The 288,358-nt window shown below is 40.0% G+C and overlaps 11 protein-coding genes across 19 annotated transcripts in view; 6 read left to right on the top strand and 5 right to left on the bottom strand.

Moving 5' to 3' along the window:
* LOC131951747 (cadherin-87A-like) overlaps positions 1-58,502 on the bottom strand; it is a 64,115-nt gene extending 5,613 nt beyond the window's left edge. Inside the window, 35 exon segments of the mRNA XM_059314130.1 lie at positions 11,160-11,392; positions 11,806-12,054; positions 12,639-12,783; positions 13,138-13,245; positions 13,576-13,773; positions 14,159-14,382; positions 17,255-17,441; positions 17,663-17,785; positions 22,300-22,459; positions 24,635-24,752; positions 25,146-25,358; positions 25,785-25,917; positions 31,978-32,118; positions 34,003-34,083; positions 34,085-34,147; positions 38,159-38,370; positions 39,760-39,832; positions 40,397-40,466; positions 42,780-42,940; positions 43,033-43,297; positions 45,859-45,932; positions 46,580-46,747; positions 48,195-48,350; positions 52,066-52,272; positions 53,040-53,149; positions 53,728-53,806; positions 53,926-54,039; positions 55,355-55,489; positions 56,059-56,157; positions 56,261-56,347; positions 56,463-56,510; positions 56,669-56,823; positions 57,619-57,708; positions 57,856-57,906; positions 58,354-58,502. Coding sequence (XP_059170113.1) covers positions 11,160-11,392; positions 11,806-12,054; positions 12,639-12,783; positions 13,138-13,245; positions 13,576-13,773; positions 14,159-14,382; positions 17,255-17,441; positions 17,663-17,785; positions 22,300-22,459; positions 24,635-24,752; positions 25,146-25,358; positions 25,785-25,917; positions 31,978-32,118; positions 34,003-34,083; positions 34,085-34,147; positions 38,159-38,370; positions 39,760-39,832; positions 40,397-40,466; positions 42,780-42,940; positions 43,033-43,297; positions 45,859-45,932; positions 46,580-46,747; positions 48,195-48,350; positions 52,066-52,272; positions 53,040-53,149; positions 53,728-53,806; positions 53,926-54,039; positions 55,355-55,489; positions 56,059-56,157; positions 56,261-56,347; positions 56,463-56,510; positions 56,669-56,823; positions 57,619-57,708; positions 57,856-57,898 — 4,722 coding nt within the window. The 5' untranslated portion in view covers positions 57,899-57,906; positions 58,354-58,502.
* A 9,358-nt stretch (positions 58,503-67,860) lies between these two features.
* On the top strand, positions 67,861-141,827 carry LOC131951746 (cadherin-23). The gene is made up of 45 exons (XM_059314129.1): positions 67,861-67,969; positions 71,062-71,123; positions 71,248-71,268; positions 71,386-71,463; positions 72,193-72,323; positions 75,246-75,323; positions 75,676-75,774; positions 78,191-78,328; positions 86,439-86,573; positions 86,869-87,000; positions 87,104-87,188; positions 89,378-89,505; positions 90,673-90,873; positions 91,298-91,387; positions 91,502-91,561; positions 91,604-91,771; positions 97,132-97,293; positions 97,932-97,999; positions 100,222-100,345; positions 100,898-101,017; positions 102,356-102,516; positions 103,824-103,902; positions 105,471-105,543; positions 105,773-105,951; positions 107,149-107,275; positions 111,776-111,795; positions 114,461-114,607; positions 115,729-115,861; positions 120,417-120,614; positions 121,654-121,820; positions 123,771-123,923; positions 126,757-126,918; positions 127,983-128,175; positions 128,441-128,670; positions 129,894-130,085; positions 132,299-132,433; positions 133,099-133,234; positions 133,827-134,096; positions 134,562-134,842; positions 135,003-135,091; positions 135,517-135,603; positions 138,895-139,030; positions 140,226-140,359; positions 141,168-141,199; positions 141,359-141,827. The coding sequence occupies exons 2-45, from the start codon at positions 71,084-71,086 to the stop codon at positions 141,373-141,375; spliced, it is 5,589 nt and encodes a 1,862-aa protein (XP_059170112.1). The 5' UTR covers positions 67,861-67,969; positions 71,062-71,083; the 3' UTR covers positions 141,376-141,827.
* Positions 141,828-142,360: 533 nt separating this feature from the next.
* LOC131951745 (uncharacterized) lies at positions 142,361-157,996 on the bottom strand. The gene is made up of 2 exons (XM_059314128.1): positions 157,628-157,996; positions 142,361-142,858 (listed from the first exon to the last, which is right to left on the bottom strand). Exons 1-2 carry the CDS (start codon positions 157,994-157,996, stop codon positions 142,361-142,363), a joined length of 867 nt encoding a protein of 288 aa, XP_059170111.1.
* LOC131951738 (zinc finger CCHC domain-containing protein 7) lies at positions 146,586-170,029 on the top strand. The gene is made up of 8 exons (XM_059314118.1): positions 146,586-146,598; positions 158,609-159,079; positions 162,340-162,465; positions 164,004-164,146; positions 166,302-166,472; positions 166,844-166,879; positions 168,890-168,976; positions 169,895-170,029. Exons 2-8 carry the CDS (start codon positions 158,617-158,619, stop codon positions 170,012-170,014), a joined length of 1,146 nt encoding a protein of 381 aa, XP_059170101.1. The 5' UTR covers positions 146,586-146,598; positions 158,609-158,616; the 3' UTR covers positions 170,015-170,029.
* A 4-nt stretch (positions 170,030-170,033) lies between these two features.
* LOC131951741 (uncharacterized) lies at positions 170,034-171,269 on the top strand. Its single transcript, XM_059314124.1, has 2 exons — positions 170,034-170,448; positions 170,851-171,269. The coding sequence occupies exons 1-2, from the start codon at positions 170,061-170,063 to the stop codon at positions 171,120-171,122; spliced, it is 660 nt and encodes a 219-aa protein (XP_059170107.1). The 5' UTR covers positions 170,034-170,060; the 3' UTR covers positions 171,123-171,269.
* A 151-nt stretch (positions 171,270-171,420) lies between these two features.
* LOC131951744 (tectonin beta-propeller repeat-containing protein 1) lies at positions 171,421-211,273 on the bottom strand. The gene is made up of 24 exons (XM_059314126.1): positions 210,951-211,273; positions 210,541-210,729; positions 209,528-209,650; positions 208,457-208,579; positions 207,763-207,943; positions 207,494-207,594; positions 206,267-206,389; positions 196,935-198,721; positions 196,009-196,736; positions 194,942-195,057; positions 194,317-194,466; positions 193,716-193,868; positions 191,460-191,599; positions 190,720-190,847; positions 189,147-189,249; positions 188,374-188,470; positions 187,735-187,814; positions 186,088-186,144; positions 185,267-185,441; positions 183,395-183,536; positions 180,284-180,382; positions 177,568-177,674; positions 172,989-173,108; positions 171,421-172,104 (listed from the first exon to the last, which is right to left on the bottom strand). Exons 1-24 carry the CDS (start codon positions 211,182-211,184, stop codon positions 172,021-172,023), a joined length of 5,340 nt encoding a protein of 1,779 aa, XP_059170109.1. The 5' UTR covers positions 211,185-211,273; the 3' UTR covers positions 171,421-172,020.
* An 8,032-nt stretch (positions 211,274-219,305) lies between these two features.
* Positions 219,306-231,605, top strand: LOC131951737 (fascin). Its single transcript, XM_059314116.1, has 4 exons — positions 219,306-220,324; positions 227,281-227,461; positions 227,976-228,274; positions 228,627-231,605. The coding sequence occupies exons 1-4, from the start codon at positions 219,478-219,480 to the stop codon at positions 228,830-228,832; spliced, it is 1,533 nt and encodes a 510-aa protein (XP_059170099.1). The 5' UTR covers positions 219,306-219,477; the 3' UTR covers positions 228,833-231,605.
* Positions 231,606-234,047: 2,442 nt separating this feature from the next.
* LOC131951740 (cytochrome c oxidase assembly protein COX11, mitochondrial-like) lies at positions 234,048-246,535 on the bottom strand. Of its 3 annotated transcripts, none has more exons than XM_059314123.1 (6): positions 246,520-246,535; positions 243,493-243,954; positions 243,188-243,340; positions 242,187-242,312; positions 241,176-241,217; positions 234,048-234,270 (listed from the first exon to the last, which is right to left on the bottom strand). In XM_059314123.1, exons 2-6 carry the CDS (start codon positions 243,880-243,882, stop codon positions 234,109-234,111), a joined length of 873 nt encoding a protein of 290 aa, XP_059170106.1. In that variant the 5' UTR covers positions 243,883-243,954; positions 246,520-246,535; the 3' UTR covers positions 234,048-234,108. The 3 variants fall into 3 exon arrangements, with proteins under 3 accessions (XP_059170106.1, XP_059170105.1, XP_059170104.1); XM_059314122.1 differs by lacking the exon at positions 246,520-246,535 and adding an exon at positions 245,285-245,358; XM_059314121.1 differs by lacking the exon at positions 246,520-246,535 and having other exon boundaries at positions 243,493-244,024.
* LOC131951742 (uncharacterized) lies at positions 244,168-254,020 on the bottom strand. 6 transcript variants are annotated; one of them, XM_059314125.1, is made up of 3 exons: positions 253,873-254,020; positions 246,925-246,960; positions 244,168-245,290 (listed from the first exon to the last, which is right to left on the bottom strand). In XM_059314125.1, the coding sequence occupies exons 1-3, from the start codon at positions 253,882-253,884 to the stop codon at positions 244,964-244,966; spliced, it is 375 nt and encodes a 124-aa protein (XP_059170108.1). In that variant the 5' UTR covers positions 253,885-254,020; the 3' UTR covers positions 244,168-244,963. The 6 variants fall into 6 exon arrangements, 1 of the variants encoding a protein (XP_059170108.1); XR_009388443.1 differs by lacking the exons at positions 244,168-245,290; positions 253,873-254,020 and adding exons at positions 246,751-246,817; positions 252,951-253,064 and having other exon boundaries at positions 246,869-246,960; XR_009388439.1 differs by lacking the exons at positions 244,168-245,290; positions 253,873-254,020 and adding an exon at positions 252,951-253,074 and having other exon boundaries at positions 246,757-246,960.
* A 2,240-nt stretch (positions 254,021-256,260) lies between these two features.
* On the top strand, positions 256,261-266,741 carry LOC131951739 (developmentally-regulated GTP-binding protein 2). 2 transcript variants are annotated; one of them, XM_059314119.1, is made up of 14 exons: positions 256,261-256,349; positions 256,499-256,587; positions 256,912-256,983; positions 257,336-257,425; positions 258,492-258,552; positions 259,688-259,778; positions 260,141-260,213; positions 260,291-260,381; positions 261,126-261,223; positions 261,362-261,438; positions 261,917-262,005; positions 263,559-263,617; positions 264,844-264,897; positions 266,523-266,741. In XM_059314119.1, the coding sequence occupies exons 1-14, from the start codon at positions 256,286-256,288 to the stop codon at positions 266,607-266,609; spliced, it is 1,095 nt and encodes a 364-aa protein (XP_059170102.1). In that variant the 5' UTR covers positions 256,261-256,285; the 3' UTR covers positions 266,610-266,741. The 2 variants fall into 2 exon arrangements, with proteins under 2 accessions (XP_059170102.1, XP_059170103.1); XM_059314120.1 differs by lacking the exon at positions 256,912-256,983.
* A 7,981-nt stretch (positions 266,742-274,722) lies between these two features.
* LOC131951720 (uncharacterized) lies at positions 274,723-284,198 on the top strand. Its single transcript, XM_059314079.1, has 7 exons — positions 274,723-274,913; positions 278,060-278,162; positions 278,274-278,945; positions 279,217-282,429; positions 282,678-282,771; positions 282,903-282,952; positions 283,294-284,198. The coding sequence occupies exons 2-7, from the start codon at positions 278,061-278,063 to the stop codon at positions 283,330-283,332; spliced, it is 4,170 nt and encodes a 1,389-aa protein (XP_059170062.1). The 5' UTR covers positions 274,723-274,913; position 278,060; the 3' UTR covers positions 283,333-284,198.
* The last annotated feature ends 4,160 nt before the right edge of the window (positions 284,199-288,358 follow it).

The following is a 288,358-nucleotide window of genomic DNA, read 5'->3' as shown; positions in this document are numbered from 1 at the left end:
TGTGGTGATGTAGGTGTGGTGATGTAGGTGTGGTGATGTAGATGTGGTGATGTAGATGTGGTGATGTAGGTGTGGTGATGTAGGTGTGGTGATGTAGATGTGGTGATGTAGATGTGGTGATGTAGATGTGGTGATGTAGATGTGGTGATGTAGATGTGGTGATGTAGGTGTGGTGATGTAGGTGTGGTGATGTAGGTGTGGTGATGTAGATGTGGTGATGTAGATGTGGTGATGTAGGTGTGGTGATGTAGATGTGGTGATGTAGATGTGGTGATGTAGGTGTGGTGATGTAGATGTGATGATGTAGATGTGGTGATGTAGATGTGGTGATGTAGATGTGGTGATGTAGATGTGATGTAGGTGTGGTGATGTAGATGTGGTGATGTAGGTGTGGTGATGTAGGTGTGGTGATGTAGATGTGATGTAGATGTGGTGATGTAGATGTGGTGATGTAGATGTGGTGATGTAGGTGTGGTGATGTAGATGTGATGATGTAGATGTGGTGATGTAGATGTGATGTAGGTGTGGTGATGTAGATGTGGTGATGTAGGTGTGGTGATGTAGATGTGGTGATGTAGATGTGGTGATGTAGATGTGGTGATGTAGATGTGGTGATGTAGATGTGGTGATGTAGATGTGATGTAGGTGTGGTGATGTAGGTGTCGTGATGTAGGTGTGGTGATGTAGGTGTGGTGATGTAGGTGTGGTGATGTAGATGTGGTGATGTAGGTGTCGTGATGTAGGTGTGGTGATGTAGATATGGTGATGTAGGTGTGGTGATGTAGATGTGGTGATGTAGATATGGTGATGTAGGTGTGGTGATGTAGATAAGGTGATGTAGATGTGGTGATGTAAATGTGGTGATGTAGGTGTGGTGATGTAGATGTGGTGATGTAGATGTGGTGATGTAGGTGTGGTGATGTAGATGTGGTGATGTAGGTGTGGTGATGTAGATGTGGTGATGTAGATGTGGTGATGTAGATGTGATGTAGGTGTGGTGATGTAGATGTGGTGATGTAGGTGTGGTGATGTAGGTGTGGTGATGTAGATGTGGTGATGTAGGTGTGGTGATGTAGGTGTGGTGATGTAGATGTGGTGATGTAGATGTGGTGATGTAGATGTGGTGATGTAGATGTGGTGATGTAGATGTGGTGATGTAGGTGTGGTGATGTAGGTGTGGTGATGTAGGTGTGGTGATGTAGATGTGGTGATGTAGATGTGGTGATGTAGGTGTGGTGATGTAGATGTGGTGATGTAGATGTGGTGATGTAGGTGTGGTGATGTAGATGTGATGATGTAGATGTGGTGATGTAGATGTGGTGATGTAGATGTGATGTAGGTGTGGTGATGTAGATGTGGTGATGTAGGTGTGGTGATGTAGGTGTGGTGATGTAGATGTGGTGATGTAGATGTGGTGATGTAGATGTGGTGATGTAGGTGTGGTGATGTAGATGTGATGATGTAGATGTGGTGATGTGGATGTGGTGATGTAGATGTGATGTAGGTGTGGTGATGTAGATGTGGTGATGTAGGTGTGGTGATGTAGATGTGGTGATGTAGATATGGTGATGTAGGTGTGGTGATGTAGATAAGGTGATGTAGATGTGGTGATGTAAATGTGGTGATGTAGGTGTGGTGATGTAGATGTGGTGATGTAGATGTGGTGATGTAGGTGTGGTGATGTAGATGTGGTGATGTAGGTGTGGTGATGTAGATGTGGTGATGTAGATGTGGTGATGTAGATGTGGTGATGTAGGTGTGGTGATGTAGATGTGGTGATGTAGATGTGGTGATGTAGATGTGATGTAGGTGTGGTGATGTAGATGTGGTGATGTAGGTGTGGTGATGTAGGTGTGGTGATGTAGATGTGGTGATGTAGGTGTGGTGATGTAGGTGTGGTGATGTAGATGTGGTGATGTAGATGTGGTGATGTAGATGTGGTGATGTAGATGTGGTGATGTAGATGTGGTGATGTAGGTGTGGTGATGTAGGTGTGGTGATGTAGGTGTGGTGATGTAGATGTGGTGATGTAGATGTGGTGATGTAGGTGTGGTGATGTAGATGTGGTGATGTAGATGTGGTGATGTAGGTGTGGTGATGTAGATGTGATGATGTAGATGTGGTGATGTAGATGTGGTGATGTAGATGTGATGTAGGTGTGGTGATGTAGATGTGGTGATGTAGGTGTGGTGATGTAGGTGTGGTGATGTAGATGTGGTGATGTAGATGTGGTGATGTAGATGTGGTGATGTAGGTGTGGTGATGTAGATGTGATGATGTAGATGTGGTGATGTGGATGTGGTGATGTAGATGTGATGTAGGTGTGGTGATGTAGATGTGGTGATGTAGGTGTGGTGATGTAGATGTGGTGATGTAGATGTGGTGATGTAGATGTGGTGATGTAGATGTGGTGATGTAGATGTGGTGATGTAGATGTGATGTAGGTGTGGTGATGTAGGTGTCGTGATGTAGGTGTGGTGATGTAGGTGTGGTGATGTAGGTGTGGTGATGTAGATGTGGTGATGTAGGTGTCGTGATGTAGGTGTGGTGATGTAGATATGGTGATGTAGGTGTGGTGATGTAGATGTGGTGATGTAGATATGGTGATGTAGGTGTGGTGATGTAGATAAGGTGATGTAGATGTGGTGATGTAAATGTGGTGATGTAGGTGTGGTGATGTAGATGTGGTGATGTAGGTGTGGTGATGTAGATGTGGTGATGTAGATGTGGTGACGTAGGTGTGGTGATGTAGATGTGGTGATGTAGGTGTGGAGATGTAGGTGTGGTGATGTAGGTGTGGTGATGTAGATGTGGTGATGTAGATGTGGTGATGTAGGTGTGGTGATGTAGATGTGGTGATGTAGATGTGGTGATGTAGGTGTGATGTAGATGTGGTGATGTAGATATGATGTAGATGTGGTGATGTAGGTGTGGTGATGTAGATAAGGTGATGTAGATGTGGTGATGTAGGTGTGATGTAGATGTGGTGATGTAGGTGTGGTGATGTAGATGTGGTGATGTAGATGTGGTGATGTAGATGTGGTGATGTAGATGTGGTGATTTAGGTGTGGTGATGTAGGTGTGGAGATGTAGGTGTGATGTAGATGTGGTGATGTAGATATGGTGATGTAGATGTGATGTAGATGTGGTGATGTAGGTGTGGTGATGTAGATGTGATGTAGGTGTGGTGATGTAGATGTGGTGATGTAGGTGTGGTGATGTAGGTGTGGTGATGTAGGTGTGGTGATGTAGGTGTGGTGATGTAGATGTGGTGATGTAGATGTGGTGATGTAGGTGTGATGTAGATGTGGTGATGTAGGTGTGGTGATGTAGATGTGGTGATGTAGATGTGGTGATGTAGATGTGGTGATGTAGATGTGGTGATTTAGGTGTGGTGATGTAGGTGTGGTGATGTAGATGTGATGATGTAGATGTGGTGATGTAGATGTGGTGATGTAGATGTGATGTAGGTGTGGTGATGTAGATGTGGTGATGTAGGTGTGGTGATGTAGGTGTGGTGATGTAGATGTGATGTAGATGTGGTGATGTAGATGTGGTGATGTAGATGTGGTGATGTAGGTGTGGTGATGTAGATGTGATGATGTAGATGTGGTGATGTAGATGTGGTGATGTAGATGTGATGTAGGTGTGGTGATGTAGATGTGGTGATGTAGGTGTGGTGATGTAGATGTGGTGATGTAGATGTGGTGATGTAGATGTGGTGATGTAGATGTGGTGATGTAGATGTGGTGATGTAGATGTGATGTAGGTGTGGTGATGTAGGTGTCGTGATGTAGGTGTGGTGATGTAGGTGTGGTGATGTAGGTGTGGTGATGTAGATGTGGTGATGTAGGTGTCGTGATGTAGGTGTGGTGATGTAGATATGGTGATGTAGGTGTGGTGATGTAGATGTGGTGATGTAGATATGGTGATGTAGGTGTGGTGATGTAGATAAGGTGATGTAGATGTGGTGATGTAAATGTGGTGATGTAGGTGTGGTGATGTAGATGTGGTGATGTAGGTGTGGTGATGTAGATGTGGTGATGTAGATGTGGTGACGTAGGTGTGGTGATGTAGATGTGGTGATGTAGGTGTGGAGATGTAGGTGTGGTGATGTAGGTGTGGTGATGTAGATGTGGTGATGTAGATGTGGTGATGTAGGTGTGGTGATGTAGATGTGGTGATGTAGATGTGGTGATGTAGGTGTGATGTAGATGTGGTGATGTAGATATGATGTAGATGTGGTGATGTAGGTGTGGTGATGTAGATAAGGTGATGTAGATGTGGTGATGTAGGTGTGATGTAGATGTGGTGATGTAGGTGTGGTGATGTAGATGTGGTGATGTAGATGTGGTGATGTAGATGTGGTGATGTAGATGTGGTGATTTAGGTGTGGTGATGTAGGTGTGGAGATGTAGGTGTGATGTAGATGTGGTGATGTAGATATGGTGATGTAGATGTGATGTAGATGTGGTGATGTAGGTGTGGTGATGTAGATGTGATGTAGGTGTGGTGATGTAGATGTGGTGATGTAGGTGTGGTGATGTAGGTGTGGTGATGTAGGTGTGGTGATGTAGGTGTGGTGATGTAGATGTGGTGATGTAGATGTGGTGATGTAGGTGTGGTGATGTAGATGTGGTGATGTAGGTGTGATGTAGATGTGGTGATGTAGGTGTGGTGATGTAGATGTGGTGATGTAGATGTGGTGATGTAGATGTGGTGATGTAGATATGGTGATGTAGGTGTGGTGATGTAGATGTGGTGATGTAGATGTGGTGATGTAGATGTGGTGATGTAGGTGTGGTGATGTAGATGTGGTGATGTAGGTGTGGTGATGTAGATGTGGTGATGTAGGTGTGATGTAGATGTGGTGATGTAGGTGTGGTGATGTAGATGTGGTGATGTAGATGTGGTGATGTAGATGTGGTGATGTAGATGTGGTGATGTAGATGTGATGTAGGTGTGGTGATGTAGATGTGGTGATGTAGGTGTGGTGATGTAGATGTGGTGATGTAGGTGTGGTTATGTAGATGTGGTGATGTAGATATGGTGATGTAGATGTGGTGATGTAGGTGTGGTGATGTAGATGTGGTGATGTAGATGTGGTGATGTAGGTGTGGTGATGTAGATGTGGTGATGTAGGTGTGATATAGATGTGGTGATGTAGGTGTGATATAGATGTGGTGATGTAGATGTGATGATGTAGATGTGGTGATGTAGGTGTGGTGATGTAGATGTGGTGATGTAGGTGTGGTGATGTAGATGTGATGATGTAGATGTGGTGATGTAGATGTGGTGATGTAGATGTGATGTAGGTGTGGTGATGTAGATGTGGTGATGTAGGTGTGGATGTAGGTGTGGTGATGTAGATGTGATGTAGATGTGGTGATGTAGATGTGGTGATGTAGATGTGGTGATGTAGATGTGGTGATGTAGGTGTGGTGATGTAGATGTGATGATGTAGATGTGGTGATGTAGATGTGGTGATGTAGATGTGATGTAGGTGTGGTGATGTAGATGTGGTGATGTAGGTGTGGTGATGTAGATGTGGTGATGTAGATGTGGTGATGTAGATGTGGTGATGTAGATGTGGTGATGTAGATGTGGTGATGTAGATGTGATGTAGGTGTGGTGATGTAGGTGTGGTGATGTAGGTGTCATGATGTAGGTGTGGTGATGTAGGTGTGGTGATGTAGGTGTGGTGATGTAGATGTGGTGATGTAGGTGTCGTGATGTAGGTGTGGTGATGTAGATATGGTGATGTAGGTGTGGTGATGTAGATGTGGTGATGTAGATATGGTGATGTAGGTGTGGTGATGTAGATGTGGTGATGTAGATGTGGTGATGTAGATGTGGTGATGTAGGTGTGGTGATGTAGATGTGGTGATGTAGGTGTGGTGATGTAGATGTGGTGATGTAGATGTGGTGATGTAGGTGTGGTGATGTAGATGTGGTGATGTAGGTGTGGAGATGTAGGTGTGGTGATGTAGGTGTGGTGATGTAGATGTGGTGATGTAGATGTGGTGATGTAGGTGTGGTGATGTAGATGTGATGTAGATGTGGTGATGTAGATGTGGTGATGTAGGTGTGATGTAGATGTGGTGATGTAGGTGTGGAGATGTAGGTGTGATGTAGATGTGGTGATGTAGATGTGATGTAGATGTGGTGATGTAGGTGTGGTGATGTAGATAAGGTGATGTAGGTGTGATGTAGATGTGGTGATGTAGGTGTGGTGATGTAGATGTGGTGATGTAGATGTGGTGATGTAGATGTGGTGATGTAGATGTGGTGATGTAGGTGTGGTGATGTAGATGTGGTGATGTAGGTGTGGAGATGTAGGTGTGATGTAGATGTGGTGATGTAGATGTGGTGATGTAGATGTGATGTAGATGTGGTGATGTAGGTGTGGTGATGTAGATGTGATGTAGGTGTGGTGATGTAGATGTGGTGATGTAGGTGTGGTGATGTAGGTGTGGTGATGTAGGTGTGGTGATGTAGGTGTGGTGATGTAGATGTGGTGATGTAGGTGTGGTGATGTAGATGTGGTGATGTAGGTGTGATGTAGATGTGGTGATGTAGGTGTGGTGATGTAGATGTGGTGATGTAGATGTGGTGATGTAGATGTGGTGATGTAGATATGGTGATGTAGGTGTGGTGATGTAGATGTGGTGATGTAGATGTGGTGATGTAGATGTGGTGATGTAGGTGTGGTGATGTAGATGTGGTGATGTAGGTGTGGTGATGTAGATGTGGTGATGTAGGTGTGATGTAGATGTGGTGATGTAGGTGTGGTGATGTAGATGTGGTGATGTAGATGTGGTGATGTAGATGTGGTGATGTAGATGTGATGTAAGTGTGGTGATGTAGATGTGGTGATGTAGGTGTGGTGATGTAGATGTGGTGATGTAGGTGTGGTTATGTAGATGTGGTGATGTAGATGTGGTGATGTAGATGTGGTGATGTAGGTGTGGTGATGTAGATGTGGTGATGTAGATGTGGTGATGTAGATGTGGTGATGTAGGTGTGGTGATGTAGATGTGGTGATGTAGGTGTGATATAGATGTGGTGATGTAGGTGTGATATAGATGTGGTGATGTAGATGTGATGATGTAGATGTGGTGATGTAGGTGTGGTGATGTAGATGTGATGATGTAGATGTGGTGATGTAGATGTGGTGATGTAGATGTGATGTAGGTGTGGTGATGTAGGTGTGGTGATGTAGATGTGGTGATGTAGATGTGGTGATGTAGATGTGGTGATGTAGGTGTGGTGATGTAGGTGTGGTGATGTAGATGTGATGTAGATGTGGTGATGTAGGTGTGGTGATGTAGGTGTGGTGATGTAGGTGTGGTGATGTAGGTGTGGTGATGTAGATGTGGTGATGTAGGTGTGATGTAGATGTGGTGATGTAGATGTGGTGATGTAGATGTGGTGATGTAGATATGGTGATGTAGGTGTGGTGATGTAGGTGTGGTGATGTAGATGTGATGTAGATGTGGTGATGTAGATGTGGTGATGTAGATATGGTGATGTAGGTGTCGTGATGTAGGTGTGGTGATGTAGGTGTGGTGATGTAGATGTGGTGATGTAGATGTGGTGATGTAGATGTGGTGATGTAGATATGGTGATGTAGATGTGGTGATGTAGATGTGGTGATGTAGGTGTGGTGATGTAGATGTGGTGATGTAGGTGTCGTGATGTAGGTGTGGTGATGTAGATGTGGTGATGTAGATGTGGTGATGTAGGTGTGGTGATGTAGGTGTGGTGATGTAGATGTGGTGATGTAGGTGTCGTGATGTAGGTGTGGTGATGTAGATGTGGTGATAAAGATGTGGTGATGTAGGTGTGGTGATGTAGATGTGGTGATGTAGGTGTGGTGATGTAGATGTGGTGATGTAGATGTGGTGATGTAGGTGTGGTGATGTAGATAAGGTGATGTAGATGTGGTGATGTAGATGTGGTGATGTAGATGTGGTGATGTAGATGTGGTGATGTAGATGTGGTGATGTAGGTGTGGTGATGTAGATAAGGTGATGTAGATGTGGTGATGTAGGTGTGGTGATGTAGGTGTGGTGATGTAGATGTGGTGATGTAGATATGGTGATGTAGATGTGGTGATGTAGATGTGGTGATGTAGGTGTGGTGATGTAGATGTGGTGATGTAGGTGTCGTGATGTAGGTGTGGTGATGTAGATGTGGTGATGTAGATGTGGTGATGTAGGTGTGGTGATGTAGGTGTGGTGATGTAGATGTGTGATGTAGGTGTCGTGATGTAGGTGTGGTGATGTAGATGTGGTGATAAAGATGTGGTGATGTAGGTGTGGTGATGTAGATGTGGTGATGTAGGTGTGGTGATGTAGATGTGGTGATGTAGATGTGGTGATGTAGGTGTGGTGATGTAGATAAGGTGATGTAGATGTGGTGATGTAGATGTGGTGATGTAGATGTGGTGATGTAGATGTGGTGATGTAGATGTGGTGATGTAGGTGTGGTGATGTAGATAAGGTGATGTAGATGTGGTGATGTAGATAAGGTGATGTAGATGTGGTGATGTAGGTGTGGTGATGTAGGTGTGGTGATGTAGATGTGGTGATGTAGGTGTGGTGATGTAGATAAGGTGATGTAGATGTGGTGATGTAGATAAGGTGATGTAGATGTGGTGATGTAGGTGTGGTGATGTAGATGTGGTGATGTAGGTGTGGTGATGTAGATGTGGTGATGTAGATGTGGTGATGTAGATGTGGTGATGTAGATGTGGTGATGTAGGTGTGGTGATGTAGATGTGGTGATGTAGGTGTGGTGATGTAGGTGTCGTGATGTAGGTGTGGTGATGTAGATGTGGTGATGTAGGTGTGGTGATATAGATGTGGTGATGTAGGTGTCGTGATGTAGGTGTGGTGATGTAGGTGTGGTGATGTAGATGTGGTGATGTAGGTGTGGTGATGTAGGTGTGGTGATGTAGATGTGGTGATGTAGGTGTCGTGATGTAGATGTGGTGATGTAGGTGTCGTGATGTAGGTGTGGTGATGTAGGTGTGGTGATGTAGATGTGGTGATGTAGGTGTGGTGATGTAGGTGTGGTGATGTAGATGTGGTGATGTAGATGTGGTGATGTAGATGTAGATGTGGTGATGTAGATGTGGTGATGTAGATGTAGATGTGGTGATGTAGATGTGGTGATGTAGGTGTGGTGATGTAGGTGTGGTGATGTAGGTGTGGTGATGTAGGTGTGGTGATGTAGATGTGGTGATGTAGATGTGGTGATGTAGATGTGGTGATGTAGATGTGGTGATGTAGGTGTCGTGATGTAGGTGTGGTGATGTAGGTGTGGTGATGTAGGTGTGGTGATGTAGATGTGGTGATGTAGATGTGGTGATGTAGATGTAGATGTGATGTAGATGTGGTGATGTAGATGTGGTGATGTAGGTGTGGTGGTGTAGGTGTGGTGATGTAGGTGTGGTGATGTAGGTGTGGTGATGTAGATGTGGTGATGTAGATGTGGTGATGTAGGTGTGGTGATGTAGATGTGGTGATGTAGATGTGGTGATGTAGATGTGGTGATGTAGATGTGGTGATGTAGGTGTGGTGATGTAGATGTGGTGATGTAGATGTAGATGTGGTGATGTAGATGTGGTGATGTAGATGTAGATGTGGTGATGTAGATGTGGTGATGTAGGTGTGGTGATGTAGGTGTGGTGATGTAGGTGTGGTGATGTAGGTGTGGTGATGTAGATGTGGTGATGTAGATGTGGTGATGTAGATGTGGTGATGTATGTGTCGTGATGTAGGTGTGGTGATGTAGGTGTGGTGATGTAGGTGTGGTGATGTAGATGTGGTGATGTAGATGTGGTGATGTAGATGTAGATGTGGTGATGTAGATGTGGTGATGTAGATGTAGATGTGGTGATGTAGATGTGGTGATGTAGGTGTGGTGATGTAGGTGTGATGTAGGTGTGGTGATGTAGGTGTGGTGATGTAGATGTGGTGATGTAGATGTGGTGATGTAGGTGTCGTGATGTAGATGTGGTGATGTAGATGTGGTGATGTAGATGTGGTGATGTAGGTGTGGTGATGTAGGTGTGGTGATGTAGATGTGGTGATGTAGATGTGGTGATGTAGATGTGATGATGTAGATGCAGATGTGGTGATGTAGGTGTGGTGATGTAGGTGTGGTGATGTAGGTGTGGTGATGTAGATGTGGTGATGTAGATGTGGTGATGTAGATGTAGATGTGGTGATGTAGATGTGGTGATGTAGATGTGATGATGTAGATGTAGATGTGGTGATGTAGGTGTAGATGTGATGATGTAGATGTAGATGTGGTGATGTAGATGTGGTGATGTAGATGTGATGATGTAGATGTAGATGTGATGATGTAGATGTAGATGTGGTGATGTAGGTGTGGTGATGTAGATGTAGATGTGGTGATGTAGATGTTATGTAGATGTGGTGATGTAGATGTGATGATGTAGATGTAGATGTGGTGATGTAGATGTGGTGATGTAGATGTAGATGTGGTGATGTAGATGTGGTGATGTAGGTGTGGTGATGTAGATGTGATGATGTAGATGTGGTGATGTAGATGTGGTGATGTAGATGTGATGATGTAGATGTAGATGTGGTGATGTAGGAGTGGTGATGTAGGTGTGGTGATGTAGATGTGGTGATGTAGATGTGGTGATGTAGATGTGGTGATGTAGAAGTGGTGATGTAGATGTGGTGATGTAGATGTAGATGTGGTGATGTAGATGTGGTGATGTAGATGTGATGATGTAGAATGTGGTGATGTAGATGTGGTGATGTAGAAGTGGTGATGTAGATGTGGTGATGTAGATGTAGATGTGGTGATGTAGATGTGGTGATGTAGATGTGGTGATGTAGATGTAGATGTGGTGATGTAGATGTGTTGATGTAGATGTGATGATGTAGATGTGGTGATGTAGATGTGGTGATGTAGGTGTGGTAATGTAGATGTAATGATGTAGATGTGGTGATGTAGATGTGGTGATGTAGATGTGGTGATGTAGATGTAGATGTGGTGATGTAGATGTGTTGATGTAGATGTGATGATGTAGATGTGGTGATGTAGATGTGGTGATGTAGGTGTGGTAATGTAGATGTAATGATGTAGATGTGGTGATGTAGATGTGGTGGACTCACAAAGATATTGGCTTGATTTTTGTATTTTCCATCTGAAGCAGAGACAGTGAAGTTGAATTGGCTGCGGCTGTCATCATTGAATGAGATGATGTTAGAGACAGCACCAAAGTCGTCAACCACAAACGCATCAGTTCCTGACAGTGAGTACTTGATCGTTGCACTGTCTCCCTTGTCTTGGTCCGTGGCTGACACAACTAGGATGTCTTGACGGAATGGGGTGTCCTTTGATACACCTACAATGTGACATATGACATTTCAATGACATGCACAAGGGGTCACTTACACTGATAGTACTGGGTCTGTGTGAAGACTGGGGGGGTCACTTACACTGATAGTACTGGGTCTGTGTGAAGACTGGGGGGGGGGGGGTCACTTACACTGATAGTACTGGGGTCTGTGTGAATACAGGGGGGGGGTCACTTACACTGATAGTACTGGGTCTGTGTGAAGACTGGGGGGGTCACTTACACTGATAGTACTGGGTCTGTGTGAAGACAGGGGGGTCACTTACACTGATAGTACTGGGTCTGTGTGAAGACAGGGGGGTCACTTACACTGATAGTACTGGGTCTGTGTGAAGACTGGGGGGGGGTCACTTACACTGATAGTACTGGGTCTGTGTGAAGACTGGGGGGGGGTCACTTACACTGATAGTACTGGGTCTGTGTGAAGACAGGGGGGTTGTCATTGACGTCAGTGACTTGAACAACCACTGGCAGAATGCTTGGGTTCACCTCACGTCTGTAGCGCTGGACCCTGTCGTCATTGTTTGCATTGTAAGCATAGATGTCAAAGTTGAGCTGGGGGTTACTCTCAAAGTCAAGTGACTTGACCAGGTAGATCTGACACGTCAGGTTGTCCACTCGGATGTAGTTGGCAGCGTCATTCAGGCTGGCTGCCAACAGGAACATATTGACATACAAACTACAGTTGCCAACAGGAACATATTGACATACAAACTACAACTGAGAACAGGAACATATTGACATACAAACTACAGCTGAGAACAGGAACATATTGACATACAAACTACAGCTGCGAGCAGGAACAAATTGACATACAAACTACAGCTGCGAGCAGGAACATATTGACATACAAACTACAGGTGAGAATAGGAACATATTGACATACAAACTACAGCTGAGAACAGGAACATATAGACATACAAACTACAGTTGAGAACAGGAACATATTGACATACAAACTACAGCTGCGAGCAGGAACATATTGACATACAAACTACAGTTGAGAACAGGAACATATTGACATACAAACTACAGGTGAGAATAGGAACATATTGACATACAAACTACAGCTGAGAACAGGAACATATAGACATACAAACTACAGGTGAGAACAGGAACATATTGACATACAAACTACATTGAAGAAGTTGAAGCATGACATTGAAGAAGTTAAAGCATGACATTGAAGAAGTTAAAGCATGACATTGAAGAAGTTGAAGCATGACATTGTTACCTAAAAGTCTGTAGTAGATTTTGTTGTTGGCTGTGTCTGAATCAGCATCAGTGGCGTTACATTGGCCGAGTAGAAGGCCTTGTCCGAGGACAGCGGAACCATCGCTGACACTTGTTCCTAGCACCAGAGGGGTCACCACACCATCCTGACAATATAGCAAGATATCACTACACCATCCTGACAATATAGCTAGATATCACTACACCATCCTGACAATATAGCTAGATATCACTACACCATCCTGACAATATAGCAAGACATCACTACACCATCCTGACAATATAGCAAGATATCACTACACCATCCTGACAATATAGCAAGACATCACTACACCATCCTGACAATATAGCAAGAATATAAATAGATTTGAAAATAAAATGTGAATTTCAATTATGGCTGGTTCACATGATGGGTGGCTACAACTGTAGCTGGTTCACATGAGTGGCTACAACTGTAGCCACCCATGATGAGAACCAATGCTAACAGACTGTACAAGGACCTTCATGGGAAAGGCTGGCTTGTTGTCGTTGACATCCAGGATGATGATGGTGATGGTGGTCTCTGATGATGCTGCTGGTACACCTTGGTCCACAGCTACCAGAGTCAGCTGAAATCAGAGAGTTCCAGAGTCAGACAGTTCTAGAGTCAGACAGTTCTAGAGTCAGGCAGTTCTAGAGTCAGTCAGTTCTAGAGTCAGGCAGTTCTAGAGTCAGGCAGTTCTAGAGTCAGTCAGTTCTAGAGTCAGACAGTTCTAGAGTCAGACAGTTCTTGAGTCAGGCAGTTCTAGAGTCAGACAGTTCTAGAGTCAGGCAGTTCTAGACATGAAGAAGTCACAAAGTAGGTGTCTCTCTGTTCTAGAGTCAGGCAGTTCTAGAGTCAGACAGTTCTAGAGTCAGACAGTTCCAGAGTCAGGCAGTTCTAGACATGAAGAACTCACAAAGTAGGTGTCTCTCTGTTCCCTGTCGTAGACAATCTCAGCACGGATGACCCCACTCACGCGGTTGATGCGGAACTCGGACGTGTTGGATACACGGTTGTTGCCATTGACAGAGAAGAAATAATCCACAATTCCATTGGGGCCTGTGTTGTTATCCACAGCCTTGGCTCCGTAAACCAGCATACCATCATACTGGCTCTAAACATAACAAATATACCATCAACCTAGACCAGCATACCATCATACTGGCTCTAAACATAACAAATATACCATCATACCTAGACCAGCATACCATCATACTGGCTCTAAACATAACAAATATACCATCATACCTAGACCAGCATACCATCATACTGGCTCTAAACATAACAAATATACCATCAACCTAGACCAGCATACCATCATACTGGCTCTAAACATAACAAATATACCATCATACCTAGACCAGCATACCATCATACTGGCTCTAAACATAACAAATATACCATCATACCTAGACCAGCATACCATCTTACTGGCTCTAAACATAACATACCATCATACCATCACACTTAGACCATCATACCAGCATACCATAACTTACTTCAAGAACATAAATGACAAAATTCCTCTGTGGGGGTCGGACCCACTGCGGCGCATCATTCTGTGATTCCTGCACCAGGACAGTCACTGGGACCTGCACAGTGCAAGGGTTCAAACCTCTGTCAGTGGCGGTTGCATTGAATTGGTAGATACCAGCTTTCTTCCTTAAAGGGTTGTTCACCATCAGACGGCCATTGGGACCAAATTGAAAGAGTGAAGTTGTTTCTAGAAATAAAACCAAAAGCTATTGAGACCAAATTGAAAGAGTGAAGTTGTTTCTAGAACTAAAACCAAAAGCTATTGGGACCAAATTGAAAGAGTGAAGTTGTTTCTAGAAATAAAACCAAAAGCTATTGGGACCAAATTGAAAGAGTGAAGTTGTTTCTAGAAATAAAACCAAAAGCTATTGAGACCAAATTGAAAGAGTGAAGTTGTTTCTAGAAATAAAACCAAAAGCTATTGGGACCAAATTGAAAGAGTGAAGTTGTTTCTAGAAATAAAACCAAAAGCTATTGAGACCAAATTGAAAGAGTGAAGTTGTGTCTAGAAATAAAACCAAAAGCTATTGGGACCAAATTGAAAGAGTGAAGTTGTTTCTAGAAATAAAACCAAAAGCTATTGAGACCAAATTGAAAGAGTGAAGTTGTTTCTAGAAATAAAACCAAAAGCTATTGAGACCAAATTGAAAGAGTGAAGTTGTTTCTAGAAATAAAACCAAAAGCTATTGAGACCAAATTGAAAGAGTGAAGTTGTTTCTAGAAATAAAACCAAAAGCTATTGGGACCAAATTGAAAGAGTGAAGTTGTTTCTAGAAATAAAACCAAAAGCTATTGAGTGCACACAAACAGAAATCTGGCCAGGACAAACAACTAGTTAATCAATAGCATTTCCATACAGATAACCTCAAATCTATCATATTGCCTCGGCCTACTAGCCACATCAAGCCTACACAACTCATCCCCACAACACTACACCAAACCCCCACAACACTACACCACACCCCCACAACACTACACCACACCCCCACAACACTACACCACACCCTCCACAAAATGATGACCCCTCCAACACATACCTACCTGCTACCCCTGCCCACCTATACCTGCTGGCTACCCCAGCCCACCTACCTGCTGGCTACCCCAGCCCACCTACCTGCTGGCTACCCCAGCCCACCTATATCTGCTGGCTACCCCAGCCCACCTACCTGCTACCCCAGCCCACCTATACCTGCTGGCTACCCCAGCCCACCTATATCTGCTGGCTACCCCAGCCCACCTACCTGCTACCCCAGCCCACCTACCTGCTACCCCAGCCCACCTACCTACTGGCTACCCCAGCCCACCTACCTACTGGCTACCCCAGCCCACCTATATCTGCTGGCTACCCCAGCCCACCTACCTGCTACCCCAGCCCACCAACCTGCTACCCCAGCCCACCTATATCTGCTGGCTACCCCAGCCCACCTACCTACTGGCTACCCCAGCCCACCTACCTGCTACCCCAGCCCACCTATATCTGCTGGCTACCCCAGCCCACCTACCTGCTGGCTACCCCAGCCCACCTACCTGCTGGCTACCCCAGCCCACCTACCTACTGGCTACCCCAGCCCACCTACCTGCTGGCTACCCCAGCCCACCTACCTGCTGACTACCCCAGCCCACCTACCTGCTGGCTACCCCAGCCCACCTACCTACTGGCTACCCCAGCCTACCTACCTGCTGGCTACCCCAGCCCACCTACCTGCTGACTACCCCAGCCCACCTACCTGCTGGCTACCCCAGCCCACCTACCTGCTGGCTACCCCAGCCCACCTACCTACTGGCTACCCCAGCCCACCTACCTGCTGGCTACCCCAGCCCACCTACCTGCTGACTACCCCAGCCCACCTACCTGCTGGCTACCCCAGCCCACCTACCTACTGGCTACCCCAGCCTACCTACCTGCTGGCTACCCCAGCCCACCTACCTGCTGACTACCCCAGCCCACCTACCTGCTGGCTACCCCAGCCCACCTACCTGCTGGCTACCCCAGCCCACCTACCTACTGGCTACCCCAGCCCACCTACCTGCTACCCCAGCCCACTTACCTGCTGGCTACCCCAGCCCATCTACCTGCTGGCTACCCCAGCCCACCTACCTGCTACCCCAGCCCACCTATATCTGCTGGCTACCCCAGCCCACCTATATCTGCTGGCTACCCCAGCCCACCTACCTGCTGGCTACCCCAGCCCACCTATATCTGCTGGCTACCCCAGCCCACCTACCTGCTACCCCCAGCCCACCTACCTGGTGGCTGACCCAGCCCACCTACCTGGTGGCTGACCCAGCCCACCTACCTGCTGGCTACCCCAGCCCACCTATATCTGCTGGCTACCTCAGCCCACCTACCTACTGGCTACCCCAGCCCACCTACCTGCTGGCTACCCCAGCCTACCTACCTGCTGGTACAGCACTGCCTGCCTGGATGCCAAAGACCACCTACCTGCTGGTACAGCACTGCCTGCCTGGATGCCAAAGACTACCTACCTGCTGGTACAGCACTGCCAGCCTGGATGCCAAAGACTACCTACCTGCTGGTACAGCACTGCCTGCCTGGATGCCAAAGACTACCTACCTGCTGGTACAGCACTGCCTGCCTGGATGCCAAAGACCACCTACCTGCTGGTACAGCACTGCCAGCCTGGATGCCAAAGACTACCTACCTGCTGGTACAGCACTGCCTGCCTGGATGCCAAAGACTACCTACCTGCTGGTACAGCACTGCCTGCCTGGATGCCAAAGACTACCTACCTGCTGGTACAGCACTGCCTGCCTGGATGCCAAAGACCACCTACCTGCTGGTACAGCACTGCCAGCCTGGATGCCAAAGACCACCTACCTGCTGGTACAGCACTGCCTGCCTGGATGCCAAAGACTACCTACCTGCTGGTACAGCACTGCCTGCCTGGATGCCAAAGACCACCTACCTGCTGGTACAGCACTGCCTGCCTGGATGCCAAAGACGACCTACCTGCTGGTACAGCACTGCCTGCCTGGATGCCAAAGACTACCTACCTGCTGGTACAGCACTGCCTGCCTGGATGCCAAAGACTACCTACCTGCTGGTACAGCACTGCCTGCCTGGATGCCAAAGACCACCTCAGCATTGATCCCTTCATCTCTGTCAGTCACAATGAGATCAAAGATGTTTGTCCCCACCCCTGCGCTTTCTGGCACCCTGCCCTGGTAGGCGGAGCTTGAGAATACTGGGCAGTTGTCATTGACATCTGTGATAGTCACATAGACCTGCAGAGTTGGACCAATCAGAACTCACTTCAATCAAATGGTGGACCAATCAGAACTCACTTCAATCAAATGGTGGACCAATCAGAACTCATTTCAATCAAATTGTGGACCAATCAGAACTCAAGTTACATTGCAAAAAAACACAGCAAAGTGAAAGAAAACCTACTATGCTAAAAAAATAGAAGATTCTATCTTAACTATCTACAAGAAACAGAGCCTACTGAAACACTGCTTTGCTTGCGCACGCTGGCGTTGAGAGGGCTGTCATATGCAAACACTTCAAAGCTGTAAAATGGGGTGGTCTCACGGTCAAACGTTGCTCCTGGGCTGATGAACAACTCACCCTGTGGACATGTTTAAAGCAGTTCATTACATTCATGCTCAACTCTACTACATCTATGGTCAACTCTATGACATTGAGGTCAGCTACTACATTCAACTCTAGAAAATAGTGAACAAGAAAGTAAATGTAAAAAAAAAAAACAGGGTAGGTACACTATTATGAAAATGAAATTCCAGACCTTTTCCAGACTTTATAAAAGAAATTCCAGACTTTATACAAATAATGTGTTAGCGACTAACTTATAAAATGATGCAATATGTGTACCCTCATTATAAGTACAGTATAATGACAATTATTTTAGGCAATTGAGCTAATGTTTATATTGAACTTTCTCTAGCCAAATTGACAGAAAATAACTTTTCTAAGATTGCCTTCCCCTATCCCCACCCCCAAATTTTAAATTATTGAAATAATCGATTAATATGATGAAATTCCAACATTAAACTTATGTTATTTGTTCATGATCTAAGTGTAGTGTTTTCAATTAAATTATTACTAAAATAGCAGTCTTATCAATTTGGCATAATAGTGATAGTTAATTACTTTAAAGAATAATAAAAAAGTAATTTACTAAGGTCTACTGTTGTTGAGAAGCCTAGACGTTTTTACCCTAGGGCCTAGGTCTTAGATCTAGTAAATAGTGTTTGTGAAATAATAGGCTACTTGTAAAGAAATTTGGAGCAAAGAAACACTTTGCATATTGTAAACACACCATTATTTGTGCTCATAGCAGAGAACATTTTGTCTGCTATTAAACTTTACGGTTTCCCCCCCTCCACAAGACATGGTGGGGGGGGGGGGGGGGGTCACAGAAGTCCAGACACGGTGGGGGGGGGGGTCACAGAAGTCCAGACACGGTGGGGGGGTCACAGAAGTCCAGACACAGTGGGGGGGGGGGTCACAGAAGTCCAGACACGGTGGGGGGGGGGGGGTCACAGAAGTCCAGACACGGTGGGGAGGGGGGGGGGGTCACAGAAGTCCAGACACGGTGGGGGTCACAGAAGTCCAGACACGGTGGGGGGGGTCACAGAAGTCCAGACACAGTGGGGGGGGGGGGTCACAGAAGTCCAGACACGGTGGGGGGGGGGGGGTCACAGAAGTCCAGACACAGTGGGGGTCACAGAAGTCCAGACACGGTGGGGGTCACAGAAGTCCAGACACGGTGGTAAGGGGGGGGGGGGGGTCACAGAAGTCCAGACACGGTGGGGGGGGGGGGGGGGTCACAGAAGTCCAGACACGGTGGGGGGGGGGGGGGGTCACAGAAGTCCAGACACGGTGGGGAGGGGGGGGGGTCACAGAAGTCCAGACACGGTGGGGGGGGGGGGTCACAGAAGTCCAGACACGGTGGGGGGGGGGGGGGTCACAGAAGTCCAGACACGGTGGGGGGGGGGGGGGTCACAGAAGTCCAGACACGGTGGGGGGGGGGGTCACAGAAGTCCAGACACGGTGGGGGGGGGGGGGTCACAGAAGTCCAGACACAGTGGGGGTCACAGAAGTCCAGACACGTGGGGGGGGGGGGGGTCACAGAAGTCCAGACATGGTGGGGGTCACAGAAGTCCAGACACAGTGGGGGGGGGGGGGGTCACAGAAGTCCAGACACGGTGGGGGGGGGGGGGGGTCACACAGGTCCAGACACAGTGGGGGTCACAGAAGTCCAGACACGGTGGGGGGGGGGGGGGTCACAGAAGTCCAGACACGGTGGGGGGGGGGGGTCACAGAAGTCCAGACACGGTGGGGGGGGGGGGTCACAGAAGTCCAGACACGGTGGGGGGGGGGGGGGGGTCACAGAAGTCCAGACACGGTGGGGGGGGGGGGTCACAGAAGTCCAGACACAGTGGGGGTCACAGAAGTCCAGACACGTGGGGGGGGGGGGTCACAGAAGTCCAGACATGGTGGGGGGTCACAGAAGTCCAGACACAGTGGGGGGGGGGGGGGGTCACAGAAGTCCAGACACGGTGGGGGGGGGGGGGTTCACACAGGTCCAGACACAGTGGGGGTCACAGAAGTCCAGACACGGTGGGAGGGGGGGGGGTCACAGAAGGTCCAGACACGGTGGGGGGGGGGGGGGGTCACAGAAGTCCAGACACGGTGGGGGGGGGGGGGGGGGGGGTCACAGAAGTCCAGACACGGTGGGGGGTGGGGGTCACAGAAGTCCAGACATGGTGGGGGGGGGGGGGGTCACAGAAGTCCAGACACGGTGGGGGGGGGGTCACAGAAGTCCAGACACGGTGGGGGGGGGGTCACAGAAGTCCAGACACGGTGGGGGGGGGGGTCATAGAAGTCCAGACACGGTGGAGGGGGGGGGGGTCACAGAAGTCCAGACACGGTGGGGGGGGGGGGGCGGTCACAGAAGTCCAGATACAGTGGGGGGGGAGTCACAGAAGTCCAGACACGGTGGGGGGGGGGGGGGGGTCACAGAAGTCCAGACACGGTGGGGGGGGGGGGTCATAGAAGTCCAGACACGGTGGGGGGGGGTCACAGAAGTCCAGACACGTGGGGGGGGTCACAGAAGTCCAGACACGGTGGGGAGGGGGGGTCACAGAAGTCCAGACATGGTGGTGGGGGGGGGGGGTCACAGAAGTCCAGACACGGTGGGGAGGTGGGGGGGGGTCACAGAAGTCCAGACACGGTGGGGGGGGTCATAGAAGTCCAGACACGGTGGGGGGGGGGGGGGGGGGGGGGTCACAGAAGTCCAGACACGGTGGGGGGGGGGGGTCATAGAAGTCCAGACACGGTGGGGGGGGGGGGGGTCACAGAAGTCCAGACATGGTGGGGAGGGGGGGGTCATAGAAGTCCAGACACGGTGGGGGGGGGGGGGGGTCACAGAAGTCCAGACACAGTGGGGGGGGGGGTCACAGAAGTCCAGACACGGTGGGGGGGGGGGGGGGTCATAGAAGTCCAGACACGGTGGGGGGGGGGGTCACAGAAGTCCAGACACGTGGAGGCGGGGGGGTCACAGAAGTCCAGACACGGTGGGGGAGGGGGGGGTCACAGAAGTCCAGACACGGTGGGGGGGGGGGGGGTCATAGAAGTCCAGACACGGTGGGGGGGGGGGGGGGGTCACAGAAGTCCAGACATGGTGGGGAGGGGGGGGTCATAGAAGTCCAGACACGGTGGGGGGGGGGGTCATAGAAGTCCAGACACGGTGGGGGGGGGGGGGGTCACAGAAGTCCAGACACGTGGAGGGGGGGGGGTCACAGAAGTCCAGACACGGTGGGGAGGGGGGGTCACAGAAGTCCAGACACGGTGGGGAGGGGGGGTCACAGAAGTCCAGATACGGTGGGGAGGGGGGGGGTCACAGAAGTCCAGACACGGTGGGGGGGGGGGGTCATAGAAGTCCAGACACGGTGGGGGGGGGGGGGGGTCACAGAAGTCCAGACATGGTGGGGAGGGGGGGTCATAGAAGTCCAGACACGGTGGGGGGGGGGGGGGGGTCACAGAAGTCCAGACACAGTGGGGGGGGGGGTCACAGAAGTCCAGACACGGTGGGGGGGGGGGGGTCATAGAAGTCCAGACACGGTGGGGGGGGGGGGGGGTCACAGAAGTCCAGACACGTGGAGGCGGGGGGGGTCACAGAAGTCCAGACACGGTGGGGGGGGGGGGGGTCACAGAAGTCCAGACATGGTGGGGAGGGGGGGGTCATAGAAGTCCAGACACGGTGGGGGGGGGGGGGGGTCACAGAAGTCCAGACACGGTGGGGGGGGGGGTCACAGAAGTCCAGACACGGTGGGGGGGGGGTCATAGAAGTCCAGACACGGTGGGGGGGGGGGGGGGGGTCACAGAAGTCCAGACACGTGGAGGGGGGGGGGGTCACAGAAGTCCAGACACGGTGGGGAGGGGGGGGTCACAGAAGTCCAGACACGGTGGGGAGGGGGGATCACAGAAGTCCAGATACGGTGGGGAGGGGGGGTCACAGAAGTCCAGATACGGTGGGGAGGGGGGGGGTCACAGAAGTCCAGACACGGTGGGGGGGGGGGGGGTCACAGAAGTCCAGACACGGTGGGGGGGGGGGTCATAGAAGTCCAGACACGGTGGGGGGGGGGGGGTCACAGAAGTCCAGACACGTGGAGGGGGGGGGGGGGTCACAGAAGTCCAGACACGGTGGGGAGGGGGGGTCACAGAAGTCCAGACACGGTGGGGAGGGGGGGATCACAGAAGTCCAGATACGGTGGGGAGGGGGGGGGTCACAGAAGTCCAGACACGGTGGGGGGGGGGTCATAGAAGTCCAGACACGGTGGGGGGGGGGGGTCACAGAAGTCCAGACACGTGGAGGGGGGGGGGGGTCACAGAAGTCCAGACAACGGTGGGGAGGGGGGGGTCACAGAAGTCCAGATACGGTGGGGAGGGGGGGGTCACAGAAGTCCAGACACGGTGGTGGAGGGGGGGTCACAGAAGTCCAGATACGGTGGGGAGGGGGGGGGTCACAGAAGTCCAGACACGGTGGGGGGGGGGGGGGGTCACAGAAGTCCAGACATGTGGAGGGTATGAATGAAGTTGGTGTGAAGAGAAGCTTACAGTGATGTTGGTGATGGTAAAGTACTGTAGAAGCGTGGGATCCTTGATGTAGTACCGGACCACGCCGTAGTCTCCCTTGTCAGCGTCAGTGGCCACCACAGTCACATTCAGGGGGGCCACCAGTGTACGTGCCCTCAGGGATGCTGGTTCTGTAGATCGGCTGAAAAGTGGATTTTTTTTTTCATTCACATGGACAGAAAAGTAGATTTTTTTTTCATTCAGATGGACAGAAAAGTGGATTTTGTTTTCATTCAGATGGACAGAAAAGTAGATTTTTTTTTCATTCAGATGGTCAGAAAAGTGGATTTTTTTTTTTCATTCAGATGGACAGTAAAATGGATTTTTTTTTTTCATTCAGATGGACAGAAAAGTGATTTTTTTTTTCATTCAGATGGACAGAAAAGTAGATTTTTTTTTTCATTCAGATGGTCAGAAAAGTGGATTTTTGTTTTCATTCAGATGGACAGAAAAGTAGATTTTTTTTTCATTCAGATGGTCAGAAAAGTGGATTTTTTTTTCATTCAGATGGACAGTAAAATGGATTTTTTTTTTTTCATTCAGATGGACAGAAAAGTGGATTTTTTTTTTCATTCAGATGGACAGAAAAGTAGATTTTTTTTTTCATTCAGATGGACAGAAAAGTAGATTTTTTTTTTTCATTCAGATGGACAGAAAAGTGGATTTTTTTTTTCATTCAGATGGACAGAAAAGTGGATTTTTTTTTCATTCAGATGGTCAGAAAAGTGGATTTTTTTTTTCATTCAGATGGACAGAAAAGTAGATTTTTTTTTCATCCAGATGGTCAGAAAAGTGGATTTTTTTTTTCATTCAGATGGACAGAAAAGTGGATTTTTTTTTTCATTCAGATGGACAGAAAAGTAGATTTTTTTTTATTCAGATGGACAGAAAAGTAGATTTTTTTTTCATTCAGATGGACAGAAAAGTGGATTTTTTTTTCATTCAGATGGACAGAAAAGTGGATTTTTGTTTTCATTCAGATAGACAGAAAAGTATATTTTTTTTTTCATTCAGATGGACAGAAAAGTGATTTTTTTTTCATTCAGATGGTCAGAAAAGTGGATTTTTTTTTCATTCAGATGGACAGAAAAGTGGATTTTTTTTTTCATTCAGATGGACAGAAAAGTGGATTTTTGTTTTCATTCAGATGGACAGAAAAGTAGATTTTTTTTTCATTCAGATGGACAGAAAAGTAGATTTTTTTTTTTCATTCAGATGGACAGAAAAGTGGACTTTGGTTTGATTCAGATGGTCAGAAAAGTGGATTTTTTTTTTTCATTCAGATGGACAGAAAAGTGGATTTTTTTTTTTCATTCAGATGGACAGAAAAGTAGATTTTTTTTTATTCAGATGGACAGAAAAGTAGATTTTTTTTTCATTCAGATGGACAGAAAAGTGGATTTTTTTTTCATTCAGATGGACAGAAAAGTGGATTTTTGTTTTCATTCAGATAGACAGAAAAGTATATTTTTTTTTTCATTCAGATGGACAGAAAAGTGGATTTTTTTTTCATTCAGATGGTCAGAAAAGTGGATTTTTTTTTCATTCAGATGGACAGAAAAGTGGATTTTTTTTTTCATTCAGATGGACAGAAAAGTGGATTTTTGTTTTCATTCAGATGGACAGAAAAGTAGATTTTTTTTTCATTCAGATGGACAGAAAAGTAGATTTTTTTTTTCATTCAGATGGACAGAAAAGTGGACTTTGGTTTGATTCAGATGGACAGAAAAGTGGATTTTTTTTTCATTCAGATGGACAGAAAAGTGGATTTTTTTTTCATTCAGATGGACATAAAAGTAGATTTTTTTTTTATTCAGATGGACAGAAAAGTGGATTTTTTTTTCATTCAGATGGACAGAAAAGTGGTTTTTTTTTTTCATTCAGATGGACAGAAAAGTGGATTTTTGTTTTCATTCAGATGGACAGAAAAGTGGATTTTTTTTTTCCATTCAGATGGACAGAAAAGTAGATTTTTTTTTTCATTCAGATGGTCAGAAAAGTAGATTTTTTTTTTATTCAGATGGTCAGAAAAGTGGATTTTTGTTTTCATTCAGATGGACAGAAAAGTGGATTTTTTTTTTCATTCAGATGGACAGAAAAGTGGATTTTTTTTTTTCATTCAGATGGACAGAAAAGTGGATTTTTGTTTTCATTCAGATGGACAGAAAAGTAGATTTTTTTTTTCATTCAGATGGACAGAAAAGTGGATTTTTTTTTCATTCAGATGCACTAAAAAGTGGATTTTTTGTTAGTTGAATTACTTTTGAAAGAGCGCTAAAAGGTTTCCTGGCCACCAAATGTACAAAGATTGAGTTACCTGCTGGAAGACTGGAGGATTGTCGTTGATGTTGCGGATGTTGATGATGATCTTAGTGTAGTTGGACAACGGTGGCTGGCCAGAGTCTGTACACATACCAGTCTTACAATCAAAGCACCTGAAAATATTCAGGTTCCCAATTAAAGCTATGCCTTGTGAAAAAGTAATGAATAAAATACTTGAGACAAGTAGCTGATTGTGTAATGAGGTAGCTGAATGTGTACTGAGGTAGATGATTGTGTACTGAGGTAGCTGATCGTGTACTGAGGTAGCTGATTGTGTACTGAGATAGATGATTGTGTACTGAGGTAGCTGATTGTGTACTGAGATAGATGATTGTGTACTGAGGTAGCTGATTGTGTACTGAGGTAGCTGATTGTGTACTGAGGTAGATGATTGTGTACTGAGCTAGCAGCTGATTGTGTACTGAGCTAGATGATTGTGTAATGAGGTAGATGATTGTGTACTGAGGTAGATGATTGTGTACTGAGGTAGAAGATTGTGTACTGACCTGAGCCAGGCAGAAGAGTGAGGTAATTAATTCGGTCTCGAGGCAGGGTCTGGGTGATCTGGTAGCTGGCAATTTTGTCCCGCGGGTCGCGACAGTTTAGGCTCAGCACAAAGGAGTTGATGTTCACTTCCTCGTCTATGGTCACGTTGTACACGTCCTCATCAAACTGGGGGGCGCGGTCATTCACCTCCATTATGTAGATGATGAAGGAGCCTACAGCATAGAGAGCGTTAAGTGCCTAGCACCAGACATCACTGACAGCTAGAACCAGACATCACTGACAGCTAGAACCAGACATCACTGACAGCTATAACCAGACATCACTGACAGCTAGAACCAGACATCACTGACAGCTAAAACCAAACATCACTGACAGCTAGAACCAGACATCACCGACAGCTAGAACCAGACATCACTGACAGCTAGAACCAGACATCACTGACAGCTAGAACCAGACATCACTGACAGCTAGATTATTAGAGTACAACATGACAGTGGCAGTATGACAATGATGACATAACAGTTGAAAGTGACAATAACAGTTGAAAGTGACAGTTGAAAGTGACAATAACAGTTGAAAGTGACAATAACAGTTGAAAGTGACAGTTGAAAGTGACAGTTGAAAGTGACAATGCTCACCATTTCCTTTTTGTATGGGTGTGGCAGCAATGTCTTCCACCACGACAGTGTACGTGATGCGGGCCACACTGTCACGGTCCAAAGATGCGTTGACAAAAATATTTCCAGTTGGACTGTCGATCCTGAACATATGCTGGGGGTCACAGATACAAAACATGGATTGGATATGCTGGGGGTCACAGATACAAAACATGGATTGGATATGCTGGGGGTTACAGAACATGGATTGGATATGCTGGGGGTCACAGATCATGGATTGGATATGCTGGGGGTTACGGATACTAAACATGGATTGGATATGCTGGGGGTCACAGATACAAAACATGGATTGGATATGCTGGGGGTTACAGATACTAAACATGGATTGGATATGCTGGGGGTTACAGATACTAAACATGGATTGGATATGCTGGGGGTTACAGATACAAAACATGGATTGGATATGCTGGGGGTTACAGATACTAAACATGGATTGGATATGCTGGGGGCTACAGATATAAAACATGGATTGAATATGCTGCTCACAGAAAGCAAATATGGATTGGATATGTTGCTCACATACAAAACATGGATTGGATATTATGCTCACAGATATAAAACAGGGATTGTAAATGGTTTTTCTATCTTGATATCAGGACATACATGATATGGGACAGGTTGTTTTTGAGTGATATCAAAAAACACAGACGTGAGAGAAAGATGTGAGAGAAAGATGTGAGAGAAAGATGTGAGAGAAAGATGTGAGAGAAAGATGTGAGAGAAAGATGTGAGAGAAAGATGTGAGAGAAAGATGTGAGATTAAGACGTGAGAGAAAGACGTGAGAGAAAGATGCGAGAGAAAGATGTGAGAGAAAGATGTGAGAGAGAGAAAGATGTGAGAGAAAGATGTGAGAGAAAGATGTGAGAGAAAGATGTGAGAGAAAGATGTGAGAGAAAGACGTGAGAGAAAGACGTGAGAGAGAGAAAGATGTGAGAGAGAGAAAGATGTGAGAGAAAGATGTGAGAGAGAGAAAGATGTGAGAGAAAGATGTGAGAGAGAGAAAGATGTGAGAGAAAGATGTGAGAGAGAGAAAGATGTGAGAGAGAGAAAGATGTGAGAGAGAGAAAGATGTGAGAGAGAGAAAGATGTGAGAGAGAGAAAGATGTGAGAGAAAGATGTGAGAGAGAGAAAGATGTGAGAGAAAGATGTGAGAGAAAGATGTGAGAGAAAGATGTGAGAGAAAGATGTGAGAGAAAGATGTGAGAGAAAGATGTGAGAGAAAGATGTGAGAGAAAGATGTGAGAGAAAGATGTGAGAGAAAGATGTGAGAGAGAGAAAGATGTGAGAGAGAGAAAGATGTGAGAGAAAGACGTGAGAGAAAGATGTGAGAGAGAGAAAGATGTGAGAGAAAGATGTGAGAGAAAGACGTGAGAGAAAGATGTGAGAGAAAGATGTGAGAGAAAGACGTGAGAGAAAGACGTGAGAGAAAGATGTGAGAGAGAGAAAGATGTGAGAGAGAGAAAGATGTGAGAGAGAGAAAGATGTGAGAGAAAGACGTGAGAGAAAGATGTGAGAGAGAGAAAGATGTGAGAGAGAGAAAGATGTTAGAGAAAGATGTGAGAGAAAGACGTGAGAGAAAGATGTGAGAGAAAGATGTGAGAGAAAGACGTGAGAGAAAGACGTGAGAGAAAGATGTGAGAGAAAGATGTGAGAGAAAGATGTGAGAGAAAGACGTGAGAGAAAGATGTGAGAGAGAGAAAGATGTGAGAGAGAGAAAGATGTGAGAGAAAGATGTGAGAGAAAGATGTGAGAGAAAGATGTGAGAGAAAGATGTGAGAGAAAGATGTGAGAGAAAGATGTGAGAGAGAGAAAGATGTGAGAGAAAGACGTGAGAGAAAGATGTGAGAGAGAGAAAGATGTGAGAGAAAGACGTGAGAGAAAGATGTGAGAGAAAGATGTGAGAGAGAGAAAGATGTGAGAGAGAGAAAGATGTGAGAGAGAGAAAGATGTGAGAGAGAGAAAGATGTGAGAGAAAGATGTGAGAGAGAGAAAGATGTGAGAGAAAGACGTGAGAGAAAGATGTGAGAGAGAGAAAGATGTGAGAGAGAGAAAGATGTGAGAGAGAGAAAGATGTGAGAGAGAGAAAGATGTGAGAGAGAGAAAGATGTGAGAGAGAGAAAGATGTGAGAGAGAGAAAGATGTGAGAGAGAGAAAGATGTGAGAGAGAGAAAGATGTGAGAGAGAGAAAGATGTGAGAGAGAGAAAGATGTGAGAGAGAGAAAGATGTGAGAGAGAGAAAGATGTGAGAGAAAGATGTGAGAGAGAGAAAGATGTGAGAGAAAGATGTGAGAGAAAGATGTGAGAGAAAGATGTGAGAGAAAGATGTGAGAGAAAGATGTGAGAGAGAGAAAGATGTGAGAGAGAGAAAGATGTGAGAGAGAGAAAGATGTGAGAGAAAGATGTGAGAGAGAGAAAGATGTGAGAGAAAGACGTGAGAGAGAGATGTGAGAGAGAGAAAGATGTGAGAGAGAGAAAGATGTGAGAGAGAGAAAGATGTGAGAGAGAGAAAGATGTGAGAGAGAGAAAGATGTGAGAGAGAGAAAGATGTGAGAGAGATAAAGATGTGAGAGAGAGAAAGATGTGAGAGAGAGAAAGATGTGAGAGAGAGAAAGATGTGAGAGAGAGAAAGATGTGAGAGAGAGAAAGATGTGGGAGAAAGATGTGAGAGAAAGATGTGAGAGAAAGATGTGAGAGAAAGATGTGAGAGAAAGATGTGAGAGAGAGAAAGATGTGAGAGAGAGAAAGATGTGAGAGAGAGAAAGATGTGAGAGAGAGAAAGATGTGAGAGAGAAAAAGATGTGAGAGAGAGAAAGATGTGAGAGAGAGAAAGATGTGAGAGAGAGAAAGATGTGAGAGAGAGAAAGATGTGAGAGAAAGATGTGAGAGAAAGATGCGAGAGAAAGATGTGGGAGAAAGATGTGGGAGAAAGATGTGAGAGAAAGACGTGAGATTAAGACGTGAGAGAAAGATGTGAGAGAAAGATGTGAGAGAGAGAAAGATGTGAGAGAGAGAAAGATGTGAGAGAAAGATGTGAGAGAAAGATGTGAGAGAAAGATGTGAGAGAAAGATGTGAGAGAAAGACGTGAGAGAAAGACGTGAGAGAAAGACGTGAGAGAAAGATGTGAGAGAAAGATGTGAGAGAGAGATGTGAGAGAGAGAAAGATGTGAGAGAAAGATGTGAGAGAGAGAAAGATGTGAGAGAAAGATGTGAGAGAAAGACGTGAGAAATGTGAGAGAAAGATGTGAGAGAGAGAAAGATGTGAGAGAAAGATGTGAGAGAAAGACGTGAGAGAAAGATGTGAGAGAGAGAAAGATGTGAGAGAGAGAAAGATGAGAGAGAAAGATGTGAGAGAAAGATGTGAGAGAAAGATGTGAGAGAGAGAAAGATGTGAGAGAGAGAAAGATGTGAGAGAAAGATGTGAGAGAGAGAAAGATGTGAGAGAAAGATGTGAGAGAAAGATGTGAGAGAAAGATGTGAGAGAAAGATGTGAGAGAAAGATGTGAGAGAAAGATGTGAGAGAAAGATGTGAGAGAAAGATGTGAGAGAAAGATGTGAGAGAAAGATGTGAGAGAGAGAAAGATGTGAGAGAGAGAAAGATGTGAGAGAAAGACGTGAGAGAAAGATGTGAGAGAGAGAAAGATGTGAGAGAGAGAAAGATGTGAGAGAAAGATGTGAGAGAAAGACGTGAGAGAAAGATGTGAGAGAAAGATGTGAGAGAAAGACGTGAGAGAAAGACGTGAGAGAAAGATGTGAGAGAGAGAAAGATGTGAGAGAGAGAAAGATGTGAGAGAGAGAAAGATGTGAGAGAAAGACGTGAGAGAAAGATGTGAGAGAGAGAAAGATGTGAGAGAGAGAAAGATGTTAGAGAAAGATGTGAGAGAAAGACGTGAGAGAAAGATGTGAGAGAAAGATGTGAGAGAAAGACGTGAGAGAAAGACGTGAGAGAAAGATGTGAGAGAAAGATGTGAGAGAAAGATGTGAGAGAAAGACGTGAGAGAAAGATGTGAGAGAGAGAAAGATGTGGGAGAAAGATGTGAGAGAAAGATGTGAGAGAAAGATGTGAGAGAAAGATGTGAGAGAGAGAAAGATGTGAGAGAGAGAAAGATGTGAGAGAGAGAAAGATGTGAGAGAGAAAAAGATGTGAGAGAGAGAAAGATGTGAGAGAGAGAAAGATGTGAGAGAGAGAAAGATGTGAGAGAGAGAAAGATGTGAGAGAGAGAAAGATGTGAGAGAAAGATGCGAGAGAAAGATGTGAGAGAAAGATGTGAGAGAAAGACGTGAGATTAAGACGTGAGAGAAAGATGTGAGAGAAAGATGTGAGAGAGAGAAAGATGTGAGAGAGAGAAAGATGTGAGAGAAAGATGTGAGAGAAAGATGTGAGAGAAAGATGTGAGAGAAAGATGTGAGAGAAAGATGTGAGAGAAAGACGTGAGAGAAAGACGTGAGAGAAAGATGTGAGAGAAAGATGTGAGAGAGAGATGTGAGAGAGAGAAAGATGTGAGAGAAAGATGTGAGAGAGAGAAAGATGTGAGAGAAAGATGTGAGAGAAAGACGTGAGAAATGTGAGAGAAAGATGTGAGAGAGAGAAAGATGTGAGAGAAAGATGTGAGAGAAAGACGTGAGAGAAAGATGTGAGAGAGAGAAAGATGTGAGAGAGAGAAAGATGAGAGAGAAAGATGTGAGAGAAAGATGTGAGAGAAAGATGTGAGAGAAAGATGTGAGAGAGAGAAAGATGTGAGAGGAAAGATGTGAGAGAAAGATGTGAGAGAGAGAAAGATGTGAGAGAAAGATGTGAGAGAAAGACGTGAGAGAAAGATGTGAGAGAAGATGGTGAGAGAAAGATGTGAGGAGAAAGATGTGAGAGAAAGATGTGAGAGAAAGATGTGAGAGAAAGATGTGAGAGAAAGACGTGAGAGAGAGAAAGATGTGAGAGAGAGAAAGATGTGAGAGAAAGATGTGAGAGAGAGAAAGATGTGAGAGAGAGAAAGATGTGAGAGAGAGAAAGATGTGAGAGAGAGAAAGATGTGAGAGAAAGATGTGAGAGAGAGAAAGATGTGAGAGAGAGAAAGATGTGAGAGAGAGAAAGATGTGAGAGAAAGAGCTGAGAGAGAGAAAGATGTGAGAGAAAGACGTGAGAGAGAGATGTGAGAGAGAGAAAGATGTGAGAGAGAGAAAGATGTGAGAGAGAGAAAGATGTGAGAGAGAGAAAGATGTGAGAGAGAGAAAGATGTGAGAGAGAGAAAGATGTGAGAGAGAGAAAGAAGTGAGAGAGAGAAAGATGTGAGAGAGAGAAAGATGTGGGAGAAAGATGTGAGAGAAAGATGTGAGAGAAGATGTGAGAGAAAGAGTGTGAGAGAAAGATGTGAGAGAGAGAAGATGTGAGAGAGAGAAAGATGTGAGAGAGAGAAAGATGTGAGACGAGAGAAAGATGTGAGAGAGAGAAAGATGTGAGAGAGAGAAAGATGTGAGAGAGAGAAAGATGTGAGAGAGAGAAAGATGTGAGAGAGAGAAAGATGTGAGAGAGAAAGATGTGAGAGAAGATGTGAGAGAAAGATGAGAGAGAAAGATGTGAGAGAGAGAGATGTGAGAGAGAGAGAGAGATGAGAGAGAGAGAAAGATGTGAGAGAAAGATGAGAGAGAAAGATGTGAGAGAGAGAAAGATGTGAGAGAGAGAAAGATGTGAGAGAGAAAGATGTGAGAGAGAGAAGATGTGAGAGAAAGATGTGAGAGAGAGAAAGATGTGAGAGAGAGAAAGATGTGAGAGAAAGATGTGCAGAGAGAGAAAGATGTGAGGAGAGAGAAAGATGTGAGAGAGAGAAAGATGTGAGAGAAAGATGTGAGAGAAAGATGTGAGAGAGAGAAAGATGTGAGAGAAAGATGTGAGATGAGAAAGATAGTGAGAGATGTGAGAGAAAGATGTGAGAGATGAGAAAGATGTGAGAGAAAGATGTGAGAGAAAGATGTGAGAGAAAGATGTGAGAGAAAGATGTGAGAGAAAGATGTGAGAGAAAGATGTGAGAGAAAGATGTGAGAGAAAGATGTGAGAGAAAGATGTGAGAGAAAGATGTGAGAGAAAGATGTGAGAGAAAGATGTGAGAGAAAGATGTGAGAGAGAAAGATGTGTGAGAAAGAAGTGAGAGAAAAAGACTGACTCTGTAGTCAAACACTGTGGATGATGCTTCATTGCCCACTCCATCAAAAGCTTTGTCTGGGGTGAAAGAAAACCTCAAGATGCTGTTGGCGTCGGGGTCTTCTGCCAGGATTCTGTAGACACTCACACCCAGAAACTTCATCTGGAAAAAATGTGTTGACAGCTGGTGTGAGGGGTTGACAGTTTGTGTGAGGGGTTGACAGCTGGTGTGAGGGGTTGGGTATGTTGACAGTTTGTGTGAGGGGAGGGGTATGTTGACAGCTGAGTGTGAGGGGTGGGGTATGTTGACAGTTTGTGTGAGGGGTTGGGTATGTTGACAGTTTGTGTGAGAGCGAGGGGTATGTTGACAGTTTGTGTGAGGGGAGGGGTATGTTGACAGTTTGTGTGAGGGGAGGGGTATGTTGACAGTTTGTGTGAGGGGAGGGGTATGTTGACAGTTTGTGTGAGGGGTGGGGTATGTTGACAGTTTGTGTGAGGGGGAGGGGTATGTTGACAGTTTGTGTGAGGGGAGGGGTATGTTGACAGTTTGTGTGAGGGGAGGGGTATGTTGACAGTTTGTGTGAGGGAGGGGTATGTTGACAGTTTGTGTGAGGGAGGGGTTATGTTGACAGTTTGTGTGAGGGGTGGGGTATGTTGACAGTTTTGTGTGAGGGGAGGGGTATGTTGACAGTTTGTGTGAGGGGAGGGGTATGTTGACAGTTTATGTGAGGGGGTGGGTATGTTGACAGCTGGTATGTGTGAGGGGGAGAGTTATGTTGACAGTTTTTATAGAGGGTGGGTAAGAGAGCTTGGGGGGTGGGGGCAAGTGAACAAACAAATAAATGTGGACCAACAAAGTGAATGTGGACCAACAAATGAATGTGGACCAACAAACAAAGCAACAAATAAATGTGGACCAACAAACAAAGCAACAAATGAATGTGGACCAACAAATGAATAAAGACCAACAAACAAAGCAACAAATGAATGTGGACCAACAAATGAATGTGGACCAACAAATGTGGACCAACAAATGAATGTGGACTAATAAACAAAGCAACAAATGAATGTGGACCAACAAACAAAGCAACAAATGAATGTGGACCAACAAACAAAGCAACAAATGAATGTGGACCAACAAATGAATGTGGACCAACAAACAAAGCAACAAATGAATGTGGACCAACAAATGAATGTGGACAAACAAATAAATGTGGACCAACAAACAAAGCAACAAATGAATGTGGACCAACAAATGAATGTGGACCAACAAACAAAGCAACAAATGAATGTGGACCAACAAATGAATGTGGACAAACAAACAAACCAACAAATGAATGTGGACCAACAAATAAATGTGGACCAACAAACAAACCAACAAATGAATGTGGACCAACAAATAAATGTGGACCAACAAATGAATGTGGACCAACAAACAAAGCAACAAATGAATGTGGACCAACAAATGAATGTGGACCAACAAACAAAGCAACAAATGAATGTGGACCAACAAATAAATGTGGACCAACAAACAAAGCAACAAATGAATGTGGACCAACAAACAAGCAACAAATGAATGTGGACCAACAAACAAAGCAACAAATAAATGTGGACCAACAAACAAAGCAACAAATGAATGTGGACCAACAAATGTGGACCAACAAATGTGGACCAACAAATGAATGTGGACAACAAATGAATGTGGACCAACAAACAAAGCAACAAATGAATGTGGACCAACAAATGAATGTGGACCAACAAACAAAACAACAAATGAATGTGGACCAACAAACAAAGCAACAAATGAATGTGGACCAACAAATGAATGTAGACCAACAAACAAAGCAACAAATGAATGTGGACCAACAAATGAATGTGGACCAACAAATGAATGTGGACCAACAAATGAATGTGGACCAACAAAATGAATGTGGACCAATAAACAAAGCAACAAATGAATGTGGACCAACAAATGTGGACCAACAAATGAATGTGGACCAATAAACAAAGCAACAAATGAATGTGGACCAACAACAAAGCAACAAACGGTGTTGAACCTACTCTCTGGTACACTGACTGACTGTGACAGGGGGTTGATGCGGGGGTCTCTGTTGTTGATGTCTAGGAGTCTCCACCGTCAGCTTGGTGGTGCCCATCTTTGAGGTTGGGGTGCCTGCATCTCGTGCTAGTAGCTGTAGATAGAGCAAGACATTGACACTACTGATACATCTCATGCTAGTAGCTGTAGATAGAGCAAGACATTGACACTACTGATACATCTCATGCTAGTAGCTGTAGATAGGTGCAAGACATTGACACTACTGATACATCTCATGCTAGTAGCTGCAGATAGGGCAAGACATTGACACTACTGATACATCTCATGCTAGTAGCTGCAGATAGGGCAAGACATTGACACTACTGATACATCTCATGCTAGTAGCTGCAGATAGGGCAAGACATTGACACTACTGATACATCTCATGCTAGTAGCTGTAGATAGGGCAAGACATTGACACTACTGATACATCTCATGCTAGTAGCTGCAGATAGGGCAAGACATTGACACTACTGATACATCTCATGCTAGTAGCTGCAGATAGGGCAAGACATTGACACTACTGATACATCTCATGCTAGTAGCTGTAGATAGGGCAAGACATTGACACTACTGATACATCTCATGCTAGTAGCTGCAGATAGGGCAAGACATTGACACTGACTGATACATCTCATGCTAGTAGCTGTAGATAGGGCAAGACATTGACACTACTGATACATCTCATGCTAGTAGCTGCAGATAGGGCAAGACATTGACACTACTGATACATCTCATGCTAGTAGCTGTAGATAGGGCAAGACATTGACACTACTGATACATCTCATGCTAGTAGCTGCAGATAGGGCAAGACATTGACACTACTGATACATCTCATGCTAGTAGCTGTAGATAGGGCAAGACATTGACACTACTGATCTACTGACTGAATACTGATACATCTCATGCTAGTAGCTGCAGATAGGGCAAGACATTGACACTACTGATACATCTCATGCTAGTAGCTGTAGATAGGGCAAGACATTGACACTACTGATACATCTTGTGCTAGTAGCTGTAGATAGGGCAAAGACATTGACACTACTGATACATCTTGTGCTAGTAGCTGTAGATAGGGCAAGACATTGACACTACTGATACATCTCATGCTAGTAGCTGTAGATAGGGCAAGACATTGACACCTACTGATACATCTCATGCTAGTAGCTGTAGATAGGGCAAGACATGACTACTACTGATACACTCTCATGCTAGTAGCTGTAGATAGGGCAAGACATGACAACTGATACATCTCATGCTAGTAGCTGTAGATAGGGCAAGACATTGACACTACTGATACATCTCATGCTAGTAGCTGTAGATAGGGCAAGACATTGACACTACTGATACATCTCATGCTAGTAGCTGTAGATAGGGGCAAGACATCTGAGACATCCATACTGATACATCTCATGCTAGTAGCTGCAGATAGGGCAAGACATTGACACTACTGATACATCTCATGCTAGTAGCTGTAGATCGAGGCAAGACATTGACACTACTGATACATCTCATGCTAGTAGCTGTAGATAGAGCAAGACATTGACACTACTGATACATCAGTCATGCTAGTAGCTGTAGATAGGGCAAGACACTTGACACTACTGATACATCTCATGCTAGTAGCTGTAGATAGGGCAAGGACATTGACACTACTGATACATCTCATGCTAGTAGCTGTAGATAGGGCAAGACATTGACACTACTGATACATCTCATGCTAGTAGCTGTAGATAGGGCAAGACATTGACACTACTGATACATCTCATGCTAGTAGCTGTAGATAAGGGCAAGACATTGACACTACTGATACATCTCATGCTAGTAGCTGTAGATAGGGCAAGACATTGACACTACTGATACATCTCATGCTAGTAGCTGTAGATAGGGCAAGACATTGACACTACTGATACATCTCATGCTAGTAGCTGTAGATAGGGCAAGACATTGACACTACTGATACATCTCATGCTAGTAGCCTGTAGATAGGGCAAGACATTGACACTACTGATACATCTCATGCTAGTAGCTGTAGATAGGGCAAGACATTGACACTACTGATACATCTCATGCTAGTAGCTGAGTAGATAGGCATAGACATTGACACTACTGATACATCTCATGCTAGTAGCTGTAGATAGGGCAAGACATTGACACTACTGATACATCTCATGCTAGTAGCCTGTAGATAGGGCTAAGACATTGACACTACTGATACATCTCATGCTAGTAGCTGTAGATAGGGCAAGACATTGACACTACTGATACATCTCATGCTAGTAGCTGTAGATAGGGCAAGACATTGACACTACTGATACATCTCTGAGTAGCTGCAGATAGAGACATTGACCATACTGCTCATCTCATGCAGTAGCTGTAGATAGGGCAAGACATTGACACTACTGATACATCTCATGCTAGTAGCTGTAGATAGAGCAAGACATTGACACTACTGATAATAGGGCAAGACATTGACACTACTGATACATCTCATGCTAGTAGCTGTAGATAGGGCAAGACATTGACACTACTGATACATCTCATGCTAGTAGCTGTAGATAGGGCAAGACATTGACACTACTGATACATCTCATGCTAGTAGCTGTAGATAGAGCAAGACATTGACACTACTGATACATCTCATGCTAGTAGCTGTAGATAGGGCAAGACATTGACACTACTGATACATCTCATGCTAGTAGCTGTAGATAGGGCAAGACATTGACACTACTGATACATCTCATGCTAGTAGCTGTAGATAGGGCAAGACATTGACACTACTGATACATCTCATGCTAGTAGCTGCAGATAGGGCAAGACATTGACACTACTGATACATCTCATGCTAGTAGCTGTAGATAGGGCAAGACATTGACACTACTGATACATCTCATGCTAGTAGCTGCAGATAGGGCAAGACATTGACACTACTGATACATCTCATGCTAGTAGCTGTAGATAGGGCAAGACATTGACACTACTGATACATCTCATGCTAGTAGCTGTAGATAGGGCAAGATATTGACACTACTGATACATCTCATGCTAGTAGCTGTAGATAGGGCAAGACATTGACACTACTGATACATCTCATGCTAGTAGCTGCAGATAGGGCAAGACATTGACACTACTGATACATCTCATGCTAGTAGCTGTAGATAGGGCAAGACATTGACACTACTGATACATCTCATGCTAGTAGCTGTAGATAGAGCAAGACATTGACACTACTGATACATCTCATGCTAGTAGCTGTAGATAGGGCAAGACATTGACACTACTGATACATCTCATGCTAGTAGCTGTAGATAGGGCAAGACATTGACACTACTGATACATCTCATGCTAGTAGCTGTAGATAGAGCAAGACATTGACACTACTGATACATCTCATGCTAGTAGCTGTAGATAGAGCAAGACATTGACACTACTGATACATCTCATGCTAGTAGCTGTAGATAGGGCAAGACATTGACACTACTGATACATCTCATGCTAGTAGCTGTAGATAGGGCAAGACATTGACACTACTGATACATCTCATGCTAGTAGCTGTAGATAGGGCAAGACATTGACACTACTGATACATCTCATGCTAGTAGCTGCAGATAGAGCAAGACATTGACACTACTGATACATCTCATGCTAGTAGCTGTAGATAGGGCAAGACATTGACACTACTGATACATCTCATGCTAGTAGCTGTAGATAGGGCAAGACATTGACACTACTGATTTTTTTATCTCAACTAATGGGGCAGTAGTGTATTTGGGGGTCATGGTGAGGTCTAGTTTTCATAGTCACCTTTTGCAAGGATTTCAATGTTAATTTGAGGTTGCGAAATACAATAGAAGCAGAAAGAAAGTGTAGATTTGGGTAGCTTTAAAAACAGAGGGCGAGTGAAAATACTGGTAGATAAATTAGGCTACAGCTAGCCATGTAAGACATATGAATGTGTATAAGACGTGTAAGATGTATGAATGTGTACACATCAGATGTATACATGTGTACATGTAAGACATATGAATGTGTACACATCAGACATATAAATGTGTACGTGTAAGACATATGAATGTGTACACAAGTAGACTGCCCATGAACCCACCTGCATCTCAAACAACTTTTGTGTATCATAATCAAAAGTGGCATCAGGCGTAGTGTAGATGTCAGCAGTAAAAAACTTGCCACTCTCTACATAGGTGGCGTTGTAAACTGTGAACTTGCCCAGGGCACCATTCTGGATGGAAAAATCTATTCGCCCATTGCCAGTGGTAGGGGAATCCCCATCAGAAGCTGTCACTTTTATGACAAAAACATCTGGAAATGAAGTGGATATGGCATGAGGCAGTGCAATGGGCAGGGCAGTGGGCATGAGACCAGCATATTAAAGCATGATAATGTAATGAGAAAGAAAATGTGTACGAACTAACGTCCTCTATGTAATAAGAAAGAAAATGTGTACAAACTAACATCCTCTATGTAATAAGAAAGAAATGTGTAGGAACTAACTTCTATGTAATAAGAAAGAAATGTGTAAGAACTAACGTCTTCTATGTAATAAGAAAGAAATGTGTAAGAACTGATGTCCTCTATGTAATTAGAAAGAAATGTGTAGGAACTAACTTCTATGAAATAAGAAAGAAAATGTGTAGGAACTAACTTCTATGAAATAAGAAAGAAAATGTGTAGGAACTAACTTCTATGTAATAAGAAAGAAATGTGTAAGAACTGACGTCCTCTATGTAATAAGAAAAAAATGTGTAAGAACTAACTTCCTCTATGTAATTAGAAAGAAATGTGTAAGAACTGACGTCCTCTATGTAATGAGAAAGAAAATGTGTAGGAACTAACTTCTATGAAATAAGAAAGAAAATGTGTAGGAACTAACTTCTATGTAATTAGAAAGAAATGTGTAAGAACTAACTTCCTCTATGTAATAAGAAAGAAATGTGTAAGAACTGACGTCCTCTATGTAATAAGAAAGAAATGTGTAAGAACTAATGGCATCTATGTAATAGAAAGAAATGTGTAAGAACTAACGTCCTCTATGTAATTAGAAAGAAATGTGTAAGAACTGACATCCTCTATGTAATTAGAAAGAAATGTGTAAGAACTGACGTCCTCTATGTAATAAGAAAGAAATGTGTAAGAACTGACGTCCTCTATGTAATAAGAAAAAAATTTGTAAGAACTAACGTCCTCTATGTAATTAGAAAGAAATGTGTAAGAACTAACGTCCTCTATGTAATAAGAAAGAAATGTGTAAGAACTGACGTCCTCTATGTAATAAGAAAGAAATGTGTAAGAACTAACGTCCTCTATGTAATTAGAAAGAAATGTGTAAGAACTAACGTCCTCTATGTAATTAGAAAGAAATGTGTAAGAACTAACGTCCTCTATGTAATAAGAAAGAAATGTGTAAGAACTGACGTCCTCTATGTAATAAGAAAGAAATGTGTAAGAACTAACGTCCTCTATGTAATAAGAAAGAAATGTGTAAGAACTGACGTCCTCTAACTAATAAGAAAGAAATGTGTAAGAACTGACGTCCTCTATGTAATTAGAAAGAAATGTGTAAGAACTAATGTCCTCTATGTAAGAACTAACGTCCTCTATGTAATTAGAAAGAAATGTGTAAGAACTAATGTCCTCTATGTAAGAACTAACGTCCTCTATGTAATTAGAAAGAAATGTGTAAAATCTAACTTCCTCTGGTGTCCTCTCGAATCTGTGCTCTGTAAGCCGTTGAAGAAAAAACTGGGGCGTTGTTGTTTATGTCCTACATCAGAAATACAAGATAACCATCATCACCGTACAGTAGGCTAAATTGATGGAGTACTTAAAATGACAATAACTGTGACAGTACAGTAGGCTAAATTGATGTAGTACTTAAAATGACAATAACTGTGACAGTACAGTAGGCTAAATTGATGTAGTACTTAAAATGACAATAACTGTGACAGTACAGTAGGCTAAATTGATGTAGTACTTAAAATGACAATAACTGTGACAGTACAGTAGGCTAAATTGATGTAGTACTTAAAATGACAATAACTGTGACAGTACAGTAGGCTAAATTGATGTAGTACTTAAAATGACAATAACTGTGACAGTACAGTAGGCTAAATTGATGTAGTACTTAAAATGACAATAACTGTGACAGTACAGTAGGCTAAATTGATGAAGTACTTAAAATGACAATAATTGTCACAGTACAGTAGGCTAAATTGATGAAGTACTTAAAATGACAATAACTGTGACAGTACAGTAGGCTAAATTGATGAAGTACTTAAAATGACAATAATTGTCACAGTACAGTAGGCTAAATTGATGAAGTACTTACAATGACAATAATTGTCACAGTACAGTAAGAAATTTGACTCCCATCTGTGACTGTAACTGTGAACTGAAATCTGTAAACAAAATTGAGAATCCCCATCAAAGCAGAAATACAATGGTTTGTGTCATGTTGGTATTGTGTTGGGATGAGGTTTGTATGGTTTGTGTCATGTTGGTATTGTGTTGGGATGAGGTTTGTGTCATGTTGGTATTGTGTTGGGATGAGGTTTGTATGGTTTGTGTCATGTTGGTATTGTGTTGGGATGAGGTTTGTATGGTTTGTGTCATGTTGGTATTGTGTTGGGATGAGGTTTGTATGGTTTGTGTCTAGTTGGTATTGTGTTGGGATGAGGTTTGTGTTATGTTGGTATTGTATTGGGATGAGGTTTGTGTCATGTTGGTATTGTGTTGGGATGAGGTTTGTGTTATGTTGGTATTGGGTTGTGTTATGTTGGTATTGTATTGGGATGAGGTTTGTGTCATGTTGGTATTGTGTTGGGATGAGGTTGTGTGTCTATGTTGGTATTGTGTTGGGGATGAGGTTTGTGTTATGTTGGTATTGTGTTGGGATGAGGTTTGTGGTCATGTTGGTATTGTGTTGGGATGAGGTTTGTGTCAGGTTGGTATTGTGGGTTGAGGTTGTGTCATGTGGTATTGTGTGGGATGAGGTTTGTGTAATTGGTATGTGTTGGATGTGTTGTGTCTGTTGGTTTGTGCTGGTTGGGAATTGGGGTTGTGTGGTTGTGTCATGTTGGTATTGTGTTGGGATGAGGTTTGTATTGTTTGTGTCTATGTTGGTGTTGTGTTGGGATGAGGTTTGTATTGTTTGTGTCATGTTGGTGTGGGGGTTGAGGTTATATTTATGTAATTAACAATTATTACTTGTAAATAAACTATAGTCTAAATACCATAATACATGTTGGTGTTGTGTTGGGATGAGGTTTGTATTGTTTGTGTTATGTTGGTGTTGTGTTGGGATGAGGTTTGTATTGTTTGTGTCATGTTGGTGTGGGGGTTGAGGTTTATATTGTTTGTTTTTTTTCTCAGCCTTTTGTATCAGTGTGAGATGGAGTGGTTCACTGAGCCACGTTGTAGCCATCTTTTCAAGTTTGTAAATGATATTGTTGGTCAATATTTTTTTTTTGAAAATAAAATTCGATCAACGTTGACCAAGCTCAATAAATATTAAGTGCAAGTTTGGGAGGGATGGTAGAGTGAGGTCTGACGTCATTTTGTCAGTTAACTTCTGGAACAATCTGGGGAGGCTGGGAGGTCAATGGCCATTTATGGTATGGATGAGCCCGCTATACATACCATAAATGGCCACTTATGGTATGGATGAGCCCGCTATACATACCATAAATGGCCACTTATGGTATGGATGAGCCCGCTATACATACCATAAATGGCCACTTATGGTATGGATGAGCCCGCTATACATACCATAAATGGCCACTTATGGTATGGATGAGCCCGCTATACATACCATAAATGGCCACTTATGGTATGGATGAGCCCGCTATACATACCATAAATGGCCACTTATGGTATGGATGAGCCCGCTATACATACCATAAATGGCCATTTATGGTATGGATGAGCCCGCTATACATACCATAAATGGCCACTTATGGTATGGATGAGCCCGCTATACATACCATAAATGGCCACTTATGGTATGGATGAGCCCGCTATACATACCATAAATGGCCACTTATGGTATGGATGAGCCCGCTATTCATATGAATACCATGATTTATTTAAAGTTTGTGGTGGTTTTAAAAAGCATGACCACTGCTGTCTTAAGTTTTACATTTTATGTACAAGATATGATCTTTCTGTTTGTTTTTAAAATAAGTACGCATTGCTAAATTCCACATATGGATGTACACTCCCCCCCTCTCCTCCCCCCCCCCCCCCCCCACACAGAAGTCTACTGGGACACCCTGGTCCCTCCTTAAGAAGGGACATAAATGGCTGGCTTACTTAACTTTATCCCTGTTGATTAAGATGAAATTCCAATACTGTTGAATGACATACATTGTATTTTTTATATTAAGTTTGATTATTTCACTGGTGTTTTTTAAGCTTACTTTCTTCATTTGAATAGGTCTCGAGTTTATAATCTATTAAATAAGAAAGTGAAAACCAGCAAGATGAAACAAACTCATTTCTTCCTAAATATTTCAAGTATTTTGCCCGGAGATATTTTTTCTCTGGGATGATTTGTCTGAGATGTACAAACATACGTCATAGACTCAAGCAAATGTATGTCACAGAAACATACTAACTTATATCAGACATAACCAAACAAACATCACAGACTCAAGCAAACGTATGTCACAGACAAAAGCAAGAGTATGTTCACTAAAACATTTAAAACGTACGTTCCGTTGCTGGGAGCGTCCCCATACATAACTGGTTGTACGGCTGTGATGTTGGCGTAGTTCTGGTTGTTGGTGTTCAGCCCTTGAGTTGTTTTCCAGATGCCAGTTTGGTCGTTGCTGGTAAACTGGAGTGGTCCTCCAACTGTGTCTGGGTCAATGGCCTGGTCAAGGAGAGTTTCAAATCTGTAGTTTCAGGAACTTCTCTAATGGGATCTTATTAGACAGACAAAACAAGTCCACATTAAATACTGACTGTTATAGTGAGTCCATTGATAGGGACTGTGTCGCCCTCGTTGATGTATCTCAGGTAAGTTCTGTCTATTTGTGGCGCGTTGTCGTTGACATCTTTGATCCTGATGGTGAGTGGCACCGAGCTGGCCCTGCCATTGCCGTTGTCGTCTGTGGCTGACACCGTCAGACTGTACTCTTTCTTCCTCTCATAGTCAATGCAGGGGAAGGTACCCGGTGTGTTACACGCTGCCACTGTTACCCTGCCAGTCTTCTCGTCTATTGAAAAACTGGGCAAAAACAATTTGACTCAAGTAAAAAACACAGGTGGGATATTGCCATAAACACACAGGTGGGATATTGCCATAAACACACAGGTGGGATATTGCCATAAACACTTACACAGGTGGGATATTGCAATAAACACTTACACAGGTGGGATATTGCCATAAACACTTACACAGGTGGGATATTGCCATAAACACTTACACAGGTGGGATATTGCCATAAACACACAGGTGGGATATTGCCATAAACACTTACACAGGTGGGATATTGCCATAAACACTTACACAGGTGGGATATTGCAATAAACACTTACACAGGTGGGATATTGCCATAAACACTTACACAGGTGGGATATTGCCATAAACACTTACACAGGTGGGATATTGCCATAAACACTTACACAGGTGGGATATTGCCATAAACACACAGCTGGGATATTGCCATAAACACTTACACAGGTGGGATATTGCCATAAACACTTACACAGGTGGGATATTGCCATAAACACTTACACAGGTGGGATATTGCCATAAACACACAGGTGGGATATTGCCATAAACACACAGGTGGGATATTGCCATAAACACTTACACAGGTGGGATATTGCCATAAACACACAGGTGGGATATTGCCATAAACACACAGGTGGGATATTGCCATAAACACACAGGTGGGATATTGCCATAAACACTTACACAGGTGGGATATTGCCATAAACACACAGGTGGGATATTGCCATAAACACTTACACAGGTGGGATATTGCAATAAACACTTACACAGGTGGGATATTGCCATAAATACTTACACAGGTGGGATATTGCCATAAACACTTACACAGGTGGGATATTGCCATAAACACTTACACAGGTGGGATATTGCCATAAACACTTACACAGGTGGGATATAGACATAAACACTTACACAGGTGGGATATTGCCATAAACACACAGGTGGTATATTGCCATAAACACTTACACAGGTGGGATATTGCCATAAACACTTACACAGGTGGGATATTGCCATAAACACACAGGTGGGATATTGCCATAAACACACAGGTGGGATATTGCCATAAACACACAGGTGGGATATTGCCATAAACACTTACACAGGTGGGATATTGCCATAAACACTTACACAGGTGGGATATTGCCATAAACACTTACACAGGTGGGATATAGCCATAAACACTTACACAGGTGGGATATTGCCATAAACACTTACACAGGTGGGATATTGCCATAAACACTTACACAGGTGGGATATTGCCATAAAAACTTACACAGGTGGGATATTGCCATAAACACTTACACAGGTGGGATATAGCCATAAACACTTACACAGGTGGGATATTGCCATTGTAACGTTAACCTATCTATCAGCCAAATAGAAGGAGAACGTCCCCGGATTCTTTTTTCGGGGTCATATGCAAATGCCTATCGGCCTAAGTGGATGAACACTTAACACAACGACCACTAGGGCTCGAATTTAATGTCTAGGGAAGCTAGTGATACTATTGTAATTAACACTCATCCAATCTACATACGACCTTTTAATCAGCGAACACAGTTGTGGCAGAACACAAAGATGAACTAGATAAAATATTTAATGTATAAAATATCAAAAACCCAACTTACACAATGTAGGAAAAAACACTATCACAGATTTCTACACTGTCTAAAAAACAGCCACAGGCCACACAACACTGCTGTAGCTTCAGGAATTACTTAGCGACAAGTAATATTAAACTAGAAGACTAAATCACTTAAGAAAGCAAGGCACACACAGGTCTTAAGTACTCTCACGTTCAAATGGTCAGAGTCTATAGCCGGACAATATGGACGGCTGCCTGAATAAGGTAAAACGGCCTGTAGACTGCCTGGTCAAGAAAAACTGCCTCGTGTTGCGAGTGTGCAGTGCAATTAAAGACTTCTGTGACAGGGGAGGTTATCCTCAACTCATGTCGCCATTGGTTGGGATAATCATCTGATCAGAATCATTCAATCAGATTTTAATGGAAAATTTCTATGTCTCAAACACCTTAATAAGTCAGTGGAAAAACCCCAGGTGTTACACCATCATTCCATATAAGGAATTATACAATGTCAAAATAAAAATGACTCGACCTAAGTAGGTCACACCATAAACACACAGGTGGGATATTGCCATAAACACACAGGTGGGATATTGCCATAAACACACAGGTGGGATATTGCCATAAACACTTACACAGGTGGGATATTGCCATAAACACACAGGTGGGATATTGCCATAAACACTTACACAGGTGGGATATTGCCATAAACACTTACACAGGTGGGATATTGCCATAAACACTTACACAGGTGGGATATTGCCATAAACACTTACACAGGTGGGATATAGCCATAAACACTTACACAGGTGGGATATTGCCATAAACACTTACACAGGTGGGATATTGCCATAAACACACAGGTGGGATATTGCCATAAACACACAGGTGGGATATTGCCATAAACACACAGGTGGGATATTGCTATAAACACTTACACAGGTGGGATATTGCCATAAACACTTACACAGGTGGGATATTGCCATACAGTTTGTAAACAATACCAGATGTGCCAAAATTCCCCTCTTCAGAATCTGTGGCCTAAAAGGATTTGAACAAGTTATGCTCAAGTTATTTGGTCAAATTCAATCTATTTTCAAATTTTTTGTAATGCTTTTTTGTATCAGTTATTAGGCTGCCACCCCCATCCCCACAATGAGATATTTACTGATCTTAGCATTAGAACTTAATGCCCACTGACCCCTATCATGTACCTAATGACCCCTATCAGATAACCACTGACCCAATCTATCAGATACCCACTGACCCCCTCTATCAGATACCCACTGACCCCCTCTATCAGATAACCACTGACCCAATCTATCAGATACCCACTGACCCCCTCTATCAGATACCCACTGACCCCTCTATCAGGTACCAACTGACCCACTCTATCAGATACCCACTGACCCCTAACAGGTACCTACTGACCCCTATCAGATACCCACTGACCCAATCTATCAGATACCAACTGACCCCCTCTATCAGATACCCACTGACCCCATCTATCAGATACCAACTGACCCCCTCTATCAGATACCCACTGACCCCATCTATTAGATACCAACTGACCCCCTCTATCAGATACCCACTGACCCCTATCAGATACCTACTGACCCCCTCTATCAGGTATCCACTGACCCCCTATATCAGCCCCCCCTCCCCCCGAGTCTGTCTGCTGCCCTTACATCCATATCTATGACATCAAAATTGGCTGGAGCTGTTTCCAGAATCTCTACGACGTACGAGGCTTGGCTGAAGGCAGGGGTCTGGTCATTGACGTCTCTCACGTAGATGCTCACAGTGCACGTACCCGTCAGGAAATTAGAAGTAGCTTTATATTCTCTGGCCTCCACCTGGGGTAAACAAACATTTTCAGGAAATTAGAGGTAGCTTTATATTCTCTGGCCTCCACCTGGGGTAAACAAACATTTTCAGGAAATTAGAGGTAGCTTTATATTCTCTGGCCTCCACCTGGGGTAAACAAACATTTTCAGGAAATTAGAGGTAGCTTTATATTCTCTGGCCTCCACCTGGGGTAAACAAACATTTTCAGGAAATTAGAGGTAGCTTTATATTCTCTGGCCTCCACCTGGGGTAAACAAACATTTTCAGGAAATTAGAGGTAGCTTTATATTCTCTGGCCTCCACCTGGGGTAAACAAACATTTTCAGGAAATTAGAGGTAGCTTTATATTCTCTGGCCTCCACCTGGGGTAAACAAACATTTTCAGGAAATTAGAGGTAGCTTTATATTCTCTGGCCTCCACCTGGGGTAAACAAACATTTTCAGGAAATTAGAGGTAGCTTTATATTCTCTGGCCTCCACCTGGGGTAAACAAACATTTTCAGGAAATTAGAGGTAGCTTTATATTCTCTGGCCTCCACCTGGGGTAAACAAACATTTTCAGGAAATTAGAGGTAGCTTTATATTCTCTGGCCTCCACCTGGGGTAAACAAACATTTTCAGGAAATTAGAGGTAGCTTTATATTCTCTGGCCTCCACCTGGGGTAAACAAACATTTTCAGGAAATTAGAGGTAGCTTTATATTCTCTGGCCTCCACCTGGGGTAAACAAACATTTTCAGGAAATTAGAGGTAGCTTTATATTCTCTGGCCTCCACCTGGGGTAAACAAACATTTTCAGGAAATTAGAGGTAGCTTTATATTCTCTGGCCTATTAATCAGGCAAAATCCAGATTTATCAAAATCTAGGCATTTTACACTCAATGAGTCGGAAAAACTGGACTTGGCAATTCTGTCAGTGTGGCTGTCTGTCTGTAAACATGATAACTATAGTACCATTACAGCTAGGTCGACGAAATTTCATATACAAGTAATTAGTAATATATCAAATTTATAGTTCTGTATCAACTTTTCAGTGACTTTTGGAAACAGGAAGTGCAACTTGTTCTACTTTTGGTTTCTCAAATTTTAAACAATTTTTTAGCAATTTCCGGTGACCAGATGAAGTACTTTACCTTATTTCCGACTCCTCAAAAAATGCATACGAATTTATTTTTACCTTGATTCCTCTGTCTTTTTTTTACAAAGTACTAATGTTCCACACTATTATACACAGATTATGTGCAGTTCATTTGGTGAGCAATTCTTTTTTCTACGAGATTCTATTCTATTTAAAAAAAATTTAAGTATTTGAAAATTGATTTTTTTTATTTACCCACAATTCAGCGTCTAGCCATATGACAAGAGAAAATCAGCACACATAAAAAATGTTACAACTTGAAGAATAAATCAGGCATTAAGGGGTTAATAAAAAGTAGCTAGATAGGGAGTGACTTACTTGTATTATGTATATTCTAGGTCCTCTTTCATAGTCAATGAGACCATTAGCTTTGACAAACAGAGTGGCACTGGACGAGGCTTCATCTTGATTTGGAATGATCCCAAACTCAGTGGTTGAGTTCAAGGTCACCAAGTTGAATGCATTAAAGCTGCCCTACAACAAAATGTTTTCATGTCAGTCAAACAAACCAAATCAAAATCAGTTTAATGGTCTCATTTTGACAAACCAAATCAGTATCAGTTATATGGTGTCATAATTTGAACAAACCGAGTCAATGTCAGTTAAATGGTGTCATAATTTGAACAAACCGAGTCAATGTCAGTTATATGGTGTCATAATTTGAACAAACCGAGTCAATGTCAGTTAAATGGTGTCATAATTTGAACAAACCGAGTCAATGTCAGTTATATGGTGTCATAATTTGAACAAACCGAGTCAATGTCAGTTAAATGGTGTCATAATTTGAACAAACAGAGTCAATGTCAGTTAAATGGTGTCATAATTTTAAGAAACCAAATTTATGTCAGTTAAAATAAATGGTGTCATAATTTTAAGAAACCAAATCAATGTCAGTTAAATGGTGTCATAATTTTAACAAACCAAATCTATGTCAGTTAAAATAAATGGTGTCATAATTTTAACAAACCGAGTCAATGTCAGTTAAATGGTGTCATAATTTGAACAAACCGCGTCAATGTCAGTTAAATGGTGTCATAATTTGAACAAACTGAGTCAATGTCAGTTATATGGTGTCATAATTTGAACAAACCGAGTCAATGTCAGTTAAATGGTGTCATAATTTGAACAAAACGAGTCAATGTCAGTTATATGGTGTCATAATTTGAACAAACCGAGTCAATGTCAGTTAAATGGTGTCATAATTTGAACAAACAGAGTCAATGTCAGTTAAATGGTGTCATAATTTTAAGAAACCAAATTTATGTCAGTTAAAATAAATGATGTCATAATTTTAAGAAACCAAATCAATGTCAGTTAAATGGTGTCATAATTTTAACAAACCAAATCTATGTCAGTTAAAATAAATGGTGTCATAATTTTAACAAACCGAGTCAATGTCAGTTAAATGGTGTCATAATTTGAACAAACCGAGTCAATGTCAGTTAAATGGTGTCATAATTTGAACAAACTGAGTCAATGTCAGTTAAATGGTGTCATAATTTGAACAAACCGAGTCAATGTCAGTTAAATGGTGTCATAATTTTAACAAACCGAGTCAATGTCAGTTAAATGGTGTCATAATTTTAACAAACCAATTCTATGTCAGTTAAAATAAATGGTGTCATAATTTTAAGAAACCAAATCAATGTCAGTTAAATGGTGTCATAATTTGAACAAACCGAGTCAATGTCAGTTAAATGGTGTCATAATTTGAACAAACAGAGTCAATGTCAGTTAAATGGTGTCATAATTTTAAGAAACCAAATTTATGTCAGTTAAAATAAATGGTGTCATAATTTTAAGAAACCAAATCAATGTCAGTTAAATGGTGTCATAATTTTAACAAACCAAATCTATGTCAGTTAAAATAAATGGTGTCATAATTTTAACAAACCGAGTCAATGTCAGTTAAATGGTGTCATAATTTGAACAAACTGAGTCAATGTCTGTTAAATGGTGTCATAATTTGAACAAACTGAGCCAATGTCAGTTATATGGTGTCATAATTTGAACAAACCGAGTCAATGTCAGTTAAATGGTGTCATAATTTGAACAAACCGAGTCAATGTCAGTTATATGGTGTCATAATTTGAACAAACCGAGTCAATGTCAGTTAAATGGTGTCATAATTTGAACAAACCGAGTCAATGTCAGTTATATGGTGTCATAATTTGAACAAACCGAGTCAATGTCAGTTAAATGGTGTCATAATTTGAACAAACCGAGTCAATGTCAGTTATATGGTGTCATAATTTGAACAAACCGAGTCAATGTCAGTTAAATGGTGTCATAATTTGAACAAACAGAGTCAATGTCAGTTAAATGGTGTCATAATTTTAAGAAACCAAATTTATGTCAGTTAAAATAAATGGTGTCATAATTTTAAGAAACCAAATCAATGTCAGTTAAAATAAATGGTGTCATAATTTTAACAAACCGAGTCAATGTCAGTTAAATGGTGTCATAATTTGAACAAACCGCGTCAATGTCAGTTAAATGGTGTCATAATTTGAACAAACTGAGTCAATGTCAGTTATATGGTGTCATAATTTGAACAAACCGAGTCAATGTCAGTTAAATGGTGTCATAATTTGAACAAACCGAGTCAATGTCAGTTATATGGTGTCATAATTTGAACAAACCGAGTCAATGTCAGTTAAATGGTGTCATAATTTGAACAAACAGAGTCAATGTCAGTTAAATGGTGTCATAATTTGAACAAACCGAGTCAATGTCAGTTAAATGGTGTCATAATTTTAACAAACCGAGTCAATGTCAGTTAAATGGTGTCATAATTTTAACAAACCAATTCTATGTCAGTTAAAATAAATGGTGTCATAATTTTAAGAAACCAAATCAATGTCAGTTAAATGGTGTCATAATTTGAACAAACCGAGTCAATGTCAGTTAAATGGTGTCATAATTTGAACAAACAGAGTCAATGTCAGTTAAATGGTGTCATAATTTGAACAAACCGAGTCAATGTCAGTTAAATGGTGTCATAATTTGAACAAACTGAGTCAATGTCAGTTAAATGGTGTCATAATTTGAACAAACCGAGTCAATGTCAGTTAAATGGTGTCATAATTTTAACAAACCAAATCTATGTCAGTTAAAATAAATGGTGTCATAATTTTAACAAACCGAGTCAATGTCAGTTAAATGGTGTCATAATTTGAACAAACCGAGTCAATGTCAGTTAAATGGTGTCATAATTTGAACAAACTGAGTCAATGTCAGTTAAATGGTGTCATAATTTGAACAAACCGAGTCAATGTCAGTTAAATGGTGTCATAATTTTAACAAACCGAGTCAATGTCAGTTAAATGGTGTCATAATTTTAACAAACCAATTCTATGTCAGTTAAAATAAATGGTGTCATAATTTTAAGAAACCAAATCAATGTCAGTTAAATGGTGTCATAATTTGAACAAACCGAGTCAATGTCAGTTAAATGGTGTCATAATTTGAACAAACAGAGTCAATGTCAGTTAAATGGTGTCATAATTTTAAGAAACCAAATTTATGTCAGTTAAAATAAATGGTGTCATAATTTTAAGAAACCAAATCAATGTCAGTTAAATGGTGTCATAATTTTAACAAACCAAATCTATGTCAGTTAAAATAAATGGTGTCATAATTTTAACAAACCGAGTCAATGTCAGTTAAATGGTGTCATAATTTGAACAAACCGAGTCAATGTCTGTTAAATGGTGTCATAATTTGAACAAACTGAGTCAATGTCAGTTATATGGTGTCATAATTTGAACAAACCGAGTCAATGTCAGTTAAATGGTGTCATAATTTGAACAAACCGAGTCAATGTCAGTTATATGGTGTCATAATTTGAACAAACCGAGTCAATGTCAGTTAAATGGTGTCATAATTTGAACAAACAGAGTCAATGTCAGTTAAATGGTGTCATAATTTTAAGAAACCAAATTTATGTCAGTTAAAATAAATGATGTCATAATTTTAAGAAACCAAATCAATGTCAGTTAAATGGTTTCATAATTTTAACAAACCAAATCTATGTCAGTTAAATGGTGTCATAATTTGAACAAACCGAGTCAATGTCAGTTAAATGGTGTCATAATTTGAACAAACCGAGTCAATGTCAGTTAAATGGTGTCATAATTTGAACAAACCGAGTCAATGTCAGTTAAATGGTGTCATAATTTGAACAAACCGAGTCAATGTCAGTTATTGTCATCTGCAGCCCAGGAACGTTGGCACCAGCCACAATGTTTTCATCCACGTAGGCCACGTAGTTGCTCTTGTCAAAGGTTGGTGTGTTGTCATCAATGTCATTCACTGTTATCTTAATGTGAACAACCGAGGTTGTAACTGGGTCGCCTCCCAGCTGAAGTGGATTGTTTGACAACACTTCCCTAGCCTAGAGGACCAGACAGAAATATGCACATTAGTTCATGCGTTAATGAGTTGTTTTTTTAAAGCTTTCAAATCTGTTTGTGTATTTGTGGCAAATCTTGTCACTGAATTTCAACCCATTCCTAATGCAACGATTTCATTCAAACATTTCAAACACATTCCTCTTTGATGACAAGAAAATCTACTGTTTAATTGACTTAGATACTACTACAATCATCAATAATAAAAGAAGATATAATCTCCAGCAATGACTTGATCAGTCTGTGTCAAACCATCAACTGTTTGTCATGGTTTCCACAGCATTAAGAACGGCAAACCATCAACTGTTTGTCATGGTTTCCACAGCATTAAGAAAGGCAAACCATCAACTGTTTCTCATGGTTTCCACAGCATTAAGAAAGGCAAACCATCAACTGTTTGTCATGGTTTCCACAGCATTAACAAGGGGTAAATTAACTGCCCTTATAAACTACTGATGGGGTTTTGAAACAAATACTTTTGGTAGTATGTGGTGTGCATTTCATTAATTACAAATTACTAAAGAGGTGAAATGAAAACAATATTAAAATATTAGTAATAAGCTTTTAAATTCACTGAAAATGAAAAAAATGAAAATATGCTAGCACTGGTTGCACGAAAATTCTCTACTCATTACTCTTTATTTTAAAATTAAAAGCATAGAGTTATTTTAGTTTTCAGTGCCGTATTGAAAAACTGATTCTTTTAGTTTTTATATTTGTTTTTTTATAAAGTTGATACAAGCACACTTACCACAATTGTTAAATCTAAAGGCTCAGTTTTTTTAAAGTTGATATTATCAAAATCAATTCTTGACTTGATGGTAATTTCACCAGTACCGGAGTTAATGGCAAATTCATCAGCTGTGTAGAAAAAAATGTTGTAAAAATTTAACTTCAGTTAAATCATGTTTGACATTTACAACTTCTGCTTAAGTTTTATATGTGGTCAACACTTCTTTCTAGGTTATAGCTAGGTTGTCATATTGGCAAGGTTAGGTGTAGTCCATCTGGACTTGTCACATTGGCAAGGTTAGGTGTAGTCCATCTAGACTTGTCATATTGGCAAGGTTAGGTGTAGTCCATCTAGACTTGTCATATTGGCAAGGTTAGGTGTAGTCCATCTAGACTTGTCATATTGGCAAGGTTAGGTGTAGTCCATCTAGACTTGTCATATTGGCAAGGTTAGGTGTAGTCCATCTAGACTTGTCATATTGGCAAGGTTAGGTGTAGTCCATCTAGACTTGTCATATTGGCAAAGTTAGGTGTAGTCCATCTAGACTTGTCATATTGGCAAGGTTAGGTGTAGTCCATCTAGACTTGTCATATTGGCAAAGTTAGGTGTAGTCCATCTAGACTTGTCATATTGTATTCAATCTAAGCATGTGAACAAAGAAAAGATGTGGCCTGACACAAATGGGAGTGGCCAGAGGTGAACTTACAACCAATCAGCTCATAGTAAATGCTCCTAGGGTTGGTCACATCTCCATCTACAGCTGACACTCTGTTCACTGATGTCCCCTGGAATTAAAAACAATACATGTGTTAATAGAAAACTTGGCCACTTTCATACCTTCTTTTCTAGAATTTTATGTGAATAGAAAACATGTTTTAAAAAAAGGAAAAAATGAGCAACTTACTATGGGCAATTCTTCATTAATTGTTTTTGGGTCTTTAGTAATCCAACGAGGGGGTGTGTCATTGATATCTGTCAGCTCAACGTGAACCTCAGTTGTTACGTTGTGAAGACCATCCTACACAATCATTTGGTGGTAAAGAAACAAAGCACTCAACATCTACAGAACCCAGGCAATGTTTAACATATCAAAAAGATTTACTTTCCTGTTTAACATATCAAATAGGTTTACTTTCCTGTTTAACATATCAAAGGTTTACTTTCCTGTTTAACATATCAAATAGGTTTACTTTCCTGTTTAACATATCAAATAGGTTTACTTTCCTGTTTAACATGCCAAATAGGTTTACTTTCCTGTTTAACATGCCAAATAGGTTTACTTTCCTGTTTAACATATCAAATAGGTTTACTTTCCTGTTTAACATATCAAATAGGTTTACTTTCCTGTTTAACATATCAAAAAGATTTACTTTAATTAGACTATGATAATCCCCTAGCTGCAGTATTTCAATTACAAACTCAATAACCAGAAGGTTTTTGCTACCTACGACTTGATGTAGGCACCCATCAGAGCTCAGGGGCTTTGTACAAATCTCTGTACAAATCTCAAGATTTTAATTGATTCTCTGTACAAATCTCAAGATTTTAATTGATTCTCTGTACAAATCTCAAGATTTTAATTGATTCTCTGCACAAATCTCAAGATTTTAATTGATTCTCTGTACAAATCTCAAGATTTTAATTGATTCTCTACACAAATCTCAAGATTTTAATTGATTCTCTGTACAAATCTCAAGATTTTATTGATTCTCTGCACAAATCTCAAGATTTTATTGATTCTCTGTACAAATCTCAAGATTTTAATTGATTCTCTACACAAATCTCAAGATTTTAATTGATTCTCTGTACAAATCTCAAGATTTTATTGATTCTCTGTACAAATCTCAAGATTTTATTGATTCTCTGTACAAATCTCAAGATTTTAATTGATTCTCTGTACAAATCTCAAGATTTTAATTGATTCTCTGTACAAATCTCAAGATTTTAATTGATTCTCTGTACAAATCTCAAGATTTTAATTGATTCTCTGTACAAATCTCAAGATTTTAATTGATTCTCTTTACAAATCTCAAGATTTTAATTGATTCTCTGTACAAATCTCAAGATTTTAATTGATTCTCTGTACAAATCTCAAGATTTTAATTGATTCTCTGTACAAATCTCAAGATTTTAATTGATTCTCTGTACAAATCTCAAGATTTTAATTGATTCTCTGTACAAATCTCAAGATTTTAATCAATTCTCTGTACAAATCTCAAAATTTTAATTGATTCTCTGTACAAATCTCAAGATTTTAATTGATTCTCTGTACAAATCTCAAGATTTTAGTTAAGCAAACTTAAGATCTGGCACTCAACAAGAAAATGACTTACAAAGGCCAAGAGTTGAATGGCATAGGATATTCTTGTTTCATAATCCAGCGGATTCTTGACCAGCAGGTTACCTTTCCAATACTTGTTGCTGTTTTCTGTCCTTCTAAGTTCAAATTTGTCACAGGCATCTCTAAACTGTTGGATGAAATCATCAGGTACATCAGAGCAAGTGATGTGTGACATAAGTGTGTGATGTGTGATGTAAGCTACCTATGTGTGATGTGTGATGTAAGCTACCAGTGTGTGATGGATGATGTGTGATGTAAGCTACCTGTGTGTGATGTGTGATGTAAGCTACCAGTGTGTGATGTGGGATGTAAGCTACCTATGTGTGATGTAAGCTACCTGTGTGTGATGTGTGATGTAAGCTACCTGTGTGTGATGTGTGATGTAACCTACCAGTGTGTGATGTGTGATGTAAGCTACCTATGTGTGATGTATGATGTAAGCTACCTATGTGTGATGTGTGATGTAAGCTACCAGTCTGTGATGTGTGATGTAAGCTACCAGTCTGTGATGTGTGATGTAAGCTACCAGTCTGTGATGTGTGATGTAAGCTACCAGTGTGTGATGTGTGATGTAAGCTACCAGTGTGTGATGTGTGATGTAAGCTACCAGTGTGTGATGTAAGCTACCAGTGTGTGATGTGTGATGTAAGCTACCAGTCTGTGATGTGTGACATCAGTGTGTGGTGAGTGACTTACCAGAAGTGTGTTACCCAGACAAGTTACAGTGATGATACTGTTTGCTACATCCAGGTCAGTGACCTCAATGTACGCCACAGAAGTTCCTACAGTAGCATTCTGCAAGGGAAAAGATTTACAATTGGCTTCATGGCACACAGTCTCAGGTGTGCTACATACTAGCTTTTAAAAGGTCCCACACTCAACACAAGAAAGTAGTTACCTCACTCAGACTCTTGAAGATTGCATTGTCAGCAAACACTGGCAAGTTGTCATTCTCGTCATTGATAAACACCTTCGTGTCCACCGTCTGGTAAGCGACAAATAAAATAGTTTTTAAGACTCCGGGGTTCCTGGCATAATGTTGTGGTAGGGGAAGATGTACATTAGAAGAGAAACTATGGATTAAAACCTGGAAGACTTACATTTGTCTGGCCATCTGTATCAACAACTCTTATAGTCATCTTGATTTCCTACAATAAATACAAGGCCAATTATAATCATTTCCTACAGACAAGGCCGATTAGTTGCTTAAAATTATTAGAGTTAGTCAAGTCCTTTAGTGACATGAAAATGTACTTCATATTTATGCCTTAATACATTAGGGAACAAAGATATTTAAACAACTAACATATGCAAATTCAAAATCCAAGAGTTTCTTGAGGGTGACAATCCCAGTGGTCTCACCACAAGCGAAGTAGCTGCCTCCATTGCCATCAATATAGTACTTGAGGGTGGAGCCGGGGTGGTCGGGGTCATTGGCTTGTATGGTGCCAATGGTTGTACCTACAGGACATTTATAGATGTCAGGGTTAGCGTGGTCTAATGTGTCATATGTCAGGGTTAGCATGGTCTAATGTGTCATATGTCAGGGTTAGCGTGGTCTTGATGTGTCATATGTCATAGCTTTATGTGGTCTAGATGTGTCATATGTCAGGGTTAGCGTGGTCTTGATGTGTCATATGTCAGGGTTAGCTTTATGTGGTCTAGATGTGTCATGTCAGGGTTAGCATGGTCTAGATGTGTCATATGTCAGGGTTAGCGTGGTCTAGATGTGTCATATGTCAGGTTAGCTTTATGTGGTCTTGATGTGTCATATGTCAGGGTTAGCTTTATGTGGTCTAGATGTGTCATATGTCAGGGTTAGCTTTATGTGGTCTAGATGTGTCATATGTCAGGGTCAGCTTTATGTGGTCTAGATGTGTCATATGTCAGGGTTAGCTTTATGTGGTCTAGATGTATCATATGTCAGGGTTAGCTTTATGTGGTCTAAATGTGTCATATGTCAGGGTTAGCTTTATGTGGTCTAGATGTGTCATGTCAGGGTTTGCTTTATGTGGTCTAGATGTGTCATATGTCAGCTTTATGTGGTCTAGATGTGTCATATGTCAGGGTTAGCTTTATGTAGTCTAGATGTGACATGTCAGCATGGTCTAGATGTGTCATATGTCAGCGTGGTCTAGATGTGTCATATGTCAGGGTTAGCGTGGTCTCTAGATGTGTCATATGTTGGGTAGTGAATTATGTATTCTAGAGGCGTCACAATGTCATGTAAAGCTCAAATAAAGATTATGAGGTTACCTATTGGCAGAGATTCACTCAAGTATTTGTTGTTTAGGGCTGAGTAATCTATGAACCTCGGAACAGAGTTTTGTGCAGACGTTTGCGCCACTGAAAATGTGAACAAAGATGTTGGCCACATTGAAAATGTGAATAACATTCTAACAAAGCATTTAACTGTTTTGTAAAATTTAATTTACCCTAATATTTATTTAGAAATAATCATGTCAAAAATGAAAGCAAAAGTTTTGAACTTACCTAACAATGTTAAACCCAAAATCCACATAATTAAGGGTACCATTATGAAACCTGAGAACAGAACCAAAAATATAAACTAGGAACTTTGACAATAAAATATAAACAGTGATTCAGTGAGTAGACCAAATGAAAAGAAAAAATGGACAGAAAGTTTCCCAAATCATTTAAAATATGCAGATAGGCCTTACAATTACAGTCTAACAATTGTTTATTAATCAAAAAGAATGGGCTGAATGGGAATTTATAAAAGTTTGCAGATCAAAAAATTACTTCATTCCTGCCTTAGTAATTAATAGTAATTAGGCCTATAAAAATAAAACTAATTACTAGATTATATCTAGATTATATTATTCTTAATATTCTCCTACTTATATATAATATATACTATATATATACTAGTATATACTATAGTATACTATACTATATACTATTATATATAGGCCTACTAAGTTACTAACTATTTTATAGTCTAGTTTTACTGTAGAAAATAAAACTTACTGTATTACACAGTAGGCCCAACAAGTTACACACCCTAAAAATGAAATTCTTACTAAAGCAAGGCCAATACAATACACGATTGCCATACATTCATTTCTATTTTTTGACACAGAAAATAATGCATTTAGAAACCGGTTTGACAACATTGTTATTGTGATGGGAGGTACCATTGCTAAAATCAAAATTAAAACAGGCAACATATAAAAAATTAATTCAATGTTGTTTTTTATAATTTTTTAAAATTAAATAAATGCGACTATTTGAAAATTTTAAAATCTTTTTTTTTAAATATTGTTAATTTTTGCATATCTACTTAAGTTTAATATAAAGAGTAAGAATCTAATATCTAGCCAATTTGTTTCCCTCATATTTTTATCCTAGTTCTATAATTTAAATGGCAGCCTCCTTAACAGGGTTATTTTTGGACTGGATAAACCGGTGTAGACAGTAAATAGCTACTAAATAAATAGCTGAAACAAATGAAAGTTTTAATCAGTCAGCTGCAGTAAAAAAAAATTGAAAATGTAATATTATAATAATTATATCATCCGAATATCAATATTTTGTGAGGAAATAATTTCTAGATCTTGACCGTATTCCGTTCTAATAACAAACTGCTATTAATATATATTCCTAGATCTATAACAAAACTAAAATTAAACCCTGTCTTAATCGTGCATTGATCGTGCAATTTTTAGTTTAAAAAAATAAAGCTACTAAATATTTCACATAGGTTGTGATACTGTTAACAAAATGTATACTTTCGTTTAAATTGTAAAATTATTTTAAAATATATCGTTGTTCTAATTGATGAATGTTGAGTAGACTGCCGTAATAGCGACATTGTCAGTAATGCAGACAGAGCCGGCGTTAGGGGTACGCGGGGCCTAGGGCCAACCATCCGCGCGGGGCCGTATATTTTTCCACTGGCATTGGTGTCTAAAACATGTACAATTAGGCGTTTTTTTTTTTCTCAACGCGAATTAATATTTATAACGATATATTTGGTATTTTTCAGCTGCTTATCAATGTCGTATATTAGTTTTAACATAAAGACACTGATTAAAAAATAATTTGGTTTACTTAGAAGTGCTTTTGAAATGTTGCTCGTTTCTGTTTAAGCTTTTTGTTTGAAAAATACAAAAAATAAAACATATATAAGTTCGAGACACGCTTTAAAGAAACGATGAACGTCAGCTTCATACTTGATTTTTTACATTAATGTTTATTTATGAAAATCTTACAAGTACGTTCACAAACGAAGATCTACTTTTCTTGCCTTTCGTGAAAAAAATTCTTTGATTATATCATCATAGTCCTAATTGGAGACAATGTCTTTTTCTATTGACAGAATCGACAAGCCGCAGAGCCTGTCTTGGGACATCGTTGATACATGTTCCCTTCTTCTTCTTCGTTCTTAATTATTAGTGTTGAAGGGGATCGAGATTTATCTGCCGTGGGTTTGTTCGAATTTATCAACCATGAGCTTATTGCCGACTCGACCACGCCTCCAACACAATTAAGCGTTACGTGTCAACTGGTTATGCGCCATTGAGGCCATTGACTCCGATTTCAGCCTGCTTTTCTTTTTGGATTTGCTTCCATAGCCTTTGTCCAACCAAGAACAAACTACAAGGCAGCAGTTGTTTAATTTTGGAGTTGTCTCTCCTAGAAGAGTGGCTGTCCCCAGCTAACGAGCCTCATCTGCCAGAGGGTTCGAACTCGAGACTTTTCGGTTTAGCAACCATGAGCTTTACCGTTCTAAAATATAAAAATAAATACAAGTATAATGTATTTAAAGATGACCTGACAATATATAAAATGAATATGAACATAATTACTGTATGGATGCCTATCAAACGTATCGTGGTGAATATGCATAATTACACAAAAGATGCCCATACAGTGTATAAATTATGATTTTAGAGATAAATACTCTGGATGTCCGGGACATGTCCCCATCCGCTCTCCCCCCCCCCCTCCTCCTCTGCAAGCCATCATCAGGTCACTGACTGTTTACTACAGGCACCCCCGCCTGCTCACTAAAAAAAACATTTTCAACCGTCCGCATACAATAGGGTATCTCTTTACGTGTGATCCCGATTTTTACCTCCCATATCAGGTCGGGGGCTAATTCGCGACCGCCATCTCCAGTCACCTCAGGACAATTGCGAGTCGACTGTGCCAGCGATGTGTGACACTAATATCTTTCTTTAGAATAACGGTCTGTACCAGTCCATGTAGAGGATAACTCACTAACATCAGCCGTGGCCTCAGTTTTAAGGGGGAAGGCTCTGGTAAAAAAAAACGTTTTTAATACTTGTTAGAAAACAGTTATTTCTTTACAGCTTTATTAAGATACATCCGCATATGCATTTCCACAAAAAAAAAATTGGTGGAAAAATCTTGGTAACTATGACAACGGCGGCCATCTTGAAAAATTAACCCCTTCGTAGGTTTTTCACCATTCATAACATATTACATTTTAAGCCAAATAAACCAGGGGTCTCCAAACAGCGGCCCGCGAGGTCCTCTCATCCGGCCCGCGGAGATCATTTTGTCCACGGAAAAAAACGTTTGTTGTTGATGGCTAAGGGACTTTGCCCAGAAAAGTCAAAGACATGCCTGGAAGAAACTGGCCCCCGAACTGAAATTTTATAGTTAATGCGGCCCTCAGACTGAAAAGTTTGGAGACCCCTGATAATCTTCTTCCATATTTTGGGGCACTCAGCTAAAAAATTTAAGTGCATATCTTCAAACTAATTTTTTATGAATTTTCAAAATTTGTGTCCGTTTAAAACACTAATTTTAATGCCCCATTTAGAGGGTGACACCAAACCATAAAATTGCAAAATGTACAGAAGAAAAATGCCTTTTTTTTTGCCAGATCCATTAGTGATCAATTAAAGTTGAATAGTTTTTTAAGTACAAAGACTGTATTATTAACAGACTATAGATAAACAAACTATGTTTCTTGGGGCAGGGGGTGACACTGCAGTAGTGTTATATGACTAAAGGCCGGAAGCATGCCAATTTGAAGGTAAAGCAGGGTATTAGTGTAGTGCTTACAATCTTATGAAGTTTCCAAAGTATTGCATTCAAAATAAAACTTTAAACTTGGTTCTCAGAATATTTATTCAAAATAATGTATAGAACTTCTGTCCACACATATGGCTGCGACTCTTGCCCTTGATGACACGCGTTGTCTCCCTTACATCATTGTTTCCATCCCCGTGGCTCATGTTAGTCCAACGACCTAGATCTAGATACAAATCATATATCGGTCGGTCATACAATCAGTTCCAATCGTGCGGCAAAACAAAAAAAAAAAAAGCTGATGTAGGTAGGGTCAGCTTGTGATGCGTGCAGTGTTTCTTCCAGACTTTTTTCTCCGGCGGGGGGGGGGGGGGGGGAAGGGGGGGGGCACTTATAAAAGTATATATTTTCTATATTACGTTGGGGGGGGGGGGTAGTGGTAGACTTCCTTCTGGGTGGGGAATGCCTTGAAGAAACTCTAGAAGCGTGTTTATGCGATCAACCTAAATAAACCTTCAAGAGAGTCTTGCTGTATCAACTTTTTCTGTGTGAGGTTTTTCAATTAACAGGTCTAGATCTAATAATTAAATTTTGCTTGAAAAATCGACTGTTCTAGTGTATTTTTTATGGGTACTTCCTGGCGAATCCTGAAAAGATTTGTCTGGAAGATGTTGAAAATTGGAGTAAAATAAAAATAAAAAGTGCAGATCTGCAGCTTAAAGCAATTGCTGCCATTAAAAAAGGCTCACTTTTGACGTTTTGGGCTAAACATACAACATCTGTTTCTACAGCTACGAATAAGGAAACAGCCTACGATGTGACTAAAGAAATACCCAATAGGTCATTGAAGTCAGATGAAAAGGTGCTCGATGCTCGTCAGTGTTTCTTTTAGACTTTTTCTCCAGGGGTGGTAGACGTGCTCGGGATGGGGGGGGGGGGGCGATGAGGCAGTGTCGCCAAGAGATACCTGAAAGAAACACTGATGCTCATGACGTCAGTGGTTTCAAACCCTCTACCAGCAAACTATCAACAGCTAAGCACGCTACTGTCCAGATAAATTCACAGATTGAGATTCTGAATTCTGATCTAGTCGGCTTGTATGAGCGACAAACTCGCGGAATGTTAACGCATGAACAGATCATGGAGCTTACAGAAAAAAAGCAGTGAAAGAGTGATTTGGAAATAAGCTAAAGAGAAAGATATCTTATCAAATAAAATGTCTGAAAACTCTTGAAAAGAAAATAAAGAGTTGTCCATATATATATATATATATATATATATATATATATATATATATATATATATATATATATATATATATAATTCTGGAAAAAAATTGACCCCCCCCCCAATGAGTCAGTCTTGACTGATTTTTTTTTCTTATAGGTAGTAAAGCACATTGCGTTTGAACCAATAGCTGTTTTATAAAATACGAGCCGATCCCCGGCGTATCATACGCTGCTATTTAGTTGTTTTATTTTCTACCTTTCAGTAATTCATAATTTGTGAATTCGACAGTACCAATGCTGCCACTGAAAATATGTTCTTTAAGGACGATAACCCCCCTCCTTTCCCCCAACACCTACCCCCCCTCTTAGTTACCTCCCCTAAGCTTAAAATCGTTTCAAACTAAATTATCTGCCCCTAATAGCCGTCACTAAACCCGGTTCTACGATTGTAAACATTTAGCGTGAACCATAGCTCACCAGACCATGTGGGGGTGGGGGTGGTAGGGATATGCCTAGAGAGGAAGAGAGGGGGCTGCTAGGCGCGCTTACAGCTTGGTGTTTTCTATGGTATCCATAAAGAGAATTATATATATCGATTTTTCTCAAACAAGTTTAATAACATTAAAATATATAGGCATATAATTCACGTGTAACGGGTACCGACGGCTAGTGCATCACCTAGAAGAGTTAGTGTCCATGCTTGGAACGAATGAAGTAGGCTTTATAAGTTAAGATGACAAGGCCAGTGTTCCTCTTGGGTTAACTAAAAAACGGAGTCCGTGAGCTTGCCTGACCATGACTGGGTTGTGGCTGCTGGACATAAGCCGATCCCTTCAGTTTATGCCGGGATAAAAATTCAGCCCAACGCCTTGAGAAATCGAGAAGCTGTTGGAAACTCCGGCCCAACATACATATCAATCAGATCTGGTAAACATTCCTCATCCACAGCACTTAGTCATGGACTTGATTTTGAGAAATAACGTATTTCTACTATTTACAGTTTACATGAATATGGTGAAATCACAAGCATGTTTCCCAGAAACATGCGTAATCGCAAAACTTCGCAACGGAAAACAGAGCAAACAGAAAAATGCGCAAATACAAAACTGATTATACTTATACAATTTAATTTTGACTTATTTCGCAGAAATATGATGTAGGCCTACTTATTTTTGAGATGCAAAAAAAAAAAAAAATTGACTCTGTTTTTCCCACGTTTTCTTTAACTTGCTTTCGCCTCTGTTTGTTTGTTTTTCCAATCAAATCTTGCGATCGAAATTTCGGGCACTTCCCAGTTAGCTAGCGCGCTGAAATTTTCAGGGAAGCTTTGTTTCGGATGACAATAAAATATTCAACTGTTATTATTACTAAATTGATCCATGGAAACATTTTATTGATCATTTTATACCCCTATATAATTGTACAAAAAACGTGGGGAAAAAGGGACATAACCCAGTAACTGTAATATGATGAAAACAAGGTTCGGTACTCTCCCTCTTTTTGCTTACTGAGTAGTTATCACGCGGTGTTTGTCTACAAACAACCAGACCGTAACAACTGGTGGCCAGTATGGGGGAGACGATATGGTCGAGTGGTTGGGCACACGATTGCTAACCCACTCGACACGGGTTCAAATCAATGTGTTCTAGTCAGTAACGTATTCACACAACGTGTTTTTTACGAGTTGTCTTTTTACGAGTTGTCTTCGTTTACCCAAAAAAAAAAGTGAAAAGATAAAATCGATAGCAAACAAACAGACAAAGACTAAAAAAAGTAGAAAATAATAATCATTAAAAAAGTTTTAAAAAACCCACGTTTTCTGATTGAACTAAAAAGTAGAAAATAAATGCTATACATCACAATAATGCAAGCGATCACTCTACTATAAGCGATGAAAAACGTGGGGCGCCGTGATTTTCTTACAGTTTCTAATACTGTTGACTCTCTACAAGCTCCCTAATAAAAGTCAATAGTATTATCTAATCAGTGTTTCTTCCAGACTTTTTTCTCCGGGGGGGCACTTGAAATCTTCGGGGGGGGGGGGGGCGGTAAATTTTCTTCGGGGGGGCGGACACTGCTAAAAGTATATATTTTCTATATAAATTATATAAATTTCATTTCGTTCGGGGGGGGCGGTAAAAAATTTTCGGGGGGGGGGCTTCGCCCCCCCCCCCCCCGAAGAGATGCCTGGAAGAAACTCTGTATCTAATCAATGGTAATATAACTTTTACTTCGGCGCCCCACGTTTTTCATCGCTTATAGTAGAGTGATCGCTTGCATTATTGTGATGTATAGCATTTATTTTCTACTTTTTAGTTCAATCAGAAAACGTGGGTTTTTTAAAACTTTTTTTAATGATTATTATCTATGTATATGTGTTTGTGTTGAATTCAAAACATTGTGTTTGTGACAATACTTTTACAGATATAACCTCTCAAACATGGCAACTTTTACGGTTTTTGAAAAAAAAGAGTTAAAATCCAACTTTTTAAAACGTTTGACACCCCTGGACGTTTAATTCACCATCTATATCACTCATTAGGGATTTGTGTGTGTGTGTGTGTGTGTGGTGGGGGAAGGGAAGGTCGTTGGGGCACCACAGTTTACTTCATAATTATTCACCATCCATCTCTGACCTCTGATACTTTGATTATTCAATAATTAATGTCATCCACCCTGTGTCGCCTTTTGCCTTCCCCATTATTCAATAATTAATGTCATCCACCCTGTGTCGCCTTTTGCCTTCCCCATTATTCAATAATTGATGTCATCCACCCTGTGTCGCCTTTTGCCTTCCCCATTATTCAATAATTAATGTCATCCACCCTGTGTCGCCTTTTGCCTTCCCCATTATTCAATAATTGATGTCATCCACCCTGTGTCGCCTTTTGCCTTCCCCATTATTCAATAATTGATGTCATCCACCCTGTGTCGCCTTTTGCCTTCCCCATTATTCAATAATTGATGTCATCCACCCTGTGTCGCCTTTTGCCTTCCTCATTATTCAATAATTAATGCCATCCACCCTGTGTCGCCTTTTGCCTTCCCCATTATTCAATAATTGATGTCATCCACCCTGTGTCGCCTTTTGCCTTCCCCATTATTCAATAATTGATGTCATCCACCCTGTGTCGCCTTTTGCCTTCCCCATTATTCAATAATTGATGTCATCCACCCTGTGTCGCCTTTTGCCTTCCCCATTATTCAATAATTGATGTCATCCACCCTGTGTCGCCTTTTGCCTTCCCCATTATTCAATAATTGATGTCATCCACCCTGTGTCGCCTTTTGCCTTCCCCATTATTCAATAATTAATGTCATCAACCCTGTGTCGCTTTTTGCCTTCCTCATTATTCAATAATTGATGTCATCCACCCTGTGTCGCCTTTTGCCTTCCTCATTATTCAATAATTAATGCCATCCACCCTGTGTCGCCTTTTGCCTTCCCCATTATTCAATAATTGATGTCATCCACCCTGTGTCGCCTTTTGCCTTCCCCATTATTCAATAATTGATGTCATCCACCCTGTGTCGCCTTTTGCCTTCCCCATTATTCAATAATTGATGTCATCCACCCTGTGTCGCCTTTTGCCTTCCCCATTATTCAATAATTAATGTCATCCACCCTGTGTCGCCTTTTGCCTTCCTCATCTTCTCCCTCCTGGAACAATTTATTGCAATATTTTTTGGATAGTGATCAGGCTGTTTGATGCTGTTTGATGCTGTTTGATGCTGTTTGATGCTGTCTGATGCTGTTTGATGCTGTTTGATGCTGTTTGATGCCCATATCAACTCGACTTTCTTATGTTAACTATGCTCAGTAGACTCTCACAAGAGACTAATCTGCGTAGACGACTCATCTCCAGGGCCTGGATTCTTCTCTGGAGGTCTGCGTTGATGGTCCATGCCTTGCATCCACACAGGGTACGTTGATGGTCCATGCCTTGCATCCACACAGGGTACGTTGATGGTCCATGCCTTGCATCCACACAGGGTACGTTGATGGTCCATGCCTTGCATCCACACAGGGTACGTTGATGGTCCATGCCTTGCATCCACACAGGGTACGTTGATGGTCCATGCCTTGCATCCACACAGGGTACGTTGATGGTCCATGCCTTGCATCCACACAGGGTACGTTGATGGTCCATGCCTTGCATCCACGCAGGGTACATTGATGGTCTATGTCTTGCATCCATACAGGAGAACAGACACCACCAGAGACCAATAGAAGTGTTGTTGTCATGCCAAATATTTCTTAGTTTACTGAGTGCTGTTGTTGTTTGCTTCATTCCTTCATCGGACTAGTATGGCGCCAAGATACATGAATGAAAGAAATACCTCCAATCTTTGTCCATTTCCATGTAGTATAAGTTTGCTCTGGATTTGTTGTTGACTTTGTGCAACAAGTCAGAGCACATCTGCGAAATCCAAAATTTTCATGTGTCCGCCAGATTCCGTTTGTTTCTTGTAGTGTGGTTCATTATTCAATCAATCAGTCAACCAAATACCCTTGTCTCACTCCTATGTGTACTTTAAATCTGAAATTTCGCTATTGTGCATCACATCGAAATTATGGTACAATATTATTTTTTATTTTTTTAAAAGAATAAATGGTAGTAGCTATATCAGAACAACACGCCAATTTTGTTTTGCATTGGAAAATTTAAAATAAACATTTTTACAATTAATTGCGGGCCCTTAATTGACGCTTAAAGTATTTAAAAAAAAACAACAACCGAACACCGTATATTTATTATCATGAGGGCTAAACACTAAACAGGGCTAAACTAAATGTCGGACAGCCTCTTGAGCTTTTGTTATTAATTTTCAATTTCCCTATAATCTGATCGGTCTGCCCCTTCCCCATTGCGGGGGTTTCACCCCTGTTGTCTAGTCTAGCTCTATATAATTTTGTGGAAACCGGTTTGTTCACTTTGACAAACTGGTTTTTAAAAAAGTTAGTTTAAAATATTGCCGAAAAGCAATTTAAAACGAGCATTATTTTAAAAAGTATTTTTTACAAACAGAAAAAATCTTTAAAACTTAATGCCATTTTCACTATAGAGATCAATTTTAAAATATCCCCGAAAATTACACTAACATTCAAAATAATTAATTTGTAAGAATATTTATTTTCAGATGTATAGTTTCATTCGTTTTTTTAAACCACTGTAGATCTAGTTAAAATGGCGGCCTCCCATGAATACGATTTGTTTATGTTTATTTTTGGACTTGCCAAACCGGTATTCCAGTACTGTCAATGTGTAGAGCTGAAGGGTGTGCTGGGTGTGCTTTACACTTGTTTTGTTTTCTCTAGTATATGGCTCGTCTCTATCATTTCAACCAAGGTATGCTTTATTTATTTAATAAAAATATAGATCTAGGCGAGTTAACTGCGAAGTTTATTATTTTTTAATAATTTTTATTAGGCTAGGCCCTAGGCCTATAAAAAAACGGCCCGTAACGTAACGACCGTATTGTCATCAATAGGTCAATAGTCAATAGTAGTTAATTAATAGGCCTTGGTTAATTATTGATAGTTATTAATTAGGTCGGTCATCTATCATTTTAGGTACTTAAAATCGACCAATGTGAAAAAAGGTGACTCATTAGTTAGGCCAAAATTTTAGTAGCCGTTTTTTCACATTTTTAGGAATATTTTATCTTTTGAAAGTACAAAAATGTTTCAAAGTTTCATTCATGTAAGTAGAGTTTAGTAGAGTAACATTACCATTCCCTAACACCCTTAGCCCGAAACGGAGACTCCTTTCCGGTTCGAGACAACTAATTCCGTTACTATTTGACATAGAATGAAAACCAAAGCATAGAAATACTCTCCATCCAAAGAAGAATAAAAATATGTATTCCCTTTTTTTCATTCGCAATATAACTTTTAAATATATGCCCCCGAAACCGACGACTCAAGTCGTCCTGGACCCGAACACAATTTTCCTGGTTTTGCCTCCACCAGATTGGTCTTTCCTCCATCTGACTAAGTCATATTTTGCTGTTTTTTTCAGCTCAGTTGAATAAATAATCTTGTACTATCAATATTTTATGTGTTTAGTTTTGTGTTTCAGTGTGTATTTGTTTTTAAATGCCAAAAATAATATAATTTATAACAATGGAAAAAAAAAATAATAGAGGAGATAACTCTTCCCAATAGAATGCTAGAATAATTACTGTGTTATGGTTTACTATAGGTCATCGGGTCCAGGCAAAGCACGAAAATTTTCAGCCTCCTTACGACTACCCCCCAAAAAAATGTATTTAGTAAAGAAAATAGGATTTTTATAAACATATGTTCTGTAGCCTATCCCATTCAATTTCAGTTCATTTTTTCGGAAAAAAAACTAAACATTGTTTTTAAAAGACGCTAAGTTGGGAAGAGGCTTTGCTTGTCCCAGCAACATAAAAATTGCCGCCTACATGACTGTTGCTTTTAATTGCCCATATCCCACTGTGGGTAATTCAATGGATCAAAATTTGATATGAATGGACTTATAAATGAACATATGTGCTACCAATTCTAATGTTTTTGTATAAAACATTCAAATAACAGTTCAATTACTACAATTACTATTCAAAGTGAGAGTTTGGGAGGTGTTCAGGTCGAGGCGCACAGTCGGGCAGGGCAGAGTTACTCTTGATCTAGATCTCTCTATCTGTTTTTAAACATTTGTATTAAAACTTTTCAGTAATAAATAAAGGGTAAAACCTTAGTTTAGCATGGTAAATTGAGCCAAAACTAGTTATGTGGGGGAGAGGGAATTAATGAATATGACTCTGTTTTATGACTTTAACCCTTTATTTACGGAATTAGGTTCTGAATGAAATTTTTTCTTAAACAATGTGTTATCTATTGCTTTTGGCACACTAAAAGCACATGTCGAAGGAAATTTTGTTTCATACATTTTTAATGGCCCAAACAGATATTGGTACTTATAAGTACCGTCAGGAATCTAGGACATTTTTTCCAAAAAATAAAAAATGTACAAAACAGGAACAAAAGATACAATTTATTAACTGATAACATTGAAATCATTACAACAATAATTTTTTTTTTAATTTTCACACATAAACACAGCACAAAAGTATATTTTGAGTAAGATTTTTACTGGATTTTCTATCGGAACACATCTTAGACCTCAAACACAGCATTAGGTGTCGACATATCATGCTCCTCCCTCATTCAGCATTGACATATTCTTGTCTGTGGTCTTTCTGGTGTGGTAAAAGTTGCTGGACTGAACCTACTTTTGAAGGAAGCTTCCAATAGCTATTACAATGAGCCGTATAAACAAATATTTTTAAAATGAAAGCCTAGTCATTCAGTACGCTACTATTAGCAATATTAGTATAATTGTAGCCTACTAGAATGTTATGACAAGTCTAAACTACAGGATGAAGTTCATCAATCAAAGTGAGCTCAATGTGTTTAGGATAGCCATAGTGGCTTACTGTTTTATGTTTACTGATTAAAATTTACAAAACGATCTATATTATATGCAGATGTATGGACTATTACTAGTCTTCAGGTATACATTACGTGCATGCAAGTTCTTGTAGGCAAAACAGTTTTTTGCAATAAATATAACTAACAAATCTTACTACTAGAACTAGACTTTGGCATACAAATAAAGTGTACTAAACCTAGTAAACTAGCCTGCAACTGCTACATTTATTCTTGTTATTCTTTTACTACTTGAAATATGCATTTAATTACAATATTTCATAAGCAAACCTTCTTATGAATGTATAAATATCACTTTTTGAAAACATTTCGATAATAAATTATCAAAATAATATTTATGTCACTACACATAAAAAATCTGCCATTTCCAAGTAATGGGGGGGGGGGGGGGGATCTACCACAGAGATATAAAAAAAATGAATGAAAGCTGGAAGCAAACAAAGCGGTTACAGAAAATTGTGTAGTATTTAAATAATTAAGTATCATACTTACAAAATTCATAGCTTATAAAAAGTGTAGGCTTAATAGTGAAAGTCTACTGTTAGATAAAATAAACAGGCCTAAATGTATCACCAATAAATGATGTCATTCTTTTTAAAAATAAAGCCTTGTTGTAGGTTGTATGTGGTCATAATTTTGAGAGTTGCAATTCCTAGGAGTTTTTCTCATGTATTCGAATAAATGTGAAAGGTATTATTCCTACAAAGTTCAGACAAGTCATTATTTTATAAAGTCAATTCTTATGTTTATAAAAAAATGATTTTTGCCTTGCAGCTATTTTCTTTTACTTTGATAAATAACAATTTACCCTTTTAGTATTGTGATATACAATACATTATCTTATGTCAGTTTGATAGCTATGCTTTTTTATGATTTTAAAATTTTCAAGCCTATTCAAGAATGTTATTAAAAGTTGTTTCACTGCACACTTTTGAATAGAATGTTTCTTTATATTAACAATTTTAGATAAGGACCTATAGACCTACAAATGGGACCTGGCTGTCTATGTTTGATTGCTCTCTATGCAGGTGAAGTTGTCTTAGCAAACATTTGTTACAAATTTATTCAAATAAATGCTTTTTTTAATTCATCTCATTTGTCTGGAGATGCATCTCTTACTGTAAACATTCTTTTTTTTTTATCCACACTTAGGTTTGAGTCATATAGTACAAGGTAAGTTTTAAAAATTTCAGTTACATTTTTCTTTGTCTGTGTTTGGTCATTGCTCCCTTTTATTTGAAGCTATTTGAAGCAGCCACTTGATGATTGAAATATTTGCCAATTCTCTAGGTCAAAACCAACCACCTACATGGGATGTATCATCTATAAGTGTCTTCCCACAAGGCTTCAGTGAAGCCACTCCATTAGGTAAGCTCTAGATATTGTCTCGCTCACATTGTTAACCACTGTTGAGTTTTCATTGAAAAGTGCCCATATAAAAGCTTGTTATTAAAATTTTAAATTACTAGCACAGTATATCTTCTTTCTTCTTCTTCGATCTTAATTTTTAGTGTTGGAAGGGGATCGAGCCTTATCTGCCAGAGGGTTAACTCGAGACTTTTTCGAATTTATCAACCATGAGCTTTTGCCGACTCGACCACGCCTCCTTCACAATTAAGGATACGTGTCAACTGGTTATGCGCCATTGAGGCCATTGACTCAGATTTCAGCATGCTTTTCTTTTTGGATTTGCTTCCATAGCCTTTGTTAAACCAAGAACAAACTACAAGGCAGCAGTTGTTTTGATTTTGGAGTTGTCTCTCCTAGAAGAGTTGCTGTCCCCAGCTAAGAAGCCTCATCTGCCAGAGGGTTCGAACTCTAGACTTTTCGGTTTAGCAACCATGAGCTTTACCGACTCGACCACGCCGACCCCTATAGTATATCTAATTATCTATATTTACATTTCAATTCTGCTCAGTGTCCACAAACGATAGAAGGGCAGACATTGGAAGTAGTGAATCTGTTTACCATGTGTTTTCTCTTACAGGAACTCCATTGGCTAACTTAAAATGTGTTTGTTTACCATGTGTTTTCTCTTACAAGAACTCCATTGGCTAACTTAAAATATGTTTGTTTACCATGTGTTTTCTCTTACAGGAACTCCATTGGCTAACTTAAAATGTAATGACCCAGAAGGTGACCCCATTACTTACATCCTGAGGCTGGGCAACAATGTCAGGGTGTTTGCTAATGGAACTTGTGTGCTCTCAGGAAAACTAGACTTTGAGGTCAGCATTTTTTCTATTGTTTGCCACGTTTGAACAGTGTACATTGATAAGCCTTCACATCCTTGGGTTTGTTGTATGAAAACCTTGAGTGTACATTGATAAGCCTTCACATCCTTGGGTTTGTTGTATGAAAACCTTGAGTGTACATTGATAAGCCTTCACATCCTTGGGTTTGTTGTATGAAAACCTTGAGTGTTCATTGATAAGCCTTCACATCCTAGGCTTTGTTGTATGAAAACCTTGAGTGTACATTGATAAGTCTTCACATCCTAGGGTTTGTTGTATGAAAACCTTGAGTGTACATTGATAAGCCTTCACATCCTAGGCTTTGTTGTATGAAAACCTTGAGTGTACATTGATAAGCCTTCACACCCTAGGGTTTGTTGTATGAAAACCTTGAGTGTACATTGATAAGCCTTCACACCCTAGGGTTTGTTGTATGAAAACCTTGAGTGTACATTGATAAGCCTTCACACCCTTGGGTTTGTTGTATGAAAACCTTGAGTGTACATTGATAAGTCTTCACATCCTAGGGTTTGTTGTATGAAAACCTTGAGTGTACATTGATAAGCCTTCACATCCTAGGCTTTGTTGTATGAAAACCTTGAGTGTACATTGATAAGCCTTCACACCCTAGGGTTTGTTGTATGAAAACCTTGAGTGTACATTGATAAGCCTTCACACCCTTGGGTTTGTTGTATGAAAACCTTGAGTGTACATTGATAAGTCTTCACATCCTAGGGTTTGTTGTATGAAAACCTTGAGTGTACATTGATAAGCCTTCACATCCTAGGCTTTGTTGTATGAAAACCTTGAGTGTACATTGATAAGCCTTCACACCCTAGGGTTTGTTGTATGAAAACCTTGAGTGTACATTGATAAGCCTTCACACCCTTGGGTTTGTTGTATGAAAACCTTGAGTGTACATTAAGCCTTCACACCCTAGGGTTTGTTGTATGAAAACCTTGAGTGTACATTGATAAGCCTTCACACCCTAGGGTTTGTTGTATGAAAACCTTGAGTGTACATTGATAAGCCTTCACACCCTAAGGTTTGTTGTATGAAAACCTTGAGTGTACATTGATAAGCCTTCACACCCTAGGGTTTGTTGTATGAAAACCTTGAGTGTACATTAAGCCTTCACACCCTAGGGTTTGTTGTATGAAAACCTTGAGTGTACATTGATAAGCCTTCACATCCTAGGGTTTGTTGTATGAAAACCTTGAGTGTACATTGATAAGTCTTCACATCCTAGGGTTTGTTGTATGAAAACCTTGAGTGTACATTAAGCCTTCACACCCTAGGGTTTGTTGTATGAAAACCTTGAGTGTACATTGATAAGCCTTCACACCCTAGGGTTTGTTGTATGAAAACCTTGAGTGTACATTAAGCCTTCACACCCTAGGGTTTGTTGTATGAAAACCTTGAGTGTACATTGATAAGCCTTCACACCCTAGGGTTTGTTGTATGAAAACCTTGAGTGTACATTGATAAGCCTTCACATCCTAGGGTTTGTTGTATGAAAACCTTGAGTGTACATTGATAAGCCTTCACACCCTTGGGTTTGATGTATGAAAACCTTGAGTGTACATTGATAAGCCTTCACATCCTTGGGTTTGTTGTATGAAAACCTTGAGTGTACATTGATAAGCCTTCACATCCTTGGGTTTGTTGTATGAAAACCTTGAGTGTACATTGATAAGCCTTCACACCCTAAGGTTTGTTGTATGAAAACCTTGAGTGTACATTGATAAGCCTTCACATCCTAGGCTTTGTTGTATGAAAACCTTGAGTGTACATTGATAAGCCTTCACACCCTAGGGTTTGTTGTATGAAAACCTTGAGTGTACATTGATAAGCCTTCACATCCTAGGCTTTGTTGTATGAAAACCTTGAGTGTACATTGATAAGCCTTCACATCCTAGGGTTTGTTGTATGAAAACCTTGAGTGTACATTGATCAGCCTTCACACCCTAGGCTTTGTTGTATGAAAACCTTGAGTGTACATTAAGCCTTCACACCCTAGGGTTTGTTGTATGAAAACCTTTCCAATGGTGAAGTAGGTAGGACACCCCCTGACAACCACCCAGATGTTAGGGTGTTGAGGGCAACCACCCAGATGTTAGGGTGTTGAGGGTACTCCTGCAGTTAGACAACTACAGCCATCCAGGGTGGCAGCACAAGTTGAGTCAGGGACTGTTGTAGCCCACAATATCCCTAGTGTAAGGAGCCATGAGTCTAGTCAGGGACTGTTGTAGCCCACAATATCCCTAGTGTAAGGCACCATGAGTCTAGTCAGGGACTGTTGTAGCCCACAATATCCCTAGTGTAAGGAGCCATGAGTCTAGTCAGGGACTGTTGTAGCCCACAAAATCCCTAGTGTAAGGCACCATAGTGGGGAGCACAGGGCACCTCTTGTTGTAATACCCTTGACCCCATCTGCAGGATGCCCAGGTGCGAAGTTAGTGGCATCTGTTTAGTAAATGGTGGCGCTATTGGGGTCAATAAAAAGCTGAAGAGTTAAATGTGAAAACTTCAATAATTACTTCAATTTTGTGTTTGAATTATTGAAAACTTCAATAATTACTTCAACTTTGTGTTTGAATTATTGAAAACTTCAATCATTACTTCAACTTTGTGTTTGAATTATTGAAAACTTCAATACTTCGATAATTGCTTGATTTATTTTCAGGCTAAAGATCCTTTTGGTTATGATCTGGTGTTTGAATTATTTTCAGGCTAAAGATCCTTTTGGTTATGATCTGGTGTTTGAATTATTTTCAGGCTAAAGATCCTTTGGGTTATGATCTGGTGTTTGAATTATTTTCAGGCTAAAGATCCTTTGGGTTATGATCTGGTGTTTGAATTATTTTCAGGCTAAAGATCCTTTGGGTTATGATCTGGTGTTTGAATTATTTTCAGGCTAAAGATCCTTTGGGTTATGATCTGACTTTCGCTTGTGTGGATGTAAACAATGTTGGTCAATATCTTCATGAATGGGTAACTCTAATTTTGTTTGATATAAATTAGTCAAGAATTGCCTTTTATTAAAACAAAAGTGTCAAAAGAAAACTAAAACATTGTATACTACAACAGCTATGATTATACACATTTTTTCATGAAAGGTATTTTGCTTTTTTTTGGCTAGCATAATTTCTTTAAATTCATTAACTTGCACACCATTATTTTCTGTTTCTTCATGTATTTGCTAAAACACTTATTTTTAAATAGACACATTTTTGTTCATGCATTATGTGTTTATTAAGTATGATTACTATAATACATAGTTTAAAATTAAATATGGCTTTTGTAACAAAGACATTTATTGAAGCAAGTCTGTATATTTGTTAAGGTTGAAATCCGCACACAAATCAGTGTTAACGATGCTAATGACAACCCACCCAAATTTGAAACTGATAGTGTTGAAGGATACTCCTTTTACATTTCTGAGGTAGGTTGTAATGTAAGGACTGGTTCAAGGATTTAGGTTTCTATAGTGGACAAAGTTACCAATATATTATTTAATTGGGCAAATGTAAATATATTATATTGCTGTGCTAAAGATTGTGTTGAGGCGTCTCTACCTCAGTCCACCTAGATCAGACAGGTACTGGCTTGGCACAGTACTCATTCATACAAAGACAAGGCCATACAAAAAATAAAACAGGAGTGATCGCCTCTAAACTTTCTCAAATATTTTAATATAACACGGCGGATGGCAACTCAGGTTATAGACATGATTTTTAATCCATTTTAAATACTTAAACTTTTTAAAATAAAATAAAATCTCGTAGAAAAAAGAATTGCACACCAAGTGAATGCCAAACAAAATGTGCTTAAAGGTGCGGAATATTATTAGTACTTTATAAATTCACATGCGTTTTTTTTTTAGAAATTAGAAATAGCGTAAATTACTACTTCCTGTCAACGGAAATTAATCAAAATTTGACAGAAGGCAGAGAATTTGATCTTTTACTTACGTGTGAAATTTCATTTGTCTTATCTGAAATAGTACTCAAGTTATAGGCTTTTGAAAAATTAAAAGTAGAAAAATTGGGATCTACGATTTTGATATAATACATATATATGAAACTAGCCGTCCGGGCCAGGCCCTGCACTGGCATATCTGAAAAACGTATCTGTAAAGGATCATAGCTTGTGTGTTTAGTAATCAGCATTTATCCGGCATTGCCCACCCTAACCAAAACCAACCAAAACACACAAAAAACGCAAACATAACACTAACACAAAACAAACACAATCGAAAGCACAAAAACAAACGCAAAGACAAATCCAACCACAAACACAAAGAAAACACAAACACTAACGCAAACAAAAAAGCAAACGAAAACAAACCCAACCACAACCAAACAAAACCAAAACACACCAAAAAAAAAACAACGCAAACATAACACAAATACAAACACAAATGGAAACACTAACACAACCACAAACACAAAGAAAACACAAAATCAAAGAAAAAAGCAAATGAAAACACAAACGCAAAGAAAAAAAGCAAACGAAAACAAACCCAAATCCAAACGCTAACACAAACGCAAACTCAAACACAAAGAAAACAAATGCAAATATAAACTCAAAGTGTGCGCAGTCTAGCCCGGGGCACCAAATCGCACCATGACAACGTGGGGCGTAACCGCCTGATTCAACTTAGTAAACGACTATAGTACCCAACTTATTCATAGTCTTTTGAACTCACGCGAACGTAGGTACCATAGCGTACACAGGAAGGCCCGGGACGCCAAGTAGCACCCTGTCGGGGTGCCGGAGGACGCCCGGATTTGATTTACTTAAAGACTATAGTAACCTTTCTTATCCATAGTCTATCGCACTGTTTAAAACAAAATTATGCAACATAGCGCTCACATGATAGCCCAGGGCGCCTAATCGAACCGTTCAGGGGCGCTGGCGGTCGCGCCTGTTTCAATTTAGTGAACAAAATTATAATACTCCAAGCTTATCCGTAAATGGAAAGAAATAAACATATTGGATTTGTAGGACCTGGCTTATTAAATGTTATTGATTTTAAAAAATTAATAGTAAACTGTATGTTCAGTGTATAGAATAAATAAAAGGCAGTATTAAAAATACCAATGACATTGCACTTAATCAATCCCCGCCAATTATGTAATTATTTTTTTTTCCTAACACCAAAACAAAGTAATAAAAAGTAAATTCTTTCTTCCCCTGATTTAATGGGTTTTTTTAAAGGGAAGTAACTGTGTTTTCCAAATTAAGGGACGTTATGAGAACTAAAGGACAAAATGCAAATACATTTCAGACACAATTTTAGACATTTTGTAAACGTTGATACACTTTTTTTGTAATTTTATGTAATGTTCATAATTGAAAATTATTATTCTAAGTATATAAAATGAAAATTGTTTTTAAAGACTTTCAATAGTAATTTTATAACTCATAAATTTAGACCCTGAGCACTATAATAATCTAACACTTAAATCCATCAAAGTATACACGACAAACTTATTACAAACATTTCTTAAAGATACAGAATTGAGCTTTATATATTAGATTTCATCAACCTAGATGTAATGGTACTCAAGTTATCGTGTTTACACACACACACAAGCACACACATACACACACACAGACATATGGACAAGATTGCAAAACTATGTTTTTCTGACTCAGGGAGGTGTAAAACGTCGAGATTTGCAAAAATCTAGATTTTTTTTTTGCACGATTGCAAGACTTTTTCTATACTTCGTATATATGAGAAAGTAAAAATGACCACTGCTTAAAAAGATATCATTTTTATATTGTAAAAATATATTTGTTACCTTACACCTGGTATACCTTCTCCCTCCCCCCCCCCTCCCCCCACACAGGATGCGCCAGTGAGGACAATGCTGAAACCCTCCATAAGGATTAGAGATTTGGATCGAACAGTTAATGCTCGGCTGGATAAGCTCTACATTATATGTAACAGTCCTTTTCCTAGTGAGCTCTCTAATTTAACACAAAGTGTAAGTATTCCAAGTATTCTTTTGACAGTGAGTGTGTTGCAAAGATACTGGATAGGAGATCCATCAGATCATAAGTTCACTAATGTTTGATCCATCAGATCATAAGTTCACTAATGTTTGATCCATCAGATCATAAGTTCACTAATGTTTGATCCATCAGATTGTGACCTACTTGGGTTGAGTCATTTTTGTTTTTACATTGTATAATTCCTTATATGGAATGATGGTGTAACACCTGGGGTTTTTCCACTGACTTATTAAGGTGTTTGAGACATAGAAATTTTCCATTAAAATCTGATTGAATGATTCTGATCAGATGATTATCCCAACCAATGGCGACATGAGTTGAGGATAACCTCCCCTGTCACAGAAGTCTTTAATTGCACTGCACACTCGCAACACGAGGCAGTTTATCTTGACCTGGCAGTCTACGAGGCCGTTTTACCTTGATCAGGCAACCGTCCATATTGTCCGGCTATAGACTCTGACCATTTGAACGTGAGAGTACTTAAGACCTGTGTGTGCCTTGCTTTCTTCAGTTGATTTAGTCTTCTAGTTTAATATTACTTGTCGCTAAGTAAGTCTTGAAGCTACAGCAGTGTTGTGTGGCCTGTAGCTGTTCTTTAGACAGTGTAGAAATCTGTGATAGTGTTTTTTCCTGCATTTTGTAAGTTGGGTTTTTGATATTGTATACATTAAATATTTTATCTAGTTCATCTTTGTGTTCTGCCACAACTGTGTTCGCTGATTAAAAGGTCGTATGTAGATTGGATGAGTGTTAATTACAATAGTATCACTAGCTTCCCTAGACATTAAATTCGAGCCCTAGTGTGTCGTTGTGTTAAGTGTTCATCCACTTAGGCCGTAAGGTATTTGCATATGACCCCGAAAAAAGAATCCGGGGACGTTCTCCTTCTATTTGGCTGATAGATAGGTTAACGTTACAAAGTGGGGGCCCGTCCGGGATTTAATCTGTCGTTCCAGTTGTTGGTTATATCAGTTGAATACTAAGGTTAGTTGGATTTAGTTGTTTTTATATCCAGTAGCGCAGTGTTCTTACAACGCGCGCTCAGGCTAGAGTATCTAGGTCAAATAAGCAGACGTGTCACGTCCTACATTTAGAGGTCAAGTACACGGCCCAACGCTGTGTATTAATTTAAAGGATCTAGGCTTGTTGTGATTTGAAAGTTAGTGTTATGGAGTCTTTTTTGGCTAATCCTACTTTTGAAGGTGTAGAAAAGTTGAGTAGAAAAGTTTTGATTAGTGTTGTTAAGGAATTGAAATTGGATTATTCTGTTACGCAGAAGTCAGAGGTGTTGAGAGATAAAGTTGTTGTTCATTTTATTAATGAAGGGGTATTTGATGAAAGCTTGTTGGCTGGGGTGTTACTCCGCGAGGAGAAACCTCTAGAGAAGATAGAATTAGAAGCTAGAATTGCTTTAGAGAAGGCTTTAAAAGAAAAGGAGTTTGAAACTAGAAGTGCTCTAGAGAAACAGGAGTTAGAGGCTAAAATTGCTTTAGATAAGAGGAGGTTGGAATTAGAGTTTGGTCAAGTTAGTGATGTCACTTCTCAGGTAGATCCAAAAAAGTTGTCGGTAGGGCAAGTGATTGCCAAATTTGGGAAATTAGTTCCTAAATTTGATGAAACAGATTTGGTCGTTTTCTTTAACTCGTTTGAGAGTTTAGCGAAGACATGTGAATGGCCCGAAACTTCCATTACTGCTTTATTGAGCTCTGTCCTTACTGGGAAAGCTGCAAAAACATACCAGGCACTCTCTCACGACGTTCAAAATAACTATAGTTTGGTCAAGACTGCCATTTTGAAGGCCTACGCACTGACGCCCGAGGCCTATCGGACAAAATTCCGAACACTCCGCAAGTTACCCACACAATCATATGTGGAATTTCTCTTTGAAAAGGAGAAAATATTCTCAAGGTGGCTACACTCTGAGGAAGTTTCTGAGTTTGAGAAACTCAGGTCACTTATCCTAAGGGAAGAATTCCTATCGTCCCTGCCTGAAGAGATACGACTACACATTCTGGATAACAAGATAACTGACATCCAGAAGGCTGCTGAGTCGGCTGACACATATATGTTGGTGCATAAGAAACCACCAGTGTCAGGAAACCGCCTCAACCCCGTGCTTCCCCTTTTTGGCAGCAATCCTCCCGTTGGCCAACACGTGAAGGCATCACAGTCCAGAGAGAAACCAAGATCAACTCTCAATCGTCGAGCAGTATGCCAGTTCTGCAAAAGACCTGGTCATCTTGTCAAAGACTGTTACAAACGTCGTCAATATAACAGAGAGGTGGTGCGTACTTCCGCGCACTATGCTCTATCCCCTCAAGCAGCCAGTTCAACTATGAACTCTAGAATTGTAAAGGACTCTAATCCTAAGTGTCCGCAAGAAGGTAGTCAAGTCTCCACACATTATGTGCAGTCACATTTTGACTGTTCTCACCACCATCCAGTTTCTTCCGAGTCTACCGAGCTCGAGGGATCGAGAAAAGTTGACTTTTCATCTTTTATTGCCGAAGCCATCATTAGCAAACCAGGTGATCCGTTGTCTCAGCGGAATATCACCGTCCTAAGAGACACAGGAGCGTCACAATCACTCCTTTTGAAAAGTTCAATGGACATTACACCTGAGACGAACACCGGAAGGATTTCCATTATCCAGGGAGTGGGGACAAAATCTACTGTCGTCCCTCTACACAAGTTTGCCTTGAAACATCATCTCGTCGAAGGTGAGGTCATTTTAGGTGTGATAGACAGTATTCCAGTCCCAGGAGTACACCTACTTCTAGGGAATGACCTTGCGGGAAGCAAAGTATACCCCTATACGGTTTCAGACCCTTTGTCAACAGTTCCAGATAATGATAATGAACTGTATCCTGCATGTGCGGTGACAAGAAGCCAGACCAAACAATTGGCTGACACAACGTCTGAACCACACCCGCCATCATCGTCAAGAAATTCGACTCCCAAACTGGAGTCTATGCTTCCAGAAAACACAAGCCTGGGCTTACCCCTGAGGATATCTCAGGAAGACATCATTAAAGCTCAACAAGTCGACGCGGAACTCAAAGCAACGGTCGAAAAATCTCTATCATCTGACGATGGAGAATATTTCGCCGAGAATGGCCTCTTCTTTCGTCGCGCTATACCAGTGAATGCCTCACCAGCCGAACCATGGTTGAGTAAAAACCAGCTGTGGATCCCTCCACCTTATCGGCATGAAATACTTAAGCTGGCACATGACCATCCAATGTCAGCGCACCCAGGTGTCACTAAAACGACGGCGAAGATCAAAGAACTGTTCTTTTGGCCCAAAATGAGAAAAGATGTGTCGCGTTACTGTAGAAGTTGCACGAACTGTCAGTTGGCCGGAAAGCCAAACCAGACAATTCCTAAGGCCCCTTTGAGTCCGATTCCTGTATTAGAAGAACCTTTTTCTAAAATCGTCATGGACTGTGTAGGTCCCTTGCCTAAAACCAAGGCGGGCAACGAGTACCTACTTACCTTTATGTGTTCAAGTACCCGTTTTCCCGAGGCGATTCCCTTACGGAACATTAAGGCAAAGACTGTAGTCAGAGCCATGACCCGGTTCTTCACTACCTTTGGATTACCTAGAATCGTGCAAACAGATCAAGGCAGCAACTTCACCAGTCGCCATTTTCAGGAAGCACTAGCCAAGCTAGGCGTTACCCACATCACCAGCTCAGCCTACCACCCTCAGTCTCAAGGCGTACTTGAGAGGTTCCACCAAACCCTCAAAACCATGCTAAGAACGTTCGCTAACAGTAACACCCAATGGGATGAGTCTGTTCCTTGGATTATTTTCGCCGCGAGGGACTGTGTCCAGGACTCTTTAGGCTACTCGCCTTTTCAACTTGTGTTTGGACATTCTGTCCGTGGTCCCCTGAAGCTGATACATGAACGGTGGACAGGTACCAGTGATCATCCAGTGGAAAACTTCGACGATTTTCACGTTCGACTGAAAGCCGTGTGCGAAATGGCTCACAAGAACTTAAGAAAGGCCCAAGTGAGAATGAAAGGACTGTATGATAAGAGTTCTTGTAAGCGAACATTCAATCCAGGCGACAAGGTTCTTGTGCTAGTGCCTAATCTGAACAATGCGTTATCCTTGAGATATTGTGGACCCTTTACTGTGCATTCAAAATTAAGTGATTTGAACTATGTTGTCAATACGCCTGATAGAAGAAAGAAACAGACCGTGTATCATGTTAACTCACTGAAAAAATATTATGATAATTGTAACAATTTTCATTCCACAGCTGAAATTACTTTACCTGTATGTTCAAATGTTTCTGATGATGTGATACATGATAAATTGAAACCCCCAAAATTGGTAAATTCTTCCTTTTTAGATAATTTGAATGTCCACCTTATGCATTTGTCCACAGAGGAAAGCCATAGATTGTCTCAGTTATTTGAGACATTTCCCTCTATTTTTGGGGATGTCCCCAAAGAAGCGAAAGTACCACCTCATGATGTAGACGGTGGTGACGCAAAACCCATTAAACAACACCCCTATAGAGTTAACCCGGAAAAAGCTGCTTTGATAAAAGATGAAATTGATTATATGCTCAAGAATGATATCATTGAGCCCAGTTTCAGCAACTGGAGTTCCCCATGTCTCCTAGTACCGAAAGACGGTGGATCTTTCAGGTTTGTGACCGACTTTAGGAAGGTGAATGCGCTCACCAAAGCTGATTCCTATCCATTACCTCGGATAGAAGACGTTATTGATAAAGTTGGTCAGGCTAAGATAATTTCCAAAATTGATTTACTTTCAGGATACTGGCAAATCCCCTTATCTGACCGTGCAAAAGAAATATCTGCTTTTGTAACCCCTAATGGTTTTTATAGATACAAACGTATGCCCTTTGGTATGCGAAATGCTGGTCAAACTTTCCAGAGGGTCATTAACTCTGTCATTGCTGACATAGACCAATGTGAGGCCTACATAGATGATATAGTTGTATTTTCTAATACTTTTGAAGAACATATTGTTCAGTTGACTAACCTTTTTAGAAAATTGTCTGAAGTGAATTTTACTGTAAACTTACATAAAAGTGATTTCTGTAAAGCTTCAATTACCTATTTGGGTTATCAAGTGGGAACGAACCAAGTTCGGCCCATTGAAGCTAAAGTAGATGCTATTGTAAGGTTACCACCTCCCAAAAATTGTAAAGAGATCAAAAAGTTCCTTGGGATGGCTGGTTACTATAGGCGGTTCTGTCAAAACTTTTCAGCTATTGCTGAACCTCTTACTGCATTATTGAAAAAGGGTGTTAAGTTTGAATGGTCAGATAAATGTCAAGAAGCTTTTTTAACCATTAAGTCATTTTTATCAAATGCTCCTGTTATGGCTGCACCAAATTTTAGCAAGCCCTTTAAACTTGCCATTGATGCTAGCAACTTAGCCATTGGCTCAGTCCTATTTCAAGAAGACAACATGGGAATTGACCATCCCATTGCCTTTTTTTCCAGGAAGTTAAATGAGAACCAAAAGAATTATTCTACTATTGAAAAAGAAGCTTTAGCTTTGGTTTTATCATTACAACATTTTGAAGTCTATGTCTCTTCTTCAACCAATCCAGTCAGAGTGTTTTCTGACCATGATCCCCTGAAATTTACCTCTAAGTTAGGACAGACAAATCAAAGAATATTGAGATGGTGCTTATATTTCCAAAATTTTAATCTGGAAATTTCACACATTAAGGGTAGTGATAATGTTGTGGCTGATTGTTTGTCAAGGATGTAAAATCTTGTTGTACACATTGATCATGTGACATGCTTTGTGGTTCATTAGGACCATAAACAGGTTTTGTTTGAGTGTCACTCATATGAAAATGAGTGGTGGGAGTTTTGAATTTTTTTCAAAATTCCAATCCTGTTGAATATTTTGTTTATTTTCAGGTGAACCTTAATTAAAGGTGGTTTTTGATTATATGTAATCTTTTATAATAATATGTCTCATATGACTCAATTGATATTGTAGCTAGTCATTGAAATAAAGGTCTTACCCTGGCGGGTTTACCACTTTTAATATCCACATGGAAATATTGTAATACCCTTTTTTGAGGGATTTTGATGTATAATTACTTTTTGAAGGGTTACTCCCCTTTCACCAATTGTAAAAGTTGGAGTTACTTCCCTTTTATGTTCAGGGATATTTTCATCTGGTATTATGATTTTGATTGCCTACATTTGTAAAACATTTTTGTTATTTCATTGCCAGATTGGTTCCTTATGTATGTTTTTGTGGAACCTATCTGTCACTTCCAAAAAGGGAGGGGATGTGACCTACTTGGGTCGAGTCATTTTTGTTTTTACATTGTATAATTCCTTATATGGAATGATGGTGTAACACCTGGGGTTTTTCCACTGACTTATTAAGGTGTTTGAGACATAGAAATTTTCCATTAAAATCTGATTGAATGATTCTGATCAGATGATTATCCCAACCAATGGCGACATGAGTTGAGGATAACCTCCCCTGTCACAGAAGTCTTTAATTGCACTGCACACTCGCAACACGAGGCAGTTTATCTTGACCTGGCAGTCTACGAGGCCGTTTTACCTTGATCAGGCAACCGTCCATATTGTCCGGCTATAGACTCTGACCATTTGAACGTGAGAGTACTTAAGACCTGTGTGTGCCTTGCTTTCTTCAGTTGATTTAGTCTTCTAGTTTAATATTACTTGTCGCTAAGTAAGTCTTGAAGCTACAGCAGTGTTGTGTGGCCTGTAGCTGTTCTTTAGACAGTGTAGAAATCTGTGATAGTGTTTTTTCCTGCATTTTGTAAGTTGGGTTTTTGATATTGTATACATTAAATATTTTATCTAGTTCATCTTTGTGTTCTGCCACAACTGTGTTCGCTGATTAAAAGGTCGTATGTAGATTGGATGAGTGTTAATTACAATAGTATCACTAGCTTCCCTAGACATTAAATTCGAGCCCTAGTGTGTCGTTGTGTTAAGTGTTCATCCACTTAGGCCGTAAGGTATTTGCATATGACCCCGAAAAAAGAATCCGGGGACGTTCTCCTTCTATTTGGCTGATAGATAGGTTAACGTTGCAAGATCATAAGTTCACTAATGTTTGATCCATCAGATCATAAGTTCACTAATGTTTGATCCATCAGATCATAAGTTCACTAATGTTTGATCCATCAGATCATAAGTTCACTAATGTTTGATCCATCAGATCATAAGTTCACTAATGTTTGATCCATCAGATCATAAGTTCACTAATGTTTGATCCATCAGATCATAAGTTCACTAATGTTTGATCCATCAGATCATAAGTTCACTAATGTTTGATCCATCAGATCATAAGTTCACTAATGTTTGATCCATCAGATCATAAGTTCACTAATGTTTGATCCATCAGATCATAAGTTCACTAATGTTTGATCCATCAGATCATAAGTTCACTAATGTTTGATCCATCAGATCATAAGTTCACTAATGTTTGATCCATCAGATCATAAGTTCACTAATGTTTGATCCATCAGATCATAAGTTCACTAATGTTTGATCCATCAGATCATAAGTTCACTAATGTTTGATCCATCAGATCATAAGTTCACTAATGTTTGATCCATCAGATCATAAGTTCACTAATGTTTGATCCATCAGATCATAAGTTCACTAATGTTTGATTCATCAGATCATAAGTTCACTAATGTTTGATCCATCAGATCATAAGTTCACTAATGTTTGATCCATCAGATCATAAGTTCACTAATGTTTGATCCATCAGATCATAAGTTCACTAATGTTTGATCCATCAGATCATAAGTTCACTAATGTTTGATCCATCAGATCATAAGTTCACTAATGTTTGATCCATCAGATCATAAGTTCACTAATGTTTGATCCATCAGATCATAAGTTCACTAATGTTTGATCCATCAGATCATAAGTTCACTAATGTTTGATCCATCAGATCATAAGTTCACTAATGTTTGATCCATCAGATCATAAGTTCACTAATGTTTGATCCATCAGATCATAAGTTCACTAATGTTTGATCCATCAGATCATAAGTTCACTAATGTTTCACTATGATTTCAGAGCGAGGAGACATGTAAAAAATTCATGTTAAACTACACTCAGGAGGATGAAGGGCTTTACACAGCTTCACTGACTCTAATAGACAAACTGGACTATGAGACCCGCCCTGTTTACTCCTCAAAACTTGTTGCTATTGTGAGTTTCAATTATTGGACCTTAGTTTAGTACCCAAACCAGACTGTTATTGAGAGCTTAGTTTAGTACCCAAACCATGACTGCTATTGAGACCTTAGTTTAGTACCCAAACCATGACTGCTATTGAGAGCTTAGTTTAGTACCCAAACCATGACTGCTATTGAGAGCTTAGTTTAGTACCCAAACCAGACTGCTATTGAGACCTTAGTTTAGTACCCAAACCATGACTGCTATTGAGAGCTTAGTTTAGTACCCAAACCATGACTGCTATTGAGAGCTTGTGTGTGTTGTGCAGGATGCACCAGGAGTTACCCCCCAGTTCACCACCACAGTCAATGTGCAGATCAATGTGATTGATGCTCAGGACGTGAACCCCATCTTCATCAACCCTGGGACCAGTACATCCATCAGTGAAGGGGCTCCAGTTGTAAGTACATAGTTTCTCAACATATATCATCTTTATAAAGTAACTAAGAATTCCTTATTTAAATTACTAACATAATTGAGCTGGAACTGACTTTTTTCTCAAGGGGACGACTTTAGGATCTTTGACCATAGCAGCCCGTGATGGGGACTTTGGGGATAAAAGGCCAGTGGACTTGACTTTTTTAACTGGTAAAATCTTTCTCTTTCTCCTTACTTTTTACTTTCTCGTATATACGAAGTATAGAGAAAGTCTTGTAATAGTGCAAAAAAAAAAATCGAGATTTTTGCAAATCTCGATGTTTTACACCTTACTGATACGGAAAAACATAATTTTGCAATCTTGTCCGTATGTCTGTGTGTGTGTGTGTCTGCAAACACGATAACTTGAGTACCGTTACAGCTAGGTTGTTGAAATTTCATATATAAGTATTTTGTAAAAATCGTAGATCCGTATCAACTTTTGAGCGATTTCCGATAACTGGAAGTGGTACTTTTTTTACTTTGAATTTTTCAAAAGCCAATAACTTGATAGATAAATGAAATTTCACATGTAAGTAAAAGATCTAATTCTCTACCTTCTATCAAATTTTGAGTAATTTCCGTTGACCTGAAGTACTAATTTACGCTATTTCTGATTTCTCAAAAACAAATGTAAATTTATAAAGTACTAATAATATTCCGCACTATTATGCACATTTTATTTGGCGTTCACTGGTGTGCAATTTTTTTTTCTACGAGATTGTATTCTATTTTAAAAAGTTTAAGTATTTAAAATGGATTAAAGTTCATGTCTATATCCCAAGTTCCCATCCCCTGTTTTTTTATATAAGAATATTCGAGAAAGTTTAGGGGAGATCACTCCCAGTTTATTTAACCGGTAAAAATTTCACTTTCTCCTTACTTTTTAAACTGGTAAAACGTTCACTTTCTCATCATTTTTTTTAACTGATAAAACTTTCACTTTCTCCTGACTTTTTAAACTGGTAAAACTTTCACTTTCTCATCACTTTTTAACTGATACAACTTTTACCTTCTCATCACTTTTTAACTGATACAACTTTCACTCTTTCTTCACTTTTTAACTGGTAAAACTTTCACTTTCTCATCACTTTTTTAACTGATACAATTTTCACTCTTTCTTCACTTTTTAACTGATAAAACTTTCACTTTCTCATCACTTTTTTAACTAATAAAACTTTCACTCTTTCATCACTTTTTAACTAATAAAATTCTTGTTTCATTGTTTACTTTATCCACCTGACATTCAGATTGATACCTTTTTGATTTGTAGTGTTTATGTGTATGTACTGTTTGTATAGTTTATGTGTATGTGCTGTTTGTATAGTTTATGTGTATGTACTGTTTGTGTGGTTAATGTGTATGTACTGTTTGTGTGGTTAATGTGTATGTACTGTTTGTATAGTTAGTGTGTATGTACTGTTTTTATAGTTTATGTGTATGTTCTGTTTTTATAGTTTATGTGTATGTACTGTTTGTATAGTTTATGTGTATGTACTGTTTGTGTAGTTTATGTGTATGTACTGTTTTTATAGTTTATGTGTATGTACTGTTTGTATAGTTTATGTGTATGTGCTGTTTGTATAGTTAGTGTGTATGTTCTGTTTTTATAGTTTATGTGTATGTACTGTTTGTATAGTTTATGTGTATGTACTGTTTGTGTGGTTAATGTGTATGTACTGTTTGTATAGTTAGTGTGTATGTACTGTTTTTATAGTTTATGTGTATGTGCTGTTTGTATAGTTTATGTGTATGTGCTGTTTGTATAGTTTATGTGTATGTACTGTGTTTATAGTTTATGTGTATGTTCTGTTTTTATAGTTTATGTGTATGTACTGTTTTTATAGTTTATGTGTATGTACTGTTTTTATAGTTTATGTGTATGTGCTGTTTGTATAGTTTATGTGTATGTACTGTTTGTGTAGTTTATGTGTATGTACTGTTTGTGTGGTTAATGTGTATGTACTGTTTGTATAGTTTATGTGTATGTTCTGTTTTTATAGTTTATGTGTATGTTCTGTTTTTATAGTTTATGTGTATGTACTGTTTGTATAGTTCAAGGGTCTCCAAACTACGGCCGCGGGCCGGATGAGGCCCGCGAGGTCCTCTCATCCGGCCCTCGGAGATCTTTTTGTCCACGGAAAAAAATGTTTGTTGTAGGTGGCTGCAGAAAAATGCCACCTCAATGGTATACCTGGAAGAAACTCTGGCCCCCGAACTTATATTTGATAGTTAATGCGGCCCTCGGGATGAAAAGTTTGGAGATCCCTGGTATAGTTAATGTGTATGTACTGTTTGTTTAGTTTATGTGTATGTGCTGTTTGTATAGTTAATGTGTATGTACTGTTTGTATTTGCCAGAGAATCCTGTGTTTAACCTGAGCCAAGTGGTCCCATCAAATACCACAGATGGGGTCTACCAGACCTTTCTCATTGTGCGCAGTCAACTTGACAGAGAAAGAACAGCCACTTATGATATTTCTATTCTGGTAAACAATTTCTAGCAACTTATGATATTTCTATTCTTGCAAACAATTTCTAGAAACTTATGATATTTCTATTCTGGTAAACAATTTCTAGCTAACTTTATAATAGTGCAACACTGTAAACATTTTCCCAATATCACCAACAAATGTTGACACATAACATTTTCCCAAAATCTCCAATGAACTAAAGACAGCTGGGATGACTTGGGAGACAGCCAATAGGACAAAATGGAAGTTATCCTGGAGGCCCCAAGCTCCACAAGAGTAAATAAGTCAAGTCAATATCTCCAGCAAATGTTGTAACTGAGGTTGAAATGTTTTCCTGCAATGTGTTTCTCCAGCAAATGTTGTATTGTAACTGAGGTTGAAATGTTTTCCTGCAATGTGTATCTCCAGCAAATGTTGTATTGTAACTGAGGTTGAAATGTTTTCCTGCAATGTGTTTCTCCAGCAAATGTTGTATTGTAACTGAGGTTGAAATGTTTTCCTGCAATGTGTTTCTCCAGCAAATGTTGTATTGTAACTGAGGTTGAAATGTTTTCCTGCAATGTGTATCTCCAGCAAATGTTGTATTGTAACTGAGGTTGAAATGTATTCCTGCAATGTGTTTCTCCAGCAAATGTTGTATTGTAACTGAGGTTGAAATGTTTTCCTGCAATGTGTTTCTCCAGCAAATGTTGTATTGTAACTGAGGTTGAAATGTTTTCCTGCAATGTGTATCTCCAGCAAATGTTGTATTGTAACTGAGGTTGAAATGTTTTCCTGCAATGTGTTTCTCCAGCAAATGTTGTATTGTAACTGAGGTTGAAATGTTTTCCTGCAATGTGTTTCTCCAGCAAATGTTGTATTGTAACTGAGGTTGAAATGTTTTCCTGCAATGTGTATCTCCAGCAAATGTTGTATTGTAACTGAGGTTGAAATGTATTCCTGCAATGTGTTTCTCCAGCAAATGTTGTATTGTAACTGAGGTTGAAATGTTTTCCTGCAATGTGTTTCTCCAGCAAATGTTGTATTGTAACTGAGGTTGAAATGTTTTCCTGCAATGTGTTTCTCCAGCAAATGTTGTATTGTAACTGAGGTTGAAATGTTTTCCTGCAATGTGTTTCTCCAGCAAATGTTGTAACTGAGGTTGAAATGTTTTCCTGCAATGTGTTTTGGTCCAACTTGCAGGCCACAGAACTGGACAAGACCAGCCTGAACAGGACCAATGCTACAGCTATTGGCAACTACAGCGTTTTTGTCACGGACATCAATGACAACCCACCACGCTTCAACCAGACCCAGTATAGCATCAATGTTACAGAGTTGGAGGGGGGAAGCTCTTCTATACAGATTGCCAACCTCCACATTATCTGTTCAGATCCTGATGCTGTAAGTAGCCAACCTTGACCTTGTCTGTACGAAGTATCCAACCTTCACCTTGTCTGTACAAAGTATCCATTCTTGACCTTGTCTGTACAAAGTATCCAACCTTGACCTTGTCTGTACAAAGTATCCAACCTTGACCTTGTCTGAACAAAGTATCCAACCTTGACCTTGTCTGTACAAAGTATCCATTCTTGACCTTGTCTGTACTAAGTATCCAACCTTGACCTTGTCTGTAAACAGTATCCAACCTTGACATTATCTGTTCAAAGTATCCAACCTTGACCTTGTCTGTACAAAGTATCCAACCTTGACCTTGTCTGAACAAAGTATCCAACCTTGACCTTGTCTGTTCAAAGTATCCAAAGTATGCAACCATTTCAGCTTGCCTTTCTTTGTGCTCCTACGAGAAGATTTGATTTAATTTCAGTCCCCCAATAACCAGTACACTATCAGCATAGTGAACCAGACGTTCCCAGCAGCGTACAGTGTTAGTCCTGATACCACATTCTCTGATTTGATTTAATTTCAGTCCCCCAATAACCAGTACACTATCAGCATAGTGAACCAGACGTTCCCAGCAGCGTACAGTGTTAGTCCTGATACCACATTCTCTGATTTGATTTAATTTCAGTCCCCCAATAACCAGTACACTATCAGCATAGTGAACCAGACGTTCCCAGCAGCGTACAGTGTTAGTCCTGATACCACATTCTCTGATTTGATTTAATTTCAGTCCCCCAATAACCAGTACACTATCAGCATAGTGAACCAGACGTTCCCAGCAGCGTACAGTGTTAGTCCTGATACCACATTCTCTGGCCTGGCTAATGTCTTCCTCAAGATTGACAAACCTGAGTACCTGGACTACGATAACCCACTGTATAGGGAGCAGACTGTTGTAGTAAGTCAACGCAAGCTTGTGATTTATTTATTTAGCTTGTGGCCCATGTGAACTTGATTTATTACAAGCTTTTATTTAACTCACTTCCTCGTCAGTCGTCAGTCTAGACCGAAACGCCAGAGTGAAAATTCTGACAGTTCTACTTGACCGATACGATTCACACTTGGCACGTGGGTCAAGACATGAAGACAATGCAATCTGAAATTAAATTTGACTTAATTGGATGCCTAATTAATTTTTTATGAATTAATTAAAATTTGGACCGAATTAGTAGGCATGTCTATCCAACCACACCACACGCGTCATCACCTTCAATAGCTGCGCCATCACGTTCAATGGCTGCGCCATCACGTTCAGTAGAGGCGCAATGTTTTTAGTCATGTAACTCTATTGTAAATAAAACATGTAAAGTACTGAAAAAAATTGATAAAAAACGTTTTAATAACAAGCTTTTATGTAATAATGCAATAATAAGTAGAAAATAAATTATAGACTACTATTTAAATAACTATAAAGAAAAGCATGGGTGTCTTCCTTAACATTAGTAAAGGTATCCAATAGATACTAAAGTGACCCATGCTTTTCTTTATAGTTATTTAAATAGTAGTCTATAATTTATTTTCTACTTTTTAGTGCATTATTACATAAAAGCTTGTTATTAAAACGTTTTTTTATCAATTTTTTTTTAGCTTGTGGCCCATGTGACCTTGATTTATTTAGCTTGTGGCCCATGTGAACTTGATTTATTTAGCTTGTGGCCCATGTGACCTTTATTTATTTAGCTTGTGGCCCGTGTGACCTTGATTTATTTAGCTTGTGGCCCATGTGACCTTGATTTATTTAGCTTGTGGCCCATGTGACCTTGATTTATTTAGCTTGTGGCCCATGTGACCTTGATTTATTTAGCTTGTGGCCCATGTGACCTTGATTTATTTAGCTTGTGACCCATGGGAACTTGATTTATTTAGCTTGTGGCCCATGTGAACTTGATTTATTTAGCTTGTGGCCCATGTGAACTTGATTTATTTAGCTTGTGGCCCATGTGACCTTGATTTATTTAGCTTGTGGCCCATGTGTACTTGATTTATTTAGCTTGTGGCCCATGTGACCTTGATTTATTTAGCTTGTGGCCCATGTGACCTTGATTTATTTAGCGTGTGGCCCATGTGACCTTGATTTATTTAGCTTGTGACCCATGTGACCTTGATTTATTTAGCTTGTGGTCCTTGTCAATGTGAACTTGATTTATTTAGCTTGTGGCCCATGTGACCTTGATTTATTTAGCTTGTAGTCCATGTGACCTTGATTTATTTAGCTTGTGGTCCATGTGACCTTGATTTATTTAGCTTGTGGTCCTTGTCAATGTAAACTTGATTTATTTAGCTTGTGGCCCATGTGAACTTGATTTATTTAGCTTGTGGCCCATGTGACCTTGATTTATTTAGCTTGTGGCCCGTGTGACCTTGATTTATTTAGCTTGTGGCCCATGTGACCTTGATTTATTTAGCTTGTGGCCCATGTGACCTTGATTTATTTAGCTTGTGGCCCATGTGACCTTGATTTATTTAGCTTGTGGCCCATGTGACCTTGATTTATTTAGCTTGTGACCCATGGGAACTTGATTTATTTAGCTTGTGGCCCATGTGACCTTGATTTATTTAGCTTGTGGCCCATGTGAACTTGATTTATTTAGCTTGTGGCCCATGTGACCTTGATTTATTTAGCTTGTGGCCCATGTGTACTTGATTTATTTAGCTTGTGGCCCATGTGACCTTGATTTATTTAGCTTGTGGCCCATGTGACCTTGATTTATTTAGCGTGTGGCCCATGTGACCTTGATTTATTTAGCTTGTGACCCATGTGACCTTGATTTATTTAGCTTGTGGTCCTTGTCAATGTGAACTTGATTTATTTAGCTTGTGGCCCATGTGACCTTGATTTATTTAGCTTGTGCTCCATGTGACCTTGATTTATTTAGCTTGTGGTCCATGTGACCTTGATTTATTTAGCTTGTGGTCCTTGTCAATGTAAACTTGATTTATTTAGCTTGTGGCCCATGTGAACTTGATTTATTTAGCTTGTGACCCATGTGACCTTGATTTATTTAGCTTGTGGTCCTTGTCAATGTGAACTTGATTTATTTAGCTTGTGGCCCATGTGACCTTGATTTATTTAGCTTGTAGTCCATGTGACCTTGATTTATTTAGCTTGTGGTCCATGTGACCTTGATTTATTTAGCTTGTGGTCCTTGTCAATGTAAACTTGATTTATTTAGCTTGTGGCCCATGTGAACTTGATTTATTTAGCTTGTGGCCCATGTGACCTTGATTTATTTAGCTTGTGGCCCGTGTGAACTTGATTTATTTAGCTTGTGGCCCATGTGACCTTGATTTATTTAGCTTGTGGCCCATGTGACCTTGATTTATTTAGCTTGTGGCCCATGTGACCTTGATTTATTTAGCTTGTGGCCCATGTGACCTTGATTTATTTAGCTTGTGACCCATGGGAACTTGATTTATTTAGCTTGTGGCCCATGTGACCTTGATTTATTTAGCTTGTGGCCCATGTGACCTTGATTTATTTAGCTTGTGGCCCATGTGACCTTGATTTATTTAGCTTGTGGCCCATGTGACCTTGATTTATTTAGCTTGTGGCCCATGTGACCTTGATTTATTTAGCTTGTGACCCATGGGAACTTGATTTATTTAGCTTGTGGCCCATGTGACCTTGATTTATTTAGCTTGTGGCCCATGTGAACTTGATTTATTTAGCTTGTGGCCCATGTGACCTTGATTTATTTAGCTTGTGGCCCATGTGTACTTGATTTATTTAGCTTGTGGCCCATGTGACCTTGATTTATTTAGCTTGTGGCCCATGTGACCTTGATTTATTTAGCGTGTGGCCCATGTGACCTTGATTTATTTAGCTTGTGACCCATGTGACCTTGATTTATTTAGCTTGTGGTCCTTGTCAATGTGAACTTGATTTATTTAGCTTGTGGTCCATGTGACCTTGATTTATTTAGCTTGTGGTCCATGTGACCTTGATTTATTTAGCTTGTGGTCCTTGTCAATGTAAACTTGATTTATTTAGCTTGTGGCCCATGTGAACTTGATTTATTTAGCTTGTGGCCCGTGTGACCTTGATTTATTTAGCTTGTGACCCATGTGAACTTGATTTATTTAGCTTGTGGCCCATGTGACCTTGATTTATTTAGCTTGTGGCCCATGTGAACTTGATTTATTTAGCTTGTGGCCCATGTGACCTTGATTTATTTAGCTTGTGGCCCATGTGACCTTGATTTATTTAGCGTGTGGCCCATGTGACCTTGATTTATTTAGCTTGTGACCCATGTGACCTTGATTTATTTAGCTTGTGGTCCTTGTCAATGTGAACTTGATTTATTTAGCTTGTGGCCCATGTGACCTTGATTTATTTAGCTTGTAGTCCATGTGACCTTGATTTATTTAGCTTGTGGTCCATGTGACCTTGATTTATTTAGCTTGTGGTCCTTGTCAATGTAAACTTGATTTATTTAGCTTGTGGCCCATGTGAACTTGATTTATTTAGCTTGTGGCCCATGTGACCTTGATTTATTTAGCTTGTGGCCCGTGTGACCTTGATTTATTTAGCTTGTGGCCCATGTGACCTTGATTTATTTAGCTTGTGGCCCATGTGACCTTGATTTATTTAGCTTGTGGCCCATGTGACCTTGATTTATTTAGCTTGTGGCCCATGTGACCTTGATTTATTTAGCTTGTGACCCATGGGAACTTGATTTATTTAGCTTGTGGCCCATGTGACCTTGATTTATTTAGCTTGTGGCCCATGTGAACTTGATTTATTTAGCTTGTGGCCCATGTGACCTTGATTTATTTAGCTTGTGGCCCATGTGTACTTGATTTATTTAGCTTGTGGCCCATGTGACCTTGATTTATTTAGCTTGTGGCCCATGTGACCTTGATTTATTTAGCGTGTGGCCCATGTGACCTTGATTTATTTAGCTTGTGACCCATGTGACCTTGATTTATTTAGCTTGTGGTCCTTGTCAATGTGAACTTGATTTATTTAGCTTGTGGCCCATGTGACCTTGATTTATTTAGCTTGTGCTCCATGTGACCTTGATTTATTTAGCTTGTGGTCCATGTGACCTTGATTTATTTAGCTTGTGGTCCTTGTCAATGTAAACTTGATTTATTTAGCTTGTGGCCCATGTGAACTTGATTTATTTAGCTTGTGGCCCATGTGACCTTGATTTATTTAGCTTGTGGCCCATGTGACCTTGATTTATTTAGCTTGTGGCCCGTGTGACCTTGATTTATTTAGCTTGTGGCCCATGTGAACTTGATTTATTTAGCTTGTGGCCCATGTGAACTTGATTTATTTAGCTTGTGGCCCATGTGAACTTGATTTATTTAGCTTGTGGCCCATGTGACCTTTATTTATTTAGCTTGTGGCCCATGTGACCTTGATTTATTTAGCTTGTGGCCCATGTGACCTTGATTTATTTAGCTTGTGGCCCATGTGAACTTGATTTATTTAGCGTGTGGCCCATGTGACCTTGATTTATTTAGCTTGTGACCCATGTGACCTTGATTTATTTAGCTTGTGGTCCTTGTCAATGTGAACTTGATTTATTTAGCTTGTGGCCCATGTGACCTTGATTTATTTAGCTTGTGGTCCATGTGACCTTGATTTATTTAGCTTGTGGTCCATGTGACCTTGATTTATTTAGCTTGTGGTCCTTGTCAATGTAAACTTGATTTATTTAGCTTGTGGCCCATGTGAACTTGATTTATTTAGCTTGTGGCCCGTGTGACCTTGATTTATTTAGCTTGTGACCCATGTGAACTTGATTTATTTAGCTTGTGGCCCATGTGACCTTGATTTATTTAGCTTGTGGCCCATGTGAACTTGATTTATTTAGCTTGTGGCCCATGTGACCTTGATTTATTTAGCTTGTGGCCCGTGTGACCTTGATTTATTAGCTTGTGGCCCATGTGAACTTGATTTATTTAGCTTGTGGCCCATGTGAACTTGATTTATTTAGCTTGTGGCCCATGTGAACTTGATTTATTTAGCTTGTGGCCCATGTGACCTTTATTTATTTAGCTTGTGGCCCATGTGACCTTGATTTATTTAGCTTGTGGCCCATGTGACCTTGATTTATTTAGCTTGTGGCCCATGTGAACTTGATTTATTTAGCTTGTGGCCCATATGACCTTGATTTATTTAGCTTGTGGCCCATGTGAACTTGATTTATTTAGCTTGTGGCCCATGTGAACTTGATTTATTTAGCTTGTGGCCCATGTGAACTTGATTTATTTAGCTTGTGGCCCATGTGACCTTGATTTATTTAGCTTGTGGCCCGTGAGACCAACACACCTGAACGTTACTCTGGCTCCACCACCATCAGCCTACATGTGACTGACGTCAATGACAACTCACCTGTCTTCAAGGAGGGGCTCTACACCTTAAATGTCAGTGAAAATGTTTCATCATACCAGTTTCCTGCCATCACTGTAAGTCTTTCAGTTTTTTCCTTTTACATTGTGCTCCATTAAATCAGTGTTTGATTAAGGTAGCAAAGCTAAAACTATTTGGTTCCTAGTGCTGGAACCTGCTTAGTTATCAGTGCTAAAACCTGTGTAATTGTCAGTACTAAAACCTGTATAATTGTCAGTGCTAAAACCTGTGTAATTGTCAGTGCTAAAGCCTGTATAATTGTTAGTGCTAAAGCCTGTATAATTGTCAGTACTAAAACCTGTATAATTGTCAGTGCTAAAACCTGTATAATTGTCAGTACTAAAACCTGTATAATTGTCAGTACTAAAACCTGTATAATTGTCAGTGCTAAAACCTGTATAATTGTCAGTGCTAAAACCTGTATAATTGTCAGTGCTAAAACCTGTGTAATTGTCAGTGCTAAAACCTGTGTAATTGTCAGTGCTAAAACCTGTGTAATTGTCAGTGCTAAAACCTGTGTAATTGTCAGTGCTAAAAGCTGTGTAATTGTTAGTGCTAAAACCTGTATAATTGTCAGTACTAAAACCTGTATAATTGTCAGTGCTAAAACCTGTATAATTGTCAGTGCTAAAACCTGTATAATTGTTAGTGCTAAAGCATGTATAATTGCTAGTGTTGAAACCTTTTTTGTCAGGCTACAGATAGAGACTCAGGGGATAACAAACTGATCACATACAGCCTATCTGGGGCAACAAGTAACTTGTAAGTCTTCTTTTATTTCTTTTCCACTATTTAGTTATCCACTGTCCACATTTTATCCGCTCCCCACATTTGTTAGTTCAACTAATAGACTCCACCCACTCCCCACATTTGTTAGTTCAACTAATAGACTCCACCCACTCCCCACATTTGTTAGTTCAACTACTAGACTCCACCCACTCCCCACATTTGTTAGTTCAACTACTAGACTCCACCCACTCCTTTAGTGCCCTGCTTTGATTAAGCATCTACCAACCAGCCAGCATTAAGGCTAGGTGCCGTACAAAATTTCGGTGTATTGGGAGCCCGATGTCGAATTTCAGTTTTGACCTAATTATTAAAATACATTCATTTCTAAACAAAAAAATGCATTCGTTATTACTAGAAAATAGTGTTTTGTATTTTAAAATAATTTTCTTGTGATGTGTATGTGCATGTTTTGTCTGTCTTTTCAATAAGACAGAGAAATTTGTGAAAGTTTGGTACTATAAAACGTACAGAAAATTAAAAATAACCACTACTTGTTATGCACCACCAGAAAGCTCTTTGTCTTCTCTACTTCGATATGGTATTTATATAGACCAATGAAATTTAACTATTTATTTTGAAATATTTGAATGACACACACTTTTTAGACAATTTTGACCTATATACTATATATAGATGAAAATTTTCCACTCGACCATTCTTCCGCAACAGTGTAAAATTCTATTGGCTGGCCTATTTTTACAAGCTAATGAAAATATTTCTGATTAGCTAGCTATTTTTAGTTTGACAGCTTCCTTCCGGAGTGTTGATATCAACAAACGAGCTACACATTGCATTCTCATTCTCTCAGTGGATTTGTTTCTGATGCTATTACATTTGTGAACATTCCTCGTAGATATTTAAATTTATTTGCAAATTCTATATATATTTGCTTGTTTAATGTGTAAATAAAAATCAATAATCAAAACCCTGATTTTATAAGCATTTATTGGGTAGTTTTTTTAAAAATTGAAGTTTTTACTCTTCTTTTGCGCTTTTCTCAAAATTACAAATTTGACACTTCAAATTGCTACTCCTCAGTTAGTTTTACTTGTATCTTAGTGAAACTTTACCTTATTAATCCACAGATACATACACATAACTTCTATGTTCAATTTCTATCAAAACTTGCTTTATTTTTATTTTAAAGCCAGAAATAAGCTACATTTGTGCACATTTTAGCGTTTTTTATCAGGTTGATAGAAATTTTTTTTAGAAAAAATAGTTGGCTTTTCTTAAAATGTGAAACATAGAACTTAATAAGTTTAAATCGCCCTATATAATGCGTGCATTTTGGTGTGTTTAGCACTTGTGGTTATAAAGCCTTAGCATTTTGAAAATCATAAACAAAAATCCAATATGGCGGCCGTTACCATGGCAACCATATGGTAAAATAGATTTGTATACCTTTTTTAAAAACAACTTTCAGTATATGTTATATGGGTAAAGTTTCAATGGATTAGCTTGAATAATAACGAAAAAGTGCATTTGGTGTAGCACCTAGCCTTAAATCCTCTTCTCTCTGTGTGAGCACTATAGCTTCCTTTGTTCCTTCTAGGTTCTCTCTGTGTGAGCACTATAGCTTCCTTTGTTCCCTCTAGGTTCTCTCTGTGTGAGCACTATAGCTTCCTTTGTTCCCTCTAGGTTCTCTCTGTGTGAGCACTATAGCTTCCTTTGTTCCCTCTAGGTTCTCTCTGTGTGAGCACTATAGCTTCCTTTATTCCCTCTAGTTCCTTTGTTCCCTCCAGTTCCTTTGTTCCCTCCAGTTCCATTGTTTCCTCTAGTTCCTTTGTTCCCTCTAGTTCCTTTGTTCCCTCCAGTTCCTTTGTTCCCTCCAGTTCCTTTGTTCCCTCCAGTTCCTTTGTTCCCTCTAGTTCCTTTGTTCCCTCCAGTTCCTTTGTTCCCCCCAGTTCCTTTGTTTCCTCTAGTTCCTTTGTTCCCTCTAGTTCCTTTGTTCCCTCCAGTTCCTTTGTTCCCTCCAGTTCCTTTGTTCCCTCCAGTTCCCTTGTTCCCTCTAGTTCCTTTGTTCCCTCCAGTTCCTTTGTTCCCCCCAGTTCCTTTGTTTCCTCTAGTTCCTTTGTTCCCTCTAGTTCCTTTGTTCCCTCCAGTTCCTTTGTTCCCTCCAGTTCCTTTGTTCCCTCTAGTTCCTTTGTACCCTCTAGTTCCTTTGTTCCCTCTAGTTCCTTTGTTCCCTCTAGGTTCTCCATCAACAATGAAACTGGTGTGGTCAGCCTGAGGGGTGCACTGGACTATGAGACCAACACGCAGTACGTGTTTCTTGTCTCAGCCACAGACCACGGCTCACCCCCTCGATCTAGCCAGGTAAAGTACACCTTTTTCAAACAGCAAACTAATGTTCTGATCTAGCCAGGTAAAGCACACCTTTTTCAAACAGCAAACTAATGTTCTGATCTAGCCAGGTAAAGCACACCTTTTTCAAACAGCAAACTAATGTTCTGATCTAGCCAGGTAAAGCACACCTTTTTCAAACAGCAAACTAATTTTTCTGATGTAGCCAATGTGTGAGGAACTAATGTTCTGATGTAGCCAGTGTGTGAGGAACTAATGTTCTGATGTAGCCAATGTGTGAAGAACTAATGTTCTGATGTAGCCAATGTGTGAGGAACTAATGTTCTGATGTAGCCAATGTGTGAGGAACTAATGTTCTGATGTAGCCAGTGTGTGAGGAACTAATGTTCTGATGTAGCCAGTGTGTGAAGAACTAATGTTCTGATGTAGCCAATGTGTGAGGAACTAATGTTCTGATGTAGCCAATGTGTGAAGAACTAATGTTTTGATGTAGCAAATGTGTGAGGAACTTATGTTTTGATGTAGCAAATGTGTGAGGAACTAATGTTCTGATTTCTCTCCTAGACGCAACTAGTGATTTATGTGCTGAATGTGAATGATGTGGCCCCAGTGTTCAGCCCACCATCCTACCAGACATCAGTCACAGAGAGTAGCCTTACTTTTTTAAACCCTGTTGTAGTTTATGTAAGTCTCAGTAGCCTTACTTTTTTAAACCCTGTCGTGGTTTATGTAAGTCACAGAGAGTAGCTTTACTTTTTTAAACCCTGTTGTAGTTTATGTAAGTCTCAGTAGCCTTACTTTTTTAAACCCTGTCGTGGTTTATGTAAGTCTTAGTAGCCTTACTTTTTTAAACCCTGTCATGGTTTATGTAAGTCTCAGAGAATAGCTTTACTTTTTTAAACCCTGTCATGGTTTATGTAAGTCTCAGAGAATAGCTTTACTTTTTTAAACCCTGTCATGGTTTATGTAAGTCTCAGAGAATAGCTTTACTTTTTTAAACCCTGTCGTAGTTTATGTAAGTCTCAGTAGCTTTACTTTTTTAAACCCTGTCGTGGTTTATGTAAGTCTCAGAGAGTAGCCTTACTTTTTTAAACCCTGTCGTAGTTTATGTAAGTCTCAGTAGCTTTACTTTTTTAAACCCTGTCGTAGTTTATGTAAGTCTCAGAGAATAGCTTTACTTTTTTAAACCCTGTCGTAGTTTATGTAAGTCTCAGAGAATAGCTTTACTTTTTTAAACCCTGTCGTAGTTTATGTAAGTCTCAGAAAATAGCTTTACTTTTTTAAACCCTGTCGTAGTTTATGTAAGTCTCAGAGAATAGCTTTACTTTTTTAAACCCTGTCGTAGTTTATGTAAGTCTCAGAGAATAGCTTTACTTTTTTAAACCCTGTCGTAGTTTATGTAAGTCTCAGAGAATAGCCTTACTTTTTTAAACCCTGTCGTAGTTTATGTGTTACCAATAGCTTCTTTTTGCCACTAATTTTCATATATTGGCTCTCTAATTAGCCCTATTATCCCCAGACCTCTCTAATTAGTCATGTTATCCCCAGACCTCTCTAATTAGTCATGTTAACCCCAGACCTCTCTAATTAGTCATGTTAAACCCAGACCTCTCTAATTAGTTATGTTAAACCCAGACCTCTCTAATTAGTTATGTTAACCCCAGACCTCTCTAATTAGTTATGTTAACCCCAGACCTCTCTAATTAGTCATGTAAACCCCAGACCTCTCTAATTATCCCTCTGATATCCCCAGACCTCTCTAATTAGCCCTATTATCCCCAGACCTCTCTAATTAGTCATGTTATCCCCAGACCTCTCTAATTAGTCATGTTATCCCCAGACCTCTCTAATTATCCCTCTGATATCCCCAGACCTCTCTAATTATCCCTCTGATATTCCCAGACCTCTCTAATTAGTCATGTTATCCCCAGACCTCTCTAATTAGTCATGTTATCCCCAGACCTCTCTAATTATCCCTCTGATATCCCCAGACCTCTCTAATTATCCCTCTGATATTCCCAGGCCTCAGACAATGAAGTAGGTACTAACATCACCTACAGGATCCTGAGTGGCGACCCCAACCAATCATTTGCTGTCAATGCTCTAACAGGAGAAGTAACTCTAGTGAAAAATTTAACCTTTGAAGATACTCCAGTCACCTCTACTGGCTCCCATACAGGAGTGTAAGGCTAAATCAGATTTGACTTGACACCATTAGACTGATGGATCTAGATTTGACTTGACACCATTAGACTGATGGATCTAGATTTGACTTGACACCATTAGACTAATGGATCTAGATTTGACTTGGCACCATCAGGCTGATGGATCTAAATTTGACTTGACACCATTAGACTGATGGATCTAGATTTGACTTGACACCATTAGACTGATGGATCTAGATTTGACTTGACACCATTAGACTGATGGATCTAGATTTGACTTGACACCATCACGCTGATGGATCTAGATTTGACTTGACACCATTAGACTAATGGATCTAGATTTGACTTGACACCATTAGACTGATGGATCTAGATTTGACTTGACACCATCACGCTGATGGATCTAGATTTGACTTGACACCATTAGACTAATGGATCTAGATTTGACTTGACACCATTAGACTAATGGATCTAGATTTGACTTGACACCATTAGACTGATGGATCTAGATTTGACTTGACACCATCACGCTGATGGATCTAGATTTGACTTGACACCATTAGACTAATGGATCTAGATTTGACTTGACACCATTAGACTGATGGATCTAGATTTGACTTGACACCATCACGCTGATGGATCTAGATTTGACTTGACACCATTAGACTGATGGATCTAGATTTGACTTGACACCATCACGCTGATGGATCTAGATTTGACTTGACACCATTAGACTGATGGATCTAGATTTGACTTGACACCATTAGACTGATGGATCTAGATTTGACTTGACACCATTAGACTGATGGATCTAGATTTGACTTGACACCATTAGACTGATGGATCTAGATTTGACTTGACACCATTAGACTGATGGATCTAGATTTGACTTGACACCATTAGACTAATGGATCTAGATTTGACTTGACACCATTAGACTGATGGATCTAGATTTGACTTGACACCATCAAACTGATGGATCTAGATTTGACTTGACACCATTAGACTGATGGATCTAGATTTGACTTGACACCATCAAACTGATGGATCTAGATTTGACTTGACACCATTAGACTGATGGATCTAGATTTGACTTGACACCATTAGACTGATGGATCTAGATTCGACTTGACACCATCATGCTGATGGATCTAGATTTGACTTGACACCATCAAACTGATGGATCTAAATTTGACTTGACACCATTAGACTGATGGATCTAGATTTGACTTGACACCATTAGACTAATGGATCTAGATTTGACTTGACACTATTAGACTGATGGAATTTTCCACTAAGCTGCTACCCTACCGTTGATGTTGCAGGTACACCGTAGTGATTGAAGCCTCTGACAATGGTCAGCCCCCACTCAAAGCTACAGCTCAAGTCAGGGTCTCCATAATTGTAAGTCATTTTGTCAGGCTCTCCCTAATTGTCTTATCAAGTCAGGCTCTCCATAATTGTAAGGCTTTTTTTACCTTCTTACTTAACTGACTTGGGAAAATACTCAAAACCTACAGCACCAAAAAGTCCAATCTTTACAGCATCTTTACCTAAACCAAAAAGTCCAATCTTTACAGCTTCTTTACCTAAAACAAAAAGTCCAATCTTTACAGCATCTTTACCTAAACCAAAAAGTCCAATCTTTACAGCATCTTTACCTAAACCAAAAAGTCCAATCATTACAGCATCTTCACCTAAACCAAAAAGTCCAATCTTTACAGCTTCTTTACCTAAAACAAAAAGTCCAATCTTTACAGCATCTTTACCTAAAACAAAAAGTCCAATCTTTACAGCATCTTTACCTAAACCAAAAAGTCCAATCTTTACAGCATCTTTACCTAAACCAAAAAGTCCAATCATTACAGCATCTTCACCTAAACCAAAAAGTCCAATCTTTACAGCATCTTCACCTAAACCAGATTGACCCTTATTTTATCCCATTGTTTAGTATTTCCCCTTTAGCCTCAATGTTACCTCAACTTGCCCAAGATCTTATATTCTCCCCTGTGCCCTAGATGTTGTATGCCCTTTGGCCTACATATTTGGTCTAGATGTTATTATCTGACCATTGGTCTAGATGTTATTATCTGACCATTGGTCTAGATGTTATTATCTGCCCTTTGGTCTAGATGTCATTATCTGCCCTTTGGCCTACATATTTTTATTTGTCCATTTGGCCTAGATGTTATTATCTGCCCTTTGGTCTAGATGTTATTATCTGCCCTTTGGTCTAGATGTTATTATCTGCCCTTTGGTCTAGATGTTATTATCTGCCCTTTGGTCTAGATGTTATTATCTGCCCTTTGGTCTAGATGTTATTATCTGCCCTTTGGTCTAGATGTTATTATCTGCCCTTTGGTCTAGATGTTATTATCTGCCCTTTGGTCTAGATGTTATTATCTGCCCTTTGGTCTAGATGTTATTATCTGCCCTTTGGTCTAGATGTTATTATCTGACCATTGGTCTAGATGTTATTATCTGCCCTTTGATCTAGATGTTATTATCTGACCATTGGTCTAGATGTTATTATCTGCCCTTTGATCTAGATGTTATTATCTGACCATTGGTCTAGATGTTATTATCTGCCCTTTGGTCTAGATGTCATTATCTGCCCTTTGGCCTACATATTTTTATTTGTCCATTTGGCCTAGATGTTATTATCTGCCCTTTGGTCTAGATGTTATTATCTGCCCTTTGGTCTAGATGTTATTATCTGCCCTTTGGTCTAGATGTTATTATCTGCCCTTTGGTCTAGATGTTATTATCTGCCCTTTGATCTAGATGTTATTATCTGACCATTGGTCTAGATGTTATTATCTGCCCTTTGGTCTAGATGTTATTATCTGCCCTTTGATCTAGATGTTATTATCTGCCCTTTGGTCTAGATGTTATTATCTGCCCTTTGGTCTAGATGTTATTATCTGCCCTTTGATCTAGATGTTATTATCTGCCCTTGTGTTTGTCTCCAGGATGAGAACAATCACTCCCCAGTGTTTCAAGTCACCAACATCAATAAAGAGTTGTCTGAACTTGCTCCAGCAGGTAATATCTTCTTACCACCATCTGTAACATTTATCTGCTTACTTAGCCATTTGTAACAACTAGTTAACTGTAGGTACCAGTGAACATTTGATGGAGAGAATATTGATTGTAGGTACCTGTAAACATTTGATGGAGAGAATATTGATTGTAGGTACCTGTGAACATTTGATGGAGAGAATATTGATTGCAGATACCTGTGAACATTTGATGGAGAGAATATTGATTGCAGGTACTCTGGTGGCCAAGCTGAACGCCACGGATGCTGACAGTGGAGACTTTGGTAAAATTACGTACCGTATCGGTGCTGGGCAGTCTGACAGTTTTTTTGTCAACGAGACAACAGGCACTGTGACCGTCAACTCCAACAACTCGTTTGACTATAATGTCAAGAACAACTACATACTTATAGTAAGCTTTGATGCAAACTTTTGAGTTGTCTGCATATGTATTGGCTACTTCAGAACATCTTTAACTTTTGTCAGTGGTGGATCATCTCTATAACTTTTGTCAGTATTAGATCACCTCTATAACTTTTGTCAGTATTAGATCATCTCTTTAACTTTTGTCAGTATTAGATCATCTCTATAACTTTTGTCAGTATTAGATCACCTCTATAACTTTTGTCAGTGGTGGATCATCTCTATAACTTTTGTCAGTATTAGATCACCTCTATAACTTTTGTCAGTATTAGATCACCTCTATAACTTTTGTCAGTGGTGGATCATCTCTATAACTTTTGTCAGTATTAGATCACCTCTATAACTTTTGTCAGTATTAGATCATCTCAACTTTTGTCAGTATTAGATCATCTCTATAACTTTTGTCAGTATTAGATCATCTCTATACCTTTTGTCAGTATTAGATCATCTCTATAACTTTTGTCAGTATTAGATCACCTCTATAACTTTTGTCAGTATTAGATCACCTCTATAACTTTTGTCAGTATTAGATCACCTCTATAACTTTTGTCAGTATTAGATCATCTCTATAACTTTTGTCAGTATTAGATCACCTCTATAACTTTTGTCAATATTGGATCATCTCAACTTTTGTCAGTATTAGATCATCTCTATAACTTTTGTCAGTATTAGATCACCTCTATAACTTTTGTCAGTATTAGATCACCTCTATAACTTTTGTCAGTGGTGGATCATCTCTTTAACTTTTGTCAATATTAGATCATCTCTTTAACTTTTGTCAATATTAGATCATCTCTATAACTTTTGTCAGTATTAGATCACCTCTATAACTTTTGTCAGTATTAGATCACCTCTATAACTTTTGTCAGTATTAGATCACCTCTATAACTTTTGTCAATATTGGATCATCTCTATAACTTTTGTCAATATTAGATCATCTCTTTAACTTTTGTCAATATTAGATCATCTCTATAACTTTTGTCAGTATTAGATCACCTCTATAACTTTTGTCAGTATTAGATCACCTCTATAACTTTTGTCAGTATTAGATCACCTCTATAACTTTTGTCAGTGGTGGATCATCTCTATAACTTTTGTCAGTATTAGATCATCTCTATAACTTTTGTCAGTATTAGATCACCTCTAACTTTTGTCAGTATTAGATCATCTCTCTACCTTTCAACAGATCTATGCCACAGATGGGGGTGTGCCACAAAAGACAGCAACAGCCACCATTACTGTTACAATCTTGGATGCCAACAACAAAAACCCAACTTTTGGGATGCTCATCTACTCTCGTGAGGTTGACGAAAGTAAGTCCTCAACACATGATGATCAGGTAGATGAAAATGTATCAACAGATGATGGAGATAATTCTAGAGTGCAGTGGTTCTTAATCTGGGTTAGATCAAGGAGTCAATTTCTGGGGTTCAGCGGAGGTCAAGACACACAGCATACTCAAATGATTCTTGCAGGGCTGCCTACTTGTACGGTTTTGCTCATAATTTTACGATTTTTACACACAGGTTACAGAATTATGATTATGCCACAAAGATTATGCTTTTGCCTTCAGTAGAGATCAAAATCGTCTTAGCGGCGAATTTTTTTTTTCTTGTGGTAAAACTTAATGTTCCCGGCCTGAGTTTTAGACTAGATTTAAATTATGTAGTCACAGTTTCAACTGTGTTATCCCACTCGATGGTTTCAAGCATCTTCTGTAATAATCCCCCTCCCCCATCCCTTCCCACCAATGTCATGTTAGGCGGTAGTCGTTGCTAAGTTGTGAACTTTATTGACTCCTCAAATAGTCTGTGGTCTTGGCTTGGTCATTGGACGTCTGGTCTCGCCAGGAAAATATCTCTATTAAAATTAAACCTACCTCTAGGAGTACTCTTTCAAAAAATAAAATAATAAATTATGTGAGCGTAGGTTTATACTTATTTAAAAAATGATTTGGGTGTGGGTAAAATGCTAGATGGGAAAGGGCGAGACATAGCTGCAGTGGAATTATGGGTAAAACTAGCCAGACATAATTTATGTTGTTTGAGATGTGTGAGAAGAAAAGTTTTTACTAAACAACTAGATCTAGGCCCATCTAGATAACCTTTTGTTCTAGATATTACTTAGATAAAATCAAGATTTAAAAAAAGCAATTCAACAAGAGATGTGCTAATTCTAAACATCATCACCCATAGGCCTCTCACGTTTTCTTCTGACACTGTCAAGGGGTCACTGAGTTCACATTGGTTTAAATATCGGTACTGTAGGCCTATAGCATACGTCATACTACTCATAGCAAGAACAATTCTTATTTGAGATTTTCCGTTGTCGCCTCAAACGCTTAGTTTCGTAGCGCTTTTTAGAAAAATCAATTTCTTTAAAATAAAAGCTAGCATGTGTAACGTAACGTCATCATAACGCTAATAAGTTTTTCAATAATATAAAATAAGTCTTCTTTAAATTGTATTAAAAATGCAAAAAAATACTGAAAGTTAAGGACAGATGTCAATTATTACGGAAAATCTGTGATCTTCTTACGGAAGATTTTTTTGGGGTCGGCAACTCTGTTCATGATCAGATTTTGTCAGTGCAGACAAAAGGACTCTTAAGAAGCATTTGGTGAATGTACCTATAAAATGGCGGGGTTTGGTACCTCCAAAAAGGTTAAAAACCACTACTGTAGTGTTGACCTATGTTTGTTACAGAAACTGCCATCAATGCTGTAGTGTGACCTATGTTTGTTACAGAAACTGCCATCAATACTGTAGTGTGACCTATGTTTGTTACAGAAACTGCCATCAATACTGTAGTGTGACCTATGTTTGTTACAGAAACTGCCATCAATACTGTAGTGTGACCTATGTTTGTTACAGAAACTGCCATCAATGCTGTAGTGTGACCTATGTTTGTTACAGAAACTCCCATCAATACTGTAGTGTGACCTATGTTTGTTACAGAAACTGCCATCAATACTGTAGTGTGACCTATGTTTGTTACAGAAACTGCCATCAATACTGTAGTGTGACCTATGTTTGTTACAGAAACTGCCATCAATACTGTAGTGTGACCTATGTTTGTTACAGAAACTGCCATCAATGCTGTAGTGTGACCTATGTTTGTTACAGAAACTCCCATCAATACTGTAGTGTGACCTATGTTTGTTACAGAAACTGCCATCAATACTGTAGTGTGACCTATGTTTGTTACAGAAACTGCCATCAATGCTGTAGTGTGACCTATGTTTGTTACAGAAACTGCCATCAATGCTGTAGTGTGACCTATGTTTGTTACAGAAACTGCCATCAATGCTGTAGTGTGACCTATGTTTGTTACAGAAACTCCCATCAATGCTGTAGTGTGACCTATGTTTGTTACAGAAACTGCCATCAATGCTGTAGTGTGACCTATGTTTGTTACAGAAACTGCCATCAATACTGTAGTGTGACCTATGTTTGTTACAGAAACTGCCATCAATACTGTAGTGTGACCTATGTTTGTTACAGAAACTGCCATCAATGCTGTAGTGTGACCTATGTTTGTTACAGAAACTCCCATCAATACTGTAGTGTGACCTATGTTTGTTACAGAAACTGCCATCAATGCTGTAGTGTGACCTATGTTTGTTACAGAAACTGCCATCAATACTGTAGTGTGACCTATGTTTGTTACAGAAACTCCCATCAATACTGTAGTGTGACCTATGTTTGTTACAGAAACTGCCATCAATACTGTAGTGTGACCTATGTTTGTTACAGAAACTCCCATCAATACTGTAGTGTGACCTATGTTTGTTACAGAAACTGCCATCAATACTGTAGTGTGACCTATGTTTGTTACAGAAACTCCCATCAATACTGTAGTGTGACCTATGTTTGTTACAGAAACTGCCATCAATACTGTTGTGTGACCTATGTTTGTTACAGAAACTGCCATCAATACTGTAGTGTGACCTATGTTTGTTACAGAAACTCCCATCAATACTGTAGTGTGACCTATGTTTGTTACAGAAACTGCCATCAATGCTGTAGTGTGACCTATGTTTGTTACAGAAACTCCCATCAATACTGTAGTGTGACCTATGTTTGTTACAGAAACTGCCATCAATACTGTAGTGTGACCTATGTTTGTTACAGAAACTCCCATCAATACTGTAGTGTGACCTATGTTTGTTACAGAAACTGCCATCAATACTGTAGTGTGACCTATGTTTGTTACAGAAACTGCCATCAATGCTGTAGTGTGACCTATGTTTGTTACAGAAACTGCCATCAATACTGTAGTGTGACCTATGTTTGTTACAGAAACTCCCATCAATACTGTAGTGTGACCTATGTTTGTTACAGAAACTGCCATCAATGCTGTAGTGTGACCTATGTTTGTTACAGAAACTGCCATCAATACTGTAGTGTGACCTATGTTTGTTACAGAAACTGCCATCAATGCTGTAGTGTGACCTATGTTTGTTACAGAAACTGCCATCAATGCTGTAGTGTGACCTATGTTTGTTACAGAAACTGCCATCAATGCTGTAGTGTGACCTATGTTTGTTACAGAAACTGCCATCAATGCTGTAGTGTGACCTATGTTTGTTACAGAAACTGCCATCAATACTGTAGTGTGACCTATGTTTGTTACAGAAACTCCCATCAATACTGTAGTGTGACCTATGTTTGTTACAGAAACTCCCATCAATACTGTAGTGTGACCTATGTTTGTTACAGAAACTGCCATCAATACTGTAGTGTGACCTATGTTTGTTACAGAAACTGCCATCAATACTGTAGTGTGACCTATGTTTGTTACAGAAACTCCCATCAATACTGTAGTGTGACCTATGTTTGTTACAGAAACTGCCATCAATACTGTAGTGTGACCTATGTTTGTTACAGAAACTGCCATCAATGCTGTAGTGTGACCTATGTTTGTTACAGAAACTGCCATCAATGCTGTAGTGTGACCTATGTTTGTTACAGAAACTCCCATCAATACTGTAGTGTGACCTATGTTTGTTACAGAAACTGCCATCAATGCTGTAGTGTGACCTATGTTTGTTACAGAAACTCCCATCAATGCTGTAGTGTGACCTATGTTTGTTACAGAAACTGCCATCAATACTGTAGTGTGACCTATGTTTGTTACAGAAACTCCCATCAATACTGTAGTGTGACCTATGTTTGTTACAGAAACTGCCATCAATGCTGTAGTGTGACCTATGTTTGTTACAGAAACTGCCATCAATACTGTAGTGTGACCTATGTTTGTTACAGAAACTCCCATCAATACTGTAGTGTGACCTATGTTTGTTACAGAAACTGCCATCAATACTGTAGTGTGACCTATGTTTGTTACAGAAACTCCCATCAATACTGTAGTGTGACCTATGTTTGTTACAGAAACTGCCATCAATACTGTAGTGTGACCTATGTTTGTTACAGAAACTCCCATCAATACTGTAGTGTGACCTATGTTTGTTACAGAAACTGCCATCAATACTGTAGTGTGACCTATGTTTGTTACAGAAACTCCCATCAATGCTGTAGTGTGACCTATGTTTGTTACAGAAACTGCCATCAATACTGTAGTGTGACCTATGTTTGTTACAGAAACTGCCATCAATACTGTAGTGTGACCTATGTTTGTTACAGAAACTCCCATCAATACTGTAGTGTGACCTATGTTTGTTACAGAAACTGCCATCAATACTGTAGTGTGACCTATGTTTGTTACAGAAACTGCCATCAATACTGTAGTGTGACCTATGTTTGTTACAGAAACTGCCATCAATACTGTAGTGTGACCTATGTTTGTTACAGAAACTCCCATCAATACTGTAGTGTTGACCTATGTTTGTTACAGAAACTGCCATCAATGCTGTAGTGTGACCTATGTTTGTTACAGAAACTGCCATCAATACTGTAGTGTGACCTATGTTTGTTACAGAAACTGCCATCAATACTGTAGTGTGACCTATGTTTGTTACAGAAACTCCCATCAATGCTGTAGTGTGACCTATGTTTGTTACAGAAACTGCCATCAATACTGTAGTGTGACCTATGTTTGTTACAGAAACTGCCATCAATACTGTAGTGTGACCTATGTTTGTTACAGAAACTGCCATCAATGCTGTAGTGTGACCTATGTTTGTTACAGAAACTGCCATCAATACTGTAGTGTGACCTATGTTTGTTACAGAAACTGCCATCAATACTGTAGTGTGACCTATGTTTGTTACAGAAACTCCCATCAATACTGTAGTGTGACCTATGTTTGTTACAGAAACTGCCATCAATGCTGTAGTGTGACCTATGTTTGTTACAGAAACTCCCATCAATACTGTAGTGTGACCTATGTTTGTTACAGAAACTGCCATCAATGCTGTAGTGTGACCTATGTTTGTTACAGAAACTGCCATCAATGCTGTAGTGTGACCTATGTTTGTTACAGAAACTGCCATCAATGCTGTAGTGTGACCTATGTTTGTTACAGAAACTGCCATCAATACTGTAGTGTGACCTATGTTTGTTACAGAAACTGCCATCAATACTGTAGTGTGACCTATGTTTGTTACAGAAACTCCCATCAATACTGTAGTGTGACCTATGTTTGTTACAGAAACTCCCATCAATACTGTAGTGTGACCTATGTTTGTTACAGAAACTGCCATCAATGCTGTAGTGTGACCTATGTTTGTTACAGAAACTGCCATCAATACTGTAGTGTGACCTATGTTTGTTACAGAAACTGCCATCAATACTGTAGTGTGACCTATGTTTGTTACAGAAACTGCCATCAATGCTGTAGTGTGACCTATGTTTGTTACAGAAACTCCCATCAATACTGTAGTGTGACCTATGTTTGTTACAGAAACTGCCATCAATACTGTAGTGTGACCTATGTTTGTTACAGAAACTGCCATCAATGCTGTAGTGTGACCTATGTTTGTTACAGAAACTGCCATCAATGCTGTAGTGTGACCTATGTTTGTTACAGAAACTGCCATCAATGCTGTAGTGTGACCTATGTTTGTTACAGAAACTGCCATCAATACTGTAGTGTGACCTATGTTTGTTACAGAAACTCCCATCAATACTGTAGTGTGACCTATGTTTGTTACAGAAACTGCCATCAATACTGTAGTGTGACCTATGTTTGTTACAGAAACTGCCATCAATGCTGTAGTGTGACCTATGTTTGTTACAGAAACTGCCATCAATACTGTAGTGTGACCTATGTTTGTTACAGAAACTGCCATCAATACTGTAGTGTGACCTATGTTTGTTACAGAAACTCCCATCAATACTGTAGTGTGACCTATGTTTGTTACAGAAACTGCCATCAATACTGTAGTGTGACCTATGTTTGTTACAGAAACTCCCATCATTAATATAGAATGACCTATGTTTGTTACAGAAACTGCCATCAATGCTGTAGTGTGACCTATGTTTGTTACAGAAACTGCCATCAATACTGTAGTGTGACCTATGTTTGTTACAGAAACTGCCATCAATACTGTAGTGTGACCTATGTTTGTTACAGAAACTGCCATCAATACTGTAGTGTGACCTATGTTTGTTACAGAAACTCCCATCAATACTGTAGTGTGACCTATGTTTGTTACAGAAACTGCCATCAATGCTGTAGTGTGACCTATGTTTGTTACAGAAACTGCCATCAATACTGTAGTGTGACCTATGTTTGTTACAGAAACTGCCATCAATACTGTAGTGTGACCTATGTTTGTTACAGAAACTGCCATCAATACTGTAGTGTGACCTATGTTTGTTACAGAAACTCCCATCAATACTGTAGTGTGACCTATGTTTGTTACAGAAACTGCCATCAATACTGTAGTGTGACCTATGTTTGTTACAGAAACTGCCATCAATACTGTAGTGTGACCTATGTTTGTTACAGAAACTCCCATCAATACTGTAGTGTGACCTATGTTTGTTACAGAAACTGCCATCAATACTGTAGTGTGACCTATGTTTGTTACAGAAGCTCCCATCAATACTGTAGTGTGACCTATGTTTGTTACAGAAACTGCCATCAATGCTGTAGTGTGACCTATGTTTGTTACAGAAACTGCCATCAATACTGTAGTGTGACCTATGTTTGTTACAGAAACTGCCATCAATACTGTAGTGTGACCTATGTTTGTTACAGAAACTGCCATCAATACTGTAGTGTGACCTATGTTTGTTACAGAAACTCCCATCAATACTGTAGTGTGACCTATGTTTGTTACAGAAACTGCCATCAATACTGTAGTGTGACCTATGTTTGTTACAGAAACTGCCATCAATACTGTAGTGTGACCTATGTTTGTTACAGAAACTCCCATCAATACTGTAGTGTGACCTATGTTTGTTACAGAAACTGCCATCAATACTGTAGTGTGACCTATGTTTGTTACAGAAACTGCCATCAATACTGTAGTGTGACCTATGTTTGTTACAGAAACTGCCATCAATACTGTAGTGTGACCTATGTTTGTTACAGAAACTCCCATCAATACTGAAGTGTTGACAGTACCTGCCACTGATCTCGATACAAACGCACTCCTCAGCTACTACATCAGTGATGTGACAGCTTTTGACAGAAATGGCAACCAGCTGACATCCACCATTCCATACAACTACAAAGTGAGCCCTGACAGTGAGATATATATAGAGGAGAAAATGGTTTCTAGTTGAAGTGTGCATGAGTGGCATCACTGATGCCTGTATGTTTGTCAATGAGTACTTGTACAGGTTTGTTCACATTGCGGCAGGCGGGATGACCCTAGGTGTGATGTATAAACCCCAAGTTTACGTTGGGAACAAACTGGTTAGACAACCAGTGGGGCTCTGAGTGCCATCCCAGGTTTGATCTGGTCATTCATTATAGCAGCCCACCTGGTGTAGGGTGCTCCTTAAAATGAATGTAGGCTCCATAAAGCCCGGGGCACTGCGGTCACTAGATCGCCATATGAAGCCTTGATGCAGTTACTGTAGTAAACCTGGCATCCTGTGCAGGATGTCCAATCACAGACCCCAGGGGTTAATTGGCCTCTAGAGAACTCAGGGCGCCACACGGCAGTACCTCAGGGAAACTCCCCCACACGACACAGTACCTCAGGGGAACTCAGGGCGCCAAACGGCAGTACCTCAGGGAAACTCAGGGCGCCAAACGGCAGTACCTCAGGGAAACTCAGGGCGCCACACGACAGTACCTCAGGGAAATTCAAGGCTCCACACGACACAGTACCTCAGGGAAACTCAGGGCGCCACACGGCAGTACCTCAGGGGAACTCCGCCACAAGACACAGTACCTCAGGGGAACTCAGGTTGCCACACATAGTACCTCAGGGGAACTCCGCCACACGACAGTACCTCAGGGAAACTCCCCCACACGACACAGTACCTCAGGGAAACTCAGGGCGCCACACGGCAGTACCTCAGGGGAACTCCGCCACTTGACACAGTACCTCAGGGGAACTTAGGGTGCCACACGACACAGTATCTCAGGGGAACTCAAGGCTCCACATAACACAGTACCTCAGGGGAACTCCGCCACATGACACAGTATCTCAGGGGAACTCAAGGCTCCACACGACACAGTACCTCAGGGGCATTACCCAGCATATATTTTTAAAAATTTTGACGGCAGAACTTTTCTGACCAACTTTAGTTTGATTGGATGAAAGGTGCCGCAATGTGTGTTTATGTGTTCACCTACTTTCACTTGTTTACATTTAGAGTTTCACTAACAATTGTTTTTTTAGGATGCTTTTGGGGTCAGATCAAATGGTACAATTTTTGTGAAAGGAAGCTTAGACAAATCTCTGGCTCAGGAGATCAGGTTTCAGTTGGTTGTTAGAGACAACAACACACAGTTTGGTACAGGCATTGGAACCAGTGAGTAGACACACACACACAGTCATCTGTAGACACACACACAGTCATCTGTAGACACACAGTCACCTGTAGACACACACACAGTCATCTGTAGACACACAGTCATCTGTAGACACACACACACAGTCATCTGTAGACACACACACAGTCATCTGTAGACACACAGTCATCTGTAGACACACACACAGTCATCTGTAGACACACACACAGTCATTGTAGATACACACACACACACAGTAATCTGTAGACACACACACACACAGTCATCTGTAGACACACACACAGTCATTGTAGATACACACACACACACAGTCATCTGTAGACACACACAGTCATCTGTAGACACACACATACAGTCATCTGTAGACACACACACAGTCATCTGTAGACACACACACAGTCATCTGTAGACACACACACACAGTCACCTTAGACACACACACATTCATCTGTAGCCACACACAGTCATCTGTAGACACACACAGTCATCTGTAGACACACACACACAGTAATCTGTTGACACACAGTCATCTGTAGACACACACACAGTCATCTGTAGACACACACACACAGTCACCTTAGACACACACACACACATTCATCTGTAGACACACACACAGTCATCTGCAGATACACACACAGTCATCTGTAGACACACACACACAGTCATCTGTAGACACACACACAGTAATCTGTAGACACACACACACAGTCATCTGTAGACACACACACAGTCATCTGTAGACACACACACAGTCATCTGTAGACACACACACACAGTCATCTGTAGACACACACACACAGTCATCTGTAGACACACACACACAGTCATCTGTAGACACACACACACAGTCATCTGTAGACACACACACAGTCATCTGTAGACACACACACAGTCATCTGTAGACACACACACAGTCATCTGTAGACACACACACAGTCATCTGTAGACACACACACAGTCATCTGTAGACACACACAGTCATCTGTAGACACACAGTCATCTGTAGACACACACATACAGTCAACTGTAGACACACACACAGTCATCTGTAGACACACACACAGTCATCTGTAGACACACACACAGTCATCTGTAGACACAGTCATCTGTAGACACACACACAGTAATCTGTAGACACACACACGGTCATCTGTAAACACACACACAGTCATCTGTAGACACACACACAGTCATCTGTAGACACACACACAGTAATCTGTAGACACAGTCATCTGTAGACACACACACACAGTAATCTGTAGACACACACAGTCATCTGTAGACACACACACAGCCATCTGTAGACACACACACAGTAATCTGTAGACACAGTCATCTGTAGACACACACACAGTCATCTGTCGACACACACACACAGTAATCTGTAGACACACACACGGTCATCTGTAAACACACACGGTCATCTGTAGACACACACACACACTCATCTGTAGACACACACACACAGTCATCTGTAGACACACACACAGTCATCTGTAGACACACAGTCATCTGTAGACACACACACAGTCATCTGTAGACACACACACACAGTCATCTGTAGACACACAGTCATCTGTAGACACACACACAGTCATCTGTAGACACACAGTCATCTGTAGACACACACACAGTCATCTGTAGACACACAGTCATCTGTAGACACACACACAGTCATCTGTAGACACACAGTCATCTGTAGACACACACACAGTCATCTGTAGACACACACACACAGTAATCTGTAGACACACACAGTCATCTGTAGACACACAGTCATCTGTAGACACACATACAGTCATCTGTAGACACACACACAGTCATCTGTAGACACACACACAGTCATCTGTAGACACACACAGTCATCTGTAGACACACACACACACAGTCATCTGTAGACACACACACAGTCATCTGTAGACACACACACAGTAATCTGTAGACACACAGTCATCTGTAGACACACACACACAGTCATCTGTAGACACACACACACAGTCATCTGTAGACACACACACAGTCATCTGTAGACACACACACACAGTCATCTGTAGACACACACACACAGTCATCTGTAGACACACACACACAGTCATCTGTAGACACACACACAGTCATCTGTAGACACACACAGTCATCTGTAGACACACACATACAGTCATCTGTAGACACACACACACACAGTAATCTGTTGACACACACACACACAGTCATCTGTAGACACACACACACAGTAATCTGTTGACACACACACACAGTCATCTGTAGACACACACACACAGTAATCTGTTGACACACACACACACAGTCATCTGTAGACACACACACACAGTCATCTGTAGACACACACACACAGTCATCTGTAGACACACACACAGTCATCTGTAGACACACACACACAGTCATCTGTAGACACACACACACAGTCATCTGTAGACACACACACACAGTCATCTGTAGACACACACACAGTCATCTGTAGACACACACAGTCATCTGTAGACACACACATACAGTCATCTGTAGACACACACACACACAGTAATCTGTTGACACACACACACACAGTAATCTGTTGACACACACACACACAGTCATCTGTAGACACACACACACAGTAATCTGTTGACACACACACACAGTCATCTGTAGACACACACACACAGTCATCTGTAGACACACACACACAGTAATCTGTTGACACACACACACACACAGTCATCTGTAGACACACACACACAGTCATCTGTAGACACACACACACAGTCATCTGTAGACACACACACACAGTCATCTGTAGACACACACACAGTCATCTGTAGACACACACACACAGTCATCTGTAGACACACACACACAGTCATCTGTAGACACACACACACAGTCATCTGTAGACACACACACAGTCATCTGTAGACACACACAGTCATCTGTAGACACACACATACAGTCATCTGTAGACACACACACACACACAGTAATCTGTTGACACACACACACACAGTCATCTGTAGACACACACACAGTAATCTGTTGACACACACACAGTCATCTGTAGACACACACACAGTCATCTGTAGACACACACACACAGTCATCTGTAGACACACACACACAGTCACTGATTGTGTCTCCATGTTGTTATGGCCCCTACATATGTCTCCATGTTGTTATGGCCCCTGCATATGTCTCCATGTTGTTATGGCCCCTGCATATGTCCTCATGTTGTTATGGCCCCTACATATGTCCTCATGTTGTTATGGCCCCTACATATGTCCTCATGTTGTTATGGCCTCTACATATGTCCTCATGTTGTTATGGCCCCTGCATATGTCCTCATGTTGTTATGGCCCCTGCATATGTCTCCATGTTGTTATGGCCCCTACATATGTCCTCATGTTGTTATGGCCCCTGCATATGTCTCCATGTTGTTATGGCCCCTGCATATGTCCTCATGTTGTTATGGCCCCTGCATATGTCTCCATGTTGTTATGGCCCCTGCATATGTCCTCATGTTGTTATGGCCCCTACATATGTCCTCATGTTGTTATGGCCTCTACATATGTCCTCATGTTGTTATGGCCTCTACATATGTCCTCATGTTGTTATGGCCCCTACATATGTCTCCATGTTGTTATGGCCCCTACATATGTCCTCATGTTGTTATGGCCCCTACATATGTCCTCATGTTGTTATGGCCTCTACATATGTCCTCATGTTGTTATGGCCCCTGCATATGTCCTCATGTTGTTATGGCCCCTGCATATGTCTCCATGTTGTTATGGCCCCTACATATGTCCTCATGTTGTTATGGCCCCTACATATGTCTCCATGTTGTTATGGCCCCTGCATATGTCTCCATGTTGTTATGGCCCCTGCATATGTCTCCATGTTGTTATGGCCTCTACATATGTCCTCATGTTGTTATGGCCTCTACATATGTCCTCATGTTGTTATGGCCCCTACATATGTCCTCATGTTGTTATGGCCCCTACATATGTCCTCATGTTGTTATGGCCCCTGCATATGTCCTCATGTTGTTATGGCCCCTGCATATGTCTCCATGTTGTTATGGCCCCTACATATGTCCTCATGTTGTTATGGCCCCTGCATATGTCTCCATGTTGTTATGGCCCCTGCATATGTCCTCATGTTGTTATGGCCCCTGCATATGTCTCCATGTTGTTATGGCCCCTACATATGTCCTCATGTTGTTATGGCCCCTGCATATGTCTCCATGTTGTTATGGCCCCTACATATGTCTCCATGTTGTTATGGCCCCTACATATGTCTCCATGTTGTTATGGCCCCTGCATATGTCTCCATGTTGTTATGGCCCCTACATATGTCTCCATGTTGTTATGGCCCCTGCATATGTCTCCATGTTGTTATGGCCCCTGCATATGTCTCCATGTTGTTATGGCCCCTGCATATGTCTCCATGTTGTTATGGCCCCTGCATATGTCTCCATGTTGTTATGGCCCCTACATATGTCCTCATGTTGTTATGGCCCCTGCATATGTCCTCATGTTATTTTGCAATCTCTTCCAGCCCAGATTTCCTTAAGTATCACTGGAGTGGCAGAGTCCACCATCAAGTTTGACCCCTTCAGCCAGGTGTTCATGAATGAAGATGCTGAATTGGGTTACCAGGTCATCACTCTCACAGCTAGAGACCCCAGCAACATCCCTGTGGACAACTACACCAGGCTGAGTGGTTCTCCCAGCTTTGATATCCACCCCTCCATAGGTAACATAACCAGTCTCCACACTACCATAGGCAACATAACCAGTCTCCATCCTACCATAGGTAAAATAACCAGTCTCCACCCTACCATAGGTAACATAACCAGTCTCCACACCACCATAGGTAACATAACCAGTCTCCACACTACCATAGGTAACATAACCAGTCTCCACACTACCATAGGTAACATAACCAGTCTCCACACTACCATAGGTAACATAACCAGTCTCCACACCACCATAGGTAACATAACCAGTCTCCACACTACCATAGGTAACATAACCAGTCTCCACACTACCATAGGCAACATAACCAGTCTCCACACTACCATAGGTAAAATAACCAGTCTCCACACTACCATAGGCAACATAACCAGTCTCCACACTACCATAGGTAAAATAACCAGTCTCCACACTACCATAGGTAACATAACCAGTCTCCATTCTACACTAGGTAACATAACCAGTCTCCATCCTACCATAGGTAACATAACCAGTCTCCATCCTACCATAGGTAACATAACCAGTCTCCACACTACCATAGGCAACATAACCAGTCTCCACACTACCATAGGTAAAATAACCAGTCTCCATCCTACACTAGGTAACATAACCAGTCTCCACACTACCATAGGTAACATAACCAGTCTACATCCTAACATAGGTAACATAACCAGTCTCCATCCTACCATAGGTAACATAACCAGTCTCCATTCTACCATAGGTAACATAACCAGTCTCCATCCTACACTAGGTAACATAACCAGTCTCCATCCTACCATAGGTAACATAACCAGTCTCCATCCTACCATAGGTAACATAACCAGTCTCCATCCTAACATAGGTAACATAACCAGTCTCCATCCTACCATAGGTAACATAACCAGTCACCATCCTACACTAGGTCACATAACCAGTCTCCTCCCCAGGACGTATAACATTGATCCAAAAAATTCTTACATTTCAGGACGTGTAACACTGATCCAAAAAATTCTTACATTTCAGGACGTGTAACACTGATCCAAAAAATTCTTACATTTCAGGTCGTGTAACACTGATCCAAAAAATTGATTATGAAAATGATGCTGAGCCAGACCATCTCCACCAGCTGATTGTTCGGGCCACCAACAAAAATAACACGGCCATGGCCACAGCCACTGTCACCATCTCTATAGTGGATGTCAACGACAACAACCCAGTCTTTCAATATGTGAGTCTGCTTGTTGATTAGCTTCACCAGTCCACCTGCTTGTTGATTAGCTTAATGAATCTACCTGCTTGTTGATTAGCTTAATGAATCTACCTGCATGTTGATTAGCTTAATGAATATACCTGCTTGTTGATTAGCTTAATGAATCTACTTGCTATGATTAGCTTAATGAATCTACCTGCTTGTTGATTAGCTTAATGAATCTACCTGCTTGTTGATTAGCTTAATGAATCTACCTGCTTGTTGATTAGCTTAATGAATCTACCTGCTTGTTGATTAGCTTAATGAATCCACCTGCTTGTTGATTAGCTTAATGAATCTACCTGCATGTTGATTAGTTTAATGAATCTACCTTCTTGTTGATTAGCTTAATGAATCTACCTGCTTGTTGATTAGCTTAATGAATCTACCTGCTTGTTAATTAGTTTAATGAATCTACCTGCTTGTTGATTAGCTTCATCAGTCCACCTGCTTGTTGATTAGCTTAATGAATCTACCTGCTTGTTTATTAGCTTAATGAATCTACCTGCTTGTTGATTAGCTTAATGAATATACCTGCTTGTTGATTAGCTTCATCAGTTTACCTGCTTGTTGATTAACTTAATGAATCTACCTGCTTGTTGATTAGCTTAATGAATCTACCTGCTTGTTGATTAGCTTAATGAATCTACCTGCTTGTTGATTAGCTTAATGAATCTACCTGCTATGGTTAGCTTAATGAATCTACCTGCTTGTTGATTAGCTTATTGAATCTACCTGCTTGTTGATTAGCTTAATGAATCTATCTGCTTGTTAATTAGCTTAATGAATCTACCTGCTATGATTAGCTTAATGAATCTACCTGCTTGTTGATTAGCTTAATGAATCCACCTGCTATGATTAGCTTAATGAATCTACCTGCTTGTTGATTAGCTTAATGAATCTACCTGCTTGTTGATTAGCTTAATGAATCTACCTGCTTGTTAATTAGCTTAATGAATCTACCTGCTTGTTGATTAGCTTAATGAATCCACCTGCTTGTTGATTAGCTTAATGAATCTACCTGCATGTTGATTAGTTTAATGAATCTACCTTCTTGTTGATTAGCTTAATGAATCTACCTGCTTGTTGATTAGCTTAATGAATCTACCTGCTTGTTGATTAGCTTAATGAATCCACCTGCTTGTTGATTAGCTTAATGAATCTACCTGCATGTTGATTAGTTTAATGAATCTACCTTCTTGTTGATTAGCTTAATGAATCTACCTGCTTGTTGATTAGCTTAATGAATCTACCTGCTTGTTAATTAGTTTAATGAATCTACCTGCTTGTTGATTAGCTTCATCAGTCCACCTGCTTGTTGATTAGCTTAATGAATCTACCTGCTTGTTTATTAGCTTAATGAATCTACCTGCTTGTTGATTAGCTTAATGAATATACCTGCTTGTTGATTAGCTTCATCAGTTTACCTGCTTGTTGATTAACTTAATGAATCTACCTGCTTGTTGATTAGCTTAATGAATCTACCTGCTTGTTGATTAGCTTAATGAATCTACCTGCTTGTTGATTAGCTTAATGAATCTACCTGCTATGGTTAGCTTAATGAATCTACCTGCTTGTTGATTAGCTTATTGAATCTACCTGCTTGTTGATTAGCTTAATGAATCTATCTGCTTGTTAATTAGCTTAATGAATCTACCTGCTATGATTAGCTTAATGAATCTACCTGCTTGTTGATTAGCTTAATGAATCCACCTGCTATGATTAGCTTAATGAATCTACCTGCTTGTTGATTAGCTTAATGAATCTACCTGCTTGTTGATTAGCTTAATGAATCTACCTGCTTGTTAATTAGCTTAATGAATCTACCTGCTTGTTAATTAGCTTAATGAATCTACCTGCTTGTTGATTAGCTTAATGAATCTACCTGCTTGTTGTCCAACGCCTACAATTGAAATTTCCCCTTTTCAGCCACTGTATGATGTCTCTGTACCTGAAAGCTTCACTTATCCCATGGAGGTTGTGTCCATCTATGCCACAGATGCAGACAGCAAGAGTTACGGCCCCTTAGAGTTTACGTTCTCAGGGGGACTGGATGCAGATGATTTCACCATCTTCCACGAGGTAACCAGGGCATCACTGCCTCAATCTGCCTGGCATTCTTTATTCTTTGGTTTAACTAGCATACCTGGCACCCCATGCTAGACTGACAAGACATCCATATGACAGACTGACCAAATCTAGCCCTACATGACAGACTGACCAAATCTAGCCCTACATGACAGACTGACCAAATCTAGCACTACATGACAGACTGACCAAATCTAGCACTACATGACAGACTGACCAAATCTAGCACTACATGACAGACTGACCAAATCTAGCACTACATGACAGACTGACCAAATCTAGCACTACATGACAGACTGACCAAATCTAGCCCTACATGACAGACTGACCAAATCTAGCCCTACATGACAGACTGACCAAATCTAGCCCTACATGACAGACTGACCAAATCTAGCACTACATGACAGACTGACCAAATCTAGACCTACATGACAGACTGACCAAATCTAGCCCTACATGACAGACTGACCAAATCTAGCCCTACATGACAGCCTGACCAAATCTAGCACTACATGACAGACTGACCAAATCTAGCCCTACATGACAGACTGACCAAATCTAGCACTACATGACAGACTGACCAAATCTAGCCCTACATGACAGACTGACCAAATCTAGCCCTACATGACAGACTGACCAAATCTAGCCCTACATGACACCACCACCACTAAATGACCACCACCACCACCACTAAACCACCACCACCACTAAATGACCACCACCACCACTAAACCACCACCACCACTAAATGACCACCACCACCACCACTAAACCACCACCACCACTAAATGACCACCACCACCACTAAACCACCACCACCACTAAATTACCACCACCACCACCACTAAATGATCACCACCACCACTAAATGATCACCACCACCACTAAATGATCACCACCACCACTAAATGATCACCACCACCACTAAATGATCACCACCACCACTAAGTGACCACCACCACCACTAAATGACCACCACCACCACTAAATGACCACCACCACCACTAAATGATCACCACCACCACTAAATGATCACCACCACCACTAAATGATCACCACCACCAATAAGTGACCACCACCACCACTAAATGATCACCACCACCACTAAATGACCACCACCACCACCACTAAATGACCACCACCACCACCACCACTAAATGACCACCACCACCACCACCACTAAATGACCACCACCACCACTAAATGACCACCACCACCACTAAATGACCACCACCACCACCACTAAATGACCACCACCACCACTAAATGACCTCCACCACCACTAAATGACCACCACCACCACTAAATGACCACCACCACCACTAAATGACCACCACCACCACCACTAAATGACCACCACCACCACTAAATGACCACCACCACCACCACCACTAAATGACCACCACCACCACTAAATGACCACCACCACCACCACTAAATGATCACCACCACCACCACTCGATGACCACCACCACCACTAAATGACCACCACCACCACCACCACTAAATGACCACCACCACCACCACCACTAAATGACCACCACCACCACTAAATGACCACCACCACCACTAAATGACCACCACCACCACCACTAAATGACCACCACCACCACCACCACTAAATGACCACCACCACCACCATCACTAAATGACCACCACCACCACCACTAAATGACCACCACCACCACCACTAAATGATCACCACCACCACTAAATGACCACCACCACCACCACCACTAAATGACCACCACCACCACTAAATGACCACCACCACCACTAAATGACCACCACCACCACTAAATGACCACCACCACCACCACTAAATGACCACCACCACCACTAAATGACCACCACCACCACCACCACTAAATGACCACCACCACCACCACCACTAAATGACCACCACCACCACCACTAAATGACCACCACCACCACCACCACTAAATGACCACCACCACCACCACCACTAAATGACCACCACCACCACCACCACTAAATGACCACCACCACCACCACTAAATGACCACCACCACTAAATGACCACCACCACCACCACCACTAAATGACCACCACCACCACCACTAAATGACCACCCCCACCACCACCACTAAATGACCACCACCACCACCACTAAATGACCACCACCACCACTAAATGACCACCACCACCACTAAATGACCACCACCACCACCACTAAATGACCACCACCACCACCACCACTAAATGATCACCACCACCACCACTAAATGATCACCACCACCACCACTAAATGACCACCACCACCACTAAATGACCACCACCACCACTAAATGACCACCACCACCACCACTAAATGACCACCACCACCACCACCACTAAATGACCACCACCACCACCACTAAATGACCACCACCACCACCACTAAATGACCACCACCACCACTAACTGACCACCACCACCACCACTAAATGACCACCACCACCACTAACTGACCAGCACCACCACCACTAAATGACCACCACCACCACCACCACTAAATGACCACCACCACTAAATGACCACCACCACCACCACCACTAAATGACCACCACCACCACCACTAAATGACCACCACCACCACCACCACTAAATGACCACCACCACCACTAAATGACCACCACCACCACCACTAAATGACCACCACCACCACCACTAAATGACCACCACCACCACCACTAACTGACCACCACCACCACCACTAAATGACCACCACCACCACTAAATGACCACCACCACCACTAAATGACCACCACCACCACTAAATGACCACCACCACCACCAGCAGTAAGTGACCAGCTGTATTTGACAGGAAATACCCTCTGGTGCCTTAACCAGCAGGAGGGCTCACATCCTAGTGGCAGCTGGTAAAGCTCTGGACTACAACAGGCGTGACAGCTACGACCTGACTCTTCTGGTTGGCGACAACCTGGATTTGAAGTTTTCTAACACCAGGTTGTACGGCACTGCTCAGGTGAGTACCAGGTTGGACTTATTACCAGGTAGGGCTCAGGTGAGTACCAGGTAGGGCTCAGATTAGTACCAGGTAGGGCTTAGGTGATTACCAGGTAGGGCTCAGGTGAGTACCAGGTAGGGCTCAGATTAGTACCAGGTAGGGCTCAGGTGAGTACCAGGTAGGGCTCAGATTAGTACCAGGTAGGGCTCAGGTGAGTACCAGGTAGGGCTCAGATTAGTACCAGGTAGGGCTCAGGTGAGTACCAGGTAGGGCTCAGGTGAGTACCAGGTAGGGCTCAGATTAGTACCAGGTAGGGCTCAGGTGATTACCAGGTAGGGCTCAGGTGATTACCAGGTAGGGCTCAGATTAGTACCAGGTAGGGCTCAGATTAGTACCAGGTAGGGCTCAGGTGATTACCAGGTAGGGCTCAGGTGATTACCAGGTAGGGCTCAGATTAGTACCAGGTAGGGCTCAGGTGAGTACCAGGTAGGGCTCAGGTGATTACCAGGTAGGGCTCAGATTAGTACCAGGTAGGGCTCAGATTAGTACCAGGTAGGGCTCAGGTGATTACCAGGTAGGGCTCAGGTGATTACCAGGTAGGGCTCAGATTAGTACCAGGTAGGGCTCAGATTAGTACCAGGTAGGGCTCAGGTGAGTACCAGGTAGGGCTCAGATTAGTACCAGGTAGGGCTCAGGTGAGTACCAGGTAGGGCTCAGATTAGTACCAGGTAGGGCTCAGGTGAGTACTAGGTAGGGCTCAGATTAGTACCAGGTAGGGCTCAGGCGAGTAACAGGTCAGGCTACATTTTTTGAGTAACTGCCTTCTGTGTTGGGTGTATAAATTACGAAATGTTCATAACATTTATATTTTTTAATCTGATTATATTTTAATATATTCAATGTCTAAATTATTTCTGTTACTCAAAAATATGCTGGCTACATTTTTGTATTTAAACAATGTGTTACTTCCAACTGAAAACAAGATCTAAATTGCCTGATGAAAACAGGTTTGGTTTCATTTGAAAGCTTTAGAAGATTGTATTAACATAGCTCCCTTTCAAATAGTGTTGTTGATGTTTCAGCTAAGGATTAAGGTGGTTGATGAAAACAACAACTCTCCAATCTTTAAAGAACTTGCCCGCAACATTTCCATCCCTGAGACGGCCGATGTTGGCACCAGTGTTGCTGCAGCTATAGCTACAGACGCAGACCGTGGGCGAAATGGGGAGATAACCTACTCGCTGGAGCCTGACAGTGCTGTAAACATTTCTACTGGTAGGTGGGGTATATGCTGGGAATCTTCTGTTCTAAGTTTGGGGACATGTTAGTAGCAAGCTTGTTTTTTCTAAGTCACCAAGTCTTGTCTAATGTTTAGATACCACACCATAAAGTCTTGTCTAATGTTTAGATACCACACCATAAATTCTTCTCTAATGTTTAGATACCACACTATAAAGTCTTCTCTAATGTTTAGGTAACACACCATAAAGTCTTGTCTAATGTTTATATACCACACCATAAAGTCTTGTCTAATGTTTAGATACCACACTGTTCTCCGTGCTGCCAAGTCTTGGCACCATCTATGTTGCTCGCCCGCTGCTTGGTCTGGGTGGGAACAAATATTACCTGCAAGTGAGAGCCAGAGATGGGGGGGATGTCCCCAACAGCAGCCTCATGAAGCTTGTCATCAACATCCTCAGCACTGAAGACAATGATGGGAACCCAAAGTGGCTTCAGCCAGATTCAGGATTTGTGTTGTATGCACCAGAGGTCAGTTTGTGTTGTATTCACTAGAGGTCAGTTTGTGTAGTATGCACCAGAGGTCAGTTTGTCTTGTAAGCACCAGAGGTCAGTTTGTGTTGAGATTTGTGTGCACCAGAGGTCAGTTTGTCTTGTAATCACCAGAGGTCAGTTTGTCTTGTATGCACCAGAGGTCAGTTTGTGTTGTATGCACCAGAGGTCAGTTTGTGTTGTATGCACCAGAGGTCAGTTTGTCTTGTAAGCACCAGAGGTCAGTTTGTGTTGTATGCACCAGAGGTCAGTTTGTCTTGTAAGCACCAGAGGTCAGTTTGTGTTGAGATTTGTGTGCACCAGAGGTCAGTTTGTCTTGTATGCACCAGAGTTCAGTTTGTGTTGAGATTTGTGTGCACCAGAGGTCAGTTTGTCTTGTAAGCACCAGAGGTCAGTTTGTCTTGTAAGCACCAGAGGTCAGTTTGTCTTGTATGCACCAGAGGTCAGTTTGTCTTGTATGCACCAGAGTTCAGTTTGTGTTGAGATTTGTGTGCACCAGAGGTCAGTTTGTCTTGTAAGCATCAGAGGTCAGTTTGTCTTGTAAGCATCAGAGGTCAGTTTGTCTTGTATGCACCAGAGGTCAGTTTGTCTTGTATGCACCAGAGGTCAGTTTGTCTTGTATGCACCAGAGTTCAGTTTGTGTTGAGATTTGTGTGCACCAGAGGTCAGTTTGTCTTGTATGCACCAGAGGTCAGTTTGTCTTGTATGCACCAGAGTTCAGTTTGTGTTGAGATTTGTGTGCACCAGAGGTCAGTTTGTCTTGTATGCACCAGAGGTCAGTTTGTCTTGTATGCACCAGAGTTCAGTTTGTGTTGAGATTTGTGTGCACCAGAGTTCAGTTTGTCTTGTACGCACCAGAGGTCAGTTTGTGTTGAGATTTGTGTGCACCAGAGGTCAGTTTGTGTTGAGATTTGTGTGCACCAGAGGTCAGTTTGTCTTGTAAGCACCAGAGGTCAGTTTGTCTTGTAAGCATCAGAGGTCAGTTTGTCTTGTATGCACCAGAGGTCAGTTTGTGTTGTATGCACCAGAGGTCAGTTTGTGTTGTATGCACCAGAGGTCAGTTTGTCTTGTATGCACCAGAGGTCAGTTTGTGTTGAGATTTGTGTATCCATTATATAACATAATGTTGACACATCAATGATATAACATAATGTTGGCTTGTCTGTTTTATAACCTGGTGTAGTCCTGACATTGCTCTCCAGGAAACCCCAGGCTATGTACTGAACATTCAGAACGTGACCACATTTCTTAAAGTGGACTCAAGACACGGCTCTACCATCAGCTACTTTCTGTCTCCTTATGGTCCCTACATGAACAACTTTAAGATCAACTCCAGCACAGGGGAGATCACCATCACTGGCCGGCTGGACAGGGAAGTTCAAGACACTTATCAGGTAAGCTTGGCCTTGCTTGTTTCATGCATTGCTTCACTTATCAGGTAAGCTTGGCCTTGCTTGTTTCATGCATTGCTTCACTTATCAGGTAAGCTTGGCCTTGCTTGTTACATGCATTGCTTCACTTATCAGGTAAGCTTGGCCTTGCTTGTTACATGCATTGCTTCACTTATCAAGTAAGCTTGGCCTTGCTTGTTACATGCATTGCTTCACTTATCAGGTAAGCTTGGCCTTGCTTGTTACATGCATTGCTTCACTTATCAGGTAAGCTTGGCCTTGCTTGTTACATGCATTGCTTCACTTATCAAGTAAGCTTGGCCTTGCTTGTTACATGCATTGCTTCACTTATCAAGTAAGCTTGGCCTTGCTTGTTACATGCATTGCTTCACTTATCAAGTAAGCTTGGCCTTGCTTGTTACATGCATTGCTTCACTTATCAAGTAAGCTTGGCCTTGCTTGTTACATGCATTGCTTCACTTATCAAGTAAGCTTGGCCTTGCTTGTTACATGCATTGCTTCACTTATCAAGTAAGCTTGGCCTTGCTTGTTACATGCATTGCTTCACTTATCAAGTAAGCTTGGCCTTGCTTGTTACATGCATTGCTTCACTTATCAAGTAAGCTTGGCCTTGCTTGTTACATGCATTGCTTCACTTATCAAGTAAGCTTGGCCTTGCTTGTTACATGCATTGCTTCACTTATCAAGTAAGCTTGGCCTTGCTTGTTACATGCATTGCTTCACTTATCAAGTAAGCTTGGCCTTGCTTGTTACATGCATTGCTTCACTTATCAAGTAAGCTTGGCCTTGCTTGTTACATGCATTGCTTCACTTATCAAGTAAGCTTGGCCTTGCTTGTTACATGCATTGCTTCACTTATCAGGTAAGCTTGGCCTTGCTTGTTACAAGCATTGCTTCACTTATCAAGTAAGCTTGGCCTTGCTTGTTACATGCATTGCTTCACTTATCAAGTAAGCTTGGCCTTGCTTGTTACATGCATTGCTTCACTTATCAGGTAAGCTTGGCCTTGCTTGTTACAAGCATTGCTTCACTTATCAAGTAAGCTTGGCCTTGCTTGTTACATGCATTGCTTCACTTATCAGGTAAGCTTGGCCTTGCTTGTTACATGCATTGCTTCACTTATCAAGTAAGCTTGGCCTTGCTTGTTACATGCATTGCTTCACTTATCAAGTAAGCTTGGCCTTGCTTGTTACATGCATTGCTTCACTTATCAAGTAAGCTTGGCCTTGCTTGTTACATGCATTGCTTCACTTATCAAGTAAGCTTGGCCTTGCTTGTTTTTTTTTTACATGTTGGTTCCTTGTTTGGTGGTCATACATTAGACTTGTATTGGTTGTTCATTGTTGGTTTCATATGTTGGTTGGTTAAAACGTTGTTGGCACATGTTTAAAGGTTTAATGTTGTTGGCACATGTTCAAATGTTCTGTCTACACCTTATTGTCTATGCTGTTAATCTTGTTGGCACATGTTCAAATGTTCTGTCTACAGCTCCTTGTCTATGCTGTTAATGTTGTTGGCACATGTTCTGTCTACAGCTCCTTGTCTATGCTGTTAATGTTGTTGGCACATGTTCAAATGTTCTGTCTACAGCTCCTTGTCTATGCTGTTAATGTTGTTGGCACATGTTCAAATGTTCTGTCTACAGCTCCTTGTCTATGCTGTTAATGTTGTTGGCACATGTTCAAATGTTCTGTCTACAGCTCCTTGTCTATGCTGTTAATGTTGTTGGCACATGTTCAAATGTTCTGTCTACAGCTCCTTGTCTATGCTGTTAATGTTGTTGGCACATGTTCAAATGTTCTGTCTACAGCTCCTTGTCTATGCTGTTAATCTTGTTGGCACATGTTCAAATGTTCTGTCTACAGCTCCTTGTCTATGCTGTTAATGTTGTTGGCACATGTTCAAATGTTCTGTCTACAGCTCCTTGTCTATGCTGTTAATGTTGTTGGCACATGTTCAAATGTTCTGTCTACAGCTCCTTGTCTATGCTGTTAATCTTGTTGGCACATGTTCAAATGTTCTGTCTACAGCTCCTTGTCTATGCTGTTAATGTTGTTGGCACATGTTCAAATGTTCTGTCTACAGCTCCTTGTCTATGCTGTTAATGTTGTTGGCACATGTTCAAATGTTCTGTCTACAGCTCCTTGTCTATGCTGTTAATGTTGTTGGCACATGTTCAAATGTTCTGTCTACAGCTCCTTGTCTATGCTGAGGACCACTACAACAACAGTGTATTCCAGTCAGGCCGTCAGTTTCTTGTCCAGCTCTGGGATCTCAATGACAACCAGGCAACCTTCACCAACCCCAAGAAATATGCAGGATGCCAAGTGGTAGGTCAACCCTTTAGCTGCTGATGTGATAAATGCCATATACACTTAATATGCCCTTAATATACCCTTATTATACACTTAATAAGCCCTTAATATACCCCTATTGCCACTATTGCAACTTGATCTAGCAGCTAATACCCATAGTTTCTGTTGTTTTGTTTTATGTAAAAAGTAGTTTTCACATTATTCAATTTAAAAATACAGATTTATCCCCCCTTCCCCCGTTAAAGCATTTGTCTGTGTGACACTAGAATGTCTGCCATTTGTCTGTATGCCACTAGAATTTCTCGCATTTATCTGTGTGAAACTAGAATGTCTCCCATTTGTCTGTGTGACACTAGAATGTCTGCCATTTGTCTGTGTGAAACTAGAATGTCTCCAATTGGTCTGTGTGAAACTAGAATGTCTTTCATTTGTCTGTGTGAAACTAGAATGTCTCCCATTTGTCTGTGTGAAACTAGAATGTCTGCCATTTGTCTGTGTGAAACTAGAATGTCTGACATTTGTCTGTGTGAAACTAGAATGTCTCCAATTGGTCTGTGTGAAACTAGAATGTCTTCCATTTGTCTAAGTGAAACTAGAATGTCTGACATTTGTCTAAGTGAAACTAGAATGTCTGCCATTGGTCTGTGTGAAACTAGAATATCTGCCATTTGTCTGTGCAGATTGATCGGCCACTGGTGATAAAAGTCGAAGAAAACACGGCAGCCAATGTCACCATCTACATCCTGAAAGCTTGTGATGCTGATGCCCCACCCAACAATGGCATCCTTTATTCTCTCTATAATGACAACCTTTATTGTAAGTGTTCACACCCATCATTGTCCACACTACACACACATGTCCACCCACACCACCCACACATGTCCACCAACACCACCCACACATCTGCTGTTTACCCACACCACCCACCCACACATGTCCATCAACACCACCCACACCACCCACCCACACCACCCACCCACACCACCCACCCACACATCTGCTGTTTACCCACCCCACCCACCCACACATCTGCTGTTTACCCACACCACCCACCCACACATGTCCATCAACACCACCCACACATGCCCACCCACACCACCCACCCACACATGCCCACCCACACCACCCACCCACACATGTCCATCAACACCACCCACACATGCCCACCCACACCACCCACCCACACATGCCCACCCACACCACCCACCCACACATGCCCACCCACACCACCCACCCACACATCCCACCCACACATCTGCTGTTTACCCACACCACCCACCCACACATGCCCACCCACACCACCCACCCACACATCCCACCCACACATCTGCTGTTTACCCACACCACCCACCCACACATCTGCTGTTTACCCACACCACCCACCCACACATCTGCTGTCCCCCCCTAGGCTCAGACAACAACAACAAGTCTGCCCTGAGACTGGAGCCAGATGGACGGCTGGTCACCCAGAGAATAATTGACTACGAGCAGGACAAAGAGTTCCTCATGTGTGTCAGGGCCAGCTCCTCAGTTCTACCCACTTTCCAGGGGCGCAAGAAAAGAGAATTTGACCTGACCAAGGTCAACACAACCCTGGATAATGTGGCCTACATCAGCGTTCAAGTGTCAGACCAGAACGACAACGGCCCAAACTTTCCACAGGGCCAAGTGGAAGCAGGTAGTCTTTGTTAGCAGCAGTTAAAGTAGATCATCTTTGTTAGCAGTAGTTAAAGTAGGCCATCTTTGTTAGCAGCAGTTAAAGTAGGCCATCTTTGTTAGCAGCAGTTACAGTAGGCCATCTTTGTTAGCAGCAGTTAAAGTAGGCCATCTTTGTTAGCAGCAGTTAAAGTAGGCCATCTTTGTTAGCAGCAGTTACAGTAGGCCATCTTTGTTAGCAGCAGTTAAAGTAGGCCATCTTTGTTAGCAGCAGTTAAAGTAGGCCATCTTTGTTAGCAGCAGTTAAAGTAGGCCATCTTTGTTAGCAGCAGTTACAGTAGGCCATCTTTGTTAGCAGCAGTTAAAGTAGGTCATGTTTGTTAGCAGCAGTTAAAGTAGGCCATCTTTGTTAGCAGCAGTTAAAGTAGGTCATGTTTGTTTGCAAAAATGGATGAATGTGTCTAACCGACAAACTTGTGTCTTCCAGTTATACAGACTGACCCAAAGAGTGGACCCGTGCTGTTTTTAGATGCTGTTGACCCGGACGGTGCAGGCAACAACCTCATTCTCTACCGCATTGAGAGCTCAGCTTTCTACCCACAAAATGGCGCCGCTGTTCCCATCCTAGGTGCCTTCACAATCCGCGGAGACAAGGGTGCACTCTACCCCTCCCTCCCCTCATACCAGGCTTATTCTGAAGGCCATTTTGTCCTAACAATAGTGGCAACAGATGCTTCAAACAAGTTCTCTGCTAGACAGACAATTAAGGTATGGGCAACATTTAGTCAGACATGACAGGTCTGCTAGACAATTAAGGTATGGGCAACAGTTAGTCAGACATGACAGGTCTGCTAGACAATTAAGGTATGGGCAACATTTAGTCAGATGTGATACATCAATAAACCATCAACTTATTGAAATCTTCCAGATTTATGTCCATGAAAAGGGGGAAGCTTTAAAACTGATTTTAAACCTGCAGCCAGACACTGGCTTTAATCAAGCTCAAACATTAGTCAGGTAATTAGATCAATCATCATGTCGCTTAGTTAGACCAATCATGTCATCTTAATTAGACCAATCATCATGTCGCTTAGTTAGACCAATCATCATGTCAGCTTAATTAGACCAATCATCATGTCAGCTTAATTAGACCAATCATCATGTCGGCTTAATTAAACCATTGATTAGTTTTTCAGAAGTCGTTAGTTACAAAAATGGAGTTATATCATTGCTCACGTAAATTTTTGAGCATTTAAAAGTTTTCACTTTTTAAACTCAACCAAATTTCATCCAATTATTTGTTCTGTCCTCAGTAAACTCAACCAAATTTCATCCAATTATTTGTTCTGTCCTCAGTAAACTCAACCAAATTTCATCCAATTATTTGTTCTGTCCTCAGTAAACTCAACCAAATTTCATCCAATTATTTGTTCTGTCCTCAGTAAACTCAACCAAATTTCATCCAATTATTTGTTCTCCTACCTCCAAGTCTCAGAACACAGGACACTGAATGGTTTTGATTCTTCAAAGTAAGAAACAGCATTTGAACATCAACATGACATCATTCATACATCAACATGACATCATTTATACATCAATATGACATTTATACATCAACATGACATCATTTATACATCAACATGACATCATTTATACATCATTTATACATCAACATGACATCATTTATACATCAATATGACATTTATACATCAACATGACATCATTTATACATCAACATAACATCATTTATACATCAACATGACATCATTTATACATCAACATGACATCATTTATACATCATATGACATTTATACATCAACATGACATCATTTATACATCAACATGACATCATTCATACATCAACATGACATTCATACATCAACATGACATTCATACATCAACATGACATCATTTATACATCAACATGACATCATTCATACATCAACATGACATTCATACATCAACATGACATTCATACATCAACATGACATCACTTATACATCAACATGACATCATTTATAAATCAACATGACATCATTTATACATCAACATGACATCATTTACACATTAGCATGACATCATTTATACATCAACATGACATCATTCATACATCAACATGACATTCATACATCAACATGACATCACTTATACATCAACATGACATTTATACATCAACATGACATCATTCATACATCAACATGACATCATTCATACATCAACATGACATCATTCATACATCAACATGACATTCATACATCAACATGACATCATTCATACATCAACATGACATTCATACATCAACATGACATTCATACATCAACATGACATCACTTATACATCAACATGACATCACTTATACATCAACATGACATCACTTATACATCAACATGACATCATTCATACATCAACATGACATCATTCATACATCAACATGACATCATTTATAAATCAACATGACATCATTTATACATCAACATGACATCATTTACACATTAGCATGACATCATTTATACATCAACATGACATCATTCATACATCAACATGACATTCATACATCAACATGACATCACTTATACATCAACATGACATCACTTATACATCAACATGACATCATTTATACATCAACATGACATCACTTATACATCAACATGACATCATTCATACATCAACATGACATTCATACATCAACATGACATTCATACATCAACATGACATTCATACATCAACATGACATGATTCATACATCAACATGACATTCATACATCAATATGACATTCATACATCAACATGACATCATTCATACATCAACATGACATCACTTATACATCAACATGACATCACTTATACATCAACATGACATCACTTATACATCAACATGACATCATTCATACATCAACATGACATTCATACATCAACATGACATTCATACATCAACATGACATTCATACATCAACATGACATCACTTATACATCAACATGACATCACTTATACATCAACATGACATCACTCATACATCAACATGACATCATTCATACATCAACATGACATCATTCATAAATCAACATGACATTCATACATCAACATGACATTCATACATCAACATGACATCACTTATACATCAACATGACATCACTTATACATCAACATGACATCATTTATACATCAACATGACATCATTTACACATTAGCATGACATCACTTATACATCAACATGACATCATTTATACATCAACATGACATCATTTACACATTAGCATGACATCATTTATACATCAACATGACATCACTTATACATCAACATGACATCATTCATACATCAACATGACATCATTCATACATCAACATGACATTCATACATCAACATGACATCATTCATACATCAACATGACATCATTCATACATCAACATGACATTCATACATCAACATGACATCACTTATACATCAACATGACATCACTTATACATCAACATGACATCACTTATACATCAACATGACATCATTCATACATCAACATGACATCATTCATAAATCAACATGACATTCATACATCAACATGACATTCATGCATCAACATGACATCACTTATACATCAACATGACATCACTTATACATCAACATGACATCACTTATACATCAACATGACATCACTCATACATCAACATGACATCATTCATACATCAACATGACATCATTCATAAATCAACATGACATTCATACATCAACATGACATTCATACATCAACATGACATCACTTATACATCAACATGACATCACTTATACATCAACATGACATCATTTATACATCAACATGACATCATTTACACATTAGCATGACATCACTTATACATCAACATGACATCATTTATACATCAACATGACATCATTTACACATTAGCATGACATCATTTATACATCAACATGACATCACTTATACATCAACATGACATCATTCATACATCAACATGACATCATTCATACATCAACATGACATTCATACATCAACATGACATCATTCATACATCAACATGACATCATTCATACATCAACATGACATTCATACATCAACATGACATCACTTATACATCAACATGACATCACTTATACATCAACATGACATCACTTATACATCAACATGACATCATTCATACATCAACATGACATCATTCATAAATCAACATGTAATTCATACATCAACATGACATTCATACATCAACATGACATCACTTATACATCAACATGACATCACTTATACATCAACATGACATCACTTATACATCAACATGACATTCATACATCAACATGACATCACCTATACATCAACATGACATCACTTATACATCAACATGACATCACTTATACATCAACATGACATCACTTATACATCAACATGACATTCATACATCAACATGACATCACCTATACATCAACATGACATCACTTATACATCAACATGACATCACTTATACATCAACATGACATTCATACATCAACATGACATCACCTATACATCAACATGACATCACTTATACATCAACATGACATCACTTATACATCAACATGACATCACTTATACATCAACATGACATCACTTATACATCAACATGACATCACTTATACATCAACATGACATCACTTATACATCAACATGACATTCATACATCAACATGACATCACCTATACATCAACATGACATCACTTATACATCAACATGACATCACTTATACATCAACATGACATCACTTATACATCAACATGACATCACTTATACATCAACATGACATCATTTCTCAATGTTTGTTCAACCCTGTGTCCACCTAGAACTGATGTCTGTTTTCTGGCTGTGGATACACAGACAGACACCATCCTCAACATCCGGGAAGTTGCCAGCCTGCTAGACAAGAGCCAGTATTCTAACGTGCTGCAACAGACACAGTTCAGGGCCTTTGACAGGGGGGTAAGTTCATAATCTTATGCAAGCATTCTACCCCAGCCCACCTACCTGATGGCTACCCCAGCCCACCTACCTGCTGGCTACCCCAGTCCATCTACCTGCTACCCCAGCCCACCTACCTGCTACCCCAGCCCACCTATATCTGCTGGCTACCCCAGCCCACCTATATCTGCTGGCTACCCCACCTCACCTATATCTGCTGGCTACCCCAGACCACCTACCTACTGGCTACCCCAGCCCACCTACCTGGTGGCTGACCCAGCCCATCTACCTGCTACCCCAGCCCACCTACCTGCTTGCTACCCCAGCCCACCTATCTGCTGGCTACCCCAGCCCACCTATCTGCTGGCTACCCCAGCCTACCTACCTGCTGGCTACCCCAGCCCACCTATCTGCTGGCTACCCCAGCCCACCTATCTGCTGGCTACCCCAGCCCACCTACCTGCTGGCTACCCCACCTATCTGCTGGCTACCCCAGCCCACCTATCTGCTGGCTACCCCAGCCCACCTATCTGCTGGCTACCCCAGCCCACCTACCTGCTTGCTACCCCAGCCCACCTACCTGCTGGCTACCCCAGCCCACCTACCTACTGGCTACCCCAGCCCACCTACCTGCTGGCTACCCCAGCCCACCTACCTGCTGGCTACCCCAGCCCACCTACCTGCTGGCTACCCCAGCCCACCTATCTGCTGGCTACCCCAGCCCACCTACCTGCTGGCTACCCCAGCCCACCTATATCTGCTGGCTACCCCAGCCCACCTACCTGCTACCCCAGCCCACCTACCTGCTGGCTACCCCAGCCCACCTACCTGGTGGCTGACCCAGTCCACCTACCTGGTGGCTGACCCAGTCCACCTACCAGCTGGCTGACCCAGTCCATCTACCTGCTACCCCAGCCCACCTACCTGCTGGCTACCCCAGCCCACCTATATCTGCTGGCTACCCCAGCCCACCTACCTGCTACCCCAGCCCACCAATATCTGCTGGCTACCCCAGTCCACCTATATCTGCTGGCTACCCCAGCCCACCTACCTACTGGCTACCCCAGTCCACCTACCTGCTACCCCAGCCCACCTACCTGCTACCCCAGCCCACCTACCTACTGGCTACCCCAGTCGACCTATATCTGCTGGCTACCCCAGCCCACCTACCTGGCTTTCATTTTTCAGCAATGTGACCTCATCTTTTATTTTTCAGCAATGTTACCCATCGCAGTCATCTGAGCAGAATGTCAAGTGGAGAGACCTGTGGTGGGTGCTAGTTGCCCTGGCCATCTTCATCTTCCTGTGTTGCCTCATCTTGATCGTCTTGGTGTGTATCCTCTACAGCAGGTGAGTACATGCTTGGTGTGTGTCCTCTACAGCAGGTCAGTACATGCTTGGTGTGTGTCCTTTACAGCAGGTCAGTACACGCTTGGTGTGTGTCCTCTACAGCAGGTCAGTACATGCTTGGTGTGTGTCCTCTACAGCAGGTCAGTACATGCTTGGTGTGTGTCCTTTACAGCAGGTCAGTACATGCTTGGTGTGTGTCCTCTACAGCAGGTCAGTACACGCTTGGTGTGTGTCCTCTACAGCAGGTCAGTACATGCTTGGTGTGTGTCCTATACAGCAGGTCAGTACATGCTTGGTGTGTGTCCTCTACAGCAGGTCAGTACATGCTTGGTGTGTGTCCTCTACAGCAGGTCAGTACATGCTTGGTGTGTGTCCTCTACAGCAGGTCAGTACATGCTTGGTGTGTGTCCTCTACAGCAGGTCAGTACATGCTTGGTGTGTGTCCTCTACAGCAGGTCAGTACATGCTTGGTGTGTGTCCTCTACAGCAGGTCAGTACATGCTTGGTGTGTGTCCTCTACAGCAGGTCAGTACATGCTTGGTGTGTGTCCTATACAGCAGGTCAGTACATGCTTGGTGTGTGTCCTCTACAGCAGGTCAGTACACAACATTAAGGAATTGCTTGAAACTACTCTTTAGAATAAGATGCTCATTTTAAATTGTAACCAATATTTTTCACCCTCCTAGGTACAAACTTTAGAATAAGATGCTCATGTTAAATTGTAACCAATATATTTCACCCTCTTAGGTACAAACTTTAGAATAAGATGCTCATTTTAAATTGTAACCAATATTTTTCAATCTCCTAGGTACAAACGTTATATGGAGACCAGAAAAACATGTAAGTCAAAGAAAATTTGGGGAAATTGTTAAATGATAATGAAGTTGACATTTTCTAAGATCCTGTAATGTTAGTCTGTATAGAGTTAACAAAACTGTTTTAGTATATGTCCAGTGGTCAGTATAGGGTTAACAAGTGCCAAATCTTTTCTCTCCCCAGACATGATGGCCCAGTGATCTACTGTGAGCGTCTGCTGTGAGCGTCTGCTGCCTTGTGCCTTCAAACTTTAGAGCTATGATATTAACATGATCAAATCAGTTCTCTCTTTAGAAGGCCAAAAGAAAGATTGAACTGGTTCAAAATTATTGTGTTGATAGCTGTTTAAAAAAATCATTGTGAAAATAGCTGTGAGTGTTTGTCCCCTGAGAGTAGCATGAAGTAAGTTGTTGACACCAGCAGTTGAGTGATGATCAATATCATATTTGTCTTGTATATATACACCACCCTGTGATGATAGCCTCACCTATGTCATTCCAAGTTTGTTTTTATTCCTACCATTCATAATCCCTGTAAAATATTGTTCCATCACTGGTCCAAATTGTGTTGTCTCTTCTTTTGTAATTTAATCCATAAACTCCTGATCCAACTATTTTTGGGAGAATAAATATTTATATTTTTGTTACATTTTCTTGACTTTTACAAGCTTTTATTTAACTTGAATCCCTGTGGACTGTCATCCTTTGTCCTTCACAGGTTAAAACTCAGTTGTCATCCTCAGCTAGAATAGAAAAGTATAGTCTCTATAGAAAGTCTATACTTTAACCAGTGTTGTCCACCCCCCACTCCCCCCCCCCCCCCCCCATTAGAAAAAAATGTCTGAAAGAAACCTTTCTTTCAGTGTCCCTGTTTGGCATTAAGCACAATACTAATTGTGGTTTCTGGTTTCAATCAAAAGATTATATCACAGACTAAAAAAATTATTTATACATTTATTGAGCTTCCTTTTAATTTAGTTTCAATTGTGCTTTTGTTGTTTTGGTAGTTTTCTTTAAAGTGATGATAATTATAACCAGTAGTTCAGAGAACACAAATAAATATAAAGGAATAAGAACTAAATAAATACAAGGAAATTATTTTTTAAAACTAATCTAATTAAGTTCAATAGTGAGCAGGGAGGTGGGGACTTTTACAAACATCAATGTCAAAAATTGCTGTGGGAACCTACAATGGTAAGTCATCAACTTTGACGTAAGGAACATCAACTTTGACGTAAGGAACATCAACTTTGATGTAAGGAACATCAACTTTAATGTAAGGAACATCAACTTTGACGTAAGGAACATCAACTTTGATGTAAGGAACATCAACTTTAATGTAAGGAACATCAACTTTGACGTAAGGAACATCAACTTTGATGTAAGGAACATCAACTTTAATGTAAGGAACATCAACTTTGACGTAAGGAACATCAACTTTGACGTAAGGAACATCAACTTTGACGTAAGGAACATCAACTTTGATGTAAGGAACATCAACTTTAATGTAAGGAACATCAACTTTAATGTAAGGAACATCAACTTTAATGTAAGGAACATCAACTTTAATGTAAGGAACATCAACTTTGACGTAAGGAACATCAACTTTGACGTAAGGAACATCAACTTTGACGTAAGGAACATCAACTTTGACATAAGAAACGTCAAAAATTGCTGTGGGAACCTACAATGGTAAGTCATCAACTTTGACATAAGGAACATCAACTTTGACGTAAGGAACATCAACTTTGACATAAGGAACATCCACTTTGGTGTTGGAAGTGTTCAGAGTGCTAATACACAAAAGTCTTAATCATGCACAAATATGATGTTTTTGTCATTCACAAAAATGATGAGATGTTTCACATGTATAAATACCATGAGATGTCTTAATCATGAAGTGACTGTTACAAAAATCTGCTTTTTCCACAATTCCATGTTTAACATCAAAACATGTTTTTGCTAACCACAGGTAAGACTATAGTAATACAATAGTGCAGACCACATAGCCAGATGCGGCAGGCTGCTAGTAAACCAGAAATATTGATGGGGGAGAGGCTGATAGTAAACCAGCAATATTGATGGGGGGGGGGGGGGGGCTGCTAATAAACCAGAAATATTGATGGGGGAGAGGCTGATAGTAAACCAGCAATATTGATGGGGGGGGGGGGCTGCTAATAAACCAGAAATATTGATGGGGGAGAGGCTGATAGTAAACCAGCAATATTGATGGGGGGGGGGGGGCTGCTAGTAAACCAGAAATATTGATGGGGGAGGCTGCTAGTAAACCAGCAATATTGATGGGGGGGGGGGGCTGCTAATAAACCAGCAATATTGATGGGGGGGGGGGCTGCTAGTAAACCAGCAATATTGATGGGGGGGGGAGGCTGCTAGTAAACCAGCAATATTGATGGGGGGGGGCTGCTAATGAACCAGCAATATTGATGGGGGGGGGGGGCTGCTAGTAAACCAGAAATATTGATGGGGGGGGGCTGCTAATAAACCAGCAATATTGATGGGGGGGGGGGGCTGCTAGTAAACCAGAAATATTGATGGGGGAGGCTGCTAGTAAACCAGCAATATTGACGGGGGGGGGGGGCATCTAGTAAACCAGCAATATTGATGGGGGGGCTGCTAATGAACCAGCAATATTGATGGGGGGGGGGCTGCTAGTAAACCAGAAATATTGATGGGGGAGGCTGCTAGTAAACCAGAAATATTGATGGGGGGGGGGCTGCTAGTAAACCAGCAATATTGATGGGGGGGGGGGCTGCTAGTAAACCAGCAATATTGATGGGGGGGGGCTGCTAGTAAACCAGCAATATTGATGGGGGGGGGGGCTGCTAGTAAACCAGAAATATTGATGGGGGGGGGCTGCTAGTAACCCAGAAATATTGATGGGGGGGGGGGCTGCTAGTAAACCAGAAATATTGATTTGCTGTTTACAGGAAGGATAGTATCAATTTTCTGCCACAAAACATCAACTAAAACTGTCACAATATTTTAAATCAGGCACATTGTGTTGCTAATTGGCAGAAAAATCAAAGACCAACAAATGTTGTATTAATATAAAAATTTGAATTTCTTTATCAACTCTCAATCTTGTTTTGGAAAATCCTAGCCTCAACATTTGACTAAAGCTAATAATACATTTGCCTAAAGCTAATAAATTTTAATAATACAACATTTGCCTAAAGCTAATAATACAACAATAACATGTTGCCTGAGGTGTGGGGTCCCCTTTTTTAATGTGGGGTCTGACTTTGTGAAGATGTGTGACAGTGGGAACGGAAGGGGAAAGATAAAAATCGACAAATAAACATGACGTAATTTTACAATTTATGGATGACCCCTGAAACACACGGTTATTTGAAAATAGGCCTAACGGGTAGTCTATTAAGTTCTAAATTTGGAATTTTTAAACTAATAGTTTTTTTTTAAAATTAAAGACTAAATCTATAAAGAGAGAAACACAAAAATATATCCAAAAACATTTAATTTTCTCAAGGTTATTAAAGATGTTCTGCAGGGACGAAAAAAAATTGTTTTCAATGGTCAAAGGGAAATAATCGAGCAATTACTTTTAATTTTTAAAAAAAATAGAATAAAATGATGGTCAAAGGGAAACAAACATGATTTTTTTTTAACTTTAAAATTTGGCTACGGTTACCTCGCTTATACGCGTATAATAAAAATTTTCCTGTTTATTTAATTTTTTACTACAAAAAATTTTGTTTTCCAATTATGTAGACGTTTATTAACTTTTATATTAAATCGCTTATTTTTGTATGAGTTTAAAAATGTTATTTCTATCATTTTAGGTTCGTAAAATTAAACGAATCAACTAATGAGAAAGAAAGGTGACGTATTAATATGGCTTCAAATTCAATTATAATCGAAAGTTTGTCACCGGGCGCCGGGAAGGGTCGCTAAGCCTCTGTTTTATTCACTGAATCAGGCGCGTCCGCCGGGGCTCGGAAAGGGCGCGATTTGGCGCTACCGGATAGACTGTGAGCAATATGCCTTTATGATTGCATTTAAATTGTGTTTATGGTATGAGTGATGTGTTTGTTTTTTCGTTTGTGTTTTTTTTTTTGCATTCGTTTGTGTTGTGTTTTGTTTGTTCTGTTCCCAAGTTAATACACTTAAAAAAGATTTACCGTCTTACAAAGAGCAAATTTGACAAATCCCGACAATAGTGGAGTGGGGTGGGGGTGCAAATCGAAAGTTTGAGGAGGGGGGTGCAAATCGAAAATTGAAAGTGTGTCCCCGGGCGTCGGGAAGGGTCGCTACGCCCCTGGGGGGTGACACCATTAAGTTCCGCAATGGTTGACACCCGCCCTCGCTACGCCACTGGGATCTATTTATGTGACTTAAATTTTTAATGCTGGAAAGGCTCTCTTTGGGCGCGGACTCCTAGGAAAGTGTGTTGTTCGGTGGTGATTCTAATGTTGTGGTTGTGTTGTAGTTGTGTTGTGGTTGTGTTGTGGTTATATGGTTATGTGGTTGTGTTGTGGTTATGTTGTGGTTGTGTTTTGTTTGTGTTTGTTTTGTTCTGTTATCAAGTTCATACATTTAAAAAAAAAAGGTTTACCGTTGCAGATCACGGGTATGCAGCTAGTTAGGATATAAGCGGGCTGGTAGTGTGTCAGTCATTCCGTCACCGCTATAGCTTTTGGAACCATAAAAGTAAACATCGCACCTTGCAGTGCTTTTCAGTGCATCGCAATGTCTTGTTATGAGTAATAGAGTAGGATTTGTTTTATTTTATAGTTGCTACTGTTTTTACTCTTTTGCATAACGTAAAGAAAATATTAAATACACGCACATTGCTAAAATATATTAAAAGTATCACTCTCAAATATCATTTGACTGTGTATTATAATTCAATACTACAGCTTTGAATTAGCTATTTAATATTTTTTTCTACACATTTTGGCGGCTTACTTAAAGGGTCTGACAATGATTAAAATTAATTATTTTCTATGCAACTTACTTAGGCCTCTATAGAAAAGTTTAGATCTATTTTTAGATCTATATGATATGCCTATTGCCTATTGTTTTCTATTTTGTCTAAAGTCTAAAAAAGTAAAGTGGGTTTGGGTCTGCTCCCCCTCCCCCCCCCCCCCCCCCCCCCCCCCCTTAGAGATGTCCGAAAGAAACTCTGCTTAAGAATAGTATGCTTCTTTGGGTTACCCCCGAGAAGTATACTATTCTTATGGATTCTATTTATTAATAGTATACATATTTTCTTTTAAAATTATAACTGAGTTGCTCTATTGCAAAAAATAAAAATAAATAAAAAAAAAAAGAATGGAGGATATAGAAATCTAGAGATCTAGGTATCTAACCGAGTTTCTAATCTTATTTACAAAAGATTTCTTGATCTTGTAAGTGAGAGATAAATAGATTCGGTGTCACAGAGTACGTGATGAAATGTAATCATAATGATAAAAGATTAGATTGAGTGTTTAGATCTAGAATCTAGATCTAATAATATAGATCTAGATCTACTTAACTTAGGCCTAAGTAATAGATCTCAATCTGTGTAGAATCTAGACTCTAGAGATCTAGATTTATGTAAATTTTCAGTTCTCTGAGACTAGCTAGTAGAATCTAGAAAATCTAGTAGTTAGCTAGTCCGTAGCTAAGCTAGAGTCACGAGTGAGAGTCTCAGTTCAGTTCAGAATCAGTTCTCAGAGTTAACGCAGAGTGAGAGTAGCAGATCTAGAATATTCTAGATTAATCTAGATCTAGTCTATCAAGTAATCTATCGTTTTAGATTTAGGTATGTAAAATCGCCCGCGACTAGATCTAGTAATGTGAAAAACGGGTGACTCCTTAAATTTTCCTAAATTACTAATTAGGCCTAATTAATAGGCCGCCTCATTGCTTAGATGGCTGGATTGACCTCTGACCCTGAAACGTCACGCGTCGTTTTCTGAAGGTTTTTACGTTTATTTTATGGGTCCTATCCACGACAAATGAAAAAGCTGTTAATCTCGCAAATTCTTATCATTATTTTAACACAAGATGCTAATAATATGGATAATATGCCTTAGAATGCCAGAAAAAATCGCTAGAATTGTAGTTGTAAATAATGAGAGGATTTCTAGTGGAGCACTCTCCGTATAAACTGAACCGCGGCCAAAAACGACCGGGAAAACGGCCCGTATAACAGTAGATTAATATATAATTGAGATATTTACCATGTATATTTACAGTATTATGGATGATCTTTACCAAAAATTCAATTACCCCGTAAGTAACCATGCGACAATTTCTCTCTGCTATTTTTAGTAACGTTGCGTCATTGTTACGCTAGTTGCCAGACAGAAACAACTAGTTTTTGTTTTTTGCGGAATGAACTGTTAAGTCTAGTATTTTAATTATAATTCAATTGTAGCATGTGCGGAAAAAGTAAAATTATGGACATTATTATTGTATTAGTAATTTTATTAGTATATTGATTTTTTCTTCTCTGTGGGCCGACAGTAGCAGCAATTGACTTTAATTCGTGACCGGTGGTTAACCTCGTCAATGCTGCGTGGCCTATTCGTTTATATAATTAGTGATGCTCGTTCAGTGGCCTTTTTCAGAGCTAGGCCTAATTACGGGCGATTTTTAGACTTAATTGATCGGCCGTTAGCCTTTTTCATTGCTGCGAATTTTTAAAAAAATGCTCGTTCAGCGGCCTTTTTTTTTGGCGCTAAATAATCTGTTTACGGGCATTTTAAGCGTTTATTTATTTTTTTTAAGCTAGACGTAGACAGATCTAGTTAAAAAAAATAATCTAGCATGCCTGATATGGAACTTTAAAAAAAAAATGACCGAACTTTTTAAAAAATGTCCAGAAGTAGGGAAGTAGGTCTGTTTTTCAATTTGCTTGAACAGGGGGGGGGGGGAAGAGAGAGGGAAGTGAAGACACCGACCATCTCGTGTACGCGTGTTCATTCTATGACGTGTACTATAGGCCTGCTGAAGTCACGGTGACCCCGTGACCGTGGTGGGATTTTTCATCCATGGGATAGTAAACGTAAGCAAGCAATCACGCGAGTGACGATGTTTGGAGATTTTATTTTTAAAAAAAAATCACATACCTCATGCTTTCAACATGAAAAAAAATGTAATGTAAAAAAAAAAAAAATACACTAAAACTAATACTAATACCATGTATGAACGTCAGCATATTTATTATTTAAAATTAAAAAATTAGAATTTGAAATAAAAATATTTATTAAGGTCATTTGATTTATGCAGGTGTTCATTATTTCATAAAATGGTATGAATAACATGTAGAGTAGAACTTAATAAATAATAAAATAACTAGATCTAGTTTTATTATCAACCAGTTGCTTTTTGTTATTTTCCGGTGAGTAAATTACCTAAGCTGACGCAATTACCATGGCGGGAATTAAAAGCTCGTGCACACAAGTCCACGACGTAATGTTATGCCGGTCGAGGAGTAAGAATGCTGTTTCCTCGTTCATTTTCCATTTTAAGATAATTTTTAAATTCTCTCTTTTCTTGTCAACTGTCAACCGAGTAAGCTAGATATTTAAATGTGGTGTCAAATGTTCTCTTAAGGGGTAAGGAAGTTAATGGTGTATTTAAAATAACAGAATATTTTATTTTAAAAAATCCATAATTCAACCTACTAGGCCTAATTAAATTTATTATTTCAATTTCACATTTTCAGGAGGATTTATGTTATGAAAAATACAAAAATGTTTCCTTGTTTCATTTATGTATGTCATTGTATGTAGTACTATGTAGGCCTACCTGTTTTTAAACAATTGAATTAAAACTTTTCAGTAATTAGGCCCTAATGAAGACTAGCAATGTTTTCATCAGATACAACCACAACCATGCTCATTTACTATAGATAGCAGCCATCTTGTTTAAGTTTTATTTTGTTAAACTTATAGAGTCCTTTCATATGACGTCATGTCCATTCGTGATACCTATGTCCGCCACAACGCTAGTGTACACCAGATGTAAACACAATCAGCTGTTCACCCGCGCTGGCCGCGTTCACTGTATGTAAAGAACCGCACCCGCGAAAAAGGAAAAGTACGTTAAAAAACTTGAACTCTTAGGAATTGAAGATCCTTATACTGTTATTGACAGTTTCGTAGATAATATAAATATGTGGCCAACATTTCTAAATAAAAATACTGTTAGTAATACTGTTTGCGTTTAGAGTTTAAGTAGACGAATCTGATCAAATGCAGTTCTCGATACTTTGTTTCAGGTAAGGACAGTAAAATAATAAACTTCATTTTAATTCTAAAAGATAATTATTAATAAAACAAATATGCTCGACCTTCACAAATACTAATAGTAAAAGACAAAGTCAAAAGTAATAGGCCTAATAAGAATAATAAGATCTAATAGTAGGCCTAATAATAGTGTTTTAATATCTAGATCTAGAAGCTAGCTCTAAACATGGCGTAAACAAAATTCGGACCACAGATATAGATTCTGGATTTAGGGTGACTGGCTCCGCTGACATAGAATCTAGAATCTACTTCTTTACTTAAATTTAATTACAAAATTTAGATCTACATTCGATTAAAAATACACCCATAATAAATCAAAAGTAGTCATAGTAGGCCTAATAAAGCATGTAATTGTCTCTAAGATCTAAAATCTCGCTCTACAATCTAATCATTTTTTTTAGCAAACGAAATTTTCTGAAATTGAAATAGATTGTATGACTAGACTTAGATCTAGAATCTGCTACTTAAATTAAATTTTAAATTTTTTATACAAGCATATAATTGATATTATTGTAGTAGAAGACTTTAATAAATTACTATGGCCTACCTACTTTGTGTCTTTTTACAGCAATATGTATCTGATACTGGACTGAGTTTAATTAAATTAAAATGCATATCTAGTAATTAGTCTACTATGTAGCCTAGTAGTAGAATCTAGATCATACCAGCCAACAACAAATAACCACATTATTATTAGGCCTATTTGGTTAATGATTAAGCTAATTTTTTTTTTTAAATCCACTGTTTATAAAAGAAACAAATCAAGCTAGAAACATTATAAGTAAGATGGTTTAGAATAATAACAATGGACCCAGTCTACAATTGATACAATTGCAGGTCTACATAGGGCCTACAGTCTAGTAGTTTACCGTAGGCACCTAGTGTGTAGCTAGTATACTAGTGTGTAGCTGTCCAGAGTTAAGATTCTTAATGCTTTCCCCTGATAAGCCATGTGTGCTATAAATGACATAACATGACATCGAGGTGAGAAATGTTGAAGGGAGAGCAGTGGGACTTCCCCCTTTGTTCTCCCTGCTGGGCCCTGAGGGTATCACAGAGGTGAGAAATTTTCAGGGGAGGGCAGTGGTACTGACTCCTCTTTGGTTTTATTGAGGGTTGAACACTTCCCTGCTGGATCATAAGGGTCTTAAATTATATAACATGCTACCCAGATTGGCTGAGATCTAAGAACAGCAGTGGTTATTACCCATGAATTATATTAGCCGTTGTAGTGTGGGTTTTTTAGGAGTTAAGTGGTCTCACGTTTGCTACAGTAGTGTGGTTGTACTAGATATGTTGCTACTAAATCTTGTACTTAACAGAGAATCTATAATCTACATTAACCAGATTTAGATAACCTATAATATACCTACTTAAACTCTTAACGCAAACAGTATTACTAACAGAATATTTGTTTAGAAATTCCGGCCACATATTTATATTATCCACGAAACTGTCAAACAGTATAAGGATCTTCAATTCCTAAGATCTAAGATTTCAAGTTTTTTAACGTATTTTTCCTTTTCCGCGGGTGCCGTTCTTTACACACAGTGAACGCGTCCAGCGCTGGTGAACAGCTGATTGTGTTTACGTCCGATGTACACCACTGTGGCGGCGGACGCAGGTATCACGTGATTTAGGTCACGTGTTTGCAAGGACTCTATAGCGGAAGATTCAGGGGAAGCCACTCTATTTTACAAATGGCTGCTGTTTATAAAGCAAATCGAATAGAGAAAAATGAATAAGAATGGCGATTATGAAATAAAATTTGAAGTAGAGCCCATAGAAAAATAGATAAGAATGGAGATTATGAAATAAAATTTGAAGTAGAGCCCTTAGAAAAATGGATAAGAATAGAGATTATGAAATAAAATTTGAAGTAGAGCCCTTAGAAAAATGGATAAGAATGGAGATTATGAAATAAAATTTGAAGTAGAGCCCTTAGAAAAATAGATAAGAATGGAGATTATGAAATAAAATTTGAAGTAGAGCCCATAGAAAAATGGATAAGAATGGAGATTATGAAATAAAATTTGAAGTAGAGCCCATAGAAAAATAGATAAGAATGGAGATTATGAAATAAAATTTGAAGTAGAGCCCTTAGAAAAATAGATAAGAATGGTGTAATAGATTGAGATAATTGTATTGGTATTATATTTATATTGTTATCTTGAGTGATGTCCCTGACTTGTGTCTCTCGTCACTTCCGTCTGGCCGGTTAACAATAAAAGCTGTTTACATGTTAAGGGCTTCTGTCTCCGTTGTGTAATTCTTAATCTATCTCATTGGCGACGAAGGATAAACATCTACTAGAAAGAGCACCTACTTACGCAAAAAAAGAGGTTTGCTAGAGCTTATTAGCTAATTATTTCTAGAATAATGGCGCTGTATGGCCAAATAAAAGAATTTGATGCGAATGATGAAATCATTCAAGATTACCTAGATAGGTTAAGCTTTTACCTAGAAGCTAACGACGTGACGATAGAAGCCAAAAAGAGAGCTGTTTTGTTAACAGTCATAGGGCCTCAACAATTTAGGCTACTAAAGGACTTATGCGCACCAGCTAGTCTAACTACCAAGAGCTTTAACGAGCTGAGCAAATTGCTAACAGACCACCATGCGCCTACCCCATCAAAGTTTTTATGTCGAGCTAAATTTGACAGTAGGACTCGTCAGCCAAACGAGTCAATATCAGAATATGTTGCTGCTTTACGTCATTTAAGTGAATTTTGTGAATTCGGAGACACGCTGTCTGACAGATTATGTGAAAAGTTTGTGACAGGTGTAAACAGCCCTGATATTCAAAGAAAGTTGCTGCTCGAGTCAGATCTAAAATTGGAAAAAGCAATACAACTTGCAATGTCATTCCAGCAGTCATCTGATGCGGCGAGATCTTTAGCACCTTCAGAGATCCATGCAGTAAACAGCAGGTTAGTCAATAAACATCAACCCCATCAGAGCATTCCAACTTATGCTAAACAGCCTGCTCGTTCAAATCCTAGATCTAAATCTAGTAATAATTATCAAAAATGTCATCGATGCAAAGGTCCCCATGCATCTCATCGGTGCAAGTTCAAGTCTGCAACTTGTTATAAGTGCAGTAAGCAAGGTCACATTGCCAAGGCCTGCTTTGCAAAGTCTTCGTCTGTTGCTAAATCTAGCCAGTCAAGACAGTACCGCAACCAAAGGCAGCACTATGTTAACTCTCACCAAGACTACCTAACCCAACCAATGAACCACTCTACCTGTGAAAATTCTCAAACTGATTCGCAGCCGGATTTCAGCCTGTTCTCTGTGAAATCAATAAGTCATGCTCCCATCAATGTACAAGTTAATATCAACGGTAAGAGCATCAGCTTCCAACTTGACACTGGAGCATCTCTAACAGTCATAACAAAGAAAGATTTTGACGCTGTCACAGGAGGATCAGTGTCTCTACAGCCATGTCACAAGTGTCTAACAACATACACTGGTGACAATGTTCCGGTAATAGGAGAGTGTATGGTTCATGTAAATTATAATGGTCAAAGTGTTAAACTTCCTCTTCTTGTGGTTGAAGGAAATGGACCGCCATTACTAGGTAGGAACTGGTTAAGTGATCTTAAGTTAAATTGGGAGAGTATTTGTTCATTGAAGAATGTAAAAGAATCTAGTCTTACTTCACGAGATAAAGTTATATCTGAAAATAAATGTGTTTTTGGTAACTCTGGATTACTAAATGATAGAACAGTGAAGTTAAGCATTAAAGACACAAATCCAAGATACTGCAAAGCTAGAGTTCCACCTTATGCAATGAGGAATAAAATTGAAAATGAGCTAAGTAGATTGGAATCTAATGGCATTATAAAGAAGGTAGACTATTCCGATTGGGCGACACCCATTGTGCCAGTGTTAAAGAAGGATGGTTCTATAAGAATTTGTGGAGATTATAAAACTACACTGAATAAGCAAATAGAGCTAAATAGGTACCCTATACCTAACATTGAGGAAATTTCTTTGAATTTGGCAGGAGGAGACAAATTCACTGAATTAGACTTTAGTCATGCTTACACTCAACTAGAACTGCATCCAGATTCAAAAGTCTATACGACAATAAACACACATAAAGGACTCTACCAATATGAAAGACTATGTTTTGGCATATCATCTAGTCCTGGAATTTTCCAAGCTGTCATGGACAGTATTTTTAAGGACATTCCAAATGTTTGTGTGTACTTTGACAATGTGTACATAACTGGTAAGAATGACACTGAACATCTTAAAACACTTGATAAAGTATTAAAAATTGTTGGTGAAAAAGGTTTAAAGATAAACAAAGATAAATGTCAATTCATGTTGACAGAAATTAGTTTTCTTGGTTATATATTAAGCAAGCAAGGTATCAGACCTCAACCTGAGAAAACAAAAGCCATTAAAGAAGCACCCAAACCTGAAAATACCCAACAACTAAGAGCTTTTTTGGGCTTGATAAATTACTATGCAAAGTTCATAGGGAATCTGTCTGGTAAACTATCACCACTGTACAAGCTGCTACAGAAAAATGCAACTTGGCACTGGGGTAAACAACAAGATACTGCTTTTAATACAGCAAAAGAGGCTTTGTCTGCTGACACCTTACTAACTCACTATGACCCAGGGAAAAGACTTATATTAACATGTGATGCTTCACCAGATGGTGTAGGAGCAGTCTTGTCCCACATGGATGAGAAGGGTGACAGACCCATTGCTTTTGCCAGTAGATCTTTGAACCAGGCTGAGAAAAATTATTCTCAGTTAGATAGGGAAGGCTTAGGCATCATTTTTGGTGTTAAGAAATTTCATAAGTTTCGGTTTGGTAGGAAGTTCACCATCTTTACAGATCATAAACCATTGCTAGGTTTATTTGGAGAAAACAAAACCCTACCTGAGCATGCCTCACCAAGAATTCAAAGAGGGGCTATCACACTAACTGCATACAATTATGAATTGAAATACAAACCTGGATCTGAGAATAGTGCAGATAGTCTTAGTAGATTACCTTTAAAAAACCAAAGCCTGAGCTAAGTATCAGAAGATGTATTTGTTCTCTTCACTATCATGGATAACTCCAATATAAATGTGAATGATATTAAAAGAGAAACACAAAAAGATTAGTGCTTAATAAAAGTATATGAGTACTGTAAGAATGGTTGGCCTGAAGAGTCTGTGAATGATGACTTAAGGCCATATAAAATAAGAAATTAAAACCCTTTGTGAAGATAATATAAAAGATGGAGAAGATGCAGTCCATTATCAGTCAGAGTTGCCTAAACAAAGTATTTGTAACTTAATAAATGATTATGGTGATATGGCAATTTCAAATGCTTTAAGTAAGAAGGAATGTGATCATCAAACAACTTTGCTAACATCATTAGCACTTACAGAAACTAAAAGGGTAACATCAAAAGGAAAGGAAAAAGATTTTTGCCATTTAATACACCCACTTCAAATACTGGATCACAGTTGCAAAGTAATATTGTCCAGGATAGTACTTTTAAACAGTATTTTTGGTTACCAAAAAGCACTATCAGATTACCTGAGGAAATTGATCAATCAAAGAAATCTATGTCAGTCAAGGATCTGAATAACAGCATAATACTTTCAGATGCCAATTCAAAAATGATTCCATTAAATCATGACAAACATTCATTGAAAGAAAATTTGCAGTTAATAAGAATGTGTATCTAAGAAATTATGGGAGAAAGGAAAAATGGATACCAGGTCAAATTGTTCAATGTACAGGACCTGTGCCTTATAAAGTTAAAAATAACTTGTGCAGATAATAAGTGTGAATCTGTCAATCCCACCAAATCTGATCAGTTCACACCAACTCAGTTTGTTCTACAACCAAGTTCTGTTGATATGAGTGAACCAAGTTGTCTGGAGTCAGAAAATGTAAATTCTGGAGTTAATGATTTAAATCCTAGACCTCCTGAGATAGAGAATCCAAATGGTCAGAATCTTGAGTCACCAAATCAAAAGCCACTGAGAAGGTCAAGCAGGACAATCAAAGTCCCAAATAAGTTAGACCTATGATTTTAAAGGTCAAAAAGACTTTGACATCATTGTTTTGTATCTTGATTATGTTGTGGCATATTGTGCATTGTTTGTAAGGATGTAATCTACCATAGTGTTCATGTTACAATATAATTGGTGATTTTAGGATACTATCAATTGTTCTATTGAGAGATGTGTTATTGTGTTCTAAGGGTAAAGGGATGTAATAGATTGAGATAATTGTATTGGTATTATATTTATATTGTTATCTTGAGTGATGTCCCTGACTTGTGTCTCTCGTCACTTCCGTCTGGCCGGTTAACAATAAAAGCTGTTTACATGTTAAGGGCTTCTGTCTCCGTTGTGTAATTCTTAATCTATCTCAAATGGAGATTATGAAATAAAATTTGAAGTAGAGCCCTTAGAAAAATGGATAAGAATGGAGATTATGAAATAAAATTTGAAGTAGAGCCCATAGAAAAATAGATAAGAATGGAGATTATGAAATAAAATTTGAAGTAGAGCCCTTAGAAAAATAGATAAGAATGGAGATTATGAAATAAAATTTGAAGTAGAGCCCATAGAAAAATGGATAAGAATGGAGATTATGAAATAAAATTTAAAGTAGAGCCCATAGAAAAATAGATAAGAATGGAGATTATGAAATAAAATTTGAAGTAGAGCCCTTAGAAAAATGGATAAGAATGGAGATTATGAAATAAAATTTGAAGTAGAGCCCATAGAAAAATAGATAAGAATGGAGATTATGAAATAAAATTTGAAGTAGAGCCCTTAGAAAAATGGATAAGAATGGAGATTATGAAATAAAATTTGAAGTAGAGCCCATAGAAAAATGGATAAGAATGGAGATTATGAAATAATATTTGAAGTAGAGCCCATAGAAAAATAGATAAGAATGGAGATTATGAAATAAAATTTAAAGTAGAGCCCATAGAAAAATAGATAAGAATGGAGATTATGAAATAAAATTTGAAGTAGAGCCCTTAGAAAAATAGATAAGAATGGAGATTATGAAATAAAATTTGAAGTAGAGCCCATAGAAAAATGGATAAGAATGGAGATTATGAAATAAAATTTGAAGTAGAGCCCTTAGAAAAATAGATAAGAATGGAGATTATGAAATAAAATTTGAAGTAGAGCCCATAGAAAAATAGATAAGAATGGAGATTATGAAATAAAATTTAAAGTAGAGCCCATAGAAAAATAGATAAGAATGGAGATTATGGACCAAATTTTTAAGCGTTTTTCACTAAAAGTGGTATAAAAGCCAGAATACTTTATCAATTGATGTAATTTTAAGATATTTTATAGATTTTTGTATGCTGAATCCAATGATGCTATTTTAAAAATTGTCCTTCGATTAATCAACCTACTAATCTCATAGATTATGTAATACCCCCCTTTCAATTTTTTTTTAAACATCTAATAATCAATGTGATAAGAAGTCATTCTTTAAATGTAACGCTGTTTTAATCTAAAATATGACATTTATATATGCTCAAGCTAATGGTAGATTTAAAATGGTCCAACATTGTTACATAACTATCAAATGTTAAGGTTATGTAATCCCACCCTTTGCTCAAAATATACCATGCATTTGTTTTAAAATCACTTTTGCTCATTGTCAGTTAACTTCAAGTTAATAGCCTACTAGAAGAAAATATAACTAATCAAGTTTTTCAATACAAAGAGAAGAATGCTATAGTAAATTTGTGATTATGTAACTTCTTAAAAGATGTTATGTAATCTAAGTGCAATACTATAGGCCTACTCTGTTCCAAAAATAAAGGCCTATCTCATTATAATTATATTTCTTGTTATTTTAAATATCTTAATCCTTTTTGCTATAGAATTAGTCTAGTTACAAATGTGTCTGATTAGAATCAGAGTGTGCTTTATGGTAATTATCTGGCAACTACCATCCTATCGAGTAACTCAGGGTAACAAGACAAAACAAATAAAAACATCATAACGAGACAAATTGTTACAGGTGACACAGGTTACACACATCATAATCCATCAACAGATTAGAGGTCCAGCTTATCTGGACATTTTCTCGCTCGAGACGATCTCCGTGGGGTCGTGAGAGCACTGTCAGATGGTGCTGGTGTAGGTGGTAATATTGGTGGCACTACCTGACGTCTCCGACGGGGAGGGGGTATGGGCACTGCAGGGATCTCTATTTGATAATAACCTTCTTTATGGATGTCATCTTCATGTTTAACATCCGGCAATGTTACGTCAGGAAGGGCAGGTACCGGAACCGCTTCAGTTGGAATATACTTTCGGATCTGAATACCTGACACTCTGCGAGTTATCCTTTCATCAAGTGACTGAATGGTGAAATAACCACCACTATCAGGTGGAACTGAGGTCACAGTATAGGGCTCTGGACCAAACTTATCAGCTATTTTGTTTCTCCCTGTGGGGTGTTGCCTTAAGAGAACCAAATCTCCCACGTTGACAGACTTCATGTTGTCGATGTTTTCATCACATGTAACCATGCTCATTTACTATAGCAGCCATCTTGTTTACATTTTTTTTGGTAATCTTATAGCTGGAGATTCAGGGGAAACCACTTTACTTTATAAATGGCTGCTGTTTATATAGCAAATCTTGCTCGCAAACACTGCAGTTTAAAGATAATTTCTGAACTATATTGATAGATTTAGCCATTGATTTTGGTTTATTATTCAGTTCTTCTTCATTCTTAATTTTAGAGTTTATTATACAGTTATATATATTTGACACAAATATATCACAATATACTTCTATTAAAGCCTTGACATTGAGGTAGCTTTACATCTGCCAAATGAACTTAACTAAAGCGATATATTACCCAAGTATCAAACAATGACAATGAATAATGACAAGATTTTCTCGCTAAACTATTTAGTTATTTTAGTAGGAAGTGGCTATTCTGTTTCAAGTCTGGAAGAAACACTGATGATATATAGGATGTTCTTTATCTGAATGTAGTGTCTACTGTGTTCATGAGAAATTATGTTAGTATATTCGGATTTCATAATTGACTATCTGAAATGTAAATATATTCAGATATCAATGTCTTTTCTTTCAAGGATTAATGATAGTCACAATTTCTTTTTATATTTCAGAGAGGAAAATGAGCAGTTCAAGTGCTGAAGAGGATGTAGACTTAGAGGAGATAGAGGTTGCTCTCTACAGCCAGATCCATTATGGTACTGGCGATCAGGCTCTTCAGAGGTGCCCGCCCACGGCACAAGTGGACCACATCCCAACAACAACAACCTTACCATATATAATAACTAAAACTGTACAAAATAAGGTTATTTATGTTAGCTCCGAGGCTGAATCCCCAGTCAAACCAATCATTGAGGGTAGGAAAGAAAAGGTTTCAGTGCTGGAAAACTTCCTAAAGCTTTCCAAATCAGATGCTTCAGGAAAAATCTCTAAGAAAAAAAGGCTCTCAAAAATGGAGGCCATCCAAACAATAAAGCCAGTAAGGTTACGGCGAGACCCCCAGGTTGTTGTTAACACAGACACAGACACGGACACACACTCAGAGAGTGAGGATGAGAAAAGCTGTAGCCGCAGGTTAAGCCATGGTACATATCATTTCTCTTTCTTGGAACATTTTCTTTAAAAATAATTTCACTGCCATGTTATTAAATGTTACGCTTAAAAAATTGAATTTTACAAGCTTTTATTTACTTCTCAACGACCATTTGTTTATTTGTTTGTGGCAAATATTGTAACTCAATTTCGACCACCTTCTAATACAGCAATTTCGTACACATTTTTCAGATACCTTCTTTTTTGCAGGCAATGAATGAATATCTATTTTTTAATCTAATTAGACATTGGATTAGTCATTTAAATATAACTAAACGGTTTCAAAACTAAGGGGAGTTAACAAGATCAAATGCCATCAATCACTCCGTAGAATACTGTATTCAATAACAGAAGTGGAGATAACTAGCTAGTGTCAACCACGTATAAGGGGCAGACAGCTGTCTTTTAGAGATTGCAAACAATAGGATGGGTTTTAACTATATTCAATAATAAAAGGAGAGATAACAAGATTAAATACTAGGGGTTGCATGATCAGCTTGCAGTAGAGGGTGAACTATTGTTAAGGTTGACTACAAAGATTGCAAACTAGTAATTGGGTTTTAACCCAAATATTTAAGTGAAGTCTATATAGACCTAGTGTCACCTTCATTTCTTTAGCTTCCATATTTTATTGCATTTAATTTCTGTCAAGTCAGCGTTGCTACTAAAATACACTACTCTTTTACCCTTGCTACCAAGTTACCACACCTTGCTACCAAGTTACCACACCTTGCTACCAAGTTACCCCATCTTGCTACCAAGTTACCCCACCTTGCTACCAAGTTACCCCACCTTGCTACCAAGTTACCCCACCCTTCTACCAAGTTACCCCACCCTTCTACCAAGTTACCCCACCTTGCTACCAAGTTACCCCACCTTGCTACCAAGTTACCCCACCCTTCTACCAAGTTACCCCACCCTTCTACCAAGTTACCCCACCTTGCTACCAAATTACCCCACCTTGCTTCCAAGTTACCCCACCTTGCTACCAAGTTACCCCACCTTGCTACCAAGTTACCCCACCCTTCTACCAAGTTACCCCACCTTGCTACCAAGTTACCCCACCTTGCTACCAAGTTACCCCACCCTTCTACCAAGTTACCCCACCCTTCTACCAAGTTACCCCATCTTGCTACCAAGTTACCCCACCTTGCTACCAAGTTACCCCACCTTGCTACCAAGTTACCCCACCCTTCTACCAAGTTACCCCACCCTTCTACCAAGTTACCCCACCCTTCTACCAAATTACCCCACCTTGCTACCAAGTTACCCCACCTTGCTACCAAGTTACCCCACCTTGCTACCAAGTTACCCCACCCTTCTACCAAGTTACCCCACCTTGCTACCAAGTTACCCCACCTTGCTACCAAGTTACCCCACCCTTCTACCAAGTTACCCCACCCTTCTACCAAGTTACCCCATCTTGCTACCAAGTTACCCCACCTTGCTACCAAGTTACCCCACCTTGCTACCAAGTTACCCCACCCTTCTACCAAGTTACCCCACCCTTCTACCAAGTTACCCCACCCTTCTACCAAATTACCCCACCTTGCTACCAAGTTACCCCACCTTGCTACCAAGTTACCCCACCCTTCTACCAAGTTACCCCACCCTTCTACCAAGTTACCCCACCTTGCTACCAAATTACCCCACCTTGCTTCCAAGTTACCCCACCTTGCTACCAAGTTACCCCACCTTGCTACCAAGTTACCCCACCCTTCTACCAAGTTACCCCACCTTGCTACCAAGTTACCCCACCTTGCTACCAAGTTACCCCACCCTTCTACCAAGTTACCCCACCCTTCTACCAAGTTACCCCACCTTGCTACCAAGTTACCCCACCTTGCTACCAAGTTACCCCACCCTTCTACCAAGTTACCCCATCTTGCTACCAAGTTACCACACCTTGCTACCAAGTTACCCCACCTTGCTACCAAGTTACCCCACCCTTCTACCAAGTTACCCCACCCTTCTACCAAGTTACCCCACCTTGCTACCAAGTTACCCCACCCTTCTACCAAGTTACCACACCTTGCTACCAAGTTACCCCATCTTGCTACCAAGTTACCCCATCTTGCTACCAAGTTACCCCACCCTTCTACCAAGTTACCCCACCCTTCTACCAAGTTACCCCATCTTGCTACCAAGTTACCCCACCTTGCTACCAAGTTACCCCACCTAGCTACCAAGTTACCCCACCTTTCTACCAAGTTACCCCACCTAGCTACCAAGTTACCCCACCCTTCTACCAAGTTACCCCACCTTGCTACCAAGTTACCCCACCTAGCTACCAAGTTATCCCACCTTGCTACCAAGTTACCCCATCTTGCTACCAAGTTACCCCACCCTTCTACCAAGTTACCCCACCCTTCTACCAAGTTACCCCACCCTTCTACCAAGTTACCCCACCCTTCTACCAAGTTACCCCACCTTACTACCAAGTTACCCCACCTTGCTACCAAGTTACCCCACCCTTCTACCAAGTTACCCCATCTTGCTACCAAGTTACCCCACCTTGCTACCAAGTTACCCCACCTAGCTACCAAGTTACCCTACCTTGCTACCAAGTTACCCCATCTTGCTACCAAGTTACCCCACCTAGCTACCAAGTTACCCCACCTTTCTACCAAGTTACCCCACCTAGCTACCAAGTTACCCCACCTTGCTACCAAGTTACCCCACCTTGCTACCAAGTTACCCCACCCTTCTACCAAGTTACCCCACCTTGCTACCAAGTTACCCCACCCTTCTACCAAGTTACCCCACCTTGCTACCAAGTTACCCCACCTTGCTACCAAGTTACCCCACCTTGCTACCAAGTTACCCCACCTAGCTACCAAGTTACCCTACCTTGCTACCAAGTTACCCCATCTTGCTACCAAGTTACCCCACCTAGCTACCAAGTTACCCCACCTTTCTACCAAGTTACCCCACCTTGCTACCAAGTTACCCCACCCTTCTACCAAGTTACCCCACCTTGCTACCAAGTTACCCCACCTTTCTACCAAGTTACCACACCTTGCTACCAAGTTACCCCACCTTGCTACCAAGTTACCCCCACCCTTCTATCAAGTTACCCCACCCTTCTACCAAGTTACCCCACCTAGCTACCAAGTTACCCCACCCTTCTACCAAGTTACCCTACCCTAGCTACCAAGTTACCCCACCTAGCTACCAAGTTACCCCATCTTGCTGCCAAGTTACCCCATCTTGCTATAAAGTGACCATTACCTCTAGCAGTGTGTACTTACAGATAAATCACCAGTGTCCGAGGTGGTTGAGATAACATCAGACAGTGAAGATGATGTCATTGAAGTTAACCCAAATTTAGATTTTAATCTTCAAGGTGGAGTTGAGGCTCTACTTACAGCCCCAAAAGGTTTGACTTCTTTCTTCACTTAAAGCCAGATTTTCATTCTAGTTTTTGTTTCTTCATACACAAATAGAAGCCAAACAACAACAAAAATAAGTTTTAAAAGAAGCTTTTATAGCACTAAATTGGAGAAGAAAAAAAAAGAAAGATTTTCTTTAAAGGTATGTGCCATCCATTTATGATGTTCACATATGGGGGGGGGGGGGGGGGGGTTAATAAAATTAGACTTTAGAGGGCGTGTGTGAAATGGGGGGGTTGTCTTTGTAGACGTCAACATGTTGAAGTTTTAACAACAAATTATTAAATTGGCAGTTCTTGTGTTGAATATTCCCAGCACAAACAGTTAGTTCTAGACTCCGATTGTATAACTAAATCATAGTCCAAATCATTAATTTGTGTTAAAGCCTAAATCAACTCAGATCCAGATATATTTTTCAAATACAAAATCAAATGTTTAATATTTTGTAGTTTTTGTTTGGTATTGACAGAAACATTTCTGGTATTGACAGAAACATTTCTGGTATTGACAGAAACATTTCTGGTATTGACAGAAACATTTCAAATAAAACAAGCGCTTATCTCAAGGGGCCTAATTTATACTGAGTCGTTTGAAATTTGCTTATTTTTTTTTTAACACTTTCTAGGCTCAACAGCAAGGTTTGAGAGGTCTACTACATTTTTGTGGGGGGGGGGGGGGGGGGGGACCCACGCTTTTCTTTATAGTTATTTAAATAGTGCTGCGCTATTATACCTTTTAAAAAATTGTTTATTTTTATCCTTTTTAGTGCATAATTATATAAAAGCTTGTTGTTAAAACGTTTTTTATTAATGTTTTTCAAGATTTTTAGTAGAGTAGAATAGCAACCAAAAACAATTGCACGCCAAATAAAAACCAACAATGTTTGTATAATAGCTCATAAAATAGTACCATAGGTTCGAAACTTTAATTAATTCATAAAAAATGAATTAGGCATCCAATAAAGTCAAATTCTATGTCATATTATCATAGCAGTTTTATAGAAAGCATTTAATGTCAAAGTTGTTTCTGACTGAGTTAAAGCAACACTTTCTCCACTAATACTTTGATGTTTGCCCTAACAGTTTTATAGAAAGCATTTAATGTCAAAGTTGTTTCTGACTGAGTTAAAGCAACACTTTCTCCACTAATACTTTGATGTTTGCCCTAACAGTTTTATAGAAAGCATTTAATGTCAAAGTTGTTTCTGACTGAGTTAAAGCAACACTTTCTCCACTAATACTTTGATGTTTGCCCTAACAGTTTCATTGAAAGCATTTAATGTCAAGTTGTTTCTGACTGAGTTAAAGCAACACTTTGTCCACTAATACTTTGATGTTTGCCCTAACAGTTTCATTGAAAGCATTTAATGTCAAGTTGTTTCTGACTGAGTTAAAGCAACACTTTGTCCACTAATACTTTGATGTTTGCCCTAACAGTTTTATAGAAAGCATTTAATGTCAAGTTGTTTCTGACTGAGTTAAAGCAACACTTTGTCCACTAATACTTTGATGTTTGCCCCATACAGGAGTCAGCAATGATTGGAGAATACTGGATGAGGACAGGTATAATACAAACAGTGCAGTCAGTCGCTATTTTTCAAATACATCTGTGCAGTGTAGAAATTGTAAAAAGCTTGGACATTTTTTACGGGACTGCCCAGAGCCTTTGGTACATTTTAAATATTTTGTGTTCAATTCTGTGTGTCTGTTAGTTGCTGTAACATTTTACCTTACATATTTTGTGTTCAATTCTGTATGTCTGTTAGTTGCTTGACATTTTATCTTACATATTTTGTGTTCAATTCTGTGTGTCTGTTAGTTGCTGTAACATTTTATCTTACATATTTTGTGTTCAATTCTGTATGTCTGTTAGTTGCTGTAACATTTTATCTTACATATTTTGTGTTCAATTCTGTGTGTCTGTTAGTTGCTGTAACATTTTACCTTACATATTTTGTGTTCAATTCTGTATGTCTGTTAGTTGCTGTAACATTTTATCTTACATATTTTGTGTTCAATTATGTGTGTCTGTTAGTTGCTGTAACATTTTATCTTACATATTTTGTGTTCATCAATTCTGTGTGTCTGTTAGTTGCTGTAACATTTTATCTTACATATTTTGTTTTCAATTCTGTATGTCTGCTATTTGCTGTAACATTTTACCTTACATATTTTGTGTTCAATTCTGTATGTCTGTTAGTTGCTGTAACATTTTACCTTACATATTTTGTGTTCAATTCTGTGTGTCTGCTAGTTGCTGTAACATTTTACCTTACATATTTTGTGTTCAATTCTGTATGTCTGCTAGTTGCTGTAACATTTTATCTTACATATTTTGTGTTCAATTCTGTATGTCTGTTAGTTGCTGTAACATTTTATCTTACATATTTTGTGTTCAATTATGTGTGTCTGTTAGTTGCTGTAACATTTTATCTTACATATTTTGTGTTCATCAATTCTGTGTGTCTGTTAGTTGCTTTAACATTTTATCTTACATATTTTGTGTTCAATTCTGTATGTCTGTTAGTTGCTGTAACATTTTATCTTACATATTTTGTGTTCAATTCTGTATGTCTGTTAGTTGCTGTAACATTTATTTTATCACATGTCCCCCTTCTTATTCTATAGAATGTTATGAGGCCCCCTTCTTTAGTTTATAGAGTTTTATAAGCCCCCCCCCCCTTCTTTAGCCTGAAAGTTATGTTTGGAATTCTGTGTTCAGTCTTTATTTGTTAGTGGGTTTGTGACAAATCTTGGAACTCAATTTTGACCCATTTCAAATGCAGCGATTTCATTTAAACTTTCCAGATATATTCCACTTTGATAAGAATACCAGGATAATTATTTTTTAATTTAGACATTACGTTAGTCATAAAGCTTGATAAAACGGTTTTAAAACTAAGGGGAGATAACAAAATTAAACAATAACAACAAGCTTTTAAATGCACTGAAAATTTTTAAAAAATAAAACTAATTTGCCATCTTTCATAAAAGCTTTGGTAGCTCAAGAGATTTTTTACATGTTTTAGCGGCCAAAGCTTTTATGAATGAAAGCAAATTAGATTTTGTTCTGTGTTCTGTGATGTTCTACCTTTGTTCTGTGATGTTCTACTCTTGTTTTGTGTTCTGTGATGTTCTACCTTTGTTCTGTGTTCTGTGATGTTCTACCTTTGTTCTGTGATGTTCTACTCTTGTTGTGTGTTCTGTGATGTTCTACCTTTGTTCTGTGTTCTGTGATGTTCTAGCTTTGTTCTGTGATGTTCTACTCTTGTTTTGTGTTCTGTGATGTTCTAGCTTTGTTCTGTGATGTTCTACTCTTGTTTTGTGTTCTGTGATGTTCTACCTTTGTTTTGTGTTCTGTGATGTTCTACCCTTGTTGTGTGTTCTGTGATGTTCTACCTTTGTTTTGTGTTCTGTGATGTTCTACCTTCGTTTTGTGTTCTGTGATGTTCTACCCTTGTGTGTTCTGTGATGTTCTACCTTTGTTTTGTGTTCTGTGATGTTCTACCTTTGTTCTGTGTTCTGTGATGTTCTACCTTTGTTTTGTGTTCTGTGATGTTCTACCCTTGTGTGTTCTGTGATGTTCTACCTTTGTTTTGTGTTATGTGATGTTCTACCTTTGTTCTGTGTTCTGTGATGTTCTACCCTTGTTGTGTGTTCTGTGATGTTCTACCTTTGTTTTGTGTTCTGTGATGTTCTACCTTTGTTTTGTGTTCTGTGATGTTCTACCTTTGTTCTGTGTTCTGTGATGTTCTACCTTTGTTTTGTGATGTTCTACCTTTGTTGTGTGTTCTGTGATGTTCTACCTTTGTTTTGTCCCACAGAAACGCCGCTGTGTGTTCTGTGCACTGGAGGGACACACCTGGCAAGCCTGCCCTAACGCTGTCTGCTACAACTGTGAAGCCCCAGGACATAAAGGACATGACTGTCCAGAGCCAAAAACCAGCTGGCAAGTTTCTTGTGACAGGTGTTGGATGGCTGGACACCAAGCAAAGGTTCAAAAAACTAGTCAGAACATTTTCCTTTGGTTTTGGTGTCACATCAGAACATTTTCCTTTGGTTTTGGTGTCACATCAGAACTTTTTCCTTTGGTTTTGGTGTCACATCAGAACATTTTCCTTTGGTTTTGGTGTCACATCAGAACTTTTTCCTTTGGTTTTGGTGTCACATCAGAACATTTTCCTTTGGTTTTGGTGTCACATCAGAACATTTTCCTTTGGTTTTGGTGGCACAACAGAACATTTTCCTTTGGTTTTGGTGTCACATCAGAACATTTTCCTTTGGTTTTGGTGTCGCATCAGAACATTGGTTTCGGTGTGGCTTGAGTTTTTCCTTTGTCTAACAACACATTTTTTTTTTCCAACAGTCGTGTCCAGACAGATGGAGACAATATCATTTAACTGTAAGTTGAGCATCAAGTTTAGTATCAAGTTTAGTGTCAAGTTTAGTATCAAGTTTAGTATCAAGTCTAGCATCAAGTTTAGTATCAAGTTTTGTATCAAGTTTAGTATCAAGTCTAGTATCAAGTTTAGTATCAAGTTAAGTATAAAGTCCAGTATTAAGTTTGAATTTTTTTTCCTGGAAATAGCTTTTTTGTTTGAGAATAATAATTTTCTGCTAGGGAAAAAAACACTAAAATTTCCCATTAAAAAATAAATGTATTTTTTTCTGCTGACAGGGCTTTTAAAAAAAAAATCTGAATTTTTTCTTTATGCCCAATGTGAATCCTGTTCACTCACTCAATACATTATTCAGGGGAAGGGTGAATAGCTAATAAGGGGTCATCCATAAATGATGTCACACTTGTAGGGGGGAGGGGTGGTCAGCAATTTTGTGACGGGGGGGGGGGGGAAGGTGGTGGTGGTTCAGATGGTGTGCCATCACTTTTTTGCATTATAAAAAAGCAATGTTAGAAAATGAGTTTTTGAGTTTTAGAAAACTGTTTTAATAAATTCTAATAGGAATTGATAAAAATACTCTATGTTGACAGAGTTCTGACAAGATTTTGAAAAAATATCTATGTTTTAAGAAAACTTCTACAGCAATTTTTGAGGGGGGTTGTAGACTGAGCTGAAACATGATTTAAAATTACAGGGCTTTTAAAAAAAAAATCTGAATTTTTTTCTTTATGCCCAATGTGATGGAGGGGAGAGGTAAAAATCGTCAAAAAAAGCGTGACGTCATTTATGGATGACCCCTAAGTCTACAGATTATAACCTTTCTGAGACCGTGTGAAGGTTACTATTTCAATTAATTGTTATCTATTGAAAAAGTGATAGGGCATAGGCAATACCTCTTTATTGATTTTGTCAAGTTGCAGGCTATTATTTGACAATAAAGGTTGGGGGTAAAATGTACATAATATAACTCAGTTAAAGTTAAAGTTCTACAAGCAATGTTATTTAAATATTAAATTTGAACTTATTATTTTTAAAAAAAATGAGATTTGCATTGTTTTGGGTAATAAAACAAAATGATGTAGGACTTCAATGATATGGTTACAGGATCTATCCGGGTCAAGAGCTAATTATTTATTTTACCTTCAACTGTTAAAATTTTTTTTTTGAAATGTTTAAAAAACCTTCAAGTCCTGTGTTTGTAATCTGTATTAAGTTCAATATCAAGTTTAATATCAAGTATCCAGTTTTATAACAAGACTATTTCAAGTTGAATGTAGTATAACTTCTAAAACTTGTAGTAAGTTTAGTATCAAGGTTAAAATAAGGCCAGTCTAGTATCACATTATTTACATTACGTATCAAGTTAACAAGTCTAGTATCACATTAAGTATCTAGAAAGTAGAATGCTAGTTCAATTCTGGTAACAATGTTGATTTCAAGTTTAGTATCAAAGTACAGTAATTAACAAGTTTGTAGTGTTAATATTTAGTTTACTATTAAATTACAGTGATTAGTTAAGCTCCTCTTTAGGCCTAGCAATCCATTGGGCTGAGAAAGTAGAGTTTGTTTCTTTAAACATCGGACCACCCTTCCACCCCATTAATTCCAGTAATTAAAAGTTTTGTTAATTCCAGTAATTAAAAGTTTTGTTAATTCCAGTAATTAAAAGTTTTGTTAATTCCAGTAATTAAAAGTTTTGTTAATTCCAGTAATTAAAAGTTTTGTTAATTCCAGTAATTAAAAGTTTTGTTAATTCCAGTAATTAAAAGTTTTGTTAATTCCAGTAATTAAAAGTTTTGTTAATTCCAGTAATTAAAAGTTTTGTTAATTAATTCCAGTAATTAAAAGTTTTGTTAATTAATTCCAGTAATTAAAAGTTTTGTTAATTAATTCCAGTAATTAAAAGTTTTGTTAATTAATTCCAGTAATTAAAAGTTTTGTTAATTAATTCCAGTAATTAAAAGTTTTGTTAATTAATTCCAGTAATTAAAAGTTTTGATTGTTGTTGACAGACTGATATCCACAACATGCAGACCTCTTCAGACAAAAACACAAAGGTTTATTGCTACAACTGTAGTGCTAAAGGTCACCTGGGCTATGTAAGTGTAGTGCTAAAGGTCACCTGGGTTATGTAAGTAACTGTAGTGCTATAGGTCACATGGGTTATGTAAGTAACTGTAGTGCTAAAGGTCACCTGGGCTATGTAAGTAACTGTAGTGCTATAGGTCACCTGGGCTATGTAAGTAACTGTAGTGCTAAAGGTCATCTGGGTTATGTAACTGTAGTGCTAAAGGTCACCTGGGTTATGTAAGTAACTGTAGTGCTAAAGGTCACCTGGGCTATGTAAGTAACTGTAGTGCTATAGGTCACCTGGGCTATGTAAGTAACTGTAGTGCTAAAGGTCATCTGGGTTATGTAACTGTAGTGCTAAAGGTCACCTGGGCTATGTAAGTAACTAGTGCTAAAGGTCACCTGGGTTATGTAAGTAACTAGTGCTAAAGGTCACCTGGGTTATGTAACTGTAGTGCTAAAGGTCACCTGGGTTATGTAAGTAACTGTAGTGCTAAAGGTCACCTGGGTTATGTAAGTAACTAGTGCTAAAGGTCATCTGGGTTATGTAACTGTAGTGCTAAAGGTCACCTGGGTTATGTAAGTAACTAGTGCTAAAGGTCACCTGGGTTATGTAACTGTAGTGCTAAAGGTCACCTGGGTTATGTAACTAGTGCTAAAGGTCACCTGGGTTATGTAAGTAACTGTAGTGCTATAGGTCACATGGGTTATGTAAGTAACTGTAGTGCTAAAGGTCACCTGGGCTATGTAACTGTAGTGCTAAAGGTCATCTGGGTTATGTAAGTAACTGTAGTGCTATAGGTCACATGGGTTATGTAAGTAACTGTAGTGCTATAGGTCACATGGGCTATGTAAGTAACTGTAGTGCTAAAGGTCACCTGGGCTATGTAACTGTTCTTCAGTGTTGAGAAATGTAAACATTAACACTTGAAATTTGTCTTGTTTAGGAATGTAAGCTTCAACGTATGAATCACTATGTGTCGCCATCATACCCTCTGATAGCAAGGTATGACTTGAAAAGGCGCAACAGAAACTCCAAATTTTCAGGTAAAACAATTGTTATTTGATGTAGTTGTCAGTTGTTGGAGTGTGGCTATCATTCAAATTATTGACATGTCCTTACCTCCAACAGAAAAAAGAGAAAAGAAAGACAAGCTTAGCCAAAGTTCCCCTGATGTTGCCCAACTACAAGTCTACAGCACTGATGGCCGTACAATATATTATTCCCAGTCCCAGCAACACATGACATTTTCCAGAAGTCATCATGAAGATGTATCTCATGAAGAACCCAGCTACCACAGAAGTCAGGGTGGGGAAGCTGCCACAGGTTCCCTGTTTGGTGTCAGCCGCAGGAAAAGGTGTGCCAGTGGCCACAGTGAGGACAGTGTGGAGGATCTCTATGAGGATCTCCACAGGCACCAGGTTCATGACAATAATTGGTGGGACAAAAAATCTTCCAAAAAAAAAAAAAGGCATAACCACCAATATGCAGACAGTCACAGTAAGTAGGATGTGATGCTATTAGCTTTTGGTCAGGTCGTCCATAAATCTTTGTTTTGTATAGATGGTCCATAAGTCTTTGTTTTATATAGGTGCTCCATAAATCTTTGTTTTGTATAGAAGGTCCATAAAGCTTTGCTTTGTTTAGGTGTTCGATTAATCTTTGTTTTGTATAGGTGGTCCATTAAACCTCTGTTTTGTATAGATGGTCCATAAATCTTTGTTTTGTATAGGTGCTCCATAAATCTTTGTTTTGTATAGGTGCTCCATAAATCTTTGTTTTGTATAGGTGCTCCATAAATCTTTGTTTTGTATAGGTGCTCCATAAATCTTTGTTTTGTATAGATGGTCCATAAATCTTTGTTTTGTATAGGTGCTCCATAAATCTTTTTTTTTTGTATAGGTGCTCCAAGCAACCAAAGCCCTAAATATGAACTGAGAGTCACTAAAAAAAGACATACAAATTGGGGGACTGAAGAAAGCAGCCAGTCTAACAAGAGATTCAATGAGCAGAGAGGCCACAGTTACCAGAAAAATAAAATGAAACCTTCCACTTCATGGCCAACATTAAATGAAGATAAAAAACAGAAAAATGCAAGAGGATTTAGGGCAAAAAATAAAAACTTTATGGCCATAAAAAGCAATTGTGATCGCCGGGTGCAGCTTAGAAAATAGTTTTATACAAATACTTTTCTTATATATAACTGAAAGACATTATAAAAGACATTAACATACACAAAAATTTCATTTAAAAATGAATTTAGAAATAAATTAGTGTTAACATTTTATCTTGTACGCTCTATTACTGGGGTGGGTTTTTTTTTTTTTTGTAAATAAAAAACTATTCAAAATATTTTGACTTCTGTTCAGCTGTACCTTGAAATTGTGTTGTACCAGTTTTTCAGGTTTGTGAAATTTGTCCCTGCACCAGTTGTAAAAGCCCATGTTTGAAAAAACTCATAAAAAATGGTAATAAATGCAAAGCCTGTTTTTATTTTAACTCATATAAATAAATACCTACTGAGCAATAAAAAAATTAAGCATTAGGAACAACAAACATTCTCTCCATGGTCCAAACTTCTGTGTCCACATTGCAATGACCAAATGCATTTAAGTACATTGTAAATATATTTTTAAAATGATTCTACCCAATATATACATTTGAAACAAACATAATTTTATAAACATAGGGTCATATAAACATAACCTTTAATTAAAACTAGGGCCATATAAACATTCAACTTGTCAACATAGGGTCATATAAACATAACCTTTAATTAAAACTAGGGCCATATAAACATTCAACATAGGGTCACATAAACAACCTTATAAAACGGCATCTTATAAATATAACAATATCACACTAACAATTTTATTCTCTCACATTTAAATCCAACCTCAACTGCTTGCAACAACTAATGGATGGAATGTATTTAGCTTTTTTTTTTCAGTGTCATTTCTCATCTTTTTGTCACTGCCATTTCTCATTCTTTCTGTCACTGCCATTTCTCATTCTTTCTGTCACTGCCATTTCTCATTCTTTCTGTCACTGCCATTTCTCATCTTTCTCTCACTACCATTTCTCATCTTTCGGTGTCAACCATTCCCCTTGTTGAGCAGGGGAAACTCCTCGAATTGACACATGGGCCCAACCGCTCTGAAAAGGAATTTTAAGTTCTAATGGGAAAACGTTTAAAATTGTATTTGTGGGATAGAACTCTATTTTACAAGCGATTCAACTTTTAAAAACCTAGAATAACACCTATAGAGGTGTGGCAATATCCCAAAAACCTCCCAGGGAGGTGTCCCATTAATTACCCTATAACCACCTCCCAGTACTTACCCCTATAACCACCTCCCAGTACTTACCCCTATAACCACCTCCCAGTACCAGTACTTACCCCTATAACCACCTCCCAGTACTTACCCCTATAACCACCTCCCAGTACTTACCCATATAACCACCTCCCAGTACTTACCCCTAAAACCACCTCCCAGTACCAGAACTTACCCCTATAACCACCTCCCAGCACCAGTACTAACCCCTATAACCACCTCCCAGTACTTACCCCTATAACCACCTCCCAGTACCAGTACTTACCCCTATAACCACCTCCCAGTACTTACCCCTATAACCACCTCCCAGTACTTACCCCTATAACCACCTCCCAGAACTTACCCCTATAACCACCTCCTTTCACTTACCCCTATAACCACCTCCCAGTACTTACCCCTATAACCACATCCCAGTACTTACCCCTATAACCACCTCCTTTCACTTACCCCTATAACCACCTCCCAGTACCAGTACTTACCCCTATAACCACCTCCCAGTACTTACCCCTATAACCACCTCCCAGTACTAACCCCTATAACCACCTCCCAGTACCAGTACTTACCCCTATAACCACCTCCCAGTACTTACCCCTATAACCACCTCCCAGTACTAACCCCTATAACCACCTCCCAGTACCAGTACTAACCCCTATAACCACCTCCCAGTACCAGTACTTACCCCTATAACCACCTCCCAGTACTTACCCCTATAACCACCTCCCAGTCTGAGCCTGAAGGATTTGATGATGAAATTCCAAGTCTGTTGTAGATCATGCCTGGTCCATGCTTCGAGCGGGAGAAAAAAGCATCAGCCACAATCCAAACCTAAAAGTTGACCAACAAAACCTAAAATTTAAATGTTTACCTCATGCGGCCCTAGACTAAATGTTACCTCATCATGTGGCCCTAGACTAAATGTTTACTTCATGTGGCCCTAGACTAAATGTTTACCTCATCATGTGGCCCTAGACTAAATGTTACCCCATCATGTGGCCCTAGACTAAATGTTTACCTCATCATGTGGCCCTAGACTAAATGTTTACCCCATGTGGTCCTAGACTAAATGTTTACCTCATGTGGCCCTAGACTAAATTTTTACCCCATCATGTGGCCCTAGACTAAATGTTTACCTCATGTGGCCCTAGACTAAATGTTTACCCCATCATGTGGCCCTAGACTAAATGTTTACCCCATGTGACCCTAGACTAAATGTTTACCCCATCATGTGGCCCTAGGCTAAATGTTTACCTCATGTGGCCCTAGACTAAATGTTTACCCCATCATGTGGCCCTAGACTAAATGTTACCCCATCATGTGGCCCTAGACTAAATGTTTACCTCATCATGTGGCCCTAGACTAAATGTTTACCCCATGTGGTCCTAGACTAAATGTTTACCTCATGTGGCCCTAGACTAAATGTTTACCCCATCATGTGGCCCTAGACTAAATGTTTACCCCATCATGTGGCCCTAGACTAAATGTTTACCCCATGTGGTCCTAGACTAAATGTTTACCCCATTATGTGGCCCTAGACTAAATGTTTACCCCATGTGGCCCTAGACTAAATGTTTACCCCATCATGTGGCCCTAGACTAAATGTTTACCCCATCATGTGGCCCTAGACTAAATGTTTACCCCATGTGGCCCTAGACTAAATGTTTACCCCATCATGTGGCCCTAGACTAAATGTTTACCCCATGTGGCCCTAGACTAAATGTTTACCCCATCATGTGGCCCTAGACTAAATGTTTACCCCATGTGGCCCTAGACTAAATGTTTACCCCATCATGTGGCCCTAGACTAAATGTTTACCTCATCATGTGGCCCTAGACTAAATGTTTACCTCATGTGGCCCTAGACTAAATGTTTACCTCATGTGGCCCTAGACTAAATGTTTACCCCATCATGTGGCCCTAGACTAAATGTTTACCCCATCATGTGGCCCTAGACTAAATGTTTACCTCATGTGGTCCTAGACTAAATGTTTACCTCATCATGTGGCCCTAGACTAAATGTTTACCTCATCATGTGGCCCTAGACTAAATGTTTACCTCATCATGTGGCCCTAGACTAAATGTTTACCCCATGTGGCCCTAGACTAAATGTTTACCCCATCATGTGGCCCTAGACTAAATGTTTACCTCATCATGTGGCCCTAGACTAAATGTTTACCCCATGTGGTCCTAGACTAAATGTTTACCTCATGTGGCCCTAGACTAAATTTTTACCCCATCATGTGGCCCTAGACTAAATGTTTACCTCATGTGGCCCTAGACTAAATGTTTACCCCATCATGTGGCCCTAGACTAAATGTTTACCCCATGTGACCCTAGACTAAATGTTTACCCCATCATGTGGCCCTAGGCTAAATGTTTACCTCATGTGGCCCTAGACTAAATGTTTACCCCATCATGTGGCCCTAGACTAAATGTTACCCCATCATGTGGCCCTAGACTAAATGTTTACCTCATCATGTGGCCCTAGACTAAATGTTTACCCCATGTGGTCCTAGACTAAATGTTTACCTCATGTGGCCCTAGACTAAATGTTTACCCCATCATGTGGCCCTAGACTAAATGTTTACCCCATCATGTGGCCCTAGACTAAATGTTTACCCCATGTGGTCCTAGACTAAATGTTTACCCCATTATGTGGCCCTAGACTAAATGTTTACCCCATGTGGCCCTAGACTAAATGTTTACCCCATCATGTGGCCCTAGACTAAATGTTTACCCCATCATGTGGCCCTAGACTAAATGTTTACCCCATGTGGCCCTAGACTAAATGTTTACCCCATCATGTGGCCCTAGACTAAATGTTTACCCCATGTGGCCCTAGACTAAATGTTTACCCCATCATGTGGCCCTAGACTAAATGTTTACCCCATGTGGCCCTAGACTAAATGTTTACCCCATCATGTGGCCCTAGACTAAATGTTTACCTCATCATGTGGCCCTAGACTAAATGTTTACCTCATGTGGCCCTAGACTAAATGTTTACCTCATGTGGCCCTAGACTAAATGTTTACCCCATCATGTGGCCCTAGACTAAATGTTTACCCCATCATGTGGCCCTAGACTAAATGTTTACCTCATGTGGTCCTAGACTAAATGTTTACCTCATCATGTGGCCCTAGACTAAATGTTTACCTCATCATGTGGCCCTAGACTAAATGTTTACCTCATCATGTGGCCCTAGACTAAATGTTTACCCCATGTGGCCCTAGACTAAATGTTTACCCCATCATGTGGCCCTAGACTAAATGTTTACCTCATCATGTGGCCCTAGACTAAATGTTTACCTCATCATGTGGCCCTAGACTAAATGTTTACCTCATCATGTGGCCCTAGACTAAATGTTTACCTCATCATGTGGCCCTAGACTAAATGTTTACCCCATCATGTGGCCCTAGACTAAATGTTTACCTCATCATGTGGCCCTAGACTAAATGTTTACCCCATGTGGTCCTAGACTAAATGTTTACCCCATTATGTGGCCCTAGACTAAATGTTTACCTCATGTGGCCCTAGACTAAATGTTTACCTCATCATGTGGCCCTAGACTAAATGTTTACCTCATCATGTGGCCCTAGACTAAATGTTTACCCCATGTGGCCCTAGACTAAATGTTTACCCCATCATGTGGCCCTAGACTAAATGTTTACCCCATCATGTGGCCCTAGACTAAATGTTTACCTCATCATGTGGCCCTAGACTAAATGTTTACCCCATGTGGCCCTAGACTAAATGTTTACCCCATCATGTGGCCCTAGACTAAATGTTTACCCCATCATGTGGCCCTAGACTAAATGTTTACCTCATCATGTGGCCCTAGACTAAATGTTTACCCCATGTGGCCCTAGACTAAATGTTTACCCCATGTGGTCCTAGACTAAATGTTTACCTCATGTGGTCCTAGACTAAATGTTTACCCCATCATGTGGCCCTAGACTAAATGTTTACCCCATGTGGTCCTAGACTAAATGTTTACCTCATGTGGCCCTAGACTAAATGTTTACCCCATCATGTGGCCCTAGACTAAATGTTTACCCCATGTGGTCCTAGACTAAATGTTTACCTCATCATGTGGCCCTAGACTAAATGTTTACCCCATCATGTGGCCCTAGACTAAATGTTTACCCCATGTGGCCCTAGACTAAATGTTTACCTCATCATGTGGCCCTAGACTAAATGTTTACCTCATCATGTGGCCCTAGACTAAATGTTTACCCCATCATGTGGCCCTAGACTAAATGTTTACCTCATCATGTGGCCCTAGACTAAATGTTTACCTCATGTGGTCCTAGACTAAATGTTTACCCCATCATGTGGCCCTAGACTAAATGTTTACCCCATCATGTGGCCCTAGACTAAATGTTTACCCCATCATGTGGTCCTAGACTAAATGTTTACCTCATCATGTGGCCCTAGACTAAATGTTTACCTCATCATGTGGCCCTAGACTAAATGTTTACCCCATCATGTGGCCCTAGACTAAATGTTTACCTCATCATGTGGCCCTAGACTAAATGTTTACCCCATGTGGCCCTAGACTAAATGTTTACCCCATCATGTGGCCCTAGACTAAATGTTTACCTCATGTGGCCCTAGACTAAATGTTTACCCCATCATGTGGCCCTAGACTAAATGTTTACCTCATCATGTGGCCCTAGACTAAATGTTTACCCCATCATGTGGCCCTAGACTAAATGTTTACCTCATCATGTGGCCCTAGACTAAATGTTTACCTCATGTGGCCCTAGACTAAATGTTTACCCCATCATGTGGCCCTAGACTAAATGTTTACCCCATCATGTGGCCCTAGACTAAATGTTTACCTCATCATGTGGCCCTAGACTAAATGTTTACCTCATGTGGCCCTAGACTAAATGTTTACCTCAAGTGGCCCTAGACTAAATGTTTACCTCATGTGGCCCTAGACTAAATGTTTACCTCATCATGTGGCCCTAGACTAAATGTTTACCTCATGTGGTCCTAGACTAAATGTTTACCTCATCATGTGGCCCTAGACTAAATGTTTACCTCATCATGTGGCCCTAGACTAAATGTTTACCCCATCATGTGGTCCTAGACTAAATGTTTACCTCATCATGTGGCCCTAGACTAAATGTTTACCTCATGTGGCCCTAGACTAAATGTTTACCTCATGTGGCCCTAGACTAAATGTTTACCTCATCATGTGGCCCTAGACTAAATGTTTACCTCATCATGTGGCCCTAGACTAAATGTTTACCTCATCATGTGGCCCTAGACTAAATGTTTACCTCATCATGTGGCCCTACAGAAACCCTCTTGACATGGCTAGCCACCAACTCCCACGCTGTGCCCTCTGGAAATGTGGCTGTTATGTTTTCTCTCCTCCACAAATTGTCTGAAGAAAAGTTTTCAAACTAGTTCACATGCAAACTGCAGGCGGGATGGAAGGGGGGGGGGGGGGGGGGGGGGTGTGATATATTTTTGTGACTAGACTACCATTAAGATGTGACTAGACTACCATTAAGATGGGACTAGACTACCATTAACCCTTTCCCCGGCAACATATTTGGTACCCTGTCCCCGGCAACTGGGTGGATCACACCCAAAGACTTTCTTATAGTAAATTCTTTTCTTTGTTCATTGTGGGGTGGGTAACAATACTGACACAGTTGAGGTATTCAGGGCACAGAGGCCATGGGGAACACCAGACAATGTTGTTGTCAATGGGAGAGCTGTAATATGATACTACAGGTTGATGGGATTCTCAAGCAAGAGTTAACCTGTGGGTGGACACATGTAGTGATTTATACTCTTTGCTGGAACTCTGACTTGCAGTTACAGACAGAACTGTAGTTTAGAGTTACAATAGGTTAATGAAATGCAGGGGTAAGATTGCCTGTGGGAGGACATATATAGTGATTTGTACTCTTTTAGGGAGCTCTGGAATGGAGATAGAGACATTCGAGCCTTTTAGAGTAACTTGACATTTACCTCATTAGGAGTACGAATGAGGACAAAAAGGCAAAACAACTTTGTAATGCTGCTTGTAAGTTAATACTGGGCAATTAATTGATCAAACTGGAAGTGGGGTGGGTGTTCTACAGGTTGTGACCCTGAGAGTAAGGTTCATAAATAGTCACAAACGTTATTGAGAACACAGCAGAAACAAGTCTTGAATGCTTTTTCTAAACTCAAGTGCTAATGATAAAGGAATACATTTGCCAGTTTTAGTATAGCAGATGAAAATGACCAACAAGTTTTGAGTCTGAACTATTAGTATCAGAGGTAGAAGATGAAGAATGACAGCCATCAGTATCAGAGGTAGAAGATGAATGGCAGCCAACAGTATCAAGCAGCTCTGATGACGAGGTCTACCCAATATACTGCATTTCAACTATCAATAATGTGTCAACAGTTGGCACTCATAATGAAATGAAACGGCTGGTGCAAAGTGAAGAAAAAGAAATATTTTCACGAAAGACAAAGTAACAGTACACTAGACCACTGCCTGAAGTGCTAATCCAAGGAAATTTATAAACAGTCTGACCCTAAATATTTCTTCTGTGCATGAATACAAAAAATAATACAACCAATATTTGACTGCATTAGCAGAGATGGAGAGAAAGCAAGAGGAGACACTGGCACTCTTCAGAATAACAATTTAGTTGTATGTCAATTCAGTTCTGCTTATGGAAGTTTTTGAAGGCAGAATTTTCTATGAAGAAATTCAGCAACCTTCTGGGTCATATTCACTTCACAACAATAACACTAACAGTCCATCAGGCTCATGGTATATTTGCTTCCATTATGGTAGATATTCCATTCAAATTTAGAAAGGTGTTATGTTTCTGGAGAGATCATTACTAATTAGCAAGTGGTTGATTTTAGAGGTGGGAGTAGATTTATCCAATACATACCAAGCAATTCCGATAAGTATGGAATTAAAATATTTTGGGCATGTGACTCATGTAACACCACTAAAAGGGTCCCATATTTTGTCAAAGAAAACTAAAGTTCCCTGCCAGCAAAAGGAAATGTCCAGTTATTTTAATTTTAACTAACAACTGTGCTCTCTGAGGTGCAAATTTTTAAAACGTGTTAATGTTCTAATATTTTGTTACTAAAGTTGATTACTTCAATTGGTTTGATATTTTTGTTACTCAAATACCTTCAGATTGTTAATTTATAGTTAAACTTTGAAAATGTAACACAATGACTTAACCCACAATGAGTAAAAACAAATTGTTAGAAGCCAGTTTATAAGTTATAAATATTTTTTCCATTCAAAATTGTGTACGGGTGTGTAGCACCCAGTTGCCAGGGACCGTATAAAAAAATTTCAAACCCTCATAAAAAAAAATTTTACGCATATTTTTAAAATTTACAACCTCCAATGTGTTCATCCCAACCACCTTATAGATGGGAGATAAAATAGATTTTATAGATAAAACGAGACTTGAGATATGAGCAAAAATATAGCGACTTCGGGTCGATTACACCCAGTCGCCGAGGAAAGGGTTAAGATGGGACTAGACTACCATTAAGATGGGACTAGACTACCATTAAGATGGGACTAGACTACCATTAAGATGGGACTAGACTACCATTAAGATGGGACTAGACTACCATTAAGATGGGACTAGACTACCATTAAGATGGGACTAGACTACCATTAAGATGGGACTAGACTACCATTAAGATGGGACTAGACTACCATTAAGATGGGACTAGACTACCATTAAGATGGGACTAGACTACCATTAAGATGGGACTAGACTACCATTAAGATGGGACTAGACTACCATTAAGATGGGACTAGACTACCATTAAGATGGGACTAGACTACCATTAAGATGGGACTAGACTACCATTAAGATGGGACTAGACTACCATTAAGATGGGACTAGACTACCATTAAGATGGGACTAGACTACCATTAAGATGGGACTAGACTACCATTAAGATGGGACTAGACTACCATTAAGATGGGACTAGACTACCTACTGCCTGTATCAACAGCCCACACACTTGTGGCACCAGCAGAAACTTGTTGGAGCAGAAAGTCACTTGGTGGGGGTGGCACAACCTGCAACCAACATGTTCCTGGAGACAGGTCAAACAACAGGTGATCAAACAGGTGGTCAAACAACAGGTGGTCAAACAACAGGTGGTCAAACAACAGGTGGTCAAACATGTGGTCAAACAACAGGTGGTCAAACAGGTGGTCAAACAACAGGTGGTCAAACAACAGGTGGTCAAACATGTGGTCAAACAACAGGTGGTCAAACAGGTGGTCAAACAACAGGTGGTCAAACAACAGGTGATCAAACAGGTGGTCAAACAACAGGTGGTCAAACAGGTGGTCAAACAACAGGTGGTCAAACAGGTGGTCAAACAACAGGTGGTCAAACAACAGGTGGTCAAACAACAGGTGGTCAAACAACAGGTGGTCAAACAGGTGGTCAAACAACAGGTGGTCAAACAGGTGGTCAAAGAACAGGTGGTCAAACAGGTGGTCAAACAACAGGTGGTCAAACAGGTGGTCAAACAACAGGTGGTCAAACAGGTGGTCAAACAACAGGTGGTCAAACAACAGGTGGTCAAACAGGTGGTCAAACAACAGGTGGTCAAACAACAGGTGGTCAAACAACAGGTGGTCAAACAACAGGTGGTCAAACAACAGGTGGTCAAACAACAGGTGGTCAAACAACAGGTAGTCAAACAACAGGTGGTCAAACAACAGGTGGTCAAACATGTGGTCAAACAACAGGTGGTCAAACAACAGGTAGTCAAACAACAGGTGGTCAAACAACAGGTGGTCAAACAACAGGTGGTCAAACAACAGGTGGTCAAACAACAGGTGGTCAAACAACAGGTGGTCAAACAACAGGTGGTCAAACAACAGGTGGTCAAACAACAGGTGGTCAAACAACAGGTGGTCAAACAACAGGTAGTCAAACATGTGGTCAAACAACAGGTGGTCAAACATGTGTTCAAACAACAGGTGGTCAAACAACAGGTGGTCAAACAACAGGTGGTCAAACATGTGGTCAAACAACAGGTGGTCAAACAACAGGTAGTCAAACAACAGGTGGTCAAACATGTGGTCAAACAACAGGTGGTCAAACATGTGTTCAAACAACAGGTGGTCAAACAACAGGTGGTCAAACAACAGGTGGTCAAACAACAGGTGGTCAAACAGGTGGTCAAACAACAGGTGGTCAAACAACAGGTGGTCAAACAACAGGTGGTCAAACAACAGGTGGTCAAACAACAGGTGGTCAAACAACAGGTGGTCAAACAACAGGTGGTCAAACAACAGGTGGTCAAACAACAGGTGGTCAAACAACAGGTGGTCAAACAACAGGTGGTCAAACAACAGGTGGTCAAACAACAGGTGGTCAAACATGTGGTCAAACAACAGGTGGTCAAACAACAGGTGGTCAAACAACAGGTGGTCAAACAACAGGTGGTCAAACAACAGGTGGTCAAACAACAGGTGGTCAAACAGGTGGTCAAACAACAGGTGGTCAAACAACAGGTGGTCAAACAGGTGGTCAAACAACAGGTGGTCAAACAACAGGTGGTCAAACAACAGGTGGTCAAACAACAGGTGGTCAAACAACAGGTGGTCAAACAGGTGGTCAAACAACAGGTGGTCAAACAACAGGTGGTCAAACAACAGGTGGTCAAACAACAGGTAGTCAAACAACAGGTGGTCAAACAACAGGTGGTCAAACAGGTGGTCAAACAACAGGTGGTCAAACAGGTGGTCAAAGAACAGGTGGTCAAACAGGTGGTCAAACAACAGGTGGTCAAACAGGTGGTCAAACAACAGGTGGTCAAACAGGTGGTCAAACAACAGGTGGTCAAACAGGTGGTCAAACAACAGGTGGTCAAACAGGTGGTCAAACAACAGGTGGTCAAACAACAGGTGGTCAAACAACAGGTGGTCAAACAACAGGTGGTCAAACAACAGGTGGTCAAACAACAGGTGGTCAAACAACAGGTAGTCAAACAACAGGTGGTCAAACAACAGGTGGTCAAACATGTGGTCAAACAACAGGTGGTCAAACAACAGGTAGTCAAACAACAGGTGGTCAAACAACAGGTGGTCAAACAACAGGTGGTCAAACAACAGGTGGTCAAACAACAGGTGGTCAAACAACAGGTGGTCAAACAACAGGTGGTCAAACAACAGGTGGTCAAACAACAGGTGGTCAAACAACAGGTGGTCAAACAACAGGTAGTCAAACATGTGGTCAAACAACAGGTGGTCAAACATGTGTTCAAACAACAGGTGGTCAAACAACAGGTGGTCAAACAACAGGTGGTCAAACATGTGGTCAAACAACAGGTGGTCAAACAACAGGTAGTCAAACAACAGGTGGTCAAACATGTGTTCAAACAACAGGTGGTCAAACAACAGGTGGTCAAACAACAGGTGGTCAAACAACAGGTGGTCAAACAACAGGTGGTCAAACAACAGGTGGTCAAACAACAGGTGGTCAAACAACAGGTGGTCAAACAACAGGTGGTCAAACAACAGGTGGTCAAACAACAGGTGGTCAAACAACAGGTGGTCAAACAACAGGTGGTCAAACAACAGGTGGTCAAACAACAGGTGGTCAAACATGTGGTCAAACAACAGGTGGTCAAACAACAGGTGGTCAAACAACAGGTGGTCAAACAACAGGTGGTCAAACAACAGGTGGTCAAACAACAGGTGGTCAAACAACAGGTGGTCAAACATGTGGTCAAACAACAGGTGGTCAAACAGGTGGTCAAACAACAGGTGGTCAAACAACAGGTGGTCAAACAGGTGGTCAAACAACAGGTGGTCAAACAACAGGTGGTCAAACAACAGGTGGTCAAACAACAGGTGGTCAAACAACAGGTGGTCAAACAGGTGGTCAAACAACAGGTGGTCAAACAACAGGTGGTCAAACAACAGGTGGTCAAACAACAGGTAGTCAAACAACAGGTGGTCAAACAACAGGTGGTCAAACAACAGGTGGTCAAACAACAGGTGGTCAAACAACATGTGGTCAAACAACAGGTGGTCAAACAGGTGGTCAAACAACAGGTGGTCAAACAACAGGTGATAAAACTTACCACTAGGTTGTTGCCATGTAACACCAGGTCTAAACCATGCAGAACCATCGCTGGCAATTCCCCAGATTCTAAACTTGCCCCCCACAGAGATGGACCTGAAGGGTTTGTCTAGAGCAGTTGCTACATGCACCCAGTTGTGGCCCTGGGGGAGGGGGGGGGGGAGAGATAAAAAACATGGGAATTCTTAAACCAATTAGCAATTATAAAAATATATGTTAGCAATTATAAAAATATATGCAATCTTAAATGTGTGGATAAACTAAAAATATAGCAATTTTAAATATATGAATGATCATAAGCAATTGAATTTTAGCGCTATATTTTTAAAATGTTTTACTTGTTTGCGGAAAATAATTTATAAAATAGTTATTAGTCAAAACACTATGTACTTTACTACACGTTGAACGATATTAGTGACAAAGCAAAGAAATAACTAAACAGCAAAAAATCCGACACGTTTAAAATAATAACATAGGCTACCAATACCTATTAGAAAAAGTAAAACTAAATTATATACATTATTAGTCAACAACACCATATTAAATGCACACACTGATTAAGAGACTTAAATGATTTTGTTAAAAACCCAGCTGTTCAATGATATTTATGTTGTTGTTTAAAGTAATTTGTATTACTTTTGGCCGAGAAGATTGTATACCAGTCATAGCGTATATTTTGATTAGTAGATTTATAGATCTAAATCAAATTTGAACGAAATAGTTCATTTCTTCATATTCTAAAATTGGAAGATGATGCCATTAGTGTTGTGTTTTTTCCGTAGTTTAAACATGTGGCTTGTGACATCATTGTTTATTGCATTCTTGTCACAACAATAAACACTTTTCTAGTTGCATAATTAAAACTGTGTTGCTTTATTACTTTCTCGTATATACGAAGTATAGAGAAAGTATTGTAATCGTGCAAAAAAAAAAATCAAGATTTTTACAAATCTCGACGTTTTACACCTCACTGATACGGAAAAACATAATGTTGCAATCTTGTCTGTGTGTCTGTCTGTCTGTGTGTGTCCGTGTGTAAACACGATAACTTGAGTACCGTTACAGCTAGGTTGATGAAATTTCATTTATAAGTATTTTATCAAAATCGTACATCCGTATCAACTTTTGAGCGATTTCCAATACCCGGAAGTGGTACTTTTTCTACTTTGAATTTTTCAAAAGCCTATAACTTGAGTGTACTATTTCAGATAGATAAATGTAATTAAAAGATCTAATTCTCTACCTTCTGTTAAATTTTGAGTAATTTCCGTTGACCGGAAGTAGTAATTTACGCTACTTCCGATTTCTCAAAAAACTAATGTAAATTTTTAAAGTACTAATAATATTGCGCACTATTATGCACTTTTTTATTTGGCGTTCACTTGGTATACAATTCTTTTGTCTATGAGATTTTATTCTATTTTTAAAACTTTAAGTATTTAAAATGGATTAAAAATCATGTCTATAGCCTGAGTTCCCTTTCCCTGTTATTTTATATAAGAATATTCCAGAAAGTTTAGGCGAGATCACTCCCGGTTTATTTTTATTTTCTTTCTTGAAGTAAAATTTAGTTTATACATTTATAACATCCACCATATTATTTTCAACTTTTAAGTTCTCCATATATCACTGAAGATACTGATCTCTTAGGCTTGGGAATGCGGAGAGAGAGAGAGAGAGAGAGAGAGAGAGAGAGAGAGAAGTGTGCACATGGGCTTTTATATATTAGGATGGGTGATCTTAAGCTTTGGGGCAATCTTTGTATGTGTAGTATAAAACAAATATGAAGAAATTTCAATGAAGTATAAGTACAATATAGAACATTTTAGTACTAGATGGTTGGTGAGACTGACAATATAAAATGCTATAATACCAGGTGGTTGCTAAGGGTGACACCATTGCGGTACAACACGTCTCCATTGGCCCCTATGGCCCAAACCACAAGAGGATCAGCAGGGGAGGTGACTGGGTCAATCTGGATGGAGATGTCAGTCAGACAGAGGGAGCCTGCCGTCTGCCAGGGACCAAACAAAGTGGTCTTACAGCGTCTGGGCAACAGCAGAACATGAGCTTCTTACATGTCGTCTAGATGGAAACACAAACTGCCACCTACTCACCTGACCCACCTCTTCACCTGACCCACCTCTTCACCTGACCCACCTCTACACCTGACCCACCTCTACACCTGACCCACCTACTCACCTGACCCAACCTTCACCTGACCCACCTCTACACCTGACCCACCTCTACACCTGACCCACCTCTACACCTGACCCACCTCTACACCTGACCCACCTCTACACCTGACCCACCTCTACACCTGACCCACCTCTACACCTGACCCACCTCTACACCTGACCCACCTCTACACCTGACCCACCTCTACACCTGACCCACCTCTACACCTGACCCACCTCTACACCTGACCCACCTCTACACCTGACCCACCTCTACACCTGACCCACCTGACCCACCTCTACACCTGACCCACCTGACACACCTCTACACCTGACCCACCTCTACACCTGACCCACCTCTACACCTGACCCACCTCTTCACCTGACCCATCTCGACACCTGACCCACCTCTACACCTGACCCACCTCTACACCTGACCCACCTCTACACCTGACCCACCTCTTCACCTGACCCACCTCTACACCTGACCCAACCTTCACCTGACACACCTACCTACCTGACCCACCTACGTCGTCTGTAAGAATCGCGCAAATGTTGGTTTGAATGGAATGGTCTATAAAGAAACATTTTATTAAACAATAAGTCTATAAGTATAAGAAAATAAACAATAGGTCTATAAGAAAATAAACAATTGGTCAATGAGAAAATAAACAATAGGTCAATAAGAAAATAAACAATAGGTCAATGAGAAAATAAACAATAGGTCTATAAGAAAATAAACAATAAGTCTACAAGAAAAAAACAATAGGTCTATAAGAAAATAAACAATTGGTCAATGAGAAAATAAACAATAGGTCTATAAGAAAATAAACAATTGGTCAATGAGAAAATAATCAATAGGTCTATGAGAAAATAAACAATAGGTCTATAAGAAAATAAACAATATGTCTATAAGAAAAAAAACAATAGGTCTATAAGAAAAAAAACAATAGGTCTATAAGAAAATAAACAATAGGTCTATAAGAAAAAAACAATAGGTCTATAAGAAAAAAATAAACAAAAAGTCTATAAGAAAATAAACAATAGGTCAATGAGAAAATAAAAAAAAGGTCTATAAGAAAATAAACAATTGGTCAATGAGAAAATAAACAATAGGTCTATAAGAAAAAAACAATAGGTCTATAAGAAAATAAACAATAGGTCTATAAGAAAAAAATAAACAATAAGTCTATAAGAAAATAAACAATAGGTCAATGAGAAACTAACAATAGGTCTATAAGAAAATAAACAATAGGTCAATGAGAAAATAAACAATAGGTCTATAAGAAAATAAACAATAGGTCAATGAGAAAACAAGCCAAATGTTTTTCAGGGAATAAACAGAGAGTTAAATAAAATGTTAATAGGGATCATCCATTTAGGACTTCGACAATTTTTTTAAAACCTGCCCCCTCCCCCCCTCTGATCACTTACAACAACCACCCACCCATCCCCACCCAATGTGGACATTCATATAACTTTTGCTAAGTGCTAAACACTTTTTTTGTGGGGGGACAAGTGTTAAAAGAATTGTCTGAACTCATAGGATATTTATAATACCAATCATGAGATAAATAAATGTTTTGCCTCTAATTCTGTATGCTTTCTTACTTGCTTAATAAAAAGAATTCTATTTTGAGAGGGGTGGTAGGCTTAAGTGTGACGTCATGTGCTTTCTGGCTTTATGTGACAATATGTGACACTGGGGGTAGGGGAGGGGTATAAATTGTTGAAAATCTTGATGCTGTTTATGGTAAGATATGGTTTAAATATTATTTACCAAACTGAATTGATTACAAAAAAACCAAATGCACAATTTGACATTTGTATGCAGGATACAAGTTTTATGTTTGTTTTAAAAAGAAAGTCCTTCATTATTTAATTCATTATGTGGACATCCCCCCCCCCCCCCCCGATGTTCATAGTAGTCAATGCTTTAGACCTTTCACAATTCACTTGGATGTTGTAAATGGTTGATTTGATCTCAAAACAACAAAGGTACACTCACCCATACAGATAATGTGATACACTCACCCATACAGATAATGTGATACACTCACCCATACAGATAATGTGATACACTCACCCATACAGATAATGTGATACACTCACCCATACAGATAATGTGATACACTCACCCATACAGATAATGTGATACACTCACCCATACAGATAATGTGAATATTGCCAACCACTTTTGTCCACGCCACCTTCTGTGCTGAAGTCTACAGTCCAATCACTGGTCTGAAAACATTTTTTTGTATTGTTGCCAACTTTTGTGACATAAAGACATAGACTGTCACCTAATGTCACATAAACTGTCACCGAATGTCACATAGACTGTCACCTAATGTCACAAGACCAGTGTCACCTAATGTCACAAGAACAGTGTCACCTAATGTCACAAGAACAGTGTAACCTAATGTCACATAGACTGTCACCTAATGTCACAAGAACAGTGTCACCTAATGTCACAAGAACAGTATCACCTAATGTCACAAGAACAGTGTCACCTAATGTCACATAGACTATCACCTAATGTCACAAGAACAGTGTCACCTAATGTCACAAGAACAGTGTCACCTAATGTAACAAGAACAGTGTCACCTAATGTCACAAGAACAGTGTCACCTAATGTCACAAGACCAGTGTCACCTAATGTCACAAGGACAGTGTCACCTAATGTCACAAGAAAAGTGTCACCTAATGTCACAAGAAAAGTGTCACCTAATGTCACAAGAACAGTGTCACCTAATGTCACAAGGACAGTGTCACCCAATATGACAAGGTTTGTGTTGCCTACCCAATGCCACTTGGAGGATGGAAGTTTCACGTCATCCTTAGAGGCCATACTGCGGCCAGATTCTGTCAGCCAATGGAAGTTGTTGCTCAACACTCCCCTGTCAGTTCAACAAAGGATTAACCAGTAGGCCATAACATCCTGTCAATATGTAGCCATGTCTACCCCACCCAGTCTCCCTCCCCCACCCAGTCTCCCTCCCCCACCCAGTCTCCTCCCCCAGCCAGTCTCCCTCCCCCACCCAGTCACCTTCCCCCACCTAGTCACCCTCCCCCACCCAGTCTCCTCCCCCACCTAGTCACCCTCCCCCACCCAGTCTCCTCCCCCACCTAGTCACCCTCCCCCACCCAGTCACCTTCCCCCACCTAGTCACCCTCCCCCACCCAGTGACCTTCCCCCACCTAGTCACCCTCCCTCACCCAGTCACCTTCCCCCACCTAGTCACCCTCCCCCACCCAGTGACCTTCCCCCACCTAGTCACCCTCCCTCACCCAGTCTCCTCCCCCACCCAGTCACCTTCCCCCACCTAGTCTCCCTCCCCCACCCAGTCTCCCTCCCCCACCCAGTCTCCCTCCCTCCCCCACCCAGTCTCCCTCCCTCCCCCACCCAGTCTCCTCCCCCACCCAGTCCCTTCCCGCACCCAGTCTCCCTCCCCCACCTAGTCTCCCTCCCCCACCTAGTCTCCCTCCCCCACCCAGTCTCCCTCCCCCACCCAGTCTCCCTCCCCCACCTAGTCTCCCTCCCCCACCTAGTCTCCCTCCCCCACCCTCACTTACTTGCAGCACCAGCCCACCAGAGGGAACCACTTCTCAGTCTCGTAGACAAAGACGCGCTGTGAGTCTGAGATTTGGAGAATGTTGTCAGACATGGAGCAGACACCTGAATGTTGGGCAAAAGTTTGGCTTTTTTATCCTTAGAAAATATAGTAGGGACAAAAGTTTGGCTTTTTTTATCCTTAGAAAATAGGGTAGGGGCAAAAGTTTGGCTTTTTTTATCCTTAGAAAATATGGTAGGGGCAAAAGTTTGGTTTTTTTATCCTTAGAAAATATAGTAGGGGCAAAAGTTTGGCTTTTTTTTATCCTTAGAAAATATGGTAGGGGCAAAAGTTTGGCTTTTTATATCCTTAGAAAATATGGTAGGGGCAAAAGTTTGGTTTTTTTTTATCCTTAGAAAATATAGTAGGGGCAAAAGTTTGGCTTTTTTTTATCCTTAGAAAATATGGCAGGGGCAAAAGTTTGGCTTTTTTTATCCTTAGAAAATAGGGTAGGGGCAAAAGTTTGGCTTTTTTTATCCTTAGAAAATATGGTAGGGGCAAAAGTTTGGCTTTTTTTATCCTTAGAAAATAGGGTAGGGGCAAAAGTTTGGCTTTTTTTATCCTTAGAAAATATGGTAGGGGCAAAAGTTTGGCTTTTTTTATCCTTAGAAAATAGGGTAGGGGCAAAAGTTTGGCTTTTTTTATCCTTAGAAAATAGGGTAGGGGCAAAAGTTTGGCTTTTTTTATCCTTAGAAAATATGGTAGGGGCAAAAGTTTGGCTTTTTTTATCCTTAGAAAATATGGTAGGGACAAAAGTTTGGCTTTTTTATATCCTTAGAAAATATGGTAGGGACAAAAGTTTGGCTTTTTTTATCCTTAGAAAATATGGTAGGGGCAAAAGTTTGGCTTTTTTTATCCTTAGAAAATATGGTAGGGGCAAAAGTTTGGCTTTTTTATATCCTTAGAAAATAGGGTAGGGGCAAAAGTTTGGCTTTTTTTATCCTTAGAAAATATGGTAGGGGCAAAAGTTTGGTTTTTTTATCCTTAGAAAATATAGTAGGGGCAAAAGTTTGGCTTTTTTTTATCCTTAGAAAATATGGTAGGGGCAAAAGTTTGGCTTTTTATATCCTTAGAAAATATGGTAGGGGCAAAAGTTTGGTTTTTTTTTATCCTTAGAAAATATAGTAGGGGCAAAAGTTTGGCTTTTTTATCCTTAGAAAATATAGTAGGGGCAAAAGTTTGGCTTTTTTTTATCCTTAGAAAATATGGTAGGGGCAAAAGTTTGGCTTTTTATATCCTTAGAAAATAGGGTAGGGACAAAAGTTTGGCTTTTTTATTATCCTTAGAAAATATGGTAGGGGCAAAAGTTTGGCTTTTTTTATCCTTAGAAAATATGGTAGGGGCAAAAGTTTGGCTTTTTTTATCCTTAGAAAATATAGTAGGGGCAAAAGTTTGGTATCAGGGGTTTATGACCTTCATAAAAATTGTAAACCCCCCTCCCCCTCCCTTTTTGGCCAGATAAATCAGAAATATTACATCTCTAGTAAGGGGATATTTCTAAGCATATCAAGAAGAAAAGGATGAGCGAGTCTCACCATGAGTGAAAGCTCCACCAAATCCACCATTGTAAACATAAGGCATTCGGTCAAAGCCCAGCCCCCATGTGACTCCACTTGGTCCAGTCTCAACTACACTCAGGTGACCTCCCTGCTGGCCCCAACATCTGGACACGATTGGAGGGTTAGTCATCAAACATTAGAGGTTTGTTTAAAGTCATCAAACATTAGAGGATTGTTAGAGGATTGTTTAAAGTCATCAAACATTAGAGGATTGTTTAAAGTCATCAAACATTAGAGGATTGTTAGAGGATTGTTTAAAGTCATCAAACATTAGAGGATTGTTAGAGGATTGTTTAAAGTCATCAAACATTAGAGGATTGTTTAAAGTCATCAAACATTAGAGGATTGTTGAAAGTCATCAAACATTAGAGGATTGTTTAAAGTCATCAAACATTAGAGGATTGTTTAAAGTCATCAAACATTAGAGGATTGTTTAAAGTCATCAAACATTAGAGGATTGTTTAAAGTCATCAAACATTAGAGGATTGTTAGAGGATTGTTTAAAGTCATCAAACATTAGAGGATTGTTTAAAGTCATCAAACATTAGAGGATTGTTTAAAGTCATCAAACAGAGGATTGTTTAAAGTCATCAAATATTAGAGGATTGTTGAAAGTCATCAAACATTAGAGGATTGTTTAAAGTCATCAAACATAGAGGATTGTTTAAAGTCAGATATCAAAGATTAGAGGATCTAACAGACTAACTGCAACTTACAAATCAAAAGGTTTTTTGTGCACAGTGGCAGGGGGTGAAACAAAGACATCCCCTGTTAATGTACAGGACCAAATGGCACCAGGCAAGACAGGATTGGTGAGGTTCCAGGCATTAGCATTGGCTGAGCACAAGTAACCAATCTGTGGACAACAGAGTTAGATAAGTAGTCAATCCTAATATATAAAAGCCCATGTGGGCACTTCTCTCTCTGTCCGCATGTCCCAAGCCTAAGAGATAAGTATCTTCTATGATATATGGAGAACTTAAAGATATGGACTTTTGTTAAAATTAATATGTTGGATGTTTTAAATGTATCAACTAAATTTTATTTAAAGAAAGAAAATAAAAATAAAGCAATATTCGAATGTAGAAACACATTTAATTACGCAACCAGAAAAATGTTTACGGTTGTGACAAGAACGCAATAAACAATGACGTCACATGCCACATGTTTAAACTATGGAAAAAACACAACACTAATGGCGTCATCTTCCAATTTTAGAATATGAAGAAATGAACTATTTCACTAAAATTTGATTAAGATCTAAATTCTATAAATCTACTTATCAAGATGTACGCTAATAAATGTATACAATTTTCTCGGTCAAACTAATACAAATTACTTTAAAAAATATAATGACCATTGAACAGTAAATTATTTAAGTCTCTTAATCATTTAATATGTGCATTTAATATGGTGTTGTGTTGACTCATAATTTATATAATTTAGTTTTAATTTTTCTAATAAGTTTGGTGGCCTACATTATTTTAAATCTGTTGGATTTTTAGCTACTTAGTTATTTATTTTCACTTTCACTAATATTGTTCAACCTGGAGTGAAGCACATAGCAACAGAATATATACATTTTTATTTAGAAAAACACCATATTAAATGCACAAAATGTTTTACTGCCTTTAGAAATTGTTTTTAAAAAAGTTATTCATTGGTATTTTTGGTGTTTTATTTTTAAAAAAAAATGATTTTCCTTTATTGGTAGCTGACAAAAAATGTTTTACAAGTGGTTGGCACATTATTGAACTTTTTTTCTTGGACTGCCATTTATTCTTTAAATACTTTCTATATGTAAAAACGTTTTATAGATCTTCGTTAATTAAATGTGACTTTAAACTGAAATATGTCTCAACATATTTTACTTTTACTTTAGTTAGGCATTACAACATTAAATGGCCATGAAATTTTGGGAGGTTATTGAGTACACTCCAGAAAAGGTTTCTGCCATTAATTTTTCTATACATCAGCCATATCTCCACACCCACAAAAAAGGCTGAAGACTGAATGGTATAAAAGGGAAAATAGACATGTGACCTTGTTTTCTAAAACTGGGATTTTTAAATGTAAACAAAACCAGTGCTATATTTCTTGGATCGTAGTAGTTAGGGTGCAGGTTTGTCCACACTACCCCCTAGCTTAAGTCTCAGGGATTCCCTCAATTTTACCACACATAGATTACTCTATTAAACATGCTTTTATCAATGGTATGGGGTATGTAAAAAGGGGGTCGCTAACCAAAAATGTTTGGGAACCAGTGTCATAGGTTCTTCACTATCTCCAACAATAGTTTCAAAAACTAAAGGGGATGGGAGGTTGATGAAAACTCAATTAGCCAAAATACTTTTTCTAAACCTAATGCTATCATATTTAGCATATAGTTATAACTGAAGGAGTTAGAATAAAAAATTTAAAATGGCCAAAAATTTCCTGCTGTTGCCATGGTGATGGGAACCATCTTGGATTGTTTTTACCATTTTAACATTGAAATAAGTTTCATAATTATTATTAAAATTCATCAAAATGTTTCTAGTTATTCGGTATAACAAAACTGATAGAACACATTTTTGAAAATTTTTATGGTTTTTCTTTTACAGTTAAAATGGTGTATTTTTTGCAGTTTCTAAAGAGATTTTCAGAAAAAAATTGTAAAAACATTTTGTATATTGAAATTTAAAAATGTAATTCATCAGAATTGTTACCAATATGTATCTGTATAAACCTGTAAGGTTTTATCTAATTCACGTAAGCCATCTTTGAGTTATTTCCATGTTAAAAAGGTAAATAAAATCCAAGATTGCCACCATCACCATTGCAATGGCAGGAGATTTTCAGCCCTTTTTTTAATTTTTAGACTTCACTCTTTGAGTTATAACTATATGCTAAATATGATAGAATTAGCTTTAGAAAAAGTGTTTTGGCTAATTGAGTTTTCATCAGCGCCCATGCCCTTGTGTGTAACTGACCCATTCTACAGCCTCTGTCTCAGACGAAGCTCTCAACATCAGTGGCTGATGAATGATGTTGCTCAGTGATGTGTAGATGGTGAAACCTGCAGTCAACTCCGGGTCAGAACACATCTTAACACAGGTCATCTCAACCAAGAGGATCTGTTTGTGCTGAAGCAGATTGTTAAATTAACACACATGCTAATTAATGAAATACCCCCTCCCCCTTAATCTAGTGTTGATAGTGAACCCCCCCCCCCACCTTCTGTTGCCGCTTGTGTTGATAGTGAACCCCCCCTACCTTCTGTTGTCGCTTGTGTTGATAGTGAACCCCCCCCTACCTTCTGTTGTCGCTTGTGTTGATAGTGAACCCCCCCCCCTACCTTCTGTTGCCGCTTGTGTTGATAGTGAACCCCCCCCTTCCTTCTGTTGCCGCTTGTGTTGATAGTGAACCCCCCCCTACCTTCTGTTGCCGCTTGTGTTGATAGTGAACCCCCCCTTCCTTCTGTTGCCGCTTGTGTTGATAGTGAACCCCCCCCTACCTTCTGTTGCTGCTTGTGTTGATAGTGAACCCCCCCTACCTTCTGTTGTCGCTTGTGTTGATAGTGAACCCCCCTACCTTCTGTTGTCGCTTGTGTTGATAGTGAACAGTCAAGCAGCCCTCAGAGAGGTTCCCAATACCCTGCTCCAGCTCCACACTGCACGGCACCCACTGCTGATGTCTGCCGTACTGGTACATGTGCATCACAGATTTCTTGACCCAAGTTGTCTGTCAAGTCAAACACAACCAGAGAGATAACATGGTGCATCACAGATTTCTTGACCCAAGTTGTCTGTCAAGTCAAAAGCTTCACCTGTGTCACCTGACCTGTGTCACTGACTTGTGTCACCTGACCTGTGTCACTGACTTGTGTCACTTCACCTGTGTCACTGACTTGTGTCACCTTACCTGTGTCACCTTACCTGCGTCACCTCACCTGTGTCACCTCACATGTGTCAACTCACCTGTGTCACCTCACCTGTGCCATCTCACCTGTGTCACTTCACCTGTGCCACCTCACTTGTGTCACCTGAACTGTGTCACCTCACCTGTGCCATCTCACCTGTGCCACCTCACCTGTGTCACTGACCTGTGTCACCTCACCTGTGTCACTGACTTGTGTCACTTCACCTGTGTCACCTCACCTGCGCAACACAAACCTTACAAGACAATGAAAACAAAAAATGAGAGCAAAAGCACTTACTGTATTTATAGCTGGCTCAATGTCTTTCATAAATTCCTTCTTGTTGCGCTCACTTATCTTTTTTAAAATTGTATCTCTCAGCTCCCTCTGGATTGGCACCACTTTTGTTTCCAAGTCTGGAAGATAAAAACATCAAACCATGCAGTGCTTTTAAATTGCATTGCATTGTCTTATTATTAGTGGTACAGTAGGATTTGTTTATATAACGACTGTTTTTACTCCTTCGCATAACGTAAAAAAAATATTAAATACACGCAAATTGCTAAAACATATTAAACTGACCAATGTCAAATAATATTTTTGCTAAAACAAAAAATTTGAATATAAATTCCGCTGACGTGCAAGAAGGCATTATTGTTGGAATATTATACTTAGCATGGATTAATATTTAAGTTGTGTTTATGTTATGGTTTGCGTTAGTATTTTCGTTTGTGTTTTTGTGTTTGTATTTGTGTTTGCTGTTTTTATGTGTTTACGTTTTCTTTTGTTTTGTGTTTTCTTTAGTGTTTATTTTTTTGTTTGCGTGTTACATATGTGTTCCGTTTGTATTTGTATTTGTGTTGTGTTTTTTTTGTTTTTTTTGCATTTACATTGTGTATGTGTTTGCATTGTTTTTGTTTTTGTGTTTTCTTTTGTGTTGTATTTTCTTTTCTGTTTGTGCTGTGTTTGTGTTTAGTTATGTTCTGTTCCCAAGTTGGTACATTTAAAAAAGATCACTGTGGCGGAAGACGGGTATGCAGCTAGTATATATATATATATATATATATATATATATATATATATATATATATATATATATATATATATATATATATATATATATATATATATATACATGTATATAATAGCAGCTAGGATTTTCAGCACTGCTATTTTGGGAATATATAAAAAGGTCAACTTAAAATCTATATGCAAATATGGACGCTTAAGAAAATATACATAACCATAACCCTGACTCAAATTTTAATCACAATCACAAAAAATAAACAGTTGGCCAGGCTTTGTACTGTCACGCCAAGTGAGTTCAAAAAAATAAAATATGATCCGTTGAAAAAAAAAAGACTAACCTTTTTTGTTATTAGAAAGCCAGTCAACCAGAGCAGGGTCCTCCACAACACAGCTAGTAGCATCCAGCCAGCGCCAGCAAAGTCTGGGCTGAGCCACAGTCAAGTTCATTATTGAGGAGCCATCTGGAGACACCATCAGGGGGGAGGAGCGGGACTTGCGGTACTTGCCACCTTTTTTACTAGTGTGCGCCAGAGACAGGTCAGGGAATGTCTGACTCTTCAAATGTTCCTGTGGCAGGGGCTGGTGAGGCAGGGGCTGGTGAGGCCAGCCACCCACTGGGAACAACATTGGGCCAGGCTGGAGGGAATCAAATTCTTCATTATCTTTCATTGCCAATGGCTGGTTAGCTTGTTGCTGTTCCTCATCTGACATGAGGTCAGTGACAAAGTTGATGATGTCATCTGAGGACAGGGAGTCCAGTTGCTGGTGACCTGAGTCTGCTGCTACAAGAGGCACTGTACCACTACCCACAGTTTGACAAGCTGGGACATTACTGGCTGGGGCAGCCTCAGTACAAGTAGATACAGCATCCTTAGGGGGTGTGGCTACAACATCCTTAGTGGGGGTGGCTACAGCATCCTTAGGGGGTGTGGCTACAACATCCTTAGTGGGGGGTGTGGCTACAACATCCTTAGTGGGGGTGGCTACAACATCCTTAGTGGGGGTGGCTACAACCTCCTTAGTGGGGGTGGCTACAACATCCTTAGTGGGGGTGGCAGCCTCAATACTGTTTGAGCCAAATGAGTTTTGTGTAGAGAAGTATTCAGGCAACAGCCCAGCAATGTTATGGCCATAGGTGTACACATGGGACATGTCCTGAAACTGTTCCAATAAGGAATCTGTGACGTCACACTCTAATGAATCTGTGACGTCACACTCTAAGGAATCTGTGACGTCACACTCTAATGAATCTGTGACGTCAGACTCTATAGGACGAGCAACATCAGCAGCTGCAGAAAGTGTGACAAGAGACAGAGAAGGACCTGGGGTATCAGATGCTGTAGGACCTGCTTGGTCCATGTCCTCTAAGTCCTGCAACACTTGAGCCCCCTGTCTATCTCGACCACTAGCTGCAGCTTTCTCATTGGATGGCTTTGGTTTACGTCTTCTCCTTTTTTCTTTATAAACAATAGAGTCTGACTCATGTAGCATTTTTTTAGCAGCTTTGATTTTATTTGAGCTTTGATATGTGGTGCTGGTTTGAAATGTGTTGTTGCTATTTTTTTCACAGTTGTGGTTAACATAATTATTGGATTTACATAGACTGTCATTCACCTCCAAGTTGTTAGCTGGGTGCTGCTGGTCAGCTGGGTGGTCAGCTGGGTGGTCAGCTGGGTGGTCAGCTGGGTGCTGCTGGTCAGCTGGGTGGTCAGCTGGGTGCTGCTGGTCAACTGGGTGGTCAGCTGGGTGGTCAGCTGGGTGGTCAGCTGGGTGGTCAGCTGGGTGGTCAGCTGGGTGGTCAGCTGGGTGGTCAGCTGGGTGCTGCTGGTCATTTAGGTGGTTAGCCACTTTGACAGGCTGACCTGAGTTAGCCACTTTGACAGGCTGACCTGAGTTAGCCACTTTGACAAGCTGACCTGAGTTAGTCACTTTGACAAGCTGACCTGAGTTAGTCACTGTGACAGACTGACTAGCCACTATCTCTGTGTTAGTACCCTTCACTGAATCAAGTTCCTGTACACAACTTGATTCTTGCTGGTTGACCACCAATTCCATCTTGCTCCAGCTTTTGTTCCCTTCCATTGTCAGACTGTTTAATATACCATCTGGCAAAATGTCTTCACTGCCCATGGGAAGGAGAATAAAATCTGGCTGCTGGTCAGTGTGTGAGTCAAATTGTTTGCTGACAGTTATGTGTGAGTCAGCGTCTAGGCCTGAAATCTGTACATCATTTGCTTGTTGTGAACTAACAATCTCCTCCTGTATACCATTTGCTTGTTGTGATCTAACAATCTCCTCTTGTATACCATTTGCTTGTTGTGAACTAACAATCTCCTCCTGTATACCATTTGCTTGTTGTGAACTAACAATCTCCTCCTGTATACCATTTGCTTGTTGTGAACTAACAATCTCCTCCTGTATACCATTTGCTTGTTGTGAACTAACAATCTCCTCCTGTATACCATTTGCTTGTTGTGATCTAACAATCTCCTCCTGTATACCATTTGCTTGTTGTGAACTAACAATCTCCTCCTGTATACCATTTGCTTGTTGTGAACTAACAATCTCCTCCTGTATACCATTTGCTTGTTGTGAACTAACAATCTCCTCCTGTATACCATTTGCTTGTTGTGAACTAACAATCTCCTGTATACCATTTGCTTGTTGTGAACTAACAACCTCCTCCTCTTGGCCAAGAAGAAAAAGAGGGTTGCTCCACGTAGACAGTTGGCCGTCCATGTAGGGCCCCGAGTGCTCAGGCCAGACCAGTGGGGAGGGGAGGTTGCAGCCTGGCTCCTCATGGCTGGTCAAGGTGCTGGCACTGCTACAGCTGGTCAGTGTAGAGACAGACCTGGGGCGTGGGTGAAGGGCGCAGATCTTGTCCTCCACCCCACAAGAGCAGACTCCACCTTCTCCATAAAGACCCTGTCTCTCCAGCACCAGTAGGTCCTCTTGCAGCGTCACTGGCTGCCACATCTTGCCTGTCAAGTCTGTCGAGCTCACAGCAGTGCGGAAGTAGACAATTTTATTGCCAATGTCTATCGCAAACACCTGCGATCATACACGTCAATAAAAATTACGATAATAAAATTCATAAGATAGAGGATATATTTTTAAAATACTTTAACCTTAATTTCAGAAACTGTACCCCATCATTGGATGAGGAGACACTGGAACAGTACCTGGTCATGAGAAGAGACACGCTGGTACAGTACCTGGTCATTAGAAGAGACACTGGTACAGTACCTGGTCATTAAAAGAGACACACTGGTACAGTACCTGGTCATTAGAAGAGACACACTGCTACAGTACCTGGTCATTAGAAGACACACTGGTACAGTACCTGATCATTAGAAGAGACACACTGCTACAGTACCTGGTCATTAGAAGACACACTGGTACAGTACCTGGTCATTAGAAGAGACACACTGGTACAGTACCTGGTCATTAGAAGAGACACACTGGTACAGTACCTGGTCATTAGAAGAGACACTGGTACAGTACCTGGTCATTAGACACTGGTACAGTACCTGGTCATTAGAAGAGACACACTGGTACAATACCTGGTCATTAGAAGAGACACTGGTACAGTACCTGGTCATTAGAAGAGACACACTGGTACAGTACCTGGTCATTAGAAGAGACACTGGTACAGTACCTGGTCATTAGTAGAGACACACTGGTACAGTACCTGGTCATTAGAAGAGACACACTGGTACAGTACCTGGTCATTAGAAGAGACACTGGTACAGTACCTGGTCATTAGTAGAGACACACTGGTACAGTACCTGGTCATTAGAAGAGACACACTGGTACAGTACCTGGTCATTAGAAGAGACACACTGGTACAGTACCTGGTCATTAGAAGAGACACACTGGTACAGTACCTGGTCATTAGAAGAGACACACTGGTACAGTACCTGGTCATTAGAAGAGACACACTGGTACAGTACCTGGTCATTAGAAGAGACACTGGTACAGTACCTGGTCATTAGAAGAGACACATTGGTACAGTACCTATTCATTAGAAGACACACTGGTACAGTACCTGGTCATTAGAAGAGACACCGGTACAGTACCTGGTCATTAGAAGACACACTGGTACAGTACCTTGTCATTAGAAAAGACACACTGGTACAGTACCTGGTGATTAGAAGAGACACTGGTACAGTACCTGGTCATTAGAAGAGACACTGGTACAGTACCTGGTCATTAGAAGACACACTGGTACAGTACCATGTCATTAGAAGACACACTGGTACAGTACCTGGTCATTAGAAGAGACACACTGGTACAGTACCTGGTCATTAGAAGACACACTGGTACAGTACCTGGTCATTAGAAGAGACACACTGGTACAGTACCTGGTCATTGGAAGAGACACACTGGTACAGTACCTGGTCATTAGAAGAGACACACTGGTACAGTACCCGGTCATTAGAAGAGACACACTGGTACAGTACCTGGTCATTTGACACTGGTACAGTACCTGGTCATTAGAAGAGACACACTGGTACAGTACCTGGTCATTAGAAGAGACACACTGGTACAATACCTGGTCATTAGAAGAGACACACTGGTACAGTACCTGGTCATTAGAAGAGACACACTGGTACAGTACCTGGTCCTTAGAAGAGACACTGGTACAGTACCTGGTCATTAGAAGAGACACACTAGTACAGTACCTGGTCATTAGAAGAGACACACTGGTACAGTACCTGGTCATTAGAAGAGACACACTGGTACAGTACCTGGTCATTAGAAGAGACACACTGGTACAGTACCTGGTCATTTGACACTGGTACAGTACCTGGTCATTAGAAGAGACACACTGGTACAGTACCTGGTCATTAGAAGAGACACTGGTACAGTACCTGGTCATTAGAAGAGACACTGGTACAGTACCTGGTCATTAGAAGAGACACACTGGTACAGTACCTGGTAATTAGAAGAGACACACTGGTACAGTACCTGGTCATTAGAAGAGACACACTGGTACAGTACCTGGTCATTAGAAGAGACACTGGTACAGTACCTGGTCATTAGACACTGGTACAGTACCTGGTCATTAGAAGAGACACACTGGTACAGTACCTGGTCATTAGAAGAGACACTGGTACAGTACCTGGTCATTAGAAGAGACACACTGGTACAGTACCTGGTCATTAGAAGAGACACTGGTACAGTACCTGGTCATTAGTAGAGACACACTGGTACAGTACCTGGTCATTAGAAGAGACACACTGGTACAGTACCTGGTCATTAGAAGAGACACTGGTACAGTACCTGGTCATTAGTAGAGACACACTGGTACAGTACCTGGTCATTAGAAGAGACACACTGGTACAGTACCTGGTCATTAGAAGAGACACACTGGTACAGTACCTGGTCATTAGAAGAGACACACTGGTACAGTACCTGGTCATTAGAAGAGACACACTGGTACAGTACCTGGTCATTAGAAGAGACACACTGGTACAGTACCTGGTCATTAGAAGAGACACTGGTACAGTACCTGGTCATTAGAAGAGACACATTGGTACAGTACCTATTCATTAGAAGACACACTGGTACAGTACCTGGTCATTAGAAGAGACACTGGTACAGTACCTGGTCATTAGAAGACACACTGGTACAGTACCTTGTCATTAGAAAAGACACACTGGTACAGTACCTGGTGATTAGAAGAGACACTGGTACAGTACCTGGTCATTAGAAGAGACACTGGTACAGTACCTGGTCATTAGAAGACACACTGGTACAGTACCATGTCATTAGAAGACACACTGGTACAGTACCTGGTCATTAGAAGAGACACACTGGTACAGTACCTGGTCATTAGAAGACACACTGGTACAGTACCTGGTCATTAGAAGAGACACACTGGTACAGTACCTGGTCATTGGAAGAGACACACTGGTACAGTACCTGGTCATTAGAAGAGACACACTGGTACAGTACCCGGTCATTAGAAGAGACACACTGGTACAGTACCTGGTCATTTGACACTGGTACAGTACCTGGTCATTAGAAGAGACACACTGGTACAGTACCTGGTCATTAGAAGAGACACACTGGTACAATACCTGGTCATTAGAAGAGACACACTGGTACAGTACCTGGTCATTAGAAGAGACACACTGGTACAGTACCTGGTCCTTAGAAGAGACACTGGTACAGTACCTGGTCATTAGAAGAGACACACTAGTACAGTACCTGGTCATTAGAAGACACACTGGTACAGTACCATGTCATTAGAAGAGACACACTGGTACAGTACCTGGTCGTTAGAAGAGACACACTGGTACAGTACCTGGTCCTTAGAAGAGACACACTGGTACAGTACCTTGTTATTAGAAGAGACACACTGGTACAGTACCTGGTCATTAGAAGAGACACACTGGTACAGTACCTGGTCATTAGAAGAGACACACTGGTACAGTACCTGGTCATTAGAAGAGACACACTGGTACAGTACCTGGTCATTTGACACTGGTACAGTACCTGGTCATTAGAAGAGACACACTGGTACAGTACCTGGTCATTAGAAGAGACACTGGTACAGTACCTGGTCATTAGAAGAGACACACTGGTACAGTACCTGGTCATTAGAAGAGACACTGGTACAGTACCTGGTCATTAGAAGAGACACTGGTACAGTACCTGGTCATTAGAAGAGACACACTGGTACAGTACCTGGTAATTAGAAGAGACACACTGGTACAGTACCTGGTCATTAGAAGAGACACACTGGTACAGTACCTGGTCATTAGAAGAGACACTGGTACAGTACCTGGTCATTAGACACTGGTACAGTACCTGGTCATTAGAAGAGACACACTGGTACAGTACCTGGTCATTAGAAGAGACACTGGTACAGTACCTGGTCATTAGAAGAGACACACTGGTACAGTACCTGGTCATTAGAAGAGACACTGGTACAGTACCTGGTCATTAGTAGAGACACACTGGTACAGTACCTGGTCATTAGAAGAGACACACTGGTACAGTACCTGGTAATTAGAAGAGACACACTGGTACAGTACCTGGTCATTAGAAGAGACACACTGGTACAGTACCTGGTCATTAGAAGAGACACTGGTACAGTACCTGGTCATTAGAAGAGACACTGGTACAGTACCTGGTCATTAGAAGAACACTGGTACAGTACCTGGTCATTAGAAGAGACACACTGGTACAGTACCTGGTCATTAGAAGAGACACACTGGTACAGTACCTGGTCATTAAAAGAGACACACTGGTACAGTACCTGGTCATTAGAAGAGACACACTGGTACAGTACCTGGTCATTAGAAGAGACACACTGGTACAGTACCTGGTCATTAGAAGAGACACACTGGTACAGTACCTGGTCATTAAAAGAGACACACTGGTACAGTACCTGGTCATTAGAAGAGACACACTGGTACAGTACCTGGTCATTAGAAGAGACACACTGGTACAGTACCTGGTCATTAGAAGAGACACACTGGTACAGTACCTGGTCATTAGAAGAGACACACTGGTACAGCACCTGGTCATTAGAAGAGACACACTGGTACAGTACCTGGTCCTTAGAAGAGACACTGGTACAGTACCTGGTCATTAGAAGAGACACACTGCTACAGTACCTGGTCATTAGAAGACACACTGGTACAGTACCTGGTCATTAGAAGAGACACACTGGTACAGTACCTGGTCATTAGAAGAGACACACTGGTACAGTACCTGGTCATTAGAAGAGACACACTGGTACAGTACCTGGTCGTTAGAAGAGACACACTGGTACAGTACCTGGTCATTAGAAGAGACACACTGGTACAATACCTGGTCATTAGAAGAGACACACTGGTACAGCACCTGGTCATTAGAAGAGACACACTGGTACAGTACCTGGTCCTTAGAAGAGACACTGGTACAGTACCTGGTCATTAGAAGAGACACACTGCTACAGTACCTGGTCATTAGAAGACACACTGGTACAGTACCTGGTCATTAGAAGAGACACACTGGTACAGTACCTGGTCATTAGAAGAGACACACTGGTACAGTACCTGGTCATTAGAAGAGACACACTGGTACAGTACCTGGTCATTAGAAGAGACACACTGGTACAATACCTGGTCATTAGAAGAGACACACTGGTACAGTACCTGGTCATTAGAAGAGACACACTGGTACAGTACCTGGTCCTTAGAAGAGACACTGGTACAGTACCTGGTCATTAGAAGAGACACACTGGTACAGTACCTGTTCATTAGAAGAGACACACTGGTACAGTACCTGGTCGTTAGAAGAGACACACTGGTACAGCACCTGGTCATTAGAAGAGACACACTGGTACAGTACCTGGTCATTAGAAGAGACACACTGGTACAGTACCTGGTCATTAGAAGAGACACTGGTACAGTACCTGGTCATTAGAAGAGACACATTGGTACAGTACCTATTCATTAGAAGAGACACACTGGTACAGTACCTGGACATTTGACACTGGTACAGTACCTGGTCATTAGAAGACACACTGGTACAGTACCTGGTCATTAGAAGAGACACTGGTACAGTACCTGGTGATTAGAAGAGACACTGGTACAGTACCTGGTCATTAGAAGAGACACTGGTACAGTACCTGGTCATTAGAAGACACACTGGTACAGTACCTGGTCATTAGAAGAGACACACTGGTACAGTACCTGGTAATTAGAAGAGACACACTGGTACAGTACCTGGTCATTAGAAGAGACACTGGTACAGTACCTGGTCATTAGAAGAGACACTGGTACAGTACCTGGTCATTAGAAGAGACACTGGTACAGTACCTGGTCATTAGAAGAAACACTGGTACAGTACCTGGTCATTAGAAGAGACACACTGGTACAGTACCTGGTCATTAGTAGAGACACACTGGTACAGTACCTGGTCATTAGAAGAGACACACTGGTACAGTACCTGGTCATTAGAAGAGACACACTGGTACAGTACCTGGTCATTAGAAGAGACACACTGGTACAGTACCTGGTCATTAGAAGAGACACACTGGTACAGTACCTGGTCATTAGAAGAGACACTGGTACAGTACCTGGTCATTAGAAGAGACACATTGGTACAGTACCTATTCATTAGAAGACACACTGGTACAGTACCTGGTCATTAGAAGACACACTGGTACAGTACCTGGTCATTAGAAGACACACTGGTACAGTACCTTGTCATTAGAAAAGACACACTGGTACAGTACCTGGTGATTAGAAGAGACACTGGTACAGTACCTGGTCATTAGAAGAGACACTGGTACAGTACCTGGTCATTAGAAGACACACTGGTACAGTACCATGTCATTAGAAGACACACTGGTACAGTACCTGGTCATTAGAAGAGACACACTGGTACAGTACCTGGTCATTAGAAGACACACTGGTACAGTACCTGGTCATTAGAAGAGACACACTGGTACAGTACCTGGTCATTGGAAGAGACACACTGGTACAGTACCTGGTCATTAGAAGAGACACACTGGTACAGTACCCGGTCATTAGAAGAGACACACTGGTACAGTACCTGGTCATTTGACACTGGTACAGTACCTGGTCATTAGAAGAGACACACTGGTACAGTACCTGGTCATTAGAAGAGACACACTGGTACAATACCTGGTCATTAGAAGAGACACACTGGTACAGTACCTGGTCATTAGAAGAGACACACTGGTACAGTACCTGGTCCTTAGAAGAGACACACTGGTACAGTACCTGGTCATTAGAAGAGACACACTGGTACAGTACATGGTCATTAGAAGAGACACACTGGTACAGTACCTGGTCATTAAAAGAGACACACTGGTACAGTACCTGGTCATTAGAAGAGACACACTGGTACAGTACCTGGTCATTAGAAGAGACACACTGGTACAGTACCTGGTCATTAGAAGAGACACACTGGTACAGTACCTGGTCATTAAAAGAGACACACTGGTACAGTACCTGGTCATTAGAAGAGACACACTGGTACAGTACCTGGTCATTAGAAGAGACACACTGGTACAGTACCTGGTCATTAGAAGAGACACACTGGTACAGTACCTGGTCATTAAAAGAGACACACTGGTACAGTACCTGGTCATTATAAGAGACACACTGGTACAGTACCTGGTCATTAGAAGAGACACACTGGTACAGTACCTGGTCATTAGAAGAGACACACTGGTACAGTACCTGGTCATTAGAAGAGACACACTGGCACAGTACCTGGTCATTAGAAGAGACACACTGGTACAGTACCTGGTCATTAGAAGACACACTGGTACAGTACCTGATCATTAGAAGAGACACACTGGTACAGTACCTGGTCATTAGAAGAGACACACTGGTACAGTACCTGGTCATTAGAAGAGACACACTGGTACAGTACCTGGTCATTAGAAGAGACACACTGGTACAGTACCCGGTCATTAGAAGAGACACACTGGTACAGTACCTGGTCATTTGACACTGGTACAGTACCTGGTCATTAGAAGAGACACACTGGTACAGTACCTGGCCATTAGAAGAGACACTGGTACAGTACCTGGTCATTAGAAGAGACACACTGGTACAGTACCTGGTCATTAGAAGAGACACTTATATGTGACATCCTCCCCACCATCTCCACCCAGCTGGTCCCTACAGCTGAGTTCAGATCCCAGAACATACCATCACCACTTGTCCCTTTACGAAACCACACCTGAAAAAAATGTTTACAATAATAATTCAAATTTAAATCATAAAATAAAGTATCTAGGCCTACTTATTGTTAGCACACATTAATCCATACATAATGAATACATTACAATCAACACACCTGGTTTACAATTTAAAAAAATACCTACCCAACACCTGGGGCAGAACCACTATATTGCCAGACCCTGCAATGTGAGGGGGCCCAGGCTGCATGCATAGGGTTGGGGGGGGGGGGGGCTGGGGGGGAGGGGCGGACCAAGCCACTTAGGGGTCCAAAATCTGACATGCCTGGGTTACACTACAATCAACATACCTGATCTACACTACAATCAACATACCTGATCTACACTACAATCAACATACCTGATCTACACTACAATCAACATACCTGATCTACACTACAATCAACATACCTGATCTACACTACAATCAACATACCTGATCTACACTACAATCAACATACCTGATCTACACTACAATCAACATACCTGATCTACACTACAATCAACATACCTGATCTACACTACAATCAACATACCTGATCTACACTACAATCAACATACCTGATCTATACTACAATCAACATACCTGATCTACACTACAATCAACATACCTGATCTACACTACAATCAACATACCTGATCTACACTACAATCAACATACCTGATCTACACTACAATCAACATACCTGATCTATACTACAATCAACATACCTGATCTACACTACAATCAACATACCTGATCTACACTACAATCAACATACCTGATCTACACTACAATCAACATACCTGATCTATACTACAATCAACATACCTGATCTACACTACAATCAACATACCTGATCTACACTACAATAAACACACCTGATCTACACTACAATCAACATACCTGATCTACACTACAATCAACATACCTGATCTACACTACAATCAACATACCTGATCTACACTACAATCAACATACCTGATCTATACTACAATCAACATACCTGATCTACACTACAATCAACATACCTGGCCATAAATCAACATACCTGATCTACACTACAATCAACATACCTGATCTACACTACAATCAACATACCTGATCTACACTACAATCAACTTACCTGTCCCTCCCTGCTCAGTGCCCAGACTGCATGTCGCCCCACAGCTACCTGTGCAAGTCTGGTTTTCTCATCAGGATACTCAACCATCATCCAACTGGATCCTGGGGAGATGTCAGTGCTCAGCATACTGGTGTTTAGTCATCACAAAGTTGCAACACAAAAGAAGGATTGTGCAAAAAGAAGAAAAAACTGCAGAAAAGAAAGATTCCACAAAAGGATAAAGAAAGGTAAAATAGAAAAGCCAGCAGAGAGACTAGCATCTACAGTACCATAAACATTGTTCCTGTTAACATCAGATCTGACAAGTCCGTGGCCATCCCATGTGATAGCCCACACTAGATTGGTGGCCCCCACAGAGATATTGATGATGCCGTTGTGGTCTGCCAGCTCAAGTTCCCTCCAACTGCTGCCTTCAGGGTTCTCAGAGCTCACATTGGTACGGACAAATACCTGGGGAAACAGGTGGGAGGCTATCATCTGATGGACTCACAGGGGAGGGGTAAGTTGTCTGATGGACGTGCAGGGGAGGTAATTGTCTAATGGACGCACAGGGGAGGTAATTGTCTAATGGACTCACAGGGGAGGTAATTGTCAGATGGAGTCACAGGGGAGGTAATTGTCTGATGGGCTCACAGGGGAGGTAATTGTCTGATGGGCTCACAGGGGAGGTAATTGTCTAATGGACTCACAGGGGGGTTAATGAAGAGTGATAGAAAGCAGTCAATCTATTACCATATACTCACATGTCCATTACCATATACTCACATGTCTATTACCATATACACACATGTCCATTACCATATACTCACATGTCCATTACCATATACTCACATGTCCATTACCATATACTCACATGTCCATTACCATATACTCACATGTCCATTACCATATACTCACATGTCTATTACCATATACACACATGTCCATTACCATATACTCACATGTCCATTACCATATACTCACATGTCCATTATTAGTGATGGCCCAGACTGAGAGAAAGCCCTGAGGCTGTGAGGGAAGCAGAAAGCCACCAAGGCTGATGTCAATAAAACATTCTGTTTTTTCTACCACCTCCATGTCGGAGATCTGGAACACATTAGGGTAAACCCTTACTGTCTCATGGAAAACCCTGTCATAACTGTCTCATGGAAAACCCTGTCTTAACTGTCTCATGGAAAACCCTGTCATAACTGTCTCATGGAAAACCCTGTCATAACTGTCTCATGGTAAACCCTGTCATAACTGTCTCATGGTAAACCCTGTCATAACTGTCTCATGGAAAACCCTGTCATAACTGTCTCATGGAAAACCCTGTCTTAACTGTCTCATGGCTTGGGGAAAAAACAAACACAAACATTTACAAAACCCCATACAGACATCGTAAACCCCTTACAGACATACAAAACCCCACAAAGATATATAAAAACTTACACAAACATAGAAAACCTGATACAGTGATAAACTTTTGTATACATTTCATAGCGTACATCTTGATAAGCAGATTTAAATCAAATTTGAAAGAAATAGTTCATTTCTTTATATTCTAAAATTGAAAGATGACGCAATTAGTTTTGTTTACTTTCTTAAACATTAAAAATGTGTTTCCATTCGAATATGCCTTTATTTTTTATTTTCCTTCTATAAATAAAATTTAGTTTATACATTTAAAACATCCAAAATATTATTTTCAACAAAAGTCAGTATCTTTAAGTTCTCCATATATCAGTGAACATACTGATCAAATAGTCTAAAAAATGTTGCGGACAGAGAGAGAGAGAAGTGCGCACATGGGCTTTTATATATAAGGATGACTTTACTTAAGATACTTTTGATCTATTGGGTAATTTAAAAACATGACTTCACTAAGATACTGCTGATCTGTTGGGTAATTCAAAAATATGAACTTAAATCAGAAAATGTTTGGTGGGGTAATTAAAAAAAAAAACCTGACGACTTAATTAGAGAACTATGTTGGCCATGAGATGGAGTTCAGTCATTTCAAATTTTTATTTGCTACTAAACATGTTTACATACCCTTGCCCATTCATCTGTTGATGAGAAGCGACGAAACCTAATCCATTTCCGTTTTCTAACAAAAGAGTTCCAATGTTTATCTGGTGTATATAGACTGGGGAAGTCGACAGCATACTGCCAGCCCTGTTGGTCAGATTACATATTTGGACACATTAGTGTATATAGACTGGGGAAGTCGACTGCATACTGCCAGCCCTGTTGGTCAGATTACATATTTGGACACATTAGTGTATATAGACTGGGGAAGTCGACTGCATACTGCCAGCCCTGTTGGTCAGATTACATATTTGGACACATTAGTGTATATAGACTGGGGAAGTCGACTGCATACTGCCAGCCCTGTAGATCAGATTACATATTTGGACACATTAGTGTATATAGACTGGGGAAGTCGACTGCATACTGCCAGCCCTGGTGGTCAGATTACATATTTGGACACATTAGTGTATATAGACTGGGGAAGTCGACAGCATACTGCCAGCCCTGTTGGTCAGATTACATATTTGGACACATCCATTTTGACAGTTAAAGTCTACATGACAGAAAGATCAGGCACAAAAATCTCATTTTAACATTCAATATTTTAATTTTAACAGCAGGAACACAAATCTGTGTTTACTAATACAGTTTTCTTCACTTGAGTTCTTTATTTTGTACATGGTTCAATTCTAGATAATTTCAGGGAAAGCAAATTAGGAATTATTTAAAGTAACCTTAGTATTTAAATAAACTAGAATGGCTAAAGCAACTAGAATGGCTAAAGCAACTAGAATGCCTAAAGCAACTAGAATGGCTAAAGCAACTAGAATGGCTAAAGCAACTAGAAAGCCTAAAGCAACTAGAATGGCTAAAGCAACTAGAATGCCTAAAGCAACTAGAAAGCCTAAAGCAACTAGAATGGCTAAAGCAACTAGAATGGCTAAAGCAACTAGAAAGCCTAAAGCAACTAGAAAGCCTAAAGCAACTAGAATGGCTAAAGCAACTAGAATGGCTAAAGCAACTAGAATGCCTACCTCTATTCCTACAACATCTCCACGCAGGTTGTCATCAATGAACCAGTCCCCATCCCAGACCCAATGAGCAGATGGTAGTCTAACACTTTCTTTTGGCCTTTCCTCCACCCCTTGCTCATCACTCCATGGTGGACGATCAGTCGGTAGCAAACTTTTTTTTGAGTAAGCTGCTGTAAATATGCTCCAGCGCTAAAAGTAAACATCACAAGAGATAAAAATCAGTGCATAGTATAGAAGGAAGGATTTGATCGAGTACATTTTTTTATTTTACATTTAACACATTTTTAAAAATCTGTTTACATTCTCCTGAATGTGAAATTACTAATTATGAACCCAAACTTACACTTAACATACCCCTAACTTACAATTAGCATACGTCCTAGCACAAATAACACAAAAAAAAACCAAACCTGGTTTTCATATGTGGTTTCAGCAACCCGTATGGGCACATCAGAAGATAAAACATAAGTGTACACCCTGTGGTCATGGCCGATGGCCCAAGCACACCAGTGGCTCGCTGAAAGCCGTTTGACTGTCACAGAGTTCCCCCAGGTGTTCTCAAGTTGTTGGAACGTCCTCTTGTTAGTGCTAAGTGTGAAAGCCACTCCTGCATGATTCACTAGCCACAAGTAGGACTCAGGCATTTTGAGGGATTGTGACCAACCACATCAGCAGCCTGTCTATGTTCACCAACCACATCAGCAACACATAGCCTAAAGATCTAGGCCTGTATGATACTATGTATGAAAAAATTATTGGGAAAACCTCTATTAAAAAAAAAAAAATACAAATTAAGTATTACGCATAATTAAGTTAAAACTTCATAACTTTCTGTTTAACTAAAACTTAAAAATATTAAGTTAAAAACATCTTTGTTCCTGGCTATATAAATATTTGACTGTGCTCAAATGGATTTGTACAGCAAAATGCATATTTGATCTTCGACGTTGATATTTTTCTTAACCCTACATTATTAGACTATTAGAAGACTATTTCCAGGCCTCAAATTATAATTTTAAAAATATATATTAGGCCTGTGCTAATTACTAATTAACTAATAATTAACCCTAATTAATGATTATTTTTATTACTGGAGTCTTAGTATAAAATAGTTTACTATTATAGGGCTAACTATAGTCAATAGTCACATACTGTGACTATAACTATACACTAGGCCAAAATTTAGTAAATTATTACTATGGCACTATCTATAAAAAAATGACTAGATCTACTATCATATTTCATTATCTATCTCATACTTTTTAGGTTTAAGCCTAGATCTAGTAGTTAGTAGTAGTAGTATCAGTATATCATCATTAGTTTAGGTAATCCAGGGGTCTCCAAACTTTTCAGTCCGAGGGCCGCATCAACTATCAAATTTCAGTTCGGGGGCCAGTTTCTTCCAGGCATGTCTACGATTTTTCTGGGCAAACTTCCTCAGCCATCACCAACAAACGATTTTTCCTTGGACAAAAAGATCTACGCGGGCCGGATGAGAGGACTTCGCGGGCCGCATCTGGCCCGCTGGCCGTAGTTTGGAGACCCCTGAGGTAATCTATCGTTTTAGGTACGTAAAATTGGCCAAGACTAGTATTGTGAAAAAAAGGTGACTCATTAAATTTTTTTAACTTTTTCACATTTAGGAGGATTTATGTTTTGAAAGTTACAAAATTGTTTCAAAGTTTCATTAACGTACCTATCTTAAGCAATTGTATTAAAACTTTTCAGTAAAAAATAAAAACTAGCGATGTTTTCATCATTTGTGTGTTTCAGTTGTGTTTATAATAATAATATAATAAAATAAGCTCAACGGGAGGTGAATGTGAAGCGAGGAATAAAATACACTAAAATGGAGTTTTACCATTAAATTTAATATTGTTTTAATTAGGCCTATTAATTATCATAATAGGCCTACTATTATTCTATTAGTTAGGCCATAATAAAAAAAATGATAATATAAAAATAATAAAATATCAGGCCTAATAAATTTAATAAATAAATTATTAATTATTAGGCCCAATTGGCAATTAGGCCCTCTTTTTAGTACAACCTACACTACACTTAACTACACTAATAATTAATTAATTAATACGGCCTAATCCTAATTAATTAATATATAATATATATTATCTAGTAATATCTAGTTATTATCTAGCTAGTTTCTTCGGTAATCTATCGTTTTAGGTACGTAAAATCGCCCGCGACTAGTAATGTGAAAAACAGGTGACTCCGTACATTTTAATAATTATTTCACATTTTGAGGAGGATTTATGTTTTGAAAAATACAAAAATGTTTTCTTGTTTCATTTATGTACCTGTTTTTAAACAATTGAATAAAAACTTTTCAGTAATACATGAACACCTGCGATGTTTCCAACAGATGCAACCATGCTCATTTACTATAGCAGCCATCTTGTTAAAGTTTTATTTTTATAGACTTATAGCGCAAGATTCAGGCGGAAGTCACTCTATTTTACAAATAGCTGCTGTTTATATAGCAAATCTTGCTTGCAGACACTGCTGTTTAAAGTTAATTTCTGGCCTATATTGATATATTTAGCCATTGATTTAGGTTTATTATTCATTTATCTATAATATTTAATACAAACATATCACAATATACTTCTATTACAGCCTTGACATGGGGTCGGCGTGGTCGAGTCGGTAAAGCTCATGTTTGCTAAACCGAAAAGTCTCAAGTTCGAACCCTCGGGCAGATGAGGCTCGTTAGCTGGGGACAGCCACTCTTCTAGGAGAGACAACTCCAAAATCAAACAACTGCTGCCTTGTAGTTTGTTCTTGGTTGAACAAAGGCTATGGAAGCAAATCCAACAAGAAAAGCAGGCTGAAATCGGAGTCAATGGCCTCAATGGCGCATAACCAGTTGACACGTAACGCTTAATTGTGTTGGAGGCGTGGTCGAGTCGGCAAAAAAGCTCATGGTTGATAAAAAATTCGAACAAAAAGTCTCGAGTTCAAAACCCACTGGCAGATAAATCTCGATCCCTTCAACACAAAAAATTAAGAACGAAGAAGAAGAAAAGAAGACAGCCTTGACAATGAGGTAACGTTTTCGGTAATCTATCGTTTTAGGTACGTAAAATCGGCCGCGACTAGTAATGTGAAAAACAGGTGACTCCTTACATTTTAATAATTATTTCACATTTTGATGAGGATTTATGTTTTGAAAAATACAAAAATGTTTCATTTATGTACCTGTTTTTAAACAATTGAATTAAAACTTTTCAGTAATAAATGAACACCAGCGATGTTTCCAACAGATGCAACCACGCTCATTTACTATAGCAGCCATCTTGTTTAAGTTTTATTTTTATAGACATATAAGATCTAGCGCGAGATTCAGGCGGAAGTCACTCTATTTTACAAATGGCTGCTGTTTATATAGCAAATCTTGCTTGCAGACACAGCTGTTTAAAGTTAATTTCTGGCCTATATTGATATATTTAGCCATTGATTTAGGTTTATTATTCATTTATCTATAATATTTGGCACAAACATATCACAATATACTTCTATTACAGCCTTGACAATGAGGTAACGTTTTCGTACATTAATAGCCGCGGGCGATTTTACGTACCCAAAACGATAGATTACCACGTTTTCGGTTAATTGCTTATACCAGTCTCCGGGATTTGACTACATCCGGCATCGGCCAATGAAATACGCGCTTTCTAAACGTTTTGGTAAGGCGTGACGTCATCAGCGCGGTGTGTCAAAACAGCGGTTTTGAAGCCTAAATTTAATTTATAGTTCAAATCGCAACGCGTTTTTTCAAAATGAGGGAAAAATGACCCTTTTTAAAAATGGAGATAGTCGTTTTTTTCAATGATGACGCCACAAAATCTCAAAATATTGCCGTCCGAAAAAGCAATCATTGTTAAATATTTGCCTTTTCGTGCATTAATATTTTGTCAAGTCTACCAAAACGCTTATAAAGTGCGTGTTTCATCGGCCGATGCCGAAAGTATGTAAATAATACAAAGAAAACAGACAATAAATTTATTTTGATCATATTTTATTGCGTATTGTAGTAAAGCAAGCAAACAAAGTTGTCAACAGCACACCGCAGAGAGTTGCGCGGCACGTGTTCCAAATTAGGTCAAAGCACGGATCTAGGCTAGCCCGCGCAGCTAAATGCCAAAATATAATTTCTTAACGTAAAGCCACAAAGCAACGTTAACTTTATAGACACGGGTGTTAAATGCTGTCCCTGCAGGGTTTTAAATTTGCATTATCTAGAACGTGGGGATATTGGTATGTAATTAATTTTAAACTGTAACCGATCGATGGCAAAGTGGTCAAGGCGGGAAAATGAGGTCACGTGATGTCTCAAAAGTTCAGATGGACACCCGGCATCTAAATCTAGTATTTCGATGAAAAGCGGCTTAGCGGCTGAATTTATTGATTAAACGCTTTGATGGAGGTATAGATAATAGATAATTAATAATAAAAAGAAAAAAAATATCCTACTTACAAAATACGACATCATATCCATGCAGAAAAAATTATTCCAACGCCATTTATGAATATTAATTAGATCTGCAATTTTATCACCACATGACCCTCGAAGGCTCAGACGTGTAGGTCTAGGGCTCTAGGTGTAACACACATTCGGCCCGGGATGTTAATAGTAATAATATATTTTATTGGTTTGGGGCCTATGCCTAATTAGTTGGCCCTGACATAAGGATAACCTATTTAAAATATTATTTGTAAATGAAAGTGGGTAAGGGTTAAGAAAATGTGAACACATTTTGTTTTATGTATGGCTATACGTTTAACAAGAAACATGTTTGAAAAGGAGGGCATTTATTTTAAAAATTTGATGAGTGCTGTGTGCTTTTTATTCTCACCTACTTAAAGTGACGTAAGCAAATTTGCATATGGCCTTGACCTTGTACTGCTTTGTAAAGATTCTCAAGCACCAAAAAAGGCCTGATTTATGTTATTAATACGAAAAAAGAAAATACATGGACATATTTATAACCACGATTATCTACGCGGTCAAACGATTTTTGTTACATTTTATTGGGATTGGAATTTAATAATTAATATACACGCAGTGGTCATGGAAAGTTTAAAAGATGTCACTTTTTTGACGAAGTTTACCTCCTCCTCCCCACAGTTTACAATAAAAATTGCGACCCCCCACCCCCCGTCTCTGAAATGTGACGATGTTTATGGACGATTCCTATGTCCCACGTAGAAGGGGGGGGGGGGGGAAATTAGTAAAATATATGTATGTTCTATAAAGTATTATAGATCGTTGTCTATTATGTTCGGGTCGGGGAGGGTGGTAGGCTGTTTAAAAAATAATACTGTTTAAGAATATCTCAGACCTGGCCACGCTTGGTGAGGGGGGGAGGGGGTGTATCCACCCCCCCCCCCCACAAAGTACAGAATAAAAATTAAATGTTGACCTATGTAAATAATCTATTTTAAGTATTCTTCATCTTCCATAGAAAAAAATGTCTGAAATAAATCCTAATTCAGATATGCATGTTTGCCAGAATACACATATCCACTCCTCTTACGGTGACTTACCCCAGCCACAACACAATTGGGTATTTTAAGGAATGTTTATAATTATAATTTTGGGTACTTGTATAATTAATTTAAAAATTAATCAAACTATTCAACTATAAAAACAATCAAATTAATTAGGTTAATCATTTGATTAACATAATCATAATTAATTAATTTGGTCATGATAATATTTAAGTTCAAGAAGCCTTTTCAAGACAAAAAAAACTTTAAAAAAAAAACACACCTTATAAACGAACCCACAAGTGCATTAACGAAGTAATTAGCATAATTAACATATTGTAATTAAGCTAATTAATTAATTAGCACTAATGATAATGAAGGGAGATAGTTTTTTTTTGTTATGGCACCTCTCCAAATCCTATTATTTTCATAATCACTATGCAAAGAGTATTTATGTTACAAAAACTACACATCTCTGTTGTCTCGGTGCCTAGCGCGACCTATTTAGGCCACAGTGAGTTTGTTGACGTTTTATTTTTAGACTTCACGGTACAACGCAGACCATTGGCCGGAAGAATATATTGTCAGACACTGGTATAAGCAATCATCGTTTTTTCGAATTTGCCTATTCAAAACGGAACATAGATCTATTTATTATTATTATTTATCACCGGGCAGTGACTGCAGTTTTAGATTGTCAACAATCTCATGTGATTTACAATAACATACCTTGCCTAAACTTCCGAGAAAATGAGCGCACTGCTATTATTACCACAATGTCATCCTCATGGTCCTTAGAAATATATTTATTTTTAAACACTTGTTTTTAATAAAACAAATATTAATTTTAAAAACAGTAATAATAATTACCTTTTTAATGTACTGAAAATAAGAAAAAAAAAGGTGTTTTCTCTAGCAAAACTAGTGATCACTCATCAAATCTCTATCACATTGATTTTAGCGACCAAAAATAAAACGCTCGACCTTAATGAATTATAGGCCTATTAAAAAAACAAAAAAAAAAACCTCTATACCTTATAATAATAAGCATTAAAATGCACTGAAAATTAAGTAAAACAAACGTGCTTTCTTTAATTAAAACATGAGATCTCAAGAACCAGTGTTTCTTCCAGACTTTTTTCGGGGGGGGGGGGGGCGGACACTGTTAAAAGTATATATTTCTATACAGGGGCGTAGCGAGGGGGGGCGGGGGGTGCGGACCGCACCGGGTGACACCATTTAGGGGGATGACACCAAGGCAAAAAATAGCAAAATATATAGAGAAAAACTCGAGGGGGGTGCAAATCGAAAGTTTGAGGGGGGGGGTGCAAATCGAAAATTTGAAAGTTTGTCCCTGGGAAGGGTCTCTATGCCTCTAGGGGGGGGGGGGTGACACCCGACCTCGCTACGCCACTGTTTCTATATAAATTTCATTTCATTCGGGGGGGGGGGCTATAGCCCCCCCCCCCCCCCCCCTGGAGGGATGCCTGGAAGAAACTCTGTATAGAACGACCAAAGCTTGCATTAAAGAAAGCTAACTACTTTTATTACAAACTTTACTTTTATTTAACTTGCTTCCCCTGTCTGTCGGGCTTTTGTCGTTATAGATCGAAACTGGCGAGCGAAATTTTGGGCACGCATTATCATGTTCATGTAGAGTTGTGTTTGTGGTTCACGTAGGTCTAATGCTGTGTTTTACGTAGGCCTAATGTTGAGTTGTGTTTGTGATTCACGTAGGCCTAATGTTGAGTTGTGTTTGTGATTCACGTAGGCCTAGTGTTGAGTTGTGTTAGTGGTTCACCTAGGTCTAATGTTGTGTTTTACGTAGGCCTAATGTTGAGTTGTGTTTGTGATTCACGTAGGCCTAATGTTGAGTTGTGTTTGTGATTCACGTAGGTCTAATGTTGTGTTTTACGTAGGCCTAGTGTTGCGTTGTTTGTGATTTACGTAAGCCTAGTGTTGAGTTGTGTTATACTAAATCAAACTATTTAAATATTGTTTTAACGCAAAATTGAAGGTTGAATTATAACAACATAACATTATGCAATCAGAATCAACAAAAAAATTCATAAAAAACGTTTTAATAACAAGCTTTTATGTAATGATGCACTAAAAAGTAGAAAATAAATTATAGACTACTATTTAAATAACTATAAAGAAAAGCGTGGGTCACTTTAGTATCTATCGGATACCTTTACTAATGTTAAGGAAGACACCCACGCTTTTCTTTATAGTTATTTAAATAGTAGTCTATAATTTATTTTCTACTTTTTAGTGCATCATTACATAAAAGCTTGTTATTAAAACGTTTTTTATGAATTTTTTTTCAGTACTTTACATGTTTTATCTACAATAGAGTTACATGACTAAAAACCATTGCGCGCCTACTGAATATCACGTTCAGTAGGCGCGCAATAGTTTTTGAACGCAGCCATTACGTGGTCGTGATGGCGCAGCTATTGATGACGCGTGTGGTGTGGTTGACTAGACATGCCTACTAATTCGGTCCAAATTTTAATTAATTCATAAAAAATCAATTAGGCATCCAATTAAGTCAAATTTAGTTTCAGATTGCATTGTCTTCATGTCTTGACCCACGTGCCAACTGTGAATCGTGTCGGTCAAGTAGAACTGTCCAAATTTTCACTCCTGCGTTTCCGTCAAGACAGACTGACGACAGACTGACGACAGACTGTCGAGGAAGTGAGTTAAATAAAAGCTTGTAAAAATTTACTAACTTACTAATTCGATCTATTAATCAGAGTTTCTTTTAGGCATCTTTTCATGGGGAGGGGCGCTTAGCACGAACGAAATGGAATTTATATAGAAAATAAAATATATACTTTTATTTTAACAGTGCTCGCCCCTCCCCCCCCCCCCCCCCCCCGGAGAAAAAAGTCTGGAAGAAACACTGCTATTAATCTACACTTATATGCCCCCACCTACACCCAACCCCACCCATCATTAAGATCAAAAATTGGAAAAGGAAAATGAGTCTGTCCCATGCTATGATGTATCGGGAATGTCTGCAATAAACAACACGCAATGTTCACAACAGAATACTAATGCCAGAGCGTAGATACAGCGTGCTGGGCTGATAAATCAATGAATGAAAACATGCGCATGCGCTACTTTGCGCTGTGAGCGAGTCAACGCTGCGAGACTGGGCTGTCAGCCAATCAAATACATGGGATTGCCCGAAGACGGCAAAAGAAGGGATGGTTGGGGGGGGGGGGGGGTGTTGAGTGAATTTTTCTCCCCACTAGTTATTTCCTAAGTTGGTTCGAGAGAGGCGGTCTATGGTTTCAGACTTTGTTCGTGTCCGTGGCAGTTGAGCGTTCTCATAGGATTCTCGGTGTATTCTGGATAACGCTGCGTTTATTTTTTCCGTTGAAGGATTACTTCTATCTCGGCTTGTGATCCTCTACCATGAGCAACTGTGTGAACGGAAGCAATGGGGTCTGCAGGTCGGAGCTCCAGTGGAAGGTCGGCCTGATCAACAGCTCCGGCAAATATCTGACGGCCGAGTCTTTCGGCTTCAAGATCAACGTGTCTGGGACGTCCCTCAAGAAGAAGCAGACGTTTGTCCTGGAGCAGGACCCACAAGACGAGGTCCTCTACATCAAGAGCCACACGGGCAGGTATATGTCCTCTGACAAGTACGGTAACGTGAGCTGCGAGGCCGAGGACCGGGAGCAGACGGAGAAGTTTACAGTCGAGTACGACAAGAACGGCTCGGGACGCTGGGCCTTTAGAAATGTGGCTCACGGCAACTTTCTGGGCGGACACGAGGACAACTTGAAGTGTTTCGCCAAGTCTGTGACGGAGAGCGAGCTGTGGGTGGTGCAGCTCTCAATCCACCCCCAGGTGAACCTGAGGAACGTCAACAGGAAGCGGTACGCCCAGCTGAAGGACGAAGAGCTGCAGGTGACCGAGGTCATCCCCTGGGGCAAGGAGGCGCTCATCATCCTACACTTTGACAACGGGAAGTACGCCCTCAAAACCTACGACAACCGTTTCCTCAACCGGGATGGAACCCTGGTCTCCGAGCTGACGGACGAGAGCCGTTACACTCTGGAGATGCGGAGCGGCGCCAACAGCGGGCTGGCCTTTAAGGACAGGACCGGCACCTACCTGACGGCCGTGGGCGCCACGGCCACCATGAAGGGCCGCAACAAGACGGTCAGCAAAGACGAGCTCTTCACGCTAGAAGACTCCTGTCCACAGGTCGTCTTGACCTCGCTAGGCAACAACAAGAAAGTGTCCATCAGGCAAGGTAGGCAACCGCTGTTTTAATATTGTCCTGTTGTGGAGGGGGGGGTCCATTAGGCGAAGAAGGCAGATGAATTCATCTCTGTGATACGTTGTTGATAAAAACTGGCATAATCAGCAGCCGCTATAAACACTTAAGTTGTGAAATTAACAGTATACCCCTCCCCTCTACTTGCATTGTTTTCTTGTTGCCTGAAGGGCTGAGAACACAAACATTTAGCTTGGCGGGTCCTCTCCCCTGTCTCCACAAACACCGAGTCGTGTTGTTTGCCAGAAAGTCGAGCCGCCTGTTTTGTTTGATCTCGTTACAACATGGACGCAGCGCCCGACTGTCAGTTCAAACCGTGACAAACACCACGACACCCGCTAAATGGCCTCACACTCACTGCCAACAGCTCCCACACTCACTGCCAACAGCTCCCACACTCACTGCCAACAGCTCCCACACACACTGCCAACAGCTCCCACACTCACTGCCAACAGCTCCCACACTCACTGCCAACAGCTCCCACACTCACTGCCAACAGCTCCCACACTCACTGCCAACAGCTCCCACACTCACTGCCAACAGCTCCCACACACACTGCCAACAGCTCCCACACTCACTGCCAACAGCTCCCACACTCACTGCCAACAGCTCCCACACTCACTGCCAACAGCTCCCACACTCACTGCCAACAGCTCCCTCACTCACTGCCAACAGCTCCCACACTCACTGCCAACAGCTCCCACACTCACTGCCAACAGCTCCCACACACACTGCCAACAGCTCCCACACTCACTGCCAACAGCTCTCACACTCACTGCCAACAGCTCCCACACTCACTGCCAACAGTTCCCTCACTCACTGCCAACAGTTCCCTCACTCACTGCCAACAGTTCCCACACTCACTGCCAACAGTTCCCTCACTCACTGCCAACAGCTCCCACACTCACTGCCAACAGCTCCCTCACTCACTGCCAACAGTTCCCTCACTCACTGCCAACAGCTCCCACACTCACTGCCAACAGTTCCCACACTCACTGCCAACAGCTCCCACACTCACTGCCAACAGCTCCCACACTCACTGCCAACAGTTCCCACACTCACTGCCAACAGCTCCCACACTCACTGCCAACAGTTCCCACACACACAGCTCCCACACACCGGCCTCTATTGGGTCGTCACGTGACTAGTATTTTTAGCTCTAGCTTAGAACATCTGTTTCCGTTATCCCACATTTTTTACCCTGTCCTTTAACTTCAAGTGTTTTCGCTTCACTTTTATTTCTTCTGTCAAAATTTGGACTTCGAGCGTCCAACTGAAACCACCATTATTGAAGCTCATCTTTTATTATTGATTGACAAGGACTACCCCCCTCCCCATCCCCACCCGAACAAAGAACGGATATTCCCTTCATTAACAAAGGATTTGACTGTGACTCATCCAACCTGTGCCCCTTGCTTCATTTACAATCGTACAATTTTACATTGGGCCGTCCAGTCTCCGCCTACTGGCCGTCCACCCCCTGTTACTAGTCGCACACCTCTGCTTACAACAGTGACTGGCCGACCATGAAGGCCGTCCATCTGATACTTCGGACGGTTCGAGTTGATAACGAGCATACAGCACAGGGGCAAATAGTCGAGAGTTCTCTTTCTTTGTTGTGTCTAGTGAACGCCTCACCCCGCCCGCTAACCCGGGTCACGTCAGTCGCTCGTCACTGCGGTGTGTAGGGTGGGATGGGAAAGGTGGAATGGAATGAGGAAGGTGATAAGAAAAGGTGGGGGGGGGGGGGGGGGGGGGGGTTGAAGGAGTGAGTAGTTTCTGAACGTGAGCATTTTTCAGTATCGTTCATAAGTCTGCAAGTAACATGTGGCTACATGCCTGCAAGTATCACGTGGCTACATGCCTGCAAGTATCACGTGGCTACATGCCTGCAGGTATCACGTGGCTACATGCCTGCAAGTATCACGTGGCTACATGCCTGCAGGTATCACGTGGCTACATGCCTGCAAGTATCACGTGGCTACATGCCTGCAAGTATCACGTGGCTACATGCCTGCAAGTATCACGTGGCTACATGCCTGCAAGTATCACGTGGCTACATGCCTGCAGGTATCACGTGGCTACATGCCTGCAAGTATCACGTGGCTACATGCCCATTGCCTGCAAGTATCACGTGGCTACATGCCCATTGCCTGCAAGTATCACGTGGCTACATGCCCATTGCCTGCAAGTATCACGTGGCTACATGCCCATTGCCTGCAAGTATCACGTGGCTACATGCCTGCAAGTATCACGTGGCTACATGCCTGCAAGTATCACGTGGCTACATGCCTGCAGGTATCACGTGACTACATGCCTGCAAGTATCACGTGACTACATGCCTGCAGGTATCACGTGGCTACATGCCTGCAAGTATCACGTGGCTACATGCCTGCAGGTATCACGTGGCTACATGCCTGCAGGTATCACGTGGCTACATGCCTGCAGGTATCACGTGACTACATGCCTGCAAGTATCACGTGGCTACATGCCTGCAGGTATCACGTGGCTACATGCCTGCAAGTATCACGTGGCTACATGCCTGCAAGTATCACGTGGCTACGTGCCTGCAGGTATCACGTGGCTACGTGCCTGCAGGTATCACGTGGCTACATGCCTGCAGGTATCACGTGGCTACATGCCTGCAGGTATCACGTGGCTACATGCCTGCAGGTATCACGTGGCTACATGCCTGCAGGTATCACGTGGCTACATGCCTGCAAGTATCACGTGGCTACATGCCTGCAAGTATCACGTGGCTACATGCCTGCAAGTATCACGTGGCTACATGCCTGCAAGTATCACGTGGCTACATGCCTGCAAGTATCACGTGGCTACATGCCCATTGCCTGCAAGTATCACGTGGCTACATGCCTGCAGGTATCACGTGGCTACATGCCTGCAGGTATCACGTGGCTACATGCCTGCAGGTATCACGTGGCTACATGCCTGCAGGTATCACGTGGCTACATGCCTGCAAGTATCACGTGGCTACATGTGTAGCCCAGGTGACGTGGCCGTGCTTTCTGTGACATGACCTGACATCCTGATTACTAGGTCACCCTGACATAAATTTGACTGCATCCGAGTGATATATAACATTATCATAATACACACACCTTCCTATAACATTATCATAATACATACATCTTTCTATACCCTTTCTAGATCCCCCCCCCCCATACACACACACCCACACAAACAATTGATTAGGAAAATACCCCCACACCCACATTTTAGACTGTTAGATTATGCTAGTGAGCAATAAACCCAAACCACACATCGCCTAAACCTTGTGTGAGCTGTCGTTAGGTCACCGTGTGTGAGCTGTTGTGTGAGCTGTTGTGTGAGCTGTTGTGTGAGCTGTCGTTAGGTCACCTTGTGTGAGCTGTTGTGTGAGCTGTTGTGTGAGCTGTTGTGTGAGCTGTCGTGTGAGCTGTTGTGTGAGCTGTTGTGTGAGCTGTCGTTAGGTCACCTTGTGTGAGCTGTTGTGTGAGCTGTTGTGTGAGCTGTTGTGTGAGCTGTTGTGTGAGCTGTTGTGTGAGCTGTCGTTAGGTCAGACATTTCAAACTTTATGAACTGTGTTACCTAACTTTTTTTTGAAAAGGTCAGAGGTTAGCTAACATTTAACGCTTGTCAACACTTGGGGGTGGGGTGGGGGGGGGGGCTGTCGTCACCCAGCACCATCCAGCACCACAGTGTGAAAGTGATTTCATTTGAATGGTACCTAGCACAGGGATCCACGGGAGTCAGGGTGATCACGTGATGGTGACTAGATGTCAGGGTGATCACGTGATGGTGACTAGATGTCAGGGGGATCACGTGATGACTAGATGTCAGGGGGATCACGTGATGACTAGATGTCAGGGGGATCACGTGATGACTAGATGTCAGGGGGATCACGTGATGACTAGATGTCAGGGGGATCACGTGATGACTAGATGTCAGGGGGATCACGTGATGACTAGATGTCAGGGGGATCACGTGATGACTAGATGTCAGGGGGATCACTTTACACAGTGAAGTGACTTTAGACCGGGAATCCATTGTATCATTCACGTTTTATCAGTCCAGTCAGATGACCAAAAGTTTAGGTGACCCTAGGTGACCCATGTTTCATCAGTCCAGTCAGATGACCAAAAGTTTAGGTGACCCTAGGTGACCCACGTTTCATCAGTCCAGTTAGATGACCAAAAGTTTAGGTGAGCCTAGGTGACCCATGTTTCATCAGTCCAGTCAGATGACCAAAAGTTTAGGTGACCCTAGGTGACCCATGTTTCATCAGTCCAGTCAGATGACCAAAAGTTTAGGTGAGCCTAGGTGACCCATGTTTCATCAGTCCAGTCAGATGACCAAAAGTTTAGGTGAGCCTAGGTGACCCATGTTTCATCAGTCCAGTCAGATGACCAAAAGTTTAGGTTTACTAGAGGGTTCTGCGAGAAACTGGGTCAGTGGAACGGACTGACGTGTTAAGTACCGACCCTCGTTACGTCATGAAGTGTTGGAAGCTGACTGACCATGTGACAAGCCTGTAGCAGCCTGTAGACGTGAGAGCACTTCACGACTGCTGTGAGTTATTGAGAGCCAGATGTCGATGCGCGATATACGGAATCCTTAAATTACCCCCCCCCCCATCAACTTTAACCTACTATCGCTTATCCAAGCTCCTACCCATCCCCAAGGTGTAAGACAGTATTTATGGACGAACTGCCCCCCCCCCTCAACACATTCAAAATAATGGGTAAGTATTTTAAGTTGCTAGTAGTGAAGCAGTGGTCTAGCCAGGAAGAAAACCAACACTAGGCCTAAAATATGCGTGGACGGAGGGGCTGGTGGGGAGAGGGGCTGGTGCACAGTTTCTTCCAGGCATCTCTTCCAAGAAAGTCTACACCCCCCCCCCCGAACGAAATGGAATTTATATAGAAAACACATACTTTTACCAGTGTCCGCCCCCCCCCCCCCCCGGAAAAATGTTGACCCCCCTCCCGAAAATATTAAGTGCCCCCCCCCCCCCCCCCCCCCCGGGAAAAAAAGTCTGGAAGAAACACTGGGCTGGTGGCTAGGTTGTTGTGCAAGCGGAATATATTTCAACTCAATTGTGGACTACGATTTTTAAAGTTTCATTTTTCTTCATCGACTAAATAACATTGTATGGTAAATGTTAATACTAGAACACTACACCAGACATCGGAACAAGAGTAGACTTACTGTTATGTTTGGTTGCGTTATTAAAAAATTACCTAGATTTAGATCTAGTCTGCGAGGCTACTACTAGAAAGTCTACTGGCCTACTGCTCCAATCTAGACTCTCGGGCGTAGTAAATCTAGATCTAGATCCTAGAATACTCAAGATTTTATTAGACCTTATAACATAACTTCATCGATTGTGATGGGGGTGGGGGGTCGTCAATAGCTTGCATAGCCTACCATAGCTGCAGACACGTCGATAGCTTCTATAGCAGACGACGTGTTCCTGACCATCTGTTGGGCTGGGGAGGTCAGTCTGGTGATCACAGACTGCATTGATATGGGATTAACACGCTCGTGTTGAAACATTCAGCACGTCTGCTTAGTTATGCTACCTTGTCGCGGCCTTTGTTTAACCGGGAAATGGAAGTGCTCTCCCTTCGTTAATCGGCCACAACTCTAGCCGCCATGAGACAACTAACAAAAAAAGTCTAACATCGTTCGCTGGTTCAAGCTCTTCTGTTTTCGTGGGCCAAGGGATGCTGAACTGTGATCATGGCCACCAACTAGCTTTAAATTTGGCACGTGACAACAAAGATCGGTATGTTGACAGTTTCAGAACATCGCAGACAGGGGGCGGAGGGGTGTGGGAGATTAGGAAAGAAAGCTTTGAACCTTTATTCAAGACTTTGTATTTCGAGGGGTCATCCCTAAACGACGTCACACAGTGGCGTAGCCAGGATCGTCTCATGGGTGGGGTTCAAATTTTTTCCATCATTTATATATATATAGATATATATAGATATATATATATATATATATATATATATATATATATATATATATAATTATATACTATAGAAATATAGACCAACTAAATGTTAACTGTGCTCTGTAAATCTTATTTTCGACAAAATCCCTATTTTTAAAAACTATAGAAATTTGGAGGATGGGTGGTAGGTTGAGGTGTGATAGTATTTTAGGCAGGTGGTGTGGATTTGGTTTTAGTGATGTGTGAGGGGGTTGGGGTTATAAAGCAGTCCAACAACTGACCAGACAAAAGACAGTCCAACAACTGACCAGACAGTCCAACAACAACTGACCAGACAGTCCAACAACAACTGACCAGACAGTCCAACAACAACTGACCAGACAGTCCAACAACAACTGACCAGACAGTCCAACAACAACTGACCAGACAGTCCAACAACAACTGACCAGACAGTCCAACAACAACTGACCAGACAGTCCAACAACAACTGACCAGACAGTCCAACAACAACTGACCAGACAGTCCAACAACTGACCAGACAGTCCAACAACTGACCATACAGAGGTGTAGCTATGGGATGGTGGGTGGGGCAGCCGACCCGAGCATCAACATTGGGGGGGGGGGGGGTTGTGCACCAAATAGGGTAGAAAAAAATATTAACAATTCAGCTTAAGCTGAAGTATTGAAGGCTTGTGCACACTGATATAAGTGGTGATCTAATGGTGGTTTTTTGGTAGCACATTAAAAAACTGTAAAAGCATTTTGGTTTATAACAATAAGAAGTAAAAATACCATGATAATATGCTCATCAAGCTCACCTTTTTTTTTTCGTATCTAGTAAAATATGCAATAGAATAATTAATTATAAAGGAAATTTATACACATCATTGTTTGCGTATGTTTTTTGGCTTTCATTTGTTGGCTTCTCCTCAGTCTGCCTTGTCCGTCCATTAACATTTCCTTCTGTTGTTAGGTGTGGATGTGACGGCCAATCAGGAAGAAGCTGAGGACACTGACAAAGAGATATTTCAAATGGAACTCTTAGTTCCTGCAACAGAAGAGTCGCCAGCCAAGTGGGGCTTTAGAACAGTGGATAACACATACTGGACCCAAGAACCTTTGGGGGGTATCCAAGCTACAGCAAGAGACAAATCGTAAGTTTTTTTTGTTTCAAATGTGTGATTTCAACATTCTCTTCACATCTGTATTTTTTTAGTTTCATTATTTTCTAAGTCGAAGTGTTTCTTTAAAATGTTTGAAGCTAATCTCAAATGTGAATGTAAAAAATGTCTTAAACGGTTTGAAAAATGTTAGAATTGTAAATTATTGTAAAGGGCCTTATTTGCTTTTTTCTGATCTTTATTTCACAACAAAAAAATTACAGGCAAAGCCTTAAATAAATATACTTCTCTGACCTTATATTTTAATTTCATGAAACAGCAAATGACACCCCCCCCCCCCCACCCCTTTAATTAAGGGAAATGAATATATCAGCAACAAATACTAATTAACTTCCTGTTTGTATGCCAGGTGGCCACTTAGCCGGTTTGAAAAGCTGAATTTGCTCACAAATATTTGACTTGCTTTTAACTTAATTATTCATACTTAAACTTCACTATTTTCAAACAAGAAGTAATTTGAAACTCCAAATGTATTTTTAATTCCCAGCAACCCTAACACAAGATTTGTAGTTGACTGGTTGGGAGATGGCACCATTGCAGTTAAATCTAGTAACGGACACTACATTCAAAGCCGACAGACAGGACAACTTGTAGGTGTCAGCGACTCTGTCACTAACAAGGAAAAGTTCTATGTTAAAATAATCAACCGGCCACTTTTGCTGCTGAAGAATGAGCACGGCTTTGTTGGTCTCAAATCTCCAGGCAAGTCAGAAGTCCAGTGCAGCAAGAGCAACTATGAGATCATCTACCTGGAGCCCAGTAATGACGGACATTATTTCTTAAAAGGTAATCTAGCAATTGGTCAAAAGTATAAGCAGATCTTAAAAATACAGGTGGTACAGTGCATGGGATCTGCACATGTACCTGGGAGTGGAGGGGATTATCATTTTGTTAAATGAGTTAGGGTGGAGATATAAACCAATGCTGCATAACACATCTTTAATTAATAAAATTCATCTTTTAATTGACAGTTTACATCAAATATTTAAATGTAAAAACCCTTTCTGTAATGATTACAGTATTTAAATGTTAAAACCCTTTCTGTAATGATTACAATATTTAAATGTAAAAACCCTTTCCGTAATGATTGCAATATTTAAATGTAAAAACACTTCCTGTAATGATTAAATAATTTCAGGAGCCAACAACAAGTACTGGAGACTTTCAGAGGATGCCTCAATTCTGGCTGATGCGGACACACCAGTACCATTTCTGCTAGAACCTAAGGGCTCGGCCATCCTGACAATTAAGGGTCCTAATGGATGCTATATCAAAGGAGAACACAACGGTTTATTCAGGGCAGTGGGTCAGGAGGTCGACGCCTCAATGCTGTGGGAATATTAATTCCAGTTAACAACTGTCAACATTTGCAAGGACTTGATTCAACTCTTTGAAGGAATGGGACACTATTATTTCACAATTTAATCCAATCATTCCACCAAGGAATTTCCTCAATTTTTAACATCAAGCTCTGTTTTATCTATTGACATTTTTAAAAACTTTGAATTTTCCAGAAATGTTGTCAATTTTGTCTCACCTATGTGGTGAGGTTTTCTCAACCGTTGCTCAACATCTGGCCTTGAACAGCTGCATATCTGTGGATTACCATTTGCAGATATCTGTGGATTACCATTTGTAGATATCTGTGGATTACCATTTGCAGATATCTGTGGATTACCATTTGCAGATATCTGTGGATTACCATTTGCAGATAGTATCTGTGGATTACCATTTGCAGATAGTAACTGTGGATTACCATTTGCAGATAGTAACTGTGGATTACCATTTGCAGATAGTAACTGTGGATTACCATTTGCAGATATTATCTGTGGATTACCATTTTCAGATAGTATCTGTGGATTACCATTTTCAGATAGTATCTGTGGATTACCATTTTCAGATAGTATCTGTGGATTACCATTTTCAGATAGTATCTGTGGATTACCATTTGCAGATAGTATCTGTGGATTACCATTTGCAGATAGTATCTGTGGATTACCATTTGCAGATAGTATCTGTGGATTACCATTTGCAGATAGTATCTGTGGATTACCATTTGCAGATAGTATCTGTGGATTACCATTTGCAGATATCTGTGGATTACCTTTTGCAGATATCTGTGGATTACCTTTTGCAGATATTAACTGCCTCTTTCACTTGCCAACTGGAGAAGTGCTCCAATGGTGTCACTATTTAATGTAGTCATCAGCACTAAATCTTAAATTTGACTTAGATCAATCAGGTTAATTAAATCGTCAGCATTAGTCAATATCTGGGACCACCGTGAGGCTTCAGCTGTGTAACCATGGCAACTATGATCATATTGCTTTGTTGGACCACATCATCGTGTCAAGCTCTTGGACATTATCCTTTTGTTTGACAAATACTTGGTCATGGTATTATAGTTTCAGCAAGCCTTGGAAGAGAGTACTCAATCTCCAATGCTTTTATTCAGCAGTTGCATTTCTGTAGCGATCTTTCAATACTTTTATCAAGTCAGCCATGGTATTATAGTTCCAGCAAGCCTAGGAAGAGAGTACTCCATTCCCAATGCTTTTATTCAGCAGTTGCATTTCTGCAGCGATCTTTCAATACTTTTATCAAGTCAGATAATCTCACACAAACCAGCATTAGTCTTTTCACCATGCAAATATCTATTTTTTTTAATTTGGTCATTAATTGGTTGGCTCCTGCATGCAAATACCATTCAATGCTGTGTCCTTGGTGTCATTCAGCAAGGTTTGTTTGTTGCATAGTTTAGCTTGGGGGAGGGGGGGGGGGGCAAAGCTGGGATTATGACCCTTCCTCCCATAAATGCAGTGAATGGTGGTCTTGTGTGGTGAGTCCACCCTGTTGACAGTTCTAGCTTGTCTGATTTTTGGACCCACTTTGTAATAAAAAGGAAAAATTTCCTTGAAAATGTTTTATAATAGTTTGACATTGATTTTTTTCTTATTATGGTTTCAAAAATTGTTTTACTTTATAATTTATAGAAAAACCAAATCCACTTGGAACAGGGGTTACTTTTTATGAAGTCCACAAATATTGTGAGTTTAAAACCACCCACCCTTTCAATCATTCAATGGACGCTACCCTCCCCCTACAAACACTCACAAAAGTGGTATAGTCCACTCAAAACTGTCAAGGACAATGAATCTACAGTACTAAGTTTTTTTTTTTACTAATTCATGATTCTCCAATGTTAAAATTTGTTTAAAAAATGTTCCATCCAAATAGTCCTAGATTTGCATTTATCAAGCTAAGCCTACAATAGTTAATGTTTTTTAAATTTACATCTTCTATACTATTTGTAAATAGAATTTTTGTTCTTTACAACTCACTGTATTAGCTAATTAATTTTGTTAATTGCATGTTTTATGGAATTGTAGTATACATTTGCTAACCTCATTCAATAAAATATATTTTGAGCTGTGTAGAAAATATAAGGGGCTAACCTTGTTCTGTTGTTAGAAATGTGGTATTGTTTGATAAATTGATGAAATTGTATTTAACATGTATGACATTGCATTAAACATGTATTTGTATGTAAATCTATTTAACATCTGACAGTTATTTGCCGTAAACAATTTTTACTTGTCATTTGTACGGCTGCATCTGCCAGCCTATTGCTCACCATTTGTCAGTGTGTCACACTACATGAGTGACGTCAGTGTGTCACACTACATGAGTCACATTATGGGCGAATGTTGTAGTGAATAAATTATTGTCCTCTTGTTTAGCCGGCCTGTAAATACAGTCTGCGCCTTGAAGTAAACTATCCCTGGGGTTTGCCACCCCCTGGGGTAGGTGCCCCATGGGTTTGACATCGCTTGCATTCACCTTAGCTTGATCTCAGATATTATTGTATTCTTAACACATGTCAGTATTACTATTAGGTAAGATGAATGGACAAAATTGTTTACATTTTCTGGATTTAATTGTACAAGTTAAATTACTTTCCTTTTTGAAACGGTTTATATTTTCCTTGTATTTATATTTTAACGCTAATGATAGCTTAAGTAGGTAATTTATTCATTTTAAAATGTATATTTAGACTAATAGAGATAACTTTCAGGAGATTTACATGGTCTTTTTAATAAACTTTTTTGCAATTTAATTGTAAGTTGTTTATTAATTTATAGTCTGGGGCAGCATGAAAGAATACTATTGAGTCCTACTTGACATTGCTGTCTTCACTCGTCTAGTAAATATGCACTCATGTATTTATACATACATGTGCTTATAGTTATAATTTAACATGAGACAGCTATATGATTGGGGTCCATGCTCCAGTCTACCATTGAGGTGTTCCACCACACATTCCCCAGTCTACCATTGAGGTGTTCCAACCCACCCCCACATTCCCCAGTCTACCATTGAGGTGTTCCACCACACATTCCCCAGTCTACCATTGAGGTGTTCCACCACACATTCCCCAGTCTACCATTGAGGTGTTCCAACCCACCACACATTCCCCAGTCTACCATTGAGGTGTTCCACCACACATTCCCCAGTCTACCATTGAGGTGTTCCACCACACATTCCCCAGTCTACCATTGAGGTGTTCCACCACACATTCCCATCTACCATTGAGGTGTTCCACCACACATTCCCATCTACCATTGAGGTGTTCCACCACACATTCCCCAGTCTACCATTGAGGTGTTCCAACCCACCACACATTCCCCAGTCTACCATTGAGGTGTTCCAACCCACCCCCAGTCTACCATTGAGGTGTTCCACCACACATTCCCATCTACCATTGAGGTGTTCCACCACACATTCCCCAGTCTACCATTGAGGTGTTCCACCACACATTCCCATCTACCATTGAGGTGTTCCACCACACATTCCCCAGTCTACCATTGAGGTGTTCCACCACACATTCCCATCTACCATTGAGGTGTTCCACCACACATTCCCATCTACCATTGAGGTGTTCCACCACACATTCCCCAGTCTACCATTGAGGTGTTCCACCACACATTCCCCAGTCTACCATTGAGGTGTTCCACCACACATTCCCATCTACCATTGAGGTGTTCCACCACACATTCCCCAGTCTACCATTGAGGTGTTCCACCACACATTCCCATCTACCATTGAGGTGTTCCACCACACATTCCCCAGTCTACCATTGAGGTGTTCCACCACACATTCCCCAGTCTACCATTGAGGTGTTCCACCACACATTCCCCAGTCTACCATTGAGGTGTTCCACCACACATTCCCCAGTCTACCATTGAGGTGTTCCACCACACATTCCCCAGTCTACCATTGAGGTGTTCCACCACACATTCCCCAGTCTACCATTGAGGTGTTCCACCACACATTCCCCAGTCTACCATTGAGGTGTTCCACCCCACCCCCACATTCCCCAGTCTACCATTGAGGTGTTCCACCACACATTCCCATCTACCATTGAGGTGTTCCACCCCACCCCCACATTCCCATCTACCATTGAGGTGTTCCACCACACATTCCCCAGTCTACCATTGAGGTGTTCCACCACACATTCCCCAGTCTACCATTGAGGTGTTCCACCACACATTCCCCAGTCTACCATTGAGGTGTTCCACCACACATTCCCCAGTCTACCATTGAGGTGTTCCACCACACATTCCCCAGTCTACCATTGAGGTGTTCCACCACACATTCCCCAGTCTACCATTGAGGTGTTCCACCACACATTCCCCAGTCTACCATTGAGGTGTTCCAACCCACCACACATTCCCCAGTCTACCATTGAGGTGTTCCACCACACATTCCCCAGTCTACCATTGAGGTGTTTCAACCCACCACACATTCCCCAGTCTACCATTGAGGTGTTCCACCACACATTCCCCAGTCTACCATTGAGGTGTTCCACCACACATTCCCCAGTCTACCATTGAGGTGTTTCAACCCACCACACATTCCCCAGTCTACCATTGAGGTGTTCCACCACACATTCCCCAGTCTACCATTGAGGTGTTCCACCACACATTCCCCAGTCTACCATTGAGGTGTTCCACCACACATTCCCCAGTCTACCATTGAGGTGTTCCACCCCACCCCCACATTCCCCAGTCTACCATTGAGGTGTTCCACCACACATTCCCCAGTCTACCATTGAGGTGTTCCACCCCACCCCCACATTCCCCAGTCTACCATTGAGGTGTTCCACCACACATTCCCCAGTCTACCATTGAGGTGTTCCACCCCACCACACATTCCCCAATCTACCATTGAGGTGTTCCACCACACATTCCCCAGTCTACGCCACTGACTAGTCCCTAACATGACAGTAACAAACACAACTTGACCCTGGACATTGTGCCGTCATGAATGATTGAAGATGACAGGGATCATTAAAGACGTGGAACACGAATGACATTCAGACAGGTATGACATACAGCAAGTAATACATTTGATGTCATGCCACCAGATGGCTCATGTCAACCAAAGCTATACAGACACCTATACATATCTGTGGTTGATCATGCATGGAGTAATGGCGGATGAGAAAGCAGAAATTTGTATCGGAATGGGTGCAGTAAAAGCCAGACACAATGAATCATTCATTGAATGGTAGGGGCTTTATTTAATAGTGTTAAGAATATACAAACAACAGCAGGCCACTAGGATGTGGCGGGGTGAGGCTTGGCGTACCCAGGCAGGGGTAGCTGTAGCCCCTCCTTAGCCTCGAAGAACGTGTAGGACAGCATGATGGTGTTAACATGCTCCAGCTTTGGGTCTTCAGCAAACTCGGGGTCAATGTAGAAAAACACGGGCATGTCCACCTTGGAATAGAACAAGTTTAAAATATGGCTCATTAAAAAAACAAACACGGTCATGTTTTAAAATGTATATCTTTGGTGATGATCAAACGGATTTATGGATAGTGAAGCCAATACTGAGGTCACCATGCCTTCAAACGCACACCCTGCCGGTGAAGAATAAATCAATAGCGCGGCCATGACCCAGTTAAAAAAGGCTGAGAGTATCTGATAAAAGTTGCTGGCAGCCAAAAGATGAGTCAAAGTCTGGGATGGTTTTACCATGGAAAGGAGCGTAGGGTTGGTGAATCAGTGGTCGTGCCATCAGTAGCTCTCGTGTAGCTTTCGGTCCGGGTGCACTCAGTACCTGCCGGCCAGTGTGCACTCAGGACATGCCGGCCCGGTGCACTCAGTAACTGCCGGCCAGTGTGCACTCAGTACCTGCCGGCCAGTGTGCACTCAGGACATGCCGGCCCGGTGCACTCAGTACCTGCCGGCCAGTGTGCACTCAGTACCTGCCGGCCAGTGTGCACTCAGTACCGGTCGGCCAGTGTGCACTCAGTACCTGCCGGCCAGTGTGCACTCAGTACCTGTTGGCTCGGGTGCACTCAGTACCTGCCGGCCAGTGTGCACTCAGTACCTGCCGGCCAGTGTGCACTCAGTACCTGCCGGCCAGTGTGCACTCAGTACCTGCCGGCCAGTGTGCACTCAGTACCTGCCGGCCAGTGTGCACTCAGTACCGGTCGGCCAGTGTGCACTCAGTACCTGTCGGCCCGGTGCACTCAGTACCTGTCGGCCAGTGTGCACTCAGTACCTGTTGGCCCGGTGCACTCAGTACCTGTTGGCTCGGGTGCACTCAGTACCTGTCGGCCCGGTGCACTCAGTACCTGTCGGCCCGAGTGCACTCAGTACCGGTCGGCCCCGGTGCACTCAGTACCTGTCGGCCCAGCCTGCGATAGACCAGTAACCTGTAGACAGGGATCCCAGGGGATAACAAGGAGTGACTCATCAGCTACATCGTTTCTTTGGCTGAGCGGTAAGAATGGGGAGGGGGGGGGGGGGGAGAAGGTAGTATCTGCGCAGATATTATCTACATTTGTGGTAATGGGAGATAACATGCAAGGGTAGGAAGGGAGCGGTATGAGGGAACCTGCCGTCACGATCTCAGGGTTCTTTACGTCACGATGTCGGGGCCCTAGACATCGCGATGTCAGGGTTCATGACGTCACGATGTCAGGGCTCTTAACGTCACGATGTCGGGGTTCTTGACGTCACGATGTCGGGGCCCTAGACATCGTGATATCAGGGTTCATGACGTCACAATGTCAGGGTTCTTGACGTCACGATGTCGGGGTTTTTGACGTCACGGTGTCGGGGTTCTTGACGTCCTGATGTAAGGGTTCATGACGTCACAATGTCAGGGTTCTTGACGTCACGGTGTCGGGGTTTTTGACGTCACGATGTCGGGGTTCTTGACGTCACGATGTCGGGGTTTTTGACGTCACGATGTAAGGGTTCATGACGTCACAATGTCAGAGTTCTTGACGTCACAATGTCGGGGTTCTTGACTTCACGATGTCGAGGTTCTTGACGTCACGATGTCGGGGCCCTAGACGTCACGATGTCGGGGCTCTAGACGTCACGGAATGTCTGACTGACAACGTTCGCGTGCAGGAGCAGAATGAGGTCAAACGTTTTGTGAATGAAGACATGCACCAGTCGCAGCTGTCTCTATTGACAGGTAGGGCGTGTCACATGACGTATGAAGACATGCACCAGTCGCAGCTGTCTCTATTGACAGGTAGGGCGTGTCACATGACGTATGAAGACATGCACCAGTCGCAGCTGTCTCTATTGACAGGTAGGGCGTGTCACATGACGTCACACGCATCAATAAACGACACCGTATGTCTCTCAGTATTTCGCACCTTATCATGGACATCTAACGCAAGACACCACCCTCCTACATAGACCAACACCCTCCTACATAGACCAATACCCTACATAAACCAACACCCTCCTACATAGACCAACACCCTACATAGACCAACACTTTCCTACATAGACCAACACCCTACATAGACCAACACCCTACATAGACCAACACCCTCCTACATAGACCAACACCCTCCTACATAGACTAACACCTTCCTACATAGACCAACACCCTCCTACATAGACCAACACCCTCCTACATAGACCAACACCCTCCTACATAGACCAACACCCTACATACACCAACACCCTCATACATAGACCAACACCCTCCTACATAGACCAACACCCTCCTACATAGACCTACATAGACCAACACCCTACATAGACCAACACCCTCCTACATAGACCAACACCCTACATAGACCAAAACCCTCCTACATAGACCAACACCCTCCTACATAGACCAACACCCTCCTACATAGACTAACACCCTCCTACATAGACCAACACCCTCCTACATAGACCAACACCCTACATACACCAACACCCTCATACATAGACCAACACCCTCCTACATAGACCAACACCCTCCTACATAGACCTACATAGACCAACACCCTACATAGACCAACACCCTCCTACATAGACCAACACCCTCCTACATAGACCAACACCTTCCTACATAGACCAACACCCTACATAAACCAACATCCTACATAGACCAACACCTTCCTACATAGACCAACACCCTCCTTCATAGACCAACACCCTCCTACATAGACCAACACCTTCCTACATAGACCAACACCCTACATAGACCAACACCCTCCTACATAGACTAACACCCTCCTACATAGACCAACACCCTCCTACATAGACCAACACCCTACATACACCAACACCCTCATACATAGACCAACACCCTCCTACATAGACCAACACCCTCCTACATAGACCTACATAGACCAACACCCTACATAGACCAACGCCCTACATAGACCAACACCCTCCTACATAGACCAACACCCTCCTACATAGACCAACACCCTACATAGACCAACACCCTCCTACATAGACCAACACCCTCCTACATAGACCAACACCTTCCTACATAGACCAACGCCCTACATAGACCAACACCCTACATAGACCAACACCTTCCTACATAGACCAACACCCTCCTACATAGACCAACACCCTACATAGACCAACACCCTCCTACATAGACCAACACCCTCCTACATAGACCAACACCCTCCTACATAGACCAACACCCTACATAGACCAACACCCTACATAGACCACCCCCAACCCCACATGAACCAATACAATAAGACAGAAGGAACTGAAGGGCAGACATTCTAGTAGTCTGCCACTGTGATCCCCCCCCCCCCCTCCTCTGACAGCTGACTTTGCCCTGAGGGAAATGTCAAATCAATGCCTGCAACTAGAGGTAATGACACAATCTGCAGTCAACCAAAGTGCTGACATAACAAAATTGACTTTTGCTAAGGGGAGACAAGACTAGCCCATCAACAGGAGACAGTGGTTTCAATTGACTGGGGCAGACAAGACTAGAACATCAACAGGAGACAATGGTTTCAATTGACTGGGGCAGACAAGACTAGAACATCAATAGGAGACAGTGGTTTCAATTGACTGGGGCAGACAAGACTAGAACATCAACAGGAGACAGTGGTTTCAATTGACTGGGGCAGACAAGACTAGAACATCAACAGGAGACAGTGGTTTCAATTGACTGGGGCAGACAAGACTAGAACATCAACAGGAGACAGTGGTTTCAATTGACTGGGGCAGACAAGACTAGAACATCAACAGGAGACAGTGGTTACAATTGACTGGGGCAGACAAGACTAGAACATCAACAGGAGACAGTGGTTTCAATTGACTGGGGCAGACAAGACTAGAACATCAACAGGAGACAGTGGTTTCAATTGACTGGGGCAGACAAGACTAGAACATCAACAGGAGACAGTGGTTTCAATTGACTGGGGCAGACAAGACTAGAACATCAACAGGAGACAGTGGTTTCAATTGACTGGGGCAGACAAGACTAGAACATCAACAGGAGACAGTGGTTTCAATTGACTGGGGCAGACAAGACTAGAACATCAACAGGAGACAGTGGTTTCAATTGACTGGGGCAGACAAGACTAGAACATCAACAGGAGACAGTGGTTTCAATTGACTGGGGCAGACAAGACTAGAACATCAACAGGAGACAGTGGTTTCAATTGACTGGGGTAGACAAGACTAGAACATCAACAGGAGACAGTGGTTTCAATTGACTGGGGCAGACAAGACTAGAACATCAACAGGAGACAGTGGTTTCAATTGACTGGGGCAGACAAGACTAGAACATCAACAGGAGACAGTGGTTTCAATTGACTGGGGCAGACAAGACTAGCCCATCAACAGGAGAAATGGTTTCAATTGACTGATTACAAGATTGATCCACACTGGGGATTTGGGCTCACTTAAAGTTTTATTCATCTGCCACTCAAAGTTTTATTCATCTTCCACTCAAACAAGTTTTATTCATCTGCCACTCAAGTCCACTCCCCACACAGGGTGCCTACTAAAATTAGAATTATATGAACTTCAAAAGTTAAACCACCTGGACATAAAAAGATTATATAAACAACGGCACCACATTTACGATTTACATTTTTGTCTTTTGCTTCACAAGCCTTTACCAACCGTACTGTACACACTTTAAAAGATAAACGTTTCCAAACATTACTGTACACACTTTAAAAGATAAACATTTACAAACATTACTGTACACACTTTAAAAGATAAATGTTTACAAACATTACTGTACACACTTTAAAAGATAAACGTTTACAAACATTACTGTACACACTTTAAAAGATAAATGTTTACAAACATTACTGTACACACTTTAAAAGATAAACGTTTACAAACATTACTGTACACACTTTAAAAGATAAATGTTTACAAACATTACTGTACACACTTTAAAAGATAAACGTTTACAAACATTACTGTACACACTTTAAAAGATAAACGTTTACAAACATTACTGTACACACTTTAAAAGATAAATGTTTCCAAACATTACTGTACACACTTTAAAAGATAAACATTTACAAACATTACTGTACACACTTTAAAAGATAAATGTTTACAGACATTACTGTACACACTTTAAAAGATAAACGTTTACAAACATTACTGTACACACTTTAAAAGATAAATGTTTACAATCATTACTGTACACACTTTAAAAGATAAACGTTTACAAACATTACTGTACACACTTTAAAAGATAAATGTTTACAAACATTACTGTACACACTTTAAAAGATAAACGTTTACAAACATTACTGTACACACTTTAAAAGATAAACGTTTACAAACATTACTGTACACACTTTAAAAGATAAATGTTTCCAAACATTACTGTACACACTTTAAAAGATAAACATTTACAAACATTACTGTACACACTTTAAAAGATAAATGTTTACAAACATTACTGTACACACTTTAAAAGATAAACGTTTACAAACATTACTGTACACACTTTAAAAGATAAATGTTTACAATCATTACTGTACACACTTTAAAAGATAAACGTTTACAAACATTACTGTACACACTTTAAAAGATAAATGTTTACAAACATTACTGTACACACTTTAAAAGATAAACGTTTACAAACATTACTGTACACACTTTAAAAGATAAACGTTTACAAACATTACTGTACACACTTTAAAAGATAAATGTTTCCAAACATTACTGTACACACTTTAAAAGATAAACGTTTACAAACATTACTGTACACACTTTAAAAGATAAATGTTTACAAACATTACTGTACACACTTTAAAAGATAAACGTTTACAAACATTACTGTACACACTTTAAAAGATAAACATTTACAAACATTACTGTACACACTTTAAAAGATAAACGTTTACAAACATTACTGTACACACTTTAAAAGATAAACGTTTACAAACATTACTGTACACACTTTAAAAGATAAACGTTTACAAACATTACTGTACACACTTTAAAAGATAAACGTTTACAAACATTACTGTACACACTTTAAAAGATAAACGTTTACAAACATTACTGTACACACTTTAAAAGATAAATGTTTACAAACATTACTGTACACACTTTAAAAGATAAACGTTTACAAACATTACTGTACACACTTTAAAAGATAAACGTTTACAAACATTACTGTACACACTTTAAAAGATAAACGTTTACAAACATTACTGTACACACTTTAAAAGATAAACGTTTACAAACATTACTGTACACACTTTAAAAGATAAACATTTATAAACATTACTGTACACACTTTAAAAGATAAACATTTACCAACATTACTGTACACACTTTAAAAGATAAACATTTCCAAACATTACTGTACACACTTTAAAAGATAAACATTTATAAACATTACTGTACACACTTTAAAAGATAAACATTTACCAACATTACTGTACACACTTTAAAAGATAAACATTTCCAAACATTACTGTACACACTTTAAAAGATAAACATTTCCAAACATTACTGTACACACTTTAAAAGATAAACGTTTACAAACATTACTGTACACACTTTAAAAGATAAACATTTACAAACATTACTGTACACACTTTAAAAGATAAATGTTTACAAACATTACTGTACACACTTTAAAAGATAATCCTAATACATTGGCACGTATCACTATTCTTATCAATCTTAATCTCCTAAACTAATAACCATCTTAAGTTGACACAACCTGAGGGTAATGTCCTACTCCAGTTTTCTGGGCCCAGGTGGGGGGAACTGACAGGGTGGTAAATACAGGGGGTGGGATTTTCATGGGGTAATTGATGGGGGGGGGGGGGGGGGTAATGTCCGAGAGCCAGTGTAGCTTTAGGGTTAACTGACCACAGCTTTAGATGGAGTGTGAAAATTATCTATTTTACCTGTTCATTTGGATTCAGCCTTTGTTCTTCAAAGCAAAAACACTGAAAATTAAAAAGAGAATTCAAAATGGTTTACTTACTATTAATTTAGAAAATTTTCAGTTTACTTTTGTATATTGTTGTATGTGCCACTATTTATAACTGCCCTCAAATGTCACGCCAAATGCTCATGTCATAAGCCAACACACCACACACTCATGTCATCAAATGACAAGCCAGTCACTCATGTCATCAGCTGACAGTAGTCACTCATGAAAAAATGAATCACTTATAATTCCCATCTTTTTTTTTAGCTAGAGCAAACATCTGGAGAGAGGGTGGGTGCTAGGGGTGCAGGGTCTAGTATTATTTAGGTAATCACATTTAAAAACAAACTATAATACTGCAAACCAGCTTCGTGCAAGTATCATAGGGGAACAACTCATTATCTATATATATAGAATTCTCTTTATGGAGGGACCATGAGGGACACCAAGTATACGCACGCCGCCCAGGCCCCTATCTTGCTCTCAAGGCATGCTCAACAGACCATACAGACCAACAGACCATATCGATACCACCCCCACCCCACCAGTCTGGTGAGCTGTTTACAATCGTAGGGCCGGGTCAAATTAGTGACTGTTATTAGGGGCAGATAATTTAGTTTTTGAACAATTTGAAACTAAGAGGAGGTAATCAGTTCTGCTTGATCTTTTCATTGTTGTCTGTAAAGTGTCGCGGACGACTGCTTTCACGGGGGGGGGGGGGTAGGGAGGAAGAGTGGAAAGTGAGGGTGAGGATAATTGTCCTTCACTAGCTACTGACAGTGTTTTAAAGCAAAATATTTTCAGTCGCAGCATTGGTTGTGTCGAATTCACAAATTATGAATTAGTGAAAAATAGAAAATAAAACAACAAAATAGCGGCGTATGCTACGTCGCGGGTCAGCTCGTTATTTTTAAATCTATCATTCTGTGTTGGCTTATTTTAAAATAATAAAATAATTCTTTTTAAAGAATTTGAAAAATCTCACCTGAATTTTATTGAAATATTGACCAGCATCATAAGGTAAGATATTATAAGTAGAAATTCCTATGATAGGTTTGTCTGTAGGATTTTTGGCAGTGTAAAATGCTAGAGCAGTTTCACCTGGATAAACCTGTGGGGGGATAGAAGCATTTAGTCAGATCTAAAGATTTACCTGTGGGGGGACACAAGCATTTAGTCAGATCTATAAATATTTACCTGTGGGGGGACACAAGCATTTAGTCAGATCTAAAGATTTACCTGTGGGGGTACACAAGCATTTAGTCAGATCTAAAGATTTACCTGTGGGGGGACACAAGCATTTAGTCAGATCTAAAGATTTACCTGTGGGGGTACACAAACATTTAGTCAGATCTAAAGATTTACCTGTGGGGGGGGGGGGGGGGGGACACAAGCATTTAGTCAGATCTAAAGATTTACCTGTGGGGGGACACAAGCATTTAGTCAGATCTAAAGATTTACCTGTGGGGGGACACAAGAATTTAGTCAGATCTAAAGATTTACCTGTGGGGGGACACAAGCATTTAGTCAGATCTAAAGATTTACCTGTGGGGGTACACAAACATTTAGTCAGATCTAAAGATTTACCTGTGGGGGGGGGACACAAGCATTTAGTCAGATCTAAAGATTTACCTGTGGGGGGACACAAGCATTTAGTCAGATCTAAAGATTTACCTGTGGGGGGACACAAGCATTTAGTCAGATCTAAAGATTTACCTGTGGGGGTACACAAACATTTAGTCAGATCTAAAGATTTACCTGTGGGGGGGGGGGACACAAGAATTTAGTCAGATCTAAAGATTTACCAGTGGGGGGACACAAGCATTTAGTCAGATCTAAAGATTTACCTGTGGGGGGACACAAGAATTTAGTCAGATCTAAAGATTTACCTGTGGTGGGACACAAGAATTTAGTCAGATGTAAACACCTAACAGGTCATACATCTCCACTTGCTGTGGAGGAGTAAAAAAATTTGGTTAGACCTACCGTGACCTCAGTTTGTTGGGGTCGAAAGTTCCATCTCATACTTGATGCAACATCTGCATTAAATTTAACTAAAATTTTACGGTTGACTTTCTCCATTGTTTCTATTTTTTCTGTGTCATGACCTTTCACAGCTTGACCTCCTAGACCACTAGCCTGAAGCAAATCAAAAGTTACCAGAATCTGATGTATATCATACAATACAAAATTTGTGAAAAAATGATGTAGATCTAAAAAATATATATTTATTTATTTATAATGTACAATAAATAGCAGATCGCGAAGATGACGTACCCCTAATGACATACCTGACAAAATACTCTGTAGAGCGGTACACCAGCATAAGCACCACCCAACATGAATATAAATACAGCTGTGATGTAGATGAGACCTGTCTTGTTTGACTTCCCATAAGGAGACGAGGGGGCAAATCTTCTGACTGAACTGGAGAAAGTTCTACATTCCAGCCTGACCACAAGCCTGCCCCATACTGGACTCATCAAAGTTGTGTCAGATGAAAACTTGACTGCTGAGTGTCTGTCTACCTGAGAGAATCTGGTTTTGTATATTTGTGACAAGCAATGGATCTTAGTGGATCTGGCTATTGATGAGAGAAATCTAGAGGATAAACTAACAAATGGCTCTGGCTGTTTGAGTAGAGACAGACAGGATGTTTTCACAAACAGCCAGGACAGCATTCTTTAGCTGCTTGATATGACTGGTTTGTAGTTGTAGTCCTCTACAACACTGTAGGTAGGCTGAATGCTCAGGTTGTTCTGTTTGTAGTCCTCTACAACACTGTAGGTAGGCTGAATGCTCAGGTTGACCTGATTGTAGTCCTCTACAACACTGTAGGTAGGCTGAATGCTCAGGTTGTTCTGTTTGTAGTCCTCTACAACACTGTAGGTAGGCTGAATGCTCAGGTTGACCTGATTGGTTTGTAGTTGTAGTCCTCTACAACACTGTAGGTAGGCTGAATGCTCAGGTTGATCTGTTTGTAGTCCTCTACAACACTGTAGGTAGGCTGAATGCTCAGGTTGACCTGATTGGTTTGTAGTTGTAGTCCTCTACAACACTGTAGGTAGGCTGAATGCTCAGGTTGTTCTGTTTGTAGTCCTCTACAACACTGTAGGTAGGCTGAATGCTCAGGTTGTTCTGTTTGTAGTCCTCTACAACACTGTAGGTAGGCTGAATGCTCAGGTTGTTCTGTTTGTAGTCCTCTACAACACTGTAGGTAGGCTGAATGCTCAGGTTGTTCTGTTTGTAGTCCTCTACAACACTGTAGGTAGGCTGAATGCTCAGGTTGTTCTGTTTGTAGTCCTCTACAACACTGTAGGTAGGCTGAATGCTCAGGTTGACCTGATTGGTTTGTAGTTGTAGTCCTCTACAACACTGTAGGTAGGCTGAATGCTCAGGTTGTTCTGTTTGTAGTCCTCTACAACACTGTAGGTAGGCTGAATGCTCAGGTTGTTCTGTTTGTAGTCCTCTACAACACTGTAGGTAGGCTGAATGCTCAGGTTGTTCTGTTTGTAGTCCTCTACAACACTGTAGGTAGGCTGAATGCTCAGGTTGATCTGATTGGTTTGTAGTTGTAGTCCTCTACAACACTGTAGGTAGGCTGAATGCTCAGGTTGTTCTGTTTGTAGTCCTCTACAACACTGTAGGTAGGCTGAATGCTCAGGTTGTTCTGTTTGTAGTCCTCTACAACACTGTAGGTAGGCTGAATGCTCAGGTTGTTCTGTTTGTAGTCCTCTACAACACTGTAGGTAGGCTGAATGCTCAGGTTGACCTGATTGGTTTGTAGTTGTAGTCCTCTACAACACTGTAGGTAGGCTGAATGCTCAGGTTGTTCTGTTTGTAGTCCTCTACAACACTGTAGGTAGGCTGAATGCTCAGGTTGTTCTGTTTGTAGTCCTCTACAACACTGTAGGTAGGCTGAATGCTCAGGTTGTTCTGTTTGTAGTCCTCTACAACACTGTAGGTAGGCTGAATGCTCAGGTTGTTCTGTTTGTAGTCCTCTACAACACTGTAGGTAGGCTGAATGCTCAGGTTGTTCTGTTTGTAGTCCTCTACAACACTGTAGGTAGGCTGAATGCTCAGGTTGACCTGATTGGTTTGTAGTCCTCTACAACACTGTAGGTAGGCTGAATGCTCAGGTTGACCTGATTGGTTTGTAGTCCTCTACAACACTGTAGGTAGGCTGAATGCTCAGGTTGATCTGATTGGTTTGTAGTCCTCTACAACACTGTAGGTAGGCTGAATGTTCAGGTTGTTGTGATTGGTTTGTAGTTGTAGTCCTCTACAACACTGTAGGTAGGCTGAATGCTCAGGTTGATCTGATTGGTTTGTAGTCCTCTACAACACTGTAGGTAGGCTGAATGTTCAGGTTGACCTGATTGGTTTGTAGTCCTCTACAACACTGTAGGTAGGCTGAATGCTCAGGTTGATCTGATTGGTTTGTAGTCCTCTACAACACTGTAGGTAGGCTGAATGCTCAGGTTGACCTGATTGGTTTGTAGTCCTCTACAACACTGTAGGTAGGCTGAATGCTCAGGTTGACCTGATTGGTTTGTAGTCCTCTACAACACTGTAGGTAGGCTGAATGCTCAGGTTGACCTGATTGGTTTGTAGTCCTCTACAACACTGTAGGTAGGCTGAATGCTCAGGTTGACCTGATTGGTTTGTAGTCCTCTACAACACTGTAGGTAGGCTGAATGCTCAGGTTGATCTGATTGGTTTGTAGTCCTCTACAACACTGTAGGTAGGCTGAATGTTCAGGTTGTTGTGATTGGTTTGTAGTTGTAGTCCTCTACAACACTGTAGGTAGGCTGAATGCTCAGGTTGATCTGATTGGTTTGTAGTCCTCTACAACACTGTAGGTAGGCTGAATGTTCAGGTTGACCTGATTGGTTTGTAGTCCTCTACAACACTGTAGGTAGGCTGAATGCTCAGGTTGATCTGATTGGTTTGTAGTCCTCTACAACACTGTAGGTAGGCTGAATGTTCAGGTTGACCTGATTGTAGTCCTCTACAACACTGTAGGTAGGCTGAATGCTCAGGTTGACCTGATTGGTTTGTAGTCCTCTACAACACTGTAGGTAGGCTGAATGTTCAGGTTGACCTGATTGTAGTCCTCTACAACACTGTAGGTAGGCTGAATGCTCAGGTTGACCTGATTGGTTTGTAGTCCTCTACAACACTGTAGGTAGGCTGAATGTTCAGGTTGTTGTGATTGGTTTGTAGTTGTAGTCCTCTACAACACTGTAGGTAGGCTGAATGTTCAGGTTGACCTGATTGTAGTCCTCTACAACACTGTAGGTAGGCTGAATGCTCAGGTTGACCTGATTGGTTTGTAGTCCTCTACAACACTGTAGGTAGGCTGAATGTTCAGGTTGTTGTGATTGGTTTGTAGTTGTAGTCCTCTACAACACTGTAGGTAGGCTGAATGCTCAGGTTGACCTGATTGGTTTGTAGTCCTCTACAACACTGTAGGTAGGCTGAATGCTCAGGTTGACCTGATTGGTTTGTAGTCCTCTACAACACTGTAGGTAGGCTGAATGTTCAGGTTGTTGTGATTGGTTTGTAGTTGTAGTCCTCTACAACACTGTAGGTAGGCTGAATGCTCAGGTTGACCTGATTGTAGTCCTCTACAACACTGTAGGTAGGCTGAATGCTCAGGTTGACCTGATTGGTTTGTAGTCCTCTACAACACTGTAGGTAGGCTGAATGCTCAGGTTGACCTGATTGGTTTGTAGTCTGCTGTAGATAATGGTAGACTGAAAAAAATATAAAAAGATGGATATAAAATGGAAGCCATGGAAGCTTTGTTTACAAGTGAGAGCAGTATTTAGATTAGATTATAAAGGTGAGTTTTAAATGCCTTTCTTCATTATAGGTAAATATATTAGTGTTGCTATTTTAATTGTGATAAAAGTTTAGGCAGATTTTAGACGGAAGAAGATGCGCATGGGCATATTAACTAAACAGCGTTACAGTGACCTGGGATTTCTTGTCATCTAAATGTTCGTTATTCAGGCCTATGAGTTGTCCTAATGAGATTAACATGATAAAAACTTAAACAGTAGATTTAAATATGCTATTATAAAAATTTTTTTTTTAAAGATGTTATACTTTACTTACAGACTAGATGGGTAGATATCTTTACTAGTTCTAAATATACTAGATTCTATTCTATCCCCCTAATCATCTGCTCAAAGCGCAACCGGTCAACCACACAATAGTTAGTTTTGTTAGAGGAATAAGGCTATAAGTAATATTGTACAGCCCATTGTACAGCTAGGCTGGGGGGCAAAAGTTTTTTTCCAACTTGCCACTTTAAAAATGTTATCAGTAGAAATAAATTGCTATTTATTGTATTTAAACACAAAAAAGTGAAGGGTGAATAATGTAGCATCATTTTAGTAAGTGGGGTGTCTGATAGTTTGTGATGATTGGGAGGAGGATAAAAACGTCAAAAGAATACTGATGTCATTAAAGAAAGACCATATTTAGAAATCTAGATTTAGCTTTTTTTTTTACTCTCGAAAATATGTGAGTGTCAGTTAAGATTTTCATGGCAATGGGTCAAGTTTTGACAAGTACAGAACTCATAGTTGAAAGGTGGTTAAGTTTGTAAAGTTTTGTATTGTTACAATTATAAGTATCTCACATGCATGATAATATTAAAATAACCTCAAATGAACTCACAATGACCTCCAAAGCTGAGACAACCACAATTGACAAATTCAAATAGCGATTGCCCAAGCTATGACAAATGCTGATAATTAATACTAATAGTATCGCTGTCTGTGTATGTATCTATCTGTCTGTGTATCTATCTATCTATCTGACATAGAGAAAACACAAGCAAAATAAAAACATGCACAGTAAAATGGAAACGAAACATGACGTCACATTGAGTATATAGCAAAAAATTGTCTCAAGCGGGAAAGTGCATAGAATAGTATGACGTCATTGATTCTCGAGTAAACATTGAATTAAAAAGCCAATTTTGTCTAATCTTAAAAGTGGTTTGAGTTAAGAGTTTCTTTCAGTCAAATCTTGGGGTAGGGGCAAAGCCGACCCCCCCCCCCCCCCCCCCCCCAAACTCAAAAGAAATGTTGTCATCGATACTCTGGGTCGGCGTGGTCGAGTCGGTAAAGCTCATGGTTGCTAAACCGAAAAGTCTCGAGTTCGAACCCTCGGGCAGATGAGGCTCATTAGCTGGGGGACAGCCACTCTTCTAGGAGAGACAACTCCAAAATTAAACAACTGCTGCCTTGTAGATTGTTCTTGGTTGGACAAAGGCTATGGAAGCAAATCCAAAAAGAAAAGCAGGCTGAAATCGGAGTCAATGGCCTCAATGGCGCATAAACCAGTTGACACGTAACGCTTGTGTTGGAGGCGTGGTCGAGTCGGCAAAAAGCTGGTTGATAAATTCGAACAAAGTCTCGAGTTTAAACCCACTGGCAGATAAATCTCGATCCCCTTCAACACTAATAATTAAGAACGAAGAAGAAGAAAGATCGATACTCTATAATGAAGGTACAGCCTAATTCATCTGGCTAATGTAAAAAGTGGTTTGCTTGCAGAGTTTCTTTTATGCGAAGCCCATTTAACCTCCCCCCCTCCCCTGATAGAACGTCTAATCCCTCCCCCTAAAAGAGTTTCTTTCATGCAATTCTTCGGGTAGTGGCTAAGCGCGACACCAGTGTTTCTTTCAGACTTTTTCCTCCCCGGAGGGGGAACTTTGTCTAATCTAAAAAGTGTTTAGCGTGCACAGTTTTTTCATGCATCTCTTCCCAAGTAGAGTTGCCTGAAAGAAACACTAAATGCGACTTTTGTCATGAATGAGATTGTTTATATTATTGTTTTGAGTTTATATTTAACCCAATGCAACAAGCCGCCAGTTGGTTGAGGCCACGACGGGGGGACGTTCTGACCGGGATTCAAAGGGACGACTCAAAATATCATCCCCTAGATTGTTATTGTAGTAGATTCTAGTTAGTAAAAAATAGTAGTAGCCTAAACTATAGGCCTAATTATAACACTAATATTAATAAACTAATTAGCCTAGACTATAATATTAGGCCAATAAAATAAACTTTAAAAAAAATAGTACATCTAGCTAGGCATAAAATAATTATTAATTAATTCTGAATTCAGTTTAAAATTAAATGAATAAATAAAATGAAGTTCAAGTAGGCTAAGTAAAAAGTAGTTAAGTATAAAATAAAGGGTAAAATCTTAGTTTAGCGTCGTAAATTCCAACTTAGCTAGTAATGTGCGATGAAGGTAACTAATGAATATTTCTTTCATTTGGCCATATTTATGTCATATTTTACATAATATAACAGATAATTGAATACCAAATCACAACCCAAGACCAAACCAGTCATAAATATCCTGGAATAAACTTTAAACTACCCCGTTCGAGACAACAATGAGTAAATACAAGCAGCGGCCATGTTTTAAAAACAATAAATTGTCTATTCGCATGTCTTTTGTGTTGATTTTGTGGTTTAATATGATTGTTTTGTATTGTTTTAATATATGCCGGGGGTCGTCCATAAATGACGTCACACTCGTAGGGGGGAGGGGGGGCCGTAATTTTGTGACGTTGTGTGTGAGGGGGGGGGGAGGGGTTCAGATGGAGCGACATCACACTTTTGCATTTTAAAAAAGCAATGTTACAAAACGAATTTTAGACGTTATTTTGCGTTTTAAAAAACTGTTTTAATACATTGTAATAACAATTGATTAAAATACTCTATTTTGACAGAGTTCAGACAAGATTTTGGAAAAATATAGCTGTTAAAAAAAAATTCAACTGCAATTTTGAGGGCTGAGGTGTGACGTCATTTTAGGGGGGGGGGGGTCTGGCTTTTTGTGACTACGTTTGACGGAGGGGAGGGGGGGGGAGGTAAAAATCGTCAAAAAAAAGCGTGACATCATTTATGGATGACCCCCTGTATAGTAATTTTTCTTTTTTTAAAAATATAGTTGACATGAATGACTAATAGACCATATCAGACTTAATAGTGTGCATCCAAGACCACAACAATTGTTGGGAGGTCGAACTTTTTAACACTTTATTTGCAGTAAGCAAATCAATATTAGATCGCTCATAAATGACGTCGCTCTTAAGATAGTAATGACAGCGTGCATTATTACAGAGCAAACATATGAACATATTGTTTCAGATAGAAATTGTGATTTGTGGTGGGGAGAGGTTGAGTAGAACTCAGAGATGTGATTTTGGAGACTGGTCAGGTTTTTTTTCTCGTGAAAACGGGATGGTTGTGGGAGAAAGACCAGCTGTAGAAGTATGACGCGTCATTCATTGGTGATCCATTTTCTCAGTGGGGACGAAAGAACTATTAAGAAAGGTCAAGAAATGTCAAAAGCTTGCCGAGTCGCATTTCTTGAACCCTACCTTTTTCATTCCCCCACTTAGCACATCGTCACCGAGTTAACGCTCGCACGTGACGTCATGTAGCGGTACCGCCGACCGTTAGGCTAATTTTATAGAAAAAAACAACAATAAGCACTGCCTTTTTGACGCTTTCGCGACGTTTAGTTTGATTACATAAGTTGGTGTTCATTAAACAGCCCCTAACACATCTATCACTCGTCCATTTAAACGTACGTAGTTATTTCTGCAAGCTTGCTGTCTTGAGACTTTCGGCCCTTTAAAAATGTATTAAGCTCACACCGTATAGAACTAGACTACCCATATTAAGCTCCAAAAGAAGCTTGGTGAAAACAGGATGGCCGTCCGATTTTGTAGCTGCTCTGCGCTTTTTAAAAACCACAATAAACGATAAGATGACACTTATATTAAAGTAAATTATAGTTCTGAATCTTGATACATTAAAAGTGATATTCGGAAATTAAGAGCCAGACCAGACAGTCAACATATTTCAATTTAAGTCCAAGAAAATAAATTTCCTCAAACGATGGAACATGTTAAATTTTCGCGCAGTTTAGCGAAATTGAATTTAAGTATTTACGTCATCTTACAAAGCGCGATAGCTTACTGGTGCTCTAACGTGGCCCATGCTAATGGCCGTATTCCTAACGCCCCGCATTAGACACGGCTTATTCGTCGGCAGGCATTTGGTGGCAAGCCTTTTTGACGGGGATAATGTGTTGCGGACGTTTTGCCGAATGTCTTAAACTAGCAGGCTTGCGACATTTGTGTTTTAAGCAAGGTATACGTATACTAATGCTTATTTATCGTTATTTTGATTGAACAAAGCATTATAGAGGTTCTCCATCAATAACCTAGGTATTTTTCCCCGTTCACCTCCTTCCATGAGACCGACACGTCATAAATTGCAAAGCCGCCTGAGTTGACGTCACAAATCTTCACTCACTCCCGTAGCAAATCATATGTGACATCATTGTGCCATCATTTATGGACAACCCCATATCACTCACTTGTGTACTTGATATTGACGATTTGACAACAAAGGATAACCAAAATGTGTCTGGCAGGTGGAGACTTGGGATCGACCATAATGACAACACGCGCTTAAGGGGTGGACGGGCTCATCGTTTTAGATGATGTTTTACGAGGGAAGCTGGTGGATAATACATTTGGTCTCTTTGTATATGTAAATGATGACAAACATTTAATGTTGTCAAAATTATGGTTAGAGATCTTAGATAAGGCAGAGTGAAGCGTAATTTTTTACATTATGACTTGTTGTGACATTGACGACAAAAATATGACGGAGGTTGGGGTTTAATTAAGGTAAAGAGAAGTAAAAAAAAAAGTCATAAGTTACGATAGAATTACTAACTGATGAAAAGAAAAACCTGAAATGAAAATAGTGAACATTCAAACAATAAGAAAAAACTCACAACTATTTAGTAATAGTAAGATCAGTAGCGTAGCGAGGGGGACGGGGGGGGGGGGGGACACAATGTCCCCGGGCGCCGACCTTAGGGGGCGCCAAAATGGGTTGGAAAAATAAATTGAAAGGTTGAGGGGAGTGCAAATCGAAAGTTTGAGGGGGGGGGGTGCAAATTGAAAGTTTGAGGGGGGTGCAAATCGAAATCTCGAGGGGGGGGGTGCAAATCGAAAAGTTTGTCCCGGGAAGGGTGATTTAATACATGGATACAAGTTGCATCTCACAATGCTTCTAGAATTAATAAAGTTGTTTGTTAGGAAATTCACATTTAAAAAAATGCTTTGTAATACGGACTATACAACAAGACAATCATATTTAAATACATTTTCATATGAATAGAAATGAAAGGGAAGCTACTCTCAATAACATTTTCTTAAGATGGCTGCTGTTCTTAATAGCAAATTTACTATCTCGAACAGGGTTGATAAAAATTAATTTCAGGATATTTAAATTGATTTAACCATCAATGGTGATCTATTATTCAATTATTTATAATATTTTATTAAAATATACGAAAATATACTCATATTTAATGACATATTCATTAATTCACTCTCTCCCACATTACTCTAGTTTTGGCCGAATTTACGACGCTAAACTAAGATTTTACCAAATAAAGTAGGCCTAAGTAATAACTCCAATAAGTAATAATAACTTAAGTACTAAGTAGTAAGTAGGCTAATTAGTAATAAATAATATTAATAAGTAATAATATATATAAATTTAATAAGTACTAAGTAGTTTAAAGTAGGCCTAACATTTTGGACATTAGTAAAAAAAAGTAAGATTTGTTAAACAAACTATTAACTAGCCTAGATCTATATTCTTTTAACCTTGTTTTTGTTTACATTAGATTCTAATTGATTCACTCATTGTTATCGATTTATTTAGGCGTCTAGACCTCTAGAATATATCTAACTCTAGATCTAGATCTAGATCTAGAACTAGATCGAACAGTGTTATTTATTAGTATTTTAGAGGGGAACGAAAGACTAAAACTCAAAAACTAAATAGATCTACTAAATACCTAACTACAACATTTTTCTTTATGAAGACAATAGTTATAATTTATTGTTTTTAGTTTAGACCTATAGCCTAAAGTTTATAACTGAAAGTATGCAGAGGCGTAGCGAGGTGGGGGGGGGGGACATATGTCCCCGGGCGCCGACCTTAGGAGGGCGCCAAAATGGGTTGGAAAAACAAATTGAAAGTTTGATGGGGGGTGCAAATCAAAAGTTCGAATGGGGGGGTGCAAATTGAAAGTTTGAGAGGGGGGGTGCAAATCAAAAGTTTGAGGGGGGTGCAAATCATAAGTTTGAGGGGGGTGCAAATCAAAAGTTCGAGGGGGGGCAAATCGACATTGCTATTTTTTGCCTTGGTGTCACCCCCCTAAATGGTGTCACCCGGTGCGGTCCGCCCCCCCCCTCGCTACGCCTCTGCCTAATACTAATTGAGTAACTAATTGACAATTGTCAATGATTTTAATAACAATAGCTTCCCACTAGTAGATCTAGCTAGAGTAATAAATTTTTCGTTATACTATTACCAAAGAGAATGTAGAAAAATAAAAAGAAATAAATCTACGTTGACTTAATTAATAATTTCATAGAGTGTTTACTTTGTTTACGATGATTATGGTCTTTAGACGAAATTAAATATCCAGATGTTAGTGCTGATATTAGATCTAGACTCTAGAGTCTAGTATCTGTTTACTGTAGAGCAAATGAATACAATTAAAATGATACCCAACAAATTAAATCTTTATCTTACATTTCTTGTCATTAAAGAATGAGTGGCAATAATTAAAATTCTGTTTACTTTATTAAAATAGATTTATATTTAAATCTAGATCTAATATTTAATAGATTGGTTTGTTTTTGGGAAGATTAATTGAACGAAACTTTCATTTGCGCAAGTAATCGATTACCCGAAGCCGGAAATTGGTGTGAAACGAAAGCAAAAACTCACCTGTTGTTAGTACAATTTAAGATCTAGATTTCTAGATCTAGACTAGATCTGTTAATTAAAAATAGATCTAGAATCTGTAAAGATATAATTTTTTCCACTTGTTTTCTCATCATTACCCTGTTAGAATAGATGTAGCATGTAGATCTATTAAAAAAATTGGATGATATTTCGAGTCGTCCCTTTGAATCCCGGACAGATCGTCGCCCTGGCCAACCCCGGAAGCCCCCCCCCCCCCCCCCCTCCAAAAATGTGTTTTAATATATTATATATATATATATATATATAGATGTATAGATATATATACAATATAAATGCACTCGTAATAACACATAAACGTTTTGGAGTTTATAAGCTAATACCAAACTTCTCACTTTAATAACAACAGGTGTTCACCGATCCCACGGTTTACCCAATGTTATTTAATATTTGCTGAGATATTAAATCAATTTTGCCACTTCTATAATTGATACAAATTCACCAAAGAAAATTTAATCAAATGCCAAAAAAAATTGGGCAATGAAGTAGCTAAGCCAATGCAAAAATTTAATTTCAGTAAAACAATATAATAGTTACGTATTTGGATAGAGGCTGTCAATCTAATTACAGATCAGTTTGAATTTTTAAAATCTGACCGTCTACTACAGGTATCCCGCCAGCTCAATAAAAAAACGTCTTCATCTGTCCGAATACAATAGGGTATCTCATTACATGTTTTCCGAAATTTACATCCCATGTCAGGTTGGGGGCTAATTCGCCATCTCCAGTCACCTCAGGTCAAATGCGAGGCGACCATACCCTGCACACAGCGAGGTGTGACACTAATGTCTTTCTATTAGAATAACAGTCTGTCCTAGTTCAGGTGGGTGAAAACTCAGTAACACCAACCGTGGTCTCAGTTTTTCCCAATTGAATTCAGCAACGATCAATCGGATCATTTAAAGTTTACAAACTAATTCAGACAACAATGACGGTGCTTCAAGCGCTGGACCCTGTTTGCCACCCCCAAATGCCGGCTCTGGCGTAAAGCATGGCACTAAGAGTCGTGTGGTATTAGGACCCTATCAGCACAAAAGCCCAAATAAAACTACTAATCTACTTCTGAGGTAACAACCACTGCTTTTCTTAGATAGCAGAGAAGCAGAGGATTCATTTTATGTAATTTATGACCCACTTGGCCCAGCAGGGAGAAGATGATCATTAGAGCAATGGCGTTTAGAAGTGGCTAATTAAAAAATCAAAATTTAGAAAAGATATAGAATCCATAAAAAAATAATAATAAAAAAACAAGCATACAACACTAGTGATAGCTTTAATAGCTTAGATGAATACTTAGGGCAAGGGTCCGAATAGCGACTTCCAAACAAGTAAACCTACATGAAACATTTTTTAAAACCTAAATCTTATTCATCTTACTGTTACATTAATTTAGTAATAGTAATATTATTAGTAGGCTTATAATATTTTAATATTTAATAATTCCAAATCGGCCTAGTCCAATGAAATAATTAAAATTGGGCCTAATAATAATAACAATTGATCCGTCCCACAGCGTTACATACACCACTATTTAGTTGTCTTATTTTCTACTTCTTCATAATTTGTAAATTCAACACTACCCCCTCTCCCCCTGTGAAAGCAGCTGTCCCTGATGACAGTTTACAGACAGCAATGAAAAGATCAAGCAGAAATTGTTGCCTCTCCTTAGTTTCAAATAGTTAAAAAGCTAAATTATTTGCCTCTAATAGCCATCACTAATTTGACCCGGCTCTATGATAGTAACAATCGGGGTAAACCACAGCTCACCAGACTGGTGGGGATGGTAGCGACATGGTCTGTTGCACATGCCTGTAGACAAAGTAGGGGGCGGGAGGAGGGTTAGATAGTCTGCTTGCGTTGTCTTGTCCATGATGAAAAGAATTATATATTTAGATTACTTGGGCATATTAATAATTCACTTCGCCTATAGTTTTTAATTAGTGTTGCTGCTAGTTACTTTTAGGTTTAGTCTGTTTAAGGTAGCCTACAATATCATTTTGATTATTTTTTATTTAAATATGCAATGTGTGGTAGTAGAGTGTGATAATCTATCCAATGTACGTGAGCTAAATGACTGACATGTAATAGATCATACTTGACTAAATTCTCAAGGTCCTGGCATAATGGCCATCAAAATGTAATTTATATTTTCAGATTTTATTTCATTTAAAATTTAATCATGGGTATCCTGGAGAAAATTCAAGAAATTGAAAGGGAAATTTCAAGAACTCAAAAGAATAAAGGTTAGTCATACTGTGTTGATATACAGCTAAAATTATACTTTGTCTAAGAAATCAATTCCAAAGCTGTTGTAGTCACATCTTCTTTGGTAAAATATATTTGATAAATACATTAGTTGTTTTTTGCCTATTAATAAACCAAAACTTTGCAGCAACTGAATATCATTTGGGTCTCCTAAAGGCCAAGATTGCCAAGTTAAGACAGCAGTTGCTAGAACCATCTGGTAAAACTGGACAAAAGGTTGGAACTCAGTTTTTTCTTTTTATTTTAAAACAAACATAATTTCAAATATAATTATCCTTATTGCATTGATTTTGAAGTAAAATGTATGTTCTTTGTATGTGATTTATATGTTTTGTGAAGTTTTTATTTCAAGAAATGTTTAAAGTAGCCTATTGTTCTGTAATAAAGGAAAACGTAATCTATCATTCTATTGTAAAGTGAAACGTAGTCTACTGTTCTAGTATTAAGGAAAATTTAGTCTATTGTTCTGTTATAAAGTGAAAAGTGGTCTATTTATTCTATTATAAAGAGGTTTTCATGTTCTGCAATGTTCTAAACCAGGGGGAAGGGTTTGATGTGATGAAATCTGGAGATGCACGTGTAGCATTGATAGGATTTCCTTCAGTTGGTAAGGTAAGTTTTGATAGGATTTCCTTCAGTTGGTAAGGTAAGTTTTGATACGATTTCCTTCAGTTGGTAAGGTAAGTTTTGATAGGATTTCCTTCAGTTGGTAAGGTAAGTTTTGATACGATTTCCTTCAGTTGGTAAGGTAAGTTTTGATAGGATTTCCTTCAGTTGGTAAGGTAAGTTTTGATACGATTTCCTTCAGTTGGTTAGGTAAGTTTGACACTTGTGCCATGTTTGACTACAAGCTTTCTGTGACACTACTCATAAATAGTATATTGGGTTTGCAAAGAAGAAAAGACCTTGTACATTTAGTATCTGTGTACTGTATGATTCAACTGTTGCCACTTTCTCTGACCAGTCAACTTTATTGAATACAATGACTTCAACCCACAGTGAATCAGCCTCTTATGAATTCACAACATTGACATGCATCCCTGGTGTTATTGAGGTACGTGAACTCTCTTCTCCATCTTATATTCTATGTGTGTCTTGTCCATATAAGCTATGTGTGTCTTGTCCATGGTTTTACATGTATGTTGTAGTTGATGGCAGTTTTACATGTATGTTGTAGTTGATGACAGTTTATGTGTATGTTGTAGTTGATAGCAGTTTTACATGTATGTTGTAGTTGATGACAGTTTTAGGTGTATGTTGTAGTTGATAGCAGTTTTACATGTATGTTGTAGTTGATGACAGTTTACATGTATGTTGTAGTTGATGAAAGTTTTACGTGTATGTTGTAGTTGATGACAGTTTATGTGTATGTTGTAGTTGATAGCAGTTTTACATGTATGTTGTAGTTGATGACAGTTTACATGTATGTTGTAGTTGATGAAAGTTTTACGTGTATGTTGTAGTTGATGACAGTTTATGTGTATGTTGTAGTTGATAGCAGTTTTACATGTATGTTGTAGTTGATGACAGTTTATGTGTATGTTGTAGTTGATAGCAGTTTTACGTGTATGTTGTAGTTGATGACAGTTTTACGTGTATGTTGTAGTTGATGACATCTTACATTTGAACAACTTTCCATTCCAGTATAATGGTGCTAACAGTTTTACATGTATATTGTAGTGTATGTTGTATGTTCCAGTACAGTTTTACGTGTTGTATGTTGTATGTTCCAGTATAATGGTGCTAACAGTTGTACGTGTATGTTGTATGTTCCAGTATAATGGTGCTAACAGTTGTACGTGTATGTTGTATGTTCCAGTATAATGGTGCTAACAGTTGTACGTGTATGTTGTATGTTTCAGTATAATGGTGCTAACAGTTGTACGTGTATGTTGTATGTTCCAGTATAATGGTGCTAACAGTTGTACGTGTATGTTGTATGTTCCAGTATAATGGTGCTAACAGTTGTACGTGTATGTTGTATGTTCCAGTATAATGGTGCTAACAGTTGTACATGTATGTTGTATGTTCCAGTATAATGGTGCTAACAGTTGTACGTGTATGTTGTATGTTCCAGTATAATGGTGCTAACAGTTGTACGTGTATGTTGTATGTTCCAGTATAATGGTGCTAACATCCAGCTGCTTGACTTGCCTGGAATTATTGAAGGGGCTGCACAAGGTAAGTACACATGGTGTACATTGATGTACATGCAAACCACATTGATGTACACATGGTGTACATTGATGTACATGCAAACCACATTGATGTACACATGGAGTGCATTGATGCACATGTATAGCTGTTGTGAACACACGGTGTTCGGGTGATCTGATGCTTAGTGCAACATATAAGACAAACAACCACAAACGGGTTACAAAACAAGACTGAATGAACACAAAGGCTTGTTAAAACTAAAAGAATTTAATAATATCTACACCTAACCCAGTCTATTTTAAGCACAATATACACAAGCTAGTAAAACTATGATACAGTGGCTAAAAACTAGTATAGACCTAACCTATATTAACCTTGGAGATCTGGACAAAACTGAGGCTATCACATACGTTTTCACACACCTTATATACCCTTTCATAAACTGGTACAAACCCGACTATTACAACTCACACAGTACGAGAAGTGAACAAGGACGAACGGGATAGGGTACCAAGTACAAACAATATTTACCCCCATTCATCCCCTTCACTCGTTCTTTACAGTAGCACATTGATGTACACACGGAGTGCATTTATGCACATTGATGTTGTACACATGGAGTGCATTGATGTACACATGGAGTGCATTGATGCACATTGATGTACACATGGAGTGCATTGATGCATATTGATGTACACATGGAGTGCATTGATGCACATATGTAGCACATTGATGTACACATGGAGTGCATTGATGCACATATGTTGCACATTGATGTACACATGGAGTGCATTGATGTACACATTGAGTGCATTGATGCACATATGTAACACTTTGATGTACACATGGAGTGCATTGATGCTCATGTGTAGCACATTGATGTACACATGGAGTGCATTGATGCATATGTGTAGCACATTGATGTACACATGGATTGCATTGATGTACACATGGAGTGCATTGATGCATATGTGTAGCACATTGATGTACACTTACTGGTTTGATTACACAACCACCACACTTTCTTTGTTTTCATCTCCCGATAAGGTGTAATCACTTAATTGTTAAACAATTGTAATAAGTAATTAAAAAATATTTGAGTAGGTTTAATGTTGCTGCATGTCCGCATTCTGTTTAAAACTTGTACGTCCATCTTTAGGTAAGGGGCGAGGAAGGCAGGTGATTGCTGTAGCCAGAACTGCAGATTTAATTATTATTATGTTGGACGCAACAAAAGGTGATATTCAAAGGTTGGTGTTATTTCTCTCAACTTTGTTGCAACAAAAACTGTGCGAGCAGAAAATGTTGCAGCAGATTGAAGGTGGGTTTTATTTAGTGGACAACTGAAGCATGAGATCATTGAACTGAGCTTTAACAAATATATATACAAACCACGTACATTATTTAGCCAGATGTTTTTATTTCTTTTACTGAACTAAAACCTGCTAAAGTCAATTTATAAAAGGTCAGTGATCAATTGCTAATTATAGCTCTAGTGTGTTTTGTAGAGCTCAACCTTTTTGGCTATGATTAGCTATGTAGAGATTTGTCAAAATTACATAGTATTCACTTGTATTTGTAGGCAGTTGAAAGTATTCACTTGTATTTGCAGGGAGCTGCTTGAAAAAGAGTTAGAGGAGGTTGGAATACGTCTAAATACAAGGAAACCAAATATATATTTCAAGGTACAGTATTGATTCATTGACTTGACTGGGTTTATTCTAATATTGTATGTTGTCTAAAATGAAACATCTAATTGCAGCAAAAAAAAGGTGGTGGAATTTCTTTTAACTCTATGGTGCCTCTTACAAAAACAAATGAGAAAATGGTGCAGCTAATCCTGCATGAATACAGTATCCTTTCAAACAACCAATCAACTTTATTGTTTTATGGTGGCACCTTTCAAACAACCAATCAACTTCATTGTTTTATGGTGGCACCTTTCAAACAACCAATCAACTTCATTGTTTTATGGTGGCACCTTTCAAACAACCTATCAACTTCATTGTTTTATGGTGGCACCTTTCAAACAACCAATCAACTTCATTGTTTTATGGTGGCACCTTTCAAACAACCAATCAACTTCATTGTTTTATGGTGGCACCTTTCAAACAACCAATCAACTTTATTGTTTTATGGTGGCACCTTTCAAATAACCAATCAACTCCATTGTTTTATGGTGGCACCTTTCAAACAACCTATCAACTTCATTGTTTTATGGTGGCACCTTTCAAACAACCAATCAACTTCATTGTTTTATGGTGGCAAGTCAGGAGAAATATTTTGTGACAACTGGTGGGTCAAGGTGGGTGGTAAATTTGTGACAACTGGTGGGTGGTAAATTTGTGACAATAGGTGGGTGGTAAATTTGTGACAACTTGTGGGTGGTAAATCAGTGACAACTGGTGGGTGGTAACTTAGTGACAACTGATGGGTCAAGGTGGGTGGTAAATTTGTGACAACTGGTGGGTGGTAAATCAGTGACAACTGGTAGGTCAAGTTGGTTGGGAAATTTGGGACAACTGGTGGGGAAAAATATTTTGCGTGATTGATGAAAGTGTACAAAGTCTGTAAAATGTTCTTTAACACTAGTTCAGAAATCTTCAATGCAGAAGTTTTATTTAGGGAAGACTGTAGCTCCGATGAGTTTGTTGATGTGATCCTTGGCAACAGGGTCTATATGCCTTGCTTATACGTGAGTATTGTTTGATAGTTCAATGTTTCTTCTGCCCATGCATGCTACATCAGAAGGCCAGAGAATTAGTTTTCACCCACAAATATGATAATAAACACATTTTGGACAAATACTTTTTAATAAAATCTTTTCTTGTAGGTTTACAACAAGATAGATCAAATATCTATAGAAGAGGTTGACAGATTAGCCAGGCAACCTCACACTGTTGTTGTAAGGTAATAGAGCTGTTATAGTTGTTATATAGCTGTCTCACACAATAGTTGTTATATAGCTGTCTCACACAGTAGTTGTTATATAGCTGTCTCACACAATAGTTGTTATATAGCTGTCTCACACAATAGTTGTTAATAGCTGTCTCACAATAGTTGGTGCTGTTATATAGCTGTCTGACACGGTTGTAATATACAATGCTCTATGTTACAGTTGTAATATACAATGCTCTATGTTTCAGTTGTAACATGAAAATGAACTTGGTTGTAATATACAATGCTCTATGTTACAGTTGTAATATACAATGCTCTATGTTTCAGTTGTAACATGAAAATGAACTTGGTTGTAATATACAATGCTCTATGTTACAGTTGTAATATACAATGTTCTATGTTTCAGTTGTAATATACAATGCTCTATGTTACAGTTGTAATATACAATGCTCTATGTTTCAGTTGTAATATACAATGCTCTATGTTACAGTTGTAACATGAAAATGAACTTGGACTACTTGTTAGAAGAAATGTGGGAACATCTGGCCTTGTTGAGAGTCTACACAAAAAAAAGAGGGGGTAAGTCAAGAATCATGACTGTTGGTACAATCATGATGGTGCTGTGGCTGTTGGTACAGTCATGATGTTGCTGTGGCTGTTGGAACAATCATGATGGTGCTATTGGTACAATCATGATGGTGCTGTTGGTACAATCATGATGGTGCTGTTGGTACAATCATGATGGTGCTGTTGGTACAATCATGATGGTGCTGTTGGTACAATCATGATGGTGCTGTTGGTACAATCATGATGGTGCTGTTGGTACAATCATGATGGTGCTGTTGGTACAATCATGATGGTGCTGTTGGTACAATCATGATGGTGCTGTTGGTACAATCATGATGGTGCTGTTGGAACAATCATGATGGTGCTGTTGGTACAATCATGATGGTGCTGTTGGAACAATCATGATGGTGCTGTTGGTACAATCATGATGGTGCTGTTGGTACAATCATGATGGTGCTGTTGGTACAATCATGATGGTGCTGTTGGTACAATCATGATGGTGCTGTTGGTACAATCATGATGGTGCTGTTGGTACAATCATGATGGTGCTGTTGGTACAATCATGATGGTGCTGTTGGAACAATCATGATGGTGCTGTTGGTACAATCATGATGGTGCTGTTGGTACAATCATGATGGTGCTGTTGGTACAATCATGATGGTGCTGTTGGAACAATCATGATGGTGCTGTTGGTACAGTCATGATGGTGCTGTTGGTACAGTCATGATGGTGCTGTTGGAACAATCATGATGGTGCTGTTGGTACAATCATGATGGTGCTGTTGGTACAATCATGATGGTGCTGTTGGAACAATCATGATGGTGCTGTTGGTACAATCATGATGGTGCTGTGGCTGTTGGTACAATCATGATGGTGCTGTTGGTACAATCATGATGGTGCTGTGTCTGTTGGTACAGTCATGATGGTGCTGTGTCTGTTGGAACAATCATGATGGTGCTGTTGGAACAATCATGATGGTGCTGTTGGTACAATCATGATGGTGCTGTTGGAACAATCATGATGGTGCTGTTGGTACAATCATGATGGTGCTGTTGGAACAATCATGATGGTGCTGTTGGAACAATCATGATGGTGCTGTTGGAACAATCATGATGGTGCTGTTGGTACAATCATGATGGTGCTGTGGCTGTTGGTACAATCATGATGGTGCTGTTGGTACAATCATGATGGTGCTGTTGGAACAATCATGATGGTGCTGTTAGTACAATCATGATGGTGCTGTTGGAACAATCATGATGGTGCTGTTGGAACAATCATGATGGTGCTGTTGGTACAGTCATGATGGTGCTGTTGGAACAATCATGATGGTGCTGTTGGAACAATCATGATGGTGCTGTTGGTACAATCATGATGGTGCTGTTGGTACAATCATGATGGTGCTGTTGGAACAATCATGATGGTGCTGTTGGTACAATCATGATGGTGCTGTTGGAACAATCATGATGGTGCTGTTGACATTTTGCTGGAGCCATAACTGACCACATGACTATGTAGCATTTGACATTTTGCTGCTACATTGACATAAACCTTCAAAACATTTTCAGAGCGACCTGATTTTGAAGATGGTTTAATTTTACGAAGAGGTGCAACAGTGGAGCACGTGGTAAGAAAATTTGTGGCAAATAATTCTTTTTTTATTCACAATAATGAATATGTTCTAACATGATTGAAATGTTGAAACCTTTACTCCTTCATGTTAGCACATGACAAAAATAAATTGTTGGTACTATTGTGTGTGGAAGTCATTAGTGAGTAAGGATTGATGCATTACAATAACCCTTTGAACCCATAGCTCCTCAACCAAAAATGCCCATCCCCCTGAGTTTAATGTACACACAACAGACTCTCAATAAAGAAATAAAAACTATGGATATAACAACTAGATTAATTTTATTATTTTGATTAACATTTGTACATGAATTATCGTTAATATTTTGACTCAGTAATCTGGTCGCCTGTGTTGGTTGATCCTTCTTTTAGACATAGTTAGATGTAGACATAGTAAATTGTAAATGGTAAACACACCAAAACATTTGGTTCATGGGCGCAGCCATGACAGGAACTTAACATGACCCAAACATCACCAGTTACGTACTTTTTTTTATATATTGCAATTTTATGTACGGACTGCCGGGGTGAGGTGTCTAGTACTGTTTTATCTGTACCTAGTCATGGAGCAGTGGCGGAACTAGAAAAAAAGGGCCACCCCGCAAAAAAAATTCTGCCCCCCCCCCCTCATATATATATATATATATATATATATATATATATATATATATATATATATATATATATATATACAAACACAGAACTCAAACATTGGATACTTATTTCTCGCCTGATCTGGTTTTGGAAAAAAAAATTCTTTTTTTTTTTCAATTTAAACAAATTTCAAACATGTCATGTGTGTGAGTGCATTAGTCTGTTGAAATTTTTTTTTATTTTTTTTTTATAACTAGTTTATTCAATATGTTTGCTGTAATACAGCCGATTGATTATTGATTGTCTTCATCTGTCATGTCATGATTGTCTGCATCTGTCATGTCACGGTTGTCTACATCTGTCATGATTGTCTGCATCTGTCATGTCATGATTGTCTACATCTGTCATGATTGTCTACATCTGTCATGTCATGATTGTCTTCATATGTCTTGATTGTCTACAACTGTCATGTCATGATTGCCTACATCTGTCATGTCATGATTGTCTACATATGTCATGATTGTCTACATGTCTCATGATTGTCTACATGTGTCATGATTGTCTACATCTGTCATGATTGTCTACATCTGTCATGTCATGATTGTCTACATATGTCACAATTTTCAGTGCCATGTGATACACAGATCCATAGCAGAAACTTTTAAATATGCTTTGGTTTGGGTAAGTAGGTTATATTGCTGAAGTTGTTTATTTAGTTTCTCTGTTGTTATGTTGAGTATATATTTTATACAGTTGAACGATTTAGTTTCTCTATTGTTTAGTTATGTTGGGTAGATATTTTATACAGTTGAACGATTTAGTTTCTCTATTGTTTAGTTATGTTGGGTAGATATTTTATACTGTTGAATGGTTTAGTTTCTCTATTGTTTAGTTATGTTGGGTAGATATTTTATACTGTTGAATGGTTTAGTTTCTCTATTGTCTAGTTATGTTGGGTAGATATTTTATACAGTTGAATGGTTTAGTTTCTCTATTGTCTAGTTATGTTGGGTAGATATTTTATACTCTTGAATAATTTGGCTGTAGTCCTATTGACTTGTACCCAACTAATTTAAGAAACAAAAAGTCTAGAGCAGAATTCGACAATCTTTTGAGACAGATAAGCCAAAAGTTAAAGTTTACAAAATTTGTCAGATTTAAAAAAAGCCACTTATTTATTTCAATATTATGTTATTTGATTTAGTTTAGGTACATGAATTTGATTTTTTATTTAAAATAAATAGCTTTAAAAATGAAATAATATTTATTCATCTACAAACTTACAAATGTTTCATACAAAACATATTAACGTATTTTAGCTACCTCTGCTAGAATAATAAAATGATATAACTATTATTATTGTATAATATTTACAATAATTACATGAATGTTTTATTATATTCATGCAAAAAAAAACCTTGCTCGCGTGAATATGTTGACCCTAAGACCGTCAGCACTCCATTTCTTTTAGAGCTGTCCACTTGTATTATAGTGAATGTGTATTATAATCTATATATATAATTCTCTTCTGGGAGACGCTAGAAAACAAGCTGTAAAAACAAGCTCCCTACCACCCCCACCCCTACATGGTCTTAGTGAGTTGTGTTCACTCTAAATGTTTACAAGCAGAGCCGGGTTTAGTGACGACTATTAGGGGCAGATAATTTAGTTTGAAACGATTTTAAACATAGGGGGGGGGGGTGGGAAGGTGGGGGGGTTATGGTTCTTATCTTGCTACATATAGTGTTTTAAAGAAATATTTTCGAATTCACAAATTATGAATTACTGAAAAGTAGAAAAAAAACAACAACTAAATAGCGGCATATGTTATGCCGCGGGACGGCTCGTTCTTAATATTTGTGCATGGAACTGGAGAGCTGCATCTTGACATTAAATGAGTTGCTTGCATCTTGCGAGCGGCAGGCTGTCGACCCCTGGTCTAGAGGGTTAGGGTAAAACTTATCTAAACCTAACCGTATTCCCCCAATATTTAGTGTTAATTTGAAAACATTGCTGGTCAAAAATGACACTAACTAGAAAACTGTTTTTTTGTATATTCAGATTCTTTATTGTTATAATCAACACCATAATTGTGGGTTCATTCAAAACCTGCTTTTTAAAAATGCAATAATCAAGATTGTAGTTTATCTTGATGCTAAACTGTAACTATTTGTAGTTTATCTTGATGCTAAACTGTAACTATTTGTAGTTTATCTTGATGCTAAACTGTAACTATTTGTAGTTTATCTTGATGCTAAACTGTAACTATTACATGACTGACATCAAAATCTTTCTCACCATGCCAGGGCCAAAGTGCCAAGTACAGCCCCCAGAGAGTCGGCCTAAGCCATTTTATGGCAGATGAAGATGTCATTCAGATTGTCAAGAAGTAAATGTCAAGAAGTCTTATGTGATGATTGTGTGCTGTTATTCTGTTGTTTGAATGAACTGAATACATGCATGTATTATAACTGTATTATTATTTTAATTCTATTCAAGCTATTAAATACCAATAGCCTATCCACCACAGACTGTCTTGTTCTATCTATATGACTACAGACTGTCTTGTTTTTGTTCTGTGCCAATTTTTTTCAGTTGACAGATTTTGTTGACCACAAACTAATTAAAGGTAGGTAACTCAACTCCAGAGATCACAAGCCATTGGACAGATTTAACACCACATTTGGTCTTAGACTAGGTAAAGTTCTTTTTAAACAAATGACTAAAATAAAAGGTGTTTAATACATCTCACATAAAAAATAAACACTTTAAGTTCAGGAAAAGATTTTTTTATTATGTTAAAAGAAAAATCACAAATTAAAAAAATGCAATAAAAAGTAAAAAAAAAAATGAATTTAGTTTGTAACCTTACTAAAACAATTCTGGTATGACTGAAAAATATGGACTATATTTTCCCATTCAAAGGGAGTTCATTGATATGTTCTATAATATTATTATTATAAGACCTTTGTTGAATTTTCATCATTGGGCGTCTAGGCTTTACTTTTTAGCCATACCATCATAAAGCTTTAGTAAGGTTACATTAAGTTTACTTTTTAGTGCATTAGTCCCGGGCAGATGAGGCTCGTTAGCTGGGGACAGCCACTCTTCTAGGAGAGACAACTCCAAAATCAAACAACTTCTGCCTTGTAGTTTGTACTTGGTTGGACAAAGGCTATGGAAGCAAATCCAAAAAGAAAAGCAGGCTGAAATCTGAGTCAATGGCGCATAACCAGTTGACACATATCCTTAATTTTGTGATGGAAGCATGGTCGAGTTGGCAAAAGCTCATGGTTGATACATTCGAAAAAAGTATCGAGTTCAAACCCTCTGGCAGATATGGCTCGCTCCCTTCGAACACTAAAAATTAAGAAGAAAGAAGAAGTGCATTTGTTTTTCATTTGTGAGGAGGCTATTAAATTATAAAAGCCTTTAACTATTAAAAATGTTATTGTGTATGACCACAGACGTTATTTTGAAACAACATACAAACCGGAAGCAAACTGTTCTGCCAAGCACCTCTCTAGCCTAGTTAAGGTTAAGATCAAGCATTTTAAGCTGACAAATTATATAGGCTTCTATAGAATGAATGAATGTATATCAGTCCTTTGTGCATTAGTACACCAAAGTGTTGCCTGTAGTCAGAGCCGGCGTTAGGGGGTGGCAAACGGGGCGGTCGCCATAGGCCCCGCGCTTGAAGGGGCCCCGCGCTTCAGCAACGCCATTGTTGCCTGAATTAGTTTGTAAACTTAAATAATCTTTGCTGAATTAAATTTAAAAAAAAAAAAAAAAAACTAAATGGCCGAAATTGTTGGATGTTAAAACTGAGGCCACGGCTGTTGTTAGTGAGTTATCCTCTGCATGGACTGGTACAGACCGTTATTCGATACGAAGACATTAGTGTCACACATCGCTGGCACGGTCGACTCGCTATTGTCCTGAGGTGACTAGAGATGGCGGTCGCGAATTAGCCCCCGACCTGACATGGGAAGTAAAATCGGGAAAAACGTAAAAAGATACCCTATTGTTTGCGGACCGTTGAAGACGTTTTTTTAGTGAGCAGTCGGGGGTGCCTGTAGTAAACAGTCAGTGACCTGATGATGGCTTGCAGAGGAGGATGGGGGGGGGAGCGGATGGGGACATGCCCCGAAAATCCAGAGTATTTATCCCTAAAATCATAATTTATACACTGTATGGGCATCTTTTGTGTAACATCTTTTATGCATATTCACCACGATACGTTTGATAGGCATCCATACAGTAATTATGTTCATATTTATTTTATATATTGCCAGGTCATCTTTAAATACATTATACTTGTATTTATTTTTATATTTTTGAAGGGCATTTATACAGTAATTATGTCCATTTTCATTTAACGGTATTCGTAAAGTGATTAAGCACATGTTTATTTTAATTAATTGTAGGGACAGTGGCGTAGCGAGGTCGGGTGTCACCCGGTGCGGCACTTAATGGTGTCACCCCCCCCCCCCCTTCCCGAGGCGTAGCGACCCTTCCCGGGAAAATTTTTTCAAATTTTCGATTTGTACACCCCCCCCCTCCTCAAACTTTTGATTTGCACCCCCCTCAAGTTTTCGATTTGCGCCCCCCCCCCCCCCCACACCTCAAACTTTCTATTTGCACCCCCCTCAAGTTTTTCTCTATATATTTTGCTATTTTTGCTTTGGTGTCACCCCTCTAAAAGGTGTCACCCGGTGCGATCCGCAACCCCCCCCCCCCCGCCCCCGCTACGCCTCTGTGTAGGGATATTCATTAAATAGTTAAGGCCATAGTGATTCTTGTTTTAAAATAGTGTAGGCACACTAAACAAATTATAAAGTCTATAATGTTTGATACATGATGCCCCAAAATTCCCCAAAGTTAAGTGTTTTGAACGGACACAAATTTTGAAAATTCATAAAAAATTAGTTTGAAGATATGCACTTAAAATTTTTAGCTGATTACCCCAAAATATGGAAGAAGATTATGAATTGATTGTTTATTGGGCTTAAAATGTAATATTTTATGAATGGTGGAAAACCTACGAAGGGGTTAATTTTTCAAGATGGCCGCTGTTGTCATAGTTACCAAGATTTTTTCACCAATTTTTTTAAGTGGAAATGCATATGCGGATGTATCTTAATAAAGCTGTATAGAAATAACTGTTTTCTAACGAGTATTAAAAAAGTTTTTTTTACCGGAGCCTTCCCCCTTAACGTTGCTTCAAAGTGCCCGAAGGTATTAAGTCAGCCAAACAGTGCCTTCAGTACATTTGGAGTATTCGGGATTCCTTTCCCAATACGGCGATCGCCTACAGAATCTTGCTAACAGTTCCAGTCACGAAAGGCAAGAAAAGTAGATCTTCGTTTGTGAACTTTCTGGTAAGATTTTCTTAAATAAACATTAATGTAAAAAAATCAGGTTTGAAGCTGACGTTCATCGTCTCTTTAATGCGTGTATCAAACTTATATCTGTTTTATTTTTTACTTTTCAAACAAAAAGCCTTAACAGAAACAAGCAACGTTTCAAAAGCACTTCTAAGTAAACAAATTATTTGTTAATCAGTGTCTTAATGTTAATACGACATTGATAAACAGCTTAAAAATACCATACATATCGTTATAAATATTAATTCGCGTTGAGAAGAAAAAAAAAAACGCCTCACTGTACATGTTTTATTTAATTATACACCAATGAAAAAAATATAAGGCCCCGCGCGGATGGTTGGCCATAGGCCCCGCGTACCCCTAACGCCGGCTCTGCCTGTAGTGGACCCCAAAATCTCAGTCCTTTGTGCATTAGTACACCAAAGTGTTGCCTCTAGTGGACCCCAAAATCTTTTGAATACTGAAGTGAATGAGTTGACTTTTCCTTAAGGGGATATAACCAAGTTAAGATGATGCTGCCGAAAATAGCAAGTTGTTTCCCAATCAACCAGCTGAAAGATTCAGCAAGTCTGTGTCATTTGATCTATATTTATTGTCAAACGGGGGAGGGGGATGCATCATCGCCTAAATATAATAGCTATCCATTTCATCTATATATATAAAGCAAAGTGGTCAAGTGCCCGTTAGGGCACTTCCCGGCGCCGCATGCTCGTCAAATTTGGCACGATGACCCCTCCCCATAAGAATGTGACGTCATTTATGGACGACCCCCAAAACAATTTAAAGATGGTCAGGAATTTTTCCATTGATTGCTAAACAAAGCTAAACACTAACGCAAACACAACATAAATAATAAATACAAAAATAAACCGGTAGTGATCTCCCCTAAACTTTCTCGAATATTCTTATATAACCAGATCTATAACACTACGGGGGCTGGCAACTCGAGACATAGACAATATTTTTAATCCATTTTTAATTACTTACACTTTTTTAATTACTTAAAATTTTAAAAATAGAATAGAATCTCGTAAAAAAAAAAGAATTGCACAACAAGTGAACGACAAATAAAATGTTCATAATAGTGCGGGATATTATTAGTACTTTATAAATTCACATGCGTTTTTGAGAAATCGGAAATTGCGTAAATTACTACTTCCGGTCAACGGAAATTACTCAAAATTTGAAAGAAGGCAGAGAGTTAGAACTTTTAATTACATGTGAAATTTTATTTATATATCGGAAATAGACATACGGACAAGATTGCACTATGTTTTTCCGACTCAGTGAGGTGTAAAACGTCGAGATTTGCAAAAATCTTGATTTTTTTTTCCACGATTACAAGACTTTCTCTATACTTCGTATATACGAGAAAGTAATAAAAGAAAACATAACACAAACACAAAAGAAAACGCTAACACGAAAACAACACAAACACAATGCAAACGCAAACGCAAAAAAAAAAAACCACAAACGAAAACACAAACGCAAACTCAAAAAAAAAAAACACAATGCAAATGCAACACGCATAACATAAACACAACTTAAATGCATAAACTCATAGTGCTCGCAGTCTAGCCCGGGTTACCAAATCGCACACTACCGGGCGCCGGCGGAACCGTCTGATTCAATTTAGTGAACGACTTTAATACCCCAAGCTAATTCGCAAACGGAAAGATAGATGATAAAAGTAAACATAGAGGACATTTAGGAGCTGGTTTCTAAACTGTTATTGGTTACAAATAATATTTAGTAAACAGTAGCACATTTCACTTGATCAATTATTATTTAATACTCTACCAAACCGTTTACCTCAGCCATATTTTGCAACGTTGAGATAATGTAACTTCCCGCCCACGGCTTTTGCTTTAAACTGTGCTCAGATATAATACTAACGACGATTTTTATCTATAGTCGGTTATAAATACAGCTTGATGTAGCATGTTTTCTCTATAATTATCAGGTGTACGCCATGGTGTCACCCCACCCTTGTCGGGATTTTTCAAATTTGCTCTAAAAAGACTATTTAACACTCTAATTAACCATTTTTTAAAGTGGAATTATCATTTTTCTGTATATATTTCGCTTTTTTTGCTTTGGTGTCACCCCCCCCCCCCTAAATGGTGTCACCCGCGCGCGGTGCGGTCCGCACCCCTCCCCCCCCTCTCTACGCCCCTGAGTCTATTACTATTTTTCTTTTACAGAATTGAACTTTATATATTAGATACTAGCCGTCCCGGTCAGGCCTTAAGCCTCTTTGAAAAACCTATCAAATAACCGTGACATTGTATACATAACGAGCCGGCCCGCGGCATAACATACGCCGCTATTTAGTTGTTTCTAATTTTCAATAATTCATAATTTGTGAATTCGACAGTACCAACGCTGACACTGAAAATATTTCTTTAAAACACTATAAGTAGCTCGTTAAGGACCATAACCCCCCCCCTTCCTTCCCCCCCCCCCTCCTCCCCCCCCCCCCCCCCCCTACGTTTAAAATCGTTGGCTCTGCTTGTAAACATTTAGAGTGAACACAGCTCACTAAAACCATGTAGGGGTGGGGAGGTAGGGAGGGCGTTTGCAGCTTGTTTTCTAACGGCTCGAAGAAGAGAATTATATATATAGATATACCCGGCATTGCCCGGATTAAAGAAGTATGTTACTTTTCCAATTAAATGTCTATATCAGGGGTCGGCAACCTGCGGCTCGCGAGCCGCATGCGGCTCTTTTGATATCAAGATGTGGCTCTCCAGCTCTTTGCACAAATACTAATAATCTTAATAAAAATATAAAATATTTGAAATAAAAAAATGTTAGTGGCTCTTTAAAACCAGAGAAATTTTGAAAATTGTAACTTTTGGCTCTTCCGCTTCAAAAGGTTGCCGACCCCTGGTCTATATGCAAATATGGACGTTTGAGAAAATAACCCTAAACCTAACTCTAATTCTAAACTTAACCCTAACCACAACCAACCACAACAAAGAAAAAAAAACGCAACTTTTCATAGGGATTATAGAAATTGTCAAGGGGTTTTATAGATTGACAAGAACTGCTCAGGCAATCAGTGTTTCTTTCAAAATAAGGGGGGGGGGCGGTAAATTGGACACTGGTAAAAGTATATATTTTCTACTCTGCAGGCAGTGTGAAATGCGCAGATTTTTAAATTCTTTATGGACAAACAGTCAAAAAATGAAAGAAAAGATACAAAATGAACAACCGCAAATGTTTATTGCATAAAATACCTTGGCATTATAAAGAAAGATTGCTAAAGTCTTTAGTAACAAACAGCCGTAGGCGTAGGTAAAAGATTGAAAAAAAAACGACCTGCTACAGCTACAGTATTACTCGTATGGATCCATGCCCCCCCCCCCCAATATAAATATATACATGTGTGTGTATGTCGGCCTACACTGGTCTATAATTTAAATATATGCCGCATACGCGTACATGTATGTGTATAAGCTTTAATCACTGCAGACTTAATAGTAACTATGTTTATCTATAGTCTGTTAATAATACAGTTGGATATAGCATTGTTTTATCTAATGTTTAGCACATTTTTTACGAGATTCTATTCTATTTTAAAAAGTTTAATGTAATTAAAAATGGATTAAAAATGGATTGAAAATCCCCCGTAGTGTTATATAAGAATATTCGAGAAAGTTTAGGGGAGATCACTCCCGGTTTATTTAGGGGGTGACAACAAGGCAAAAATAGCACACAAAAATAACCCAATCATTCCAGTTAAATAAATGATTAATTAGAGTTAAAAAGTCTTTTAATTAAGAGCATAATTGACAAATCCAAACAAAGGTTGGGGGTGGGGGTGACACCGTGACGTTAACCTGATAATAATATAGAAAACAAAACTACATCCAGCTGTATTTATAACCGACTATAGATGAACACCGTTATTATCTGTGGACAGTGTAAAGCTATCACCGGGTGGTTTTCTTGACAATATGAAACGTTAAGCCCAGCCAGGGGTTGGGGTGATACATTTTTAATATTTTTTTTTACTACAAATACAATGATTTTTTCACTTGAATTAATAACTGATAGAGTTAGGACCCGGGACTTTTAGTCCGCCCCCTCTCCCCCCCCCCCCTGAAACTTTCAAGCGCCCTACCGGAGAAAAAATTCTGGAAGAAACACTGCACACACACACATATATTTATGGTGAATTTACGTTGAATTTTATTTTAATGTACCAACTTGAGAACAGAATAAAACTAAACACAAGCGCTTATATCCTGCTTCGCTACGGCGTGGATATCGCCACGGTTTCGAATATGGATATTACCTCAGAGTTTACCGCGCCTCGCGCGGATTGCGGTCCCCGCATTGGGGCGGATAATCCATCAGCGCACCGCGCTGCGCGCGGGTGTCGGTAGCACTCTGGCGCGAATATGGATATTCACAAAAATAAAATTACGGTAAAAAAAAAGAATTCAGAGTTAACGCTCTCACGAACGTCCGCCCAGACATCTCTCCTCCCCGAACCCAAGGCGCAATTTAAACCGCCGCCGAACGACACGTTTTCCCGGCCGTCCGCGCTCAGGGAGAGACCTTCAAAATCTATAGCTTATACACGAGGAAAGACTGACACACTACCACCAGCGTTATATATAGATTATATATATATATATATATATATATATATATATATATATATATATATATATATATATATATATATATATATATATATATATATATATATATATATATTCAAGACCTTCCCCCCCCCCCATCCGAGATATACATGAAATACTTTACATAAACTTTATGTTATAAAGGCTAGGGTTAATAATAAATTCCTTATTAATAAAATCATCCAAATGTTGAAAGTGGGTTATTCATCAAAATATTTGAATGAAAACATTTAGACTATGGGCCTATAGATTCTACTGAGATTTTAGAAAAGTATTATTACTTTAATATAAAACTGTTCTGTATATTAATTAGAGATAGAATCTAGATCTAGATTAAATGTATTACGAAAGTCAATGACTAGGCCTAACTAAATCTAGATCTAGACTAGATCAAGACATAGACTGTCTAGTAGCTGATTGGAAACATTCTGCTAAGATTTTGGCGAACACCAGATAGGCTACCCGCGACCTCGATACAGTCACGTGACTAAGCAGCCATAATGCTTTTAAAGAAGAAGATCGTTGATGTTCTAAGTTAAACAGGATTAAGAATTTTTTTAAAAATTAAAGCGATTTAAAGATTGATAGGTCTTACTACAAACAAGATTGACACAATACAACATGGTTATTTATTATAAAGCTTACTAAAGTTGAGGTGAGATTTTACACGAGGAATCCAATATGGCCGCGGTTAGGGTAGATTGATAGATTTGTATTTGTAACTTGTTTAACCAAATAAAATATTTGTATGGAAAATTATTGGGTGTGATTGTGATTTTTGTAGATCTAGAATCTATAGTCTACCTAGATCTAGATATCTAGATCTATATCGAGATCTAGAAAAAGCTAGTCAAGAACTAGATCTAGTATCTATAGCTCTATCTAATCTACTCTAGACTCTAGATCTCTATTTCTATTTTAGACTGAAGACGTCAATCTCAATCTCACTGATTCAATCTTACTGAATACGGTAATCCCTTAGTTTAGCGTCGGAAATTATCGGGTAATGTTTGTTGAGTTTCGGTAACTAGAGTTACGGTAAACCATGGTTTATTTGACCATTGAAATATAAATAAATTGAAAGTCGATTGTAGTAAATTAATGTTTAAATTTTTTAAGTTTAATCGACAAAAGGAAACGAGAAAAAATATAATAGTAGATTTAAATTAGTAGATCTAAAAATTAAAAAAAAAACAGACTCTATATTAATATAAATATAAATAGGCCCTAATGAAGTCAAATGTAATAATTTAATGTTTTTGGCTTGCAGCGGATTTGCGACCATTAATTAATTAGATCTAGATCTAGCTAGATATCTAGCTGCTAGGCCAAGTAAAAAAATCTAGATAACGAAAATAGTAAAAATGATTACAACATGTAAAAATGATTACAAAAATAAATCTATCCAAATTTTAAACATTCTGTATAAAAATAAAAGAAGACGCCAAATAAAGTATGGTTTACGGTACTTCCGGTGAATTCTGGAAGTGTGTGACAGACTTTGGCATTGTTTTACTGTTTTTTTTACTGCTAAACGATTCCGGAATAATAACCGAGGCTAAACTAAGGGATTACCCTGAATACTATATTACTAATCTTACTTAACTTATTAGTAACTTATTACTTAAAGTACTTAAGTTTCACTCATAAATGTTAAATCTCTAATCTAGATCAAGAATCTACTCTATAGATTTTAGATCTAGATTGTAGTCTCCAGTGATGTGTCAAAAATAGTCTAATGATTCATTAGAATCATTAGCATTTTAGGGCAATTTAGTTGAATTTAGGGGCCTAGACCAATATTATAATAATTAGGCCTAGGCCCTAATAATAATTATTAATATTAATATACCTAGATCCAGTAGGCCTATAAACTATGACTCACTATGACAATTATAATTAGATCTATAGGGCTTGTAAGTCTACGGTCTCGAAATCTACTAACTAGCTGCATAGTACTAGACCGAGAAGTTGTGACCTACTTACAAGCCCTTATAGTAGGGCTTGTAAGGCCTATTAATAATATTCATACTTTGAGGGCCATTCGGTAATCTCACGATATAACGTTGGACGTAAGAAATGATCTGATAAGATAATGTTTGTTGATTTTCGTAAACATTCCTTATTGTAATTTACTGTAAACCATAGTCCAGTTTTTTTAGTTTATTTGACTGTCAAGTGCATTAATGTTTTAACATAGATTTTCTCATTAAATCTAAAATTTATGCTACTCAATTTTCAATTTGAACATGATCACTTAATAATAGACATCCATAGTTAATAGTTTTACTCGCTACCCTGGAGGAGTTGCTGGTTGCTAACAACAATATGGCGTACAGACTGGATGCATCAATTCTGATCATTTTCGTCTTAGTTCCAGTGATCTTCTAAGAATTACTTTTAAAAATGTGGTAATCTATCGTTTTAGGTACGTAAAATCGGCCGAGACTAGTAATGTGAAAAAAGGGTGACTCCTTAAATTTTGGTAATTTTTTCACATTTTTAGGAGGATTTGTTTTAAAATTTACAAAATTGTTTCAAAGTTTCATTTATGTACCTGTTTTTAAACAATTCTATTAAAACTTTTCAGTAATAAATAAAGACTAGCGATGTTTTCATCAGATGCAACCAAGCTAATTTACTACTTTAGCAGCCATCTTGTTTAAGTTTTTTTTTGGTAAACTTATAGCAGGAGATTCAAGGGAAGCCACTCTATTTTACAGGTGGCAGCTGTATATATAGCAAACCTTGCTCGCAAACACTGCTGTTTAAAGTTAATTTCTGGCCTATATTAATATATTTAGCCATTGATTTTGGTTTATTATTCAGTTATCTATAATATTTGACACAAATATATCAATATATTTCTATTAAAGCCTTTTAACAATGAGGCTACGTTTTTTTTACATTACTAGCCGCTGCCGATTTTACGCACCTAAAACCAAAAATTACCAAAAATGTTTACCATGAGCAAAATGGCGGGTTTTTTCAGTATAAAAACAAGCTATAGGTGGCAGGGTGGATGAGTTATGTTACTTACCCACAGTTGATGCCAAGCTTGTTCGGTCACTTGAATTCATGTACACAGTACACTCTTAGGGGTCATGCATTTATGACGTTCACACACACAGGGGGGGGGGGGGGGTCAGAAAAAAAATTGACTTTTGTGGACGCGCATGGACTTTTATAAGGGAAATAAGTGGATTTTTGTGGAGGGGGGGTCCAAAATCCAAAAAAAATTGTGAACTTCATAAATGGATGACCCCTTAACACTAATGCTACAATTAATCCTTAAACGTTACAGCACTTTTGCTTAATTTTGGTCACTGATTTCCTCTTTCCCCACTTTTCCATGCAGGCAGTACAAATAAACCTGTACAAGTACAAGGAGATTTGTTTTGTCCTCCCTTTTAGAAGCTTTTGGAAATGAGTTTAGTGTCATTAAATAGCTCAGATGCACAATCATTACAATGTTTCTTTTTCACAAACTGAGACCAGCGAATTGTGTTAATCGTATCTCAAATTTTGCTTGTATGTCAAAGTAAATTTTAGCTTGCTTGACAGCTTGTATTTAAAAAATCTTGTGTGTCAAATTACCGCTGTGTATATATATATATATATATATATATATATATATATATATATATATATATATATATATATATATATATATATATATATATATATATATATGTATTGTTTTGCTTCATATTGTCTTCTTGGTTTGTTTGAATATAAAACAATCAAATATGCAGTGTAACAATTGTCATAGTTAATGTATTTTATTGTTCTTATTTGAAGGATGAATCATCACTATCCTGATAACTATGGATATGGCAGAACAGCTCCTGGCATTCCAGGAATGGGTTATGGAGGTGGGGGATACACTGATCCCTCTGCTATGGTAAAGATTTTATTTTCTTTCACATTATCTAGGTTATAGTATGGTGTATTTGGTTAGTTTTCTCTTTATTGAAGTATAAGGGTATTTTTCATGGAATTTTTTCATTTTCAGGCAAGAATGGGCCAGCCAAGAGAAGGCTACCCTCACTATCCAGTGATGCCACAGCAGTCTGGGATGTATGGACAAGGTGGATTTAATAGCCATCAAAATACTCCGCCTTATAATATGAGTGCATATGGAAACTACAATATCCAGGGTGTTGGTCAACCCTCCTCAATGATGATTGGAAATAGAGTGGGTGATATGAGCAGAATGAGTGGAGGCAACATGATGAACACATATTACAATAGTGTTATGTCTGGTGAACCTCATGCTTCACCCCAGCATACCTCAATGGGCAACCAGCCTCCAAGCTATGCCCACAGTCAACCAACTACTCACATGCAACAACAACATTTAAATATGATATCTGGGCAGAATACCTCGGGAATGTCAAGTCAATCAGCACTAGGTTCAAATCAAAATCCTGTTGAGTCCCCCATGCCCAATCCAGCAATTCATGTAGCAAGTGGTCAAGCAGTCCATAGTCCCAGTCACAGTATGTCACAACTTAGCACTGTTCAATCCAGTGGGACCTATGGGAGTCAGTCTGCTTCTCACATGTTACCTCGGAGCCATCATGTACCCCAACACCCCATGAGACATACAACAGCTCAGCAAAACCCTCAGGAAGTCGCTGACAATATTCTTCAGATGGCATCAGCATACCCATCTAACCAAACGGTAAAGTTTATTTTCACCCCAAATATTGAAAGTTCATTATCTTGTAATCAGTGTACCCAAGATAAGTTGTAGGCTTTACTTTTCCTGCTCAGCTCATTGGATTAGCAAATCCCTTAGGCAATTAAGTTTAATTTGGGTAAATGGTTCCTGTACACTGTAGCCTTTCAATTCATTTGTCTACATAGCTTTAAAATCAAATGTCCAATATTTTAATTGCCAGAGTAAAGACTGTTTTAAGTTGCCTGATACAACTTGTTTAAACTTTGTTTAGGTTCAAGTTCCATTAAAGAGTCGCCCTGCACCTTACCATGTGCCAAGATCTCCACATTACAGTGTAACTCATGCAGAGCTGTCTCACAGTTCCCCTAATCCTCATCAACAACAGCAAAGTCCACTTACATGTCAGACCAGCCCCAGCCCCTCATCTTCTAGTGTCAAATCACCAACACCTGTTCTGGCACCAATCCCAAACCCTATTCCCTCTCCAGGAATTAGTGGCTTGAGATCTCCTTGCAACCAGGGCATGTCACCATGTCAGCGCTCACCCAGCCATGTGGGATCCACTTACACAGGTCATGGCCAAAACGCCCCACCAAGCCAGTGTGGCGAGCCATCACCATACCACCATGGCATGTCACCATCAGATGTTCAACATTATTCACCTTGTGCAATGACACCAACACATACTTATCCTCCTTATAATGCATCGCCGGGTCATAGGAATACATCTATGTACTCACCATCCAATGATCATAATATGTCCAGCTCAGATCAAGTGCGGCAAAATAATTACAACTGCTCAAACTCTTGCAGTACTTGCACCAGTACAACTCCTTCGTACACTCATTCACCCAAACCAAGTAGTGGCCAGTGTAGTTCATACCCAGGAGCCTCCACCACACATATGGGAAACAATCCATTGATGTCACTGCAGAAGCTAGTCATGTTGCCTGAAACACAGGTGATTGACCCCAAAAGTGTCGTCAGTGATGCTTGTCTTTCTTCACAAGATGAGGGTCCAAAAAACGGTGATGGCCCAGCAGAACGGTTTGTTGAGGGCTCAAGCCATTCTGTCGGGTGTCCAGGTCAATCTAGCTCTCATCAAAGCATTTCAGGCAACAGTTGTGTGTTGGCTTCAGCTGCTGATGACACAAACAGCAGAGAACACACGGCTGATTTGCCTGATGGCAATGAGCCTCCTGTAGGCTCTGCTCGGTCAAGTCAGGAGAAGCATGTCACCAGTGGTCAGCCCCAGTTAGTTGACTCACACAGTCCTGCCCAGGTCCAGTTAGCTGACTCACACGGTTATGCTCATGTCCAATTAGCTGACTCACTAAGTCCTGCTGAGATCAAAGAAGAATTCAAAGAACATAAGGAAACAGAGACTTCAGGCAGCAGGAAGTCTCCTCTCATGCCAGATTCCAATGAAAAGATGAAACAGCCTTCTAATAGTCAGTCCAGTGCCATTTTAGTAAGTGAAGACTTGAGAGAGACCACAGACAAGCCCTTCCATTCAGCTGAGAAAAAAAATGGTAAGCTTAAAGAGGAAAGAACAATCGCCCCATCTCCAGGTGTCCTAGCTGAAGTCCCAGTGGTTCTCAATGGCTTAGAAGATACAAGCCAGGAGTTGGTAGATGGGGTCAAGCACCACAATGGCTTTAGTACACTAGTCAAAGCCAAAATTGCTTGCACCAAAAGAGCTGCACAGCTTGTCGGAGTTACTCCATGTACCATTGCTGTTGGTGCAGATGAGAGGGCCATGTGTGAAAGATTTGCATTTAGAAGAAATGGAATTTGTAGAACCTTGAGAACCACAAGGGTTATTTGCAATGGAAGAAACCGTAGCGATAGCACAGGAAATGCTGACTCGGATGAAAGTTTAGAAAATGTTTCTGAAAGTAATTTTGGTGTGACTGGAAGTCCTCAGGACGGCAACAAAAAAAGACAGGCTTCAAACAAAAGGAGTGAGTGTAAAAAATCTAATTCAAATGAATCAAATGACAGCAATCCTAGGCCTGCCCAGCCAGCTGGTGGTGGCAGCAATGGCTGTATGTCCTACACTACACATGAGATGAGTGATGATGATGTGTGTTATTACGAAGGTGTGGACAGCTCTGACATGTTCATGAATAACTGCAGCAGTGATGAATCTGTAGCTTCATGCCAGGAGGTACAGGAAGGTGTTTCATCCAGTGCTAATAACACAGTCAATACTGAGAAGCTTACAGCACATGGTAAAGAAGAAAAAAGTGGGGCCAAGAATCCTGAAGCAGATAAGCAAGCTCCAGATCTCAGTCCTCCGCCTGCATCAAAAAGGCTTTGCAGGTCGTCAGGACAAAAAGCCCAAGAAAAGTTGAAAGCTCTCTCTGCCAGCAGGCGAACTAACAGTGGTCTGCTCAATGAAAAAGATGATGTTTATGTGACGTTTGCAACTGAAGGTACGCAGACTTTGTCTAAACCTTCAAAGGTAAAAAAAGAATTTGATATTGATGTCAAAGAAAAACCCCTGGATAGGATGAAGTTTTTAAATCACAAATCAGCTCTCAAATATCCAGTAGTTGTCTTGGAAAAGTCCAATGTTATAAGCAGTCCAGTTCCAGTGAAAGTTGAAAAAACTGAAGTGATAGATTTGACAGAGGAATCACCAGAGAGACCTCTTCTAGATGAGAAAAATGGTTTGGGGAAACTTGAAAAAATGGCTACAAGGGAGGATGCTGGAACTGATGAAGCTGTATGTAAAACTGAAGCAACCAGCTCCAAACTTTCTCTTGTTTTACCTAAAAGGAAGCCCAAAAAAAGGTCTCTTAGGATGAAAAAGAGGGGGAAAAAAGAGGTTGCAAAGGTTAAAAAAACTGATGAAGTGACAGATTCTTTCAAGTCAATGAAGTTTAGTCGAACCCTGGACCTAATGAAGTCAAAGCGCAAACGGGACTCGTCTACCCAAGGTCCATTTATTCGAGTGACAGGAAAACAGAGTGCACCAGACACAGTGGCTATCTTTACTCAGCCCATCTCTGAGCTAGCACTGGGAGCAAGCAGTGCTGGCAAGAGGAAGTCCATTGCTGGGGCTCAAGCTGTTCACATGGTGACCAACCTGCCCATGGACAAAAGAGCCATGGTACCTTCAAGTCGTACCATCAGTCAAGACCCCTGGGTTTGTGCCTTCTGTGGCCATCACAGCAGCTACAGATTTTTAGGAGATCTGTTTGGGCCATATTTTAAAGAAGCTGACCTGAGCAGAGTGGAAAGTATTGCTCAAGAAGAAAAGGGCGATGTTTCCAAAGATTCCAGTTTATCTGGTACCAAGTCATCAACAGAAAAAAAAAACAAAAGAAAATCAGCATTAGTAGCCAGGAAAGATGAGTTTCCGCCACCGGAGGAAGTCTGGGTCCATGAAGCTTGTGCCATGTGGTCACCTGGAGTTTGCTTGATTGGCAGCAAGATGTATGGGCTGGATGAGGCTGTCAAAGATGCCAGAGATACTGTACGTATGCTGCACGTAGTTTACTTTCTCACTCTTAGAACTGGTTAGATTAGTTTTCAAATTGTCACTTGTCATTTTAAAGGTTATGGTAGTTTTGGGTTAGTTTCAAATTATACTCAAGGTTTTTTGTTTTGTTAGTCTGTTTAAAAGAATATGTATATTCGAGCCTATTAAAAATATACTTTTTATAAAATAAATCTTGATGATAATTAGAATGTTGATAGTTATTCTCCAATGCCCCATTTTAGGTGTGTTCTGTGTGCCGATCAAATGGTGCTATGATAGGATGTCTTCACAAGGGGTGTGCCATGAAATACCACTTTATTTGTGCTGTTGATAAAGGTCAGTTTAAAACTTTTTGCACACCTAGAAAAGGTTATAACACCATTGTGGTGGTTGAGCTGAAGAAAAATGATGTATTTAAAAAATGTTAGGGAGCATGTTATGATTACATGAAGAATTGTTTGTTCCAGACTGTGTTTTAGATGAGGAAAACCTTTCTCTTCTCTGTCCCAAACACAAGGTAAGTCATCACAATTTTCTCCAAGATGTCTAGACCTCACATTATTGTATATTCTTTACCTCTAGATGTCTAACCATTATATGATTGTAACATTCATCATCATAATTTACATCTAGAAGTCTAGCCATTATATGATTGTAACATTCATCACAATTTACATCTAGTATCTAGAAGTCTAGCCATCACATAACTAGATTTTACTCAATCTATGTTGTGGCTTCTTCTTTAGAACCTGTTCAGTTAATGACTAAATACTTAAGTTATTCTGGATTTGACATTTAATTAATATTTTATGTATGAATACACTGATGCTGCTAAAAGTTGAATTCTTTTTTTAATAGGATAAAAGATTGAGCAACATTTGCACGACAAGGTCTTGACAGTGAATGATCTCCAGACACATTGCCTTGTACATGTCATCTGCACCACAGCAGTGTGAGAACATTAAATCATCTCAATAGTGGGTACCCTCAGCATTGTGAGAACATTACATCATCTCAATAGTGGGTACCCTCAGCATTGTAAGAACATTACATCATCTCAATAGTGGGTACCCTCAGCATTGTGAAAACATCACAAAATCTCTAAATAAAAAATAGTGGGTACCCTCATTCTTGAATCTCCCATTTTCCATCTGTAAATAGGAAGGAAATATTATTTCAATATTTGGTAAAAAATTATACAGTTTTCTATAGTTTGGAGTTGATAATTATATTCATACATGTGTTAAATATAACTTATTATTGCTATAAAATGTTTATATTGTTTATGCATTCTATAGGAAGGGTTACTTAAGATGAAGTGGACAAACACTCTCCTGATTTTGGGGGTAAATTTGGTTGTAATTGTGTTACCCTACTAGTGTCCCTGTATTTGCTATATTTATAGTAGTAGTTCTATGTAAGAACTATTTGTAAGAGATGTATTTTTGGGTATTAATGTTTTAAGATAATTCTAAAGTCTCTTAAAGTAGATGATTAGATATTATGCTGATATGTATTCTTTTTTTATTTACACATTGAAATCATGTACAGATGCTTGTCTACACTTTGCTTTCAGTCCTAGAAGAATGTAATTTTTATACCAAGTTAATTTAGTCACCTATAGTGCATGGCTATAACAAGAACTTTACAATTGTCAACATTTATATGGGCATTTTTAGTTGAGTTTTTTCTTTTAGGTTTCTTTTAGTTTTTCTATGGAACTTGCACACCTGGTGGGCTGGTCATGATTGGACACGTGGTGTATGGGGGGGGGGGGGGGGGGGCTGACACGTGGTGTATGGGGGGGGCTGACACGTGGTGTATGGGGGGCTGAACAGTTGTCATTATCTCTAAGGGAATTTGTATGTCCTGATATCTTCACTTCCTACATGAGGAAAGTGAGTGCTGTCTATGAATTGACTCCTGGTGCAAGATTATCAATTTGATTACACCTTGGTTACATATCAGTTTTGATAGGACAGAAATTGTTGTTGGTTTATTAAGATGACTGTTGTAATAGTTATTTGAGAGCAAACAGTTGTAATCATCTTTAGTTGACAATGATGCTAAAATAGTGCATGAAATTTTTTTAATCAGAGAATGTTCATGTTTTTAAAATCAAATTTTATGTAACATTTTTTCTGTAAGCGAAGACTTTTGAGTTGAGAAGTGAATTATTTAACATTGCCTAATTATTTACCATTGCCTAACCTATCATAATACATTACTTTTCTCAAAATTGAATAGAAAAAGTGTAAACCAACATGAGTGGTTACAGTTTTCAAATATTTTCCTGTGTAAAATATAGAAGCATGTTTTTATAACCCTCAGCTTGGTCCACCCCCATCTGTATATAAATAATGATGTTACTGGGTCAGTTCTTGACTGGCATAAACCAACACATAATTTACATCAATGAAACCCATGTATACTTCCATTCATTGAACCCATTGCATTTCTCAAATTTTTGTTGACTTAATTATTGATCATGTTATTTGGATTTGTGAGGGAAACTGACTTCCATTAGTCACAAGATTTCAAATGTAAATATTTGGAGAAAAAATGTGTAAATATGTTTGGATTGTGAGTCATTTCTCTTGTTGTAATTAGCATACACTAAACTGTTATAAATGTTCCCTAATTTATTTTAACTGTAAGCTGAAAACATACAAATGCTGTGTAATGTACTATTAGATTTATGTGACTTTCAGACGAAATAAAATTGCTTTTCATGCTTTAAAAGTGATTTAATTGTAGAATAAATGTAAGAGTAACTAGAAGAGTAAGTTGAACTAGACGAGTGTAGGTGGAACTAGACGAGTGTAGGCGGAACTAGACAAGTGTAGGTGGATCTAGAAAAGTGTAGGTGGCGCAAATTTAAGAGTTCACCCAGGGCGCCGAAATGAGTCACTTCGCCTCTGGATGGAACTTAAGAAGTGTACTTTGAACTAAAAGAATACATCTAGAAGTGGTCATTTATATGTAATGCACACAATGAAAAGGGAGAGGGGGCGGTGTCCTCAGGCTGGATGTGTATGACATCTGTCAGTGTGATGTGCTGGACGTCTGTCAGTGATGTGCTGGACGTCTGTCAGTGTGATGTGCTAGACGTCTGTCAGTGTGATGTGCTAGACGTCTGTCAGTGATGTGCTGGACGTCTGTCAGTGGTGTGCTGGACGTCTGTCAGTGTGATGTGCTGGACGTCTGTCTGTGCGGTGTGCTGGACGTCTGTCAGTGATGTGCTGGACGTCTGTCAGTGGTGTGCTGGATGTCTGTCAGTGTGATGTGCTGGATGTCTGTCAGTGTGATGTGCTGGACGTCTGTCAGTGTGATGTGCTGGACGTCTGTCAGTGTGATGTGCTGGACGTCTGTCAGTGTGATGTGCTGGACGTCTGTCAGTGTGATGTGCTGGACGTCTGTCAGTGTGATGTGCTGGACGTCTGTCAGTGTGATGTGCTGGACGTCTGTCAGTGTGATGTGCTGGACGTCTGTCAGTGTGATGTGCTGGACGTCTGTCAGTGTGATGTGCTGGACGTCTGTCAGTGTGATGTGCTGGACGTCTGTCAGTGTGATGTGCTGGACGTCTGTCAGTGTGATGTGCTGGACGTCTGTCAGTGTGATGTGCTAGACGTCTGTCAGTGTGGTGTGCTGGACGTCTGTCAGTGGTGTGCTAGACGTCTGTCAGTGTGATGTGCTGGATGTCTGTCAGTGTGGTGTGCTGGATGTCTGTCAGTGTGATGTGCTGGACGTCTGTCAGTGTGGTGTGCTGGATGTCTGTCAGTGTGATGTGCTGGACGTCTGTCTGTGCGGTGTGCTGGACGTCTGTCAGTGTGGTGTGCTGGATGTCTGTCAGTGTGATGTGCTAGACGTCTGTCAGTGGTGTGCTGGATGTCTGTCAGTGTGATGTGCTAGACGTCTGTCAGTGGTGTGTTGGATGTCTGTCAGTGTGGTGTGCTAGACGTCTGTCAGTGATGTGCTGGACGTCTGTCAGTGGTGTGCTGGACGTCTGTCAGTGTGATGTGTTGGACGTCTGTCAGTGTGATGTGCTGGATGTCTGTCAGTGGTGTGCTAGACGTCTGTCAATGTGATGTGCTGGATGTCTGTCAGTGTGATATGCTGGACGTCTGTCAGTGTGATGTGCTGGATGTCTGTCAGTGTGATGTGCTGGATGTCTGTCAGTGTGATGTGCTGGATGTCTGTCAGTGTGATGTGCTGGATGTCTGTCAGTGTGATGTGCTGGATGTCTGTCAGTGTGATGTGCTGGATGTCTGTCAGTGTGATGTGCTGGATGTCTGTCAGTGTGATGTGCTGGATGTCTGTCAGTGTGATGTGCTGGACGTCTGTCAGTGGTGTGCTAGACATCTGTCAGTGGTGTGCTAGACGTCTGTCAGTGATGTGCTGGACGTCTGTCAGTGTGGTGTGCTAGACATCTGTCATTGGTGTGCTAGACGTCTGTCAGTGGTGTGCTAGACGTCTGTCAGTGTGATGTGATGGACGTCTGTCAGTGATGTGCTGGACGTCTGTCAGTGGTGTGCTAGACGTCTGTCAGTGGTGTGCTAGACGTCTGTCAGTATGATGTGATGGACGTCTGTCAGTGATGTGCTAGACGTCTGCCAGTGTGATGTGCTGGATGTCTATACAACCTAAACAACAACCAGATCACGTTCTCTAGGCCGATGATGGTCACACACACATAGACCTTATAAACTAGTAGGATGAGCGAAGTTCTCGCTGCCAATATAAAATACATCAATGCGCATGTTTGCTAGAATGTCCTGAGATCCTGTGTCGGCACTTGCTCTGGCGCCTTGGGGTAAAGATTGCAGGCTCCGACATTCCAACACTTGACTCGTCTTCAAGTGACATCATCATTGTCATGTTTCTATAATCACCTCATTGTCATGTGTATTCTCAAGCGTTATCTTTATTTTCATCGTCATGTTTATTTTTATAGTACCATTATATAGTGTGCAGATAATAACCAATTTAGCACACTATCTTATCTGCTGATACATTCATTAGCCAGAATGGTGGTCTATAATTTCGACTGAAAGTCGTTAATCCTCTGTGTGGATTACACACACACACAGTCTCTACAACATTCGGTAATACTGTGTGGATTACACCCAGCCCCTATAAAATACAGTGTTTCTTCCACTTTTTTTCTCCGGGGGGAGGTGGGGCGGACACTGGTAAAAGTATATGTTTTCTATCTAAATTATGTAGGGGCGGTAGACTCTTCGGGGATGAATGCCGGGAAGAAACTCTGAAACTGCTTGTCAAGCTGCAGACACGTCTATGACGTCACACTTTTGGGGGATTATGTTCACTCCAATGACGCCACATTTCCGCCTTACCTCCTCTAATCAACTATGTTATTATTTGTGTGTGTGTGTAAACCTTACAGCTATTTAGATCTAGTTTAACAATATCAATTGCGCAGGGCCAAGAACATAAGTACATTAATATTCAACTTTAAATAAAGCGGGAGTGATCTCCCCCAAACTTTCTCGAATATACTTGTACAAGGCTACGGGGGATGGCAAATCAGAATATGGACATGATTTTTAATTACTAAAACTTTTAAAAATAGAATAGAATCTCGTAAAAAAAAAAATTACGCACCAAGTGAATGGGAAACAATATGTGTATAGTAGTGCGGAATATTAGTACTTTATAAATTCATATGCGGTTTTTTTTGATAAATCGGAAATAGCATAAAGTTCTACTTCCGGTCAACGGAAATTACTCAAAATTTGACTGAAGGCAGACAATTAGATCTTTTAATTATATGTGAAATATCATGTATCTATCTTAAACAGCGCTCAAGTTATAGGCCTTTGAAAAACCAAAAGTAGAATGAGTTCCACTTCCGGTTACCGGAAATTGATGAAAAGTTGATAAAGAACTACAAATTTGATAT

This window comes from Physella acuta, unplaced genomic scaffold (assembly GCF_028476545.2).
Source record: "Physella acuta isolate Inbredline_101_S28 unplaced genomic scaffold, ASM2847654v3 ptg000824l, whole genome shotgun sequence".
NCBI lineage: Eukaryota > Metazoa > Mollusca > Gastropoda > Physidae > Physella > Physella acuta.
Note: the sequence above shows the minus strand (reverse complement) of the source record. Positions and strands in the feature narration are given on the sequence as shown.

What these genes read in the sequence shown, in the direction of transcription:
- LOC131951746 (XM_059314129.1), top strand. Translation starts at nt 71,084, where the DNA reads ATGGGACCTGGCTGTCTATGTTTGATTGCTCTCTATGCAG. An exon ending in TTTGATTGCTCTCTATGCAG is followed by an intron (nt 71,124 to 71,247) that starts GTGAAGTTGTCT and finishes ATCCACACTTAG; the next exon opens with GTTTGAGTCATATAGTACAA. An exon ending in AAACTCCCATCAATACTGTA is followed by an intron (nt 111,796 to 114,460) that starts GTGTTGACCTAT and finishes CCTATGTTTGTT; the next exon opens with ACAGAAACTCCCATCAATAC.
- LOC131951745 (XM_059314128.1), bottom strand. Translation starts at nt 157,996, where the DNA reads ATGGTTACATGTGATGAAAACATCGACAACATGAAGTCTGTCAACGTG. An exon ending in CTCCCCGTCGGAGACGTCAG is followed by an intron (nt 142,859 to 157,627) that starts GTAGTGCCACCA and finishes TTACCATTGTAG; the next exon opens with GTTCCCACAGCAATTTTTGA.
- LOC131951738 (XM_059314118.1), top strand. Translation starts at nt 158,617, where the DNA reads ATGAGCAGTTCAAGTGCTGAAGAGGATGTAGACTTAGAGGAGATAGAG. An exon ending in GGGACTGCCCAGAGCCTTTG is followed by an intron (nt 164,147 to 166,301) that starts GTACATTTTAAA and finishes TTTGTCCCACAG; the next exon opens with AAACGCCGCTGTGTGTTCTG. An exon ending in TGGCTGGACACCAAGCAAAG is followed by an intron (nt 166,473 to 166,843) that starts GTTCAAAAAACT and finishes TTTTTCCAACAG; the next exon opens with TCGTGTCCAGACAGATGGAG.
- LOC131951741 (XM_059314124.1), top strand. Translation starts at nt 170,061, where the DNA reads ATGTCCTTACCTCCAACAGAAAAAAGAGAAAAGAAAGACAAGCTTAGC. An exon ending in CCAATATGCAGACAGTCACA is followed by an intron (nt 170,449 to 170,850) that starts GTAAGTAGGATG and finishes TTTTTTGTATAG; the next exon opens with GTGCTCCAAGCAACCAAAGC.
- LOC131951744 (XM_059314126.1), bottom strand. Translation starts at nt 211,184, where the DNA reads ATGCCTGAGTCCTACTTGTGGCTAGTGAATCATGCAGGAGTGGCTTTC. An exon ending in GCTTTCTAATAACAAAAAAG is followed by an intron (nt 195,058 to 196,008) that starts GTTAGTCTTTTT and finishes TTTATCTTCCAG; the next exon opens with ACTTGGAAACAAAAGTGGTG. An exon ending in TCACCCTTAGCAACCACCTG is followed by an intron (nt 183,537 to 185,266) that starts GTATTATAGCAT and finishes CCCCTCCCCCAG; the next exon opens with GGCCACAACTGGGTGCATGT.
- LOC131951737 (XM_059314116.1), top strand. Translation starts at nt 219,478, where the DNA reads ATGAGCAACTGTGTGAACGGAAGCAATGGGGTCTGCAGGTCGGAGCTC. An exon ending in GAAAGTGTCCATCAGGCAAG is followed by an intron (nt 220,325 to 227,280) that starts GTAGGCAACCGC and finishes TTCTGTTGTTAG; the next exon opens with GTGTGGATGTGACGGCCAAT. An exon ending in CGGACATTATTTCTTAAAAG is followed by an intron (nt 228,275 to 228,626) that starts GTAATCTAGCAA and finishes AAATAATTTCAG; the next exon opens with GAGCCAACAACAAGTACTGG.
- LOC131951740 (XM_059314123.1), bottom strand. Translation starts at nt 243,882, where the DNA reads ATGCTGTCCTGGCTGTTTGTGAAAACATCCTGTCTGTCTCTACTCAAA. An exon ending in CCCAACAAACTGAGGTCACG is followed by an intron (nt 242,313 to 243,187) that starts GTAGGTCTAACC and finishes ATCCCCCCACAG; the next exon opens with GTTTATCCAGGTGAAACTGC. An exon ending in GGCTGAATCCAAATGAACAG is followed by an intron (nt 234,271 to 241,175) that starts GTAAAATAGATA and finishes TTCTATTCCAAG; the next exon opens with GTGGACATGCCCGTGTTTTT.
- LOC131951742 (XM_059314125.1), bottom strand. An exon ending in GCAGACTACAAACCAATCAG is followed by an intron (nt 245,291 to 246,924) that starts GTCAACCTGAGC and finishes CAAACCAATCAG; the next exon opens with GTCAACCTGAGCATTCAGCC.
- LOC131951739 (XM_059314119.1), top strand. Translation starts at nt 256,286, where the DNA reads ATGGGTATCCTGGAGAAAATTCAAGAAATTGAAAGGGAAATTTCAAGA. An exon ending in ACAAAAGGTGATATTCAAAG is followed by an intron (nt 259,779 to 260,140) that starts GTTGGTGTTATT and finishes TTGTATTTGCAG; the next exon opens with GGAGCTGCTTGAAAAAGAGT. An exon ending in GCTAATCCTGCATGAATACA is followed by an intron (nt 260,382 to 261,125) that starts GTATCCTTTCAA and finishes ACACTAGTTCAG; the next exon opens with AAATCTTCAATGCAGAAGTT.
- LOC131951720 (XM_059314079.1), top strand. Translation starts at nt 278,061, where the DNA reads ATGAATCATCACTATCCTGATAACTATGGATATGGCAGAACAGCTCCT. An exon ending in ACACTGATCCCTCTGCTATG is followed by an intron (nt 278,163 to 278,273) that starts GTAAAGATTTTA and finishes TTTCATTTTCAG; the next exon opens with GCAAGAATGGGCCAGCCAAG. An exon ending in CATACCCATCTAACCAAACG is followed by an intron (nt 278,946 to 279,216) that starts GTAAAGTTTATT and finishes AACTTTGTTTAG; the next exon opens with GTTCAAGTTCCATTAAAGAG.